Source organism: Rhinolophus sinicus, linkage group LG01 (genome assembly GCF_036562045.2).
Source record: "Rhinolophus sinicus isolate RSC01 linkage group LG01, ASM3656204v1, whole genome shotgun sequence".
Lineage (NCBI taxonomy): Eukaryota > Metazoa > Chordata > Mammalia > Chiroptera > Rhinolophidae > Rhinolophus > Rhinolophus sinicus.
The window spans coordinates 70,391,809-70,666,900 of NC_133751.1; the positions used below are offsets into that span (position 1 = coordinate 70,391,809).

Consider the following 275,092-nt stretch of genomic DNA (forward strand, 5'->3'; position numbering starts at 1 on the left):
TTTCAAAGTCTCAGCAAGGACATGAAGGTTAATTAAAATGTGCGATTTAGGAAAAACGAAGGATAGTATAATAGTGCACATACTCCACCAGCTGCCTTAGAAGCAACATTTAATTAACTGGCAGTGAGGCCCAGCACCTGATATTCCCCCATTTCTGCACAGACATCATTGACGCAAAGCACCAAGGTCTTCGTAGGTGATATTTGCAAAGACAGTGAATGGAATGCCTTTCCATTCCCCACTCCCACTCTTAGACGGGGATCCAGCTTTTTGGTGTCTTTATTATCATACTGTCCTAAGAGTTCCTCCCACAAATAGCAGATCTTTACCCACTGAACCTCCTCCAAAGCCCCACACAGAAAGTTTTCTCACACCTTCTGTTCCCCCTCCACACACAACTTACTCATCTATTTTCTGCTTTTCACATTGGCATCTACTTGGTTAAATCAACGAATCGCCTGTTAATGTGCTAATAACCACTGCGGAAACACCTGCGTCTTAACTGAAGGGTCCATAGGACATGAAAGCCCATCTATGGAAAGTGGTAGCCAACCTCAAAATAGTCCCCATTGAGCCCTGTCTCCTGGTATTCACACCCTTGTAAAATCCCTTCCCACATTTTACCAAGTTGGTTTGGGTGATCAATAGAATATAACAGAAGTGATGCTGTATCACTTTCAAGATTAGGTTATTAAAGAAAAAGTTCCATCTTAGGTTCAATCCGTGTGTGTGTGTGTGTGTGTGTGTGTGTGTGTGTGTGTGTGTGTTAAACTACTTACTCTGGGGGAAACCATAAAGTAGTGGCCCAATGGAGAGATCTTCATAGTAAGGAACTGAAGAGCCATGTGAGTGAGTCGGGAAGTGGTTACTTCAGCCCCAACTAAACCTTCACAGGCTGCAGACTTCATCGGTGAGAGATCCTGATCTAGAAGAACCCAGAGGAGTTGCTATCAGATTCCTAACATATAGAAACTGTGAGGTGCAAATGTTGTTGTTTCAAGCTACTAAGTTCTGGGGCAATTTGTTATGTAGCAATAAAATAGCAAATACAGAAAGTTTGGGTCTTTCCCACATGATGGAGCCATTTAGCAGCACATAAAGATGACTGGAGTGAGTTGAGCACCCATTTCTGGAGTTTCTAGGAAGAAAAGAGACAGAGCACTGACATTTCAGGAAAAATGTCACAGGGTGGGTGGGTGGGAACCAATAGGAAAGTGTTGCTGGGCAGAGTCAGCTTGGATTGGAGAGGGAAAGAGGTGACTGTTCAGGACTCCAGGATTTATTTTCCTTTGTCAGATGAGGCTTTGACGTCATCTCTCTCTCACCCTTTCTCTCTTGCTCAGGCCTCAGCCACCCTGAAGCTCTAGGATGACTAGGGTTGCTCTCAGTCTGTCACATTGTCTATCTCACATTATCTTTGTCAAGGTGTGTATCTCTTTCTCTTAAGGTTTCCTTTGAGGTGATGGTACACATCTTTGTTCCCTTCCCATCAAATGAGCCTGTGTGTTGCAATTACCAAATGGTTAGTCAGAAGGACTTTTGGTGTATGAAAGAGGAAAAAGGTTCCTGCCTTGTTTGCAGAATCCCATGAGAAGCTTTACTAAAATGTGGATTTCTTAGTCCTATTCATGCATTCATTCATTCAACATATAGTTGTCAAAAGGTTTCAGGCATTGGTATACATGCAAGGATACAGAAGTAAACAAATCAAACAAATACGTCTGCCTGAATGGAAATTCCATCAGAGATTTCGATACAGGAGGTCTGACTCTTCCTTCTGTGGTTCTGAAATGCAGCCAGGCTGATGAACTGGCATAATCTAAACTTAAATCCAATGATATGACTTTCTTATGGTTTTATATATTCACTCTTTTTTATTATGCAATATTTGATATTTACTGAAGAATTTACCATCTGTACGTTATAGAATACAATAATAAAACGAATGCCTGGGAACCCACCACCGACTTACGTTCCTAGAGAATCATCAGAACAGTCCCATCTACCTTTGCTTTCACCTCTTTCTTTCTCATGCTTCCACCAAACCCTGCCCTCACCCAAGGTGAATTTTGTTTTGTTTTTGTTTTTTTAAAAAACAGTTTTATTGATGTGTAGTTCATATACAAAACACTGCACATATCTAATGTATACAGTTTGATGAGTTTGGACATATGCATATACCTAGGAAAACATCACAAACTCAATAGATGTATCTATCTCTTCCAAAAGTTTCCCTGTGTCCTTTTGTTTTTGTTTTTGTTTGTTTGTTTGTTTTCACATAGTAAGAACACTTAACATGATATATATATACAAATATTTTAAGTATATAATACTTAAATTATAGACAGGGGTCTATATGCTGCGCAGATTTCTAGAACTAATTCATCTTGCATAACTGTTAACTTTATACCCACTGAACAACAGCTCTCCATTTCCCACAGCTTCTGGTACCTAGTGACCACCATTCTATTCTCTGTTTCTATGAGTTTGACCATTTTAAGTACCTCATATAAGCGGTATCACGTAGTATTTGTCTTTTTGTGACTGGATTATACTTCATATAATATCCTTTAGGTTCATCCATAACACTGCAAAGGCAGGATTACCTTTTTTAAGCCTGAATAATATTCTATTGTATGGATATACCACATTTTCTTTATCTATTCATCTATCAATGGACATTTGGGTTGTTTCCATAACTTGCTACTGTGAATAGTGCTACAATGAATATGAGAGTGCTGGTATTTCTTTGCGATCCCAATTTCAATCCTTTTGGATGTATACCTAAAAATGGGCTCGCTGGATCATTCTAGTTTTAATTTTAGAACCTCCATACTGTTTCAATAGCGACTGCACCATTTTACACTTTCACCAACAATCCAAAAAGGTACCAATTTTTCCACATCCTCGCCAATACTTGTTATATTTTGTTTGTTGGATAACAGCCATACTAACAGGTGTGAGGTGGTATCTCATTGTGATTTTGATTTGCATTTCCCTGATTACTTATGTTCAGCATTTCTTCATATACTGTTAACCATTTGCAGTCTTCTTTGAAGATATGTGTATTCAAATCCTTAGCCCCCCCTCTTTTTTTTAATCAGGTTATTTGTTTTTTTGTTATTGAGATGCAGAAGCTCCTTATATATTTTGGATATTAACTCCTTATCAGATACATGGTTTGCAAATATTTTCTTCCATTCTGTAGGTTGCCTTTTTCATTGTTATTTCCTTTGCTGTGAAGAAACCATTTAATTTGATGTAGTCCCACATGTCTAATTTTTGCTTTTGACTATCCTTTGGTGTTATATCTATAAAGAAATCATTGCTAAGAGCAATGTCATGGAACATTTCCCCTATGTTTTCCTCTAGGAATTTTACAATTTCAGGTCTTATGTTTAAATCTTTAATTCATTTTGAGTTGATTTTTGTGTTTAATGTAAAAGTGGGGACCAATGTCATTCTTTGCACATGGATATCCAGTTTTCCCAACACAATTTTTTTGAAGAGACTATCTTTTCCCCATTATTTATTCTTGGCACCCTTGTCAAAGATCAGTTGACCACATATGCATGGATTTATTTCTGGGCTCCCTATTTTGTTCTATAAGTCCTTGTCTTTCTTTAGTCTAACATCATACTGCTTTTATTACCGTAGCTTTGAAATATATTTTGAAATCAGGAAGTGTGGTGCCTCCAGCTTTGTTCCCCTTTCTCAAGATTATTTTGGCTATTCTGTGTCTTCTGTGGTTCTCTACAAATTTTAGGATGTTTCTTTCCTATTTCTGTGAAAATTTCATTGGGATTTTGATAGGCATAATGTTGCCTCTGGTAGTATGGACATTTTAACACTATTAATTCTCCCAATCCATGAAAATGGGATCTCTCCATTTATCTGTTTCGTTTTTAATGTCTTTAGTCAATGTTTTTGTAGATATACAATTCTTCACCTCCTTGGTTAAGTTTATTCCTTAATATTTTATTCTTGTTGATGGTATAATAAATCAGATTGTTTTCTTAATTTCCTTTTTGGACAGTTTGTCGTTAGTATATAGAAATGTAACTGATTTTTTAATGTTTATTTTGCATCCTGCAATTATACTGAATTCATTTTTTTTTCTAGCAGTTTAGAATTTACCGAGTGGAATTTATCCCTGGGATGTAAGCATGGTTTAATATACACAAATCAATTAATGTGATATACCACATGAACAGAATGAAGGAATAAAAACTACCTGATCATCTTAATAGATTCAGAAAAAGCATTTTACAAAATTCAGCACCATTTCATAATAAAAACTCTAAACAAGCTAGGTATAGGAGAAACTTACCTCAACATAACAAAAGCAATAAATGAAAAAGCCCACAGCTGACATCATGCTAAATGGTGAAAAACTGAAAGCTTTCCTCTAATATCAGGAATAATACAAGGATGTCTATTCTCACTACTTCAATTCAATATAGTACTGGAAGTCCTTGCCAGAGCAATCAAGAAAACTAAGTAAAAGATTCACATCAAAAAAGAAGAAATATAATTATGTTTACAGATGTACAGATGATATGACTTTATATTAGAAAATTCTAAAACTCCACACAAAAAGAAGTATTAGAACTAATAAACAAATTCAGTATAAAGTTCAGTATACAAAATTAACCTACAATAATCAGTTGTGCTTTTATGACTTTCAAGTGTAACAGATTAGTTGCAGGGGTTACTTTGATAAGTACAAGAGGTCTCTGGACTGAACCTCAGAAGAAAAAAAAGGCTGCCTGCCCACCTATGGTATTTTGAAACTGGTCTTGTGTGCAGGTATTTTAATCAAAGCATTGTGTAGTGAAAACAGCATGGACTTTGAAGTCAAGCAGACATGAGTTCAAATTTTTTCCTACCACTCCATAGTTTTTCCCACCACTATATAGACTTTGAGAAAGCTACTTTCTCTTACTGAGCCTTTGTTTTTCATCTGCAAAATGAGGCTATTAGTATTTACTTCACAACCTTGTTTCCAGAATGGGATATGGTATAACATATAGGAATACAGAATGCCTAAAATTTAGTAGAGAGTTCCATAAAATTTGGCTGTGGGCGGTGGAAATAATAGAGCAAGTAGTAACAGCAAAGGCAAAAACCTTTATTAAGCATCCAAACCTGATGTAAGAAGCCTTTCCTCTGAATGCCCTTTCAGAACACACCTTCTTCCCTAAGTTTCTTAGAAACTCTGGACAGAAGACAGGATATGAGCCTGTTGGTAGAAAGGGGCTAGCAAGGTAACAAATACATGTACTCCCTAAGGTGTTCTTGATCTTAGACAAACACATACTAGATCCTATGTGTTTGTGACTGAGAAGCACTATGGTAGAGTCAGAAAAGCAAGTTTTAGCACTATATGACTCTGGGTTCTAATGTATTTTCTGTAGCTTACTAGTCATGCTAGGTAAGTAATTCCTCTGACCCTTGGTTTACTCATCTATAAGTGGAAATAATATCTAGCTCGTTAGTTCATTGCAAACACTAAGTGAGATAATATACATAAATCTCCAAATGCAGTTCCTGGCATCTAGAAAATGCTCATCAAATAATAATGACCTTTCTTTCTATTCTCCCATCTGAATCATTCAGAGCAACTCTAATAATTCATTTAGAAAGAACTTCAGGGCTTATTTATGATTCAAAAAGGAGGAGAGATATATAATAAACCTTTTGGATGCGCAATCACTTGCCAAAAAAGAAGAAATCATTTGTATGATCTAACTTGTATATTATTAGTGCTGTACTCCAGATAATACTTAAAATACACAGGATTTGAATAAATCTACAAAAGTTACCCAAAGCACAGGGGAAGCCATCTACAGATGGATTTTTAACTGTTATTTTCACAGCAAGGACTATCTCTATAAAAAGACTTAGAGATGAAATGGGACTTAGGGTACATCCAGGCTAAATGCACATCCCATATGGAAAGTCCATCTAGAATACCTTTTAGAGACAGGATGGTTCTGGAATGCCTGGATTCAAATCCCAACTCTGCCCCTAATTAACTGTGTGACCTTGGACAACAAACTCTCTGAGCCTCAGTCTCCTTGTCTCTTAAATAGGAATGATTATAACACCTGACTTATAAGGTTGTTGTGAGAATATATATATATATATATATATATATATATATATATATATATATATATATATATATAATTTACCAGAAAAAAAACATATATATAGACAGCTAGACCAGTGTCTGGTAATGAGTGAATATAAATGGTCACTGTCATTTTCAAGTGGCCACTGAGTTCTATCTTGAAACTTCAAGAAAATTCAGGAAACTCTGTGCCCTATGGGGTAGGACTTCCATTGTTGGACAGCACTAGTTCCCTCCTTTGGGACAGAACAAAGCAAGTCGACTCTTCATCCAGCAAGGCAGGCCTCCTGATACTCAGAGGGAGCTACAGCTTCTCTGCTCACTGTGCCTCCTGTTGTGAAAGGTTTCTAGACCCTCCAGCCTCCATTCCCTGGCTGCCTTCCTCTAACTGCTGATAGTTTATCAGAGATCTTTCTGGAGTGTGTCATGCAGAATTACACCAGTACTCCAGAGGTGGCAGATAAACTGGGACTAGGATTTCCACTCACAAAGAGTGCCTTTACCAACACAGAATCCCATTGTTAGTTTCTTCTTGTATGTAATATAAGATCAAGCTCATGTGGTGCTAAATATAGGCCTTTATCTCTTGGGTTTTACCTTATTAGTTTGATTCCAGTGTTCTGTCTGTTCTATCCCACTAATAGCATTTTGAACAGTCTATTTTTTCCACTTTTGTGTCAGCTACAAAACTACAAACCAGACAAGAAGCTTCCATTGAAATCATGTGGAACAGAGCATTTTCTTAAATTGCTGATACTAGGAGAGAGAACTCCTCCGTCTCAGTGTGTGGAACAGAATGAGGGTGCTGGGCATCTTTGGGACGCAACTTAGCCATGGATAATGTGGCCTGGAATGGTGTAATCTCTGCAAGCCATGAAAAGCCACTGATCAACAGCAAATGTAATCAATCAATCAATCAATCAATCAATCAATCAATAATTAGGGGAGGACTGGAGATGAAATACCCAGGCTAAAATTCACAGTGAGCAAGAAATGACCAATATCAGATAGTCTTCAAGAAAATGGTTTATTGGAGGAAAGTGACTGGATTCCTGAACAGGGTAGAAAAAAAAAAAGTGATGCAAAACAGGATTACTGAAAACATTCAATGAAATTGCAGTTAGTGCATAGTTCACTGGGCTCTACTAATACAAGCAGGATATTTTCCCTAGAAACCTGGGAGGAAAAAGGTGGGGTTTTTTTTAATCTCAAAATAGATAAAGACTTTCAGATCATGTGATTTACACTTTCCATACATGCAAATAACTAAGAGATACAAAAGATACAAAAGACATAGATTTCCCAACTTGAGGAATCTGTTTTGGAATTAAAGAAAGCGAAAGAAAATATGTAAATAGAGCATAATGATATTAAACAGTAACAGGAAGGCATGGGAGACAAAATTAAAAAAAGTGAAAATGGGAAGGAAACCAAACTATTAAGAGCCTATTGTTTGCTAAGTGCCTTCTATACATGATCTTTTTTTCATTTCTTCCCAAGATTGTTTAGAGTAAATAACCCATTTTAACAATGAGAAAAACTGATGCTCAATGAGTTTAAATAATTTTCTCAAGGCACATAGGTAATAAGAAGCCAAATATGACTCAAACCAGGTTTTCTGCCTCTAACTCCTACATTCCCTCAATATAACACATCACCTCCTTGGGTTACAGTCTATTTGGGGAAAGTAGACATATACAAATTGAACAAAACAATTATGCCAGAGATTCATAAATCGATAATTGATAATACTGACAATTTCTGTAGCACAGATTAGAAATAGTTTTGGAGTTTGAAACCAAAGAAAACCAATGAAATCTGGGGATGATGGAAAATGTCACTCTGCAGAAGAGTTGATCCTTGTCAAGTTCTATGAACCCTGTCAAGTGTTGAGTCTTGATAGATGGATATAGAACTTGACAGGTGGGGGTGGGGGTAAGGAAAACAGAAGCCATGCTATGTAGGAAGATGAGGAGAGTCATTTCTTAAATAAAAATGTGTTGAGACATAGTGTGATGCATGATATGGAGTGTGAAGGATAGAGAAGAAAAAATGACAACTTCAAAGTATAATGGTGCCCATCTGAGGGGTGAAATGTCTAATTATTGCATTGTTTTGTACACCTGAAACTAATAAAAAAAGTATAATGGTGGTATCACTAATAAAGGTCAAAGAAAGTAAGAGAAAAAGATGCTTTTAGGTGAAAGATGATAAATTATTGCTTGGAATTGTTGAATCAAGGTGACAGTGAAGTACACAAATGAAAATCTCAGTAGAGGAAACAAACTAAAACTGGTAAAAAAAAAAAAAAAAAAAAAAGCAAATAGGGCTCAGAGTAGAGATGTGAGATTTAAAGCTGTTACTGATGAAGAGCAGAGCATAGGACAAGAGACAGCGTGTTGCTGAAAGTTCATAGTTCTATCACTAGAGGATCCAGAGAAGGTCACCAGAAACCTTGTAGGAGTCTCAGAATGGTGCAGTCACAAAAGCTAAAGTAGGAGAAGGTCTCAAGTGTGGCAGACTGAATGAATGATGTGAATTCTCCACCACTGTGACATCCACCCGTTGGCCACGGTCTCGTCATAGATGAATGTACTTCTGCCGCGGAGACTTTGGATTTATACATGTGACTTGTTTTGGCCAATAGTATGTGGGAAGAAGTGACAGTGTGGCTGCTCCAAGCCTAGGTCTTAAGAAGCTTTACGTGTTTCCATGCAGCTTCTTGCGTCTCTGCCGTTACCATGAGAAGAACATGCCCCAGCTTTCTCACTGATTATAGGGAGAGGATGACACAGATGTGAAGAGCTGTGCTGGCTGACCTTAGTGTACAGCAGAGCCACCCCAGCAGACACAGCCCCAAGAAAGAGACACCAGCCAAATCCATCCTCCATCAGATGAACCCTTCCAACCTGCAAAATGTGTGAACAATAATATCTGATCATTGTTTTACATCACTGAGTTTGGGATTGGTTTGTCATGCAGTTACAGCTAAGCAGCAGGTTAGTTGACTTTGGCAAATATATCAGACATATATGAAGACAAGACTATTGAATTTGGAAGCAGGTAGTCATTAGAGATCTTTAAGAATGAATGATGATGCTTCAGGAAAACTACAAATGCAAAAATTAGATTTCAAATTATTAAGAACAGCAGAAGGGGCTAGGAAATGCAGTCGTAAGTAGAGATCACTTACTCAAGAAGATTTGAGGTTCAAATAAATAGGATAATTGTTAGCAGGATAATAAAATATTACATCCCAATAGAAGTGTCCTGTGCATATTTGGAAGCATAGGGAAGGAGTCTGTGAAGAGTGGGTGGAGGGGAGAGGGAGGCTGATGATTGTGGAGCATGAGAGCCTAAGAGTATGGGGAAGGGTCCACAGAAATCAGACACAGGAATGGGGCACAGGAATGGGGCACAGCACAGAGTATAAAATAAGTGATTCTGCCATCACCAAGGGGCCATAATAAAGGAACTGAAGTTAGTTCCTAAGTCACAGACCACACTTTATGTATGAGTTTCTTTTGTTTTTCCAGTGAAATTCCAAGAATGTGTGAACAATTGTGAGAATGTGAAAGAGCACCACATACTTGTCTCTGAAACTTCTGTTTCCCTTACATTGCATAGGACTCTGAAGAGTCAAACATCTATACTCAAGAGATATATCCAAAAAGTTATCATACAGGTTTCATGGTGAGAGAAAGCATTTGAAATTCTACATAAAATTCAAGTCCATGGCTTTGAGTATTTCAGGGTATCTCTAAGTGACCACTTGGGATGTCAAATGAAGCAGTGAAAGCAGATGGAGTCACTATGAGAGGAGAGAAGCATGTCATGTTGGTATGTTGAAGAGAAGTGTAAGGCACTAATGCTGTTACTGGATCACTCTAGGCTTTCGAGATGGGTGCTATCTTAGTGTTTCTGTTTCCCAGGAGTTCACGAGATTTCCTTTTGTTAGCTTGACTTGACAATCTCCAGCCAACTATGCTATAATAGCATTATGGAAAATGTCTATGAGCAATTCATAGATGAGGCTGGTTCTACGTTTGAACACTGGTTTGCAATGATGTGCCCCAAACTAACTGAGGCCAATGCGTCAGGTCTGTCTGAGCAAAATGGAATAGGAGCCATCCTCCAAAGTTCTGTTCCTGACAGGGCTGCTGCTGACTCACCAGGAGAGAAAGTGAGCACCACAGCGACCATGCCATCATGGCAAGTCTTTCTGCCTCATTTCTGTTTTAATGGGGAGTCAAGACAATATTTATTTCATGTGCTCTGAACCCAGTGGAGTATTATGAAGGCTTCCCTGTGGTGCACCACTTCTTCCTGCCCTCCTGCCACAGGCTGTGTCTGGATTGTCAATGAAAAGTTGACACCAGGACGCTTGGTGCCACTGGCCCATTGGCTGCAGCCGCACCTACGAGCAACTGAAGTCAAGGTTATTTCCAAGGCACCCGTCAAATGAGAGGATCATACTTGTTAGGGAATGGGATAGTACAAGGTGGGGAAAAGCATCACTTGGGTCATCACTTGGTGAAGGAAAAACAAATATACTGCAATTTAAGGAGATGAGAATTTCTCACCTGAGTTGCAAAAGCATAGTTTGTGCTCAAGAATCCATGAACAAAATGCCTTCATTGTGAAAAAAAATATTTTTCGAATGCCTCTTAGTGTCAACACTATTTTAGCAATTCAAGGAGCTTACATTCTAATGAGAAGAGACAGATTATGAACAAGTAAAAATATATGTATCAGATGGCGAAGAGTGCTATGTTACAAAGGGAGACAAACAGAGATAGAGATAGAGAATATATATGTATACATATATGTCAGGATAAAGTGGACACTGTGCTGTGGGGAAGGAGTTCTTTATATATGGTAGTCAGCGAAGGCCTCATGGATAAGGTGAGCAGGGATCTGAAAGATCTGAGGCAGTGAGTCGTGCTGCTACGGGGTATAGTCTTGTCACCACAAACATGCTGAGCCTGAATGAGGGAACAATGCACATAAAGCAGAGTGAGTAATGGGAAGAATGGAGATTCAGTCAAAAAAGTGACAGGGGTCCATATTACATTGTGTCTTATAGACCATGTGAAGGTTTCTGACTTTTACTCTGAGTGAGATGAGAAACTGCTGGACAGTTTTGAGCTTGTGTTAGTTTTGTACTGAGGAGAAAACAAAGGAAACTTTACTTTTAAAACAGAACCTTAACAGCCGCCTCACTAAAGAAGACAAGATGATAAATAAGTAAATGAAAAGATGCTCCACCTCATTCGTCATCAGGGAAATTCAAATAAAAACAATGAGATACCACTGTAACTATTAGAATGGCCAAAACCCAGAACACAGACAACACCAAATGCTGGAGAGGATGTGGAGCCACAGGAATGCGTACTCATTGCTGGTGAGAATGCAAAATGGTACAATTTGCAAGACAGTTTGGTGGTTTCTCACAAAACTAAACATACTCTTGCCATACAATCCAGCAACCACACTCTTTAGTATTTACCCAAAGGGGCTGAAAACTCATGTCCACAAAAAATCTGCATACAGTTGTTTGTAGCAGTTTTATTCATAATTGCCAAAACTTGGAAATGAGCAAGATTCTTGTCCTACAGTAGGTGAAAGGATAAATAACTATGATATATCCAGACAATGTAATATTATTCGGCACTAAAAATAAATGAACTGTTAAGTCATAAGAAAACATGGAGGAACATTAAATGCCTATTACTAAGTGAAAGAAGCCAATCTGAAAATGTTATATACCATATGATTCCAACAACATGAGTTTTTGGAAAAGGCAAAATTATAGAGACAGTAAAAAGATCAGTGGGTTGCTAGGGGTTGGGGGGAGTGAGGGAGGAACAGGTGAAGCAAAGAAGATTTTTAGAGCAGTGAAATACTCTTATTATAATACAATATAGTATTATAATATAATACTATATTATAATGCTGAATACACATCATTATACATTTGTCCAAGCACATAGAATGTACAGCACCAAGAGTGAACCCTAATATAAACTATGGACTCAGGGTGATAACGATGTATAATGTAGGTTCATCAGTTATAACCAATGCACCCCTCTCATGGGGAATGTTAATGGGGCAAGCTGTGCATGTGTGGGGACAGAGGGTACATGGAAATCTTGGAAGCTTCTACTCAACATTGCTGTCTGTGAACTTGAAGTGCTCTAAAAAATAAAGTCTATTAAAAAAGTAAAGCAAGAGAAAACACAGACACAGCGTTCTATCCTCAAAAGCCACACTCACTGAACTTCCCACTGGCCAGCTGTTTCTCAAATATCTCAAATATAATCTATTGGCCTCTTGGTTTTTGTTTGAAAATACTAGTTTTTTGCCATCTTAACAACCTGACTTATAAAATGATTATGAATTCTACATCAAGCTCTTAGAATTTTCTGCAAATTGCAAAATAAAGGCTTAGTTCCCCTGATGGCTACAAGATAATGTTGGATTTAAGGAGAGGCAAGAGGTGAAAAAAAAATAATAATGCTAAGGGAGATAATGCCTATCATTTGGCTCAGATGATTTCCCTAGGAAGAATGCCTGCTTGCTAGTAGAGAGCATCTTACTGGAAGGGGCTCCAGCACTAAACAAGCCCCTAAAACAAGCAGCTGAAAGCCAAGGAGATTGTAGGGAAATGTTAAGTAGAGGAGAGGCAGGGAGAAGGAGGGAGGGAAGGAGAAAAGGAAAGGAAAAAGAAAAGGAGAATTGAGATTAGCCAGGGTTAACACTCAGGGGTTGTTTTGGGAGAAAAAAGTATATATATCCTCAGCAAACACTGGGAAACAAAGGAGAGAAAAATATCTGACTTTCATTAACTGACCTTAGTTAGACCGAACACAAAGAGAAATTCCAGTCCATCTTTAGAGACATTTTTAACTGGAAGGTTGAGGGGTTATTAGAGCTTCTATTTGCGGTTTGGTTCAATCAAACCCTGTCTCCAACAAGCTTCTCACCTAAAGCTTCATTTGAGAAAATAACATATAATCATTAAAAATAAAATCTTCCAGCTCTATGTAGACATAAAAATAGTTTAAAGCATGAATTATACAGCCAGGATTCAGAGGGCTGTTAACACACTAACAACCCAGGTTTTTAAAAGGCACTCCTAGCTCTAATGGCTCCCCTTGTCAAGACTCGCCTGCCCCCACCCCACACACGACGCACACCACACGCCTTTCACTCTTTCCATTGGCTTTGGGTGTCACCTACCTGCACATCCACACACACAAGCTTGTTCCTCTCACCCGCTTCAATGCTTGACATGGTACTGGGGGGTGGTCTTCTGACTCTATATTGTGCTCATGGCATAATTTGAGAAGCACAGAAAGGCCCCTGCCCAAAGCTATGGTTTCTGCTCATTTTCTAGAGATTCTTGCTATTCAAAGTAGGTACATGGACCCACAGCATCAGCATCACCTGGGAGCTTGTTACAAATAAAGAACCTCAGGTCCCACCCTCAGACCTACTGAATCAGAATATGCATTTTAATGAGACCTGCAAGAGTTCCTATGAAACTGAAATCGGAGAAGCACTGGTACAGAGCCCCACATTTTAAGCCAGAGAGAGTCAATCATTAGACAAAGGTACTACTGCTCTCTTAAGTGTCCTAATCGGAAAGAGCCTGGGGGGCCTTCTTTTATGTCTTCACTCTGATACCAACTTACTGTGGACTTGAGGCAAGTCTAAGAGATGTTAAGACAAGCTGCATGTGTGATTTTACGTTTCCTAGTAGCCATATTTAAAAGTAAAAACAACAGCAACAAAAAAAACCACAAGTGAAAATAATTTTAACAATATATTTTATTTAACCCAAACTATACAAAATGTAATTATTTTAATATGTAATTAATATAAGAACTTATTAAAGAGATAGTCTATGATTTCTTTTTGTACTACATCCCTGACATTCCGTGTGTATTTTACACTGCAGCACATCTCAATTTGAGCCAGTTCAAAGCTCGACACCCACTGTGTGTATTGGCCTATGTATCTCACCAGACTGCTGCGTATGAGGAGACAACTTATGTGAACACACCTTATAAGCACTAACTGCTGTCATATGGATGGAACTCATAAATTCACAGATCACTTGAGTCTGTCATGTCTTACGTCAACTATCATGGTTTTTCTTTCCCCTGAGTACTTTCCTCTGTGACAGTGAGCTGTGACCTGGACACAGTGCCATGCGCAGTCGTATTTGCTGCCACAGTTGTGGTGTCATGGGAAGCGCACAGACTGTGGAGTCTGGATACATACGGTTGGGTTTTTGACCACATCCTCAGTGTCTTTTACTGTAAAAATAATATCTCTTCTATCTATACCACAAAGTTGTGAAGATAAATGAATATAATATGTATAAGTAAACTATTACGTATTATAAAACGCTGGATACTATCATTGTGGTATTTACTAAACTAACACACCCTCACATAATTGTTGATTTGGCACGGAACATAATTATAGATCTTTCAAATCTTTAAATAAATTTCCTATTCATTGCCTCCTCCAGCATAGCACTCCTTTCACGGTTTGGTGTTCTGGGCTAAGCTGTCAGCTGTGATACCTACAGATGCCCCCCTGCTGGATAATGTGTCCCTTTGGGGACTGTTTCTGCAGTGGGCAGAAAATGGTCAAAGCAAATTCAGATTAGAGTGATGATAAGATGTTAAGAGCATGAATTTGAAGTCAGAGAGAGCCAGGTGGGAATACTAGACCGGCTGCTTGCTCTCAGGGTTATTTTCCTTTTTGAACCCCCGTTTCCCCATCTGTGAAATAAGCTATTGCCTAGGATTGTTGTGAGGCTTACAAGAGAAAACACAGTAAAACACTTAGCAGTGTACCTGTGTAACATAGTCCACCCCATTTAATTCTAACTGCTTTTATCATTACCTCAGCATACCAGATTCCTCACACGCCATCCCGGGAGAGGGAGGGGCATGTGGTGAAGTTCCAAAGTGGACTGGCCATTCATCTTGTCTGCGGGGGCAGGGGGTTTGTGTGGAGGCTGTTGGCAGTTTTGTTTAGCAGGAACTGGGCCCCCAGTTGGTGCTTGGTTTTATAACGTCAAACCATTTAGTCACAATGGACAGACTCATTATTTCTGAAGAGCTAGAGAAATAGCTCATAAGAATGATGGCTCTTTCCAGTCTGGCTGGCTTTCATGGGACCTCCCTCACAGCAACTGGCTTCTCGGGGAGAACCTTTCTGCTTGATCGACTTAGGCAGATTGAGTCCTGCCTCATGAGTTCTCATATCCGACATGAACTCTGAGTTTATGGGAGCAATGTTCATCATTCTGGTTAGATATTTGTAAGAAGTCCTTTCATCCCCAAGGATCTCAAATTACTTTCTATAGCTCGCCTCTTGTGAGAAGCCTTACTAGGAATGATATAATCCCTGTGTGACAGTGGGAATAGTGCAGGCACAGGGCCAGAGAGGTGACATCTAGCAGGCATTTATAGTGGAAACTAACTTGGATGATAGAAGGCTGGGTGACCCACTGTCTCTGTGCACCCGAGACTCAGGGGTTGCCCTGAATGCAGAACTTTTCCCAGATTATTGAGAAGCCTGGACAATAGGTCACATCCTCAGGAGCAATAGGATAGAGCAGTGCTTCTCAAACTTTAATGTGTCTACGGGATCTTGATAAAATGCAGATTCTGATTCAGGAGGTCCAAGGTGGGACCCAACAAGCTCCCGGTAATACACAGTGACGCTGTCCATTCAAGGGCCACACCTTGAATAGCATTAATGGACCCACACAAGGCTTCGGAAAGGCCTAGGTTGGCATCCTGGACATACTCCTTCCCAGACGTTATTCTTTGAACTTCACTTTCTTCATTTGCTCTACTCCTAGTGCCCCTTGGGATGAAACTCATCGTTCAGGCTACTCAGAGGTCTGTATTCCCGACCCTCTAATCTTTGATCTCCTTATGCAGCCCCTACCCCTTACTGTCTCTTAGTCCCCCCTAGTTACATACTAGGACTCACTTTCGAGTAGGGTAGCACATGATCACATCCAACAAATACAAGTTTCCTCTTTCCACTTCTCACATCTCCATCAGTGGTGATTCAGTTATCGCTGTTCAAATCCCTTCTCCTCAACCTCACCCACCTCACCCATTTCCAATATAAACTTGGGCCTGGATATGCCTAAGGGCATGTAGCTACAAACATTCCCCTCTGTCATACAGTATATTCTAGTTGTCAGTTTTCCCAATATGGTAGGACAAATTTTAAGATGTCTCCCCAAGATTCCTGCCTCCTGGTGATATATACCTCCTTCCAGTAAGTAATTCAATCAAACACTAATCTAGGTGCTGCTGTGAAGGGATTTTGCAGATGTAAATAATTTCCCCAATCAGCTGACTTTAAGATAGGCAGATTATCCTTGGTGGGCCTGACCTAATCAGACAAGCCCTTTGTAGTGCGGGGGACCCTGCTCGCTCCGCCATTTGTCGTGCGAGGCAGCCTGCGGGGTCTCTTGTCCCGCTCCCCACATAAGAACGCAGGATGTGGCTAGGCCAAAAAGGAACACCCACGGAGCCATAGGTAGGGGAGTCATACCACTAGAGTCTCACTGGAGGCTGGAGTCACACGACCTGCAACCTGTCGTCCGCTTTTCTGCCTGCCAACCGACCGACTCCACTCGACTCCCGACTCGACTCTCTCGACTCAACTCTCCAACCAGCACAGCCGCAGCAGTTATATCTGTGGCTACTTGGCTAACTGGTTACAGCTGATGGCCAACTAGCCACAGCTGACGGCCATCTACAACCCGAACCAGCACCTTTCCACGTGAGGCCGAGAGCCTGGAAACTGCTCTCTGGGACTCTGTCCCCACACCCTTAAAAGAGATTGGGCCCTTCTTGGTGTAAAAGATGGGCTCTGATATGAGGAAGAGCCTCCATTGCTGACTTTGAAGACAGACGGTGCCATGAGCTAGGGCATTGTAGGAGACTCTAGAAACTCAGAGAGGGCCCTGGCTGACAGTCAGCAAGGAAACAAAAACCTCAATACTCCAAATACAAGGAAGAAAATTTGGCCAACCATCTGAATGAGCTTGGAGGCAAATTTTTCCCTAGAGCCTCCAGGTAAGAACTTAGACCAGTCAGTACCTTGATTTTGGCTTCTGAGACCCTAAGCAGAGGATCCAGTTAATCTATGCCTGGACTTCTGACACACAGAAATTACAGATATAAATGGACATTGTTTTAAGCCACCAAATTTGTGGTAATTTGTTATGCAGCAATGGAAAACTAATGTACCCATTCAGAATACCAAAATAGGAGAACAAATGACCACCAGTCCATTTGACTGGACTTTCTGTTATATAATTTTCCCCAGGAATCCAAGTAAACTGGGTCAAAGTATGAATAAAATGATATGCCCACTGCACCGAGAAGAAATAGTATTGAAGTTGAGCACCATGGCTGCGGACACCCCCTCATTCCTCTCTGATCTCAACTCTTACCATTATGTCCCTCACTTCCCCTATTCTAGCCATATTGGCTTCCTTGCTGTTCTTCAAATACATCAAGTGTGTATCTGCCTCAAGGCCTTTACACGTGTTGATCCCTCTGCCTACATCACTCGTCCACCAGCTAGCTGCATGACTCCCTTCCTTACGTGCCTCCTTCTCACTCGCATTTATGGCGTACATGATTTGTCAGGTTATATGCTCAGGCTTTCCCTAACCACACTATTTAAAATAGCTACCCTCCAACCCTTCCCCAACCCCCAGCAACATTTATATACACTCCCTATCCTTCTGCTTTATTATCTCTTCTTGTTTGTTATTAACATCTATTTAATGTATTTATTTGCCTTTTCTGTGTTTCCCTCCACTGGAGCATAAATTCTGGGAGAGCAGGGAGTTTGTCTATTTGTTCACTGCTGTAGCCCCAATACCTATTAGAGTGTCTGAGACATGGTAGGCCCTCAATAAATATTAGTAAATAGATAACTATTTTAAATTGTGTGACGTACTAAAACCTTTGATGTAAGAAAATAACCACAATTAGATTGAGGCACATATCAACCACAAAAAGAAAATGCATTCTGACTTCAAATCCCTTGCTAACTTCCTTTTACACTACTCATAACTTTAGCCTATGTACTGAAAAATGCCTAGGAGTCTATGAACTGTCACACACACACACACACACACACACACACACACACACACACACACACACCTTAATAAGGAATACAAATAATATGCACCATAAATGTGTGGTGGTGTTGTTCTTTTGTGGGGGGATGAATGAATTCTCTGTGAACCCTGAAAAGCATGGCACTCACTGCCTTGGCATAAAGTAGTAGAAACTTCTCTTGCAAGGTAAGGTGGTTCCGGGAACCATGCCTCTTCACATACACACCTAACCAACTCAGTTTAACATGATGAATTCACCTAGTCTCTGTGTCAAGCAGAAAGACAAAGAAGCATATTTGTGTCTAAAAAGTGTCTCAGCTGTTTCATGATGGCTTTAATTTAGTATTAATGGTTTAATTTCCAAGTTGCACGTCCTCCCTCCTTAAATAGCACTTAGTGTAATTGATGCCAGGCTAATCACTGTGTCAGCCACGGGAAGTGTCCACAGGGCAGGAACCACATGCTGTGTTACCTGTGCTTAAAGAGGAGAATGTCACACATCTCTAAAGAAACAATGCTGTTTGAAAATACTGCTGAGTTTCAAATGAGATCCTTGAGAAAAATAAAGCATGAAGCACAAAATGGGAAAGAGACAAAAATTCATCACTATCTAAGAATTAAGGTGAAGATTAAGGTGACTACTTTTTTCTTCTTTACACTATTAAGTAGTTTCCAAAATTATAACAATAGGTATATATTTTGTATAATTATTGACAATATGGTATAATGTAAAAAACAATACACATTATGTGGCGAGTATTCTCAATTTTAGTTGGGACCTGTCTCAGTCCATTTGGACTTCTATAACAAAATGCCATAGACTGGGTGGCTTATAAACAATAAAAAGTTGTTTCTTACAGTTCAGGAGGCTGAAAAATCCAAGATCAAATTACCAGCAGATTAGGTGTCTGGTGAGAAGTCACTTCCTGGTTTACAGAAAGCTGTCTTTTCTCTGTGTCCTCACATGACAAAAGGGGCAAGAGAGCTCTCTGAGATCTCTTTTATAAGGGCACTAATCCCATTCATAGGGTTCTACCTTCAGGACCAATCACCTCTCAAAAGCCCCACCTCCGAATACTACCATATTGGGGGTTAGGCTTCAACATGTACATTTTGGAGGGACACAAACATTCCATCTATGGCAGGACTACAAAAAATACAGGAATATAAGGAAGCACACTAAAATGTTAATAGTGGATATCTCTGAACAGCAGGATTATTGCTAAATTTCATCCTTCCCCTGCTTTGTTCTTTTTTTCCAATTTTTTTCCAATTTTTTGACAGTAATATGTGCTACTTTTTTAATTTAAAAAAAGTTGGCTAATTTTCTAAAAATTGCTACCATCCTGTTCTTATAATAACTAAGCATTTTATTTGTTTGTTTGCCTTGGTTTATTTTAAACAGGCTTTATCTCTTATTTCTGGCATTATACTGAGACTGGGAAAGGTTTTATCTTGGAGAGGGAAAGGGAGTGTTCCCCTTAAAGTATATCACCTTTTAGAAGGAATCTTTCTATCCTGCCTTCCTGTAAGATTTCCCCATCGCTTATTGAAACAAGGTAGGCATGGATAGCTGCACCCCGGCCTTACCGTATATTTGAACCCAGGGCCAAATGTATATTTGAACCCAGGGCTGGTGTGAACTTGGAGATCAACCAATGCCACCCTCCTTCACAGTAGAGGAAACAGAGTTCCTGAGAGAGGACGGGATTTGCTCAAGGTGTCACTCTGTGTGTGACACCATAACAAACCGAAGTCTGGAATCTCAGAGAGAACATTATGTACTCTGTGTTCAAGCTGCATATTGTTTGGACTCAGAAATAGAATCCTGATGAATACTGAGCACAGTGCCTAGTCTATAATAGACCCTCCATAAATGAAGGTTAGAAAGACAGAAAATTTAACTAAAACGTTTTGAACATTAATGATCAATACTTTACATGGGGAAAAAAGAGAGGCTCTGGAAATAAACATCAATTTCCTTTTCCTTAACTTGATAGGAAAAAAAGAGCAAAACCACCTTAAAAATAGACTATCTACGACCATCTATGACACATATTGGCATCAAGTGCCAGGATCTGTCCCCAGAGAGGAAGTCAAAATGACTCTGATGATGGAAATTGCACAGGGAGGCCTGCACAGATCTTTCTCTGGATTGAAGGGGTCCAAAGAGTTGGAAGAAATGTAAAAATGTCTCTATCTCTTTCTAATGGGTAAAGTGAAAACCCAATCCAGTGCCCACAAGGGAGCTCCAGTAAGCAACTGACTCAGGAGCCTCCAAACCCAATAGGGTATCCATTGGGTCAGCAAAACTGAAGGGGAAGATAGACCTATCTTCCTTTACTGGAAGATAGGATCCTCTTCTCAAGATAATCTCTATTTCTTTTCACTTACTGAAACCATTAATTAGACTTATTTGGTAAAAAGATATCTTTCCAGAAGAGCTGTCCATGCTGAAAGGAAATCCATCATGGGCTTTCACCTTTAGAAAAGAGCCTTACACACATAAGAAGCTTAATATGCATTCATTAGATAAACAATCTGTGGAAAGCAGAATAATGCACCCCTCCCCACCAAAAGGCTTCCATGTCCTAATCCCTGGAACCTGTAAATATGTGACCTTACATGGCAAAAGCGACTTTGCAGCTGTGACTAAGTTAAGGATCTTGCAATGGTAGATTATTCTGTATTTTCTTGGTGGGTTCCATGTAATCACAAGGATTCTTGTAAGTGATAGACAGAGGCAGGAAGTTCAGAGTAACAGAGAGTATGAAGATGCTGGCTTTGACGGCAGAGGAAGGTTAATGAGGCAGGGAATACAGGTGACCTTTTTAGACAATGGAAAAGGCAAAAAACCCCACAAAAAACGGATTCTTATCTAAAGCCTTCAGAGGGAATGAAGCTCTGTAAACACCTTAATTTTAGCCCAGTAAGACCCATTTCAGACTCTTACCCCCAGAACTATAATATATTAAATATGTGTTGTTTTAAGCCACATTTGTGGCAATTAGTTAAATAACAATAGAAAGGAACATTTGAGAATTCCCCAAATTACCCCTCACTCCTTTCTTTAAAAATGACTGATAGACAGGAAGAGCAATCCCAGGGACTTCTATTGTGGACTCTTCCATTAGCCTCTTTCAACAAAATCGTGCCACAGTGACCGGCAAGCATCAGCACACACAGTCACAGCCATGCTCACTTTGGCTAATACGCATTTAACAAAGCCATATGCAATCAGAACAATCGATTCTAAATTATAGAGCTTTCTGCTCTGCAAATCAGCTCTCTGGCCTCCTTTTTACTCCTGATTATAACAAATTCAAATACCTCAGTAGCACAGGAAACAAAGGCATTGCCTAATGTGTAATTTGGGAGGGAATTTAATGATACATCTGTCTGTTTTGACAAAGCACAGTCTTGAAATATCTATTTAAAATAAAATCAGCAGATTGGCAGCGATTAAAAATGGGAGGCTACATAAAGTTTAGGGAAAAAAAGCATTAAAGTCTAATAGCTCTTGGTTTATGTGCCAGCACTATAGTAAATATTTCCAGCACCAAATTTCTGTCCTGAAATCTCAGCATTAGCTACTGCAAAAAATACCACTATTAAACACATACAAAAAATCCATCTTTTATAAAGATAAAGCAATGAGTCCATCTGGGATCCAGTAAGACTGAGTATGCATAACATTACAAGGTATTTTATTGGACATCGCTGAGCAATATCTTTCAAACCAGTAAAGATATAAACAATATGCTATTGCTTTGTTTAAAAGACTGCCTTAAAAGCTTTTTAATATTACACTGTTATTTTGCCTGAGCAATTTATTAAAGAATTTTGGAAGTTTGTGAGTTTGGGATATTCTCAATGATTTCATTTGGAAATGTACTAATAGCCATATCATAAATTGATATTTCTTCTTGAAAGATTTAATATAGTTCACATCTTAAAGCAATAACGTAATGACAACCAGAGACAGCAACTACCACCAAAATGGACTTTTAAGTAAAGTTAGTCATGAAATCGCAAGTATTACCAGTAACTGAATGACACCTGTAAGATCTCCAGGAGTAAAAGTTACGGCATATGCAACAGCCCCAAACTCAGATCCCTACCCTGAATCACATCCCAATGCGGAACTCAGTTCCCTCCTGAATTCTTTTACCTTCTGGCTCCAACCATACTAAATGTCTTCTTAGGCCTCCTGCTTACTGTCTTCAACTTAGCTTACTGAAATTGTGGGAGATTTGTAAGAATCTAGTCCTTATGTTATATATCTATTATTTGATATCAGCCTGGTGATATAAACTCAATGGTACAAGTTCCTTATGCTATGCTAAAGCCTTACATTCAGTGACTGTCTCAAGAACAACAATGGAGACTTGAAAATAATTCTATAGCTTTATAAAACCACTTAATGTGTAACTGCCTAGAGATGATTTATGGCATGGCATGGGACTGTGCAAATGTGGATTTTTAATAACTCTATTATTATAATTACTTCATTGGAATAGTTGTCCAATGCTTCTCAAAAAAAAATCGAGGCAGAAGAGAATATAATCAAGGAAATCATGTTTATTTGTTTATTCAATATTTATTGTATCTACTATATGCTATGGCTTATGCTGAGTGTTAAAAATACAATGGGAAATAAAATGGACATGGTTATGGCCTTTTTCCTCACAGTCTAAAATGACTGTTAAAGCTCTGGTGGAGACGTCATCAAAATGACAGCGTGAGGTGAGGCTCTGGAAATCTCCCCTGGAATTTACAACAAATCGAACAACTATAATTCCACAAAGGACTCCCTGCACAGCAGACAGACAAGATGAAGAGTCTCACTACTGAATTCACCTAAAGGTGGGCAAATTGCGCCAGTAGGGGAGGGGGGAAGGGAGAAGTACAGAGACGGAGCCACGTGGGCGCAGGACGCAGACCTATCTCAGTGCTCCAAGGTCACTGTATCCCGGAACTACCGTAGTTGCAGGAGAGGGAAGAACTCAGACTGCTAGGGCTCTGTTTATGGCCCACCGGGCTGAGGGGACAGCATATAACACGGCTGGGCCCAACGCTCACGGCAGAGACCTTGGAGCAAAGACTGAGGTAAGAAGGCTGAAAACGGTGGTTTAAGCCCTCACTGCCCAGCAGAGAATCAAAGCCATAGGCACTGAGACGAGCCACCCTCTCCCCACCCTCCCAGAGCTCGCCCCCACCCCTCCCCCTGCCCAGTGCTAGAAGCGGCACAGTAGCAGTGTCAGATCAAAAGAACAGAATATTTGCAGTTCTGAGAACTGTGGTCCACAGACACAGATTCATAGCCCAATTACTTCCGGCAAAGGGGAGGGAGCTGTGGAAGCAGGACCAGCTGTGATGGTGGTCAGCGCCATTGCTCTAGGCCACCTCTCACAACTCACCCCGCCCCTGTTCCCACCTATCTGGGCGGATCCCTGCAGGAGTAAACAGAACTGCTGAAACACACTGGCTCTGAATCTGGTACAGGAAGAGCTTTGGAACTTCAAAAGCTCTCCGCATCCCCATACGGAGGCAGTGCCCTATAACCCAGGTGAACTGTTAACAGAAGAGAAGCCCGCCTTCCAGGGAATCTCCCCATTGTGTGAGAAGCTAGAATAGTGCAGAGAAAACATAACAGTGTGAGAGAGAAAAAAAGGCTGCAGTCAGAGAGAAAATAAAACATTCTACAAACACATACTGGAAAACAAAAGAAAGACTTCTTCCTATCAACCTGTTGCAGAACCCACTCCTGTAGATGTCTAGGAAGAGAAATAAATCATTAATTGACATGAATAACCAAGGCAACAAGACAGCTCAGAAAAAAGGGAAAAGTCTCCAGAAAATGAACTTAAAGATATGGAAATATGTGACTTAAATGACAGAGAATTCAAGATTGCAGTTCTGAAAAAAACTCAACGAGATGCAAGAAAACACAGAAAGGCAGTTTAATGAACTCAGAAACACAATCAAAGAACAACACAAACATTTTACCAAAGAGATTGAAATTTTAAAAGAGAACCAAATAGAACTTCTGGAGATTAAGAACGCAATAGAAGAAATGAATGAAATATCCAGCTTAGGTAGTAGAGTTGACCAGATGGAGGAAAGAATCAGTGACATCGAAGATAGAAACCGGGAAATGACATGGACAGAAGACGAAAGAGACTTGAGACTTAAAAGAAATGAAAGAACTCTACAAGAACTTTCTGACTCCATCAGAAAGAGCAATATAAGAATAATGGGCATACCAGAAGGAGAAGAAAGAGAGAATGGAACAGAGAGTACATTCAAACAAATAGTCGATGAGAACTTCCCAAACTTGTGGAAAGAACTGGATCCCCAAATCCAAGAAGCAAATAGAACATCTAATTATCTCAACTGCAACAGGCATTCTCCAAGGCACATTGTATTGAAGCTGTCAAAAATCAACGACAAAGAAAGAATCCTCAAGGCAGCCAGGGAAAAGAAGACGGTAACCTACAAAGGAAAGCCTATTAGATTATCGTCGGATTTCTCAGCAGAAACTCTACAAGCCAGGAGGGAATGGAAGCAAATATTCAAACTATTGAAAGAGAGAAATTATGAGCCAAGAATAACATACCCAGCAATGATATCCTTTAGATATGAAGGAGGAATAAAGACCTTTCCAGACATACAGAAGCTGAGGGAATTTTCTAATACACGAACTGCACTACAAGAAATACTAAAGGAGGCTATTCAACCACCATCAACAGGGACAATTTGTGGCAACCAAAACATAAAAAGGGGGAGAGTAAAGGCCTGAACTGGAATATGGGAATGGAGAAAGTAGGCATGCTGAAGAAAATGGAATACTCTAAATATTAAACTTTCTTTTACATAAACTCAAGGGTTACCACTCAAAAAAAAAAAAAAATCCAGAACTGAAATATATACCGTAATAAAAGAAGAAACATAGGGAAACTTCATAGAATACCACCACACAGAAATAAAAGACAACAACAAAAAGGCAAAGAAACAATGGAGACACAGTCTTACCAGAAAACTAAAGCTAGAATGATAGGAAATCCTCACATATCAATAATCACCCTAAATGTAAATGGACTGAACTCCAATAAAAAGGCACAGAGTAGCAGATTGGATCAAAAAACTAAACTGAACCATATGCTGTCTACAAGAGACACATCTCAGCTACAAGGATAAGCATAGACTCAAAGTGAAAGAGTGGAAATTGACACTCCAAGCAAATGGTACCCAGAGAAAATCAGGCGTAGCCATAATGATATCAGATGAAACAGACTTCAGGGTGAAAAAGATAACAAGAGACAAAGATGGATATTTCATAATGGTAAAGGGGACTATACAACAAGAAGACATAACAGTTATCTATATTTATGCCCCCAATCAGGGAGCACCGAAATACTCCAAGCAACTACTAACAGAACTAAAGGGAGAAATTGACCAAAACACAATTATACTACGGGACTTAAATATATCATTGACAGCTATGGCTAGATCATCCAAACAGAAAACAAATAATGAAATAGCAGCCCTAAATGACACATTAGATGAAATGGACATAATTGACATTTATAGAGCACTTCATCCTAAAACATCGAACTATACATTCTTTTCTAGTGTACATGGAACATTCTCAAGGATAGACCATATATTGGGACATAAAATCAGCCTCAGCAAATTTAAGAAGATTGAAATCATACCACGCATATTCTCTGATCAAAAGGCTTTGAAACTGGATATCAACTGCAAAAAAAGCAGGAAAAAACACAAGTACATGGAGATTAAACAACATACTTTTAAAGAATGATCGGGTCAAAGAAGAAATTAGAGGAGAGATCAAAAGATACTTAGAAACAAATGACAATGAAAATACATCCTACCAAAATTTTTGGGATGCAGCAAAAGCAGTTTTAAGAGGGAAATTTATATCATTACAGGCCTATCTCAAGAAACAAGAAAAATCCCAAATCCCAAATAAATAAGCTCACATTACACCTCAAAGAACTAGAAAAAGAACAAATGAAACCTAAAATCAGAAGAAAGGAAATAATAAAAATCAGAGCAGAACTAAATGAAATAGAGAACAAAAAGACAATAGAAAAAATTAATGTGACAAAGAGCTGGTTCTTTGAAAAGATTAACAAAATTGACAAACCCTTGGCTAGACTCACTAAGATAAAAAGAGAGAAGACACTAATTAACAAAATCAGAAATGAAAACGGGGAAGTTATCACGGACACCACAGAAATACAAAGGATCATCCAAGAATACTATGAAGGACTATATGCCACCAAATTCAATAACCTAGAAGAAATGGACAAGTTCTTAGAAACATATAGCCTTCCTAGGCTGAACCATGAAGAACTGGAAAATGTGAACAGACCGATCACCAGTAACAAAACTGAGTCAGTCATCCAAAACCTTCCCAAAAGCAAAGTCTGGGACGAGATGCCTTCACTAGTGAATTCTACCAAACCATCAAAGAGGATCTAATACCAATCCTGCTCAAACTCTTCCAAAAATTTGAAGAAGAGACAGTACTCCCTAACTCATTTTATGAAGACAACATTACCCTGATACCAAAACCTGGTAAGGACAACACACACAAAAAAGAACTACAGACCAATATCTCTGATGAATACAGATGCAAAAATCCTAAACAAAATTCTAGCAAATCGAATGCAACAATGCATTAAAAAGATTATTCATCACGACCAAGTGGGGTTCATCCCCGGGGCACAAGGATGGTTCAACATACGCAAATCCATCAATGTGATACATCACATGAACAAAATAAAGGACAAAAATCATATGATTATATCAATTGCTGCAGAAAAAGCATTTGACAAGATACAACATCCATTTATGATTAAAACACTTAACAAAATAGGTTAGAATGAAAATGCCTTAACATAATAAAGGCCATATACGACAAACCCTCAGCTAATCTCATAATTAACAGTGAAGAACTGAAGCTCTTTGCTCTATGTTCAGGAACATGACAGGGTTGTACCCTATCACCTCTGCTTTTCAATATAGTGTTGGAAGTCCTTGCCAGAACAATCAGGCAAGAGAAAGAAATAAAAGGCATCCAAATTGGGAATGAAGAAGTTAAATTGTCACTTTGCAGATGACATTATGCTATATATAGAAAACCCTAAAGACTCCACCAAAAAAGCTATTAGAAACAATCAACAAATACGGTAAAGTTGCTGGCTACAAAATCAACATACAAAAGTCCATTGCATTCCTATATACTAACAATGAAATCTTGGGGAAAAAAATTTAAAAAAATTCCTTTTGCAATTGCAGCAAAAAAAATAAAATACCTAGGAATAAACTTAACCAAGGATGTGAAAGACCTATGTGCTGAAAACTACAAGACATTTTTAAAAGAAATTGAAGAAGACACAAAGAAATGGAAAGACATTCCATGCTCATGGATTGGAAGAATCAACATAGTTAAATGGCCATATTACCCAAAGCAATACATAGATTTAATGCAATCCCCATCAAAATCCCAAATGCATTTTTTAAAGAAATAGAACAAAAGATCATCAGATTTGTTTGGAACCACAAAAGATCCCGAATAGCCAAAGCAATCTTAAGAAAAAAGAACAATGCTGGAGGTATCACACTCCCTGACTTTAGCTTGTACTACAGGGCAACAATAATCAAAACAGCATGGTATTGGCAGAAAAACAGACACATAGACCAATGGAATAGAATTGAGAACCCAGAAATAAAACCACATAAATATGGACAGATAATTTTTGACAAAGAAGCAAAAAAACATACAATGGAGAAAAGACAGCCTCTTCAATAAATGGTGCTGGGAGAATTGGAAAGCCACATGCAAAAGAATGAAACTGGACTGCAATCTGTCACCATGTACCAATATTAATTCAAAATGGATCAAAGACTTAAGCATAAGACCTGAAACAATATACTGCCTAGAAGGAAACATAGGTACTAAACTTATGGACCTTGGGTTCAAAGAACATTTTATGAATTTGACTCCAACGGCAATAGAAGTAAAAGCTAAAATAAATAAATGGTACTATATCAAACTTAAAAGCTTCTGCACAGCAAAAGAAACCATTGACAAAATAAAGAGGCAACCAACTGAATGGGAGAAGATTTTTGCAAACAGTGCCTCCGATAAGGGGCTAATATCCAAAATATACAAGAAACTCATGCAACTCGACAACAAAAAAGCAAACAACCCAATTGAAAAATGGGCAGAGGACCTGAAGAGACATTTCTCCAAAGAGGACATAAAAATGGCAAATAGACATATGAAAAAATGCTCAACATCACTAATCATCAGAGAAATGCAAATAAAAACCACAATGAGATATCACCTCATACCAGTAAGAGTGGCTGTCATCAAGAAGACAAAAGTAAGTGTTGGAGAGGCTGTGGAGAAAAAGGAACCCTCATACACTGTTGGTGGGAATGCAGACTGGTGCAGATGCTATGAAAGGCAGTGTGGAGGTTCCTCACAAAATTACGAACAGAATTACCATATAACCCAGCAATCCCTCTCCTGGGTATCTACCACAAAAATCTGAAAACATTTATCCATAAAGACACATGTGCTCCAATGTTCATCGCAGCTTTATTTACGGTGGCCAAGACATGGAAACAACCAAAATGCCCTTCGATAGATGAATGGATAAAGAAGTTATGGGAGATATACACAATGGAATACTATTCGGCGGTAAGACAAGATGAAATAGGACCATTTGTGACAAGATGGATGGATCTTGAGATTATAATGCTAAGCAAAATAAGCCAGACAGAAAAAGCAGAGAACCATATGATTTCACTGATATGTGGTATATAAACCAAAAATAACAACAGATCAAGACAAACAAATGAGAAACAAAAACTCATAGACACAGACAATAGCTTAGTGGTTATCAGAGGGTAAAGGGGGGAGGGGGTGGTAGATGAGGGTAAAGGGAATCAAATATATGGTGATGGAAGAACTGACTCTGGGTGGTGAACACACAATGGGAGTTATAGATAATGTAATACAGAATTGTACACCTGAAATCTATGTAACTTTACTAACAATTGTCACCCCAATAAACTTTAATTAAAAAAAAAAAAAGTGCTGGCCATCAGAAATGCAGTCCTGCATTAGTTCTTAGGGACAGATAAAGAACAGCATGTCTCTTCCCTTTAAGGGATGAAGTGTCCACACTATCACTTAAATCTCATTAACAAAAACTTAGTCATATTCATACTGAGCTGCAAGGGATCTGAGGAAAATAGATGCTTAGTTGTGTGGTCTGTGCCCAGCTCAACATTAGTGTTCTTATTTCTAAAGAAGAAAGAGAAATGGATCTTGGAAGTTAACTAGCATACTCTGACACAGTGTCTTTATTTCTTTTACATTCAATAGCTTATATCCTGACTTCAAGCAGAGAAAATTCTCCATTTAGAATTAATAACAATCAAGTGTGACAATATAAGAAACAGCTTTTCAATCTATAAAGTGCCACATAAGGGTAAAATATTATCATTGCAGATAAAAGTCTATTAGCTGTTAATTCAGGAAATTGGTACTTTCAACACCCAGAGTCTGAAAGGTGTTACAGGACATTACGAAGATCCACCCCATAACATACTGACTTCTGTTAGACTTCTGTTAAATTAACCATTATTTTAACTTCAGATTTATTTGGTTGCTAATTTTTTAGAGTTATTTCTACTGACAGATTATTTTAAAATAAAGTGATCTGTTTAGAATATTTTTAAAATTTGTGTTATAAAATATTTTTAAAATATTTAAGTATCGTTCTTGTGTAAAAACTTCTGTCCTCTGGATTTCTTTCTAGAATGCATTGCATACTCTCCTTATTTATCAAAATCACTGTGAAATAAATTCATTGGTACTGAATATATCTATTGAATGCCCAGTGCGTGGCAGGTGCTGTGCTAGGTCCCAAATGATAGAGCATATAATAAGTATTAAAAGAAAAAACCAAAACGTGCTTTCAGAGAACTTATGTTCTAGTCGGGAAAGAGACAAAACAAAGAGCCAAGAAAACGTTTCTCTTTCTAGTTTTGCAATTTCCAGTGTGTGCTGCAAAAACAAAGAAACAAGCAAACAAAAACCACTTAATGCCCCTTTACTTCTGTAATGATAAAATGGAAGAGAGAGAGAGAGAGACTGAAACATTTGCAGGGATGAATTAACCAGATGAACAGGAAGAAACGTTATGGTAAGGGCAGGAAAAACAATAGAGGAAAAGAAAAAAGTTGGTAAATGTTAATAAAAGAAATGTTTCCCCTACTCCCCACCCCCAGCCAATGGTGATAGTGCAGAGGGCTTTGCTGATGTGGTTCATTTGGGAGGCTGTGGATTCGAGAGAGCTCGGGAGCTAACCGGGTGAAGTCCGAAACTGGTCCCCTACACCAAGGACAAGGAGAGACCAAAGAGTCTGGCCACTCCAGACTGGGAGGTGGCGGTTTGAAAAAGCAAGGGAACTTAACAGAACGAGGCTTGTCTTGAGCAACCAAAAAGATGAGTACATCTCCGCACCCGCCCTCCGGATTCATAAGTTTATGTAGAGAGAGAGGCCTTACCTGGGTTCAGTCCCGCATTCCATCCAGAAGGTCTCGACAACACCTCTCCCTCTCAAGCCTGAGTCCTTGAAAAGGGTTCCTGCTGTGGACAACGGCAGCTGTTCCAACTGCCGCAGAACGTACGTTTCACGGACAGGAAGGGGCAGGAGCCTAGGATTGCTCGGATGGAGCTCTCGGCCAACCTGAGCTCTCCTCTTCGCAATGACCTCCCCCAACAGATGAGAAGGCCTGGAAACACAACAGCTTCTTTTGCCCTATGACGTCTTAAAAGCCTGAAAAACTCATGGGCCAACTGAATAGAGGAAGGGCCACCCAGTGCAAAAGGAGAGGGCACCTCCTGAGATATTGTTGAGCGGGAATTCTCACTCAGTGCAATTTATTCATCCATTCATTTATTGTACTGCTGGGACAAGAGGTAAATGAAACAGACATGGTCCCCACCCTCATGTCGTGTCTAGTCTAGTAAATGTTGTGGACATTAAATAGAAACAAAAATAAATATATATTCATAAATTGCATATATAGTACTCTGAAGGAAAAGTAAAGACTGTGATGAAAAATTATGACATGTGGTCCTGAGTTAAACTGTGTGTGTGTGTGTGTGTGTGTGTGTGCCAGGGAAGGATTTGGGGAGTTGTCAGTGGAAACTAAGAAAGAGACATCTGCACACAGACAACAAGGATGAATATATGTTAGCTGGGGAAATAGTAAGCTATTTCTGGGAAAGCCTTCAATAGATCGTGGAGACTGAAGTCACTCAAAAACTCCCAGGAACCATGTGCAGATGACTTATTTGAATTTTGATACCTATTTTAAAACATTTCCCACTAGTGAAATGTAATATATTTCTAACACTGGTGTGCTAGAGCTAGCTCATAGGGGCTCATTAAAGCCTATTCTAAGTATCTCTTCCCAAATCCACATTCAGTAATGTCATAATGGTAGCTTGAAGCTAGTCATGTTCATAGTCTTTACATCATGGAAACCAGCAAAGGCTACCTATCAGGGCATTTTTTTCTCCCTCCAAAGAGCTGGTTGTGAAACATTTACCAGCACATCATTGCTCTTATGTCAACTGATGCCAGGATGGCTAGGCAAGAAACACCTGGAGAAAGGCAATAAAAGCAGTAACTGAATTAATCCATTATGATTAAAAATTTGGTACAATATTTTGATATTTCTCAAATGGTTTAATATCTTCATAGAGAAAGTATCCAGATTATTTTGGGAACAACAGAATAATCACACATTTAGTTTGCTGTATCTGTAATAAGTTGCTTAATAACAATGGCTCTAGAATTTACCTAAGTCTGATAACAACACTTTTAAAGAGAAAGTATTATTTTGAAAACTACAACACATTTCATTGATTTGTCTTGATAGCATAGGTAGAAAGGTAGAAATGAGCAGGGGAAGGAGGGGACTAGCCTCGGTGAGGAGGCCCCTTACCGGTGCTCCTACTTGGTTCAAGTCCCCTTGCAGCTGCTCTCACTTGGGCCACAAACACCTTGCTCAGCAAGATATTGAGAACAAGATATGTTGTTAGAAGAAGGGAAAATGCTGGAGAGGGAGAGAAACCATCTACTTATCAGAATATACATCCTTCTTCTCAAGACCATTTTTAATGAGCTTTCTCAAATAAATCATGGGAAATTAACAGGTTCATGCTTATGCCCTGAGAAACAACCTTGAGAGCCAGCGGGGAGGACAGGACACCTCAGCAGGTAGAGGGAAAGATAATAGAGTGGGAGAGGAGGAGACAATTCTACCTATGAGATAAAAACCCTCACACAGCGTGAAGAGAGGCTGCTTCCCTCTCTTGGGTCAGCCCGCTCCATGTCTCAGGGTGAACATGATTTTAGTAATAAACTTCTTGCTGTCCTATGCTGCAGAAACTCTGTCTCTTGACTGATTCTTTCCTTCAAGAAGACAAGAGCCGAGGTACAAACGCCATTCCTGGTAATAGTATTACTTTCTATCTATTCAACTTTAATCACTCAAAACCTATTTTCTGATTACTAATTATTGTACCAAGCTCAGCAAGGAAAATGACAATCCTAGGACTCAGAGTTTCCTATATTAATAAATAGCTCAAATATTATGAAATGTAAGATAAAGAGAGGTAAGCATAGATAAAAATGGTGAGGGAGGGAAGATGTCACTGAGAACTTGACTTGATCTGTGCTATCAGAGATGTGTGGAATATCACTTTATTATTATAAAACCAATCTAATATATTGCTGGTGGGAATGTAAAATGGTGCAGCCAGTCTGGAAAAGAGTATGACATTTTCTTACAAAACTAGATGTAAGCTTACCATAAAACCCAGGAATTGCACTCTTTGGCATTTATCACAGAGAAATAAAAATTATGTTCACACATAAACTTGTACACCGATGATCATAGAAGCTTTATTGAGAATAACCCAAAACTGCAAAAACAAAACAAAACAAAACAAAAAACCCACAACAAAACAACAAAAAACAAACAAAACAAAAAACCAGTTTGTTTAGCCATTTCTTTTTCAATGGAGTGGGTGACTAAACAAACTGTGGTACATCTAAACCATGAAATACTACTTGTATAGCTCTCATGGGAATTATGCTGACTTAAAAAGCCAATCTCAAAATGTTAAATACTGTGTGATTCCATTTATATGGCATTCTTGAAATGACAAAAGAATAAAGATGGATAACAAATTCGTGGTTAAGAGTGATTAGGGAGTGGGGAGAGGAAAGGAGGTGTCTAAGGCTATAAAAGGAATTCTTTTGTATCTTGACTCTGGTGATGGTCGTCTGAATCTATACATGTGATACAATTGTATAGAAGTAAATGCATACATACACACAGACACATGCACAAAAATGTGAAATCTGAATAAGTTCCATGAATTGTATCAGTGTCAATTTCTTGTTTGTGACATTGTATAGTTTTTTCAAGACTCTACCATTAGGGGAAACTACTGTGTTTCCCCCAAAATAGATTTAGTTAGACCATCAGCTCTAGTGCGTCTTTTGGAGCAAAAATTAATATAAGACCCGGTATTATATTATTTATATTATATTATATTATATTATATTATATTATATTATATTATATTATGACCGAGTCTTATATTATTTTTTGCTCCAAAAGACACATTAGAGCTGATGGTCTGGCTAGGTCTTATTTTTGGGGAAACACGGTAAGTGAAGTGTATATAGGGAAGCCTCTATTGTTTCTTCCAACTGCACATGAAACTATAATTATCTCAAAATAATTATAGTTTCAAAATTATGTTAATTCAAAATTATAACATAATAGTAGACAGGAAAGAAAATAATCTCTATAATGCTATCACACTATTATAACAATAGTGGTCATTTCTTTTATTCTTGTGGGTCGTAGTTGGATAAAGAATAGGGTAGAGTTTATTAGAATATCTCAAATCATGAATGATTCTAACAAGACCAAAAATTTCAGTCTTATTTCTTCTCTGTAAAAATGATATATGAGAAGAAAATAGTACAGAATTGCACTGCTGACTCAGTTTCCTCTCTTATTCATTCCATTCCAAATTTGATAAGCTTATCATCCTACCTACATCATCTTTTGCTCTCCTGAGAACAACCACCTTGGGACTCATAGCTAAATCAGATTTCCAGTTAGGGCAGAGTGCTATACAGAGTGTCTTTCCCTACTCTTAATATTTAAAGATACAGCGACAGTCTTTATAGCAGAATGGATCCCAGAGTCTTGGTCTGCTATTGTACTGGAATGTGAGATTTCGGGCTGAATGTCAATGAAGTATATTTTTCATCTGATAAGGCAGAAACCCAAGTAGTAATCTGTATGTTTAGTTGGAAATCATAATTGTAGGGTTTGGATCTTTATGTACAATACTCCCACACATACATACACACACATCCAAAATATATACATGTTTTAAGTTCTTCTTATAAATCAATATAGAAAATTAAGTAGAACTTACTGATGAAACTCTGCCATAAATTTGACATTTGAATGCCCTCTCCTGAACAGCCCCAGGTAACATTCAAAAGCCACAATTTAATTTTAGACCAAGAGTAAAAGGTTTATGACCACGTTATTCAAACAAACACATGTTGCCTTGAAATACCACCCTGAACAGGCCATCTGTTTATCTGGGTGATTTTATTTAGTACACAGATCTGATGGATGAATCAGCTACTTTTTGGCATGTTGGGACTGCAGAGAAGGCCAAAGTCTGTAATTCAGCTTCTGCTCATCACTGGTCAAGCAAGAAGCCCTAATGAGAGTGGAGTGACACATGGCTGACTTGAAACAGCAGGTACTGGTCTCTATTTGTCAAATCTCTCTTTCTAGAAGATCCTTCAAATTAGATTTGATATATAATTATATGCATGTCTCTGATGCTTATATGACCCAACAAGATATTATCTTGGGAATATTAATTACATTGTTTATCCTTTCAACTATGTTGTTATTCTGTTCCATAAAAATCTCATGTGTTATGTTTAGTAAATATATATTTTAAAACTAAAACCCTGGAGAGCAAAACAAATTCAGATATTAGATCACTTGCCTGTACTTCTTAGTGTAGGATAATGGTAGGAATACCAATTTGAGTCAAACAGACACATGCTCAAATGTCCGTTCTTTCTCCACCATCTGTAACTTGGGCAAGTTTCTTCACCTCTCTGAACTTCACCTCTCTGAGTCTGTTTCCTCATTTGTAAAACGGGGTTAAGGAAAACGACCACTCAAAGTTTTGTGAGAATTGGCCCAATAATTAGCACAAAGTAGGTGGTCATTAAATGCTAGTTCTAGTCCTTTATTGAGATTTTGTTGGGTAACAGAGTGGAACCATTGAACAGGAATTAGCGTCAGTTCAAGACAGCGTGTGTTAGTGGCTAAGAGTGCAGATCTTGAAGCCAGACTGCCAAGCTATGAATACCAGCTCCAGCACTTTCTACTTATGGAAACTTGGACAAATTATTTCATCTTTCTATTCATCAGTGTCCCCATCTGTAAAGTGTGGATAATAATAGTATACCTAAGGATTAAATGAGTTAATATAAAACACTCAGAATAATACCTGAAACATAGCAAGTACTACCATAGATAAGGTTTAGTTATCAGTATCATTATTACCAGGTGTTGTTTGATAACTTATACTTCATAACGTGTATCTATTACCTCCAAAGACCTTTGTTTTCTTGCCAGTCATTAATAAAACTATTTCTTTTTTCATTGTTTTATATTAAAAATACCTGGGTAAATCTGGCTTTCTGACTTCCTGCCTCATCAAGTCTTCCAAGGTGAAAATACCTGTCAAATGAGGGAATCAATGGCCTTTTTGAATCTCTCTCAGAAGGGGGAGCCAGCTTCAAAGTTGTTTTGAATGTCTGAAAATCTACCCCCAAGCTTGACATTTTCTAAGTTTCGTTCCTTCATTAGAATTCTGTGAGGAAATCCTTTCCCACTCTTAGAGATGATTAGGGAGAAAGAAATAAGTTTATCTAAATCTCCATGGGAAAGAAATGAAAGATAAAAATGAAACTAAGACATCCTTACTCCCTCCTCTTCTCCAATGATGAGTTCATTAATATATTTCAAGGCCATTTTATCACAATAGCTTTAAAAAACTTCCTTATTGTTTTCTGTTTTAATGAAACTGCATATTTAATTATATTACATAAAAAAATTCTACAACCCAGAATAATAATAGTGTCCTCTGCATAGAGAAATGTGGCACTGCTATTCTCCAACAGCAGGACAAGTATTTTGAGTGAATGTACATCGGGGTAAAGTATTTGCACTCTTCCTGAATACTCTTATGCTCTGCTTCCCTTTGACTAAGGTAATATGTTTTCAAGATGGCTGCCTCAGGCTGGGAACATGGGTTTTCTCCATAGCCATGGCACAGCTTCCAGTCCACACCATCACACTCCTGAGTGAGTGGTGACAGTTCTGTGCTTTATGGACTAACCACAGACTCAAAGACAGCAAAAGCCAAAGGAAGTGGGGAGTGTGGGGGAGGGGTGTGCTCATCTCATTCAGTTTGGCTATCTTCTAAAGTAAAGGGACCAAGACAGGGAACTATCTTTAAAAGAACATTGTGAGACTCTTTTCTTTGCTCCCTAAGAAAAATTCCTGCACTCTCATCCTATTTCAGATCCTGAGTCACATCGCAACATCCATGAGGCACTGAACCCTCCTGGAACTCATGAAAGACAGTTCACAGTTCAAAGAAAGAGTTCTTAGTCATAAAGCTGACCTTATACAGAAGGGGGTGCTTACTCACCCAGAGTGGCTCTACAAACTGTGAGAAGCCCACCGAAGTTCCTCCCTCCTTGCCTTCTCCCCCATAATAATTGATTATTCAGATATTCACTGCAAATGATTTGTAATTTGAGATAAATTGTTCCCGTCTTTAGTTGACTTTTGAAAAAAATAAAATTACCACTGAAAAACAGGAGAAAACATATCTAATTTTTTTATCGCTTATCAAATATATAGACTATTTTAAAAGTTTAGCAGGGAAAACACTACGAGTAAGTATCCTTTACGAATACGATTGAAGATGGCTGAAAACTGCTAGCCTATTAGTTACTAGGTGGCCACGTAATTCTGCACAAAGTTCTAATAAAAACAGGAGTATTAGAGGGAAGAAGGCACTGCTGTACATTTAGGTTGGAATGACCTGACCTAGGTGGAGAGGGAGTCCCGGGGAAGACCCCACTGATTGTCTCTGGCTTCCTCAGGACAGTCAGAGAGCAGTACAGTGACCACAAGAACCAGATGTGCTTGGATAGCTCAACTTCATGCATTTTTTCCTCAAAAGAACCATTTTGCTAAATATAACTAAATATGATCTAATTTTCATATTGAAAAGACTTCTCTAAGACAAATTGGGAAAAAGTGTCCTGTCCCACATGTTCTGGTTTGAGGTTAGGAAAATATAGCCTTTATAATAAGGAATGCATAAGTCAGAGCTGGGCAACTTGTGCTGAGGGAAGAGAAACACTGCTTAGCGCTACCAAGCCAGACAAGTGTGAGAGTTTTCGGGGTAGAGAGATGTCTCACCTGACTAGGATGTAAGAAAGAAGGGTAAGGAGTTCAAAAAGTTGGCCTGCAAGGTCTTCTAAATAGAGTAGGTCCCCTGAAACAAGGAGGAAGGTAATATCCGGAAGCAGTGTTTTACACTACAGCTGAATTGTGGTTCAGAAAACCCAAACCATATGTGGGCCCAGCCCAGGAAGGCGTCTGAGGTTTGCTTTCCTCCTTACTTGCGTGCCTGGCTCCTCCATCCAGCTATCGATTCTTCCTCACACAAAACACTTGAGAGTAATTTATCTAGGAAGTTACTCAAAGAAAGTTTGTTTCAGGGAAAACAAAATTTTTGAAGAGTTAGAAGACACCCATTGTTCTAAGGAGTTCAAAATTACTTTTAATCTTCCTATATATATTCTGAGTTTATTTATACTTCCTTTAGTGGAACTATCCACAGTTTACACCCACAGTTTTGTACTGGGGGGCAGAAGGGGGTGGTTCCAGCACAGTGGGCCTAATCCATACACTCTTTTCTGGAACTTTAACAAGAATCAACAGGAGACAATGGTCAAAGTTAGCTGCTCAGTTTTAAGTTCCAGTGTTTTTGCTGCATGGGGCTCATCTCAACAAAGACAGTTTTATACCAGTATGATTGTCATGCTCAACCCCTTAATAGCTCCTCTTGAACATGAGAAAGTATGAGTTACACAAGTACATTAAGAAGCCGAAAGGGTGTAATTTCTCCAGCAGTGAAACAGGGAAACTCACTGATAGATTCACATTACTATTCTACTTGCATGTCCGTCCATGTCTTAATGGCCATCCATGCCTCAACAGCTCCACTTGCTAAAAATGTTTACATTGAACTCAAATCTAAGTACCTAGGCTTTTAACTATTTAAACTATTGTGTTAACTATTGTGTTATTGTGACTATAAAAGTAATACATGTGTACTATAGAAAGTCTGAGAAAACAGAACCTAAATATAGAATAAAAACTCAATTCTAACCCATAAACAAGTGTTGTTAACATTTTAATGTATTTATCTTAGCCTTATTTATATAATAAACATGTATACAAACACATACAAACACATCACTTGTAACGTAACTGAGACCACAGAATATAGTATTTTGAATCTTACTGTTTTCACTTAATAATATATCATTAATATTTTCCTATAATTTAAAATAGTCTATGAAAACATTATAATGAATGCATACTGTTCCATAGTATAAATACATCATTATATATAAGCTTTTCTCTATTGAGTTTTTGTATTTTTTCAAATATTTGCTCTTCTAAATAATAATTTAATAAACATCTTAAGACATGAATCTTTGATTGTTTTACTCTGTGGGGTAGATTGTTGAATGTGAAATTATTAGCTCAGAGAGTATGGGCTTTATTTTTAGAATAATGCATTAATTTATATTCTTAGAAGCAGTGTATAAGAATGTTATTTTATTATCCTGTTTTCAAAATTGAATATTGTAATTTAAAAATTCTTTATTACTGTAAGGAGCAAACTATGGTCATTTCATCATTTCAAGCCTCATAGTTTTCAAGGGTTTCATTTCTCCAGGAGAGAAGAAGTTGGTTACATGTATGGCTTCATATCTACATGTCTATCCACAAAGCCTTCCTTAACTATCATAAATGGAACCACTTGATAGTGACTATGATATTCTCAGTGTAGTGTTTTGAGAGAAACTCACCCGTCTCTTAGCGTGTGCCTTGCAGAATCAGCCTGTCAGAGTACTGGCTGCAGAAAAGAGAGGAAGGGGGCCAGGCCTAAAGAAAGGAAGTTCTCAAAGCTGGAGTGGTACCATGAGAAGGGCAGGCCCTGTCAGAGCTGCTATAACTGGAGGACTTTGCACACTGGGAAAGGAGGGGAAAGAAGATACAAAAGAGTCTTCAAGGATGTGAAGGTATTGAGACAAACACTGTCTAATAGCCTGTCTTACTGAAAACATTATTATTGAGAGGAAAGCCTAGAGAGGATGCTAGAATGGGCAGAAATCATTAACACTCTGAGAGTAGTGGGTGTCAGATTGAGATGCTTGCTAGAAATGAAAGAGGTCAGACCTACCCATCTGGTGAGCAGCTTCCTGTCAGGTAGCAGACAGTGAAAAGATGGTCATCTAGGAAGACAGAGCATGCCATCCGGAGTGAAAGGTGGCAGCTGTTGTTCAAGATAGCATTTGGCATTGAGGAGTTTCTGCGTGACCCCTAGTGGGTGTCCCTGACCTTGACAGGTCATGGAGAGCAAATGCATTGTCTGCCCAAATGTGAGGCTAGATCAGGGTTTCAAAATGTGCAAAAGCAGATCCTGGTTCAGGGGAGGACTAGCAGGTAAGGACAATCTGAAGATCTGGACAAGCTAGGTCAGATCTTTGCACCCAGCTGTGCAAACAGGAAGCCAGTTACTAGCGTTGATGTGCAAGGTGTGGGCTGGATGAGGAGATCCTTGAGACCTATGACCCCGACTCAAGGCCTGGGATTGAGCCCAGATTCTGCCTCCATGTGGGGGTTGAAAGGTCTCAGCGAGAGGGACTGGCAAACTGAGTTGACAAGGAACCAGAAATGTCATCAGAGAAAAGAAGCAGAGAGCTCACGAGGACACCCAAAATAAAACTCAAAATAGTGCATTTCATCCTATTTAAGTTCATGAACAACTGGAAACTTCAAATGATAAATTGCAAGAGATTTATGGGTGAGGGGAAAAGAAATGTATCAGAAGAGGCCCAGTGAGGAACGAACAAAAACTGTAACTGTTAAAGTAGCCTAAAAGGAATGAAATGAATAGCCAAAATGAAGCGTATTTTGATGCCAGCAAAGGGGTGGGGGCTAAAAAGCCCAAGGATTTGTAGGGACAGCTTTTTTTTTTTTTTTAAGCCAGTTTATAGTAAATGAAGAGCATGAGATTAATGGTGACTTTAAAATGGCTAAGACAGTGAACTGATTTTCTTAACCTGTCTTTAATAAGAGAAAAGGAACCAAGCAGCCGTTTCAATTAGGTGGTAATGTGGAGTTTGCAAAAATGTCCACAGCTGGTAGGAAAAACCTGGAGACTATAAATATGCAGCTCAGCAGGTCTTGTTGAGATTCATCCTTGATGTGATGCCTACAAATAATCCACACTCTGCAGGGAAAGGGGTGGGCAGAGTGGGGGAGGGGCGGGAGGAGGGAAGGCAGCCACCTATTTAACCCCTAGAAGAGTGCCATGGAGCCTGCTGGAGGAGACAGGTATTATATAAGCGCTACGTGAGCTAGCCTCACGACAGTCCTAGGAAGCAGGCACTACGTGTGTTCCCACTCCAGGAAATACCCCTTAGGATCAAGCAGTTAGGAACAAGGGTCAGGAGCTGTAGGCAGGAGTCAACATCATCATGTTTTTCCTCATGTCTCTAACGTGTTCAAGACCATTTGCCAGAGGCACTTTTGGAAAAAAAACTACCTTAGTTTTGAAGAGCATGTTATATTTTGTTCAATCCAGCAAATACTTGCCAAATATCTATTACATGCCTCACTTGTGCTGGGGGAGAGTGAAGACAACAAAACTATATCCAGTCTCTGCTTTTGTGCAGCTTATGAACTCATGGACGCACCAAACACCAAATGAGAAAATAGCGCAAAATAGTGGAAGCTAAATACCCAGCATGTGAAGTACGGGACCTAAGGGGCAGGCCAAAGAACAGCGGTCCTCGTGGGGACTTTTGACATTAGGAACACGTCAAGAAGGGGACACTTGAAATGGGCCCTATGGATGGGAAGGATTAAGGCAAAACAGAGTGTGGGCTCTCCTTGCAGGGGTTAGAATAGCAGGTAATGTGTGTTGGGTGAACAGTAAATCAGCTGACGTGGGAATAGAGAGCTCATGCTGGGAAATGAGAGGGGATGAAGTAGACAGAACACCAAGTAGCAAAAGATCAGAGTACTAGAAAAAAAGGAACAGAACCTGACCCGGTCAGCAAGGAGTTATTTGGTGTTCCCGAGTAAGACAGTGACATGAGAAGAACGGAATTTAGAAAGGGGGTCAGTTCTGGAGAACGCAGAAAGGAATGGAGCATGAACAGACGGTTACGAGGGTATGCCTTTGATAGAAACATTACTTTTCCTGTCACCACCTTGGTCTAGCGACCACAGCCTCTCAGCTAAAGACTTGAACTGGTTTCTAAACTGGGCTCCCTGCTGCTCTCCTTGCCCTCATTTGGTCTATTTCAACGTGGCAGCCAGAGTGATCCTGTTCAAGTCTAAACAGATTATATCACTCTTCTGTTGAGACCCCTCCAGTACCTACTAATTCATGCAAGGAGAAGGCCAAGTCCTCACAACGCCCCAAAACTTTGTACCTGATCCAGTGCCCACCTCCCATTCCTTCTCAGACCTCATGTTCTACTTCTTTTCCCTTCCCTCACTCATGCTGTTCCCCGAATGTGGTGCTCACAGATCTGCCAACAGGATCTTTACACTTGTTGCTCCCTCTGCCTGGTTGGTTCTTTCCCCAGATGCACAGCCTCTACCCATTCACACCTTTACTTAAATAGCACTTTCTCAGTGAGGCCTTCCCTAGCTACCTTTTCTAAAATCATAAAAATCCTACGCCCCCAACACTTTCTAACTCCCTTTCTTACCTTGTTTTTTTATTCATACTGATCACTTTCTAATATGCACGTTTTTAAAAATTAAATCATTGGCTGTGGCCCCCTCTATCCCTATGAGGCAGAGATTTTTGTTTGTTTTGTTCATTGTTATATACTTAGCACCTAGAGCAGAACTTGGCAGACATATGTATTGGATGGATGGATGGCTATCTATCACAGAAAGCTGAAAAGGATTGAGATTGTAAAGTGGATGATAGCTGTAAGAATGGAGGAGGAGGGGTAACGATGGAGAGATTGTATAAAAATGCCAGAGCCTTTGAATTACTGAAGGAATAATTAAGGAAATGCATGTCCTTTCAGCAGAAGTCCTGCTATTACTCAAAGTGTCTGCAACATGGGCTGACAAGGTCAGAGTTTTATGAAGGAGAATCATCTTTAAAGCATGCTGAATATCTGAATGAGACCCATTAAGTGACCTGTTACATTAATTAATCTCAAGTTTTTCTTTCCAGGCTATTCCTAAAGAGGTTTTGAAACATGTACTTTCCCCCATCTATCTTTAATTCTGCTTGATATTAATGCAAAAACAAAATCCATTTTAATGCTGGTCAAAATTCTAAAATCAGTATTAGTGTGTTTTATTTACTTATCGAGTTCATTTTTAAAATAGTATTTTGAGGTTTCTCATGACAAACATCTTAATCTATTGTTTTACAATTAGAATTCTCAAAGATAATACACTGAACACTGAAAATAAGAAAAAAGATATGCGTGATATTAAGGAAAGAAACATAAATCTGAGTGAAAAACATGAGGATAAAAACAAGAAAGGGGTGGATTCAGGATTTTTTCTAAAGTGCTGCTATGAATACTTGTCAGACTAGAGTTGAGGATTGGTCGATATGCAAGAACAAGCAAATGGGGTGGGGGTGGGGATTGGGGACGGGGTGGGCCTGCCCATGCTCTGATGGACTAGAGAGGAGCAGAGGGAGGCTTTGCATAAAGTGCTTAACATCCTGTCAGCATCCAACTGGCAATATGTGGTCCAGATGGCCTAAGGACACAGAAGGTACATGTAGACAGTACTAAGAGGCTTAGAGGACCTGAGCAATTAAAAGAGGGGGAGGGATGAAGGGACTGATATAATTGAGGCTTCTACACGTGTAAAACACAGAAGTGTGCAAGAAATATCACATCTCTTTATTTTCTTCCAGTCACCTTCTTCTAAGCCATGCTTCCATCCCAACAGGCAAGTTGGAAATTCAAAGCTATTCTTGCACCATTCTTCTGTTACCTTTTCTATTTCAAGGTTGTTTCAAAGTCCTGGAATTATTATATATAGTGCCAAGGTGGTGCTGGTGGTGGCAGCAGTGGTGATTGAAGATGACTGCTCAGACACTGCTGTTGTCAGCCCATGTGTCTCTTTAGATCCACCACTGTGCTGCTTCTTCGCCAGGACTAGGACACAGGACAGTCCTGCCCGCCATATTTACTGAGTAACCATTACCTGAGTATCTCAGAGCAATGGTTTTAGGCTTCTAGGGGGGAAAATGAAAAAAAAAAAAAAAAAAAAAAGGAATTAAACTCTCCTAAGATGAGGAAACATGAAAGGTCACTAACCCTTGAATGGGGAAAGATTAATGGGTAAAATACAGGAAGAAAACATAAGTTAATAACTTAAACATTACCTTGCCATTAATAGAGACATCCTAGCCTATAAATAAATCGATAGCAGCAAATCTGAATAAAAGTAACCATCTTCCTTCCTGGTGTGGGCAGTGGAAACACACTGCCCACATCCCCTTTCAAGGAAGAAGTTGTTGCCTGAACTCTTACCCTGCAGAGCTGACCCTGCTGCAGAGGGCTTCTGCTCCCAAGCACATGCCCTTCCTGGGGCAGCACACATCCAGTGACTGAGGTAGGTAGGGGTATGGAAACCAGACCATTTCAGCCAAATGTGGGACAACCCTGATGGGCCATGTGGGGTGGGTCAAGGCTTTGCGAACCTACATCACAGTTCTTCTGTCCCTCTGCCCAACCTTGCTTTCACCCCTCCCTCCTACAGGTGTTCATCTCTAAAAAGTATCCTGCACACCAAAATCATCTCAGCATTTGCTTCCAGAGAACACGACCAGCAAGTTTGTCTAGGAGTGGTGCTCAAAAGCAGTTACTAAGATGGGATTTGGGAGACAAATCACTAGCCAATGAGGACCCAACTAGCAATGGATGGAACATGACATCCCCTGGCTCAAGGTGACAGGGCATTGGGTGGTAAAATGGAAAAATGTATCCATAGCAAGGAATGCACTAGTGGATGAGGTTTATCAGGTGTTGAGAACTAAGGGAGAAATAGTAATTATAGGAACAATGGGATTGGATGAGTATTGCCAAGAGCTACTGATATACTAAAGAAAATGAAAAGATGCAGGAATGAACAGGCAACCGAAAGCCAAATAGGAAAGCCAAAGAATCTCCCTGGTAGTTTACAAGAGGCTCTTATACCCTGCAGCTGACCCCCAACCCAAGCCCAGGAGTAAATCTAGTGCTCATCTCCTGAGATGGTTAAATTTCCAAGCAGATGTCTTATCCCAGTGTAGATGGGGCAAATGGGACCCTGATACTTGGGATAAAAACATCTAGAAAGATGCCCCCCTGAAAGTTGCAAACCCCTAGAATCCTTGGGTGATCAACTGTCCTTGTTTCTGCTGATGGAGGGGTTTCCTGGGATGTGGGACTTTCTGTGCTAAAAGTGGGACAAAAAGTGGGCAAATCGTGGCTGCTGTTCACCCTGTAACTCCTGTGAGCCCTCTAAGCCTACAGAAGTGGCCTGTCTCTTGCTACTTGGAGTTAGCACTTCCCTCTTGCTTGAAATCAATGAGTTTCCCCCCTTCCAGGTGGCAAGTCCCACTGAAGATCTATCCCAAGCTCTCCTCTCGGCTATGAGGCTGGTAAGTAGGATTCAGTCACAGCATAAGCACCGTGGGACATGTTGGGCCTCATAAGGGAGAAAAGGGACTCTATTCCCAAGGAGCTGCCAGGCTGAGCCAACATATCTGGGTAGATGCCAGGGCAGTACCAGGGCGACTGGGTTCTTGACCAAGATAACAGGAACATAAGATTAGATAAGAGAGTTTATTGATTGGGGAGCACTCTCCAGAGATGGAGGATTTATACCTCGGCAAGAACCCCAGGAGATGGTGTCACATTGCTACTAGGATGGTTCCTAGAAGCATGGAAAAAGCTATGACCCATAGTAAACAAATTTGGAATGCCAGAATTTCCTTGGCAGATTGAGGAAGAAAGAATTAAAAGGTTCAGGGATGTGGACACGCTAGAGTGGATGTATTACAAATTTTGTGAGGCCTGCAAAACAACCAAAGGATTATGTTCCACAGAACAGCCTAGGGGACATACCAATAACCAAGACCATCAGGGATAGGCGTCAGGAACACACTGGTGAGAGGGGCTCCAGCAACACTAAAATGTTCAGCAATGATGAAAGCACAACAAATGGTGATAGGCTAGGACCCCAAATGATAGGACCCCAAAATAACAGAGGCCAAGTGTGTAACACCTGATGCAAGCCAGGTGGATACAATTTTCCCAATGAACAAGGGGAGAGTAGCAACCCAGCGGGCCTGACCTGCAGGGTTACGGAGATTATAGGGCTCTTCGGACCAGAAGACTACTGAATCAGAAACTCTGGGGTGGGACCCAGAACTGTGGCTTAGCAAGCTCTCCAGGTGATTCTAATGGAAGCTAAAGTTTGAAAACCACTGAGTTAACAGAACACAGGTATAACAGGGCTGACTTTGGAAAGCAGTACCATGCCAGGAAACCCAGCAAGTCCACGTCAATCATAGCCGGGGACACCTGTGCTAGAATGTTCTTTGCAATTTAGAAAAGGCTTTGCTTTCTCTTTAGCCAACAAGAGAACAACAAGTTTACAGAGCAGTCACAGATTAGAGTCCCTTTGCACTATACATTTCTACTTAGGAAATCTCAAACTGGGGTCTTTGCAATTGTGAGTGCTGAGCGATGAATAGCTCCACCCCTTGCTAAACTGAGCAAGGCAACATGCTGACCATTTCTGTCCACCAAACCTGCTGCTTTCTTTGATTTGAGCTGACAAATATAGGTCAAACGCATCAATCCCACCTTGTAACTTTGGACTTTATTACCAGCAAGAAGGGAAGAGTTTGGAAAAGGTAGGGCGAGCCCCAGGAGATTGTGAACTTAAACACAGTTCATGAACTAATACCAATTTGGAAACATATTAGACCAGAATTTCAAAGCGCTATTTAATGTCTGAGATATGAAGTACTTATTTTGTAGATGATTTGCCATCTCATTTCTCTAGAGCCTTCTTGCAGCAATTTCAGAGGCTGAAGGACATTTTCTTTTCCTTACATTGTTTTTTGCTGAAAGCATAAATCTAAAGTTGAGTCTTTTCCTGGAACTTCTGAGAAGAAACTTACAAGGAAAATATCTGATCACAAGATACACGATCGTGTATCTAACCACCGAGACATAGCTTCCCCACTCTTTTTGACTCCCTCACACCTCTGAACTCTTGCACAAACCATGTATATGTGTGGAATACGTCTGCTCTTTTGTTTACCTGGCCTAGTCTTATTCATTGAGCATGCTCAGTTAAAACATATTTTCCAGGAAGTCTTCTGGATGGATTAGAATATGTCCCCTTTGGTTTGTTGTTTGTTTCTATGAATTTGATCAAATCACAATCAAAGCTATCTCTTTAATGAGGCTTGGACTTTATTCCAACACTTTTTTGACATTCTTGGAAGTGTACATGTGTATGTACTTAGTTGCCTGTGGAAATGTGGCCATGATTCCTGAGTAATGAAGGCTGAGAAAGAGCCAAAGGCTATTTGGGAGTCTAATGATATAATTGGGAGGGGCAGACGCTGTCCCTTCTACTGGATGGAGAAGACCAAGGATAGCCCTGAAGACGGTAGCTATCTTTCCTGATGACTATGTCATATATGCCCTGTTAGAGATGGTTTACATCAGTGATATGTTAGAGTCAGCTGGCTCCACTTGCTGTGCCAATTGTGCATGTCCCTTTCCAACTTTAGGTTCTGTGGTGTCATGTCAAGAGCTTAAAATTGGCCATGATAGGAATATTTGCATCTTTATATCATGGAAGTCAGCAAATGTTGCAAACCAAGGTTTCTTTTTTAATCCAGCAAGCAGATTTATCAACACTCTACTGTATTCTTTTTTAATTCCATATCTACCTCTAACAGGCTCAGGCTTCCCTCTGCATTCTCGAACATACAGTGTATAAATGTATTTGTCCACTAATTTTATCTTGCAGGTCACAGGTTGGCTAACTGAAGGTCTAATCCAACAAGCAGCCTGTTTTTACATGGCCCATGAGCTAAGAATGGTTTTACATTCTTACAGGGTTGTAGAAAACAAACATCATTAGCCATCAGGGAAATTCAAATAAAAAACACAATGAGATAGTACTTCACTCCTACTAAGATAGCTATAATAAAAAAAACAGGTAATAAGGGGGCCGGCCTGGTGGCTCAGGCAGTTAGAGCTCCATGCTCCTAACTCCGAAGGCTGCCGGTTCGATTCCCACATGGGCCAGTGGGCTCTCAACCACAAGGTTGCCGGTTCAATTCCTTGAGTCCCGCAAGGGATGGTGGGCAGCACCCCCTGCAACTAAGATTGAACACGGCACCTTGAGCTGAGCTGCCACTGAGCTCCCGGATGGCTCAGTTGGTTGGAGCGCGTCCTCTCAACCACAAGGTTGCCGGTTCGACTCCCGCAAGGGGTGGTGGGCTGTGCCCCCTGCAACGAGAAACGGCAACTGGACCTAGAGCTGAGCTGCGCCCTCCACAACTAAGATTGAAAGGACAACAACTTGACTTGGAAAAAAGGCCTGGAAGTATACACTGTTCCCCAATAAAGTCCTGTTCCCCTACCCCAATAAAATCTTAAAAACAAACAAACAAACAGGTAATAACAAGTGTTGTTGAAGATATGGAAAAATTGGAACCCTCATACACTGTTGGTGGGAATGGAAATTGATGCAGCAGCTTTGGAAAACAGTTTGGCAGTTCCTCAAAAGGTTAAGTCAGAGTTTCCATATGATCTGGCTATTCCATTCCTACATATACATGCAAGGGAAATAAACACATATGTTTACACAAAGACTTGTACATGAACGTTCATAATAGCATTATTCATAATAATTCATAATTATTTCCAAAAGTGGAAACAATCCAAAAGTCCATGAATTGATAAATGGGTAAAATGTGGTATATATCCATACAATGGAATGTTATTTGGCAATAAAAAGAAATGAATGATAAATGCTACAGCATGGGTGAGCCTTTAAAACATATGCTAAGTCAAAGAAGTCAGACACATAGGCCCACATATTGTATGACTCCATTTACATGAAATATCCAGAATAGGCAAATCCATGGAGATAGAAAGTAGACTAGTTGTTGCCAGGGGCTGAGGGGAAGAGGGAAGAATATTTTAAAAGGATTAATTTTATAATATCAAAATAATTTCTTTTTAACTGGTCCCCCATACTTTGGGATTTCACAGGCCAGTAAAGCATTTATCCCTAAAACAAAATTCAGGGATCCATTATAGATGTCTTTTTTGTGTGGTTTTTTTTTTTGGTAAATAATCACATTTAAAAAGTTATAATCTAGCACCAAAATCATTTTATAAAAGGAAGGACATTTTAACACCTAAAGATTAATCAAGAATGAAGAAAAATTCTTTAAATGGAATAAATGTAGCCTGCATTAAAAAAGTATTAAGTAATTTTCCCAAGCAATTACACTAATACGTCACTTGTCATGTATTAAAAAACATTTCCAATACTGCTTATGTATAAAAGAACTTTTGTTACTATTCTTAAAAGATTTTTTAAAGGGGATCCCACATAAAACTTACTATTTCTATAAAAGATGTTCTTTAAATCGTGAATTTTACAGTCATGTAATTAGGTAATTAATTTGTATATGTACTTTAATCATAATTGATTTATTGATAATAAAATAAATGAAAACACTTTAGTTGATAAAGCCTTTATTCAAAACATGTCAAGAACCATAGAGTGCAAAACTGCAAAAATAAAAGACAATTTTGGTAACTTAAAGAATACCTAAAAACAACCACAGTAACATTTATTATTTATAATATGATCTCAAAATCAAAGGTAATCTTCATATTTCTATATTTTGCCACATTTGAGCTAGAATCCTCCTCCTTACCCTACTACATTGTTATGCAGCCCTTTCAGTTTTAACACCTAAAATACAACTTGGGAATTTTCTGACAAGGAATAATACACACTATTGATTTCTTCCTATGTATCAAAATAGAATAGTTCAAGTGACTAGACACTAATTTTCACTAAAAAAAGGAAGTGCATGTTAGCAAAACATTTTTTTAGAAACAATAGGTGTATTAGTATTCTGCACTGAGTTATACAAAAACACATTTCTATTTGAAGATTCTCCAGATTATTCACTATGCATTACAAAGTACAGGACATTTGCAAAATACTATTCACCATTCGTTAGTCACGCCTCACAACACCCAGGTGCTGTGAGATAGCAGAATTAACCTTTGTTTATACAGGGAGAACCAAGGCACATGGTGAGATCTGGTCAGGGCTAGAGTGAGACCTCTTAGCTTCTGACGTCATGTGTCCACAGCCAGATAGATGCCTCTTTACAGAAGACATTAATTTGTTTAATGATGGAAGTAAAAGTATGTGGGGTTTGGTGTGGGAGAATTAGATTTGGCTCCATAAGTAAAATAAAAGTTCAGAATGTGGATAAAGTAGAGAGGACAATTTCAGTGTGAAAGGATTAATGGGAAGAAAGTTAAAACCAGAGTAAAGAGCCTATTCAAACAGAGATCACTTTTCAGAAATAAAAAATAGCAAAACAAGAACAGGAAAAATATAATAGCTATAGAATTTCTCATTTCTAAGCCAAGGTGAAACCTCTCTTGAAGACAATCATTAAACATCTTATTTTTCCTCCATCAAACCCCTGTGAGGTAGAGAGTACTAACTTACAGGGGGTGAAACTGAGAAGTAAAGAAGAGGTTAAGACCACATGAAGAGTGAATAGGCTAGAGCAGATGTTATGTCTTAAAACATTGGTTTAGGAATAGAAACAGAAGGTAGAGGATAAACAGGAACTTTTCTGGATGGACGAATGGAATAATCCAGGGATCCAGTAGCAACACCACCTACTTAACATTTTTTACAAACGACTTGGAATTTCAAGTACACAATGAAACCTAAGATGACAAATGCACTTCTGGGTATTGAAATGCTCAGTTGACGGGAATAGATGCAATAATTTCTTATAAGATGTGATAAAGCAGAGGCATAAATGAGCCACAGTGTGGGTGAGTGCAAACTAATGCATTTAGGACAAAATACTGCTGCTTGTAGTTAAAATATGATGTACACTGAGCCATCAGCATGACTTGGGGAGAGGAATTTAATTTAGCTGTGTTAGGGTGGATTTAAAAAACAAACAAACAAAAAAATAACCCCAAAATCTGGTCATTATTGGAAAGAGTATTGAAAACCAAAACAAGGGCACCCATTTACTTGGAAAATCACGTGCAACCTTGGGCTTCATAGGTCCACTGTGAGCTATTAAGGAACATTAAGAATGTTTGAAGTATATTTCTGACCTCTAGAGGGGACACATGAAACACATCGTCATGGCTATCAGACATATTTGCAGCAGGATAGCCACAGTTCTAAGCCAGGGTAGCAAATCGGATGGTCTGGCTTCCCAGGGAGGCTTTCCCTCATGATCTCCTCTAACTGACTTTCACACTTAAATCCCAGGCCATGATCATAAATATACCCAATTTAGACTATAGGAGACCTGATCATAAAAAACATTAATGGTAGCACTGGGAAAAACTTCAAAAGGCAACTTTTTGGTCTCCCACTTCTAGATGGCATGAAAGATTGAAATTATCTTTGAAAGCTGGTTTGTGTTGATTGAAAATTGGTTGGGATGGCAGTTATAACCTAATAATAATTTTAAGTCCAAGACTCCTTGGGTCCAACTGACATGCCTCTTGTGTAAACTGTGTGCTGTATACAATACAGCTATAGAATGGGGGCACTTAGAGGACAGGGCCATCCTCATTTTCCACTCATGGACGTTGCTCTTCTCCATAAATACTTGCAACATCTGTTCCCCTGAAATGGAGGCATTTATCCCTACACCTCACAGACTATAACTGGTATGTTTTCATGTAGGGAGATATGTAATTTGCTATATATCTTGGCGGTAGCCCCCAAACACTGATTAGAATATTCTGGGTAATGAACCAGTAGAAGGGATTTATTCTCAACCAATGGAATAGAGAATCCTTTTGTCATTGGTGGTTTTCCTTCTCTGTGAGATCCAGAAGGAATTTCCACACCATGGTCTCAATTGATAACGTATGATAAAAAGATGTTTAGTATCATCTGAATTTTTGACAATTCTCTCCATAATTAAATCACAACTTGAGTAGAAAATAACTAACCTAACAATGGAAATGGAGTAGAAATAAACCTAACATTTTACAGTTCGGCTGTCAAGGTAAATATGGCCTGCATGTTCCTATCTCTAAGCATTTTTTAGAGATAATGTTAAAGCAAATACAGAATGGGCTTGAAATAGTGAGATGTTTGCAGATGTAAGGCTTCTCTTGTACATGTGAACTGCAAAACTTTTTTCAACTGCAAATTTTAAGTCACCTTGTTTTCCCTCTAACACACACACACACACACACACACACACACACACACACACACACACACCCCTAAGAAGGAAAAGGCTGTCACTAAGGAAAAATGCCAGGGAGACTCTATTTAGCACATGGTTGACTTCAGAGCAGTGAACACATCTAACTCACCCTAGTGTGAGGAATCCTTAACAAATTCTGTTATACTACATGCATTTTAATTATTTTGGCATATGCTAATTAGTCTTTACACACTGGGAGTAGTTAGTTAACATTTGAAGTAACCTAGTTGGGAACACACTCTCCAAAGGTTATTATTTAGCATTTTAAACTCTAGTCCCTTCAGAGGCTACTACCACAAAGGCTTTACCTGGAGCTCAACGCCAGAGACTTTGTTAGTAAGTGTTTATTTTCCATGGTCACATTAGTGGTGTTAAGGTTATGTGGATTGGTCCAGATACCACAGGGCACTCCAGCCCTTCCATGAACAGGTGTGAGACTCTAGCAAGCACACTAGCTTTAGGATTCCTAGATTCTGTATCTAGAATTTAAACAGAATGGGGTTGCCTGACACTGAATCTGCCTGAACATTATCGGATTCACTTCTAATAACCCCTTTACTTAAGATATTTTGGGTTCCCTAAAAAGAACAGAGCTGGGACTTTTTCAAGCTTACAGGACAGGTTGACTGTTATACGATCTGTTCTGGTGCCTGCATGCTTATAAACATGAATGATGCAGAAAATGGTCAAAAGCCTGATTTCAGTGTAAAGTACCACCTGGTAAGGTTGTGGGGCAGAGACCTACAGCCCTCACCCACCTCTACCAACGGAAGGCCACCAAAAACAACCTAATAATTGCAAGTGACCAAACTGGCCATGTCCAGTTGATAACAATTTTCTCTAAAGGAGGAAACACAAACACCTTTACAGGTGCAGTAAAATTAATCCAGTCATAGTGTCTAGTTGAATAGGCTTACAAATAGCAGTTTCTAGTTTAACAGAAGGACTGGAAGGAAGTTCCTGGTCCTTTTATAAAACTGTAAACAGCCCGAGAGTAAAGGACCTGGTCAGTTAGGCACAGAAGGAAGAGAAACACAGAGCTGAGCCACAGGTGACATTTCTACTTCACACCCTTCCTATGCTTCTGCCTTTCTCCCAAAGCCGTCTTTCTTTCTAACTATCTACTATGAGTGCCACCACCCTGGGAACAAACTAAACAGAGGTGAACTAAACTAAACTAAAGGTGAAACAAACTAAACAGAGCAATGAGTATATTAAAGAACGAAGTTGGGGAAGAGGTGTTAGGAGTTTGTGCCCAACAAAACGCACCGAGTAGAATGGAGTCGTTTTGATTATTTGGCTGGTTCTTTTTGCAGCTATGGTTAACCTGATATGAGACTTTCTGAACATTTTGAGAAGTTCAAAAACTAAGTAAAAACAAGCATAGGGACTTGCTTTCACCTTAATCAACATTTCTTATGGTTTTCTTCCATTACCCTCTTATACCTTTATTTAAGAAAAAAAAAATTCAAAAAGACCTCTTCCCTAACACCACTTTCCAAAAGCAGTTGTAACATAAGTAACAGTGACCGATGATAAGCGTGATCTGAGAGTACGCAGTGTACAAGTGTGACCTTTGTGTCCCCACAAGGGCTCCTAAGAAGGGGACAAAGCAGGAGTTCGGCTCTAGTCAGCAGGGTGATTCACGTAAGGTGCTGCCCTGGAATCCTATCCACAGGACGCACGCAATAATGGTAGCTGTTATTAGCAGGAATTTGTAAAACAAAAGCAACCACTAGTCATAGCAACATGCACTTTCAATTCTTGGCAAAGCTTGAAAGGCTAAAGTCCAGCTATCAAGCTTTCCATACGACCAATGTTCAGTGTAGTAAAAGGAATGTCTTCTACTTACATTTGTCTAACTCAAATTAGGTCTAACTGAGATTTTCATTTGCCACTTGGTTCTCCCTGGGGACAGTGTGGTACTCTAAATGCTGGCAAGGATACTGGGAGTTTAGGTTCAACATGAAACAATAATAAAGTTATACGCATTTGCATTTGAAGAGAACTTACAATTTCCCATCCATTATTATCTTGTTTCACTCTCCCCATACTGCTGCGAGACCGAGGGGGAAGGTGTTAGAATCTCTGCTTTACGGATAGGGGAAACTGATGCCCTAGACAGGTTAAGTGACTTGTCCAAGTTTCCACAGCTAGAAAGGGGTGAAAGTGGGAGTAGAATCTGTTCTTTTGATTCTTGGTATAATGATCTATCCTCTACACACCAGGGAATAAGAGGCTTGAAGACAGGCTCTACTGTATATAAAAAATAGCACGGGGAGACCATCACAATGCAGCGCAAGACTGCACGATAAAAATCAAAATAGTGAATTTTAGACTACTGTGAAAGAAGACAGGAAATCATTTTCAAAGATGGATAAAGAAACTATCATCCCTAGGAGTAAACAAGGCCATAACAAATTAATGAGGGGACCAGTTAATTCAGTTTATTGCATATTTCTTTCGTATCTACTGTGGGCATGTTACAGTGAAGCCGACCTAACGCAGGTAAGAATTTTGTATTGCATGCCCCAAATGGCATGGACTTCTTCAAATTTAGAACATATAAGGTTGCCAGGGATAGAGAAACCCTCACAGAAGAGAGAACAAATCATTGCCATTTAAAAATTAATATAAATTCTTATCCCATTATGCCAGACCAATCTTAAGTAGCACAGCTGCTTCATTTTAGCGTGGTCTGCAAAGAACCTAGTTATCCGCTACTGCAGCAACCCTGCACACTCTGGGAGCCTGGGCTGCCTACAAAATAGGCAATAAAGGCTGCGTGTTTAAGATGGAGCATGCACACTCCCCCTTGAAATGCAAAGCCGCAACCACAAGTGGATAAGCGCTCTGGGATTTATTTCTGTCTCAGTGTTTTAGTAAACCAGAAGAGTATCTGGTATCAACTGTGGCTTATATCCCTAAGCCTCACTCACTGACCTTTAAGAGTCTAACTTCCAAATTTAAATGGCTATCGTCACATAGTCTAGGCTCCACATTTAGAGATTGACAGGCTAATTTTGGATGGTACATTTTGGTTGAGGGGGCTGGTTGATCAAAACCTTCTAAAACTTCTTCTTATTCCACACAGTATTTAGAGAGAACAGATGGGATGCACCAGGACAAGCAATTATATAGCTTCCATGACCCATGCAAGGGGCCAACAGCTATAAAATCTACCAGTTTGTTAAAGAACTATCATAGCTGACAGAGAGGCAAAGAGGATGTTGAACAAGCTGGCTGTGAGGGAGGTACGTACATCCTGCAATTTCTTTTCCATAACTACACTAAGGATACGGAAAATGCAGGCGTAGCTTCTTCTTGGTAGGGAAGGTGCTGAAGGCAGGTCAAAGGGCTCCTGAAACCCACTCTTCCAACTCTCTTTCCCTAGTGCAAATGAAGACATCTCTACCCCGTGCTAGGTCCTGGGTGTGCTTTTGTGACATTCATTCAACAACCTGTTTCCCAGCAGGACCCTAGAAACTATCCTCAATGTGTAAGACATTTTTAAAGCTTTCCAGAGAGGGTGATGCACTCCAGTATCCCCTCCTCTGTAACATCCAGTATTTATAAAACACTTCCCTGTCAAGAAGAGCTCTAACCAGAATCATTGTTCTGTTGGAAAACAATTGCAAGGATTCCTACACCTTCCGTTACACTAACTTCCTGATGGGATTCCAAGTAATAAAGTCAAATATTTTCTTTCTGTGTCAGCCTGCTACAAAGGGCGTAAACGCTAGCTCTGAGGTAGCACAGTGATACAGCAATGAGGGTCCTAGGAATTTACCCTTTGATACCATGTAACTATGGCTTTTTTCGCTAATTACCTAGCTAAAGCACTGAGTTAGAATTTAAGCATCTTTTCTCCCAGAATCATTGGTCACCCGGTAATAGGCAGGGAGTGTGTTAGTACTGTAGATCAACAGGAACATTTGTCTGACAAAGCGTGGCCAGTAAGAAAAGGAAACAAACCCCCAAACAAGAAGTAGAGCCAGCAAAACATGAATCTCAACGTATCTTTGGTATCTCTTTAGAAATCTGTGTTTTCTCCTGTTCTCTTGAAGCTTACGTGGGGAAATGGGTACTATCTCATAGTGCATATGTCACTCTTTCCTAATACATGACAAATCTGTAATGTTTTTTATATCCGTGAAGTACTTCTCATCTTCCAGAACACACAATATAACAATGCTTTCCTTACGATGTGAGGGAGAGTGGTCGACATTTCTACCTGTGCTCCTTCCTCTGCTCACCTGACTCTGATTACTACCTTGAATCTCAGCGAGGAAAAGTTGGCAAAAGGAGAAAACTCAAGACGAACAATGGCAGGCACCAGAGTGGTGCAGGATTCACTGGTCAGTCAGTCCCGATATCATGCACTTTTCTTAGCATCTTTCTTCTTGTTGTTGATCAGGTAAAGTGGGAGGAGGGGTGAAGGACAACATGTGTGGTAAGCATATATGCCACACTGAAGTGTGTGTGTGTGTTTTTTTAAGTTTTCAAATTTTCTACCTGGCTTTTAAGAGCAGGAGTTATTTCACAACGATTTTCCAGCAGGCTTTTCTGAGGTAGATAAAACCTGGACAATAGGTACTCTGAAGAATGCAGAGGGGAGTGAAAGCCAGTGCGGATAGGATTCGTCTGAAAGAAATTTCAGTAGTGAAAGCTGAGCCTGTCACATACAATACCACAGAAAAGAAGGAAAAGGCTCAAGGCTATCCACCATGTAGACGGGGTTTTTAGAATTTAATAGGTGCCAAATAGACTAGGAAAGAACAGAACTGTGGGAACAATGGCAGAACAGGAGAAAGGCCTTGGTGAGCACCCTGCTAAGGAAGAGCAGGCAGATACGTGGACGGGGCAAACAACGGGCATCCCTCGGGAGCGCAGTGATCACGAAGGAACATATACATGGCAGGGTCATAAGTGTCTAAAGCCTACAGGCTTGAAGGTTTAAACCGCCTTGTGTTGTTGCTTTTTGGATACAGAAGAAATCTTGCCTCTTTCCTCAGGCTTCTTATTTGTACACAGGTATTGCAACTATATGAAGCCATGTCAGGAAAAGCCAAATCCCAACTAAATAATTAGTGACATGGATTTTGAACTCCTTTTTCTGCCCCTTTGAGTTACAGATGAACAGGCTGGCCTGCCTGAGACCCGGCGAGGTGAACGGTCCCAGCTGGGGCCTTTCCTTCTGGAGAATCACTGCTGTCATCACAAGCAGATGCTCTACTTTTAAATGAACGTGCCACTGTAGGCCAAATGTTAGTAGTTAAACACCATCCCCACAGAAACGCACAAAGCTATAGTCAAGTTCTCAAACACAGCTGGTGGCGAAGCAAATATTCATGAAAGAAAGAACTTCGCTATTGGCTCCAAGGCGTTCATCGCAACTTCTGATACGCTTAGACTGGGATTGTTTTATATGAGAGAGAGTAAAATAATAACTATTGACCTGGGTTTCTCTCCCCAATCTAAGAATGACATTGGTTAGAACACCCATTGGAAAACAAAGGGAAGTCACACGTAATGTTCTCGCGGGTTGATGTAGACTCTCTCAGGGTCCTCGTTCTGATGACGTTTGCCAGAGCTTCGGTCTTGGTAGCACATCTGATTGTAAAGGGGGTACATCTGCTGACGCCCAGCTTCCCCCACTGGATTCTCATCTTCATAGTCAAATCTCCTGCTATTTACTCCATTCTAAAAATTCAAACATTGCTTACATTAGTGGAACAGCTGTTTGCATTTTTCTAGCACTGTGGTAAAAACAGGCAAGAATAGAATTCATTACCATCTGTGTCCCTGATTGCTTATCTCACAAACCACTGAATGGCAAGGTAAAGTTCAACAGATTATCATTTTTCAGGCATTTGTTGCTTTCAATACCTGAATAAGATTGGTGGCAGCTCCTAAATAAATGGTGACTAATGAATGGGGACTGTACTCAGTTTCGGGTTTTGAAATTTGGAGTTAGTATTGGTTAAGGTAAACTGGAGAAGAACAAGGCTTGACTTCAAGAGTCCCTCAGCATGCCTCAAGCTCGAAATGAGTGCATGGGATATACAGAGAATTAAGTCAAACAACCCAAAACAAAACAAAGCCAAACCCCAAAAGAAACCTCAGGATTCAGCAGTGGGGAGTTAGGGAAGAGACATAGCGAAACGAACTGGTATTGGACCTTATGCCCAACACGACTGAGAATAAGCACTATCAAAATTACCCTCTTGTCTTGACCTTTCTTCCTTGTGTGACCTTGGGTCACAGCTGACACCATAAAATGAACCCCACATGCTGCTCTGATGTCTCTGGTACTGATCCCTCTACCTGGTTATTGGTTTCATAAAACTTCATTGCTTCTAAGAGGGATAAGCAAACTCAGGGACTTTACAGAATCACACTACAGATGCATAGAGAGCAGAGGTGAATAAAATGAAATTTCATAGACATCAGATGATATTTTAATAAACACGGTGGCCACTGGCTCCACCTGGGCGCACCCCGACAACAGGACAGCGTTACTCACAGATTGCTGCAGACAGCCAACTTCTTTTTCTTTGAACTGAGTCTGCAAAGGCAAATGTTCAGTCTGGAGGAAGAAGAGAGAAAAAGGCATGCCCTTTAAAGCACCAAGCACATGGTAAAACACATCAACCAAGACCACTAAGACTCCTTTTTGAAAGAGCAAATCATGTCTTGTGAAATGTCTGCCAACTAAGCAAAACGTTCCAGATGAGGACAGGAAAAGTACACTTCTTGAGAGGCTCTCTCTCTCTCTCTCTCTCTCTCTCTCTCTCTCTTCTCCTCCCTCCCTTGTTTCCTCCCTCTCCTGGCTCCAGATTTCTTCTGGAAGAAAAAAAAACCAAAAAAACAACCATATATGGAATCTCTCCTACAGAAACTCTCAGGCAAACTTGTTTACATCTTACTTCAAGGAGAACTGGCACAGAAGGCCTTCTCTCATCTTTGCTCAGTGGAGAAGTCTGCTATTTTTGAATCAGCTAAAATTGGTTTGGGGTGCTAATGAAAGGTTATTTTTTGTCCTTATCTATATATGTCTTTTATGGTCACCCTTTTCTTCCTGCAGCTACTCCCTGGCCCCAGGCCCCACCCAGAGCATAAACAGGTTTCATCATTTTCAAACCCTAAGAAGGATCCTTCTCAGTTGCCCTTGCCTTACACAAACGCACCTTTAGCCTTCAGCCCCTTTGTCAAACATCACCTCTTCAGGGAACCCTAGTGCTTACTAAACCCTCAGGCAGAGATGGCCACTCTCCTTTCTGTGCTCTCATAGCATGTCCTATCATAGTTATCTGTGTATTTGCTTGTCTCCTTCACTAGATTGAGGGTGCTGGTTGAGTATTTTATAAACATCTCATTTAATCTTCACTATAATTCTATAAAACGGGTATCTTTATTTTACAGATGACTAAAACTGAGGCTTAGCGGGGTTAAGTAAGTTGTCTTCAGCCACACGGCTGGGAAGTAATGGACTGTGATACAAAATGGACTTGTCTGCTCCCTAATCCTATACTCTCCTATCTCCTGTTTCTAGCTCAGTGCCCGGAAAATAGATGTTCAATAAATACAACAGAAGAATGTCTGAAAGTCCAGCACACGGGCGTATCTATCAACATGCTCTCCATTTTACTGTCCTTCTTATTCTATCCTTTTGGTCTGGAAGGTCTGTCCCGTCGTCTCTGGTAATTGAAATACTACCCATCCATCTTGGCCTGACTGAAGTCTGCCCCGTGCCCCGCGCCCCCCACCCTGGACAAGGCTTTCCACAATGCCCACCAATTACTTTCTTTATTCTCAGTTTCCCTATTGTTCTTGTTCATATCTCCATTAGAGCACACACCATGTTCCACCTGTTTTACGGTTCCTGATGTCTGTATCTTTCAAGCCCAGGAAACACAGCCTTTCTTGGCCGTTCTCCTCCATCCCCACACCCTAGCCTGTGGTTCTAGAAATACTAAGAGGTCAACAATTAACCAATGAAATTACTGAAATCTAAACTACCAATTCTTGATATCCCACGTCAGGATTATCCATGTTATACATGAAGTGACAAATTTGTTCCCCCTGTTGTGTTCTGCAGGAGTTTAACGTGCTTTCCACATGACCAGTTGATGTTGACAGTACATAAAAGTCCAAGTAGGGCCAGCTTCATGGACGAGTGACCTAGGACCTAGCGCTCACAAGGGTCCCACTTTGGGGTTTAATGTAACTCTGTGGTTGCCATTTTAGATTTCTTAATTTCCTTGTGAATATATTTTGTAAGTGGTCTAATGGGACAATGGAGCATGCTTCAGGGACTTGTAGCCTCAGCTTAAGGGAGTCCTGCCTCCTATAGCTCGTGTTTGAGTTTTTTCTAGACCCTCCCATCCTGTACCCTCCTGCCCAATACCTTCCCCTCCCTGCTCCCCGTCCAGTGACTGCTGCCGTCCTCTGTCCCTGCAGGGGTCTGGGGTCAGGAGTGTATGCCCCTCTGCTTCATGTCATATGTGGCAGGTGGCTGGAGGACACATCTCATGAGGCCAATCCCCTCACTTATCTCTGATCTAGGTACCTAGTCTTACCATCTGGACATTTTTAATTTTAAAACTAGGGGCCCTGCATTATCACTTTGCACTAGGCATCACAAATTATGTACCTGGTTCTGGCTCAAGGAGAATAGGCTTAGGAAAAAAACAAAAAACATAAAATTAAAATTAGCATTTTCTTTTGTTTATTTGCTGATTTAGATTATCCCTGTTGCTGTTCACCTTCTATTAATAGGTCATTGAGAAATCACTCTACATCACTGCTGTATCTAATTTGACAAGAGGCAGGGTTATCAGACGCTCCTCTGTAGAAAAACCAAGAGGCTCTCTCCTGCTGGAGGCACTGTGTGGAAAGCAGGAGTACAGGAAATACTGAAAGAGAGCAGATCCTAAAAACAAGAGTTCAAGAGAAGACTTGATTGGAATATATGCTGTTCTATTGTTATGCTATAACATTCCTAATTCCAGAAAATAAATTGTCATTCACACTTTCCCTGAACACTCTAAGATCTGTGTTTGGTCATTACCAACGGAACACAGTAACCACCTTTAGGTCCTTAGAAGCCAGTATTCATAGAGGACACACTCATGAGTAACAATATAACCAGTATTAATAGTACTGGGGAATTAGAGGCAGGAAAATCTGTCTATTTTGTTTCAATACAAAGAGATTTCAAAGAGCCATGACTTTATGAGTAATAATAGCATTGCTACCTTTTTCTCATGGTAGGAGATATAAAACTAGCTGGAAGTAGTAACTTTGACAATAAAAGACAAGAAGAAAGAGTTCCTAGACTTGAACAGGAAAAATGGTGTCTGGGCACCACGAACAATCTTCACATGGACAATAAACAAATGCCTAAGTTCCTCTTCTCTATCCAATATTGTAGACCTTCATTCATAAATTACTACACCTCCATGAGCCCGTGGATTTTGACTTTTGTAATACAGTATTTAATCAAACTGTTTCTATAGACAGGAGCCCCACACATCCCAAGGATGTATACCACCCTCCCTGCTTAGGAATTGGGCTATGGAAAGGCATGTGTGTTTGTCTCTACAGTGTGTGGCCATCCAATTTCCCACAAGTAAGGAACTTCATTTAATCTAATGGTGGGTGGGTCCATATATTCTTTTTCTGCTAGTCCACAAACTATTTGAAATATTGCATGTTCTGATTTTTTAAAGTTAATGACCAGAGTGTATAGCAAAATGTCGTGCATAATATCTCACATATATTTGGTGCTTAATATATAGGCAATGAATTAATCTATACTACTTTAACTGCATTGCATATATTATTCCACTATTCTTGCTTTTTTTTCCTAGAAAGCCTTGGGTTACTCTGAATCTACTACATATTTTGGTTTCCCTACTTACATGTATATACTATCTGGCAGCAATTTCTATTGTGCTACAACCCGTATTCATTTTCCTGATTTACTAAAGTCATACAGATTTACATTCCTGATTTCCAAGGTGCTAACAACACTACTTTTTCAAGTTTTAGTATATGTTATCTTAATAAATATTTCACCTTCTCTGGCTCAAAAAATAAGCCAAAACCTTCACTCTTTACTATGTACTATATTTTAACCAGTTTCCAGCTACATAATATTTTAAAATTCCATGAAGAGAGCTTTCAGAGTTTTTAAGACTTATTTTCAGTAATGACAGAACCAAAATTTCAAGTTGCTATTGTCAGGAGGTCTACAATAATTCTGGATACTCTGCTTGCTCTGGTATTGTCCACCTGGATCCATTATAACTACTACCAACTCTGAGTTCTTTTGGTCTTCTATCTTGTTTCATGATTTCATCTTGAGAGAAATGAAGGATAATACCTATAAAACTTCAACTTCTTAAATTCTAAAAGGTCCTTAACTTACCTCTCAAAACCTCAGCTTGAACAGATACCTAAAACTCGTTACCTGCTGAAGGGCCATCCATCTTACCTCAATTTCAATGAGTGAAGATAGACTAAGTACCCTACAACCTCACACCTAGGTGTAATTGGTCTCTTCTCCACTGCTGCCTTTCCAATTCAAGCATTTGCTAAGCTTCCCTGTCACATCCTTGAGTAACTTTCCACTGTCACATCAGACATAACCAAATATTTTAATGTGCAGACACTATTTTTTATGGAGACAGAGAATCTCAGAGTATAGGTTATATGAAGAATGTATGAATAATAAGTATATTACTTAATTACTTTGATTCTGCACGAAATCTAAGGGATGGAGAAAATTACTATACATTGCCCTCATGCCTATCAAGAAACACTGAATCCTAGATAATACAACATTTCTATGAGTCTTTCCTTTTTAGTTTGCTTCTATTTGTGCTTTTATTATTCTCTCAATTCCACTGGTAACCAGGGGAATCCTGTTTCATTTCCCTCCCTGCTTCAGAACTTCAAGTTCATATCTAGGATTCACGTTGAAATTACATTCCACTGAACTCTAAATAGGTAAGTTTCTGGAATTGCTGGGTCACAGGACACCCAGTAATTTTCTCTGAGCTGAGTACTTGTTTCACGACCTGCACTGTTCTCCTGGTCTATTTTCTACAAGATGCAATAAATCTGTTGGCATTCTTTCTCTCTTCTGATCCTGTCTCCATAAAGCTTTTAAAAGGGTTTCATCCTATCAACATGATCTTGCCCTAATGTTTCTTCCTTATACTGACAAGTGATACATTTTTGCTTCTGCTTCTAGTCATGATGGAGAACTAATACCAGACTAGCCCTCCTGCCATACATTACTAGCAAACTGGACAAAATATAGGAAACAACAGTTTTCAGACACTGACAACTGTGCGGCACAGCACTGGGATCTCAGAGAATGGCACACACACACACACACACACACACACACACACACACACACACACAGAGTAATCTTCTGACAACCTTGACTTTTCTGCTGATTCGGGAAGAGGAAAACCCAAGAAGAACACAGGGTGTTGCTGACGTGTGGAGACAAGAGTTCAGAGTTCAGGAAAGCTGCGGTGGCTGTGATCTGTAGGACCGGGTACTGAAGTGAAGGAGAATCTCACAGAGCATGTGAGACATTAAGCAGAGACCCCAGGGTCATATCTTATGAGTAAGGATACTGTAGCTCTAGAGGACAGATTATTCTAGAACCACAATAACAAACCTTAAAAACCAGTTTCCGAAAGATCAAGTTGATCTTAAAGTAAATTAACTGACTTTCAGAAAATAACTCAATTCTTATTAAGCAATGACAGCAAAATTCAAATAATTGACAGTATAACACAATGTCCAGCGTCGAATTTATATGTATTGAACATGAAAAAAAAGTAAATACAAACAAACCCAAAAATGACAATTATGATGGGATTAGTAGACAAGAACTTTAGAACATCCATTATACTAAATATGTTTAAGAATAAAAAGGATAATATGCCCATGATATGAGACTTGAAAATTATGAAAAAGAACCAAAGATAACTTCTAGAACAGAAAAAATATGATATCTGAAATGAAAAAGTCACCTGCATGGCCCTAATAGACACTAAAAAAGAAAAGATCAGTGCACTTACAAGTAAAGACAGAAAATATTCATACAGAAAACAGGGGAAAAGGCTGAAAAAAAACAAAAACCTGTAGTAATCTGTGGGATAATATCAAGAAATCTACCATTTTTATAATTAGAATCACAGAAGGAAAGGAAGACAGAAAAAAACATTTGAAGAGTTGTTAAAATTTTCCAAATTTGATGAAAAAGATAAACCTATAGTTCTAAGAAGCTCAATAAACTCTAGGAGGGTAAACATACAACTATGCCAATATATTTCAAAATCAAAGTCCTGGAAACTAATGATAAAGAAAATCCAAGATGTAGCCAAAGAGGAAAATAAGATACAATATATACAGAGAAATAAAGAACTGTCACTGGCTTCTTACCAGAAAAAAACAAACAAACCCACCACCAATAACAACAAAAACACAAGGCTAGAAAATAAAACTACAACTTTAAAGTGATGAGAGAAAAACAAAGTCAAACTAGAATTTCATATTCCACAAAAATGTTCAAAAATGAAGGTAAAATAAAGAAATTTTCAGACAAACAAAAGCTAAGAGAAGTTGTTGTCAGCAAATTGTACCATAAATAATGCTACAGGAAAGTTCCACAGGTTGATAAAAACTGATTTCAAACAAAACTTCGTGAATTTTAAAATTTTTACAGAGATACATTACAATTCAAAACAAAAATGTTAAGAATGTATTGACAGGTTTATAACATGAATAAATAAAATATATAAGAATAATAAGGGAGGTAGGAAGTTGAAGTATGTTAAGTTCTTTTTTTTTTTTTTAATTTTTTTATTAAATTTATTGGGGTGACAATTGTTAGTAAAATTACATAGATTTCAGGTGTACAATTCTGTATTACATCATCTATAAATCCCATTGTGTGTTCATCACCCAGAGTCAGTTCTCCTTCCATCACTATATATTCGATCCCCCTTACCCTCATCTCCCAACCCCCACCCCCCGCCCCCCTTACCCTCTGGCAACCACTAAACTATTGTCTGTGTCTATGAGTTTCTGTTTCTCATTTGTTTGTCTTGTTCTTTTGTTGTTTTTGGTTTATATACCACATATCAGTGAAATCACATGGTTCTCTGCTTTTTCTGTCTGACTTGTTTCACTCAGCATTACTCTCCCAAGATCCATTCATGTTGTCACAAATGTTCCTATATCATCTTTTCTTACTGCCGAATAGTATATATACACAATGGAATACTACTATGTTAAGTTCTTATATGATACATAAAGTAGTATAATGTTATATAATAAGGTAGATAGTAATAAGTTAAAAATGCACATGCTAAACTCCAGAGAGATCACTAAAAAAGTAAAACAAAAAAGTATAGTTAATAATTCAATAGAAGAGATAAAAAATACTAGAAGTGCTCAGTTAACGTAAAAGAAGGCAGGAAATGAGGGTAAAAGTAACAAAGAACTGATGGGACAAACAGAAAACAAATAAGATGGTAAACTTAAATCCAACTATAGCAATAAGTATATTAAATAAGAATAGATTAATATAGCAACCAAAGAGGGGTATTTTCAGACTGGGCAAAAAACCCAACACTCAATTAGATGTTATCTATGTGAAATACATTACAAATATAAAGATATAGATAGGTTAAAATTAAGAGGATGTAAAAACACATACCATGAAAACATGGTTAATAAAAAAAGTTTAAAGACCTGGTGCAGGTATATTAGTAACAGACAAAGTGATTTCAGGACAAGGAAAATTATTGGAACTAAAGAATAATCTTTATAATAAAAAAAATCAACTTATCAAGATGACATAACGATCCTAAATGTGTATGTACCCAGTAAGAAAGATACAAAACATATAAATAAGAGACAGACCTGAAAGGAGAAATAGACACATTCACAAATATGGTTGGAATTAACACTACTCTTTCAGTAATTGATAGAAATGTAAACTGAAAATCATTATGTATAAAGAAGACTTGAAAAATGCTATCAACCAACATGACCTAATTGACATTTCTAGAATACTATACTCAACAACAGAATATACATTTGTTTGTATGCACATGGAATATTCAATAAGATAGACCATATGTTGGATAATAGAAGTCCCAATATATTTCAAAGGATTGAAATCCTACCGATACATTTTCTAATTATAACAGAATTAGTGAGAAATCGATAACAAAAACATATTTGCAAAACTGCAAAATGTTTGGAAATTAAACAATATATTTTAAGTAACTCAAGGCCAAAGAAATAACAAGAGAAGCTAGAAAATATTTTGAACTTAATGATAATGAAATCATAACATATCAAATTTTGTGGTATTTCAAACAAAGAAGTGCTTTAAGAAACATTTATAGCTTTAAATGATTGTATTACAAGAGAAGAAAGATTTCAAATTAATGATCTAAGCTTCTTTAAGAATGTGAAAAAAGAAGAGCAAATTAATCCACAAAAGTAGAAAGAAATAGAGTAAAAAATCAACAAATAAATGTACAAACATTGAACAAACTTAATGAAACCAAAAGTTGGTTCTTTGAGAAGATTAATAAAATTGGAAAAACCCTAATGAGAAAAAAGAAGAAAATGCAAACCAATATCAAAAATGGTGACATTACTACTACTCTCAGATAAATTAAAAGGACAACAAAGATGTGTTATGAAAAATTTGAGGCCAATTAATTTTGATAACCTAGATGAAATGGACAAATGTCTTGAAATACACAATTAAAATCCTTTCCACAGAGAAACTCCAGGTCCAGGTGGAATCACCAGTAAATTCTATTAACCATTTTAAAGGACTAATACTACCCTTAAATTCTTTCTGCAAACGAGAGAAAAGAGAACACTTTGGAACTTGTTTTAAGAGATTAGCCTCACCCTGGTATCAAAACCAGACAAAGATATTACAAAAAAAGAAATTAAAGATTTTTTTCATAATATTCCAAAACCTTAAACCAAAAGATCCCTCAACAGTTGAATGAATAAACAAATTAGGCTATATTCATAAAACGGGATACTACTCAGCAGTGAAAGGAAATTTATTCATGCAACATGAATCTCAAACATTATGCTGAGCAAAAGAAATTGGACACAAAAGAGCACACTATGATTCCCCTTATGTGATTTTTTTTTTTTTTAAAGGCATAACTAATATATTGCGATAGAAATCACATTAGTGGTTGCCTGAAGCAGGAAGTATGTGGTGGAGTGGCAGTGGTAGGGGGTGTAACAAGGAATTTACAGGTTATAGAAAGGTTCTAGATTTGGGGTAGTGGTTACGTTAATGTGTGTATTTGCACAGCCTTTCAAATGTATACTTATAATAGGGCATATGTTATGTAAATTGTATCTCAGTAAAGTTGAGTTTTTAAAAAACTGTATCTTTCCATTTTATCATAGTTATTCAATTGTGGAGGACCATACACACGGAGGTGAATGAGAATGAATAATCACTGACAGTCCAGAATCTGGCATGATACAAGTACATCGTAAAATTCTCGATAGTTTATAATAGATTGTTTTTGATACAGGAGTTTCTGAGCTATAGTATCCAATTGCTTATTTGTGTTCTAGGGACTAAGTTCCTAATCTACAGAGATGACTTCACCACACTAAAGGAGTAACACATACAGAAATGGCTACCATACATAATTCACATTGTATGGAATCCTCAAGGCATAAAGGATATTACATTCCTGTCTACTAAGAACCTCTGAAAGATTTATAAAACATTATTCAAACTGAACCAAAGGTCAATTTTCCCTTTCACTGTTTTAATAGTCATGAGAGCATCTGACCGTGTTGCACGAACAAAAACTATAAAGATTGTGTTCTAAGCAAGCCAGATTTATAACATGAATTAGGTACTTGTTTAATGAGATACATAATTGTTACTGTTCTCCACGATAATTACCTGTAACGGTAAGCCATTCACATGAATGTCTCTTATTATAGTAGATCCTTGGCATTCACAGATTTAACATCGCTGGTTTTAACCATTCATGAGTGAGTTTAGAAAGGTTATGACAGATAGTAATTTGTAATTTTGTTGAGACAAATCTGAATCAAGACCCAGGAGGTTTCTGTAATGGGGTAATTATTTAGCTCATTAATGAGCTTAGCAACTGCTCAATATCCATCTTTCAAGGTGTCTTTGTTATTCTCAACTCTGGGTTAAAAAAAAAAAAAAAGAGGTATTTTGGAATGTAGGATTTCTCAAAAGCCTGTGAAGTATACTCTATGAATGTCAAAGGGGTGCAGTATTAATCAATCTTTTTGTTTTAAATTTAGAAGTGTTTTCTTATTAATTTTTAGTTAATTCTTAGTTCTCTAGTATCTACAGTGAATCATGATAGATGCAGATTGCTACTACACATTTTATACAGGTTAAATGTATAAAGTCTGTCTGATCTTATTCCCCAAGACTTGAGATTTATTTGCTTACAAGTCCTCCTTCTCAATGTCTGGAAAGTAAGGTTCCCTTATATCTTCTGTGCATGCATTCTATCCTATAAATCCTTTCCTGTTGACCCCCTACAAGGTTGACAGGGAGGTTCCCCGAAAACTTTATATGGTGCTATCACGGAGTAGATATTCAATAAACACTTGCTGATGTACTTACTCTCCATGCACAGGATCTGTTCTGACTCTCAGTCAGTGGTCCCCACAGAGGTCGTGGATGCTAGAGCATGTTGGGAAACCTGTACTAGTTGGACTAGAAACCTTGGGGTCTGAATCCCTAACTGAAGAACCACATTCTTCTCCTACACTCTGCCCCTTAAGGTAGGCATTGTACAAAATGCATTAAATGTGCTCATAGTCTTATACTATCTCATTGAGGTAATTTTATTACTGTTCCTATAATAAAGATGAGGAAACTAAGGATTAGAGGGATGAAGCAATATTCCCAAATTCATAAGAGCTAAGATTCAGATTCATGTTTACGTAATTCCAAAGTCTGTGTCCTAAACCATCGCACAAGACTGCCTATCTTGAGTATATCCTGTTTGTTCTTAGCTTGACTGCAGAAAGGGACTGAAAAGCAGGGAGACAATGAGCTTTTGAAAGGAGAATAGGGACTAAAAACGAGGGGAAAGACTGGCGATGTTCAGTACTTGCCAGCTTTGCCCCCTGCTCTGGGCTATCTTCACCTGAACTGGTCAAATAGAAACTATGGTGTCAGCTACTTCATCTACTACCTGGGCTCCAGCCTCAACTAAAGGAAAACAAATGCAGTCAAGTGCTCTGACTGCATTTGTTTTCCTTTAGTCAAGCAATCCCTCTCCTGGGTATCTACCCCCAAAATCTGAAAACATTTATCCATAAAGATATATGTACCCCGATGTTCACTGCAGCATTATTCATGGTGGCCAAGACATGGAAACAACCAAAGTGTCCTTCAAGAGATGATTGGATAAAGAAGATGCGGTATATATACTCATACACAATGGTATACTACTTGGTCATAAGATGAAATGCTGCCGTTTGTGACAACATGGATGGATCTTGAGATTATCATGCTAAGTGAAGTAAGTCAGACAGAAACTTGAGAACCATATGACTTATCTCATATGTGGGATATAAAACTGAAAGCAAAAAATGAACAAGACAGACAAACAATCATAGACACGGACAATAGTTTAGTGGTAACCAGAGGGTTAGGGGGGGAAGGGATGGTAGAAGAAGGTAAAGGGAGTCAAATATATGGTGATGGAAGGAGAACTGACTCTGGGTGGTGACCACACAATGTGATATATAGATGATATGTTATAGAATTGTACACTTGAAACCTATGTAATTTTACTAACAAATGTCACCCCAATAAATTAAATAAAAATTTTAAAAATATAAAGGAAAACAAATGCAAGGCTTTCTTTGAGCAGTCTGAAACTCGCAGACTTTTGGGGTTTTTCTGTTGTTCGTTTGTTGTGTGTGTGTGTGTGTGTGTGTGTGTGTTTATCTGCCCCAGCCTATGGTTATTTGCTATAATACTTTGAAAAATTAGTTTAGAGAACATTTTCCTCTTGTTTTATTGTTTGTTTATACTATGCAGATATAATTAGTACTTTAAAATGCAATATCCAGTTCCCAAATTTATAATATTAAAGATTGAAATGAGGCAAAAGATTGGAAAGAAGAAAGGACCACAGAATGTCCTCATGACAAACTCCAAATGTAGGCGTAAGTCACAAGATTTATTTATAAGACAGAAGAATATTGGACATTTTATCCTACAATGTAGCACTGAATTTTTCTTAAGTCACCACAGAATTATAACAGCCTAGTTGTTGTTGAAAATGTTATCTTATCCAAAAGGAAGTCAGTGTTGCTTCTTATCACTGGTAAATAAATTTCATTACTTCTACTGAGTATACATTCTAGATTTTAATTTTTCAAAGTGAAATTTGATGTGATATATTTTAATGAAATTTCTTATCTTGGTTTTGGTCTCACTTCATCCTTACATTAAAATATACAAGAAAGTGATACTTCACTTCAATTGTAATATGTATGCAAAGCAAAATATCTAATTAAAGCAGACAGATGATAAAGGTGATGGAAAATTATTTGTAGGCAAACTAGACACCCACATGCAATGCTAAGATGTCCCCAATTATAAATCCTACCCATTTGCAGGGCACAATTCAAATGATTATGCATTCATACGTGCTATTTTCCATAACTAATAAATACTTGCACACTGTAACACCAGACTTATGGTGTCCTTGTCACAATGGACATCTTTGCTCTTCAACCCCTTGCCCGAATGCTACACCAGATTACGCACTCATACCACTTTATCTCCAAAACTGCCCACAAACCTTCAATTCAGAGCTGTTAATGTAATTTCACCCACACACCCAAATGCCCTCATAGAATATGTTAATTGCCTGTTCTGTATCAGACAGAGTATTGCACCCCAGGCCACTAAGCACAGAGATATTATCCATCACACTGAAATATAATACCTTGTGAAAAGTTGTCTTTTCAGAGTAAACATTATCCCATTTCTGGCTTACATATTGTAATGGTTAAAATTTCACATGCTAAAATAAAAACTCTAATTCCTCTCTAGAAATCATTAATAAGGGCCTTCCCAAATCTCATATTTAATCCAGCTTCTAATTTCCTTAACTCGTGGCACTGAAAAGATACTCCGGTAAATATTTCTATGTGGTTAATAATTTATGTTATGCTTGGCAAAAAGGATTTAAAAAAAAAAAAAAACCTACAAAGAGCCTCCTCAAATCTTCAGTAGTGAACCTATTTCAGATTGTGAAACAAAAGGCAGTATATTAAATGCGGAAGACCATTACCCTTGTATTCCTTCCTATTGAGAGGTTAGATAATACAGGAATCATTTCCCATCAATAATCTACTTTTTCTATTGAGGGTGTAACTAAAAGGTAGAGGATGAAATATGGAAAAGTCTTTATCCATTTGCTTAATGGTTACTATCCCAGAAACCGGATAAGAATCTCTTGAACATGTTTAGTTCATAATTACATGTATTTTTCTTTGGGGTCTTAAATTTAATTGAATGGTATTTTTCACCATTTTCCTGAAAGGAAAAAAGAAAATATAGGTAACATACACTATTTCTCCTCCTGAAGAGAGTCTAATAACAAACAGTAAAGAAGGGGGGACAGAAAGAGAAATAACCTGCTATAGAAAGCTAGTATTAACCTTCAGAGACACCCATTTTATAAATATTAAACCTAAAGTAGGCAATTTTATTTGAATTAGAGAAGTAACTGTCATCGCAGTATGGCATTTCCCTGCACACAAGCTCTAAAGTCTTAAGCAACCTGCACAAAAGCACCTTGAGCTGGAATCCAAGCGCATGCGTTAAGCACAACTGGACGTGTCAAGGATTAGAATGAATGATCACAACCTGTGGTTTGAGGAGGAAAGTGAAGCAGGGGATGCAAGAGGAGGGGCTCCCCCTATGGAGATATGTTGCTTAGCTAATAAAATGAGTCCAAGATCTTTTTTCTGTCCTCCACTTACCCTACAGTGTCAGTATTGAATGTTTACATAGTAATATGTTCTTACTAGATGCTACTCTTCTAAGAGGCAAGAAACATGGCTTGCTAAAAGTAAACAACAGTTAAAATAACATTTTATCTTTGTGCACACATAATTTAAATGGCCAAACAGAACTTGGCTATTTTGTACCTGCCCCGAAAACAGGCTAACAACTACAAGTAACAGGTTATCTACTTAGTTTGGGATTCGTAAATGTCACTGCAAGATGACATTCCTTCACTTGATAGTGCAAGGCGTCACTCCATTATGGCACGAGCATTTCCATTGTTTGAAACAAAGAACTGAATGTGGACTTGGGGAGAAACAGTAGAGGAAGTAAATCAAATTTAAAAATATCAACTCAAAAAGTATTTACATTAATTAAATATTAACAGTATTTAAGGTAATAAGTGATCTACTCCCTGCCCAAGATGGAACAGCCCAAGGCCGTAGGTGACCCTGGCTGGAATTGATCAGACCCAGGGAGCCATCAGAAGGTGTCACTGAAGCAGCAGCAGTCTTTTCTTTCCTCAGTCCCATGTAGTTAGTTAGTTCTGACGTAGTGTTTATGAGAAGTAGCACCATGGCTGGGACATCTGGCTTGAGATCTGATGGGAATTTTGTTCTGCTGTCTGTGAGAACTGAGCTCTATAGAGGTGAACTGAAGTCTTCTCTAAATGGACTGGAAAGTAATAGTCCGTACTCTGAAATAAGCTCATCACTAGTTAATACTCTACCAAAGCATGTATGAAAGAACTTATGGGCCCCGATCTCCAGGAGTTTACAATCCTGTGTCATGTGGCTTATCTTCCATTTAAACAACAAAGCAAGGCAGTTTGAACACAATCTCCTTAAAAGTGGGGAGCTTGTCTTATGCTTTTACTTTTTTTTTTCCTGCCATACTACCCAGCATGCTATAGATATATAACCATCTCCTGGACTAAGCTGATTATCTGCCCAAATCACTACAGATCCACAATTTCTTATCTGAAACTTTTAGGAAGAGACGCATATTGAAATTCAGAATTTTCAGATTTTTAGAAGGGTGATAGGTACTTATTCCATATATTTATAAAACATCTCCAGCAGGGTCTGGTATAGAACCCCACAATCAAGCATATAAATATTTAATATAAATATAAATATTTCTGCAGTGGAAAATATGAGTATCCACCCACATTAAGAAAGTAATGGCTGTATGTAACTTCACAAGCGTCAACAATTCAGGTCAGATTTTGGTGCAAAATGAGGAACCTCTTTAGGTGCTTAGAGATTTTTGGAAATGTAAGTAACAAGTGTGGATCTATAATATGTATCATTGGAATGACAAGAGTTAGAGGCTAGAACAATCAAGATAAGGTCTGAAGAGGTAAAGATTACACAGTATTAGTGAGGACCTACACGTTATTGGTGAGGTGGTAGTACTCGTGTGACCAAACGGAGCGTACTGAGCTAGGTATGGTGGGGTGAGATCACAGAGCGCCAGGCAGAGTCCCAAGTCTCGGGAGCAACACGATGAAAGCAGGCCTGGCAGATACTAATCTGACTGATGATGAGGATGAGGATGATGATGATATGATGAGTGTGGCCAGGTCCTCAGAGTGCAAGGCATCCAGCGTTTTACTACCAATAGTTGGGAACAGAGAAGGGGAAATAAGAGAAGGCAGAAAACACCAATAGACGAAAATCAAGTGTGTGCATTCTGCAAGCATATACAAAAAGAGAGAATAAGAGGAAAAAAGACATACATGCAGGCCACATGCTTCATTAGAAGTTTATGGAACAGAGGTATACTTGTCTGTGAAAAGAATAAGAGTGTGGATAACAGCAGAGATTAATACTATAGATTGATTGAGTTGAATCGTGAGAACAATCACATTCCATTCAGGAAAACAGAACATAGATTTTTTCAAAAGCACAATGAAAGGAGAAAGAAATACCAGCTCAATTGTAGGAGGGAGTTTATTATATTATAGGGCAAGCTAATCTTGAAGAACTGACAAAGACTGTAAAATGCTCGGCCTAGTGAGTGAGCAGCTCATGTTACAGACACTGAACCAATTGTGAGGTTGGGGAGGAGTACAAGAGACAGGGCTGTGATTCATTGATAAAAATGGGTCAGACGTTTGCGCCCCAATAAATGATGAAGGAGAATCCGAGTTGAACCAAGGAATTCTGATTGAAAGCATCATGCATGATTACAGATGAAAGATCAAGGAGGAAGAAAAGTTGCCCAAGGCCTGAAAATGACAAGATGCAACCAAATGGGAGGGGTTAAATGTTATCACATGGAGGAAAATACTGCTGCTCCCATGAAGATGGGGAGCAGCTGGAGGTTCAGAAATAAACCTTCCTGTTCAGAGATGAAGCGTGTTGTATTAAAGAAGGGTGGCATGCACTTGGAAGACGAGTCATGCTTTCCTAACAGACCAGAATGGGTAACACATCAAAGAGAGTGAGCACCATCTGTGTGTTAAAGGAAAAGGCATAATGTTTGCTTTTGATCGTAATCTGTTTGTTGTTGTTTTTTTAATGTTGCATTTCTATGTAATGAAGAAGAGGGAAAGAATGTAGCCAACGTAAGTGGATTCAAAAGCTGCACAAATTGTCTATCATTTTTCCTCCAAAGAAACTGAGAGTGCTTTGCTAGAATTTCATTTTTAGTTTACAAACAGTATTGATAGAAGAGATAAACGTTCTTGGAAAGACTTGTGCAGGATTTCACAGTAAGTCTAGGTGCTCTACTGTGTTTGCAGAACACGAGGCCTCCAACAAATGTGCATGGTACGTGGCAGACCCAAGAAACAGGCCACCTGGAAAAGTATCCTCCTGACAACTATTTGTGGCTGGAGGATTTGCTAACAGCCACCATTAAGGATGAAAGTTTTATTGCTTAGCATGTTCAATAACTGAATGTAAAGACCCATTTTAATTTTTTCCTGCTAAAATCAATTTTGAATACTATACCATCTTATATTTAGTATGATTTCGGGAAATATAAATTTTTAAAAACAAATATATAAGGAAGCTAAGTAGTACAAATTTCTTTTCTGTGGCACAGAACCCAGGTTAACTTTAGATCCTTTAAATGTGTAGAAGTGAGATGGAAAGGATCTTGCTTTTATTTCCAGCTTTTCTCATCCAGAATTATGACATTTCAAGCTCATGTTCATTTATGAATATGTATTTTAACTTAGCATCGTTTAGACTTCTCCATCAAAGTGACCAGGGCCCAGAAGCATACATGATGTGTGGGTGTGCATGTGTGCTCATGCATGAGTGCATGTGTAGCTGGGGTGGAGAACGATGGCGCGAGGCACTAGAATAAGGAAGAAAGAGAACAAAGGAAGCAGCTGCCCCACACACAAGGGGAGAAGATAAGCACTAAGATTATAGGGTTTAAAATCTACTCATAGAACTCATGGAGAAAAGTCATAAAATATGACAAATATCCAGAAGGAGGAGGAGGTGTAACAGTACAAAGCCCTCTATTTATTTTATAAAACCATTTTAGTTAAATGTGTTCAGTTCAAAACGAAAAGAGAAGGCTCCGAATATTTACAGGGCTAACGCCAACAAAATGCCTGAATGTTTCCCTATTTTGTGAAATGTTGGGAAAAAAAAAAAAAAAAAAAAACCTACCTCAAGTACTTGGCTACAAATCTGTGCAACAGACCTTTAACAGGGCAAGCTGGATGACAAAGTGAGCTGTTCTGAAAAAATACATGCACTTCACATTGTAGTTGAACTTTTTTTAACTTACCAGGAGATGACATACATACATATATTTCAACTGTTTTTAATTTTAGAGTTTTTTTTTTTTTCCTTATGAGGTTCCACCCATATGTTCAGAGGGGTCATATGACATCTCCTTATAAATAGCTTTCAAATGGCAATATACACTGGTACGGAGTCCTGTTCTATACAGATGTAAAGGCACCTGATGTGTTGGGAAAGGGCGATGTATTAAACTGCAGCCACTGAACATCTTCTGGGTACAATCCCAGAGGCTGTGGGATAACAGGTACTTAAGTCTAAGACTGTCCTTAATAACTGATGGATCCAAAGCAATAGATTTGTTTAGCCCTTTCCATGCGAGGAATTGTAAAACGTTAGTGCAAGAGGACCTCAGGAAATATTCAGAAACAAATGCCCTTCTTTCACATATGAGGGAACAGAGTTCCAGAGAAGTAAAAGGATTTCTCCAAGGATTCACTCATGACAGAGCTGGGACACAAATCCAGATACACATTTTTTGACACCCAGGCCAGGGATCTTTCCCAGCATTTGCAATACAGTGTGGACTTTCGAGCTAGCCTGCCTGGGTTCTAACCGTGGCTCTTGTAGCTGGGCGACACTGGTAATGTTATTTAATACTCTGAGCTTCAGTTTGCTCATCTGGAAGCTGAGGACAATGCTAGCACGTACCTCACCAGGTTATGAGCACTGCATGTGTTAATACAAAACACATAAGACAATGCCTAGCATTTAACACATGCCAAATAAATGTAAGCTCTAATTAGTGTTAATAAATATTCTTTCAGTCGGTAGGCAACAAGACATAGAAGAGCCCAAACCTAGAAGCCCTTTATAGAAATGACCTTGGAGAAATCAATCCCTCAAAGCCTTATTTTCCTCATCTATAGAATAAGGAATACAGGAATTCCTACTTGAGAAGGTGACTGTAAGGATTAAATGAGATAGTTCATGTGAAATATTTACAACAGTGTCTGGCACATAAGTTTATGCTCAATAAATAATAGGTAGTATTCACAATACAATAATTCAATGAAAGCTTTTAACGTCCTTTCACAAACCTATTTCCTCCCTACTCACTCCTACCTCCTTCTGCCTTTCAAAACCTTTATCCATCCCTATACCCAATAAAGAGGAGTAGGGAATCTGTTATTCAACATTAAATAAAGGAAGGAAGAAAAAAGTTTTTAAAAAAGAGGATTTAATTTACTATATAAATAGCCAAATTTATCCAATCAGTGGATAAGAGCTTACTCTAGAGAGAGGAAAAAGTGGATGCATGAGAACACTTTCTACTTACCAGCATATCTTTTAGGGCCTTATCGTAGTATAGCAGCAATTTTGTTAAATGCAGAATTAGTTAATAAATGAACTAAAAGACATGCTTTTCTCTCATACACTGTTGGTAGCAGTGTATGTTGGTCTAAAATATAAATTGTTTTGCAACAGCCATCAAAATAAAAACCCATATATCCATTAATTTTCACTTTTTAGATTTTCATCTAATAGATATGCTTCCATGTGTACCAAAATTTGTTTGTACAAGCTAATCACTGCAGCTAAATGTAAAGCTGATTTTGTAATTCTTATTTCAAGATTTTAGATAACTTTCCAGTATCTAGTCATATGTACCTATTGTTGAAGATTTTAATGGAGAAGTGATATCTTCATATTAGACCCTAGAAATTAAGTAAATGGAATAATCATAAACAACTTTAAAATATGCTCTGCTAACCATGATTATAATCTACTAACTTTCTGTGACAGTGCATTTTACTTAGCCTTGAGCACAATTTGCTAGAGGAAAAAATGCTTATTAACAACGTTATGCTTGATGCCAAATTTTGATTTAAAAACATGAAGCATTTTGGGGAGTGATATCACTAAGATGGCAGAGTAGGAGAGCCCAATCTCCATCCCCTCACAAATCAACAATTAGATAGCTATCCACAAACAAAAACAGCTCTGGAAGAGCTCAGGAGTCCTGAGAAACTTCAGCGGAACAGTGGAACAAAAACACCTGAGAACAACCACATGAAAGGGGAAGGAAGAACAGCTTCATTTTGCCTGCATCATCCCATCCTCCAGGCCAACACTGGTCAACCAGAGGGAACTTTCCAGCTAGTAAGAGTTCCCCTTGCTAGAAAGGGAGGGTGGGTTAAACAACCAGCTTCCTCAGCCTTTTGGGACACCACAGGAAGGCTCCACTTTGGTTTCACCCCACCCAGAGACCAGCAAAGCTGAGTTATATAGAGACAGCTAGAAACAAGAGAGAAGAGCAGGGGCGAGCAATATCAGCCATGCACTGGGAGCAACCATACTTCCCCAGTGACCAGCTCTGCAGACAACCCAAGTAACTTTCATCACTGAAGAAAACAACAGCCAAAACAGGTGCATGGGACCACTGCAGATTTTACCAGTTTTCACTCTAAGGTATTTGTGTTTGCAGACCACAAGCTACCATGTCCTTCCCATTCCCTCCCCTCCCTTATCCCATTGCAGCCCAGGATCCTCTTCACCAGCAAATATCCCAGACTCTTGCTATAACGCATGTGCTTGGAGCTAGTCCCTCAAGCTTGTGCATGTGCATACCACCAACTTATACCCATCTCTGGCCTGTGGCAAGACCCTGTATAAAGTACACACTGACAGTCAAGGCCCCCACAGTTGCTTGTGGGCCCATATTCAGCGCTATATCTCTAGTCACTGGCCTATATTACCAGGCTTACTTATAGGATTTATGGGACACCATTAAGAAAAACAATCTATGCATTCCTGAGGTCTCACTGGAGAGAAAGGGGCAGAGAAAGAGGCAGACTACTTATTTAAAGAAATAATGGCTAAGAATGTCCCAAACCTGGGGAGATTTGGAGATTCCCAGTTCGTGAAGGTAATAGATCACCCCATAATTTCAATTCAAAACAATTTTCTCCAAGTCACATTATAATAAAACTACCTAAAAAAAAAGACAAAGAAAGAATTTTAAAATCAGCAAAGGAGGAAGAATTTCTCTTAAACAAGGGAACCCCTATAATGATTTAAGTGCATTTCTCAGCAGAGACTTACCAGGCCAAGAGAGAGTAGGATGATATATTCAAGGTGCTAAAAGAAAACACAAAGTGCCAATCAAGAATACTTTACGCAGAAAAATTGCCCAGCAGAAGTGAAGGCAAGATAAAGACTTTCCCCAAACACACAAAAACTCAGGGAGCTCATCACCTCTAGATCTGCATTACAAGAAACACTAAAAGGAGTTCTTCAAGTTGAAATGAAGGATGCTAATCAGTAACATGAAAATATACAAAAATATAAAACAATGCTAAAAGTAAGTGTATAGTAAGATTCAGACTACTCTAATATGGTGGTGTGCTAACTTCTTCACACCAGTATAAAAGTTAAAGAATAAAAACATTAAAAAATGGCTTATCTAAAATTATTTTTTTCATATATATATGTATATACATATATATATATATATATATATATATATACACACACACAATTTTTTCATATATATATATGAAAAAACATACATACATACCTGGGTGCCAAAAAAATGTATACACACTTTAAAAGAGGTTATCTATGTTCAAGCAGTAGTTTGCTGTAATCAGAAGTATCTGGATGCTAATGGTCACTACTTTGAGCACCTCTTGTAATTGCAGAAGTCAAACGTGACTTGTATTCATCTGTTATTATAGGTATATATTGAGTATTACAATTTTAATACAATTTTCCTTTCTTAAAATGTGTATACATTTTTTGGCACCTTCTATATGTATTATATATAAATAATATATATTATTACCTATTATATACATATATATATATATATATATATATATATATATATATATATATATGCTTCTTTACTTATCAAATAACAAGAGCTATTAAAAGGTATAATAGCTACATAATTTTGAAGTGGTGGTGAGTGAAAATTATATTTCAAGACATCTACAACAACTCTAATGTGATTTTAAAAATGGACAATTTTATGGGTTACAAAGTCACAGGTACTGCCAATTCCACTGTGTGGTTTGTTGCCTACATTCATAATTGAAGGAAATGTTGAATTTCAATTAGAGGTTATTAAAAAAAATTTTTTTTCAATTTTTTTCCCCTCTTCATAAAATAGGACTTTCTGAATTCTAACCACTAACCCCCTGAGCATCAGTAGATCCTAGGATAAAAATTCCTTGTCTTAGGCTTCTTATAAACAAGAGAAATTTATTTCTCTCAGTTCTGGAGACTAGGAAGTCTAAGATCAAGGTGGCAGCAGACTTGGTGTCTGGTTCACAGAGGGCTGCCTACTCTGTGTCTTCACATGGAGGAAGCTAAGATAATTTCTTAATGAGTATACAACAGTACTGTGATTATGAAAAAGATAAAATCATAAGATAAGGGACAAGTGTGCCCACTCTCACCACTCCTATTCAATAGTGTCAGAGTTATTAGGCAAGAAAGTAAATAAAAGGCCTCCAAATTAGAAAGGAAAAAGTAAAATTCTCTATATTTGCTGATGACATGATCTTGTACACATATACTAAGTCAAGATCTTGGATTTATAATTTGAGTAGCTGGTAGTAGCTCTAACAATTTGGCTAGATGACTGAAATCCAGGCCCAAAGGTGGACTGCACTAAATGAAGGTCAAATTCTGGCATTTCCTTGGAATACTCTAAAGGAAAGTATTCAAGAGCTTAAGGAGACCAAATATTACGGTGAAATTATCATGTAAGACCTGTTTAGCTACTTCTTAACTATGCCTTCCAAGAGATTCCTGAGGACCTTCTCTTGACCAATTCTATATGAACTGCATTTGTGACGGGAGCGCTGGGATCCCTGAATAACTCTGTGGTGTCTACTCTCTGTAAGTCAAGAATGACAGTGGGTATTGCTGCCAATAAACTGGCTCCCTGAATCAAATGGAGAAAATGGCATCCTAAGATGGCAGAGACCAAGCGGCAGCACTTAACCACTAGAAAAAGGTGGGTGTGGTGCCAGACTGAAAATCCTTGGACACTAATTTTTGTTTGAAACTGTAATTACCTCATAACACATCCAACTGTGTTAGAAAAGCTTTAGAATACATACATAGTTTACATTTCTCCCCACTTAACTTTCACTCTACATCCTCACAGCTATTTTCACTTTTAAGGTTACCAGAGATACATTACCAGATACTTCTGTTCTCAACAATGGTTCCTCCCTACACCCCAGGGTGTAATATTTTTCTCCAGGGTGTAATTATTTTTTTTAAATTAGAAAATATGTGCCCGTTACTTGAAAAATCTGCACAGTGAAAAGTACATAAAGTTTTTAAAAATCGTGTAAAAAAAGGGTTGATGTGGAACATGGAGAAAACAGCAGGACATTATCTTCAAAAATGCATTCATGAATGTTACAATAACTGATTTTGATAACCCAACTACATCTTGACAGTTCCTCTTACTGGTTTTAAGTCATATCACTTTGGTTACCTATCTCTCACACTAGGTCAGGGCATTAAAACATCAAAATTTCTGAACTGCGGTTGCATTAGTTAAACAAAAAGTTTGCAATAGGTTGGAATTTTGATCTAAAATAAAGGTTTAATAGAAACATAATTAGGTTAAGAAAATCAAAATAACTGTGAAGATGTGTGGATTGACAGGACAATCCTTTGTAGCTGGCTGTTACGCGTGCCCACAGAAATGGAAGCCGACCATTTTCACAGAGTACAGGTAATCCCCATTTAACATGGTTGTTAGGTTCCTAAAAAATGCCATGTTATATGAATCCATGTTATATGAAACAAACAAAAAGGGGGTTAATTTCCAAAAATTAAAAAGAACATACTATTATATTTTTATGAATAGAAATATCTTTATTAAAGCAATTTCACCAAAAGTATAACATATTAACATGTATTAAATAATGTTTTCTTCTCATCACTACTAAGCTTTTATTACATTCCATGTCGTTCGGGTATTTCCCTTATGTTGAATGAGATATTTTTTGCTCTTAAAAGCTCTTATCATGCTCCATGTTGTTTGGGGATTTCTCTAATTCTCAAACTGTGTTAGAGTGAAACTGTGTTCTAGGATGCCGTGTTGTATGACGGTTTCCCCCAATTCTCGAACCGTGTTAGAGTGGAACCATGTTATAGAAGTGCTGTGTCACATGGGGGTTACCTGTACAGGTTTTACACAAGAGGAGGTTACAATCTAAGTTCATTTGGCACTTATCATCCTGGAGTACTGTATTTTGCTCCAGAAAACATATTTTATGAGAAATATTAAACTAGAATCTGCTCAAAGGAGAGGAAGGGAAGATAAACTATATCATATAAGGAATGGCTGAAAACACTGGAAACATTCAACTTGGTTTAAAAAACAGGGCAAGTCAGAGAACTTTAAATACTTGAAAAGCTACTAAAACAGTTCCTGAAGCGTTGTTGTAAATATTTGAGGTGTGTAGGAACAGCACATAGATTTTAAAAATACATGATCTTAGTAACTGAAGCTTAAAAGGCTTAATAGATTTTTGAGAATTATAGAAATCAAAATCAGAATTAAGTTGAAAGGAGGCTAGATTTCTAATTTTCTAGCAATTTTAACTATAAAACATGAAATATATAATGCATAGTGAAGCAGTAAAATTGTTAATGCCAAGTGTTTTAATTTGAGGCTGGATGGCTACCTTCTCAAGATCTTGAAGGAAATTTTGCTTTGAGTGGGAGGCTGGGCTATGAGACCTCAAATGGTATTTTCACCTCCAGGGCAATGACTCAAAGATTTGCCATCTGCTGCCTTGACAACTCTATTCACATTCCTCTTTTTTAGAAAAATTAAGTACTTGTGGCTCATAGGCAGTTAGTTCATTATGGGAAGAAAACAAAACAAAACAAAAAACCTACCATCAACAACAGGATTACTCAGTTGTAAAGGGCTCTAAAACAAAAATATAAACTGAGTCACTCTTGTGGAGAAAAACATCGTATCATATATTCATTATCAATCCTTGTCTATAAAAATTGTAATGGGGAAAGAGGGTGAGAGAATTGTGTGAGAACAATTCTGATGTTTGGACTTCCAATTACATATAGTAATTTGAGACATAAGTTGAGAAAATAATAAGGAAAATTAACCTAGTAAAGCAAAAATGGAAAATAAATTTAAGTATAAATTGCTTTTATGTAAACTGAATACAAAGGTAGACTTACAAAAGGTAAATTAGAGTTATTATTTATTATATCAACACTTATTACAGTCAATCATTTGTATTCTTAGCCCCTCTAATGGGTATGGAGTTACATTTTATTGTGGCTTAATTAGTATTTCTCTGAGGACTAATTATGCTGAGCATCTTTTCATTTGCTAACTAGAGTTTAGCATATCTTCTTTGATGCAAAGTCTATACAATCTGTCCATTTTTAAAAAATTGGGTTGCTGTCTTCCTATTCTTGAGTTGTTAGACTTCTGTATTCTGAATACGATTCTTTTGTCTATAGGTATGTGTGTTGCAGATATTTTTTTCCCAGTCTATTGTTCACTTTTGTTTTCTTAATGGTGTCTTTCATAGATCAAACATTTTTAACTTTCATGAATTTTACCTTATCACTTGTTTCCCTTTTATATTCCATGTTTTATGTTTTAGTGCAATTAATTGTGTGTGTGTGTGTGTGTGTGCGCGCGCGCGCATTTACAGGCACACATGGTTTTACAGTTTTACATCCAGTTCATAGCTCAGCAGGAAGTAACCACTGTTAACATTTTCAACTTTGCAGTTACCTTTTCTTGAATACAACCTGTAATTTCTCAGGTTCTACTTAAAAGTAAAGCCACTATTTTATATCATTTTTCTAAAGAAGTATATGTAGTTTCCATGGGAACATATACATCAATAATAAGGCATTTAAACTGTTTCAAACAAATACATTTGCATGGCATTTCTTTTAATAAACAGGATTGATAGCCTAAATAATTTCTGCCCACTCAACATTTGAAATTGAGATTATTACGTTCTGTAAAGTGCCAATAAATTTAAAATAGGAATCATTAAAACACCAAGCACTTCCTTCTAAAGATCTTTAACAATTCTCTTCTTCTGAAGTTACTTATATACATGAAATATTCTGCAGTTAGCAAGCTTTATATCTCATCTAATATTCATTGTAGTTAAAGTTACTGTAAAGATGTCATTCAAAGTGTATTTTAAGCTTTAGTGTCTATGTGAGCAGTCAGTCATAATTGTAAACCAACCATAAAACAATATATATATAATTTGCATTTTAAGAAAAAAATCATTTTCTTCTTTAAAATAAGGTGAAAAAACTTAAAGTAATTTTTGCTTATGTTAAATTGCTTTTTATAAAGACTCAATAATGTCTGGAAATAGCAATGGATCTTGAAATTAAAATCAATGAAAACATGTATAGAATAGAGACAGTAACTCATTAGCCAACTATCAATTATATATAGTTAAATATTACACTGAGAATCACATTAAGATATCTATGTAGAACATTAAACCCAAGTAGCAACAATGTTTTTGTCTTTTTTTCAATCTACCAGCTATATTATTTTCTGGGAAAATAATAAGAGTCAAAAGACAGAACTAGAAGGGGCCTTAAAATTCAACTTTATTCCCAATGCAGAAATGCCTCCTATAATACACAACAAAGGATAACAGCTGAGTCTTTTAAACAAGTCTAGTTAGAAAATATACATTACTTCTTGAGGTATCAGCCCCATTATCAGATAGACCTAATTATTGGAAAGGTCTTTTTAATACTCAGTATTCAAATCCATATTCCTATGACAATCATCTTTTGGTCCTAGATCTGTTTTAGAGGACTACAAAGAAAAAATATACTATTTAAATCACTAGAACAATGGGAAATCATAGTGGAAAAAAGCAGATAAGAGTTTTAGTATCAGGGTTTGGTATCATAATGTTGGCCTCATAAGATGAGTTAGAAAGCCCTGCCTCTTCTTCAATATTTTGGAAGAGTTTGAAGAGGACAGGTATTAAATCATCTTTGAATGTCTGGTAGAATTCACTAATGAAGCCATCTGGTCCTGGACTTTTTTTGGGGGAAGATTTTGGATGATGGTTTTAATTCCCTTACTGTTGATTGGTCTACTTAGATTTTTCAGTTCTTCATGACTCAGTCCAGGAAGGTTATATATTTATAAGAACTTGTTCATTTTTTTTTTCTATGTTATTGAATTTGGAGGTATATAGTCCTTCATAGTATTCTTCTATGATCCTTTGTATTTCTGTGGTATCCATAATTCTGATTCCAAAATCTTGTAAGAATAACACAAAACAAGAAAACTACAGACCAATATCTCTGATGAATACAGATGAAAAAATCCTAAACAAAATACTGGCAAATTGAATACAACTACATTAAAAAGATTACACATGACAATCAAATGGGGTTCATTCCATTTGATGGTTCAATATACACAAATTGTTCAACACGGATGGTTCAACATATGCAAATTGAACAATGTCATATACGACATAAACAAATTAAGGATAACAATCATATGACCATACGAACAGATGCAGAAAAAGCATTTGATAAGAAACAACATTTATTTATGATTAAAACACTTAATAAAATGGGTATAGAAGGAAAGTACCTCAACATAATAAAGGCCATCCACAACAAACCCTCAGCTAATACCATACTTAATGGTGAAAAAATGAAAGATTTTCCTCTATCATCAGGAACAAGACAAGATGCCCCCCCTCGCAACTGTTATTCAACATAGTATTGGAAGCCCTAGCCAGAGCAACTAGGCAAGAGAAAGAAATAAAGGCATTCAAATTGGGAATAAAGAAGTCAAATTGTCACTTTTTGCAGATGACATGATTCTTTATACAGAAAACCATAAAGGCTCCACTAAAAAACTATTAGAAACAAAAACAAATACAGTAAAGTTGCAGGATACAAAATCAATGTACAAAAATCCATTGTGTTCCTGTGTACTAACAATGAAATTTCAGAAAAAGGAATTGAAAAAAAAAAAAAAAACCCAAACAATTCCTTTTGCAATTGCAACATAAATAATAAAATATTTAGGAATTAACAAAGGACATAAAGGAACTATACACTGAAAACTATAAGACATACTTAAAAGAAATTGAAACAGATACAAAGAAATGAAAAGACATTCCATGTTCATGGATAGAAAAAATCAACAGAGTTCAAATGGCCATATTACCAAAAGAAGTATAGGGATTTAGCACAATCCTCATCAAAACCCCAATGACATTTTTTAAAGAAACAGAACAAAAAATTATCATATTTATATGGAATCAAAAAGACTCTGAATAGTCAAAGCAATTCTGAGGAAAAAAGAACAAGACTGGATATATAATACTCATTGATTTCAATTTATACTATACTGTGTTTTCCCGAAAATAAGACTTAGCTGGACCATAAGCTCTAATGCATCCTTTGGAGCAAAAATTAATATGAGACCCGGTATTGTATTGTATTATATTATATTATATTATATTATATTATATTATATTATATATTACATTACATTACATTACATTACATTACATTACATTATATTATACCAGGTCTTATAGTAAAAATAAGACCAGGTCTTATATTATAGTAAAATAAGACCAGGCCTTATATTAATTTTTGCTCCAAAAGATGCATTACAGCTGATGGTCCGGCTAGGTCTTATTTTCGGGGAAACACACTACATAGCAACAATAATCAAAATAGCATGGTATTGGAAGAAAAACAGACACATAGGCCAATGGAATACAACTGAGAACCCAGAAATAAACCCACATATATATGGGCAAATAATTACCGACAAAGGAGCCAATAAATAAATAAATAAGTAAATAAGTAAATAAATAAATAAAACAATTCAAAAAAGAAAGCCTCTTTAATAAATGATGCTGGGAAAAGCCACGTGTAAAAGAATGAAACTAGACTGCTATCTGTCACGACATACCCGAATTAACTCAAAATGGATCAAAGACCTAAATATAAGACCTGAAACAATAAGTTGCATAGAAGAAAGCATAGGTACTAAACTTATGGACTTTGGATTCAGAGAGGGTTTTATGAATTTGACCTCAAAGGCAAGAGGAGTAAAAGCTAAAATAAATGAATGGAACTATATCAACCTAAAAAACTTCTGTACAGCAAAAGATACCATCAACAATACAAAGAGGAAACAGAATGGGAGGAGGTATTTGCAAACAACACCTCTAAGGAGCTAATATCCAAAATATATAAAGAACTCATACAACTCTACAACACAAAACAAACAACCCAATTTAAAAATGGGCAGAGGAACTGAACAGATACTTTTCCCAAGAAGACATACAAACAGCCAATAGATGAAAAGATGCTCAACTTCATCAGCTGTTAGGGAAATATTAATCAAAACCACAATGACATACCACCTCGCACCAGTGAGAATGGTTATTATAAACAAGACAAGTAATAACAAGTATTGGACAAAAAGACATCTTCATACACTACTGGTGGGAATGTAAATTGGTACAGCCACTATGGAAAACAGTATGGAGGTTCCTCAAAAAATTAAGAATACAATTACCATATGACCCAGCAATCCCTCTTCTGGGTATCTACCCAAAAGAATCTGAAAACATTTAACTATAAAGATATAAGTACCTCTTTTCTATGTTCATTGCAGCATTATTCACAATGGCCAAGACATGGAAACAAATGATGGCCTTCAAGAGATGACTGGATAGGGGCCGGCCCGGTGGCTCAGGCGGTCAGAGCTCCATGCTCCTAACTCCGAAGGCTGCCGGTTCGATTCCCACATGGGCCAGTGGGCTCTCAACCACAAGGTTGCCAGTTCAACTCCTCGACTCCCGCAAGGGATGCTGGGCAGCGCCCCCTGCAACTAAGATTGAACATGGCACCTTGACTGAGCTGCAACGGCAACTGGACCTGGAGCTGAGCTGCGCCCTCCACAACTAAGACTGAAAGGACAACAACTTGAAGCTGAATGGCACCCTCCATAACTAAGACTGAAAGGGCAACAACTTGACTTGGAAAAAATAAAAAATATATAAAAAAGAAAAAATAAATTAAAAAAAAAGAGAGAGATGATTGGGTAAAGAAGATGTGGTACATATGCATATACACAATAGAATACTACTGAGCCATAAGATGAAATACTGCCATTTGAAACAACATGGATGGATCTTGAGATTATCATGCTAAGTGAAATAAGTCAAACAGAAAAAGTCAAGAACCATATTACTTCACCCATATATGGAATATAAAACTGAAAGCAACAAATGAACAAGACAAACAAGCAAACATAAACTCATAGACACAGATAATAGTTTGGTGGTTACAAGAGGGCAAGAAGGGAGGGAAGGTGGTAGAAGAGGGTAAAGGGGGTCAAATACTATATGGTGACAGAAGGAGAGCTGACTCTGGGTGGTGAACCCATGGTACGATATATAGATGATGTATTATAGAATTGTACACTTGAAACCTATATAATTTTACTAAGGAATGTCACCCCAATAAATTCAATTTTAAAAAAGTAGATAAGCAATTATGTATTCATATAAGTGCTAAATGAACTCAGGCTGGGTCTCTTGGAAAAACAAGTAGTAGTCCTGAAAGAATTCATCATAAAGGATGATCCTGAATGTGTTACACATGTATTTGGTAGTAATCAGCACACACAGGTAAGGAAAGTGAGTTGTGACATGTTTGTCCATATGGCAATGGTTTTAACAGGCCTAATTATTTCTGAAAAGTACATGTATGGAGCATCACTGATTCAAACTAAAGTAGTACTCTAGATACTTTTTCTCTCCCAAACAATGGGTTTTATTAATTTCTTAGTAACAAAATGCTGTTTAGTCTGAATTACATGATTAACTTTTTAATGTACATGCCCAAGGAAATATATATGTTACATTGGGACTTATTTCTTCTCAGAATCAGATTCCAAAACAGCAAATAATAGATTATAAAACAAAACAAAACACTGAGTTAACAATAGGCTAATTGCTTTTCCTGCACATATTCTTAATTAAGAATATTTCAGTAAAGCAAACAAAGGGAGATTACTGTACCTAAAACTGAGAGGACAAATATCTTGGCGTAAGAATATGTGCCAAAGAATCAACAAAATAAATTTGGATTCATGCCACAACCAAACATACCAGTGGTCAAAACATGTCTCTGGGGAAAGAGAGTGCTAACCATGTCTACCACCATCCTAGGAACAGGAAATTTGTACTATGGTTGTTTGGTAACTATGGAAACTTATCTGACAAGTTGCCAAGGCAGACTGGGTGAAAGATTCTCATACTCATATAAGAAAATGAACTAATTTAGTGGCTCTAGGTCAGATGACTAAGGTTAATTCATCCAAGGATAAGCTGTGGTCTTAAAACAAACCTTTTCTTTGTTTTTCTATACATTAAAGTTTTAAAATTTTCTTAATTGTTGGCATTTTAAAGATTTCTAAACCAACAGGCATCTTGAATTTAACTTATTATTTCTAGCTGATTTCTAACTTATAGTATTAAAAAAGAAATTACGGACTCTGTTTCATCAATGAGTTTTTTTTAACCAATAAACTCTTTAGGAACATTTAAATGTTTCAAACACGCTTTCTTCATATTTAAGAGGTTTCAAACTTAAAATTTTATTTTAATGCAAACGTTCATTCTAATTTCATTTCATTTAAGACATCTGAATAGATTAAAAAATAATCAAAAGTGTTAAGTATTCAGTAAATCTGTTATTAAATGAATTTTATTTTAAATAAAGTCATTGAGTATCCATTTTCTGGCTCTTCCTGAAATATCTTATGCTGTTTTTTAGTTACTCCAAAATTTTATGAAACAGAAACTAAAAGTAAAATATTAAATAAATGATATAACACATAGCAAACCACAAAATTAGAACCCAGGTTACCATCCAGCTCTTAAAGTTTTATCTAAATAAGCTTATTGCATCCAATTACACTATGGAAAGTAACTACCATGTTTCCCTGAAAATAAGATGTAGTTGGACCATCAGCTCTAATGCATTTTTTGGAGCAACAATTAATATAAGAGCCAGTCTTATTTTAATATAAGAATGAGTCTTATATAATATAATATCAGACCGGGTCTTATATTAATTTTTGCTCTAAAAGACGCATTAGAGCTGATGGTCCAATTACGTCTTATTTTAGGGGTAACATGGTATCACAATAACAAGTACTTTTACCATAGTTCACATTGGTAAATTTTATTCTAAAGTACCTATTCCTCTAATTAGCTTAAGAAGATTTTTTTAGAGGAGGTTAAGATGTAGGAGCCGTTTCATTATAGGAAGAAAGTATTTTGAATTGGATTAATCAGAAATGGAGAAAGAGACTATTATGGAAGTGGATAAAAGGTATGGGATAAAAGTCAGAAGTGCTAGAGAAGTCTCTTAGAGAAACAGCCATCTCAAAATTGAGGTAAGTGCATTTATATACATACTGACACTAGAGTACAGATATATGAAATCAGGACCACTCTGGAAATTCTAGGATGTAGATTGCTGTACCCCTACCTAAGGATTTTGATAATAATCAATAGCCTTGGATAATCAAATGCCTGTTAGCATTTTCATGTTAACAGGCAGTAATAGATACTATTAAATTAATCTCTATTAAACTTGATTATAAATATTAATCTCTATTAATATTAATATTAAATATTAATCTCTATTATTATTTTCTGATGAGAAGTCAGGCACCATAGCAGACATGGAGGCCCTCACTGGCATTGGACACATTACAACATGAAGGTAGCTGCCTAAAGCAACTCTCCATTTAGGTAAGCTTAATTTAACCAAGGGCTCCATATTGAACTGACTTTTAAAGGAAGAATCTAAAAAATAAATCACCCAGAAATGCTTACTACAATTGAACGAATGAATGAACACTAAGTTTAGACATATGGGTAACATTTATCTTAAATAATATATTATTTACATTATTCTCTCAGAAGTCCGTATGTGGCCTTTACCAATTTTTTATTTTTATTTTTTACATGTCAAAAGAACTTCAAGAAAAATTTGCCAAGACTAAAATCAAGACCAAGTAGTCAAATTTGAAGTTAGACTGATAATATCTATGTAAAGCCTAATTCACAAATAATGAATAAATATATTCTCTGAAAACAATTTTGTTACTTTGTTCTGAACATTTTAAATAACTCAACTCTCTGTCCAGATTCCATTGCACTTAAAAAAGAATCACTCCCAATAAAGATAATCATGAGTGCTTTTAAATAAAGAAAGCTATTAAGTCCTCTAAAATTTGGAAGAGACTTTCATTGTATTTAGCTTACTATATTTCACTTTAGTAGTTCTTTTACTTCTACTTACTCATGAGTAAATCAAGAGTCACCCATAATTAACACTTATAGTTCCCTGATGGCTGTGTGAATTGAACACAGTTTCAAATAAAGATTTAATGTTCTGATTGCACCTCAAGTATGAACAGTCTAAATATAATTTTTTTAAAAATCATGGCAAAAAATGCAATTTATATAAATCAATGGTTAGAATAATGCCTTTTAGCATGAATTCCCAAGTAGCATTGATCATTAAACGGGTTTTTTTCCTCCAAAGTTTAGCATTACATCTGAGTTAATGCTTTAGCCTTAACATGGTTTGAGGTACTGTAAAAATATTTTGGTGGTCACATTAAAAAGTTGTGGTTTATTTCCAGTTATTCTGAGTTGACAGTGATAAGTCTTTGGAAAGGATATTATAGATTGGCACTTTGTTACATCATCTTGTTCAAAAACAGTGATGGACTCGCTATAAAATTTCCAAGCTTTTTAAAACAAATTTCCTAGTTATACAGACTGAGGGATGAGGTGACACTGTGTATGGCCATAACTCCCTGAACACACCCATCTCATCTGTAGACAGATTCTGATATCCTCCCTGTTCCCTAAAATTCCTGGGAGTACCCTCAGCTAGCTTGAGAAACTATAATTTTATAAACAATTAATTTCACTATAACGGAAACTCAACAACAATTACTGAATAGCATCTGTTCAGAGCAGTTTATTAAATATCAAGAAAGGTTACAAAGGCAGTATAGCAGTCATGGTTTCCATTTCTAAAGAACTTATAATCAAGAAAATATAAAAATAGGAGAACCACAAATACACATATATAAGGACAAATAGCATGTAATTTTTATAATGAATCAGTTCTTGGAACAGTGCCAAGGATTCAAAACGAAGAGCTATCTTTATAACATAGAACCAAGTGGAATTATACTATAAAAAGTCTTATGAAAAGATGTGAATTAGAAGCTCTTCTCTCTGGATTGCTCAGAACCTTTTAAAAGGCTAACATTTAATTATTTTATTTTAATCTTTTTTTTTTTTTTTTTTTTTTTTTTAGTATCGAGTATTGGTGATTAGAATGAAGCCAGCTAGCTCTTTCAGATCATTTAATCTGCATAAAATAATCCAATCAGAATTAGAAATAGCACTGAAGGAACTATTGCATAATTAAGTTTTGTTTCCTTCCCTCCCTCCCTCCCTCTTTCCCTCCCTCCCTCCATCCCTCCCTCCCTCCCTCCTTTTCTTAAGACAGTACTAACACTCCCACTCAGGCTATTGAGCCACAAATCAGAAACAGATAGCAATGAGAATCAAGGTCAGAGGATTTCAACTTCTGAAAAGTCACATAATTAATGCACTGATTCAGTTCAGTGTTGGTTTATATGTGTACAGTAAGTCTAGAACTTTCTTAGAGCATTTCTACAATGATAGCAAGTCAAAAAACTGAATCCCAATCTTACTTTTAACAAAATTATTAGATTCCATTTGATTCTACTAAAAATTTTGACTCTAAAATATTTTCCTTCATGTACCACTTATGTCCTATTTAAAAAAAAATTATGAAGCATATTCTCTGTGCTAATTATTGTGGCTGATACAGAGATGAATAGAACATATAAAGAGATCATGGCGACTTCGGTGCCATGGGAAAAAACACTATTAGAGAGGCCGAGTCTTCCTAATTTCTGTATTTCTCAGGTGAGATGAGAATTACTTATAACTATCTATTTCTCCTCAGGATGCTAGGTACTGAAGGAACTCTAGTAACCAAGGAAAACTACTGTCTTTCAATTAATTCACTAAATTTCCTTATTTGTGATGAAGTTTATACAGGAAAAATAAAATGATGTGCCATGCAAATAATTAATGTTATTAATAGCAACTAACAAAAATAGGTATTAACTCCCCCAATCCTGAGAGAAAGCATGGCATTACACAGTCATCTTATAAACTGGACTTGATGCAAATTAAGAACTTCTGCTCTTTAAAAATCACTATTAAAAGAATGACAAGCAAGAGAATGGGGAAGTATTTTCAAATCACGTATCTGACAAAGGACTTGTATCCAAAATGTCTTATTCTACTGGGGCTATTTTGAGAAATTACCATGGACTGGGTGGCTTAAAGAACAAACATTTATTTCTCACTGATTTGGAGGCTGGGAAGTCCAAGCCTTCTATTTGTCTAAGATTTTGGTTCTTGGTGAGGGCCCTCTTCCTGGTTTGCAGACACCTGTCTTCTTACTGTACCCTCACATGGCAGAGAGCAGAAAGAGAAATAAGTTTTCTCCTATCTCTTCTTCTAAGGCACTAATCCTATCATGAGCGCTCCACCCTCATGAGCTACGTGATTACTTCCCAAAGACTCCATCTCCAAATACCATTAGGAATCGGGGTTCCAAAATATGCAGTTTGGGGAGACACAAACATGCTATCAATTACAAAAAATATACAAAGAACTCTCAAAACTCAACAATAAAAACATAATCCAAGAAAAAATAATAAGCAAATAATTTAACAGAAACTTCACCAAAGAAGATAAACAGATGATAAACCAGCAAATGAAAAAAAAAAAATTTCCATATATTAGTAACTAGGAAACACTACAAATTAAAATTATAATGAAATACAACCACACACTTATCAGAGTGCCTAAAATTTGAAAAAGGCTGTTCATAGCAAATGGTGGTTAGGGTATGGAGGAAGTCACGCACTGCTGGTGGGGACATAAATGGTAAAACCACTTAGGATGACAGTTTGCATCTTTTTAAAAATTTACACGTTTTAAGTTACGTTTACCATATGACCCAGCCATTTTATACCTAGGCACTTACCCAACAGAAATGAAAACATATGTGTACACAAAGACTTAACATGTAATTGTTCAAGCAGTATTGTTTGTAATAGTCCCAAATTGGAAACTACTGAATTATCTATCAACAGGTAAACATATTAAAAAATGTCGTATACCTATTAGTTATATCTACCTAAAAGGAATGAACTACTGATCAACAAACATAAAGGAATCTCCAAATTATTATATGGTGAGACCAAAAAAGAGGACATACTGTATAATTCTAGTATATAAAATTCAAGAACATGTAAACTAACATACACTTGTATAGACAGAAAGCAGATCTGTGATTGGTTCTCTGGGGATGTGGAAGGGGGACAAGGGAAGGATGAGCGGGGAAGATTACGAAGGGGCACAAGGAAACTTACGAAAATGATGGCTATGTGTATTATCTTGACTGTGGTGATGTTTCGTGGATATGTATGTATGTATGTATGTATGTGTTTGTGTAAAGTATGTGAAATGTATCAAACTCACACTTTACATGGGTATAGTTTGTTGTATGCCAATTAGCCTTCAATAAAATTATTTTTAAAAAAGGAAAAACAGCTGTCATCATAAGCATTTATCTATTTGTCACTAAAAATGTAAGCTCCATAAAGGTAGTAATTTTATCTGTTTTGTTAGCTATGTATTCCCAGTATGGACCATATTAAGTACTCAAGTAATATTTGTTTGATAAATGAATGACCGAAGAGAAAAAACACGACCAGAACTATGAATAAAAAAATGTAGACTCCATACATTTTAATTTCATTCCAAGCACTACTAAGTTTATAATAAAAGTATCAATAATTTCCAAAAGAAATAGAAGTTGAGTTTACATGAGTCAAAGTAGTATCAGTTTTATTCTTCTACTAAAATAATTTCACTGATTGATCTCTTCAATATTTTTATTAGTAATCATGTTAACTTCTTTTTAAGTGAATAATAATGATAACAGCAAACATATAATGTTAACTATGTGTCAGGCACTGTTCCAAGGAGGTAACCTATGGTAACTTATTAATCCCTATAAAACCTTATAAAGTAGGTTTATTTTTTCCTCATTTATAAGAGTGGTTAGTCAGAGCTTTGATTTAGTAAAAATACTTCAAATGTTACATCTATATTTGAATACATATTTCACTGTTATTATAACAGTTTATAAATCATTATTTTAGCCAAGCTTTGTTGATCTCAAAACTTCTTCCCTCACACCAGAACAAGGCCCAAAACTTGTCTTGTTAATTGCCACTGCCTATTAACTGGAGGCAATATGAAAGAGGAAAACTTTTTTGCTACTCAAGTACAAAACCATGCTAGAAGTACTCAGTCCTCATTTACTTGAAGAATTCACCCAGTCATATAATTTCCTTTAATTTGGAAGAAAAATGCTAACTCTTCTATTATCTTACTCCCTCCTTTCTCCCTGACCCCAAAGCTCATAATTACTGGTAGTATCTGGAAACATGTTAAAATATTCAGAACCTGGGAGAAAACCACACCATTGATGATATTTATAATTAACACAAGAAGTTTAACTAAAAATATTATTGAAAAATGGCAGTGATGTGTTGGAAAGATGAGTTTTGGGAAGAAATAATGGGAATCTATAAAACAACAAAGAAATAGTCTCAGAGATATAGAGGAAAAACTAATGGTGGCTAGAAGTGAGTGAAGTGGGGATGAGGGAGAAGGGAAAGGGATTAGGCAGCATAAATTGGTAACTACAATATTGCCACGGAGATATGAAACAGTTTGGAGAATATAATCAATAATCTTGTAAAGATTTTGTAGGGTGTCAGATGGGCACATGTCTTATTAGAGACCACTTCATGGACAGTGTAGATGCCAGACCACTGCACTGTACACCTGAAGCTGAAGCTGAGTAATATTGTATGTGAACTATAATTTAATATATATATATAGTCATGGGACATGGAGTATAGCATAGGGAATAGAGCCAATGGAATTGTAACAGATATATACGATGTCAGAGGGGCAATAGATTGGGGGAGGGGGATTATCACTTTGTGAGGGATGAAATGTCTAACTACTACATTGTTTTGTATACTTGCAACTAAACAAACAAACAAACAAACAAACAAACTATAGAGTAGTAGGGTGGTAAGTATAAGAAAGCCGTAAGTGAAATAGGGCATAATTGGTAACTGAAATTAAGATACCTGGAGGGCATATCTCTAACTGCGGATCTTGATAACAAATAGGAATATCATGTTTCTAAAACTAAATAGTTTGCGAATGTTTGAGTTCTAGTAATAACACAGTTTTCTATTTTTTATCTTATTTTATAAATCAGAGGTAATATATAATTCATCTTACTACACTTTCTGTACTACAAATTTGGATACCAAGGAGCAATGTACATACTAATTCACGCTGGAATAAAAAAAAACAACAGTTTCATATTTATTTATAAAATGTTTAAATGGTCATAAGTGGCCAGGAAAGTGTTAAGGAATTACCGCTTATAGAAAAAAGTGGCTTTTTAAAGACTTGAAAAGATGCTGAAACTCACTAGTAATGGGATTGTGAAGTTACAATTGTTACCTATCAGATTACCAATAACCAAGTAAAATACATATGCTATTGGTAAGGATTTGGAGAAACAGGTACTTTCAAGCATTACTCATAGAAGTGAAAAGCAGTACAGTATTTATAAAAGAAAATTTGACAGTATCAAAAGCATAAACACATTTACTATTTGATGTAGCAAGATCAAGTCTAAAAATTTACCCTGCAGATTATACTTGCATAGATACAAAATACCATATATACAAAACTATTCACTGCAGCATTATTGGTTGATTAAAATATTGACATTATAAACTATGTAATATGTACATATTAGAATCACCTGTAGATATAAGAATGAGAACGTTCCACATCCCAATACAAATCTCCAGTGTATCTTAGTAGAAATCGCAGGCCATATAACAGTGTATACACATTACCTTTTGTATAGGAAAAGATACAAATTGTCTATGTGTGTTTCCTGTCTATGCTCAAAATAACCATATTGAGACAAGAAATTTATAAAGTGGTTTTCTGTAGCAGGTGATAGGGGTAGAGTAAATAAGAATGGAAGTGCGAGGGAAACTTTAGAAAATACTCTTTAATATTGTTTTGCATATATTATCTACTGAAGAAAAATATGTAGAAACACTTCTTTCACAATACTCTGTCATGAACATTTACAAAAATGTGTTAAAAAATGTGATCTACAATAGTGAATTATTAGGGAAATATCATAATTTCTCCAGACAGTAGATTCTGCTGAAGTACTGCCATAACCGTATGACTGATTAAACATTCCAGTCCAGTAATATTGCTGCTGTTTGACTGAAATTCCTGTTATGATCCTCTGTAGAGTCAAGTAATAGTAGCTGTTTCAAGGATGCTACTAGTCCTGACTTTCCAAGAATAAATGGTATTTTAGGCTGAAACACAGAATATTCTAAAAGATTTATATTTATGTTGAGATTTTTCTGTATCAGAACCCAAACTGTATTCAGTATGTGTATATATATATGTTTTATCCCTGAAAATGTTCCTTGGATCATTTTAGTTGGTTTGGGAAATATTTGTCTTTCACATCAAAGTATACAACTCTTCCAATACAAAGCTAAAAAAATAGCATTATTCATAGAATGCACAGTGTTGTCCCCAAAGCTTTTAAATGAGCTATTTTTCAGTATTTCATGCTGGATTTGAAGCTGAATTAAGACAAAGCCCCCTCCAACTGTCAGCATTTAGCTAGAGGTCCTAATCATTGCTTTCTTTTGAAAGCAAAATAAACAAGGAATGAAAAAAGATAACTTGTTATTAGGTTGGTTCAAAAGTAATTGTGGTTTAAGCGGTTAAAAACAATTGTAAAAATCGCAATTACATTTGTACCAACCTAATATTTGTAGCAAATAGATAATATATCTAGAAAATTCAAGAAAACAAACTAGAACACTATTAAAATGAATAAGAAATTTGAGAAAAGAGGCTAGATACAAGACTCATATTAAAAAGCCAAAGCATTTATACAAGCTAATGCTAACCAATTAGAAAAAGCCATGGATGTGGTCTGGGTTGGGAGAGCCCCATTTAAAATTAAATTACCTAAAATGCCTAAAATAAATGTAATAAGAAATGTAGAAAACATATACCAAAAAAAAAAAAAGGACTTTACACAACTTCCAGAAACTATAAGGAAAAAAACAGAGAGATGTGACTACATAAAAACTTAAACCTTCTGTACAGAGACTATAAAGTTGAAACTTAAGAGATGGTTGTAAGAAAAGATTATTGTCCATATCAGAGTTGTTAAAAATTTAACAAGCGAAGCTCAAAAAGTAACTGAAAATTTAAAAAATTATGGAAATAGGTAGTTTACAGAACAACAAATAGGCAGTTATGAAACTTCATCAACTAATCTACAACGCTTTTAAATGAGCTATTTTTCCAGTTTTATCAAACTGGCAAAAAGAAAATTCCACTAAACAGTATTAAAGAGGGAAATAATATACAGTCGTCCCCCTTATCCATGTGAATATGTTCCCAGACCTCTAGCGGATGCCTGAAACCACAGATAATACCAACCCTTTTATATTATGTTTATTCCTATACATGCATACCTATGATAAAGTTTAATTTATAAATTAGGCACAGTAAGAAATGAATTACTAATCAAATACTAATAGAAAATTATAACAATATACTGTAATAAAAGTTCTGTGAATGGTTTGGGGGCCATTATTAAGTAAAATATGGGTTACTTGAACACAAGAACTGTGATACCATAACAGTTGATCTGATCATTGAGATGGCTACTAAGTGACTAATGTGGCATACACAGCATGGATACACTGGACAAAGGGAAAATTTCTGTCCCAAATGAGGTGGAGCAGGATGGCGCAAGATTTCATCACACTACTCAGAACAACACACAATATAAAACTTACAAATTGTTTATTTCTGAATTTTTCCATTAAATATTTTTGGACTGTGGTTACCGTGGGTAACACACTGTGGAAAGTAAAATCACAGATAAGGGTGGACTACTGCACTATTTATAGGAATAAACTCATAAATTGACACAACCAGTTTGGCCAGAAATATGGTACCATTTAAATGTTGAAAAAATTTTTCACAGTAATCGTATTTTTTTTGCACATATTTTATGAATACATGTGTATAATAAAGTATATAAAAGTAACCTCACTATAAAAATTATAGTTATAGAAAAAAATTGGAAACAACCTAGAAATATAATTAGGTAATTTGTGGTATATTAACACGATGGAATACTATTATAGCCATTAAGAATGAGATACAGAGATAGCAATAGTGTTTAAACTTGAATGTGCATTTAAATTCACCTGGTGAGCTAGATAAAATGACCATTGTCTCCAACCCCCGAGATTCTGATTCAGTAAACCTGAAATTATGTTCAAGAATCTTCATTTTTAACAACCCAGAGGATTTTTGATAATGGTGAAAACGTTGGCCCCTCTGAAAAATATTGGTCTGTAATAGAGTGGAAAAACAATTTCTAGAACAATATGTATTCTATGACCACATTTGTGTTTTTAAAAAATATTTGTAGATATAAATGTGAATGATGTACGCATGAAAGTCAATTCATGGAAAAAGTCTGGGAGGATAGTTAGGTTCCTAACAACAGTGATCTCTGCTAAAACACAAACAGCCATATAATTAACATATGACATTATAATGCACGGATTATAAATTGTCTTACTCGTGGATAATGAGAATATCCTAAATTACTCTTAAAATCTTTATAAAATTAAGAATGATTCCATCTCCAACTCAAGTTCTGACTCTCCTAAGCAAAATGATAGCAACTAGTCGACCCTTAGCAATATTTTATAGAATCAGTTTTATAGCTAGAAGAGGAAAACAAACAATTACATTTTTCACCAGCTTAATTTTACAGATGAGGCCAAAGTCACAATATTACTACATAGTCTCTGACTCCCAAAGTCCAATGTTGTTATCCATTGCCAGGTGCTCTCCCCTCAATTTTCTTTCTAAAATTTCGATTACTTTTCCACATAACTTCATTTCCACCCAGGTTTATGCTTTGAATTATGCCTTTTACTACAAGTCAAATTACTCTAATCAACAACTGAGTTATTTAATCACAAGTTTCAAAACTCCTGCCTCCAAAATCGATCCATCCAGGAAGCCTTCCTTCTCTGACTTCAAGGATACTAAAAATTGCAGTTTGCACCACTGTCAACTCAAATCATTCAAGAAAAATCTTCGTTTTGTTTATTTAGAAGGGCCTACATATATATCATTCGTATTTTCTTAACTAAAACCGAGGATACATGATCTGAGCCAAATAATTTTTTCCCAATTCATAAGCTTTTAAGAATATTTAATTTTAAAATATTAAATAACAAGTTGTATATTCAATTAATTTTACAGACAATAAACATATCTGCAATTAGAACTGTCCTAGAAAATTACTAACAGCATTCTAAAAACATTCCCAAAACAGAATCTAGAAATCCTCTGGTTAACTACTACCGTGCTTCCCTGAAAATAAGACCTAGCTGGACCATCAGCTCTAATGCGTCTTTTAGAGAAAAATTAATATAAGACCTGGGTCTTATTTTACTATTCTAATTTTTGCTCTAAAAGATGCATTAGAGCTGATGGTCTGGCTAGGTCTTATTTTCGGGGAAACAGGGTAGCTTTGTGGAGGAAGGACGACAGCTATCCTTCTGTAGCAATTCACAACAAACCTAGTTAAATATTTTGTTGACCTTTCTTACTACTTGTTAAGTTCATTTATCACCAAAAGAAATGTGAAGCTACACTCTTTATGTGCGAAGAGGTCATAAAAGATGGCATGTCTTCGCCCCCAAGACATCCAACTTGTGTAAGATGACAAAGCTGGTGCCCACTGTTAATGAGTATACATGCTGTGCTCGGACAGGGGACTGACTATATGGGCAACAAAAGAATAGAAACTGATAATATCTTAACAGATATATTCCCTTGGAGTTTTTCCACCAAATTAAATAAATTAATTGTTGGGCAAATGATTTGCCTTATTCAAACTGAAGATATAGGACATTTTTTAGGAAGAAAATATTAAAGAACATTGCCACAGGTAATAAAACCACAATATAGGGTTACAGCCCCATTAGGTTGCTTGAGTGACAGAGGAAAAGAACAAAAACAAAAAAACTAAAGCTAAAAATAAATGTATTCAAATATTCTGATGATTTAAACTTTCCCAAGCAGAGCATATTAATCTAGTTATAGAACATGAGATAGAAGCACTGAATCGATACTTTCACATGAATTACTGTAAACTGATTCCAAAAGAAACTTTAAAAGTTATCATAAATGTAATAGGGGATCCGATATTCATGGACAGACTTTTAAATTGTAATGCAAACCTTTTGTTCGTAAATAAAGGAATGTTAAAATTTAGACGTTGAGTATACGGAAAAGAAACAAAAATAAAACACAGACTCCAAGGAGGAAAAGCTCTTCATCATACCCTACCAAAGACATTCAATTTTCCTACCTTTTATTTTATGTAAAAATGCATATTTTATAATGAATCTGTATATGAATAAAACTGTATAACAATAAATCTTCAGCCATAAGCTTTTAGTAAGAATTTGTACTCTTAATACTGCGTCAATTTGTCTTAGTGGCCATAACTTTTTCCTTCTTAGCAATTTGTAGACAAAATTTGATCCTCAATATGTTCCAGAAAAATGGTTACATATTATTATGCAATAATTAATGTACCATGACTGGATATTTTTTTGAAACAAATAATATACATTGCTTAGCATTTCTATTTCACTTTAATTTTAAGTATGTCCCTGAACACTTACCTGAAATAGAAGGTCTTTTTGAGGCAAAGGGGGGGATCGTTCATCATACATAGGAGGTGGTTTATGTGTGGGTGGAAGGTCAATCCTGCATTAAAAAGGTTTAAAAATGTGACTTCTACATTTAGCAAAACTTTAAAAAACATAACTAAAAGGAAAAACAATCAAGATTCTTAAATTTTGAGGACATTTTCCTCATATTAATATTTATATTAGTGTACACTGCGTGTTTAATTTAGCTCCTATTTCCGTTAGGTTATAACAGATGGTGAAAAAAGCAAACTGGTTTTAAAGGTTCCAATGTTGAAGACAATCTAGTCAATTCATATTTAAAGAAGCGACTCAAATAGAAGCATTTTGGGCAAATTATTACTAAGCCAGTAATCTAGTGTATGACCAATTTACTTATGTTTTACACATTTTTACATCTACCTGTGCCTGCCAACACTTTAAAGACAGTCAAATATGTGTGTAATGGAAGGCACTATCTCCAAAGTGTCATAACAGCGACTTAAAAGGCTATGTCTTAAAATAATAAAAAAGTTTATACTGTATTTTGGAAATACTTCCAAAACTAATTTTCAAAAGCATGGTCAATCTTAGAATATGCATCATGCAAATTAAGATTTTCAATCTACAGACCATTATAAATCTTACAACCTGAAACACACAAAGGGATCATTAGGAAACCTTAGGAAATGCATCTCCTGATGCCAAAATGATCTAATCTATTTTAAAAGACCACAGTATTTCATGTATTTTAAACATTGTTGAGTTGCAAAAAAAAAAAAAAATATATAAAATAAACGTATCCTGTAGCCCTTTGCATTTTAGAAAATAAAATTTTATGTATTCTCATACTTTTGACATTGGTCTTTTGATTCTACAGCAAAGAGCAATTTCAGCTTTATAATTCTATCTCAGAGATTGAGCCCAAAACACTGCTTTCTCTTCAAAGAAAAATAGGCACATTTTATAATTCACCAAAACCAAAATTCTTTAAGGAAAAAGCTTTAAAACTTGACGGATTGAATAAGTCTTAGCACTTGTAAGTTTATTTGTATCTATACATAAGACAGGTATATACAATCTGAAGAAACAAACTTCTAAGACTTTTTGTATCTGTCTTTCAGCTACATCAAAGACCTGCATTTTTATTCAAAAAGCAGGGCAATATAGAGTGCCATCATATTACCACTTGGAAAGCTGTCTAATGTACTGTAGGTGAAAAAGATGTCTAATATATTTGTCTCCAGCAGCCCCTTGACACTGTTTATTAACCAAGATGTAGTATGAGATGTTCTGATGAAACCATGGTCATCTCACAAAGATCTAACAATAGCTTTACTTTCATCCCTTAGACACTTAACGTATGAGTAGCTGTAACGATATAAATACTGGCACATACTGAATATTCATAGTTGAACACAGGCAAAAAATGTTACCTACACTTTATCAAGATAGGAAGGTCTCTTTTTTCGAGGAGTCAGCAGCACAGTCACAAAGACAGCGATGATGAGAAGGGCAAGGACAGCTCCAATTACAGCTCCAGCTATGGCGATGGAAGAGGTCTGCTTAAATGGAACATCTGTGAAGTAACAAAAATTAGGCTTTTCAGTTTTAAAGAGTTCTTCAATTTGCCTGCCCTAATTTCTACAATGTGCAAGTATGTTATCCAATAGCAAGCTTAGAGGACCCCAAACTTGATTCACTGCTTTTCGTAGCATTATGCTAACACCCTTCTTGCTTTTCAGATGTCACCTTAGCACTCCAGCTTTGCTTTTCTCAAGTTATGAAAACAGTATCTCCAACCATGTATCAATGAGTGAATCTATTCTCTATGGGCAAAGAACGTCTGGAGGAGAAAAGAAGACAGAGAAAAGGATGAAAAAACTTTTAAGTTCTTGCTCTAAAAGGTGATAAAAAAAACAAAAAAATTTCAGTATCCTTTAATAGTTAACCAACGATCTAGACATTTACCATTTTTATTCTATTTAAATATAAAAGAAATTCTATTGAAGAAACCAAAAATCTTCAAGGAGCAAAACATCAACAAAAATATCCCAGACTTAATAGTCAAAAGTGATACTGTAAAACTGAAAAGTTTGAAAAATAGAAGTATTACTAAAATACTATTATAATTTCCCTTGATTCATGCATTTAATAAAACATATGCTTAAGACAGTATCTCTATTACAAAGTTAAATGAAAATTCTTCCCTATCTCCTAGCTATATACTACATATCATTTCTGAATGCCAATTTCTCTTTCCCAGACTTCACACCACAAATTATATAAGAAATGATTTTATAAACATACATGTCACATAATTAAGTAACCTTATTTTGTTAACTACCAAATAAGAGAATTTACTAAAACTATTATAATTATATATTTTCAAATGTAAGTATTCTGGATATGACAAAACTATCAGTCCTTAATGTATTATTTTGACAATTTCAACCATGTTAAATCTAATCACTAAATTAGTTACAAAGGTTACAAAGTACCTTCAATATATACATTTTGTTTTATCCTTCTAACCAGTAAGAATTTCAGATAACATTCTATAAATAAAGATACTGCAGTTTGAAAGTTAAAAATTCTGCCAAAGGTCAATCAATGAGCAGTACAGAACACAAGACTGAAATAAGACTGAAATAAAGCTAGGTAGGGGTAGGAAAGAAGCTTTATGGCCTTACTGGGAGAGAATGGTTGTGACATCTGCTGTAGACTCTCCTTTTGGATTCGCTATATGATAATGAAGAGCTCTTAGTCTTCAGTTAAACTGACAATCACATACACTCTTAAATAGTTCATTACTGTTGGGATCCAGATGTGGCAAATTTAAAAGGAATTAAAGCACTATCAGTTTTGAAATGTTTCACCTACTTATCAGTGGTATTTCCATATAAATATATATTTTAAATATTTTCCAACTCTTTTTATTAAAATGTGAGTCATATGGTGCTTTGCATTGTCAAACATGTTTTCTTTCCAATTATAGAAAGTTCTTTAGCAAACTAAAAATCCTCGGTTTATTATGGGTCATTTCATTATTAGCCTCACTCTAGACTAAAAATCTTACACCAATGAGTACCAAGTAATCCATTTCAATAACCTTTCAAACACTGAGTAGAATCTAAAAATAGTAAAATACAATTACTTTAAACAATAAAACCAGCCCAGTAATTCAGGTTGTTACACTCATTTGCTAATACATCTGGTTTATCTTTCTATTGTTGCTCATTGCTCTACATACACCCTACTATCTCCACTTGAATATATGCTAGATGAGAAAAATATTTGAAACCTAAACCGTCAAATTTTACTCTGCCCTTGTCATTGTGAGAGATTTGGGATGACTTAGGGGTAATCTTCTATTCTACACTGGTTACTTTCCCCACCTTGAAATTATAGAAATTATAGCTTTGTATTCAGTCTTTAACAATAGGACAACTGAAAACTATTCCGGTTACGTGGCCAGGCTTATTTGGCTAACGTCACATACCTCGTTATTAGCACAAATAAAAAAACTCAATGTGTCAAGTATGCTACCTATCCCACACTAGTTATTCTAAAGGTTTCCCTTTAATGAAAATTTTTCTTTTGCCAAGGGATAAAGCAGTGCTGTGATTTTTGTCCAAGTGTACAGAATTTAAATTTTGAATGTTCTTGTTTTGATGACAACAGCAAAGTTAATACTATATTTATAGTAATACTTCTGAAATTATTTTTCAAAGTCAGGTTATTCTTTTAGTACAATTAGTCCAAATTGAGATTCTCAATGTACAGATTATATTCATCAAACCTCACAAGTCCTCCAAGAAAACCTTTTATCTAATCTTAGCAGTATTAAATTTGGTGGTGTTTTTAAGTCATACAACATAATCAGAGACTTTTACTATCCTAAAGTAATTCTCAACTCTGAACATACACAATTTTTAATATCCTGAAGTAACTCTCAAGTCTAAAAGATATAACTTTCTAAACATCTAAATTATGATCTACTTACCAAATTCTGTCCCATTAGTCGTATGATTTCTAGTTCTTGGATTCTTTAACTGAGTTGACTGTATATATACTATGACATTTCCTGCTATCTTCATTTGGGCATATTTATTTCACATGGTTCTATTCACTTTTTATTCATATTTATCCTCTTTTTAGCACTAGTTTTCTTAGTATCAGAACAGGCTAGAAAGTACTGGAAGAAAACTTATTTACCAACTGGATAATCTACTCTATGTATGTAGGTAAATTATGTTAAATATATATGAGCTATATTTCCTGTTTCCTGTTTTGATTCTTCTACTAATTGAGAAACAAGAAGAATATATTTAAGGATATAAACAGGTGATGAACACTAGTATGAAATGCAAAAGACAAGCTGAAACTTTTTACATTCAAGTCAAAGAATTTTGGTGAAAATTGAAAATTTAGCCCCAACACTGCCTCCCCCACATCCCTGCCCACATAATTTATATACTCTCTATTCTAGCTGAATCACTACATTAAGAAAAAAATTAAGTAAGAAAATACATAAAAATGTGGCATTTTTAAACATTAAGCTAGTTTACTGAATGAATGACGTGAAGTAACATTACCATCATCTAAGGAGATAATCTACTAAATCTAATTATATGCTTAGAAGCAGCAGAAAACAAAAAGACCAAAGTGTTGAAATATTTAGTATTAAAGGACTGGTGCATGTATCTCTCAAAACAATAGCTTCCTGTTATCACAGCAGCTATGTTTACCCACATGCATTGGAAACTCACCTCTAAAAACACAGAAATAGCATTCCTCAATACAACAAAAGTATACTGCCCATAATTAAAGATATGATACATATGTCTTATGAGGAAAATGTTCAAAAATCAGTTACAAATCATACCGAAAAAAAATTAAATGTAATAGATATAAGAAATAATTTTCATTACTTTTAGAAGAAAACATGTTATAGATACTAAACTGAATTAAAGTTTGTGTTTATTACTCTGATAATAAGGAATATGTGAAAGCTATTCAAACATGTGCTCACCTATTTCACATCTGAAACATTTTTAAAAATTAAATATTCTATACATTGTTTACAGTAATTTGCTAAAAACCATTTAAAATGGGTGAGTATTGAAATCTATAGGACCTTTTCACACTTACATTCAGATACCAAGTCCTAACAATTAAATGAAATGTTAAGTTTTGTTCCTTTTTTCACCTCTTGATTCCCTTCACCAAAACTTCAATGAGGCCATCCTGATTCACAGGCTACTGTGACACCCTACAAACTTACCTTTCCACCTTTTCTTTGTTCCCGTAATACGTAGCACTGTGTTGCCAATTTTTCCACCTAATCTCATTTATTTTTCAACAGGCCTCTTTTAATACTTTTTAATATGACATCTAAGTCTTTATTTATATCCACCCAAATATTTATCACTACTTTTTAACAGAAGTCCTCTATTTGAATTAGGTTGGTTTCCTCAGCCTCTCATCCAATAAATATCTTATAGCAACCTAACACATGCCAGGCCTTATGCTAAGTGCTAAAAACGAAGGATGAGTTTTACATAGTTTCTGTCCTCACAATATAACAAAGTCCCCAAAGTGGAATCACAGAATCGATAAATATATTTTCCAATGAAATACAGAAAGAGATTATCACTTATCTGAAAAAAGGAGGGGGGAGAGGGCATTTAATAAAAATAAATCTGTACTACATAGTATCTAACACATGGATAGGCACTGGTAAGCCCCATGTGGTCCATGTGTCACACAGGGTATCCATAGTATTCTATGTGAAGTGTCTAGTGGGATAGTTCCAGAATGAAATCAATTACACAGTTCCATTTTCTCTTGGTTGTTCCCTCTTAGCACAGTCAGCATTGTGTGACAAATTACGATGTATGAGAGCTCAGCTAAATGAAGTAATAACTTGTTTAGAGTTAACTAACAGTCAAAAATGTAAAGGAGGAAAGACACGGGTGCCCTGTGTGACAGGTGAACATCTGACACATGGACCAAGTGAGGGTATCAGTGTTCAACCATGTTATATACCAGTAACCATTTCTTCCTAGTAAAAGTTATTCCTGCAAAGAATTGGCAGAATGAAGGTAACACCAATAACATAGGCACAAATAACAAAACCCAAAAACCATCAACACAAATATGTTATTCTTAACACACAAACTTTATCAATTACATTATGTCGTAAAACCATTGCAATCTAATCAGATGTGACAAAAAAAAAAAAATCAAATACATTAGGACACCAACTAAAACAGAAATTTACATTCACTCCTAATAATAAATCTCACACTAAACCCATACTGTGTTGAAATGCTGTGTTTCCCAGAAAATAAGACCTAGCCGGAAAATGAGCTCTAATGCGTCTTTTGGAGCAAAAATTAATACAAGACCCGGTATTATATATTATATTATACGATATTATATTATCATATTATGTAAGACCGGGTCTTGTAGTAAAATAAGACCGGATCTTACATTAATTTTTGCCCAAAAGACGCATTAGAGCTGATTGTCTGGCTAGGTCTTATTTTCAGGGAAACATGGTAGTAGCTAAGGTGAGCGGTAAGGTTACTGTGATTAGCAAGACACTGAAAAACCAAACATCTCAAACAAGAAGACAAACTCTAAACCCAGTAGTTGGAAGGCAAATTGTTGTGGTCCCCAGCAATATATAATACTTCTTCCATTCTAATCTACTTGTTTTTTTCAGAGGTAGCATGTTAGCTATCATACCTAAAAAACAAGTATCAAAATATAATGGACCTGGAATCACACCTTTGAATCACTGAATCAAAAAGTATGAAACCAAGATTTTACAAAAGCAAATGAAGCACATTGAATCATGCGTTTTTTTTACATTATTTTTTACCACATTTTATTAAAATGTTTTAGTAAGAAGAAAAGTTAACCTTTAAAATGAAGCATACATTGTTTCCCCAAATATTATTGCTTTAGTGAAAAAAATCAGTATTTTAAAAATATTTCATCAGATGTTAAAATTTCCTATTGAATATTTTATAATGCATAGAGCAAGTTTCTATAACAACACATATATAACTTATAAACTTATACATATTAGGAGTGCATATTAATTTTTAGCTGATAGGTACATAAGTTTTTACCACTGATGTAGAGAAGATAGGTAAAAACAAAAATGTAAAGTTATGGTAGATACAAGATGATATAAAAAAAATATAGCCAGCAGTTATTAATCCTACAGGGGAAAGTTTCATAAAGCTATCATTTGAACTGGACCTTGAATATGTACTGGTTTCTCAGTGTGGAAAGGGGAGAAAAGGGAATTTCCAGCTAGAGGGAACAACATGAACATTATTCAGACAGCAAAGCACATGGTATGGTAAAAGAACAGCTAACAGATCTAGACATTAAGTAATTTCCTGTTAGTAGATCTAGGCTTTGAGCATCAAGTGGCTGCTAATTGCAAAAGGAAAGCAGGCATTATGTGCCTTCTGATGGAAGAACATACCACCATTTAAGAAGTAATCTTGCCCTCAAATTAAATCTTGATCTTATCAAGGCTCTAGATTTCAGTCAATTATACAGAAAGTATAGAGGTGCAACTGGCACAATCCAAACTAGGAAACCATAGGACAAATGAAGTCATTTCTTCAACAAATAAATTACAAGGGAAAAATGGTAGTAGGGAGGCTGGCATGTGGAGAACACATAGATTAAAAGACACTGCAACCAATCACAATGTATGGGTCACATGCACATACTAACTAAAACTGCAAAAATAGGTGATTCAAAATTTGAACACTCACTAGATACTTGATATTAAGGAATTTTTCCGTATAATAATTATCTGTGGTTACTTAGTTTCGAACTGTTCCTTATCTTTTAGAGTTATATACTGATATACCTTACAGATGAACTATGGCAGGAAGGATTATGTGGGTAAGAGTTTAAATAAAACAAGACTGACCATGAATTGATAATAATTGAAGCAGGTACATGGAGGTTCATTTCATTATTCTATCCTACTTTGTGTAATTTGCCATAATAAAATATTTTTCAAAAAGGCTAAGGCCTCTAGATCTAACTACCTCTGGCTTTTATATCAAACCATCCCACTTTCAAAACTAGGTTTTCCCTAAGATATTTCCCATAACTGAGACTGTGAAATTAGGTATTATGTATATATAGAAATATTATGCATGTCAGCAAATGAGGCCTTGAATTATTCTCAAGTTTTGAGGATTATTTATATTTATTCTATAATATGAAAGTCACTTTAACTGTTTCATCCATAGCGTCCAGCCAGAACAGCAGCTATTAACTTTTAAAAGGCAAGTGAAATAAGATATGCCAAAATTAAATCAAGTTTTATCTGTCTGAATTGAAATGAACATGATAAATAACTATTACCCAGATTCAAGAAAAAAAAAATTACTCCTAAGGGTATATATAGCAAAAGCTTTTGTAAACAATATTTGGTTTCAAGTTCTTGATTGAAATTTATCACTACTCAATAAAAAAGTATAGCTTACTGGAATATAAAACATTTTAAAAAACAGAAAAGTTGTATATTGTATTCACGATTCCAAAGATTCTTTCACGCATGAATTAAACTTAATCCAGTCAAAACGTATATTAAAACAAAAACAAACAAAAGAACTGCTGCTTGCTCTAAAATAATTTAAAGTTTAGAAAAAATGTATTATAATTTTAAACGTGAGAGAGAGAAAACAGGAAGAAGGTTATTACAGTTAGAAACAATGGCATTTCAAATCAAAGTAGCTCACAAGCAGTAAGCAAAAAACACTAAATGCCAACTTAAAAAACATCTTATGAAATGTGTTAATTCCAAACTAAAAGTCAATCCATAAAATCTGACTTATGTCAAAGTCAAAGCAAAAAATAATTGCTTCAACATATTCAAAGCTTCAAAATAGTTGTCATCATTACAACTTTATAGGACTCCACTGTAAAAGCAATTTAATTACCTCACAAAGAAAACTACTAGGGCTAGAGAGACAAGATAATTCATGATTCTAGAGAAATGTGTGTGTGTGTGTGTGTGTGATAGAAACTAAATGGTTAATTAAAAGCAAAGTTTATAATAGCTAACATACCAACTTAGATGCTCCCTCAAACTTTAACTGTATCCTTAACCTGATAGTCTTATTTGGGTAAAGGAATAAAACAGGTTTTTAAATCCCACAAAACATCATTAAAGGGAAACTAATTATGTCTCTCCCTCTCCAGGCCCCACCCCCCCGCCCCGCCAAGTATCATGAGGATAAAGAAGGGAATACAGAGCCATAGGCTTGTTATAGAAATATGTCTCTAAAGAATTTAAAAACAAACAAACAAAAAAAAACTTTCATTTAAATATCTGTATGACATTGGGAATACTAGCTAATAAGTAAGTTGACAAAAAAAAAAAAAAAATCAGTACAAATTAAAATTCAATCCAAACCCAATATACTTAAAATTTGAGAAAGCAGCGTTTTATGGATGATACATTTCTAATTAACAAGTCAACAGGAAAAACAATATATAAATCACTCCATTCGAAATAAAAATTCAATATGGGTACTTCCTTTCTTATATTTTACATTGATTACTTCCAATTTCTTATATTTTGCATTGATTACACTGATTACATTTACATTGTGAGAACTTCTTGTTCATATATTTTGTTTTAGCATGATTTACCAAAAGCAAAAATAAAATTCAGATCAGATGTTTTCACATATAAAATTGCTACATTCCTCTCGATTTTTGCACTTACAGATTGTACTTCCTATTGCCCATTATGCTAAACATTTAGCCAGGCTTATCTTTATAAAAATTTCCTATATATGGCTATCAGAAGCAATTTAGAGTAAGTAGAACTTACTACTGGGAAACCTTAATGGTTTCTTTAATGTTAGAATTATCAAATAGAAACCTTTTAGGCACATGGTAAAATATTAAATCTTTCAACTATAAAGTACTTCTCAAACATCACGCTTAAAGTTAACCCCTAGCCTATTAAAGTTTTAATGTATTTTAATAAAAGTGACAGGAAAAAATAAGAGTTGCAGTCACCTCCATTATATTATTGAAATATTTTAACCCGTGTGAAAGAAAAACCTAAAGTGAATACAAAAATGAAAAGACAATTCAAAGGATATGAAAGAAATAAATATAAACATGGCAAAAATTATTTTCATCTTTTCTGAGTAGGATTTTCATATATATATGTATATATACACACACATATATATGCTGTGTACATCTGATATTCAAAAATTAACTTAGCAAAAATGTTTATTTTATACTATTCATGCTTACAAACAAGACTCTATGTACAGTAAACATACATAAAGCTCAAATAAACAACAGTGCAATGCTTCAGAAAGTCTTAAGCATTAGTATCACATTCTTAAAATTTTGAAATCTTTTAGTTTGCCAAATAGTTTAGATTAAGGGTAGACAATATATCAAATACTCACTTGCAGCCTTCCATGTCACCCTCTCCAGCCAAAAACAAAACAAAAAACCCTAACTGCACAATGGCCACAATACAAAAGGAAATTCATAATCACTAGATTTTTAAAACAGTTCTTGAAATAAATTTTAATTTCCTTCAGATTATACTCAAGCTGAGATTTATACAGTATTGTAAATGTGATTGCTGATTCATATAGCACTGCAAATTATTATTCTAAAAGATGAAGTATTGTTCAAAAAAAGCCACAAATTCACATCTTCCATGGTGGCCATCTTTGTTGTGGCCATATCATTACTGATAATAATAATTTTTTTAAAAAGTCACTTCAATCACAGAGTATTATCAAGAAGTTTTGCTTCCAATGATTGGACCAAAGAGTTTGTATATCAATGGTTAATTATATTTAAAACCAGATATTTTTTAACAAGATATCAGTGAACTTAACTGTATTCTTAACTGCTATTATAGTCTATATTGAGTGTTTGGAAAGAGAAATAAAATAGGTTTCTAATTTCCAGAAAATACTGCTAGTTATAATAAAGGAAACTATGTTATAGTCATTTAGAATAAAGCCTTCCCTACATGCAAAACTGTATGAACATGTTAGAACTTTGCATTATAAAACATTATTTTTAGATTTTACAAGGATCAGGAAGGGGTAATTGGGAGGGTAAAAAAAAAAAAGTACCTATTTTGCGTTTTTGTTAACAAAATAATTTATTTAATTTATGATTCTCCTACTAACTTCCATTTCAATTCCCTGGCAAAAGACCTAAGGCAATTCTACACAGTCCTTTTTTCAAATCAATCATCAACTGAAAAAACATATTCTTTGGGCTTCAAAATAGTTGTCATTATTACAACTTAATAGGACTCCACTGTAAAAGCAATTTAATTACCTCACAAAGAAAATCTACATTTCAAGATTTAGATAACATTTTTTTTCCCAAACAACACATGATTTCTGGAAAGAATATACGTAATGAATTATGTAACCAAAATGAAACAAAAAAACCTCAAGAAGTTTCCAGTTTTAATTGGAAAAACAAAAATCTTGAAACATACATACAGTTAGGAGGGAAAAAGGGATGGTATGCCAATATCCATCAGCAAGTGTAAGTGGTTCTGTCATTCAGATTTTTCTCATTAAATCTCAAATTTCCAAGTTTATTTTAAATTTTACTTCTGTATATTTATCCGTTTGAACAACATCAATATTAAGTGACTAAAAGAAGTTCTAGAATATTTTTTATATAGATTCTTGGCTGAAACGTCTCATTTCTAAAACTGGCATTTTAATGCTACGTTACCCATGTTTATCCATATACTGAAATACCCTCTCTGCACTATATTTAACTGTGTACCATCTTTTCATTATTAGTCTTATATTTAGGACATAAAGCATTAAAACAAAACTACCACTTACTGTACCAAAATCCATTTCATATGACTACATAAGAGCTGTCCTCTGGAGATGAAAAACGTTATAATAATTATGATGTTTAAAAGGCATGTTTTTATTACTCTTGTATGTATTTTGGACAAAAATATTGAGCAGTTAATTATGCTCTTCCACACATTATGTTCACTGAGTTTACTACCACAGTTTTAGTGCAACAAAATACCTTTGAAAAGCCACTCTACAGTAATTATGGCAAGGCTCATTAAAATGCAGAGGTAAAGATTCCATTTGTATAGAAACTTAGAAGATAATGTTTGAAAAAGTGTTTTATCAGGTTGAATTTTTTTTGTATACTAAAATATATATAAACCTTTCTTGAATTAGTTTAATAGTCGATTTTGATGTAGTATCATTTAGTGGTGATAAATTTTGAGAGGTATATGTTTATAAACATTATATTTGAGATTATAATCTTAGGTAAACATTTAATACACAATGCCAAGGTAGTTTCCTTTTTTTTTAATTTTTGTACCAAAAAGTCATACATTTAGTGTTGACATTTCCTCTTACCTGTGTGCCTTAGACCAATAAAGTACTCTGCATTAAAATTTAAATCTTGAGACAGTAGTACAGCATTGAAAAAAAATTGTAAAGCAGCTCAGATACATTGAACTCAGATTTTACATTTTCATTTGTCAAATTAGAATATAAAAAGTAAGCTTGAAAATCAAGTTGAAAAAGCTTATTCTTCCTCAAGAAAAAGTATGAACAATCTGAAAAATGAACAACTAGTATGAATGAAACATTGTACATAGTTAAGTCACATTTAGTGGTTGCTAAACATACCACTCCCTCCTGGAAATTACTGAACCATCTACATGAGAAACTAAGTCATCTTCATTTTCGTCATAATGTTCATCACTGACGAACTTCATTCCCATTTTTAGATCTTCGTAATAATCCATTGGTCTTTCAAACCTATTGAGATTTTCTACATTGTTCCACTGAGTTTTTTCAGGCTCTTCTAAGTAGTCTTTCCGTATTAGATTGTTCACTGGATTTTTGTTTTCTTTTTTTACACTGTCTGGGTAAGAATCAAGCTCATCCTGTTGAAGAACATCTATTTGTGATTCTTTTTGCATATCTGATGGTGGAATGTAGTTCTTGGCAAAGTAGTCTCCACGAAACGTCCGTCTTCTCCTATAGCAGAATATTCCAGCCAAAACACTTACAAGTATTACGAAGAGAGCCCCACCCACTACACTAGCAATGATCGTGCCAATTGTGTCATCCTTAATTGTTGCCAAAGTTGACAATGGGAAGGGCAATTTTTTTGGTTCTGTTGCTAGATCCTCGATGTCAGCAGTTGAGGGATGCCATTGAACTGTAGGCTGAAGGGTGGTAGTAGTAGGAGGATCTAATGGAAACAGTAAAGATAGACAAGACACAGAAAGGCAAAGAATGTCAATGCAGGCTGATTCAGCAGCAAGTTGAAAAGACAGCATAGTTAATGAATATATATTCATAGTAACAATAGTTTTTCATTCTTAATTTGATTTAAGATTAGAATGCATTGGTACTTATATATTTTTCAAAAATAACAAAACTGACACTTAGTCAGTTACCAATGAAGTAAAAGGAATGAAAAATTATCTATGGTATAAATCCTAAATTATTAGGCATGATACTGTACTCAAAGAAATACGTTTCATTGTGTGTGTGTCTTTTTTCGATGAAGAGTATTACTTAAGTGTCCTACATATAGCTGGCTTAAGAATCATCATGCCAAAAACTTAAATAATATCAAATAATGCAAATGTGCCAGTAACACAAAGAAATAAAATGAAAAATTAAAATGTTTCCTTAATATCCATTTTTACCTAATACAGTTTATTTTTGTAAGATCTGAACTTATCTGTAAAAGAATGAAAAACTATAGAATCTTGTTAAGTGGCCACAGTATAAGCTGTTGTTGTAATAATTCTCTCAAAAATATTTTCCTTAAATAAAGAGAACTCTTCAATTTTTAAAAAGGATCTATGTGGTACATAACATCATTTAGTAATTTAAAAAATAAAAAAGCATGCTGCAACTGTGTTCGCCAAATGGGTAATTATCAAATGAGACTAAAAAACAAAATGAAAACATGTTATAAACTATAAAATGTTATAAAAATGTCATAATCATGTCTATACCCCATGGGTAAGATATTTGAACATTTAGGAAATTGAAGGATTTCAACCATATCTGCAAAATTTAATGTCACATTTCTTTAGGATGGAGTCTCAAAAAAAGTAGCTAATATTTTAGAGAGAACATTCTAATAATACTTAAATATTAGATGCAAATGATCCTGTGTATTGCCATTAGATTACAGAGTAAATAGCCATTAATATTAAAAAGCAACTAAACATAAACAGTAAAAATTAAAGACTGGTTAATTATCAATTAAGTGGTATTTGTAGGTCATGTTACACAAAACTCTAGAGTTTGAAGAAATGATGAAGTAAAAAATTTTGAATTTCTTCACTGATAAAAACAAATGACCCAAATGGTAATCTCCTATAATTAATTTTTAAATGAGCAGTATTGATAGAGCTTTTAAAAAATGATTGTTAGAAAAATACTAAATCTACATGGGGTAAGTTACTCTAAAATTACAAGCTAAAGAAAAATACTTACTGAGACAGGTTTCATCACGGAATGCCATATATATAGAATGTGGTAAAAATTTAGCAAGTACAGTATAAAATTTAATAAGTACAGTATAACTAATTTCCTAAATGAGTTTAAACCAATATAAGAGGCAATCCTGTCAAGTACCTTGAAGTGAATGTTAGTTATCATATTATATGTAAGTAAATGAATCAAGAAAGAGTTGTAATTTGTAAGAACATATTCACTAGCTGAACAAATTTAATCTTAAAAGAAAACAATTGTGGAATTGTAGGATCATTTCTAGTACTAATGTAGTAAAGCCTCATATAATCCAACTTCTCAGAACCAAGATATTAAAGAAATAAAAATTAATCAGTTGTAAGATAACGCATGTATTTTCTGAAGGGGAAAGACTAATAGAAAAGTCAAGTTTTAAATATTAAATGTCATCTTTACAATGATTCCCAAAGTATTACAATAAACTTGCATCAGCATGTTTAAACAAAAGTACAAATCACTTAAGTAATTATTTATAATCCACACATTTTTGTGCACATAAAGGTTTTGATAGCTCTTAATGAAATGCTATCTTTCTCAGAACAGTGCTTTCACCATCTATAAGATATGATATATAACTGAACATTTTTGTTAAATGTCAAAAAAAATGAAAACAATAACTGACATTTCCTATTTCTACTTGCAATGTTCTTTATGTGAACATAGATGGATATCTAACTAACAAAATACAGCCCTCAGAAACTATCTAACTGAAAACAGAGAGTACTAAAAAAACCCTTTTTAAAAATCTATTATTTGTCAGTGGTGCTAGAAACTTTTTAACTTACCATCCCCTCATCAACCAGTGTTAAAAATAGCATAGCCTCACCATTACTATGATTCCACGGAAGAGGGACTACTATTAATACTTTATTTTTTTACATTTTAAACAATGGATATATGATAACACATATAAGACATTTATTAATGTTTTCTAATTCTTGCCCTCCTCCAAGATAATTACAGTGAGAATCACAATTTGTGTAAGGAGACAGAGAACTAGTATTTTGTAATCACCAATAGCTACCTATTTATTGTGATTTAAAATCTTTCCTAACAGCATTCCTTATTTTTTCCATCAGACAATATTTTTTTATATTCTTTGCTGAACATATGAGTATAAAACAAATGTAATGAACTAGTAGACTCTGAGTTCACCACATTTAAATAAAGAACTTCTTAAGCTTCTTTTTCAAATTAATGACTTTTGTCAAATAGGAAAACAATCCAGTAAGGTCTCTGTAGCTTTAAAATATATTTTAGCATAATTACTATGTTAAAAATTGATTTATTTTTCTTTTAGACTTTATATGAATTGTTTAAATAAACAAAATCTATGAATTTTAAAATTCAAGGCTTGCTAAGAATGTGTGGATTCTTAAGTCTGATAATATGTCTGGATCCTAAAATCAGTATTTGAATTCAAGATTTGCATAGAAATATACTTTGAGTTTTAGGCATGGGGAACTTACATGATACATAAAAATTCACTTCCCTATTCTAAAAGAGAAGAGGTATCAGGAAAAAAAACAACAAAAACCACAGAACAAAACTACTAGAAAAATACAATTTCCAGCAGTCAGTTAATATTGGACAGAGTCACTGCACTCCCATTAGTAATAATTGAAGTTGAATACTGCAATCTTGAATCAATCACCTCTTGTCCAAAATCTTATGCTTCCCAATGTGAGAAAATGTATAATAAAATTATGAGCAATTTCTCTGAGATTTGCAAACTCTGCTCTGTTCTGAGGAGAACCTTTAGTCTCTGGTCATAAGATACATTCCTTTTACAAATACTTTTCAAAATCATTTCTGAAACTTTTAAACATCAATTTTAATACTGAGGTAAATAAATTTTTTCCTAGAGGAAAAAGAATACATAGAACTCAATGAAAAAGATAAACTGATCATTTACTGTATGCATTATGAACTTCTATTCTGATAAAAGACTACTAGGATTTACTAGTCATTTTGGAAAGGCAGTATTTTATCTAGGATACTCGATATACTACAAGAAGTTCTTAGCGGAGTTAACTAAACTCAGCATAGTATACTGTATTAAAGACTCTAGATAGAAAAGCAGAGTCTAATTCTTGATGATTACCTTAAGAAAACCATCTCATATAATGCTATCTTTTTATAAAGTCCTTAGTGGTAATAAACTGTGATTTTTCAAATTTACTCAAAATGACTTCCCTTCTTATAAGACCTAGTAGAGGATCATCAAAAATTGTGTAAAGTTTGTCACCAGTGTTACATTAGTTACCTTGTCGAAGAAAACAGAGTTACATAAAAGAAGATTTTGGATTTTTAATTCTTTCCTGATTGTTTTCTTCTCAAATTTATTCATTCAGGCAACGAAAGTTTATTGAACGCTTAGTATATACTAAACATTATTGCAGATGATGGGAATATAGTAGTGATTAAAGCAGACAAAAATCCTGCCCTCTTAGGATTTATGTTCTAGCTTGGATAAAAAGAGACAAGCACATATATTAGGTTGGTGCAAAAGTAATTGTGGTTTTTGCAATTATTTTTAACCTTTTACTTTTGCACCAACCTAATAATAAAATATGTATGATGTCACATGGCAGTAAGTAAAGAAAAATAAGGGAGAGAAGACAGAATGCAGTGAAGAGGTGAGAAGGGAGCGGTTTCAATTTTAAATACAGTCGTGAAGGTGTTATTTGAGTAAAGACCTAAAAGAAGTGAGAAAAAAAGTTATGAAAATACCTGAAGAGCAGTCAAGGCAATGCAAACAGCAAGTGCAAAGACTCTGAGGTAGAAATGTGCCTGCCGTTTTCAACGAAAGGCAAGGAGGCCAGGGTGACTGAAACCAAGTGAGCAAGGGATGTAGTGAGAGATGAGGTCAGAGAGAGAATCTAGGACCAGAACACGTACAGAGTCTTTGTCATTGTAAAGACCTCGTTTTCATTGTGGGTAAAATGGGAAACAGAATAGTGAAGTTAGAGTTGCTGATGGCTTGGACCAGAATATTAGAAGTAGAGAATTGGTAAGGTTCTGTGTATAATATAATGGGAGAGCTGACATCGATTTGTTGATGAATTGGGTGAGGTGTGAGAAAAAAATTGAAATCAAGGATAAGTATCAAGGATTAAACCCTCAGGAAATATAAAAATGGAGTTATCAATAATTGTCAGTTTTGAACATTAAATTGTAAATGCCTATTTATACTTTTACATAGGGTTAATGATCATTAACAGGCAATTGGACACACAAGTCAGGAGTACAGAACGCCAAAAGATAAGAATTTAGGCTGTCACCAACAGAATCTATATATAAGACTGCCTTATAAATTGAGCCTTAGAACTTAAATGATTACATAATTATAACACATTGGGCCTAAGATTTACAAGTAATACCCTATACCAAAATTTGTACAACAGAAACAAAAAGTAAGAAGTCCTTAGTTAAGTACATTTTAAATATGCATTTTCTGTGGCTTTATGATTTTTTTAAAGTAAGAAACCTCTAAGGGAAGAAAGGGAGACTAATAATACTAATACTCAATCTCATTCCCATTTCTGCCAAAGCACTGCTGCTGGTAGAAAGCGACAGGTTAGGGATGTACACAGCTCTAAGTTTCTTGTGAGATTCAAGCAAAAAAAACAACAACAGAAAAACGTTGAATCCCTATCAGTTGCCAGTCCCTATCATTTACAATGGTAAATAAAGCAAATACAAAATGCTTAAATGTGAGGATAGATAGTAAGTAAACTGAGCACACAACTACAAATTGTGGTAAGTAATATGGGGGACTGTTCTTAGGTTGAGTGATCACACAAGAACTCAGAATATAACATAAAAGCAAGCTTAAAATTCCTCTAAAATAAATAAAAATCTTAACAACCTATTACATAATTACCATACAAACCTGCATTTCTCAAAGTTCTCTTCCTTCTGCCTTTAATTTTCCATTTGTTAGACACGAAGACTGCTACATTCTTATAGTCAATAAGGAGATGCTCAAAGTATTTTACATGATTTTTATAAATACAAATTCCATTGATAATTTAGTATTTATAGCCACACTCAGGAAACAATGTATTTTAGGCAGTAACTACATTTTGAGACTACTCAAATTTATACTGTCAAATTGACAAAAAATTTCACAGTTAAATGGAATGTGAAAATCTAAGTTCTTAGTGGTTTAAAGACTAACAATAAAAAACATCTTAAATTTTATTTCATTAGAACATTCTTAGTAGCATTCCTACGTTACCTCTCAATAACCCAATATGATCAGCATACTGAGTGACAATGTTATTTAACAAGCCAGGTCATCAAAGTTGATATCCTATTTTATCAGAGTAGTCACAAAAACAAACAAAACAAAACCAGTGTTTGTTCTTGATGTAGACAAAAGACTCTAGAAAAGCACATACTACCTATAAAAGGAATAATTTAATACTATTTAACTGTAAAACTAACTATATACATAGGTTTTAAAATGTATATAAATTTGTTGCAGACATTTTTCTTTAAGTAAAGGAATGCTACTTTACATATGTATTTCAGATAGGGCTACTTTATTATACAGTAGTATCTCAGTTTTCGAACATCTCCGTTGACGAACATTTCGGTTTACGAACGCCACAAACCCGGAAGTAAATGCTTCACTTTTTGAACACACCTTGGAAGTCGAACATGTCACATGGCTTCCGATGAGTGCAAGATTCTGAGGCTTAGCTGTCGGCTGTTTTCAAACATTTCAGAACTTGAATGGTCTTCCGGAAGGGATTACGTTCAAAAACCGAGGTACCACTATATCTTTTAGATTATTTGGAAAACCTCACATTTAGGAATATTTTCACAAGCATAAATCACCACCAAAATCACAATGCTACTCTTATGACTGTCATTACAGAAATAATTTAACTCATTTTACAAGTAGATAGTAACTTACCTGAAATGTAGATGACCTTTTGATCACTTCTTTGACCAAGGGAATTTGTCACTTTACAGACATAAACACCAGAATAATTGAAAGTCAGTGGATGGACAAAATGCAGAGTATTGTCTGAAGCCAATAAGCCATCAGGCCACTGTCCATCCAACCTAGATGTTAAAAAGTAGAGCATTATTTTAAATATCTTCAGTCTCTATTCATTAATAGCTGTCTAAATAAGATATTAACTTTTGAAAGTTAGTGAAAGAACTAATGTCTTAAGGGTAAAATTCACTATTTAAAGAGTATCACTTAATGCAGAACAAATCTATACTGTGCCCCATCAAAGATGGTTAGTTTCTAAACCACCAAGAAAGGTCTTCTTATGAAATAATTTAATTTGTATGTGGGTATCGGTAACAACAAAAAAACAAGGCACCATTTGGTATCAATAACTTTTTAAATGGTGCCTACACCAATTTAGCTAAGAGGTCCTATCTAGTGTATACACATATTACTATAAACCATAATGGGAATAAAATCCCACTGTAAGAACTTTAAAACCATTCATTGCATTGGAACTAAGTATATAGTTCTACATCATTTTTCCAACTTTAGAGTACAAAAAACAAGCAAACAATAAAAACCACCAATACATCTTGATTTTGAAACTATTTTTAAGGCTGTAAGTTATTTTTTTAAGACAAGAGGATGAAAAAGTCAAGTAAACCCAAGCAACTCAACTACTATAGTTTCAGATAAACAGATTTTAAAAAGGTTCATTTATTCCTTCACTCAGCCATCCATTGTTTACCTTCCTCTCTTCTGCTGATGTTGCTGAGATTCAGAGCTAAATAAGATTTGGTCCTTACTTTCAATGATCTAAGTATACAGTAGGAGACCCAACAACTAATTACAAAGAAAATAACAAAGAATAATAAGAAGGCAGAATAAAGCAAATCAACACTGGTGAATAGATGGAATGATTTCACTATGATTCCCAAGGGTAGTAGGTGAGTGAACAATCAGTACAATCTTTTACAGTTAATAGTACTGTAATTTAGCAATGAAGGATCAAGGTAATATTTTAATGTTTAAAAACCAAAAACAAAAACACCCAACATTCTTCTTAATAGAACTTTGGAAAGAACATTTTTACAAGCATCAGCTATCAAAAGGGGAACTCTTTTCCTAAGATACTTAACAATGAATAGGAACTATATATATGCATATTTTACCAACTATCTCTACTTTGGGCCCCAAACTCTAATTCCTTTAATTCTGAACAAAATGTCTTAAAATCCTTTGAAGTTGTGTATTCTAATGAGCCACAGAAAAATCTAAATATTACATTGAACTCAAAACAAATGACATGCTAAGCACCTCCCACTCGATTGCACTTACGTTATATGATTTATGTTCGTTGTCGCTACCCTCACAAAAACTCTATGAGGCACTATTATCAATGAGGAAACAAAGGATTAGAGAGGTTAAATGACTTCCTCAAAAAAAGACATCTGCAAGTACAGACACTAGGATGAGAATGTGGAATTGTATGACTATTAGAAATACCCTATCACACATCTTAACCAATGACTCCTTCCTACTTTTAAGAAAATATAAAACTGTATGTTTGCTTAAAGAAAACAGACTGACCAAATATACCGCTTCCTTGTTCCCAAAAAAATCCCACCTAAAACAAGAGTAGACAAATTAAAAACTGTTAAACCTATGAAGAGGAAGATAACAGAAGGTAGAATTCATTAGATAAGATGGTTGAACAAACTTTTAGAAAACAGAAAACGGAGAAAACAGTATATACTTTAAGCCAGTGTTTCTCAATCAGGAGGGATTTTTGACTCTGGGGACATCAGCATGTCTGGAGACATTTTTGGATGACAGCATGTTTGAGGACGTAGTTGTCACAACAGGGTTGGGGGGGAGCAGTTGGGGGAAGAGGTGCTACTGGCTCCAGAGATTAGAGGTCAGGGATGCTGCTAAACATTCTACAATTCACAGGACTGCCTCCCACACAAAAAAATGTATCCAGTCCAAAATATCAGAAGTATCAGGTTGCAGCTCTGCTCTGGGCTTGCAGGAGGAATGTGGATGAGAAAGCAGCCAATTTGATCCAAAGAACCCAAAATAGATTTGGAGTTTGACTCACTATACTGCAAGAGGGCCAGAGTGAGGCAAGGGGCTAGAAATAAGGAGATTACTTGAAAGAACAAAACAATAGATCCTCCCAACTCTGTACAGGTACCAGACATTCATGTTTTAGGCAAAAGAATGAGGGTTAATTCAATAAATACAATGAATGGCGTGAAAAAAAGACTTCCATTCTTCCACAGGGGACATCAGAAGCTTCACCAGGGAAATAACCACCTCTCTACCTAATGATGCTGAGTAGAATCTACTAATAATCCCCACTAGACAAAAAGAGTTTCCACTCAGCATTTTATAATAATTTAATGCATCATTATGAAACGACCGGACAAATGAGAACATTAAGGAATATCTACAAAATGAAAGACAAAAAGCAAAACCAAAAGAACTAGGAGGAAAAAAGAGACAATATGTAGGAGTAATAAAATCTCTGCAGAGGAAAGAACTCTAGTTAATCTCTGGGGGAAAAAACAAGGAAGATACTACATCCACAAAACAAGGATGCTATGAAAATGAACACAGAACAATAAAATGCTCTTAGAAAATAAAAATATGTTCACCTAATTTTTTTAATCACTGGGGGGGGGGGGGAAGAACAAGCAAATCTCCTGTAATAAAATAAAAATTATTTGAAAAATAAGAAAGGATATTTAGTATACAATAAATAGGAGTTCCAGTAAGAGGAAACAGAAAAAAAGGGGGTGGGAGGAGAGAATGCCAAAAATATCAGAAAATTATCCACAGTTGAAAGATATAAGTATCTAGATTGAAGGAGGGCCCTAAATATTGAGAAATATGAATGAAAACCTTAGTGTAACAGATGGGATTTCATAGATAAAAAGAATTAATGATATGCAGACAGCAAGCTACACAAGTAAAAAGAAGCAATTAATAGCCTCATGGAAAACAGCTTTAGACAAAAGAAAACAATTCCAGTATACTACACAGCTGTCAGTAAATAATATTTACCTGTTGTAGGGTGGCAAACAATAATTACAGAGTTTAACTAAAAGTAACTTAATCTCATTGGGACTATGAAGGGTGTATACGTATGTGGGTATATTTGTGTGTGAAGGGGTAGATACATTCATCTACCACAAGAAGTGAACAGATCATATTAAAAATTAGTAAATGAAGAAGTAGCAATTTAAAACCTATGATAGCAACTACCAGAAGGAATTGCTAAAGTAGCCTGAGGAACAGAACTGTGGGGGGTAGGAAGGTGGGGAGAGGTGGGACAGGAGAACATTTAGAAACCTTTCATTTAATTTTCAGCTATTACTATAATTATGTAGTACACTGATAAAAACAACTTTAAACATTTAAAAATACTTTTTACTTTTAAATAATTTCTCTTTAGAAGTAGCTAACATTATTACCTGCTCCACACAGATTTGAAGGGTGGTGGATTTGCATCAGCATTACACTTGAGATTAACACCTTTTCTTCCTACAAACCAATTTCCATCATAGCCTGTTACTGAAACCTCTGGAGCGTCTATAAAATAAATGCATGACAGAACAGATTATCTTTTGTTAATGATAAATACAACATACAATGATAAACTAAAATTTAGAAAAGCAAAAATAACTTTCTTCTCTCAATGTACATAACCAATGTGGAAGACAGTACTCAATAGTTGACTGAAAGAATGAATGAATGAATGGACAATGAGTACCCAAACAAACAGTAGGCAACTACAAGCATATACAGTTCTAGTTATTATAAACACTGAATATAAGAATATTGACAAACCTATAATCACCAAAAGCAAAATTTAAGAGTTCTATTACGAAATATGTAGAGATATATGAACAAAGAAAATACATTAAGAACTTAATTCGATAATAAGACGTGGCATTTAAATATCAAGTCATCATATAAAACTGTTTTTAACAAAATGTTTAATCTGAAAGGAAATACCCCCAGAGATATCAAGTCAATACAGGGATTAGGTTCCCTACACTATAATTAATTAACATTCTGTGAGTATGTATGTAGAAATGCGGCACAAACTTTCTAATCCTATAATTATAATTTAAGTAAATTATCTAAGGCCTCAACTGTATGAACATGTATCCATTCAGTAGTGTACCCAAAGGTCTATTAGCGTGTATACACTGTAATTAGTTAAATGAACAATTATCCATGTCTACCAGCAATATAAATTTATACCTTTAAACTATAAAATCCAATGGTAATCATTCCTTCAACTACCATACTGATTAGCTCCTAATAAGCGACAGGCATTGTTTTAGGTATTTCGGATAGATAGGGAGAGACAGGGAGGGGGGGGGGGAGAGAGAGAGAGAGAGAGAGAGAGAGAGACTCTGTATTTGTACAATTCTAATAAGAATAGGAAAGATGACATTTTAAAAATATTTAACTAAAACCTGTTATGGAAAAGAATAGGATGCTAAGAGAGAAGACAAGAGGAAGGGTCTAATTTAGTTTGGGGATGGGGTTAGGGACGTCATGAAAGACCCCTAAGGAAACATTACTTACACACGGTACAGGGACCCTCCATCTTCATGTGAGCTACATAGTAAACTAGATAAATAGAACACGGTCAATTGGAAGTCAGAGAGACCAGGTCAGACTTTAACTCTGCCAGGAAAGCCTGACCTACTATCAAGCAAAGTTTAAAAAAAGGTAGTGAAAAAAATTAACCTTTTACTAAGGTACAATTACCTTAGAATAAAAAATAAAAAAAATCTGCCTCTTATAGAAACCAAGAATTAACATTTCTGTAACCTAAAACAGGTACTAAAAAATGTTGCTCAAAGAACAGTACGGATATATGTGAGTTTAATTTCTCTTAAGAAGAGGAAGGGATAGGTATTAAAATATCCCCACAGAATACCTTCAGATTTTGAGATATGTATTTTGAATATAAGATTTTATCTTACACTTTGTTCACATGTTTTATAGGTCCCAATTTAAAAAAAGAAAAATGTCATGAGGACTCTAACATTTTAGAAGCATGCCAATAAATCTAAATGATAATCTTACAAGAAATAATCTTATATATTTAGGATTGCACTCAAGCAAACAAAAAATATAATATACGTTATACAAATTGATGAAAATTTCACTCATTATTAGACACAGGGAAGGAAGAATATGAGAAAAATATTAATAGTACTTACAATTGGGATCTAAATTTTATGAGAAAAATAAAAAAGAGTCTGTGAAAGCAAGGTAGGAAATTGAATAATTTTAATTAGATTCTCAAGAGAGGTAAGGAGAAAAGAAGGTATTTGTATTCAAGAATACAATAGTAATAACATTCACATAGGATAGCTTCTCAAGTTTAATCCTATAAATGTTGAAAAAAAATCCTTAGAATTAGCTTTAGAAACCATTACATCATGTGTAATGAATGTGTAATTTAAAATTCTACGCATCATACCAAAAAAAACCAGAACATCTCCTTCACATGATCTGTGTATGGATGGAAATGATAGCAGAAACTAAACATTTCTCCTAATTTTATCTCTACTTCAATCACCTTAATTGTCATTATCTTTGCTATAAGCTATCTGCACCATCAGTTTTTCTCTTGTTCAACAAATTTTAAAATGCTACTCAAAGAACGTATCAAAAACTGAGAAACTTTATAGAGAAGGGGAAAATATATATATCGGGGGTGCCAAAAAATGTATACAAGTGGACACTTAGGTCAACATTGCTCAAGCAATGTAGTTCGCCATAATCAGAAGTGTCTGGACCAATTTGAGCACCCCTTGCAATTGCAGAAGTCAAATGTGACTTGTATTCATCTTTTGTTATCAGTATATATTGAGTATTACAATTTTAACAGTTTTCTTCTTAAAATGGGTATACATTTTTTTGGCACCCTCTGTACACACACATACACACACACACACACACACACACACACACACACACACACACCGTGCATCCTGTAACAAAAAAATAAAAATACCAAAATGGGCCAGCTTTGAACCTTTTCTACAATGGTTATTATCCCAATGTCTTCAAAATATTGTTTTACCTATCTGAGAATCTTACATGATCAATAAAATTGGATTAGAATATTAGAAGAATATAGATTTTCAAAATAATTAAAATGCATCTAGGAAGTAAAAAATTCTTGCTGAAAAATGAAAACATCATGGATGGCATCAGTAAAACTGAATAACAGCTAAATTAATTGGAGAAGTAGTTATTTGTCTCTAAGTATTGCACATTTTGAGGTATAAATTTTCACAATTTGCTTAAGCCCAGCCTATTTTTAAGGTCTAAAAAAGATAAGGTTAAATAATTATAAGTTTGAGAACAACTTTAAATCATTGTCCATCTTTACAAACTGATAAAAAATGCTCTGGTTAAATAAAATTTCCATGAAAATATTTTAAAAATTAAGAACAAAAATGTCAGTAAGGAAAAGCTGTTAAGAATTTCTGAATACTAAATATTCAAACTAAAAGTTTGATACAGAATTATGTCAAAAGAAGAAAACGAAAATAAAATACATGACGTGTAAAAAGCAAATGTTGCCATTTACTTACACTGTATATCTAATATGAAAGAATATCGGATGTCCTTTTCCAAGGCTGGATGTTTTACAACACAAGTAATTCGCCTTCCTCTAGCAAATCTGGTTGGAAACAGCTTGTATTGGCTGACAATTGTTGTTGTTTCATTTGGAAAAGTAGTTGTAGTGGATTCCATCTCACCAAGATCACCTTCCCAATTAATATGTGCAACTGGTTTTCCAGTGGCTGCGATACAAATGGCTGCCACTGTTTCATTTCCTCCATCAATTAAAGAATCTGGCCCTTTAATCAGGCTCACAGTGGGTTCAACTGTTTAAATTAAAAACAAAATTAGTTACATTTCAATTAAGACTATATATATATCTCTTTCCAAGCCACATCTAGCTACATTTCATAAACTTAGGGATAATTGCATAAAAAATCTACCCACACTTTTTAGGTAATGCCAACATCAACTGGATTCTTGGAACAAGAGAAGATCACGAGCCAGGTCAAATAAGAAGCCAAGATTTTATATAACCATTACAAAGATTGCTCTCACTGGTAGAGATATGCTTTATAGGGGCAGATGAGTTCCCCAAATTAGCAATACAAAAAATTCCGGTTAATTGGATCATAATTTCCAATATGAGATTAAAGGTATCATTACTCTGAAAGGAATAAAAGTAGTTTTAATATATAATGCTTCATTTTATGAAGCATTTATGAAAAATGTTTAAAGGAGAACTATTTTAAAATAAGTTAACAGCATAGAGGCTACACTGTCAAAATGCAACATGACTAAAAGTTATGTTTACTGAAATGTACATACCACCTATCTTTTTCTGGCATAAGAAAGCTGCTCATCAAAGAAAAGTAACCTTAATGTTAGACACTTTCAATCTACACTCCATACATTCTAGCTATCGCGTCACATTTTTCAGCAGATTTTATCTGCTTCTTTCTGTATAAATTCCTCAGTACCCAGTTCATGAATTCTTTGGCTGAAGCCTACAGTTTATCCTGTGTGCTAAATTTTTAATCTCAAAGATATTTTTTCATTTCCAAGATTTCCACTTGGTTCTTTCACTGCCATCTGTTCTTGGTTTGTATCTACATATTTTTGTTTCGCCATTTACTTTAAGGAATATTCTTTTCCTTATGTATTTCCTCTTTTGTAAGAGGAATTATTGGAAAATAACAAGTGCACACACTTAATGAATAATTTAGAGCAAATATCCATGTAACCACACACATCCCAATAAAGAACATTTGCACCTCCCAAGTCTCTCATATGCCTCTTCCTGATCGTTAACACCTTGCCTGCCCAAGTGTGAAACCATTATACTGACTTTAGAAATAAATTTTTCTATCTTTTCATGTTGGGTCTATAACCAACAAATGACACCTACCCAAGTTTCATCTGTTTCTGAACTTTATATGATGGAATCTGACTATATGTATTTTTGTATAGTTTTCTTTGACACAATTTTGTGTTCCCACTATTTGTTTATGTGGGAATATTTAGCCTTAATTATTTTAGAATTTTTTAACTTTTTATTTATAGATCATTTAGATTTACTTACAATTGTGTAAGTTATTAGTTTTAACTACTGTACGGTTTGATTGTTGAACATCAATGGTGTTTCCTGTTTGGTATAAATAATTTTACAAGAAATATTGTCATACATGCATTTTGGTATATTTGTGTAAACGTTTCTCTAGTTTTATCCCTTATTGTAGAATTGTTATTACTATATTTTCAGTTTCACCAGGTAATGACAAAAGCTTTCCAAAGTACCAATTTATTCCCAATCTTAGAGTTTTTGTTGGTCTAAACACTCACAGTTGATATTGTCAGACATCTCAATGCTTGTCAGTCTCATAGGAATGCAGTAACATTTCATTGAGATTTTAATTTCTCCAATTACAAATGACATTAAGGACCTTTACAGGCCATTTGGAATTTCTTCTTCATCAAAATACGTATTAAAGCCATTTTCTTTTTCTTATTGATTTGGGAGAAGAGTCTTTTTTTGATTACTATCTTCTACCAGTTAGGGCTTGTTTTTTCACCCTATGGTGTGTTTGATGAGCAGAAGTTTTTCATTTAAATGTAGTAAAATGTATCATTTTTTTAGATTCCCTTGGGTGGTTAACTGCCTTTATACACTAAGAAACACTTCTCTACTTCAAGGCCAGTTACTATGTGATATACATATATATATAGCTTCTTGTTCTCTGAAGGAATTTTGTAGATTGACTTATCAAGTCAAATGGTAAGTGCTGTTGTTTAACAGTCTGTGTATGATAAGTCTGCTGTGGAGAAAAAGGAGCCCTCATACACTGTTGGTGGGAATGCAGACTGGTGCAGACGCTATGGAAGGCAGTGTGGAGGTTCTTCAAAAAATTACGAATAGAATTATCATATGACCCAGCAATCCCTCTCCTGGGTATCTACCCAAAAAATCTGAAAACATTTATACATAAAGACACGTGTGCTCCAATGTTCATTGAAGCTTTATTCATGGTAGTCAAGATATGGAAACAATCAAAATGTCCTTTGATAGATGAATGGATAAAGAAGTTGTGGTATATATACACAATGGAATACTACTCGGACATAAGAAAAGATGAAATAGTACCATTTGCGACAACATGGATGGATCTTGAGGTTATAATGCTAAGCGAAATAAGTCAGACAGAAAAATAAGCAAAATAATGTTAAGCGAAATAAGTCAGTCGAGAACCCTATTTCACTGAGATGTGGTATATAAAACGGAAAATAACAAAAGAACAAAAGACAAACAAATGAAGAAACAAAAACTCATAAACATAGACAATAGATTAGCGGTTACCAGAGGGTAAAGGGGATGGGGGATTCTAGAAGAGGGTAAATAGAGTCAAATACATGTTGATGGAAGGAGACTGACTCTGGGTGATGAACACACAATGTGATATATAGATGATGTATTACAGAATTGCACACCTGAAATCTATGTAACTTTACTAACAATTGTCACCCCAATAAGCTTAAAAAAAAATTGTTCACTAAAAAAAAAGTTTCCTCTCACATGTCAGTACTAATATCAGTACTAAGCCAAAGACTTCAGAAGGCCCTTCTGTATATCTCAAGTGTGTGCGCTCTCTTCCTCCCTTTCCCACCCTCCCCCCCATGTTCCCTTTTTCCCAGTATTCTGCTCCACAAATTCTAATCACTTTGTCCTCCCTGAATTTCAATCTGTCTCTTCAACTCAGTGAAACCACCACTCTCTGCTTTAATTCCTTGTCACTGAGCTGTAGCCTGGAAACTGCCTAAGGAGGAAGCTGGAGCATCTGTAGGACTCACCTTCTTTTACAGATCATAATCCTACACTGACTATTGTCCAATGACTAAAAATTGTTTCTTATTTGCCTGGTTACCTTGTTCCTAGAGAAAAAGGGTAAATCTAGTCCCTGTTACTCCATCTTGTCCAGCAGTGGGAGTCTATTTCTTAATTGCAAAAGTATTATTACTAAAAATTGGAAAAACAGAAAAATTACCCATGACTACAGTGTCCTAATACAGTAATGATCATACTCTCCCCATTTCCTTCTCATTATTTATATTTCCAGTCTCTATATAGATGTAATCATGGCATGCCTACAATTTTGTGGCTCATTTTTTTTTTTTTTTTTACATAGTAACATTTCTCTTGACTGTAATTTTAACAACTAATATCCCATCAAGAGGAAGTAACCAATTATGTAACAACTCTTCTACTGTAATGGGACATTTGTTGTTAAATTTTGCGAAAACTTTTTGTTATATCATATTCCCTTAATTTGGTTTCTATTACTACCACTCCACGGAAACTTGAATGTCATCATCTAATCGACAGGCTTGACATTTTTCTTTGCCTAGTCTTTGACTAACTTTGTAGAATTTAATACTTCAGCACAGTTCTTCCCGATCAGTTCCAAAATTCCAAAAAGAATTAAGCACTAATACCTTAAGGTACCCATTGTAGTCAATTAACTTGTGGGCTATGCATTTAGAATTATACTAGCTGTGCGCCATCCTTAGGAGAACTGAATAAATTATCACTAAATCATTTTCCATAGGACATAATTCTCACTGTGGAAAAAAGGCTGCTAGAGTAACCTTTAAAACTTTATCTTCTCTTGATATGAATATTACTTTGCTCAAATTTTTCCTAAAGCTCTCTCTGAGTTCTTCATCTCTATTTCTTCAACCTCTGTGCTAACAAATATTAAGTCCAGGCCTTCAGTTAGTTTTTTTGATCATCTTTAAAAACTTTTATCTGATAAATACTACTACCCAGATGATCCCTAATTTTCTCCAATTTTGAGATTAGGCTTGACTCTACAGTTTCCAACCACCTGCCTGGTAGTATTGCCTATATATCTTCAAATTCAATAAACCAAATGCTGAACTCGTCATCTCATTCTACCATCTATAATACCTGTTTCTCAAAGACATGCCTATTTAAATTAATGGTAACATAATTTACTAAATTACCAAGGTTCAAAACCTGTTAATGTTCAAACTTCTCTTGTTTCTCACATCCTAGTTATTCCTTTGTAATAGGTCCCTTCACTTAAGTGGCAGAAATTAGAAAATTAATTTCATGGCCTCACGGTTGAGGCATCATGGTTTTAGAACCTCGTCATTTCAATTCATCAACACCACCAGATTGATCATTCTAAGTCACAATTTTCAACCCACTGCTACCTAAATAAGGTCTACTACGAGTCAGGCATCCCTCTAAGCAAGGTGAGGTGATCAAAGCAGTTTTTCTAAAACTTTGCTGTGCACAGAGATCACTTGGAGATCCTGCTAACATGTAGCTTTATCACTCAGTCAGTCTGAGAGTCTGAAATTCTGAATTTCTAACAAGTGGTATCAAAGCTCCCAAGTGATATCAAAGCTGCTGGTTCATGACCCACACTTTAAAACCACAAGAGTCTGAGAGTCGAAGGAAGGTGAGAAGAAGCACAACACTGTATATACACTAAGTGCTATATTAATTTAGGGAAAATTACTAAAATTTTAAGCAAAACAAAGTTTATTCTCATGACCTCTCTCTTCCATATACAAACTATTTGTCTATTAGGTATTTTCTTGACACTGAATATTTTGTGATCTTTTTTACCCTGATGACCTGCACTTGATTTTTCAGATATTTATGCTATACTGTCCCATCAATACATTTCTCAAAAGGATCAATTTCTTAAACATAAGTTATATTTCCCCACAGCTCTTAGGACAGTGTCTTAAACATATAAAGTCCTAAAATATTTCATTTCTATTTTACATAGAATGTGAAAAATATATATAACAAATTTGGACAAAATTGCTTTCCTGCATTCCAGAGACTCTGAAGTTTCGCCATTAAATACTAGAGGCTGTGTACTTGTTTGATTCTCTGGAAGCAGATACTGAGACCAAGTGAGGAGTGCAAAAGGCTTATTAAAGAGTAACATCTGGGAGAAAAGTGAAGCAAAAATATTGCGAAGGGGGAGCTATCATCTGACCTGACAAAGTCCCTGACAGGCAAAAGGTCAGATTTAGAGCAAAGACTGCCCCCATTAAAAAAGGCCCACTTTGGGGGAAATGGCTATGGTTGCTATAACTCCTTACTCCTTGATCTATTATTCAAAAGTACTCACCAGTGTTTCCAAATTGGGTTATCTTTCACTACAAGTGGCTATCTTAATGCTAATAAGTTCATTCTAAATTCCATCACAAACTTTAACAAAAAAAGACATATCCTTCATTAACAGTAATACAGCCCAAGATTCAAATAGCTATGTAAATTCACCATAGCAGAAATAAAATTTGATTTGAAAAACAAACACGAGGTGTAAATGGCTCCAGAACAGTCCTTTAAAATACAGAAAAGCTATTTTAAGATGGTAATTTAATTAAAAGTTGAAAATTTGAGGGACAATAATGAAACATGTCAAAGAAACTCAGTACTTAGTATTATAAATAAATAAAAACAATCTTTCATGAAAAAAGTAAAATAGTTAAGAACTACATAGTATTATATAACTAGGTAGGTCGATACAGATAATACTTCAAGAGAACCTAGAATCAGACTTTTAAGACAGAACTTGAAAAATCATATTTGAATTAGTTTAAACCGAAATTTATATATAATTTCAATCATTTATATTCTTGAAAATACTTTCATTATAATCTTCTCGACTATCACCAAAATATGTAATTCAAACATACTTACCTAATACAGTTACAGTTGTAGAGGACTGAGCATTTCCAAGTGGGAATGTAACAGCTTTACATATGTATTTTCCAGAATCAGAAAATCCTATGTTATGTAGAGTAATTGTTGCATCATTAAGTGAATAGTTTTTAAACAAGACTCTTCCCTGATATTCTCCTTGAACAGAAAATCCATATTGAGGATGATGAACAGCAACAGTCTGTGAACTTTTGCCATGTATCTTCTCCCATGAAATTTGTGTTATAGTTTCATTTACTTCAATCAAACACTTCAGGGAAACATTCTTTCCCCATACTGCTGTGACATGAGGCTCCACAATTATTGGTCCAGCTAAGGCACCTATTGGGGAAAAAAAATATATAGTTCTTAAAATGCAAAAATGTTATGCTAAAATATGATCAATCTAATTTCCCTCCCCTTCTGTTGCCCTCTCCCTCACTTCTTCCCCTCCTGTAGGTACACACACAGACACACACGACTGAGTAACACGAAGACTGAAAAGTGCTAGATGTTCCTGACGTTGGATGTAAGACCCAAAGATTGACTCTCAAAGTAACTACCAACATGTGTTGCAGTGGGAAAAGCACTACAATGGGCCAAGACTAAGCTAGAAAGCGGATCTTTCCCCAGTCAAGCCTTCAGAGAGACCCCAGCCCTAGCTGACACCTTGTCTGCAGTCTTGTGAGAGACAAAAGCAAATGGACCCAGCTTAGCCATGTATGGATTACTGACCCAAAGAAACTGAGAGATAATAAATTTATGTTTTTCTAACACTACTAAGTTTTAGAGTACTTTGTTACTCAGTAATAGATAACTAACATATGTAGGATCTGTCAAACCAAATATAGTACCAAAGTATCTTCTTCTGAAGGTTCCCTCTATCAAAAATCTCTATTAAAAAAAACTTCATTGAAGATACACCGGAAAACATTAATTTAAAAAACACATAAATGTGAAATCATTTTTTTCCATTTCAGGAATGAAGGAAAAAAACGCCACAAGCAAAACTTAAAATAAAATGGTATTAAACTTCTCCCTTGTAATACTAATGTCCTTCCTAAAAGCAGTGGACCAAATCTAAATCATTTTAAGGGAAATAAGGCTAACATTCACGAATACTAAAGTCAAGCAAGATGCTGCTCATCAACAAATATATTAAAAGATAAACAAGTCCTTGGAGAATTTACGACTCATGTGTATCCTGACAAACTAAATACTCAAACTAAGAAGCAAACCATTATAAACACTCAAAAGTGGAAAGTATAAACAACACCTTTACAGTTTAGAGTTATGCCCCAATAATATTTTTAATTTAATACAAAAATGCAGAAGGGTATTACTTAAAAGATAATCAAGAAAAACATGCTTAAACATATTCAAACAGCTCTGAACAACACAAACTTTACACTATATTATTTCTATGAACCCTTCTGAGAGGAAAAAACCCATAAATGAATGCATAAATATATAAATAAATAAATGAGATAGCTAGACAGATACATAGATAAAGAGGGCAAACTTTACCACCAAAGAGATGACTGAGAATGTTACAAAAGAACAATTCACACTGACTATACTTAACAGCTATGGAATAAAAAGTTTTGTGGTTTTTTTTTAAAGCAATGCCCCCTAAAAGTATCAAGCCCCCAAAATTTACCATCATGCTCCATTATGCTTTCAAGTGTAGATAATTACTAATGTATTTTAGCAACCTATCATAAGTCTGGTACTAAATAAGAAAATATGGACAATGAAAGAGCAATTTATGAATATTAATTAAAATGTTCATATATTATTACGAAATACTGCCCAGCTCTGTATTTAAAGAATAAGAACCACTGACCAAGCAGGATACTCCAAGAATGTGAGGATATGTTCAGACTACTCATTACACTGAAAGCTCACATGACTTTCTCATTTGACGCTGAAAAGACATTGAATAAAATTTAAAGTTCATTATCTGATTTTTAAAAAAATCTAACAACTGAAAAAAGGATTCTTAATAATAAAGTTGACTCTTTTTAAATCAGTGGCCATCACAATAAATTAGAAAAAAGGGAATAGCTATTAAAGAAAGATCAAGAGAAGATGGTGTACTATCATTATCACTGTTCAACTGAGACTAAAACTTCCACTGCAAGAAGATGGGAAAAAGAAATGGAAGAAAAAGTATTAGAAAGGAACAGATAGACTCATTATCTGAAAAACCTATTACTTGAAAAATCTAAGAAGGCCATAAAGGGCTACCAGAACTAATAATGTGGGTGCTTACAAAGAATGCAAAATGTATACAAAATATAAAAGCAACAAGTTATAATAGGTGATAACCTTTATAAATTTATTGCACAAAATGACTATTTGCAAAACATTAATATTTAAAACACCTATGAATAAAGTTGTAAAGAGCCTATAAAACTGAGTGACTGACTTGAATAAATAAAAGATATGTCATGTTCAAGGATGAAAATACTTACCATGTTTCCCTGAAAATAAGACCTAGCCAGACCATCAGCTCTAATGCATCTTTTGGAGCAAAAATTAATATAAGACCCGGTCTTATTTTAATGTAAGACCTGGTCTTATTAACATGATATGATATATGATTTGATACAATATAATACCCGGTCTTATAGAAGACTGGGTCTTATATTAATTTTTGCTCCAAAAAGACACATTAGAGCTGATGGTCTGGTTAGGTCTTACTTTTGGAAAAACACAGTAATTCTATACGGACAGCGAATCTCCCCATATTGGGCTGGCCCGGTGGCTCAGGAAGTTGGAGCTCCGTGCTCCTAACTCCAAAGGCTGCTAGTTCGAGTCCCACATGGGCCAGTGGGCTCTCAACCACAAGGTTGCCGGTTCAACATCTTGAATCTCGCAAGGGATGGTGGGCAGTGCCCCCTGCAACTAAGATTGAACATGGCACCTTGAGCTGAGCTGCCGCTGAGCTCCCGGATGGCTCAGTTGGTTGGAGCGCGTCCTCTCAACTACAAGGTTGCCGGTTCGACTCCCGCAAGATATGGTGGGCTGTGCCCCCTGCAACTAGAAATGGCAACTGGACCTGCAGCTGAGCTGCGCCCTCCACAACTAAGACTGAAAGAACAACAACTTGACTTGGAAAAAAAGTCCTGGAAGTACACACTGTACCCCAATAAAGTCCTGTTCCTCTTCCCCAATAAAATCTTAAAAAAACAACAACAAAAAACTCCCCATATTAACACACAAATTCAATGCTATTGCAGTAAAAACCCTGAAAAAAAGTTCTTGAAACTAGACTGAGGACAACAGCTGAGAAATATTTCAAAAACACAATGGTCCAGTAGGAGAGAGGAAAAATATTAAAATAAAACGCTTACTATTAATATCTTAAAAATAATTCAAAGTACACAAACAGGCCAACATCTATAATGGTATATGGTATATAATAAAGTTAATTATTTTGTATGAGTGGGGAAATAATGAATTAGCTAAGACATGCAAAAGGACAAGAGCTAAATATTTGGAAATAAATCCCCGCTTTACACTGAAAACACAGACACACACACACACACACACACACACACACACAGACTGAAGATCTAAATGTAAAAAATTTGCCACATATGCCTATACACCTACTGACAATAACTTTTTATATATTCTGGCCGATAACTAGTTATTCCTAGGGAATGGGATTACTGAGGATTAAAGAAAGAACCTTTACTTTTTACTTTGTGCTCTTATGTGATGTCACAATGACTTACAATAAGTAATTTTCACAATAAAAAGCAAACTAAAACAGAATTATCTGCCTTAGGTGGAGGTGAAGAAGAGATGGGCTAAAGGAAGTGTTATGGTCTGAATGTTTGTGTCCCTCCAAAACCTGTATGTTGAAGCCCTAACCTCTATGGTATCTAACTATATGAGGTTATAAGGGTGGGGGCCTCATGCTGGCATTAGAAAAGGAAGAGAAACTAGAGTTCTCTCTCTCCACCATATGAGAACAAAGCCAGAGGGTGACTGTCTGCAAGTCAGGAAGAGGGTCCTCTCCAAGAATTTAATCTGCTTGTAGCTTGATCTTGGACTTCTCAGCCTCCAGAACTGTGAAAAATAAATGTCTTGTTTAAGCCAAGCAGTCCATAGTGCTTTGTTCTAGCAAATACCAGAATAATCTGGGATGGGTAGTGCTATTGTATCTTCTTGCAACCTGTAAGAACCACGGCCTAGTGGACCACCATTACTAAAGGGAGTATGTGGAGATAGGAAAAAAGAAAATAGGGGTCCACTGCATCAAAAATATATTTAAAATACTCTGCATTTACATGGAGAAAGCAGCTCTTAGCCTAACAGCAAAGATAGGAAAATCATCAAGAAAAAGGTTGATAGATTTGACCAGAAAAACTAAGCCCCTAAACAAAGAACTTGAGTAAATTTTTACAAAAACAAACAAACAAACAAAAACACAAACTATAATGGCTATTTTTAATGTGTTCAACTTTACTAGTAAACAAATATTTATGTAAATATCAGGTTTTTCTTTTTTGTTTGTTTTCATATCTAGGAGGTAATGAGTGATTTCTACTTTCTAATTTTTTCCTACAAAAATATCCTGAGTAGTTTTTACTAGTTGCAAAAGTAAATGATGTAAATTTTTTCTTGGTTCAACTCTTAAACCTTTGAGCAAGGCTTTATACTACCCTTCAAGTATTTATAATTTGGCTCTCCCTTAGATTCCATAGCTTCTACCTATGTGTCTCCTTTTCTGTAGTTTGGTTAGCCAGAGTTAGTTGCTATTGCTTGCAAACAGAAGTGTCTGCTGCATTCTCAATCCTAAACTAAACCCAAAGTGGTTTTTTAAAACCACTACTGCGTAAGATTTTCCCCCACAGAATCTTAAAACCATGGAGAAACAGATTTTCTATTGTGATTCTTGGACCAAAATCAATGTTAGAATGCCTCACTACTTAAAGTCTCCCAAACATCGAACCTACTCCCTTCCCCCTACTTTCCCATATGAAGCTGAGTTTGACTGAAGAGCAGAAGTGTGTCCTGGAGGAACATAAATATTTATTACTAAAGACCTAAATTATTTGAAGCATGTTCTTCATTAATGGCGATGTAAGCTTAGAATATAAAGAAGCTAAAGAACAGCAAAGGACTGAACCTTTCATATCTGGCAAGACCCTAAACTTGTCACAAGGTATTCCTGGCTACTGCACATTCTAGGGGCCAACGAAAAACATGGTAAAATCTGATACTCCATTTCTGTTCTGTGTGTCCACTTGATTTATAACTGTTATATCATTAGCCAATTAATTAAACTGAACTTATCTTTCAGAGAGAAAGAAGTGTTTTTCCACTATCTGTAGCTCTCATGAAAACACTACATCCATGAAAATAACAGCAGCTTGGAGCTTTCATCTGTATCTGAATAGTCATTCAGTAAGGACTTAGAATGCCCAGAAGATACAAATCATCTGGAAATACATGTACTTAAAAATAAGCTTAGGGTGGCTGCTTAGCTCAGTTGGTTAGAACATGGTGCTGATGGCACCAAAGATGCCGATTCGATCCCCGCATGGGCCACTGAGAACTGCGCTCTCTTTGATTAAAAAAAAAGAAGAAAAGAAAAGAAAGAAAAGCAGCCTCTATTAAAATAAGATTGTGACAGAAAAGAAAATATAATGACTCATGTGCTATAACTTGTATGGATTATTTACAAACAAAAACAAAAAGACTGGAGATTCATATTAGAGATCACATTAAAGCGTCTGAAATGGAAGTATGAATAAATTGGCATCAGTTCACTTTCTTACCTCTCCCACTTCTAGCAATGAACCAAAGAGTAACAGAAGTCATCATAAATCTATCTTTAATACTATCCTTTTTGATACTATGATACTATCTTTTACTACATCTCACTTCTCAACCTACAGGAAAGGACAGGCATCTTGGACATTACAAGTTCCAGATCTTTCAAATATTAGGATCTACAAAATAGGTATATGCAAATATTCTGCAAATGAAACATTTTTATTGTACTCTGTTTTCAACTACAAATAATACCTCCAAAGATCTCTACAGTATAGATCCTTTCAGAGTCTTCAATAATTTAGAATATTTTGAAGCAACTGAAATAAGTATACATTTTCAAGAAACTAGCAAAATCACAGCATCTAGATACCCTCAACAATTTCAGCATCTAAAACACATTTTAGATGGATCAAATTTATTACCACATTCAATAATTAATTCAAATTGTTTTAAACTGATAAATGTTAAAGTTATGTCAACTTTGAAAGTATAACAAAAATGTCTTTTCAACAAAATCCCCAGACACTAAAAACACTAAAAACAGAAATACGTATAGAAGACTAGAGCCAAGTGAATTAAATAATAAAATGTGAAAACTATTTATAAACCGTAAACTCAAATACTATTAGAGTATGAAAGAATCTCTAACTCCCTGTCATGTCATAATTAGAAAGGATAACTCTGTGATCATAGGAAATGCTATATTCTAAGGAGAAACTTGGACCACATTCCCCAAGAAAAGGCTGAAAGAAACCAGGGCATTCATTTATCAGTATGCATTAGGTACGTATTTTGTGCCAAGCACTGTTCTTCGTGCTGGGAACAGTACTGAACAGATATCCATATCCTCATGGAATTTACATTCTAATCAGAGAAACAGAATTAAGAAAATAAAAAGATATCAGATAGAACTATGGAAGAAAATAAAGGAAGAGGAATAGGAATTACTTTAAGGTAGCACCATAGTTTTTTTTATCTAAGGGTGATAAAAGAAGGCCTTTTTAAGAGGACACTGGAACAGACTTGAAAAAAGTGAAAGAGTGAGAAGAACCTCACAGTATCCCGAGAGTGAAGTGAGGAAAAATGGCAGGAGATGAGCCCACAGCGGTAGCAGGGCACCAGACCACAGAGGTAATAGTAAGATTTGGCTTTAATCCTGAATAAGATGGGAAACCCGTAGAGAATTTTTAGCAGGAACATGACATTCTAACGTACGTTTTAAAAGGACCACTGTTGTTGGGAATAGATGATAGGAGGAAGGCAACGACTAAAGCAAGGACACCAGGTATGAACTATTTTGTTAATGCAGGAGGGAGAAGATGGGGTTTGGAGCAGGGTAATTAAAGTGGTAGTGTTAAACTAGTAGTCAAATTCTAGATATACTGTATTTGAAAGCAGAGCAAACAGGATTTGCTGATGGAACAAAAAACGGTGTCTGAAAGAAACAGAGAAGACAAAATTACTCCAAAGTTTTTGGCCTGAGGCAAGTGGAATGATAGAGTCGCCATTTACCAAAATTAGAACTAGCATGGGGAGCATTTTTAAGTGTTACAGGAGGTTCCGAAGTGCAGTTTTGGACTTGCTAAGTTTGTGTTGCCTATTTCACAATCAAATGAATATGTTAGGAAAAAAAATACACACACACACACACACACACACACACACACACTGTTTGGAGAAAGTGAACTGGAGATATATTTACAGTAATTAACATATAAAGGTATATAAAGTCATGAGACTGAATGAAACCAGCTACAGAGTATTAATAGCATAAAGACCAAGCAACCATGGTGCATTTAAACATTAAAAGGTTTGGAAGTTGAGTAGAATTCAAAAAGGAAGATAGCAAAAGGATAGCCAGTGAAGAAGAAAGAGTATCAAGAAATATCCTGCAATGTAAGTGAAGCAAATTCCTTGAAAAAAGAGGGCGATCAATTACTCCAAAAGCCACTAATAGGTCAAAAAAAGGAAAGACTGATGGTAACCCATAAATTTAGGAACTGTGGTGAGGATAAAAGCCTGACTGGAATAGAGGTATAATAGTATGGAGACTGCTGCTTCTAGCCAACGAGGATTAACAGGATTTACCCTCTTGCCTAAAACCATCATTTGATCCACAGGCAACAAAGGATACTGATACCCGACACACAAGGAGAGCCTGCTGATGACGGGCCTCAGCTCACCACCTGGAGTGGATATCAAGGCCTCAACACAGAGAGAATCTAAAGAGCCAGGCAACTGTGTATAGTGCTACAATAAACATAGGGGTGCATAAATGTTTTCGAATTAGAGTTTTGGATTTCTCCGGATAGATACCTAGGAGTGGAATTGCTGGATCATAAGGTAGTTCCATTTTCAGATTTCTGAGATACCTCCATACTGTTTTCCAGAGTGGCTGCACCAATCTGCATTCCCACCAACAGCGCACAAGCGTTCCCTTTTGTCCACATCCGCGCCAACACTTGTTGTTTGTTGATTTATTGACTATAGCCATTTTGACTGCGGTAAGGTGGTATCGCATTGTGGTTTTTATTTGCATTTCTCTAATGATTAGTGAGGTTGAGCATTTTTTCATGTCTGTTGGCCATCTGTATGTCCTTTTTAGAAAAATGTCTCTTCATGTCCTCTGTCCATTTTTTAATTGGGTTGTTTGTTTTTTTGGAGTTGAGTGAGTTTTTTATAAATTTGGGATACTAATCCCTTATCGGATATACCATTGGCAAATATTTTCTCCCATTCAGTAGGATCCCACTTTTGTTTTAATGATGGAAACAACCAAAATGTCCATCGGTAGAAGACTGGATTAAGAAACTGTGGTACATTAATACAATGGAGTATTACGCAGTCATAAAGAAGAATGAAATCTTACCATTTGCAACAATATGGATGGACCTAGAGAACATTATGTTAAGTGAAATAAGTCAGAGAAAGATAAATACCATATGATCTCACTTATATGTGGAATCTAAAGAAAACACTAAATGAATGAACTAATCAGAAACAGTCTCAGAGACATAGAGGAAAAACTGAGGGTTGCTAGATGGGAGGAGAGGTGGGGATAAGGGGGAAGGTGAGGGGATTAGAAAATAGTAGGTAACCACAAGATTGCCATGGGGATACAAAAGTTAATTTGGGGAATGTAATCAATAATGTTGTAAAGATTTTGTAGGGTATCCAATGGACACTTGTCTCATTAGGGAGACCACCTCAGGGATGATGTAGATGCCTGATCACTGCACTGTACACCTGAAGCCGAAGATGAATAATGAATGTCAACTATAATTATACATACATACATACATACATACATACATACATACATATACACACATTCACAAGAAGTGGAGTACAGTGTATGGAATAGAGACAGTGGAAATGTAATGGCCGTATGCGATGTCAGAGTGGTAGTAGATGGGGGGTTATCACTGTGTGAAGGGTATAAATGATAAATGTTTACCTATTACATTGTTTTGTACACCTGAAACTAAAAACATGTTAAAAAAATATTAAAAAATAAAAATAATAAAAAAAGAGCCAGACAGTCTCCCTGAGTTCTATCCAACACTGCACCTAAGGTTCTAGCCAACACAATCAGGCAAAAAAAAAAAAAAAAAAAGCATCCAGATTAGAAGAGAATAAAATTGTCTTTACTCACATAAAAATAATCATCTGTGTAGAAAATCTGATGGAATCTACAAAAAAAACACACCTACTATAATAAGTGTTTAGCAAGGACAGTAGTAGTCCTTACGTAGTACCCAAGATCAATATACAAAAATTAATTGAATTTCTATGTATCAGCAATGGAAAATTGGAGGAAAAAAACCCACAGTGTATAACAGCATCACACACACACAAAGATAAAATAGGGATAAATCTGACAAAGGCTGTGAAAAACCTGTACAGTTAAAACTATCTTTTTATTTGCTGAGGGAAAAAAAAGACCCCCAAAAATGGAAAGATATACTTTGTTCATAGATCAGAAGAGTCAATATGTTTACAATGTTAATTCTCTCTAAATTGATCTAGAGATTCAACACAATCCCAAAAAAATCCAATCAGACATTTTAGAATAATTGCCCTGCTGTTTCTGAGATTCATATGGAAATTGAAACATAGCATTTTGTGATGATGGGTTGTAAAATATTTCTTAGATATGTTACCAAAAGCACAATCAGTGGTTTTCTCAAAATTAAAATTTTCTGTCTTCAAAAGACACTTTGAAGACACTTAAAGTGAAAAAAAAATCTGTGCAAAACATATTTCATAAAGAACTTATATCCGATAAAGAACTTGAATCCAAACTACATAAAGAACTCTCAAAACTCTTTAAAAAAAACAAACAAGGAAGCCAAAATAAAAATAAGCAAAAGACCTGAACAGACACATCACAAAATATCACATGAAAAGATGTTCAACATCATTGGGGAAATGCAAATTAAGAACACAAAAATATACCAAGACACATCCATTATAGTGGCTAAAATTAAAAAAGACTGATAAGTGGGGCCGACCCAGTGGCTCAGGTGGTTAGAGCTCCATGCTCCTAACTCCGAAGGCTGCCGGTTCAATCCCCACATGGGCCAGTGGGCTCTCAACCACAAGGCTGCCAGTTCAACTCCTTGACTCCCGCAAGGGATGGTGGGCAGCGCCCCCTGCAACTAGGATTGAACACGACACCTTGAGCTGAGCTGCCGCTGAGCTCCCAGATGCTCAGTTAGTTGGAGCGTGTCCTCTCAACCACAAGGTTGCCGGTTGGACTCTCGCAAGGGATGGTGGGCTGTGCCCCCTGCAACTAGAAACGGCAACTGGACCTGGAGCTGAGTTGCGTCCTCCACAACTAAGACTGAAAGGACAACAACTTGAAGCTGAACAGTACCCTCCATAACTAAGATTGAAAGGTCAACTTGACTTGGAAAAAAGTCTTGGAAGTACACACTGTTCCCCAATAAAGTCCCATTACCCTTCCCCAATCAAATCTTAAAAAGCAAAAAAACCCAAAAAAAAACCTGATAAGTATTAGAGATAATGTGGAGGAACTGAAACTCTCCTACATTGCTGGTTGAACTGTAAAATTGTACGACACTGGAAGTTTCTTTTTATAAAGTTAAACATAAATGTACCATATTATCCACCCATTTCAGTATGTTTATTCATTAGAAAAGAGAGCATGTGTCTACACAAAGACTTATACACAAATGTTCACCGCAGCTTTATCTGCAAAAGCCAAAAACTGGAACCAACCCAAATGTCCACCAACAGGTAAATGAATAAAGAAATGATGGTATACCCATACAATGAAATACTATTTGGCAATAAGAAGAAATACTCAACTAGGAGTAGACGAGATCTTCTTCAACTTGATAAAGAATATCTATTTTAAAAAGGTACAGCTCACATCATACTTAACACTGAGAAACTAGAAGCTTTTCAAGTAAAATCTCTTGTATCTTTCCGACATCATACCGGAAGTTCTAGCTAATAAAATTAGAAAAGGAAATAAAAGGTATACTGATTGTGAAGGAAAATAAAATTTTGTTCACAGATGACATGCTGGTCTATGAAGAAAATCAGAGACAACTGACAAAAAACTCCTCAAACTAATAAGTAATTATAGCAAGGCTGCAGTATACAATCGCTTTCCTATACACGATCAATGAATAAGTAGAATTTGAAATAAAAAAACCAACATTGTTTACATTAGTACCCCAAAATTAAATATTTAGGTATCAATCTAGCAAAATATGTACAAGATCTGCATGAGGAAAACTGACAAATGATCAAAGAAATCAAAGAACTAAATAAATGCAGACATTCCATGTTCAAGGATAGGAAGAGTCAATATTGTCATAATGTCAATTCTTCCCAACTTGATCTACAGATTCAATACAATCCCAGTCAAAATCTCAGCAAGTTACTTTGTGGATATAACAAACTAATTCCAAAAATGCATATGGAGAAACAAAAGACCCACAATAGCCAACACGGTATCTAAGGAGAAGAACAAAGTCAAGAGTACTGACACTATCTGACTTCGAGACTTACTACAAAGCAATCAAAACAGTGCAGCATTGGCTAAAGAATAGACAAACAGATTGATGAAGCAGAGTCCAGAAATAGATTCACGTAACTACAGTCAACTGATCTCTGACAAAGAAGCAAAGACAATATAATGGAGCAAAGAGAGTCTTTTAAACAAATGATACTGTAACTAGACATACACATGCAAAAATAGACACAGACCGTACATCCTTCACAAAAATTAACTCGAAATTGATCACCAGCCTAACCGTAAAACACAAAACTTTAAAACTCCTAGAAGGTAACGTAAGAAAAAATCTAGATGACTTTGGGTATGGCAATGACTTTTTAGATACAACACCAAATACATGATCCATGAAATAAATAATACATAAGCTATACAACACCAAAATTAAAAATTTCTGCTCTGCAAAACACAATATCAAAAGAATGAGAAGACAAGCTGCAGACTAGGAGAAAATATTTGCAAAAGACCTATCTAATAAAGGACCATTATCCAAAATATAATTTTTAAAACTCAACAATAAGAAAACAAACCCAATTAAAAAATCGGCCAAACTGTATTCCACTGTGTATATATATACCATTGGCAACAACATGGATCTTGAAATTATTATGCTAAGCAAAATAAGTCAGACAGAAAACGTCAAGATCCATATGACTTCACTCATATGTGGGATATAAAACCGAAAGCAACAAAGGAACAAGACAAAGAAACAAAAACTCATAGACAGACAACAGTTTAGTGGTTACCAGAAGGTAAGGGGGGAAGGGAGTGATAGAAGGAAAAGTGGATCAAATGGTGACGGAAGGAGAACTGACTCTGAGTGTTAAATACACAATGCAATATATAGATTATATATTGTAGAAATGTACACTTGAGACCTATATAATCTTACTAACATCACCCCAATAAGTTTAATAAAAATTAATTTAAAAAAATCGGTCAAAAACCTGAATAGACACCTTACCAAAGAAAATATACAAATAGTGAATTTAAGTATATGAAAAGATGCTTGGGTCATGTCATTAAGAAATCGAAAATTAAAACAACAATGAGGTACCATTACACACCTATCAGAATGGCCAAAATCCAAACATTATCAAAACCAAATGCTGACAAGAATGTGGAACAAAAGGAACTCTCATTCATTGCTAGTGTTAATGAAAAATGGTACAGCCACTTTGGAAGACAGTTTGGCAGTTTCTTACAACACTAAACATAGTCTTACCATAAGACTCGCCAACTGTTCCCCTTAATATTTGCCCAAATGAGGAAAACTTATGTCCACACAGAAACCAGCACACGGATGTTTACAGCAACTTTATTCAGCAATTGCCAAAACTTGGAAGCAACCAAGGTGTCCTTCTATAGGTGAATGGATAAATTGTGGTACATCCAAAAGAGTACTACTCAATGCTATAAAAAAATGAGCTATCAAGCCACAAAAAGACATAAAGGAACCTTAAAATCACATTAAGTTAAAAAAGCTACTCGGTAAAGGCTACATACTGAATGATTTCAACTATATGATATTCTGGAAAAGACAAAACTAAAAAACAAAAAGATTAGTGGTTGCCATGGGTCAGAGAGGAGGGAGAAATGAACAAGTGGAGCACAGGGAAGTTTTAGGGCAGTGACACTACTCTGTATGATACTATAGTGGTAGACACTTGTCATTCCTTATTGGACAAGACCCACAGAATGTACACCACCAAGAGTAAACTGTAATGTAAACTATGGCCTTTGGGTGGTTAAGATGTGTCAATGTAGGTTCATCAATTACAACAAAAGTCCCACTTTGGTAGGGGATGCCGATCTGTTGGTTATGGTAGGGGAGGGGAAGATGTGTGGGAGGGGCCCCGGGGGTACATGGAAACTCTGTACTTTCCATTCAGTTTTGCTGTGAACTAAAATTGTAAAAAGGATTAATCATATAACCAAATTCTACTCAGCAGCAAACGGAATTAAACTGATACATGCAACATAGATGAATTTCAAAATAATTATGCTAAGACAGAAAAACAGTATACAGAGTATGATTCCATCTATACAAAACTCTACAAAATGCAAACTACTTTATAGCGACAGAAAGCAGGTCAGTGCTTGCTTGGAGGAAAGGAGTAGAAAGGGATGAGGGATGATTTACAGAGAACACAAGGAAACTCTTGGGGTGATGGGTAACATTCACGATCTTCATTATGGTGATGATTTAACAGGTGTATACCTCTGTTAAAACTTATCAAATTGGGGCCGGCCCAGTGGCTCAGGCGGTTAGAGCTCCATGCTCCTAACTCCGAAGGCTGCCGGTTCGATTCCCACATGGGCCAGTGGGCTCTCAACCACGAGGTTGCCAGTTCAACTCCTCGAGTCCTGCAAGGGATGGTGGGCTCTGCCCCCTGCAACTAAGGTTGAACACGGCACCTTGAGCTGAGCTGCCGCTGAGCTCCCAGATGGCTCAGTTGGTTGGAGTGCATCCTCTCAACCACAAGGTTGCCGGTTCGACTCCCGCAAGGGATGGTGGGCTGTGCCCCCTGCAACTAGCAACGGCAACTGGACCTGGAGCTGAGCTGTGCCCTCCACAACTAAGACTAAAAGAACAACAACTTGAAGCTGAACAGCACCCTCCACAACTGAGATTGAAAAGACAACAACTTGACTTGGGAAAAAAAAAAAAAAAAGGGCCTGGAAGTACACAGTGTTCCCCAATAAAGTCCTGTTCCTGGGGGGGAAAAAAAAAAAAGCAAAAAAAAAAAAGCTATTAAAAAAAAAAAAAAAAACTTATCAAATTGCACATCTTATACATGTGCAGCTTACTATATGTCACTTATACCCCGTAAATGTTTTATAAAAAAACTGAAAATAGAAAAGGGATTTAGTATATATTAATAGGTAACCGTTGTTACAATTTTTACTACAAAGGCATGCAGAGATTAGACAGTAGCTCAAAAGAGATGATGGGTCAGAGAGTGTTTTTTGTTTTTTTTTAATGGAAGATACAGCATATTTTTAAGCTGATTAAAATGACTGAAAAGACACGTTTATGAGACAACAGATGGGACAATTGTTACAGTGGTATCTTTGAGAAGAGGAGACAGTGTGGGACAGGATTAGAAAGGATATTATTGGCTATTCATTGTGCATCCATTGTAGCAGGCAGAGTCTACTAGTACAGACAGGCAGGTTGGTAGATATGGTAGTGAAAGTTCTTTTCTGATTACTGTAGCCTCCCCCCCACCCCAACTCTCTCTCTCTCTCTCTCTCTCTCTCTCTCTCTCTCTCTCATCTGTGGATTCACTTTCTGCGGTTTCAGTCACCTTCAATCAACCAAGATCCGAAAATATTAAATGGAAGATTCCAGAAATAAACAATTCATAAGTTTTAAACTGTGCACTGTTCTGAATAGCGTGATGAAATCGTGTGCTGTCTCCCGCCCTCCAGCGCAGGCCGTGAAGCCGCCTTTGCCCAGACAGCATACCCACTCTGTGTACACTCCCCGCACGTCACTCAGCAGCCGGCTGTTGCAGTATCGCAGTGCTTGTGTTCAAATAACCCTTATTTTACTTAATAATGGCCCCAAAGTTATCACATGACTTTTATTACAGCATATTATTATAACTTTTACTTTATTAGGTATTGTTAATCTCTTACTGTGCCTAATTTATAAAGTTCATCACATGTGTATAAATAGGAAAAAACATAGTATATGTTTTTTATAGGGTTTGATACTATCCATGGTTTCAGGCATCCACTGGGGGGTCTTGGAATGCACGCCAGTGATTAAGGGGAAAGTACTCTAATAAGAGACAATGCCATTTACCATAGTCCAGAGGATCAAGGAAAGCTTTGCAAGAGGTGGTATTTAAGATGTGCTTGGAATGCTAAGACTTTCATAGGCTAGGAAAACCATCCCAGGCTAAGTACAGATCTACTATGAGGCCAAAATATGGAAATAACATTGGAGAGAAGGCTTAATCCACAGTGGGTAAAGGGCAGTAATCAGACACGACACAGCAGAGAACTAGAACTAGTCCCCCAGTTATCCTCTGACACAGCACTGAGCACTACCTAGAACAGAACCATCGCAGCCACTAGTCACAGGCGGCTACTATTTAAATTTATTAAAATTAAATTTAAAATTCAGGTTTTCGGTTACACTAGCCGTCTGTCAAGTGCTTAACTGACACATGCAGCAAGTGACGTTAGGACTGAGGAGTGCAGATTACGTTGCTTCATTACACAAAGTTCTAGATACAGAAATTCTAAAAAAGAAGTTCAATAAAGGTTAACTTCTTTTCTAATTACAGCTCCAGAGTTTTCTATAAAGCAAAAAAAATCATCCTCAAAGAGTTAAGTTTCCAAAGTTCAGATTACTATAATGATTTACAAGTAACCAACACAAGGAATAAAAGATACGAGATCACATACATTTACTACAATATCTCCTATACATTAAATATACATTCCATCTCGTATAATTTCTACTAATCTTTAGTAATTTCAGCCTTTATAAAATGATCTGTCTAAAATGTCGTTTCTACCATCTATTCTCAACCACTACCTTTTAATTTCAAATAAAGAAAATATCTTGATTTAACTAACCAATGTAAATAAAGGTTCTCTTCAGCTGAATTTAAACTTAAAAACACAATTCCTTCATATTTTCAGAACAGAAGCACAAAATCTTAGATCAGGAAGAGAATTTACAGGGCACCTATATAATCTCATTTTATAGTGACAGTGAAACGATTTGCTTTTATTTTCTGGCCAGTGGCAAAACACAGACAAGAAATCTCTGGGCTTCAAAAGGTAATCTTTCAACTCCGTCATGCTAAGTACATTATAAAGAAATTCTAAATATTTCACAGAAAGAACACCTAGAAGGACTATTAGTTGGGATGTTCAAAAGCTTATTTTTCAAAATAAAAAGGTGAAGGGGAACTGTAGTTCTTAAGTCAGCACTACTTCCAACAGAGGTGAAATGTGTGGCAGAATGGAATTTCGCAGCAATTACTAAGAATTTGTCTTTCAATTTCCATTTCCACTTGTGAAACTGTGCCAAATTTTAAACAATGAAATTGTTTAAATGAATTTATGAGTTTTAATCATAATAAAATGTATCCCCCCAAATACTATAGTAATTGTATTATCTTAGGCTTTATTATTATTCTAGCATTAAAATTTATAATCAACAGTAACCAATTTTCAACCAAAGAAAGTTTTTTAACCATACTAATGAATTTGCTTCTGATTCTTTAATTTATTTTAACCTTATTTTACAAATACATAAAAACCGAAGGCCTATGAACATATAAACATTCTCAGATGAAGCAGACATTTTAAAGAACTAATGCTTTGAAGACACTGATGTAATATCAATTCTCAAAAATGATAGCCTATAATGACCCACATAAAATGTATACACATATTTATACAATATGCATTCATTAATAATCCAAAAATCAATCTCAACCTTAACTGCTTTAAAAGAGTTATCTCTAAACAAGTACATGGAGCTTATGGTTCAGCAGTATGATACTTCTCAGACCCAAGAATAAGACTTAAAATTGTGAATGGGAACAGGGTGGGATAAAAAAGAGAACTTTGGAGCTAGACTAACCTAAATTCAAGAACACACAGACCTCTAAATTACTGCCACTATGACCCTGGGTATTTGAAAGCCTGTTTTATCATCTATAAAATGGAACTATTATCACTTAATACGGTTTCAGTGAAAATTAACAAAAAATTCAAACATTGGAGTGTGCTCTGATTAAGCACTGAAGGAAGAACTGCTGGAAGAATTGCTTGAGGTCCAGTTGAAGCCAAAGCCTGATTCTGTAGTGGCACCAATCTCATGGTCATCTGATTTTTTTCCCCTCTCCAAACACCACTAGTAGAAGAGAGGTAACTACAAAGAATTTGTACAGCTGGACTAATTTAGAGTTAACACTTTGTAAGCAGGTATTTTCCCGCCAAATCGCGTCGTAACGCGGGGCTTTTTTGACATTTTCTCGCCAAAATTAGACTTTCCGTAAAATATTCATATCATTCGATCTATTTGATATTTTTCTATGAAACTTTCAGTGTTTTAGTTTAAAAAGAGGTCTCTATTTATTTACTTTGCAAAATTTTTGCCGGTTCCAACTAGAGGCGATATGACGAGTTTACTCGTTTCCCACAAAAAAATGTGTTAAGATTTTGCAAGGCTGGTATAACTGAAAGACATGTGGGATTAGACAGAACAAGACAAATCTAGATTGAAAAAAATAGTGAACTAATATGGACAAAATATAGTATGTATGGCACATAGTAAGAGTGCAAATAATGACTGAGTTTTATTTACTGAACATTAAGTACTAGGTACTGTAAGGTAGAAAACAGTAATAGTCTGAGATTTCTAAAAGCTGAGACTCTAGAAAAGACATACAAGAATGTTATGGGTAGAGTGACCATATAACTTGTCATCCAAGCCAAAACATTTTTTAGAGTGAAAGGGAAGTGGAGCAGCATTATTGATAATTATGCCAAAATAACAGTCGTAAACCTAGACATTCCAAGGCAAAATGGAACATATGACTCTTACAGAGACACCCTAGCTAAGGGTACAGACATACAGAGAGACTCGGGAGAGGGAATGAGAGAAGTGTGTTAAAAGCTCCATTGAGAAAGCAACATTTTCCTTCAGCTAAGCCTGAACTAGTGATTCTAATTTTATTTGCATAAATTTGTGGAAGAATAGTGAAATGTAAGCGAGATCATGGGCAAGTTGAGTTTTTCGAAGCAGAGAAAGCACAAAGAACAAAAGTGAAGAGATTTACAGAAACAGAAAATGCAAGGAAAGTTTGGAAGAAGTCAAGAAAACCCAAGTATTGATAACAGAATAACAAAGATGAAGCCAGAAATGCAAATTCTTAATTCAGTTTGTTTGCACATTCATTTTTTTCACTAACACTTATTTAACACCTACCTAAATCGGCTAGGTTTTATGCTGTGGAGGAAAAGGAGAAGGTAGGTTCCTTACCCTTCAAGAGCTTACAGCCAAGTCACGGAAACTATAAATAAGCAAGAAGGAAAAAATAAGTAATATCATAGAGTGAAAATATAGGAAGCCAAAAAAATGAGCAGGAGAATTAAGAAAATTCTTCTAGCAGAAGTTCATATATTATAGTTCAAAAAAAGAAAGCACAGATGCAGAAAGAACAATTAGAAGGTGTGAACTTGTGAAGGTGACTTTTTTGGAAAAAGGGTCTTTGCAGATCTAATTAAAGATCTTGGGAAGAGAACATCCTGGATTATGCAAATGGGCCCTAAATCCAATGACAAGTGTTCTTATAAGTGACACACAAAGGAAAGACAGAGGAGAAGGCCATGTAAAGACACAGACAGAGAATGGAGTTATGCACTCACGAATCAAAGAACAACATCGATAGCCCCGAGAAGCAGCAGACTCAAAGAATAGATTTCTGGAAGGAATGTGGCCCAGCTGACACTGGACGTGGGACTTCTATATTCCAAAACTGTGAGAGAATAAATTTGTTGTTTTAAGCCACCATGTTGTTTATGGAAATTTGGTAATTTGTTATGGTGGCTCTAGGAAATGAATACAGGAGGCATGAGAGAATAAATGCCCAGAACAAGAGTAATGACAATATAAATGGAAATAGGGAAGATGTTTAGACTTACAGACCACTCACAAGTCCCAGAATCACTGTGCTGATTTAGAAGTATTTTCCCTCTCTGTTCCAAATCCAGAGAAAAATTTTACGACTAAGACCAAAGAAAAGCACAATTATAACCTCAATAAGTCTGAGAGTCCTCATCTAGAGAAGGAAAAATCTGGATTAGAAAAGTGGTTTCAAATTGTTCCCCAGGTCCAATTCTAATAATGTAAGTCAAGGAAGAGGTGGGTAAAAAGTACACGAGAGAATTTCAAAGGACAGCACTTACAACTTCTACTAGAACAGCTTCACTTTTGTACGTGTAAAACTGTTCAGGGGGGAAAGAGTACTGGGAAGAAGGAGGCTGAATATTACTAGACTAGATGTCTACTCGTTTTCAGCAATGTTTGGCAATGTGTCCTTTCGTCTGCATTCTGTGCAAAAGACGGTCAAACCCAAGAAATTTATTCTATAATCCACTCTACTCTCTTCTACCAAAATTTCTATAAAAATCATCTCAGCAGCAAATATTTGTTTTCCTTTGAATCCGGGTAAGTTCTTCAATATAGCATTCAATATAGCGAGCAATCTGCGAAAAAGTTTTGGGGTTCCATTGACTCCAAGATGCATATTTTTCCACATCTCTAAAACTGGGGTACAGGTAGCCTGAGCATATGCCAACTTCCTTGTTATGCCTGACGGTGTTGACTGATGGCATGAAACCCTATGACCTAAGAACTTTAAATCAAACGACCATATGTTCCACTAATTCCTTCTGGCAGGATCAGGATAGCGCCAGAATAAAAACTTTCAGCATGGATATTAGAGGCTTTTAAGAAAAATCTCAGACATGGTCTTTTGTATAGTAAAGAGATAACACAGCAAGCCTAAACTATCTTTGAAAAGGCCTTCTTAGAATGATAGCCTTTGGCTGGTGGTAGAGACCTTAGATATTGAGAAAGTTCTCACCATTAATAGGTAACGGTGGCTCACTGTGCCTATACTATTTATACAAACCATATGGTTTATGACGAATACCTACTTTCCTTCTGGGAATCCAGAATTTGGGTATGTGCTAGGCAGGGAATGCCTACGTGATCAGCCTACAATAAAAACCCCACGCCGGAGTCTCTAATGAGCTTCCATGGTTGGCAACATTTCGCTCACGTTGTCACGAGCCATTCCTGGGGGGAAGTAGGTGTGTCCTGTGTGACTCCACTGGGAAGGGATTCTGGAAGCTCGTGCCTGGTTTCCCCCAGACTTTGCCTCATGCCCCTTTGCTGACTGTGGGAGTTTTTGCTGTAATAAATCAAAGCCTTGAGTACAACAATATGCTGAGTCCTATGAGTCTTCTTAGAGAATTACTGAATTTAAGGGTGATCTAGGGGACTGTATAAGACATCTTTTAAGAAGACAGCATTAAAGAGCTCCTCAAGGCACAGGAGGCAAAAAACAATACGAAGAAGTAGGGCTCTGAATGTGAAGAAGTAACAGGGACACCAAACATTTTTCCACTTATATTTTGCTTTTCATGTATGCACACAACTTATGGTGATTTAAAAAAACTATGCCTATGACTACAATATTGATAATAATGAAATAAAAGTCCGATAAGTGTAAAATAAGTCAATACATATAAAATAAAAATTCTAAGTTACAGGAAAGCAGTTTGTGTTTTTCTTCCTTAATAGTATGTAAAATCATAATGTATCTCTTAATGGCCTCTCATATTTGATGAAATATGGTTAATTGTCAAAATCTGATATCCTAAAGCAGTCAATAAGCATCTACAGAATAAGTATCACACATAAATCAGAAGTCAATACAAGTTATGATGTTCAGAAAGCTGACTACTAGAGATTTAAACAGAATTACATTTATGTAGTTTCTACATTCTATACACTTTCTAAATATTTCAATTAAATGTTTTATTTACACGGATCTCTAATTCTCAGTGTCTAGAAAACCATTTATATATGCATTTCTCATTTCATTTGGCTTAAGAGCTATACAAAATACACAATACTTAGCTTCTAATAGTATGTCTGAACTTTAAAGTACCTTTAAGCTATGCAGATGTATGTGTTATCAATTCATTGTCTCTCAACTCCAAATGTGCCTTCCATATATGCTGTGTGGTAAGTGAGATGCCTTTAAATATTTCTCCCTTAATGTGAACATGGTGCTACGGTTCCTCAGATAATGCGATAAGGATAGTGCAGAAGGAAGACGCTCTCCTGCCATGTCCAATGCAGACAGACTAGGAGTCAGCAGTGTGGGTGTGAGAACACCAGGCAGAACCAGCCACGAGCCCAGGACTCAGTCCCTTTACAACCTTGAAGCCTTGGCCTGGCAATAACTATTCCTCAGTCCTCACAACACAAAAAACAAAGATCCCATGCAGCCCAAATGCTCTTGAAGGTCTCCTGTCCCCACTAGCACCAAACTCACGCTACACATTCATCTACCACCTGCACTCCCAGAAGATAGATTATTCCTTGCCTCGTAACTCCAAACCAGTTCCAGCCGCCTCTCCTATCAGGTGGCTTCAAATATACCTTCTCAACAAAGTCTGAACCTCTCCCAAGTTTTTCCTTCCATAGGTACATTATAAAAAAAGAAAAAAAATGATATGATCATCTCAAAATTAAGATAAGCATTTGATAAAATTAAACATCATTCATGAAACATTCTTAGCAAATTAGAACTAGAAACTCCTAATCTTATTTTAAAAAGGGTTCTATTAAAAAAGCTACAGTAAACATACTTAATTTTGAAATGCTGAACACTTTTTTACCTCTGAGATTAGGAATGAGACAATGATGCCTGCAGTCACCACTTTAATTCAACATCACAGTGGACATCCTAACCAGTGCAATCAGCAAAGAAAAAGAAAAAAAAATTGTGTGAGGATTGGAGAAAAATAAGATTTTCGTTATTCACAGATGGCATGACTGCATACCTGGAAAATCCAAACGATTCAGCAAAGTATGAGAAGTAAATGAAGTCAGCAAGATCTCTGGATATAATAAGGTCATGATACCAAAATAAACTGTATTTTTATGTCAAAAACAATTAGTAACATTTTAAAATACCATTTACAATATCAAATAATTTGAAATCTATAAACTATGATTAAATTTAATCTAAAATGTATAGTTATGCAAGACCACTAGACACAGAAAAAAACAAAGTTTTATGAAAGATAAAGAAAACTTCAGTAAATGGAGAGGTAAACCAGGTTCATGGATTGGAAGTAGGGTTTCCAGGCAGGAATTCCTGCCCGTTCTCAGGAATTTTCTTCGCTTTTCCCATTCCCAAATCCTGAGAAAGGTTGGTCGGGAAATTGGGAAAATCGGCTCCTTGAATCCAGGTGGTTGGTAGTAACAGCCGTCACTTCGTGGAAACGATTCATCGTGGAGAACAGAAAACAGTTTATATCTCAGGAATGGGAAAGCGAAAAAAATTCCTGAGAATGGGTGGGAATTCCCACCTGGAAACCCTAATTGCAAGATTCAATACTATAAAGATGTCAATTTAGCCCTACATTAATTCATACAGATTTAATGTGCTCATAATAAAAATCCCAGGTTTTTTGTGGAAATTGATAAACTGCTACTAAAATTGATATGGAAAAGAAAAGGCCCAAGAGTAGCCATGATAAACTTGAATGGGTGGCCTTACTCTACCCAATGCCAGGATACATTATAAAGTTATATAATGAGACATTGTGATACTTGTGCAGATAGTAAAATGGACCAAAGGAAAAAAGAAGAGAGTCCAAAAATAAATGCAAGCATATATGGCTACTTAATTTATTACAAAGGCAGCACTGCATAGTGGAGGGTCTTTTCCATAAATAGTGATGACTGACTGGATAGTGATGGGATTAAAAATAAGAACCTTACTAATAATCACAAAAATAAATTCTAGATGTATCACAGTAAGGGCAAAATAAAAAAGCTTCTAGAGAAAAAGTTTTCATGATGGTGTACTAGAGAAAGATTTTGTAAATAAGACAAAGAATTAACTGTAAAGAAAAAGATTGGTTTTGACTTACATGGATAGATATTAAAGAACTTCTATTCATCTACAGATACCACTGATAGAGTGAAAAGGCTAGAAAGGAAGAAGATATTTGCAGTACATATAACTGGCAAAGGGTTCATACCTAGCATACATCAACAACTTCCACAAAGCCATAAAAAGACTAAAGACAATCAAACTGAATAAAATGGGAAGAGAATTAAGAGTCACTTCACAAGAGAATATTCAAATGAACCATAATCCTTAGAACTCTGCCATCAAGTAAACACAAATTACAATCACAGTGTTATACCATTACATACTGATCAGAACGGTTAAAAGAAAAATACTGATATTATAAAGGGATGATGAGGATGTAGAGCAACTGAAACTCTTATAAACTATTGATGGGAAGTATAAGCTGTTACAAGCACTTTGGAAAACTTTTTCAATAAAACCATGCATAAAAGGAACCAGCAATTCCACCACCAAAAGTGAGGTCCAATGATGTTCACAGCAGTACTATTCATAAAAGCCTCGAAATGAAAATAACCCAAATGCCTGACCAAAATTATGGATTAGTCATGAAACCAAACACTGTACAGTGGTGTTAAAAAAAGAAAAAAAAAGAAAAAAGAACAAACTAGTGCTGCATGCAACAACATGGATGAATCTCACAATATCAATGAAGATACGTGAAGTTCAAAAACAGGTTAATTTATTATGTCAGAAGTCAGAACTGTGGTTATTACTGGGAAACAGAGAAGGATTTGTGATTGGAAAGGAGTGTGAGAGAGGCTTCTGGAGTACTGGTAAAGGTTTATTTCTTGACCAGGGTGATGGCTTCTTGGATATGCTCACTTTATAATAGTTCATCCAACTGCACACTTACGTACCATGAATATTTTTCTGTATATATACAGTGTACGTCAATAAAAAAGTTTTAAAATTTCATGAATCCAAATTTTGTTCAAACCAGCTCATACCACACATCTTCAAATGCTGTTTTACTTACCTGAAACTCTGACTTGAATCAAGCCTCAAATCTCACAGTTAACAGTCAAATCCCAAATCATTATCTCTTTGTTATGAGTTGTGTCCCCCTTAAAACATAAATTGGAGCCCTAACTCCAAGCACGTGTTAATGTGACCTTATTTGGAAAAACAGTCTTTGCAGATGTACTTAAGATGTAAGATAAGGTCATATTGGAGTACAGTGGGCTCAACGCATATGACTGCGGTCCTTATGAGGGGAACCTGCCATGACAGAAACACACAGGGAAAACACCTTGTGTCAACAGAGGCACAGATGTGGTGATACAGCTGCAATTCAAGGAACGCAGTGGACTCAGTCACAACCAGAAGCCAGGAAGATGCAAGGAAGGATTCTACCCAAAGTCTCAGAGAAAGCATGGTCTGCTGACACCTCCATTTCAGACCTCTAGGCTACAGAACTATGAGAGAATTAAGTTCTTCTGTTCCAAGCCACCCGGTTTGTGGTATTTTGTTAAGGCAAACCTAGGAAACTAACACAGGCTTCCACAGAACATCTAATCCTTACCTCAACCTCCCTTTCAGCAATATTTACACTATTCTCCCATCTGTCTAATACAAAAGCGCCAAATGCACTAATTTTTCCCCATGCCTCATATCCTGGGATCATCAAAGGCATTATTTTGCATTTCAATTATCTCGTTTTTAAACATTTTCCTTTCATTTCTACTATTACTAGCCTGATTCTGGTCTTAATAACTATACATCTAGACTACTACACTTATGATAAGTCAGTATTTCATAAATACTACTTTCCCTATATCACGTCTCTGTTCCCAAACTTCCAACACCCTACTACATATTCAAAAGGCACTTGGTAATCTAGCTCTATTCTACTTCCTTCAATACATAAATATGATTGGTCCCCAAGGACACATTTTATTCTTTTATCAGCTGGTTTTTCACAGTACCTTCCTAGAATAATCTTTGGTGGACACAGTGCTCAATTAAATACTAACATAAACTTACTACTACTTCCACACCAACACGTGTATTTTACAAGTTCATGTTAATGTCAACTCATGCTTTCAGTGCTGATCCTTCATTCATTCTTACTCGATGTTTTACTCCATTTTTGCCCAAAGGTTCTACTACTAAGTCACAACATCACCCTGCACTCATTTGTTTTCAAAATATATCACTTAAATCACTAAAGATCAAAGCCTCTCCATAACTTACCTCTCTTATACCTGGAACTGTCTCTCCATCTTCACCTATGATTTTCTTTTCCTCTATCTAATAAAAAGAAGAACTTCTCATCATTTCTATGACTAGCCTCTCTCATCTGTGCTTTTAATGTGTCCACTTCCTGTTCTTAGACTTTGCCGTATCAATGTGCTTCTCCCACCCCCCTCTCAAAGTCAGAGAATTCTCATCATAAAATTAAAAAAGTTTTTTCTCAACTTTCTTGACATCCATGGACATCCATGGAAAATATATTCTCTTGGACTATGTTAACAACAATATCCAATTTCTAAGAGCAGCAATGCCAGTGTCAGAGCCAAAACTATAATATCCAGTGTCTCAAGGGGTGGGAAGCAATGGTCTTGAAAGACAGCCTCTTGACATTATCCTGGCTGTGCTCCTGGATGCCTGGCCTCCTTTGGTTCTTGATTTCCATACCTGAACCCTTAATATCCTTCAATCAATTTTGTTTTAACCAAAGTTGAATTTCTAATGTCTGTAATTAGGAACATTAACTGGCGTCTTAGCTCAAGCTGCTGTAACAAAATATCACAGACCACGTGCCTTAAAGCACAAACATTTATTTCTCAGATCTGGAGGACAGGAAGTCTGAGATCAGGGTTCTAGCATGGTAAGGTTCTGGTGAAAACACTCTTCCTGGCTTGCAGACAGTTGCCTTCTTGCTGTATCCTCAACATGGTGGAGAGAGAACGCTCTAGCGTCTCTTCCTCTTCTTATAAGAGTACTAATCCCATCATGGGGACACTAACCCCATGCCCTCATCTAAGTCTCGTTACCTCCCAAAGAACCCTTCCTGATACCATCGCATTGTGAGTTAGGGCTTCAACATATGAATTTTGGGACGACCACAAACATTCAGTCCATAACAACTGATACATTATTCTTCCTCCTCAAATTACTCTCTCTTCCCCGTCTTTCCCAAAAGTAAGCCTACCCAACTACCTTTTCACTATCTCCTTACTTATTAAATTGTTGGAATTTGACTTCTTTCTCCTAACCACTTTTACTAAATTATTGAGTCATCAATGCATACCCCTTAACTACTAAACATATTGGTCTATTTATCAAGTAAGATCCCTGCCCCCTTCCTCCCTCTCATCCAATCAAAAATACCTCAATCTTGAAATGTTTTCCCAGTTCCCTCCTTACTTCCCTTTCCTCTCTTCTTCCTTCTCTTCTTTCCTCCCCCTCTGCCTCCTCTAACAGCTCTTCTAATCCAAATACCTCAAATCTGATCATCCCCAATTCCACATCCTACCCCTTATGCTCTGGCAACAAATTTCCAACTATAGCTTTAAAATATACTCCAGAGGCATCACAGTTAAAATTCCTCTAAAAAAGTAATGGACTGATTAATCATTTTACCAACCTCTTCTGGTTATTCAAGACAGAAACCTAAATTCACATCCAATTCTTCCTTCCTCACCCATGATGAGATCCAAATACCATGTAATTTAATTCTCAGATCCATCACTCCCTTCAAATCCCTCTGCCAAATTGTCATGTATCTCCACAGTCCTCTCTTCCCATGAATGATTGCAATGGTTTTCCCTTTTGCTTGTCTTTCATATCTCTAATATATATATTTAAACTGCTGTCAAGAGCTATACAATATTCTCAAATCACACACTCAGTATTTATCTGCCTCCAGAAACTTCTCACTGCCTACTACATAAAGCTTAATCTCTTCAGCAAAGTATTTAAAGCATAAAGCTCATGCTTGAACCACATGAGAACATTAATTCCTTGCAGTCTTCAGTCCAATGGTTTCTTTTCAGCCTAGAATGCCCACTTTTTCATTGACTTTCCCTCACAAATGGAAACCAATCTCTCTCAATCTCTCTCTCGCTCTCTCTCTGTCACACACACACAGACACACGTCTTACTAATACATCTGTAAGACTGGGAGCAGCCACCACGCTTTTTTCACTGCGGTCTCCTCTGTACTACCCAGCACTTACTGGTGCTCTATCACCTGTTTCCTTATTGAATAGTCCCCCACCTACTTACTGCTCCAATTTCTAGGCTTTTTATTTTCTGCATTACAGATAGAGATCAACTGTTGTGACTAACTAAACATTATCATATTTTAACAGTAAATATTACTCAACCCACTCCTGAAATTTAAAGCTCACAGGTCAAGGCAGTTTAATCATCTGATGGGAGAAAAATCTAGAGCGACTATTTCAGATGACTGTAGAGGGCAGCAAAGCAACAGTAGTATCCTCAAAGAAAAATATGTATTTTTCTCAGGGAACTTCAGATTTGTTTTTTTTATTTTAACAGATGCTGTTATGATTAAAGGTTTTACAAGGCAAGAGACTTTTCAGTATGCTATATACAAATTTCACCAGCTACTCATATATTTAAACATTTTCACTATCAATTATAAACACAACAAAAATGTTACCAATGCCCCAGATCCTTTTATACCCAATTGAAAAATAAATTTGATAAACAATGCATGGCTCCAAAACAGCCACCATAATTACTAACTCTTTTGCGAATCTAAAAGTTGAAAATGCTTTTTCATTGAAAAGTGTAAAAATAATCTACCTTAATACAGAAAAAAATGCCAATGGTCTAAACTAAACAGTCTTGTTCTTTTTTGCTAAGAACAGGTATCTTCATCAGTATTACTAATTCTGGCCTTGATATTCCTTTTTTGTTATTCAAAATCAGTGGGTCAGCTGTAGGGTCTATCCCAGCTTTGAAAGAAAAAAATAATAAATCCTCTACCATTGTACTAGTGTACAACAAACAGAAGGTAAAAACTTGAAAGAGAATAGAAGTTCCTTACCATTATTTCAATACTAAAGTTCATTTTGGTTTTAATATGAACTAGGCAAATGAAACTGTATCATCAAAATAATCACATATTCATAATCTCAGAATTGCTTAGGAATGGGGAAGTAACTGTAAAAGTTGATATTCAACACAACTGTACTATTTGCATATGTTTCTCAAGGTTTTTGTTGGTGGTAATTTTTTATCTCCTTTAACAAGCAGAAATCAGAGATTCAGAGTAGCTGCTACAGACATTAACATATGTAGACTCACAGTTGAATGAAAAATGCCATGTTCTAGTCCTTTACCCTTAATGAGAAGGACAGAACTGTTAGCTATATACCTTCTTTCACTTGAATCTCTTCAATAAAGAAAGAAATTGAGAAGCTTTTTTTATATAGTTTTGCATTTAAAATAAAGAAACCTGAGTATCTCTGAGTAGATAAAACTAGACAGTTTATTGTCTGACTTAGTATTAAATTGAACTTATAGCCATGAATGATTATCTCTAATCTAAATCAAATTAGAAGGGAATTTGGAGTTCATAATGGCAAGACACTTGTGAAATGAATCTTAATCTAGCCCACAGCAACTATGACTAAATTAGAAATCATATTAATAATTTAAAAAATGATGGCCTAAGATATTTTAGTAATGACAGTCATGTCTATCATGAATAACTCATAGAAACAGTTACTATATGAAAGTGACCTTATCAGTTTACCAATACTAACATTTCATTAATATTTTGTTTTTCCTCTGAATTGAACTCCTTAGAACAGTCAAGCCCACCTCATTCTGAATTATATACAATGTTCTTAAACACTGAGTTAAGTTCCACCTCTGTGCACCTATTTTTTATATTTGTCTCTTGAGTTTTTTTCATGTCCTTCCCAATAAGAGCACTGGCATATTTCCATTACAAAATAGATTAGCTATCTTAAATTTACCCATTTTATTCCTAAACTCAAACCCAGAGTAAGATGTGTTATGCATCAAGTGAGGTATGTCCCACAGAAGCTGCTTAAACTACATATATTCTGAGGTAAATATTACACAGGAAGAATTGTATTCCTCCTTGGTCAAGTCTGCAAATATCTCAGATTGAAAATAGGTAAGGCAATGGGGAATAAAGAGATAGAACTAAAGAAAGCAAAGAGTATTTTTAGGAAAAGGACAATGAAGAACTATCTCATCAAGCAACATCTTTAACACCTATCAACTTTCTCTAGTTTATTAAGTAAATACTAGTTTATTAAGTAAATACTTATGTATATACACTGGGGATGCCAAAAAATGTACACATGACTTGTATTCATCTTTTGTTATTGGTATATATTGAGTATTACAATTTTAACACAGTTTTTTCCTTGCTTAAAATATGTATACGCTTTTTTGGCACCCTCTATATTTTACATATGTACATGTATGTGTACATACACACACATACACACATTCTTCCCCCCATCTTGGCAGGTAGGAATAGGAATAATGATAAGGTAGGAAAAATAACAAGTGTACAAACCTAAATATATATCTCCTAGAGTGTGTTCTGCACAACATAACAGATATTACCTCCCTAAAATGTATTTAATTAGTTTGTAAAACAGTATTTTACTGGAGAATTCTTAGACCATTAACAAATTAATGCACACAGTGACTTTCCATGAGGGGGTTATATGGTTAGTTTTTCCCATTCTCCAATGTGTTCAACCATGATATTTTCTTCTAAAAACATATCTTCTGAGACTAGTATTCCACTAATACTTTGGCAAACATTGCTCGATACCTAAAAACATGAAAAAAGTGGATAGAATTTGCATGCATTTCCCACTAATGACCACATGTCAAACTATTAAACACAGAACAGGATAGGCCTACAGGGACAAAGGATTTGAAAGATATCTCGGATCAGGTAGGAAATGAAATCCAGAAAATTTTTTATAGTTATTTATTCTAGGTATTATTCTGTTTTAACATGGAGAATGAAATCATAAGCCAAGTATTCTCCTGAAACCATTTTATGGTATAGCAAATTTGATCAATTCCTTAAACAATTATAATGGGAGAAAAAGCAAATGTTAAAATTATATACAATTTAAAAAATAATTTGTGTTTATTCTGTGATACCTATGATACATACAATGAAGCTTGAAGTAAGGTCTTTACTGCAAAGAGCACACATCACAAAACAATTTATAATCAAATACTAGACAACGAACAGAAAAAGTAACTACTTTAGATAGAAGAAAAGTTCACTGTATGCAAGAAGTGGTGAGGGTAGGCTTCATAGGGAAAATTAATCTTAAACTGGGCACTGCAGAATTTGACTAGGTAGGAAAGAGGAGTAATGTCATTTTAGGCCAATGAGTAAGGACCAGAGAATGGCACAGCCTACTTCAGAGACAACAAATAGTTTAAACCTGCACTGTCCAATATGGAAGCCACCAGCCACAACTGACTACTGAGCACAAGAAATATAGCAAACCCAAATAACGATCTGTAAGGGTAAAATATATACCAGATTCCGAGGACTTGCTTCAAAAGAATATGTAAAATATGTCAATTTTTTTAATATTAATTGCATGGTGAAATGACAATATTTTGGTTATACTGTGTTAAATAAATTAAGATTAATTTGATTTGTTTATTACTTTTTAGCGTGGCATCAGCATTAATTTACAATTATGTATGTGGCTCACATAGTTCTATTGGACAGTGCTGGTTTAGACTAAATTTGATTTTGCTGTTTAAATTCTTGAAATAAAGAAATCTGAGTTCCTTCTCCATGCCAAGCACATGGGGATAAACAGTGAACAAGACAGTGGAGTGTTATTTCTTTTAGAAGAGCAACTACATTTGATCAAATCATAAATAAAAATGCTATAAAAATAGCACTTGTCAAGGGAAGAATCAACTGAAGAGTCTCTTAAAATACAAATGTCCGAATCCTCAGGCTCCATTCCCTACCCCTCTTGCAAAAACTGTTGACCCAGTAAGTCCATAGCAGTTCCTGGAATGTTGTTTTGAAAAAAGATTCCCTAGTAACTATGAGTTAAATCCACCCGCAGACCCTATTTTTGCCGACCGTCTAAGAATAGTAATTTATAGCCCCACCTTGCTTTTAAAAATGTTATTTCTTCGGAAGAAACCTAGACTAAGAGACTAAAAAGCCTCTACTGGGTGTAATGGCCAGCCTACTTAAAATAAGAACAACTTTGATTTCAATTTTAACGATTAAAGTTAAAGGAAACCAAGTAAAGTTTTTCAAAAAACTATTATAACTTCTCCCATTTATAAAAGTCACAGGTATAATTTACTATCTTACACCAAGAAATAATCATCTAAAGTGTTGAAAAGCATACTGTCAATTCTTAGCCACTTAATCGTTATGAGCTGGTCGGTTTTCACACATGCCTCAAATTCCAGTTTATGAATATCTACTCAGAATGCAACAGGTAGTTCTTTCCAACTCATTTTAATTAGAATGAATGCTGGGTAGTCAGTAGGGTTGCAAGAAAAACAACCTCCCTGAACTCTAAAAATTCAAAATTTAAGTACATAATACAATATCCTTTCTAAAACAACGTTGGTACCTGCAAGATAGCGGCATCTAAGACTCACAGGAGTCAGTTCTAGTTAAAAATTTAAAGTAATGACCTACGCTCTAAAAAGTGAGTCATTTAGGAAAAAACTTAAAACTCACTCTTGATAAAGATTCACACAAGTTTTATTTAGGTAATGATTAAACTATGTCAGAGCCTGTCATAAAAGTAAAAATTGTAACTTTTACGAAATTCAGGAAAGGTTACGGGTTCAAGACTTTACAGACAATTTTAGATAAAAACATAAAATGTAATCAAAAGTACAACATTAATGGTACATAGATTTTTGGGTCTGAGTGCTTGGCACACAAAATCCTCTTTAGTATTCATTCCATTACTGACTCAAGGGCTATTTGATTTCATCCTACATTTACAGACTAATAACTATGATTAATTAAATGCCACATCTTTTGTAAACCATATAGTCCTTATTGTCAATTTTTATGAGGCCTTTAACAGGTTACATATTGCTAGAGCAATATGTTATTTACTCACTAATTTTAAGGAGTAAATTACAGAATGGCAAAACACTACTTTTTAACCAGGGTATCACAGCCATCTTGTCTTCAATAATTTTCAAATAACAGGCAATAGGCCATAAGTTTTATGTACATTAAAATTGCTGAATCACTAAATTATATATGTAAAAATATATGTAAGAGTAAGTGACAAACAGGTAAGAGAATAAATACACAAACGCACATACAAATATATAATTGCCCAGCTTTTTCCAATTCCTGATACTGTAACTACATACAAGAAGATTTGGTGTTTTTGCTTGCTTTTAAATTTGGTTCTTTCCAATTCTATCTGTTTAGGATGCAGGAAGATTCATATGCGCAATATGTATTATGGGCCTCAATCTGATACTATAACTTGATAAAGTAGAAGCGAAACTGAGACTCCTCTCCACAACACCACATTTTCAATATAATCACTAACATTCTAAGTGACCTTACGGAACTGCCAAGTCCTAAAATGCATTCTATATCATGAAAGGGAGATTCAACTAGGTTTCATAAAATTACACAGTTGATTTCACCATATCCTAATATTCTGAAAATTGTTCATCTATATATTTATCTGAAGTCAATTTAACAAACATCTAAAGAGCATTCTGGGCTATACACTCAAAATAAAGATGTAACGTACAAATAGAGCCAGTCAATTAACTTGAAAACTCAATTATTCAAGACATCAGCGTAGAATTTAAGAATGACAGAGATACCAAGTCTAGGCAGCTTTGATGTTCAATATAATAAACGCTAACATTTGAATGTTTACTACATTGCATACACTCTGCTAAATATTTTATTCTTTCATTTAATCCTCATAAGAACTCTATAGGCAAGGTGATACTATTTTCCCTTTTTAAAAAGATGGGAAACCTTAAGTTGACTGAGGTTAAATAACTTGCCAATGACTCAAACATCTAGTAAGTGGCAGTTCTTTTTTTTCAGAATCAAATTTAGTATCTAACTATAAACTACAGAGAGAACAAACTTGTACCATCTATCACAATGTCTAATCTCAATAAGATCTGACTCAACTTTTTTAAAGTATGTTTTTGTTTTGTTTTTTGTTTTTTGCTCAGTTCACATTCATCTATCTTTACCTAATAGGTTCGGTATCCCTCTTCTGAGCACAGTACCTCATGCAGATAGCTATCATAAACACCAAACTTTCCTAAAATCCTCTATTTCCTTTATCTACCACAATGCTATAAAGATCCTTAAAGCCAGGATTCCACCTTATTCATGTTTTACGTCACGAAGTACTTATCAACTGCAAGGAATATTAAAAGTACTGAAAGTGCTATTAAAGGTTCAATATTATATTAGATCTTCTTTTCTGTCATCTTCTAAACATTAATCTTAAAACCCTGCTAAAAATGGAAACAGTAAAATCCTAGATTCTAATAAAGTTACTAAGGTCAAATAGTCTCTCTTCTCTTTCATCAATACCATATCCCTGCTAATATTCTGTACATCTCAAGAAAAATGTTGGAAGGAAAAGTGAGATAAATCTGATCACCTACGAACTGATCATAAAGAATACAGAATTCCAGAATAAATTGGTTTTATCAAGTCAGATGGTGTTGTAAATCTAGTCTCCTCGACCTTTATACCTAGGAATTGATTAGGCTTAAAAAAAAAAAAAAAAAAACAACCTGGTAATTTGTCAATCTGTAAAATTCTTAATTTTAAAAGTTCAGTTCTTCAAATATGACAGATGATATACACCCTCAAAACAGGAAATCTAATGTAATTTTTGTTATAACTTTCAGAATATCAAGTCTACTAGTTTCAATGACTCTTTTAGCAATCAAATTAACATGATGTGATAATTATCTTGTGCTAATAGATGATATTGCGGAAGTTGAGCATAGTTAAGACTGTGCCAGATGTAAGCTGCATATGAAAAACACAGGCAAAAAGAAAAAGAAATCTGTATGTGATAAAAAAAAAAAAAGGAAAGCACTCTGATTAGCAAATCTCTTTAAAGCCAAAAAATATTTTCAACTTTAAAACTGACTACTCGAACATTAGTATATGCCAAAACCTTACAAGCAGTACTACGAATGTCAGATGAACAGGTTACATGAAGAAAATTCTCTTTCCATACTTACTAATCATCCATTATAACCGTGTACTACTCAAAGATTGAATTTAAAATAGAGAAAGGTTGATGGAAAAAAACTCATCATAAGGGTTCACAAATTAGGGTGTGATAACACCATAAGTCAAAAATGGAAGCTCTTTAAATGAGCAGTGCACAGTAACACAAAGCTAGTGTCTGTTTCTACAACTACAAACAAAGCTGACTCTAAAAACTTCAATTTATACCTCCTCTAAATACAGTCCATTTACCTATACTGCTTGAATTTTTAGGACTCTGAGTCCTAAATATAGAAGTCCCTTCTATAGCACATTATTAAAGAGATTTGAAAAAAACAGCTCTTTTCTTCCATGTGAAAAGCAATAGTGTTCTTTCAAAAAGTAATCAACACTTCACTTGCACAGTAACTGTGAAATTATTATCCAAATTCTATTTCCCTGTATTAGCTGTACACCTTACCTAGCTTCAGTCTTCCACAGGGCTTTTGCCTAGCTAGACAAGCCTTTATGGAGGTACAAATAATATTCTCTCAGTTCTTAACACAATCTAAGTCAAGGTAGTAAAACTGTTAATACCCCCTTCAACTTTTCTTCTACCCAACTGTAATCCACAAATCCTCCTTCATGGAAAAGAACAGTACACAAATTCAATCTGTAACAGCATTAAGAAATTGTGTAGTGGAACCAAACATCTGGAGAGTGGGGCTACAAAAACACTGTAGATTAGATAACATGCCATTTATCATACTATACTCTGAAAATCTGAAACTTGCATTACAGTGCTTGAAACGTGGTGGTGAATTGGTAGTGGAAATTCTCAGCCTATAAGGGGCACTCAATCTCTTGAAAACTTTACCTCCCTCATAACCAACAACCCTGACACACCTACCCGGAACAGAATTTTCTTTCTTCTAAATCACACTATCCAAGAAATCCGCACACATCTTTCCTTTTTACAAATACTGGTAAAACTTCTGGTTTCATTTAAGCTTTCCTTACATACTGAGATCCAACAGCAGCCTTCCGTACCAGTGAAAATATCTTAGGTAAACCAATCTTTGAGCAAGCATTAAGTTTTGCTTCTCCACCATCCTCACCCAGTAAGTCTTGGAATGAATAACCTGCAGTGTTTCGGTATTACCAAAGGACACATAGGGCTAATCCCCAAAAACTAGTAACCCTATTTTCCCAAATCACCACCTTCCATTAATGATCACTTACGTCCATCTCTCTTGCACGAAAGACACATTTTACACGATCCTTAACAAGTAGGCTTCTAGTCTCTTGATACCGAGGAACAGAACTTAACAAAAAGACTAGCTCCCAAAAGTGACAGGAAAACTAAGAACACGAGGGGAAAGAACCATGGAAGGGGCGTGAGGTTTTTTTGATCAGAAGAGTCGATGCCATCGGGTATTTAAGCTCCTGGGGACAAATAGCGTTTGCAAAAATAATCATTGATAGTGTGACGGACGTCCCACAAACTGGAAGGCAGAGACGGGCTAAATGGCAAAGCCATCCAGAGGCAGCCAGGACACAACCTGGCCGGACGACCAAAGAAAACTGACTGTAGGGGATGCTGCAGGGTGGGTTAACCCGGTGCCTTCTCCAGAGTGGAAGGCTACGAGGGGTGGACCCGAAGGCTTCATTCCGTCGGGCTCTGTCCCTAAAGGTATCTGGTCTCACAGCTCAAGTTTCACCGGGAAAAAAGGAGGCGGCAAATGTGCATCCCGGCACCTTAGACACAGCCCAGAAGTCCGTGCCCTCGGCTTCCGGCTCCAATGAGCGAGGAAGTAACGGTCGCCGGAGCACACACGGAGGAGTCCGTGCAGAAGGCACCACCACCGAACCCTGGCCATCAGCATGGCTAGCTGCGCGGCCGCGGGGGAGGGGAGAGAGGGCGGCCAGCGCCGCACTCGCTGGCCCTGGCCCTTCCCGGGCCTCGCCCCGGGCGCGGCGAAAAGTTTCCAGTCAAAGTCCGCGGCACCCGCTCGTGCAGCCAACCGCCGAACACAACCGCCTCGCCGCTCAGGAGAGCAGCCGGCCCGGCCGCAGCGATGGGACCCTCGGTCTCGCCTCCCTCAGCCCGCGCGGGCCGCCGAGGTTCACCTACCACAGAGCCGGGAGAAGAGCAGCAGCGGGAAGAGCAGCAGGAGCAGCAGCGTCGGTGGCGTCGGTGGCGGCAGCAGGAGCCCGGCCCCAGGGGGAGAAGCGGAGGAAAGTTGTGCTTTGCCGCCTCCGGGACACAGCGAAGCCGGCCCCGGGGTCCGCGCCATTCCCCACCCTCCCCCCAGCCCGCTCGCACGCCTGCCCCCACCAACTCCCCCAGCCTCGGCTCCTTAGGCTCTGGGCGGCGGCGGCAGCAGCTGCCGCTGTACGGCGGCAGCGGAAGGTCCGGCGCGCGCGTCCCTAACTCCTAGTTCTTGAGCCGTCGCCGCCGGCTGACACTCAGAGGAGCGCTCGCGGCTGCCTCGACTCTGCCGTCGCCAACGCCACTGCCGAAGCTGAGGCAGGAGCCGCCCGCCGCCACCGCCGCCGCCGCCACTCCCCTCCCCCCGGCACCCGCCCGCTTCGAACTCCTGGGAACTCGGAACGCACCACCCCGCCCCGCGCGGGAGGGGGAGAGGAAGCCGACCCTCAGAGCGGGCGCTACGTAGAACTCGCTCGCCCTCCCCACTCAACTCCTGCTCCCGTCTGATCCCAGAGTGCCAGCCGCTTCTCCTCCCACCCCTGCCCTACACACGCTCCTCCCCTTTCAAAAAAAAAAAATCTCTTCTCTCCACTTTGATAACGCGGTTTCTCCCAAAGCAGGGCTTTAAAAAGGACTGGAAAATCTGGAATAGGTTAGTAGGCCCCGCCCCTCGTTCCTGCCTTGTCCCCCCTTCCCAGCTTTTCCAATGGTCTCGCCCACTCCAACCCTCGCGGGTCCACAGCCGCCCTGGCGCAGACAGAGGCGGAGGGCGGCGGGACTATCCGGCTCGCGGCCTGCCTCACCCGAGCAGTGCTCTCCCTTTGGCGGGGACCGGGAACCGGGGAGGGTGTGGGGGAGGAAGGCAGGATGGTGTGGCCCTTCCGTTGCCCGTGCTAAAGATTCCTGTCTAGGAAGCTGGACGCAGCCTACTGGACTAGTAGCCATCTGTCTCCTCGCCGGGACACAGGGGGCTGAAAGGGGAGACTTTCTCCTTCCTGCTTCCTGGGTCGACTGTGCTCTCCGAATTCCTCCCTTCTTCCCAGCCCCACTTTCCCCCAGCACGCGGAGGCACATTTGCACGGGCGTTTTCTTGTTCCTTTCACTGGGAGGGCGGCTTGGTGGAAGGGTCAGCGTCGCCGGGAGAGGAGAGGGGCTCCAGAAGGTTTGCTTTCCCACTTTTGCTTCTCCTGGCTGTTGGGCTGTCCTCTGTCCTCGTCTGGCGACTGGCAACAGGAGGCGTTGGATTTCCCCAATCGGAGCGCTTCGAATGCGGTGGTGTTTTTCTTTGGTTTTGTTCCATTTGCATGTTAGCACGTGTAATTTTATTTTCATTGCTCGTTTTCCTTTGAACTGATTGCGGGAAAGCGACCTCGGGAAGTGTTAAACATTTGCCCTTAAGAGAAGCACCTGTGGTCCATCACGACGCGTCCTCACCCCAGACGGGTTGCGCGCCCTGCGCTCTTCTGCGTGCCACGCACAACCCTGGTGGTCTGACCTTGGAGCCAGAGCCACCTGCGGTTCTGCGCGGGTGGTGGACAGTTTGGACTGTCCGGATGGGGACTGGAAGCAGAGGACGCACATTCTCAGTCATGACACCATTAATTTTACGTAGATCTTGCCATCTCCACCGGTAGCCACAAATGTGCTCCAATAAGAAGAAAGTCAAATAATGATTTAGCCGCCTGTCTCAGCTAAACTAATGTTTGCTTGCCACCAACAACACGCTGTCCTACCCCTTCAATCACCAGCGTCTCCCACCCTCCACCCACTAGCTTACAATTCTTAACTCACTTCCAAGGCTGCACACCGTTCTACCTACCTCTCTTTTTAACTTCTACCTGCCATCCTGTATCCTAGCGCTGAGTTTGGAACCTCTTTTACTCCATCCCCTTTTCTTTCCCTCTCTATGCTTGCGTGCTTCTGCCATTCCCTGTAAGCCTGTCTCCCGCAAGTGGCCACTCCTTTCCATCTCCTATCCTCAGGATGCACTTACAAATAAACCTTGTTCTGCATTCGCTCCGGAGATCCCCTGATGATGATCATAATTGACAAAATGTAGCTATTGTGACATTCCTCAGCTATGCTGACACCACGGTTTCCCTTGAAAAAATTTATTTTCCTATTTTCACATTTGCTAAACCTAATTTCATTGCTAAATTTAGACAGCACACTGCACAGCTACCACATAGCTAATTACCTGTTTGGATAGCACTTTAACAAGTTGTTGATACTCAGTTAAATGTTAACTCAAATTTTAATATCGCTAGTCAATTTCATCCCCCCCAGCCTTTCCCGGATGGTTCCAGTCTCCAGAACAAGTAATTTAGCCAACATTTGAAAAGGTGCCAAAGGCTTAATATGAGGGCCGTCGTGCAATTGCTACAGAGACCATGAGGGATTAGCCGGTTTAGTGCTTCTCAAAAGGATGATATGGAGCTTTAGAAAATATATATCCTCCATATTTTGAGAAATTGGATTAGTGGCATGCTATGATTATATTCTCTGACCTAAAGTGAAGAGAAAGCTTGGGTGAGCAGTATTTATAGATGTTATATAAGCATTAAAAGTGCACCATGCTGGTGTTTTATGTGCATATGAGTACACGCATTATGTTCTAATAATAATTTGTGTTGATATAGCATCTTCAGCCAGAAATGTCAAGGCACGCTCTTCTCGCAGAAGGTAGCAATTACCATTATCCCTACTTGACAGCAGAAGGAACCTAGGCACAGAGGTTAAGTGCAAATACTACCAGCCACGTGTGATGGTTTTCCTGCTAGAACCAGGTGCTTACCTTCCATTGGGCACCACTGACCTCTCAAGATTCCTTCTAAAGTTAGAAAACAAATTTACTGAAGTAACTTAAATTTCTACTTTCTGTATCCAGTCTTAAATTACATTCTCCTCAAAGACATACCTACCCCAAGCTTTTCTGTTGGACATTATTAATACTAGCTACAGAAAAAGATTTTACATGACATGCGTAGCACAGCTCATTTTTTTCAAGGACTAGAATTACTGTTGATTTTTCAAAAACCTTTAGCATGAGAATATCACTGAGTTTTATATTATTTTTATTGTCTAACTTTATAGGTAAGTTCACTTTTATTGTTTAAGGGGAAAAGATGGTTAGAGGAATACTTAATTACAGCTAACATTAATATTAGTGAGACCATTGAACGCAAAGTATGCATGTATTTTCCAAGAAAAATATTATCTGAATGAAAAGCAACGTGATCCTAGTGCCAAAAATGGTTTTGTTGTTTGGGGCTAAGAGTACGGATGGTATCCATCACACTTTCTGTCTCAAAGACTGTTGGCCAGTCACTGAAGTTCATTAACGCTTAACTAAAAAACAAAGGTTGAAATGTTAACAAAGAAGTAATTACATACAGTGCTGGGCATTTTACATTTACTCAATCTAGTTGAAGGGTGTGAGACTATTATTAGAATTTCATAGCTGTCTCCGAAACAAAGGAAGTATTTTACAGTAGAGGTAGGCCATTATGTACTCTTGGTAGTTCCACTTACCATTAGCAATTTTTTTATAACCTGCTACTTGAAGAAGTTTAGCTTTTTCCTCAGTGAAAGAGATGAGCAATACTTTGTGGAATGTTTGAATTTGGTACTATATTTGATAATAAGTTGATTTTACCCTGCTATAATCGCAGTCTTCTAAAGCAGAACTATGCAAATAGTTAAGAAACAAACCGCAAACTCACAAGAAAAAAATAAACAAAAACCACTCCCTCGCAAATCTTCACCAACCTCACATTTATCAAATGCAACTATTTCTTACTGAAAAGATCTTCCTGCCACAGATACATACTGCTTTCTCCCTTATATTTCCTTTGGATCTCTGCTCAGATTTCACTCTATCGTTGAGATCTTCTATGACCGCCCCATATGGAAGATCCACTCCATCTCCAATCCCTATCCCCTCTTAACTTTATTTTCTCCACTGCACTCACCATATGACATGCTATATCTTTATTTATTGTCTATTTTCCCTTTACTAAAATGAAAGTTCCACAAAGGTGGGTGGGGAGCTGTCTGTTTTTTCACTCTTGAAACTCAACCACCTAGAACAATATCTACCATATAGGTTCCAGATTGGATGATTCCATGATAAGCATAGTGACATAGAATACTCAGGTGCCTGTCTAATGGCAGATAAACTCAACAAAGGTATTAATTTTTAACATCTTGATTATACATTCATGTTGAGTTTTTAAGCTGGACGACAATTATACTGACTGTTGCTTACGACTCTTGATTTAATTGCTTTCAGTGCTGCTTATTAAACTATTGTCTCTCCCCTCCATAGTCACACCTCCACACTCTGGGTTTGTATAACGGGCTGTGACTCTGCAATCTGTCTCTTTTGCCAACTTCTTGGTAGGTTCTATTAATAGAAATCTCTGGAGGGAAGGTGGAAGGCAGGAGTAGGGGAGAAGATTCCTGTTCCTTTGCTTCCTTCTCCTACCAGCATCACCTCAGCAGTAATAGCCTTTCGCCCTCTTATCAGCAGTTGGTTCCAGCCTCCCACTTGTTTTATACGCTAAGAACCAGACTCATTATGACCCCTTAGAGGTACTAGCACCAGCCAGGCTGTGCCCACTTCTCAGAGATCCAGTCCCTAGTTCAACAGTATTCCTCCTCTCAGTTTATGAGTTCTAATAACTCAAACTTTTCCCTTTGTTCCCCCAGCTCTAAAAGTGGTAATGACTTCCTACATCTCATATCTCTGGGTCACCTCAATGTTATACTTTTTAGTCTGAAGACGCCCCCTCCAACTCCTGCGTAACCACACTCTAGTATTAAGCTCCTTCGGTAACAGTATGGTTTCTGTTTTCCAGATCAGACCTTGATTGATGCTCTATTTCTCAGTGACTATTTCTCAAAAGCTTCCCTTGTGACAGTTATTTTTCTCAAAGTCAAACTGTTTAAAATCACAGAGCCAACATCAATCCATCTATTAACGTGAATAAAAGCAAAAAGGGAAATGAGCAAAATTTGTTCATTTCATCTGCAATAATCCAGATTGAGCAGAGGTAGGTTTGAAATAAGTAAATTTGAAGGTGTTTTAGTCACATATGCATATGATTTGTTTCGTTGTTGATGTTCCTCATAGAGATTGTGGTAAAAACAAATACAGTTTCTAATTGTTGGTGATTTATTTCTTTCATGAACGTTGATTGCACTTGAGAATCATTATGGAGCTAAAAAATAAGAGGATTATTTAGGAGAAGAATTGGACTTTTCTCCTAAACTTAGACAATGAAAACAAACATACACTTCACATAGCTATCAAAAGGCTAACTCTATTTATAATACACAACTTTTCTGTAGAGCAATAGGGTTCCAAAGAATACAGTTTGAGGAACCAATATTTAGGCAGAAAGAAAAACTATGCCATGGCATTATGGTAGGTTGAATAAAAGGGTAGGTTAAATTTAGCAAAGATGGTTGAGCTACTAGTATGTGCTGGAGTCTATGTTAGGTGTTGGGAATGGAAAAAACCCAAGTCTTGACCTCCAAAACCAATAACAATATTCTTGTAAACAATGTACGGTATAAGAGAGGGCAGAGGAGCAGTTCTACATGTGCTTTTTAAAAGAGACTGGGAAGCCTTAACAGCAAAGATAACATTTGAATAGTCTTAAAGAATGACTAGAGGTTTTCCATAGAGATGGGGTAAAAGCAGCAGAGGGAATAGGAAAACCACAGACGGAAGGTTACAGAGGCATGACAGAGCATAATGTGTTTTGGAAACCACAAGTATTTCTGTGCTGCTAGAGGGTTAACTACAAAGGGGAATTAGGGGAACAGGTAAAAAATGAAGTTGGATGAGTAGGCAGGGCCTTTTTAAACTGTGTAAAGAAGTTTCGATTTTATCTGGTAAATCCTGGAAACAAATGAAGAATTTTGAGTAGGGAATGACAAGATTAGTTTTGCTAGAAAAGTCAAAGAACAGTGAAGGTGAAGATGGATGGATTGTCAAGGGATTTGGGAGAAGTATAGGCGGAAATTCAGTAAAGAGGTTGTAAGGAGCAGCGAGAATGAAAGTCTGAATTTGAGCAGTGATAAAGTTGAAAAGAGAAAATGAATTCAGGAGAATTTTAGTATTTTAAAACAAAATAGTTTATTTCCACAGTGGTTTGAAGGTGGCATGGCTAACTAAGAGATAGTAATGCAGACAAATGAGGGAAGAAAAATGCAAAAACTCCTGAGCAAAAGAGAAGCACTCCAACAAGGTAGTGAAAATATGGATAGAGGCAGAGGGATACTGAAAGAGGAAAGAATATGGAGAAGAAAATGGGGAGGATCAAATGACAAAGGTTGCAGTGATATAATTGATAGTTGTATAAATTATTGGGTGAATTTCATAATTTACTTCCACTTTATATTATTCCATCAATTCTTATGGGCATGTCTCAGATTCATGTAATGTCCTGTACAGTTTATTTAATATTATTACTTAATAAATATTTGTTGAATGGAAGGGAGAGAAAAGAAAGAATAGTTTTATGGATGGTTTTGCTGTAGTATTTAGATTGAACTGAACTAAAATCTGGTGTCTGATATATAGGTTCAATACAATGAAGAGCCGCTTTTCCTTCTGTGGGTGTTTCAACAGATCCTGCCCTAATTAAGTGCCTGAAGCTTGTTTCTAACTTGTACCCTTTGGTATCTGAACCAAAACAGATACTTGTCAGGCATTCCACTTCTCCCAACCCAGAGGCATGCACATAGGGAAGCTGTAGTATGTAATGTTCCAAGCCCTGGAGCTTCACTGCCTGGGTTTCAGTTCAAATTCTCTATTTTGTGATCTTGGGCAAGTTATTGAGTCTTTTAGTTTCCTCATGTGAAAATTGGGAAAATGGTTATTCCTTTCTACAATGTTGTTTAAGGACAAAATTAGTTCATGTAATGACTTTAAAACAAGCCTGATATATAAAGCCCAAGAGGTGTTTGCTTTGTTGTTATTATTAGTAGTACTATGTGTTAGTATTTTTAAACATAGATTCAGGAATTGCATATTAATGACCAGCCACCTGGGAGAAGAATTTTGTTAAGGCTCATGTTCCCACATCCCACTGAAATCTTGAAACAAGTTTTGATAAACTGACTTCCATTAAGCAGAATGCATTATGCATTAATTCAGCATCCTTTTTCTTTTTTTATTAGTTTCAGGTATATAAAACAATATACTAGTTAGACATTTATACCCCTCAGCATCCTTCTTTATTGCTTACATACCTCTGCAGTGTTCTTCCTGTTGTAGGCAGAACAATGGTTCCCCAAGGATTTCCATATTCTAATCCCCAAAACCTGTGGATAAGTTAGGTTTCATGGCAAAGGTGAACTGAGTTTGCAAATGGTTAAAGTGGCAAATCAGCTGACCTTAAAAACACTGAGAGTATCCTGAATTACTCAGGTGGGCCCAATATGATCACAAAGGGTCTTTCAAAGTCAGAGGAAGGCAGAAGAATCAGAGGGAGATGTGACTATGAAAATAGTCAGAGATACAGCGTCAAGGGCTTTAAAGACAGAGGACAGGGATAATAACCCAAAGAAGATGGCAGTGTTTGGAATGGAAAAGCAAAGTGTGGGGACAGAACCCCAAAAAGCAGTTTCCAGGCTCTCGGCCTCACATAGACAGGTGCCTGGCTCAGGTAGTAAATGGCCATCAACTGTGATTGCATGGCTATCAGCTGTGGCTAGTTGGCCATCAGCTGTAACCAGTGAGCCATTGGCCACTAATATAACTGCTGTGGCTACGCTAGCAGAGAGAGGAAAAAAAGAGAGGAAGGAGAAGAGAAGAATGGGGGCTAGCAAGAAGATGGTGGCTGGGCTGGCAAGCGTGGATGGCGGTTTGCGGACAGTGTGGATCCAGCCTCCAGTGAGAGTATAGTGCCGCCAGAGAGAATATAGTGGTATGACTCCCCCATCTATGGCTCCGTGGGTGTTCCTTTTTGGCCTCACCATATCCTGCGTTCTTGTATGGGGAGCGGGAGCAGAGACCCCGCAGGCCTCCCTGCACGACAAATGGCGCAGCGAGCAGGGTCTCCCGCATTACACAAAGATAGGGATTCCCCCCTAGAGCCTCCAGAAAGGAATGCAACTCTGCCTATGCCTTGATTTCAGCCAGGTGAGACCAGTGCTAGAATCCTAACCCACAGAACTGTAAGATAATAAATCTGTGTTGTTGTAAGCCACGGAGTCTGTGGTGATTTGTTATAGCAGCAGTAGAAAACTAACTGTGATATAATGAGAAATATATATTTGATCTGCGTCTCTCTGATTCCTGGCACAGAGCTCCTGTAACCCTTGGAATTTCCTGAGTAACAGGGTGAGAGAAGTGTCTTATTTATAACAAACCCCTTTCAACCATATCTGCATTTATGCTAATGAGGTGACTCTTGGAGGATGGGGGTTGATTGCCAAAGAAACCAATTCTGTGATTAGAGAGTTGGAACTTTTTGCCCCACCTCCCCCAACTCCTAACATCCAAGGTGAAGAGGAGCTGGGGATTGGCTTAATCATCAATGGCCAATGATGACTCAATCATGCCTACTTAATAAAACTGTCATTCAAAACCCTAACCAAAGTGGTTCTGAGAGCTTCCAGGTCGGTGAACACATAGAGAGTTGGTGCATTCAGAGACGGTATGAAAGCTCTGCTCCCCTACCACATATATTGCCCTATGCATCTTTTCCCTTTGGCCATAATAAACCAGTAATAAGTGTTTCCCTCAGTCCTGAGAGACCTCTGGCAAATTATCAAATGCAAAACAGGAGTCATAGATGTATAGCCAGTTGGTTAGAAATACAGGTGACACCTTGGGACTTGTGATTGGCATCTGAAGTGGGGGGCAGTCTTGTGGGACTGGGCCCTTAACTTGTGGGGTCTGTGCAAATTCCAGGTAGTTAGTGTTATAACTGAGTTGTAGGATATCCGTCGGGTCTAGAGCAGGGGTGTCCAAACTGCGGCCCGTGGGCCAACTGCGGCCCGCGATCCATTTTTATTGGCCCGCAGCAAATTCCAAAAATATATTTAGTTTACTTAAATAAACCAGGTGAGGCAATACGTACTTCACCTCGAGTGAGTGGCCCAGCTGTTTGTGTATTTTACCGCATATGCCCTTGGTGAGAAACGTTGAAAAAAGTTTGGACACCCCTGGTCTAGAGGTTGGAGAACTGTTCGATGTAGGCACCACACCATCAGATTGCCCTTAACATGGCCCATATCTTTGCCTTTACTAACATTTCTACCTTCTAACACTAAATGAAAACTGGATTTTCTCTTAAAATTTAAGATATTTTTGCATCATCTTCTATAGAAAGCTTCTGGGTTTTGTTTTGTGTTTTTCTGGAATAGGGCTGGGTGTATCTATTTCTAAATGATTGTTCTGTAGCTTTCATTCAACAACCTGTCCTCTTTTTAACATCTGTGTACACTTTTATCTTCTGTTTCTGCTTTAAATCCTTGACAACATCAATACTTTTCAACCTCTGGTGGACCTCTGGTCTTAGTAGGAATTTCTCACTGAAGAACTTTTTCTAACTTAGCCTCCTTTTTTCCTGCCAGTTTATCAACACTGTTGAATTTACTCTGTCTTCCAGTTTTTGTCTTTTACCACTTATCTCCAAATCCATCATTCTCATTCTGGCTTCTCCACCTTGCCATCCAGAGTGGACTCTGTGGTAAACTTTTCAATAATATACTCACCAGCCCTTGTCTGCATGGCTAACCCTCACTGACAACATTCCGTATTCCTGTCGTAGATCAGGAGTTGCTTAACAAAATTTCAAAAGGGCACCAGTTATGATTCTTGAAATTTATGGTATCAAACTTCCCTCAGATTCTCAAAGCTATTCAGGAGTTCTTATAATCATCCTTTTTGAAACCTTTACAGTGAGTGCTCCAAATGTTTGCCTTTCTCCTCAGGCTCCCACCTTTTTCCTTGGCCCATGCACATTGCTTCTTATTTCCCTGAAAAACAAACAAAAAAAATAATGAAGCTCTCTTAGATGAATTGCATCAATCATGTCCTAATTTAACTTATCATGTCCCTCCCTCAGAAATAATTTAAAAGTCCAGTTACAGTAACTTCATCTCCACTTTCCCTCACAAATCAGAACCTGTGGGTTGTTATATTCTAAGCTTGTGAGGATGGAAGGGCATAGATATAACTCACCTCTTAGAAACAGATCAAACACTTTGAGTATTAGAATTCTTAAAATTCAATTTCAGAATCAGGAACCCAGCTTTAAAGATAATAGATGGCTGATAGCTCTGCTACCCTCAGCCTGTTATGGGAATATACCAAACAAAGGTGTTGACCTAATGAACAGAACGAAATTGGGGAGCTATAAGCCAGTTTGTCAAGGAAACCAGTTCTATCCCTCTTATGATCAAATACTTTAATGCTTAGCTATTGCCATCTACTGTTTGAAATATCATTTTGGTATAAAATGTATGTGAATATTTATGTAAATAAACAGGTTTCATTGTTATTTTCATATGTGATTGCATTATTAGATGGCTAGAACCTCAGGATTGGAAGGAATCTTTGCTTTCTAATTTTCTTTGACCTCTTTACTCTGCCCTTTATGTATTTCATGAGAATTCCATCCATTTAATTCCTTGAATTTGTCTTTTCCTATCTAATTTGATAACTATCTATATAGTTACTTAAATAACTGAAATATACTATGTTATTGAAAAAGATCTAGGCATTCATACTTTTAAAACAACTCACGTACAAAAACTAATATGTCATTTCTGCTGATATCTATATTTATAACAGCATGAAAGAAATCCCTGAGAAACTGACCCTTTTGCCTAATAATAAAATGACCTTTCAGAACTATTAAATATTTTTCCCCAGGAGAGATATTGACAATGAATGAACTATCCTTTCAAATGCTATGATAGAAGGTACATTTCATTTATTCAGTAAATATTCCAGATTATCCATGCTGCATGCAGTGGAGATGGAGCAGTAAAGAAGATGCAGAGGTCCTTCTTTTCCACGACTTTTCAGTTTAGCAGGGAGGCAGGTATTAAATAATTACGCAACTTTTGAGTTACAATTTTATTAATGTTGCAAAGAAAGACAGAGTGCCAGAGAGTATATATTAGGGGACCCAAATTAATATATTAAGTAAAAAATAACTTAATTATTTAAGCTAAAACCCAGAAAATGAATTGGTATTGACCATATGAAAATCATATTAGGTGTGTGTGTGTGTGTGTGTGTGTGTGTGTGTGTGTGTCTTGAAAGGGTTCAGTGTAAAGCTCACAGTTTGGTCAGTTTGAAAAATTAGAATAGGAGCATGTGCCAGTTATTTGTGTGTAGTTCTTGGCTCCATTCCTGGCCTTCTGTGTTCTCTGAATCACAAGGGCTGGAAGTCGGCAAACTACATTTTGCAGACTCATTTTCAGCATATTTTCTGTTAATTTCTGCCACTATGCAGCACTGATGGAACATTTAGAATAAGAGAAATAACAAAGCCATTTTTTTCTGTTTCTGGTACAGCGTCAGGTAGTAGCCAGAGAAGTGGTAAAAGACTCTGGGCTCTAGTAGTCAGTAAAGGTTTTTAGCAGCACCTTTAGAAAGGCAAGTGATTGTTTAGTTCTAACAGCAATAGGAACAGGTCCCTGTCTCCAGCATAGAAAAAAGCAGTGAAGGCCAGTGGACTCCAGCCCAGGGGCATAGCATATTCCTGAGCTTCGGGTAATATCTCACTCATTGAAATTGTCCTTGGGTTTGATTTTTCTGACTGTATACTGACAAATACAGATTAGAAAGGTAGAAAAGGTCCAGGTAAAGGAGAGTCTTATAGATCATCTTAAGTATTTTGGACTTCATTCTAACAGAAATGGGAAGCCATTGAAAGATTCTCAATAGAGAAGTGACGTGATCGATTTTCCATTTTTAAAAATAGCAATCTGAGTACCATAGAGAGAATGGACTGATAAAATCAAGATTAAATTCAAGAATTAGTTAAGTAGATACAGGCATTCAAGCAAGAAATGATGATAGTTAGAGCCAAAGTGATAAAAATCAAGAACTTCACCAACTTGGAAAGAAATTGGTAGGACTTGGAGATTGGTTGGATTTTAAGGGTAAGAGGAATAAAGTCAAGGATGATTATGAGGTTTCTGACATGAGCACTGGGTAGGTGGTGATGTCATACACTGAGATATGACAATTTTAGGGGCAAGTGTAACTTGGAGGGGCAGATGAGACATTCAAGCAGATATTTTGAGTACACTGTTAGATATTCAGATATAGAACTCATAACCTTGGTTAGGTGGGGGAAATAAGTTTTGAGGTAATTAGCAAATTGATTGTGTTCAAGACATGTAAGTACTGTATCTGAGTTCACTTAGGACACTAGTAGAGCAGATAGGACGTAATCCTGAGAAGTAGGAATATTTAAATGACACATTGAAGAAAAGGCAGCTCTAGCAAAAGAGACTGAGGGCTTGCCAGAAAGGAAAAAGTGAAACTAGAAATATGGTATCATTGAAACTGAGGGACAAGAATGTTTTTAGAAAGAGGGAAAGATCAATTAGATTGAATGCTATGATTAGAATGAGGACATTAGAAATCTCAGTAAGACTGAGTAACAAAAACCAGTGGCTGATATAAATAAAGTTTATTATATTAATATAGTAACATAATGTAATATATTAATATAACAGAGTGTATTAAAAGAATATTGCATAATTCATTAAATCTATGGGAGCTTGGTAAACCAAATTGGAGACTAGCAGCCAGAAATAATGTCCAAAATCACAGTGCAGAAGTGATCAAAAGAAGATACTGTTGCTGTAGCCACTGGACATTAGATGCCACATTTGGCACCATGGAGAAGGCTGGAACTGTACATTAGACAAGTAGGGGAGGAAAAAGTTTTCCTCAGCCCTCTTAGGGTCCTTGGCTGGGTCTGAAAATTAAACTGATAAAGACAAATCACAGGAGAAAAGCATACAGATTCATTTAATAAAAGTTTTACACGGCAGGGGAGCCTTCACGAGGAAATGAAGACCCAAAGAAACAGTTAAACCTGAGTATTTTGTCCTAGGTTTGATGAACAGTAGACAGTCACAGAGAGATATGATAGGGCAAAGAGTATGAAGTTAAGTGTAATAAACATAGAAAATTAGCAAGGCCTGTTTAAGTCTTTTCAGTGTCCTCTTGTCTTTGGAGATAAGAATTCTCCTCTTCTCTGGGTATAGAGAGGTCACCTTTCACTAGAGGGTTTTATGAACTGCTTCCGGAGAGAAGTACAGGGGAAGGTCATAGTGAACTTGTGTCTTCTGTTTTCTTAAACTTCTTCAGCTTAAAATATTCAATATTCCAAAGCACCATATTTTGGGATCGCATGTTCTGAACCCCATCAAATACCATCTCTTATACTGCTGCCACTATTACCTCAGGACTCAGTCTTCCTGCAACCATCACCACAACTAAAGAGAGTTTCCTGAGTACCACATGATTCATGAGCCAGTGCGTCGGAGCTGCCTAGTGGTAGAAACAGAAGCTAGACTGAAATGAATGCAGGAAGGAGTGAAAGAGGAGGATATGAAAATAATAAACATAGATAACTTTTTAAGGCATTTGGCTTTGACAGAAAAGTGAGAGAGCAGTAGCTGGAGTGCAGTGTGGTATCCACAGAGAGTTTTTCAAGATTAGAAAGATCTAAGAAATACAGAGAAGCTGATGATATTAGGGAGTTAGAAGTCAATCTTCAATGTAAGATTACCCAAGTAACAAGACAAGCATGTCTGCAATCACACTATTGTCTAACATTATTCTGGGAGTACTAAATAGAGAAAAATAAAGAGAAAAAATTTTGAGGTTTAAACATTAAAGAGGGAGAAGTTGAATTTACTATTTGCAGGTAATATAATTGTATGCCTAAAAATCCCAAGTTGATTAACTAAAAACCTATTACAATTGGAGAATTCAATAAAGTGCCTGATTAAAAAATTAATATACAGAAATCAGTAACCTTCATACCATGTTTCCCCGAAAATAAGACCTAGCTGGACAATCAGCTGTAATGCATCTTTTGGAGCAAAAATTAATATAAGACCCAGTATTATATATTATATTATATTATATTATATTATATTATATTATATTATATTATATTATATTATATTGTACTGTATTATCTTATATTATTTTATACTGGGTCTTATATTATAGTAAAATAAGACTGGGTCTTACATAAATTTTTGCTCCAAAAGACGCATTAGAGCTGATTGTCTGGCTAGGTCTTATTTTCGGGGAAATACAGTATATATTAAAATTAATTAGGAAATCTAATGAAAGACAGGAGCCACCTAACAATAATAATTTAAAAAATGACAAAATATCTAGAAATGATCTTAACAAGAAATATGTAAAATTTTTATGAAGAAAACTTTAAAACAGAAATCATAAAAGCAGTAGAGGAAACCATAAGAATTTCTTCCCCATAAACTTGGAGTATAGAAGGACTCTAAGTATATCACAAAAGCCAAAATCCATAAAAGTAAAACTTCAATAAATCTGACTATAAAAAATTGTATGCATGGCCAAGAACAACTGCAACTCATATTACAAAAGCTGTCTTTACTTATAGTAACTTCTACAAATCAAATTTTTAAGAACACAACATGAGAAAATAGAAAAAGGATATGAACTAAGAGTTCTTAAAACAGGAATTACAAATGGCATTGATATATTTGAAAAGATTGCTTATAATAAGTGAAACACTATTTAGACTTATGAGTTTGGCAAAAAACTTTGTGATGCCCTTCTGTTGGGTATTATCTTTCTTATACATTTTTGGTGGGACTATAGTTTGGTTTGACACCTATGGAAGATAATTTGGCAGTATTTATCCATATTACAATTATGTTTATCCTTTAACCCTGTAATTCTACTAATAAGAATGTAACCTATGGGTATATCTTCATATATGTGAAATAATGTACAAAATTGTTTGTTGCAATGTTGTTTATAACAATAAAAGTATGAAGACAAGTTAAATGTTTATCAATGCGGTCAGGCTAAGTAATTTATGGGACACTCATAATTAATGCTATGTAGTTAAAAAAGAATAAACCGATACTTTATGAATTAATATCATTTCCAAGATGTATTTTTTAATGAAAAAAAGCAAGATATGTAATAGTGTATGTTACTTTAAAACACTTAGGAAAGAATATATTTGCATCATTTACTTGCATGTGCATAGAATATCTTTGGCAGGATACTTGCCCCAAGGAGAAAATAGGTGACTGGGTCTAGAAGTGGAAAAGAGAATTTTCATCATATTCCCTTTTTGCAATTTTTGAACTTTGAGCCATTTATATACAGATTGCCTACTCAAAACGATTAAAATTTGAGAACAAAAATCTTGAGTGAAAAAATAAGATGGAGTCATTATGGTCAAGCTCCTAAATTATTAAAATAAAGTAGGCTGAGGCATGAGGAAATAATTCTATTGTTGCCTTAACTAATCTGGGAACATAAACTTCTGAACTTTCCAGTCCTTTGTCAAAACCCGGAGGAACATCAGATCATTGTGCATCAATGCCTAAACATGGATCAAACCCTCAGATGACCGTTTAAATGACCTCAAAAGAAATTCCTGCATGTCCAGACCAATGGACATCTGAAGATTACTATCCTGAACCAATCCTGATGCTAAGAATGTAGGACTGATTCTTCTCACCTATGTACTTTTTGCTATAAGAACCCTCAGATTTTCTTTCTCCTTCAAAACATGTCTAGGTTTTGCTTAGCTGTGTTTCCAGTTTGCAAACTCTAAGACCCTTCAATAAATCTTTGTCACTTCCTTTCTAGCAAAGCCTTTTGAGTCTTTTAGAGTTTGTACAGAAGGCAATATAACCCACAGAATATGGGTTGAAATTTGCCTTGAGTAATAAAAGGAAACATTTTTCTGGGTCAGAAATAAGAGAGGGGAGAAGTAGTAGCATTGATTTGGTGGCAGAAGATTGAGATGTTGAAGAAATTTGCTGTTTGAACCTTTTAAAAAAGTTTTTATTTTTTAAAGGAGAATGCAAATTCCTGAGAGTATAAGGAGTACAGAAGAGGATGGAATCTAAGAAGAGTAGAAGTTGTAGAAACAACTTCTTATTGAATAATTGTTGTGGAGTGTAGGAGAGTGAGCTGACCATAGGAATATGGTTAAGTTGTAAGGCCATAGTGATGGCCAAGTAGAGGTTGGTTATTAGAGATCCAAACTAGTTCCTATCTGCTTGGTTGTCTGATTTGTCTCCAACTTTTAGCTGGTTGGAGTGAGAGGTTAAAGAATGTCAAGGGCAAAGGGTGGCCGAATGGCTCAGTTCGTCAGAGCACAAACTCTCAACAAGCTTGCTGTTTCAATTCCTACATGGGATGGTGGCTGTGCCCCCTGCAACTAAGATTGAAAACAGTGACTGGACTTGGAGCTGAGCTGTGCCCTCCACAACTAGACTGAAGGACAAAAACTTGGAGCTGATGGACCCTGGAGAAACACACTGTTTCCCAATATTCCCCAATAAAATTAAAAAAAAAAAAAAGTCAAACGTTTTATTTTTCACTTTTGATTTCTTGCTAATAGGAAAGCTGAGGAAGAGATGATTTCTGTGAATACGATAACACCCTAACAATGGGTTATTAAGCTGCCTGGAAATGCCACCCTGGTAGGGAAAAGTACCATTTTACTGTTTACCGTCATCTGTCTCACAGAGAGAAAAACAAATTTACAAGGATTTGCTTATACAGAAGCAACACAAATTCTATTTGATTTTCTTAAGTTCTCAGAAATTTTGCAAGATTATGACTAGTTTAAACTTCATCAATAAAAACTATAAACAAGTTGTCAGCTTACTGCAAACTCTTTTTTATTTATTTATTACTCATATTAAATCCAGTATAATGTGAATCTGTTTTGAGTTGTTTTTAAAAGGGACTTTAAAAAGAGTACTATACTAAACTGAATGTTTAAAGTATTCTACCATTTAAGCCAAGCTTAGAATATATCCTGAATCGTGCTGATTTGTATTGTGGACCCCAAGAAGAAAGATTAATTTGATGTAAACCCCTGAGAAGGAATTTATCTGCGGAGATGGACTCTCCTTGGTCAACCCAAAGCCCAAATTTTATAATAATAAGAGCCTAGCAGCCTTTGCTGGCAGAGGATTCTCATATATTCTGTATACTCTGGGAGTAACCTCATACTGCAGCTCTCAGTTTCCCTCACTGTGTCCTGCTTATTTACTCTGTCTGAGCCAACCACTGCAGGGAGATCCTGGTTTCCTCTTTCTACCATTGACTGAGATCTGCCTTATCCAATCAGAACTGCACAATTTGGATACCTCATTTACATAAAATGGACCTAATTGGGAACCTGGACAGAACCTTTTGCAATAAAAGATGGCCTCCCTTTTGCCTCAGTGGAAAACAATTTAGGTTGCTACCTGAATCTGTGTCTCCTGGGCTGCAGCTGCTTTTGCTCAAATAAATGCTTTTAATTCTTTATTACAGTCTAAAATTAATTTTGGTTTACAATAATTATTGAAATGTTAAGAGCAGAAAGACTGTGCATAACAGTTATATTTGACATATTAACCTGTTAAAAATTGAAATACATAAAAATAATATTATTTTTAAGCTTTTCACCACAAATATTATACTCGGAAAGATTCTGCTCACTAGAATTGCCTTTTTAAAAATCTGAATTTTCAGTATTGAAAATAAATGTCACTTCTTAGTAATTCAATCTTTAGAAGTGGCTAAGACCCTTCTATCATTTAAAACTTTTAAAATTATATGTGAGAAGACACAATAGTTTTTGTTAGGATAACATGGTCTTCTATTGAAAATAAAGGTGACATTCATTCCCTCAAAATCTGTTGTTGCAAATCTACTTAGGAAGTGATTTAAAATCCCTTACTTTCATTCTTTTGCCTATGAAGATAGTTCCTTTTCAATGACCAAGCATAACTTTCCATAGTGATCTTTAAATAAACAATAAAAAGACTTTTTATTCAAAGTTGTCACTGGAAAAGTTATCTTCCTTGTGCTGGACTCAGAATCAGGACTGATTGATAAGCCTTTTGTAATTAAGTCTTGTGTGCGTTACCTGTGGTTGAGTCAGCTCTATCTCCTGGTGACTCTATGAATGAGTGATGTCCATATTGTCCCATCCTCAACAGTCCTACTCAGCTCCTGTAGACTCCTGCCTAATGGCTTCTTTTATGGAGTCAACCCATCTCAAATTTGGTCTTCCTCTTTTCCTGCTGCCTTCTATTTTCCCAGCATTATTGTGTTCTTTTTTTTTCTTTTTTTTTCCCCAAAGAACCCTGCCTTCCCATGATGTGCCTGAAGTAGGACAACTTCAGCTTTGTCATTTTTGCCTCCAGCAATGTTTTGGGCTTAATTTGCTCTAGGACCCATTTGTTGGTCTTTCAGGTGGTCCAAGGTGTCTGTAGAGCTCTCCTCCAACCCTCTAAGGCTGATGTTCCCTATCAGCCTTCTTCACTGTCCAATTTTCGTATCTATACATAGTAATTGGGAATATGAAGGTTTGGATTGATTGTCTTAGCCTTTGTTTCTAATAACATATCTTTGTTCTTGATCTTTTCTACTTCTTCCATTGTTATCCTTCTAAGTCTCAACCTTGTCTCGATTTCTTGGATGCAGTCTCCATTTGAATTAATGACTGAACCAGAGTAAGCAAAATCTTTAACAATTTTGATATCTTTATTGCTCATGTTAAAGTTGTGTATTTGTTCTATAATCATTATTTTTGTCTTCTTGATGTTCAGATACAGTCCTACTTTGACACTTTCTTCTTTCACTTTCATCTGAAGTTGTTTCAAATCATTGCTACTTTTTGCTAATAATGGTGTCATCTTCATGTCTTGTTATTGATATTCTTCCAATTTTCACCCCTTCTTCTGAGCCTAGCCCAGTTTTTCATAAGTTCTGTATACATATTAAACAAATAGGGAGATAAAATACACTCTTGTCTGACACCTTTGATTATTGGAAACATTATATTTTCATATTCTGTCCTGGCAGTGGCTCCCTGTCCACAATCCACAGGTTATGTATGCATCAGGACAATCACAGACAATAAGGACAATCAAGACAATTAAGTCTTAGTCTTCTTAAAATAGATACTCTTTAGTGATAGGCCATTAGTTCTGTAAGTTTTTGTATTAGGAAATATAAATTATGCATTTTGCCATTCCATAAATTTCAGTGTAATAGTCCCATTGTATTGACTAGGATCCACACTTGTGAAGAATTATAAAAACACAAAACACTTTGCATTAAGGTGATATAACCATTTAAACGGTAAACAAATAACAAAATATGTACTGTTTCACATCCCCATGCCACTGCAAAGATAATGCTATTTATAAAATTTAATACAGAAACTTGAAATGTGTACAGTATCTTTTTAAAAAGATTGTTTCTGAATACAATTTTGAATCAGAATTCTTAGATCTAAAAGCATTCAGCCTAAGTATATTTTATACACAAGGAAAGTTAGGTTCAAACCCTGAAGTAACTAGCTCCAAGCTGATTACTGTTAGCAGTTGAATACCTTCAGCTGCACATTACAGATAATCTCAGAACAGTAGCTTAAACAGAAAAAGATTTACTTTCTCATATAATGGAAAAGCTGGAAGTAGCCAATTGCTGGTATTAATTCAGCTGATTAACACATTTAAGACATAGGTTCTTTCAGTCTTTCTACCATGGTCTCCATAGGTTTTTGGCTCTTCACCCTCATGCTTTCAATACTCATAGTTACAAAAAGGCTGTGACAGCTCCGGGCATCATGACTAAGTTAAAGGCAAAAAGAAGGGAGAATTGGAAGTCAACAACATCTCTTCAACAGTATTGAAACTACCCCAGAAGACTTCCAAGAGACCTCCTTCGTGTTTCTTTTGGCTAGGACTAGATCAACAAGGTTTCTCATAGTGTGAGCCTTTCTAGATCTTTGTAAGAATCATTTTAGGAATGATTGTGGTGTTGGCCAACCAACAATGTTGGTCAGGCACAGTTAATGTGATTTTAGAAAACAATTTTTCTTATAATGAGAAATTAGCTATATTCTACCTAAATACTCTGAGATAGAAAATAATTCAGTGATGCTAAATTGCCTAAAGTGGAATTACTTCAGAATAATGGAGACAAAAATAATTAAAAGTGTCCCATTCTCCATGTTGCAATTATTATTATTATCATTATTACTGTTATCGTCAACTTGCTTAAGGGCAGAAACTTGCTTTCTTTAAATGTTGAAATTATTGGGACACACGCACCTCTTTTCAGAAGGATTTTAGGTCTCCTTTAAAGAGCGAATCAGGCTTGTGAAGAACCCTCTCCATTAAATATTGTTCCGGGAGGAGATGTTCTCAGCATGCTTCCAAGTTCTCACCTTATTCAGGGACCTCTATCCCTTTTCTTTTGGATTTTTCTTTATGAAAGACACTCAAGGCAGAAACATATCTATGCGACTCAGGTGTGGGTCTCATCTGAGCTAAGTCTGCTTTTGCAAGTGCTAGTTACAAAGTGCCTCAAAACCATGTCAAAAGATTTAACTCCCCTTCTGCTTTTAAATGTGAGGTCCTATAATGGATCTTGGAAGAAAACTAGGATGAGCTGAATTTTTGACTCCGTGGTCTCCATGAAGTGACAGGGCAGAACGTATGATTGTCCTACTGACATTTTACTGTGTGAAATTTGTCACTTTTCTTGGGACAGCCTCAGGGACTCTCTCGCTTACAGTAAAGCTTAGCAGTGTAATACACCAGCTAGACCACAGGATTTGATGTCAGAAAACTAAGTTTTGAGGCTCAGTTTCCCCACTCACTACTTCTATTTCTTCTTTAAAATGGGGATAAGGATCATAATAATACTTCAAAGATCTGTTTTGAGAACCAGGTGGGGTGTTAATTAAGCACTTTATAAATGAGAAAGCCAATTTTAACGTGTTAATTCAGTAATTTCACTGGGGGTGTGTCCAATGTGAGTCTACTCTGAGATGGACTGTATTTCATGATTTATAACAAAGTTCTAAAGTTTAACCAAGGCAGTGTCTAGAAAAATCACTCCTTTATATGGTTCATTCCTTGTTTCCTTTGCATTGATTGCAATAACAACAAAAATATAATCAAAAAAGCATTTGAGTCTCTTCATAATATTAGGCAGCCACCCTCTCTCATTCACATAGGGATTTTAAATTATTTCCTTATAAATCTAAAGAAAAGTTATCTGGTCCACTGCTTTTGTCTTTACCACTTTACATAGTAAACCCCACTGACATCAAATAAAGAAGTATCTTTATCTGGGGTCTTCTCTCATAGTACTAGAAAATGCAAGTTTATTGAATGAAACCAGTTTCAATCCAGGAAAAATGAATAGACCTCTACTTACAAAAAAAAATGTTCATACCTTTCCATTATATTTATTTTGCAGACATGTGGATATGCTCAGAGATATTTCTTATATCATGAGATTTAGAATAATTTGACCAGAATATCTAGAATCATCGCCAAATATTTTTCAGATGATCATGTGTTACTGTCGCAAAGAAGCCTTCTCCAACCCTCCAGTTTAAATTAGTTACCCCGGCTGGTCATTTCTTCACATAGCAAATATTTATTTGATTTAATGTCTAACTTACAAGAGTATAAGCTTCTTTAAGATCTTGTCTATTTTGTTGACTTAGCTTATACATATTAAAAATGTTTGTTAAATAAACTAATAAATAACAGCAAAGAACAGATAATGCTTTTAATGAGTATATTCCATATTTATTCAAATATTTCCCCCTTTTCGTAAATGGGAAGTAAAAAAAAAAGGCAGGCAGAGAAGAGAAAAAGGGGGGACAATTTAAAAGGCATTCTTGTATTGAGATTTTCCTTTATTTCAAGTTTAAGATCCCAAACCTGAAAATCTTGTCCAGAGGAGATGGTATCAGGCAATTCATGAAAATCCAATTTAATTGTTCCGTGTTTGTGGCAAGGTTATAAACCCATCTTTTTTTTTTTGTTTTTTTTTTGCCTATGTGTGCAAATAGTCCAATTTTAGAAGGAAAAGATAAGGCAAAATCAGTAAGAGGTATCTAGCTGGGAAGCAGGTGGAAGAGTGAGTGCTGACTAATTCTCCCTTTCCCTGTCCTCCCATGGAGAACAAGCTGTCTTGCTTTCATCTGCTCTGTTCAGCTCCCTTTGTCTGCCCTGGTGAGGACAGGGGCACATTCCACCTCATACAAAGTGTTCCCAAAAGAAAGACGCTGCTGCTAACTATGAAACTGATTGATGCTTTTGAAGCTCCCAAGTAGCCTGTCCTGGTAGCTGTGGTTATTATCTTGAAATATAAAGAACAAGTGTATTTGAAACAATATTTTCTTGATGTTTTTCTCCTGAAGTGTATGTTCATGTGAATGGGTATATTGAACATTGTGAAGTAGAATTAGTCATCTTTTTGCAAATGTGATTTCTAATTGTATAAACCATAACTTGAAGTTACTCCCCTCAGTTTATAAGGTAAATAATGTCAGATGTGTTCATCATTAATAGGATCCTATTTAAAACACGGTTTCTACATATTCAAGGATTGTACCTCCAATTTTATTTTTTCTTTAAGGGACTGGATTTCCTGTTCCACTATACAAAGATTATAATTGTCACGCGGGGCGTCTGGCAGGGTCTCTGCTCCCGCTCCCCACATAAGAACGCAGGATATGGTGAGGCCAAAAATGAACACCCATGGAGCCATAGCTGGGGGAGTTATACCACTATATTCTCGCTGGTGGCATCCGCCTCTCATAATCCACACTTACTAGCTCAGCCACCATCTTCTTGCTAGCCCCCATTTTTCTGCTAGCGTAGCCACGGCAGTTATATTAGTGGCCAATGGCTTACTGATTACAGCTGACGGCCAACTAGCCACAGCTGATGGCCATCCAATCACAGTTGATGGCCATTTACTACCTGAGTGAGCACCTTTCCATGTGAGGGCGAGAGCCTGGAAACTGCATTCCTGGTTCTGTCCCCAAAATAATACTTGTGTTTGAGGCATACCTTTGTCTTAACATTTCCTGCTACAGGTAGTCTTTGGCTTGGGGAATAAGTAGGAGAGCACAGTTAGCCACAGGCAGTCTCACAGGGAAATGCCCACAGTGACCTACTGTGCCCTTAAACTTCACAGTTGAGAGAGGTACACAGAGTAGTTAAAGCCAGAAGCCAGGAATTGCCTGTCAGCCGCAGGACAATTCAGCTCCTGTTAGTTTGTTTTTCTCAAAACTTGAAAGTATATTGAAAAGGAGTCTCCCTTGTATGACAAAGAATATAAGCTACAGCGTTGAAGACGTATAAATGAAGAGTAATTTACCAGGCTCCCTAAAGCTTCTGTCGTGTGGGAGACCCGGCGGGGTCTCTGGTCCCACTCCCCACATAAGAATACAGAACACTGTGAGGCCAAAAAGGAACACCCACGGAGCCATAGGTAGGGGAGTCATACCACTATATTCTCGCTGGCGGCATCCGCCTCTCTGCAATCCACTCTTGCTAGCTCAGCCACCATCTTCTTGCTAGCCCCCATTCTTCTCTCTGCTAGCGTAGCCACAGCAGTTATATTAGTGGCCAATGGCTCACTGGTTACAGCTGACGGCCAACTAGCCACAGCTGATGGCCATGCAATCACAGTTGATGGCCATTTACTACCTGAGCCAGCACCTGTCTATGTGAGGCCGAGAGCCTGGAAACTACTTTCTGGGGCTCTGCCCTCACAGCTTCTCTCAGAGGTTCTCCCAGGCAGAAAGATGAGATCTTATCATCCCAATCCAGAGAGGTAAGACAGCCATAAAAAAGGTATTTAATTTATGCAAAGATGATTTTATATATAACTATACTCACCTGAAGAAGGAATCATCATTCCTTCTAACAAGTATTTACAGTCTGAATGCTCTGGAAGCTAGTCGAACTTTGAGACTGAGCGTTTGTGCAGGTGTGTGTATTTTGTTAACTAAAACCCTACTCCTGGAGAAGTAGTAGGGTGGAAGGTGAAAAGTGGTAGGCTAGTCTACCTGTGAAAGATGGGACCTCATGAGAGCCTCCCTCTGCCTGTATCACTTCTAGGATGACCCTGTGTGGGGACAGAGCCAGCAGTGCAGTTTCGAGGCTCTCGGCCTCACGTGGAAAGGTGCTGGCTCAGGTAGTAAAAGGCCATCAGCTGTGGCTAGTTGGCCATCAGCTGAAACCAGTGAGCCATTGGCCACTAATATAACTGCCATGGCTACGCTAGCAACAAAAAAAATGGAGGCTAGCAAGAAGATGGTGACTAAGCTAATAAGAGCAGATTGCAGAAAGGCGGATGCCGCCAGCGAGAATATAATAGTATGACTCCCCTATCTATGGTTCCGTGGGTGTTCATGTTTGGCCTCACCATGTCCTGCATTCTTATGTGGGGAGCGGGAGCTGAGACCCTCCCCGCAGGCTGCCCCGCACGACACTCTGGAAGTCACTTTTGAGACCAGCTATAGCCTAATTTCCGTAGGCATGCTGGATCAAATATATTTTATTTCCTTATTTGCTTTACAATTAAGGGAAAGGGGGAAAACAATGGAAGCCAAATACTATCATACTACCTCTTCCTACACAGCCACTTCCACACATGGTTTACTAACTGATAGAGTTGTAGAGCTGGAAGGGACCTTAGCAATCATAGCATTTAACATACTGACTTATTGTTGGTATAGGTCAATGATACACAGAACTGAATCAATGAGGTAACATGATGTAAAAGAAAGGATGTTATACAGGACAAGATAAATGGATTCAAGCCCAGGACCTATCACTAAAGAGCTTGGGCAAATTAACCAATGTCTTTGAACCTTAGTTTATTTATCTTAAAATGAAGAGTTCAAATTGCAGTAATGGGTATCAGTGGAGTGGGTGCGTGCTTCCCAGCTGAGTCCTATTGGAATCAAATAATTAAGTCAATCCCTTGAAGCTCTAAAACTCCAATATTCTACATCTGTGACATAACAAAGCCAGTATCTACATATGTTCTCATTTATTTCCTTGTTGTTATGCAGTGACTTATTTCAAAAGCATAATAACAGAGAAGGAGAAAGAAGAGAAGCTGAATTTTGAGAATGTCCTTGGAGAGCAAATATGAACAAGTCACTCTTTTTCTGTTTTAAGGTCACAAAAATATGATTACTATGTGAACAACCCTGGATTGATTTAATTATTCTAAAGATAATGGCCCAAGTCAACTACCAGATAACCAATATAGCTTTAGAGATCACTATTTATGTCCTTCCTAGGAAATAAATATTTGGGTTGGTGATAATGTGAGTCATTTCAATAGTCTTGTATGTATATTGTCTAGCCATTTGCCACAGAAATCAGTGAGTGTGTGTTGCAATCCACATTAGAGTGCAAAACCTCTGTCAGGTATCAAGACCAATCTCACCAATAATGCCAATGACCAACAGCTGAGTTTTTAGCAGGAAAAATTATGGAAAACTGTCTATCGGTTAAAACAATTCCCTTTTTAAAACAACAAAAAAATTTGTTTTAATTTTTTTTTACTGTTTTTAAATTGATTTTTAAAAAATTCTCACAATTTTTTTCATAAGCAAAAAGTAATATTCACTCTAAATCTGGGTTAGCATTTAGTCATTTGCACTTTTTCTAAGAATATATTTTCCAATGGAGGCACTGAGGGAGAAAATTGGTGATTCTAATTGTGGGGACAGAGCCCCAGAAAGTAGTTTACAGGCTCTCGGCCTCACGTGGAGGAGTGCTGGCTCGGGTAGTAGATGGCCGTCAGCTGTGGCTGATTGGCCGTCAGCTGTAGCCAGTTAGCCAATTAGCCGCCAATATAACTGCTGCGGCTATGGAGGAGAGTGGAGGAGAGGGAGAGAAGAGAGAGAAAGAATGGGGGCTAGCAAGAAGATGGCGGCTGGGCTGGCAAGTGTGGATGGCGGTTTGCGGACAGTGTGGATCCAGCCTCCAGTGAGAGTATAGTGCCGCCAGAGAGAATATAGTGGTATGACTCCCCTACCTATGGCTCCGTGGGTGTTCCTTTTTGGCCTCACCATATCCTGCGTTCTTGTATGGGGAGCGGGACCAGAGACCCCGCAGGCTCCCCCGCACGACAAATGGCGCAGCGAGCAGGGTATGGTGCCGGCCAAAGCTCCCTGAAGGGCGGTGGAGCAGTTTGTGTGTATGAACACCCAGTCTGAGGAAGACCAGGAGGAGCAGCTGCCGGAGAGCTGGACCCCCGTGGAGGGGTGGGAGGACGTGGACGGTTCTCCCACCAGCACAGGAAAAGCCATGCAGCTGCTGCAGAGATGGAGCTCCGTGGAGAGGTGGAAAGATGTGGACGGTTCCCCAACCAGCACAGGCCGGAGAAAGCAAAGGTCGTTGCAGCCCTGTGGGCCGGGAAGTTCCTGCTCAGGCAGCCCGGATGCAGGACTTATAGTCCCAGGAGGTAACGCTTGCTGAGTCCTCCGTGGGAGATGAGGGTGAGGTCAAGGTCGTCCCTCACCCCAGGACAGCCCTGGTGAATGACTATGGACTATGGGGAATTGCCTTCCATCCCTAATTTAATGGACCGCTTGACTGTTTGTTTGGGAACTGTTGTTAGTGGAACTGGGGATATTTGCTTTTGTCTCTTGACTGGCCGCCATTGAGAATATGTAAGCACCTTGATTGTGAGTCGCTGTTGTTCCAGCAGGGTACCCTGAGAGGCACAGAGAGAGTGGCAGTGCCCTGAGAGCCCTGGCTGAGTCCAGGAAGTCTGGCTGAGCCCTGAAGATACCCTGGCTGTGCCCAGGAAGTCGGGCTGTTCCCAGAGAGAGTGGCAGTGCCCTGAGAGCCCTGGCTGTGTCCAGGAAGTGTGGCTGTGCCCACAGAGAGTGGCAGTGCCCTGAAAGCCCTGGCTGAGTCCAGGAAGTGTGGCTGTGCCCACAGAGAGTGGCAGTGCCCTGAAAGCCCTGGCTGAGTCCAGGAAGTGTGGCTGTGCCCACAGAGAGTGGCAGTGCCCTGAAAGCCCTGGCTGAGTCCAGGAAGTGTGGCTGTGCCCACAGAGAGTGGCAGTGCCCTGAGAAACCCTGGCTGTGTCCGGGAAGACAGGTGGTGCCCTGGGAAGTCCAGGAAGTCTGGCCGTGCCCAGAAGCACTGGTGGTGCCCTGAGAAACCCTGGCTGTGCCCAGAGAGCCTGGCTATGTCCAGGATGTTGCATTCACCCCCAGGCTCCTAGCACAGGTCCCCTCGCGGAAGACGCTTGTCGCGTAGATTGTGAGGCGAGAGCCTGTAGGGGTGGAGTGTGGGGGCAGAGCCCCAGAAAGTAGTTTACAGGCTCTCGGCCTCACATAGACAGGTGCTGGCTCAGGTAGTAAATGGCCGTCAGCTGTGGCTGATTGGCCGTCAGCTGTAGCCAGTTAGCCAATTAGCCGCCAATATAACTGCTGTGGCTACGGAGGAGAGTAGAAGAGAGGGAGAGAAGAGAGAGAAAGAATGTGGGCTAGCAAGAAGATGGCGGCTGGGCTGGCAAGTGTGGATGGCGGTTTGCGGACTGTGTGGACCCAGCCTCCAGTGAGAGTATAGTGCTGCCAGAGAGAATATAGTGGTATGACTCCCCTACCTATGGCTCCGTGGGTGTTCCTTTTTGGCCTTACCATATCCTGCGTTCTTGTATGGGGAGCGGGACCAGAGACCCCGCAGGCTCCCCCGCACGACAAATGGCGGAGCGAACAGGGTCCCCCGCCTGACACTAATTTTGTAGCTTCACTTTAGTGGATCTTTCCACCAATACAATTTTTAAAAATAACTGATAGACTTTATTGTTTTGAGCAGTTTACAAAAAAATTGTGTGGAAAGTACAGTGAGTTCCCATGTATTTCCCCCACCCATTTTCCCCTATTATTAACATATTGCATTAGTGTGGTACATTTGTTATAATTGATGAGCCAATATTGATACATTATTATTAACTAAAGTTCATAGTTTACATTAGGATTCACTCTTTGTATTGTGCAATCTATGTATTCCCACAAATAGATAGTAACAATTCTCTTTTCTGCTATAAAAGATCCAGTAGCCTAAATAAATTGATATTAATATACAGCAGGAATAAATGGAGAAATATCTTATATAAAATTGCCTACTTGCAAAGATTTACAACTGCTTACTGGAATTACGAATTACACGTTTCACTTTACCCACCATATTTAAAACTCAAATTTATTAATTTCTTCCCCAATAAAAATTCTCTCTTCAAGTCTCTAGTTCCTTCAGTGGTACAACTTTGTCAGCAGGCAGAATGACTCCTGCTTTCTATGTTGGGGGCACCATGGAGCAACTAATGCCATATAGCTATGAGTATTAGAAAGTTCTTGAACTAGTTTTGTCTTTGCCTGCCAATAGCATCCTCAAATTAATAAAATTTGGTGGTAAATACATTATATTAAGACTTGAAAAACCTAGATAGTGGTTTTACTTTGATGTTAACCAGATGTGAAATTTCAAATGCAGTCCTTTAACACTCTGAGCTTCAGTTTCCAATAAAAGAGGGGCGCGAGATTAAGTGATCTTTCAAGTCCTTTCTAGCTCTAATGTAATTTCTCATTCTCTTCCCTATGCTGATGGTTTTTTCTTTACTGTCTCTCTGTCCTGCCACCATTACCCATCCAGGTTAATTTATCCCTTGGCCGTGTGAACATAACCTGCTCTTGATTAGTCTCTCCAGAATCATTACATATAACACTAGAATCTCCCAGAAATACTACTTTTATCATTGTACATTTATCCTCAAAATACTGAATAGTTTCCAATTACCACTATACTAAGCATCAAAAATTAATTCATTTGCTTCTCCTACGGTAGAAGTTACAAACTTAGTGCCTATACAGGCCAAGCAGGCAAGGCAAAGTAAAGCCAACCGGGTGGTCCCGTAACAAATCAGAGAATGTATGTCGTACTGAAAAGGAAGTTGCTAAAACTTGGCTAACTCAGACAGGTGCCACGTGGAAAAGTAGGCTCCGTGATGTCAGCCAAATCTGTCAATATTTCAAAAGAAAGGAAATTAAGATTCTTTGTAAAATATCCCAATTTTTAAATGTTGACAACTAAATCAATGTTTGTTATTTCATTTTATTTGTTAATTATTTCAAAACTATATTCCAAAGTCAAAACAATATTACAAATTACATTCACAGAAGTCTTGCTTTTATTCTTATCCATTCCATCCTGTGTTAGACCTCCTCTTATAAGTAATTGTTTTCATTAGTTTTTGCGTTGTCTTTCCATCATTTCTCTTTGAAAATATAAACATTATACATAGTATATACTCTCATTTCCTTCAATTTCTCAACACATACAAAAACATACTATAAATACCATTCTCCCTCTTGTTTTTTCCACTTACTACATTCTGGATCCATATCAGTATATAGACATCTTCATCATTTCTTAATGCAATTATGCAGCATTGAATTGTGGGGCTGTACCATAGTTTATTCCAGGTACTGACAAACTATAGCCTGAGGGTCAAATCTAGCCTATGATCTATTTTTGAATAAACTTAAAGCTAAGAATGAGTTTTATATTTTTAAATGGCTGAAAACAAAATTAAAAATGAATATTCTGTGACACAAAAGTTACATAAAAGTCAAATTTCAAATGACTGCGTCAAAGAAGAAATAAAAGGAGAGATTAAAAAATACATAGAAACAAGTGAGAATAAAAATACAACTTATCAAAATTTTGGGGATGCAGCCAAAATGCTAATAAGAGGGAAGTTTATAGCATTACAGGCCAATCTCAAGAAACAAGAGAAATCCCAAATAAACAATCTAACATTACATCTTAAAGAACTAGAAAAAGGAGAACAAATGAAGCCCTAAGTCAGCAGAAGGAAGGAAAACAAAAATTAGAGCTGAATTAAATGAAATAGAAAACAAAAAGAAAATAGAAAAAAATAATGCGACAAAGCTAGTTCTTTGAAAAGATTCATAAAATTGACAAACCCTTGGCTAGACTCACTAAGGAAAAAGAGAAAAGATTCAAATAAACAAAATCAGAAATAGAAGAGAAGTTACAACAGATACCAGAGAAATAAAAAAATCATGCAAGAATGCTATGAAGGATTATATACCACCAAATTCAATAATCTAATAGTTCTTAGACATATATAACCTTTCAAGACTAAATCATGAAGAACTGGAAAATCTAAATAGACTGATCAACAGTAAAAAAATTGAAACAAATACCCAAAACCTCCCAAAAGTGAAAGTCCAGGACCAGATGGCTTCACTAGTGAATTTTACCAAGCATTCAAAGGTAAGTTAATACCTGTCCTTGTTCTCAAACTCTTCCAAAAAATTGAAGAAAAGACAACAATTTCTAATACATTTTATGAGACCAACATTACCCTGATACCAAAACCTGGTAAGGATAACACAAAAAAAGAAAACTACAGACCAATACATCTGAGGAATACAGATGCAATAATCCTAAACAAAATACTAGCAAATCAAATACAACAATACATTAAAAAGATTATGCATCATGACCAAGTAGGGTTCATTTCAGGGGCACAAAAATAGTTCAACATATTCAAACTGATCAATTTTATAACTGACCACATAAGCACAGTAAAGGATAAAAATCATATGATAAAAATCATATGATCATGTCAATAGATGCAGAGAAAGCACTTGGCAAGATACAACATCCATTTATAATTAAGACACTTAAAATGGGTATAGAAGGAAAGTACCTCAAACATAATAAAGGCGATATACAACAAACCCTCAGCTAATATTGTACTTAATGGTGAAAAACTGAAAGCTTTCCCTCTACAATCAGGAACAAGACAGGGATGCCCCTTCTCACCACTGTTGTTCAACATAGTATTGGAAGTCCTAGCCAGAGAAATCAGGCAAGAGAAAGAAATAAAAGGTATCCAAATTAGGAATGAAAAAGTAAAATTGTCACTTTTTGGAGACATCATTTGTTATATAGAAAACCCTGAAGACTCCACCAAAAAACTATTAGAAACAATAAGCAAATACACAAGACATAAAGTTGCAGGATACAAAATCAATGTACAAAAATCCATTGCATTCCTATATATTAACAATGAAATTTCAGGAAAAGAAATAAAAAAACAAACAATTCCTTTTGCAATTGCAACAAAGAGAATAAAATACCCAGGAATAAACAAAAGATATAAACCACTTGTACCCTGAAAACTACAAGATGTTATTAAAAGAAATTGAACAAGACATAAAGAAACGAAAAGATACTTAGTGTTCATGGATTGGAAGAATCAACAGAGTTAAAATGGCCATATTACCCAAAGCAATATACAGAATTAATGTAATCCCCATAAAAAATCCCAATGGTATTTTTTAAAGAAAGAGAACAACAACAATAAAAAATCCTCAGATTTGTGTGGAATCACAAAAGACCCTGAATAGACAAAGCAATCCTGAGGAAAAAAAATACAAGGTTGGAGGTATCACACTCTCTGACTTCAAATTATACTACATGGCGACAATAAGCAAAACAGCATGGTATTGGCAGAAAAACAGACACACAGACCCATGGAAGATAATTGAGAACCCAGAAATAAACCCACATATATATGGGCAGATAATTTTTGACAAAGGATCCAAAAAATATAATGAAGAAAAGAAAGCCTCTTCGATAAACGGTGCTGGGAAAATTGGAAAGCCATGTACAAAAGAATGAAACCAGACTACACTAAACTACACTGCTTGATGGGAAGGTAAATTGGTACAGCCACTGTAGAAAACAATATGGAAGTTCCTCAAAAAATTAAGAATAGAATTGTCACATGACCCAACAAGCAATCCCTCTTCTGGGTATCTACCCCCCAAAATTTAAAAACATTTATCTGTAAAGATATACGAATATGTGTGCCTATGTTCATTGCAGCACTATTTACAGTGGTCAAGACATGGAAACAACTAAAGCGTCCTTCAATAGATGATTGGATAAATAAGATGTGATATATATATATATATATATATATATATATATATATATATATATATATATAATATATGAATATTACTCAGCCATAAGTAAAGATGAAATACTGCCATTTGTGCCAACATGGATGGATCTTGAGATTACCATGCCAAATGAAATAAGTTAGAAAAAGTCAAGAATCATATGATTTCACTCAGATGTGAGATATATGAGTAAAACTGAAAATAATAAACGAACAAGACAAACAAACAATCAAAAACTCATGGACACAGAACAGTATAGTGGTTACCAGAAGGTAAGGAAGAACGGGGCAAGATAGAAGGGGATAAAGGGATGAAATATATGGTAATGGAAGGAGAACTAACTCTGGGTGGTGAGCACACAACGCAATATACAGATGATGTATTATAGAATTATACATCTGAAACCTGTATAATTTTATTAACCAATATCACCCCAATAAATTTAATAAAAGTGTCAAATTTCAGCGTCCATAAAGTTTTTTTGAAACACAGCCACACTAACTCATTTATTGTCTATGGTTGCTTTTGTGCTATAATGGTAGAGTTGAATATTGCAATACAAATCATATGCCCACAACATCTAAATTATTTACCATTAGAACTTGTATAGAAAATGTTTGCCAACCCTGGCTTTTTCAGTCTATTAATAGATGTTTTGGTTGTTTCCAATTTACTGCTATTCTAAATAATGTCTTTAAGTATAGCCTTGGACATAAGTCATTTTGTATTTTTGCCAGTGTATCTTTATAACAGATGCCTAGGATTAAAATTGCTGTGTCAAAAGGTAAATTCATATGTGATTGCTCTAGAATTTGGCAAATTTCTCTCAGTAGGGATTGCATGATTTTTGCTTTCCTGCCAACAATGTATGAGAGTACCTGTTTAGCTACAGCCTAACCAACAGAGCATATGATCAAACATTAAGTTGTTTTACCCTGTTTCCCCGAAAATAAGACCTAGCCGGACAATCAGCTCTCATCCGTCTTTTGGAGCAAAAATTAATAAAAGACCCGGTATTATATATTATATTATATTATATTATATTATATTATATTATATTATATTATATTATATTATATTATATTATATTATAAAGACCCAGTCTTATATTACAGTAAAATAAGACCCGGTCTTATATTAATTTTTGCTCCCAAAGACGGGTTAGAGCTGATTGTCTGTCTAGGTCTTATTTTCGGGGAAACATGGTAATGCACTGGAAAATACCAACAAAATATATCTAAACATAAGACACAGCTAGGGATCCACCCATTTTAGATCTGCAATGTATTATTAGGCAGGTTGTGCTGTACTTGAGGGTGTCTGGCCCTGGGGTTACAAATGGAGACTGAAAGCCATCTCTGTTCACTTAAGTTTGAGTCCTAGTGCATGTCTGCCTCCATTGCTGGGGGAGAGAGTGCCGTTTTCTCATCTAGTCAGTGGATATGCATTCTGCAGGACGTGCCCTTATTGCTATGGGGACTGGATGGCAGGACAGTGGTGACAGAGGCTGGGAAACTGGAGAACAGAGGTGGCTCCATAATTTGTGACCCCTGTTGTAGGGTGTTCAGAGGCAGAACTCATTTCATCCACCTATTTCTTTTTTCTGCTCTCCCCTAACATGCACTCTTTAAATCCATAGCATCTTTAAGGCCTAGATATCTCAGATCCAATCTTCTCAGCAAAATCTTTCTCATTCACTCCCATTAATCCTTTATTTGTTTGTTTGTTTGTTTAGTCAGTCAGTCTGTCTGTCTGTCAGTCACTCTGTGCCTTACAGTCCGTCACTAATCTGGTTCATTTTCTTGATTGTTTTATCCCAGCACCTTCCTTTGCCCCTTCACTCATCCCTATATCAACTTTCTCTTCATTGTCTAGCCCTTTCCTCCTACATAGTAGAGTGCTACGTATATAGCAGATATTTAATATCCATAGTGGATAAGAGTAAAAATATATATTGTGAAGAAATGCACCCAATTTTCCAAACCTGCATCCAGAAAACATTTGAAGATTCTTATGAACTAGCTGCTAGGGTAGGGTTTTGCATCCGAATGGGATCTGCTGCTCTCTTTTCTCTGATTAGCAGAAGTAGATACCATGTCAGAGGTGTGAGCTATGATTAAGACAAAAAACTGAGTTCAGAGCCACCAGAGCAGCAGCAGATATCAGGAGATGGCTGAGGGACTGGAAGCTCAGGGTCAGGATCGTTTGACTGGTAAAATGCTACGTTCTGCAGGTGATTCATTTCCAGACAGAGGGAAACAATTTGAGGGTGCTACGATTGTCTCACTGAGTTGTGGCTGTATAGTGAAAAGTCAAGACTGATAATCTAATGGGGGGTTGGCAAAATAATTTTAAGATCCAGATAGTAAATATGTTTGGCTATGTACGCCATAAAGTCTCTGTTGCAGCTACTCAACTGCTGTTGTATTGCAAAAGGAATCATAGATAATATGTAAATGAATGTGTGTGGCTGTTACAATAAAACTATGGACACTAAAATTTAACTTTTATATAATTTTCAGATGTCTCAAAATTTTATTTTTTCAGCCATTTGAAAGTATATTATAGACACAAATCATTAAACTTGCTGAAAGACTAGATCTTAATTATTTCAACACTAAAAGTAATGATAACGTAATACCACAGAAGTGTTAGCTAATGCTACAGTGGCAATCATAATTATAAATATATCAAACCAATAAGTTGTACTCCTTAAACTTACACAATGTTGTATGTCAAATATATCTTAATAAAAATAATAAAAGCATAAAAATCATTTTTAGCTCACAAGCTGTGCAAAAACAGGTAGTGGGCGATAGTTGGTAAAGCCTTGGTCTGAGAAATTTAGAATTTCAGATTATAATATGATGATCAGTAATGAATTGTAGCTTCTCTTCTACAAAGCTCTAGTATTGGAGTGACTCTAAAATATACATTTGAAGCTATGAAATGTCTGTATATCAGTTATCCATTCATAAAAGAGGTACAATGAAGCACATACCAACCTAAAACACTTTATCAATGGGATAGGAAAATATTCCATATATACTTAGTCTTCTTTACACTCCTATGATTTACAGAGTGCTTACACATATATTATTTTTACCATGTTATATATAACTTATCACAACCCTGGATGGTCGGAAGGATCAATATAATTATCCCTATTTTATAAATGGGCCTAACAGGCTCAACGAAGTTAAGTGAGGGATTGAAGTTTAGATGATGGTCTATAGAGCCAGATCTTAAACCAGGGCCGGTTTCACAGGTGTGCTACCTGTGCAGTTGCACAGCACCCTGAAATTAAAAGGCCCTTTTGCTTGCTTTAATGCTCTATTATCATTGCTTTGAAATTTTAAACAATTTATTATCAGAGGTCCTCACAGTTTCATTTTGCACTGGGATCCTCAAATTTTGTAGCCCGTCTTGCTTTAAATCAAAATCTTGCTACCATGTGATCTGCATTATTTCATTCTCAAATAATTTTTAAGAGGTTTGTATATGGGGACACTAAACTAGACCATAGCATGTTTAATCCATTACCTTTGAGTTTATTAATAGTCCGTCATTTATTATCTTTAGAACACAACAATTCCATCAAAATTCTGAAGGAAAATTGTTTTCTCCCTAGAATTCTATCTGTTAAGTGTGGGGTAGAGAGTAGAAGAAAAACATTTTCAGACAGCAAAGACTCAGAAAACGTGCCTCCAGCAATACAGGGTGTAAACTAGGAAATAGGCATGAAGTCCAGGAAATATTGGCTGCAACCCAGCAGCCAAGGGTAGTCCCAGGATAGTTGTGCAGCAGGTCTAAAGGACAGCAGCCCTAAATAAAGCAGGAAGTTGATGTGGAAGAAAGAAGAGGCATATTCATTGGATAAATAAATATGTGATATTATGTGACATCAGAGAAAAAATAAGAATGGCTATAAGAAGACTGCAGGAACAAAGCAAAATAATTAGGGATTCCAGGAATACAACTAAAAAGCTGTTCAAGAAAAGAAATGTAGCCAAAGTCAACTGTTCGACTGATAATACAATTATTTAACTCTGCAGTGAACATTTATATGTACTCAAAATACTCTAAACACTGTTAGGTTATTCTATTAAAAGTGATATAACTGCAGTGGAAAGAATGCGGGTGGGGTGGTAGTGGTTGTGTTGTCATAGCTAAACCTTTGTTTATCATAGAAATGGTATCAAACATTGGTAAAATAAGAATAGCAATATAAGCATACTATTTATAAATATATAAGCTAGTAGTTAAAGAGAGGTTGTTTCTAGGGAATAGGACCTGGGGTTGGGGAGGTATGAGGAAAGAAATTGTTGATATTTATTATAACTCTTTCAGTCCCGTTTGACTTTTGTAAGCATATGCATGCATTATTTTTATGTAAATATGATTTTAAAAAACTATTTCAAAGTTGGAGTTCTACGTCAGTATTTTATATGATAGACATCAACAGACTGGCTGTGCTGTAATCTTCAGTTTACTCTGACAGATCCAGTATGAGTCCATATTTCTTAAACTCGCCTATGTGGTTGTAGTCCATCTGTTCTAATTCTTACTTCCCTGATGGAGGTGTTTTAAAACTTAATTAGCTAATGCCTATAATGGGATTTCAGGTACTTGGATGAAAGGCTTAGTCAATGTTGAAGCTGCTTTTCTAATGAGAAATTTTAGGGTACATTTAGCTATGACTTTTATTTGACATCAAATGACAAAGAAATATGGGAGCATTAGCACTACCACTATAACATTCTATTATAGTTTGCTTTACTTTTTAAAACTCTAGATATTTTTAAAACTCAAAGGAAAATTAGCATTTTTATACTTCCTAGAGGTCACCAAAATGAAGGAGCAATAAAATATAGACAATAAAGTTAAATTATTTTTAAATGAAACTAAATGCACACTGAAGACATGTACAAGATTTAAAAGTTTAATGACTTTTAACATATCTTATGTCATTACCTGGTGTCAGATGGTATTAAAGAAAGAGAAGAGTACTGCGATATAAAAATTTAAATAACACTTATTGAACACCTACTACATGCCAGACGTTTTTGCCAGCTTTTTTCAAATATATTATCTCTTCCAATCCATCTCATTTCCATTGTGCAGATAAGAAAATAAGTTTCAGAAACTGTTAAGAGACTTGTTTAAATTTAGACAGGTAATGTGGTAAATTTACAGTTTAAACTCATGGAATCTAATTCTAAGTTTGTGCCCAGTTCAACATGTCATGAGATTTAGGATAAAGCACGTGAAACAAAAATAAAAACTTTGTGAGTGATAATACTCACAAGGTACAGTGGCCGCTGTCCCAAACTGCTATGAAACATAAAAAGCTGGGGATTGGCAAGTTGTACCTGCAACATTCACAGTAAAATTGGGTTTAGTTTAGACAAAGCAGAGGTTGAAGCAGACAAATAATCGGGGGAGATTTGGAGTCCAGCTTGTGTTAGGTAGCAGGGATAATAATCTGAATCCGTAGACCAGTGTTTCTCCAAGTGTGGTCTCTGGACCAGCAGCATCAACCTCACCTTATTAGAAATGCAAATCATTGGGTCCCAATCCAGACCAAGACCAGTGCTTCTCAAATGTTAGGTGTATAGGAATCACCTGAACAACTACTTATACCATGGACTCCTGGGTCCCACCAGGGATTCGGATTCAGTTGGTCTGTGGTGGGAATCAGGAATTTGCATTTCTAACAAATCCCTAGGTAATGTTGATGTTGCCATTCTTCAGACCACATTTGTACTTGAGTGATCATTGAATCCCACTGTAGGCTAACAATTAATTTTTGTTCAAAGAATGAACAAGTGAAAGAATGAATGACCTTTTCACCAGGACAAGGAATTGGGACAGGGATGTGGATAGATATAGAGGACTGTTAGAACTGAGGAATTGGGGGAGACAGGTCAAGCAGATAGCTCAAAGTCAAGAGGCTTGGTAGTTAGGGTAAATACCTAGAGGGAATGAGGTCAGCATAATGTACATATGTTGAGAGATGATCTGGAATTTCCCTTAGCATCCCTAGGTTAATTTTATTCCTCCTATTAGGATGGATAAGGTCTCAGACATGGCAAGGGACAGGACCATTTTTATCAATGTGTGCAACTAGTTTTGTTCAAGCGTCCATGAATCATTAGAGGGAAGAGGGAAAAGGTGGAAATTAATTTCTAATTATATATTTTATATAATTATATATTTCTTTTATGTCTAATTATACATATTTTTTTCTCTAAAACATTCCCAAAATGGGAGGTTTGACCAGAACCCTGATATCCCCTTCCCTAAACTCTCTTCCTGCTTTCATGTCAGCAGAAAGCAGCAGTGCCTTAGGAAATAATAATAACAATAATAATAATGAAGTTTCATGGTATAAAAAAATTCTAAAATGAAGACACAAAACTTAGAAAAAGTTAAGTAAAAAACATATTTTTGTCTAAAAAAAAAAATCCCATACCCTACCATACTTTCCCATTATTTCCAATTTCTTCACCAAATCTGAAAAGAAATGTTGAAGTTACATTTTCAGATTCAGTTGAACATATTTGTTTTCCAGAACAAATAATCAGAAACACATTGTGTAGTTTCTTGTAATTTGAGGGTCGTATTTAACAAAAACAAACACCTCCACAGCAGAATTCAGAAATCCACCAAAAATTATTGCATCTTACCAAATAGGTATAGAATAACTTTTCCATTTCTTTCAAAAAAAGGCCATGAGATTCACAGAATTATAGAGTAGGGAGGGGCCCTTAGGGAGCTTGAACCCTTTATATTCAAATCAGAGGAGGAAATAAAAGGGAAACTATGAAGTTTGGTTATGCATTCTAGAAAGTAAAAATATAAACCCCAAAGCCTCTGAGTTATAGAGAAGCCCATGGAAGAAAGAACCCCACTCTACTGGAAATATTATTTTTCAATTAGTCAAGGATATTAGAAACATCTCAAATGTTGGCTTATAAATCTATCTAACTTTGGGTTTCTCCAGAAACAGACTCAAGAATCCATATCCAAATGGTTTATTTGGAAGATGGTCATCAGTAAGGAAGTTAGATAAAGAAGGGAAGGCAGCTAATCGGGGCGTCTTATGGAGCAAGTTACCACAAGATAAAAGGAGCCGAAGTCTGCTGAAGCTAACGTAGAGCACAGGCCTCATCATTCTCCCATCGACTCCAACGATCAGTCACTAGTTAAAGGTGGGGTGAAGGCAATGGGGTAGAGATTAATGCTCTGGCACTGCTGGTCTGCCATGCCTATGGGCAGAGGGGGTTCCATTCAGTCAGCTTGTATTAATAGATTTGCATGACCCAGAGCAAAATGAGAATGTGGAGCTCCTTGCTCAAAAGGCCAGAAAAAGGTACCTCCCTAAATTTCTCTCTCTGTCACTGTGTGTGTGTGTGTGTGTGTGTGTGTGGTGTATGTGTTTGCTATTGATTTAATGTCACACTACCTCTGGCACACAGATACTCATAGGGCAACTGCAGATCCTCACAGTGGCCTTGTCCCTCCCCCATCCCGTCCCACAACGGGGCACATGGGATGTGTTGTATGCTTGTGCCTGACCCTGACTCTCACCCAACTTGTGTCACAGGAGGAGGGTAACAGAAGTCACTAGGTCAGGATAGAGGAGAGCCAGGGAGGCAGCAAGAAAAGGAAGTGCATATGACTGGAGGCTCCAAGACCCCTCTCTGTACATGTTCTGTTGTCCCATTGGACTTCACTTACCAAATGCAGAGTTAGAGAGACACTACCAAGAATTTCAATGTAGCAACTCAGAGAATTAAACCCCAAGCATGGGGCTTCCTTCTGAGTACAGGAACCTGTAAGCCTGCGCTGGTCATACACCCCAGACCAGCCCTGATTCTGCCAGCCAGACGAGCCCTCTGACAAAGAGATGAAGACACCTGTAGCTGGAGACTAGAATGGAGTATAGTGGTTCAAGCCAAAAGAGGTATGGGTGGGACACCAAACGATGCTTGCTACGGGTTCAAAGATTTGAAGTGTAGACACCTTTTCCTGCAATCAATTTTACCTTTCAAATGAGATCCTAGGAATTCTTTAATTAGCCTTGAAGAGAGTTACGTCAACATTTCCATATAATCTTTCATTTTGGTTCACTGTCATATATCAGGGACTCATGTTGTCATATAACTAATATGCATGGATCCCTAAATACACTCATTCATGTACTGAATATATTTGCTGAGCTCCTATTATGTACCAGACACTGCAGCAGGTGCTAAAGATGCAGTGATGAAAAAGACCAATAGGTTCCATAATATAACAGAAATTATGTCCCAAGTGTCACTCAAGGAATCTTCTACTTCTGTCTCACTGAAATTCTCCCCACTTCTTGAAATAGTGCTGGCATTTGGAAAGAAGTGATATGCCTTCTTTTATGTCAATTGCAGCCCTAGAGAGTTGTTTGGGAAAATGCAATAGCTACATTCGCCTACCTTTTAAATCCATTTAGAATCCTTACTAAGCTATAAATTCAGAAAAAAGTACCTTGGGTTAATTATAGATTTTGTAAAAGTAGTTCTTTCTATTCCTTTTCACAATGACAAGCTCACCAACATATCAATAAACACATAAGCAGTTGTTTTTAATATACCGTGGTTCCTAATTGTCATAACATTGCTCTGAAGAGCAAAGCTTTGTAATAAGTCACTGTACTTCCCACACCTAACTCATAGGCTTCACTTTTTCTTTTCAATGTCAATTGAACCAGAAACTCCATCCTCCATTTGAGACTCCTTCAGTTATGATCTTAAAACTGCTCCCAAACATTTGGATCTTAATTTCTCTTCAGTGCCCTTTAAATATGAAAATAGTACTATATTGATGATTTCTCTCTCTCTTTCTAATTCTATCTTTGGTGTGAAGATTTTAAGAAATAACTCCTCCACACCAACAAGGCTTTCAGAACTGTGAAAGAAAAAAAAATCACATCATGAAACAAAATAATTCTCATTTTGTTCCTGGAAGAAAATGGCCATTGTTTCTTGTCTCTGAGGTAGTTCTTGGTATAATGGGTGAAATGGCAAGAATAATTGAGAAAAATAGCTGTGTGTATCACAAAAGCCAAAATGCATTTTTTTTCCATTACATAAATAATCATCAGCTCTTACTGACCGTTGATATTTTATATTCAAAGTAGAGTCTTTTATATTGCTAGATATGATATGGAAAGCTTTTATCTCTTCACCATATTTGCAGTGATTTAAAATACCATTTGTAGCGTGCACTATGTATACTATCTACATAAAGATGTAATATACCTTAGGACATACCTATTTCAGATGAAGCTGTTGGTGAGCTATCTTTATAGATCATACTCTAGAAGAGTACAAATAGCTTGCCTAAGAAATATCAAAATAAGTAAAATCAGATAGAAATCCTCTTTGCTGTTTATTAGCATTGAAATATATATTGATAGTTGCATATACATTTTATTGATAAAAATCATATGGAAAAAAGGTTTTAGACATCTTAAATGCCATTTTGTGCTACTTCAGAACTTTCATTTTCTATGTCATAATATAGAAAAATAATTGCAAAGCACTGACTAGTGAAAAATGGCACCAATGAAAGCAATTTCACGTTCCTCAATTTATAACATCTCTAAAACCAAAGAAACGTGTAAGAAATCCTAGATGAGCCATATTCTCAATGAAATAAATATTTAACTTTAACCTCTGTTTTGATGGTCTTTTCCACATCTGCTATTGGAGAACCTCCAGCCCCCTGCAAAATTCCTCAGTTATTTCTGAAGGTTTCCTGGGATGTTTTATCATTATTCCCAAGTTCCATCAGCTATTATATGGTGTCATGCATTTTCTTTATCTCCATTTCCTTGTCTCCAACTCTGACCCACATCTAAGGATGCCTGATGCTGAGGGATCTGTTTCCACATGATGGTGGCCCATAATAAGTGTCTCTGACTCCCACAGATCACTTGCTGTTCTGATGGGAACGGCCCTCATTCTTTCTGGTCATTACTCTCTCTTGCCAGTTATTTCTTTCTCCTGCCTAGTCCTCCTTCAGTTGATGTGACCAAGTCCTCCAAGAAGTCAAAACTCCACTAATAATAAAGCATCTTCTGTTGCTCTTGCCATAAGGATATTCTCTGCTGAACTTTCATTCTCGTAGTGCTTAAGTCTCAAATCCCAAACCAGCCTGATTCCTGGCTTTCTTTCACACCCCATATCTAATTCATAAATAAACCCTCTTCGTTCTACCTTTAAATATATCTAAAACGTGACCAGTTTTCACCTGGCTACCTCTACCATCTTAACCCAAGTCTCCATCACCTCTGGCCTGGACTACTATAATAGTTTCTAACACATGTCCTTGCTTCCAACATTGCCGCTAATACAGCAACCAGCATGATCATGTTAGTACCCATGTCATGCTTCTGCTCTCAATACTTGAGTGTTTTCTATTTCACTCAGAATAAAACCTAAAGGATTTATCATGTTTTACACAGCCCTTAATGACCTGGTTCCTGGCCACCTAATTCTTCATCCTCGTCGATTCCTCATCATTCACTCACCCCTCACTCCCAACCCCTATGTTCATAAAGCTTCATCTCTCACTTAATTTTCTGCTCTCAAAAACTGTCACATTCTCACAGAGGCCTTTCCTAACCTGATCACCTTATATATCAAAAAAAGATTACCTTTCCATGTCCACTTATATCCACTCACTTTTGAATATTTATATAACTTTTTCATCTCAGCACTTTTTATCATTGTAATGCGGGAGACCCTGCTCGCTGCGCCATTTGTCGTGCCGGGCGACCTGTGGGGTCTCTGGTCCCGCTCCCCATACAAGAACGCAGGATATGGTGAGGCCAAAAAGGAACACCCACGGAGCAATAGGTAGGGGAGTCATACCACTATATTCTCTCTGGCGGCACTATTCTTTCAATGGAGGCTGGATCCACACTGTCCGCAAACCGCCATCCATGCTTGCCAGCCCAGCCGCCATCTTCTTGCTAGCCCCCATTCTTTTCTCTTTCTGTTAGCGTAGCCACAGCAGTTATATTAGTGGCCAATAGCTCACTGGTTACAGCTGACGGCCAACTAGCCACAGCTGATGGCCATGCAATCACAGTTGATGGCCATTTACTACCTGAGCCTGTCTATGTGAGGCCGAGAGCCTGGAAACTGCTTTTTGGGGTTCTGTCCCCACAATCATCTGATACGTTAAATATTTTTTGGATGTATTTGTTTATGATCTGTCATTCTAAGTAGAAGGTCAGTGCCATGAAAGTAGCAACATAATTTGTTTTGTTCATTACTATATCCCCAGAATCTGGCGAGTAGGTGTTCAGTAAATATGTATTGACTAAATAAATGGATATGTCACCCCTCCTATAGTGAAGGATGGTACTGGGACAAAATTTTTGCATTTCTTGATCTTTGACTAAATTGTCATGATAACATTGTATCCTACTATCACTCCAAACTATTACATACAACAACACTATCACCAGTGATTAAGAAATATATATTTGGTACTAAATGAATAGCTTCAAATATTTGGCTACCTTTTAGGGAAAGTTTGGCTACAACTTCGGATACTTGTAATGAGAAAATATTAAGATATGTGATATCTAAGTTATATTAATCATAAAATTCATATAGAGAAACATTTTTAGCTATCAATTTTTAATTCAATAACTTCAAAGGTTTCTCTCAAAAGTTGTATTTTATATACCTTTTATTCAGAGTTAAATAACTGAGAATATACACTGCAAAGGAAGAGAGATCTAAAAAAAGATAACTTCTTATTCTATTTGTAAGCCCAAAAAGGAAAACTTTTTGTAAATGAACAGGACAAACTTTTTTTTTTTTTACAGAGCTTACATAGTTTTATGTAAGTGTGGCTGTGTTTTCCTGCCTTTATCTTCAATGTCTTTCTCCTTTCTAATCAAAGTAACACTTTATTTTCTGTATAAATGACAGTGCATTAAAAACCCTCCTTCAGAATACCATAATTTAAATGAGTCTATTTTAAAATGGGCTATTTGTCTGCAGGAAAGCTTGATTAGGCCTAAAAATCTATCCAAACACAGATTTCTTTGAAAGTCTTGTAAGAGTTTTGTTAATATCGTTAGTAACTCAAATTGGTTTTTTAACCTCTAATAGCTTCATTAATCCCTTGACAGTATTTCTATCCTCTAGGGGCTCTTGTAGATCAACAAGGGGGATCTGAAAAGCATAAAGAGAGATGTAGGGGGGAAAAAAAACCAGAGTGATTAGGTCATAAATGGATAATCAATTCCCTATGTTAACTAGCTTATACCACCCTTTGAAGTCCTCAGAAGTTTCATGCCTGGGAAAAACATGAAGGTGAGAAAAATAAGATGCAAATAAAGAATGATCTTTTGAAGCATTGAATACCAGTATTAAATCTTTAGACCACAGGAAAGCATACTCTGAAAATTTCAATTCAAGTTCTTGAATTAGATAACCTCATTAAACAAACATTCTCAGTCATTACCAGAGTATCATTTCTGCAGTGCTATGATTACAGAGAATGCCATAATTAGAATCTTCAATAGCAAAATAAAAATTATTGTAATACTATTGCAATACTTTTCACCTGAAAAATGAAACGACTTTTTTTAATCTAAAATAATGTAATGCTTAAAGGCTGCTGAATTAACCAAGTATTTTGGTTAATCTTTATATCCAAGGCTGATGATTAATCCACCATGCTTAAAAATACATTTGTAGGTATTTTGATAGGGAATTCATTTTTATCAATGGCCTAGATTTTTTTTTTTTCTTTTATCAACACAAGTCATCAGACTAGAATGATTTAAAGCTGTGGTTCTCAAATGTTACTGTGTGTGTGAGTCATCTGGCAGCCTCATTCAAATTGCTGGGCCCCACCCTCAGAGTTTCTGACTCAGTAGATCTGGAGTGGTGCCTACAATTTTGTATTTCTAAGAAGTTTTTAGGCGGTGTTCATGATACTGGTCTGGTGATTATACTGTGAGAGCAGTGAACCACTAGTTTAAATTAAGGCAAGTGGTTACCTTACAAATCATTTTGTTTGAATTTATGTCTATTCTTTAATTGGAAAGATGTTACTTATCATGCAAGGATAAATGTTTAAAATAAATTGTTCAGATATGATTTTTAAAATGCACCGAGCTCCCTTCTGTGTCTTACCAAATCCTCCTTGGAACTTACCAACAGAAAATTTCCCCATCATTGCAGACTTATGCGAAGTTTGAAGTCCTAACTATAGTACCTTATAGTCCTAACTATAGTGGAACAGCTATATATTTACTTACACCTCTGTTATGCAGGGTGTCAGGCGGGGTCTCAGCTCCTGCTCCCCACATAAGAACACAGGATATGGTGAGGCCAAAAAGGAACACCCACGGAGCCATATATAGGGGAGTCATACCACTATAGTCTTGCTGGCGGCTGGGCTGGAGACACAGGAAGCAGGAACCACGCTATCCACAACCTACCGTAGGTCCACTTCTCTCTGCCAACCAACTTCACTTTCTAACTGCAGTCCGACGTGCTAACTGCAATTCGCTCTTGCTAGCTCAGCCACCATCTTCTTGCTAGCCCCCCCATTTGCTGCTAGCGTAGCCATGGCAGTTATATTAGTGGCCAATGGCTTACTGGTTACAGCTGATGGCCAACTAGACACAGCTGATGGCCATCCAATCACAGTTGATGGCCATTTAGTACCTGAGCCAGCACCTTTACGTGAGGCCGAGAGCCGGGAAACTGCACTCCTAGCTCTGTCCCCACAACCTCCTAATACCAATCAAAAGAATTTAGTCAAGAAAAGTATAGATAATAGTAAATGAAAATCTTCTAGTTTGGATTATATTCATTACATAATACTTGATTTACAATAAACCAATTTCTGGAACTCTATCAATGCACTGAACCTAGCTTATTTTGAAAGAGTCCTTGATCTGGTCTGTACTTTTTCTTATCTCCCTTACCTGAAAAAAAAATTTGATTATCAGATGTACAATGCCAGCAATTAAGATACGATTCACAATGGATAGATTCTCATTGCAAATAAATGCCTCACATCTCAACTATCTTTTGTTCAATTAAATATCCAGTTTGAAGGAAGGTACTATTAAACTAAAGATGAGAAACAAAGGAGTAGAAAATCCACTTTCAGGGCCATAGCAACAAGTAGGAAATTATCCTTTCAAAATTTTTCCTTAACTTTACCTAATTGCATTTGTCTCTCTAAACATAATATTGGGACTTCCCAGTTTTATATTAGAAAATGGTATCTGTGGCTCATTTCCCACACATTATCTTCATGAATACTCATATACCTAATGATGTGACTTCTACTCTCAGCCTGTCTTTTCACCTCAGAGATAGACTGTCTTTTCTGGAGGAGACGGGCAGCATCTCCATAGACATACCACCATTAAGGTTATCTGGAATGGATGACCTACCATCTTACTCTGTTGTCCCAGGGTGACTTTTGTTATTTTCATCTTTCCTGATGGCACCAGTATTTTATGTTCATTAGGTTTCCCAAGGTTTGGAATTTGCAGAGATGCTTCTGATTTATAAAGCAACCCATATCCTTTTATCTTTTCTTAATAATATGGATACAAATTTCTATGGATAAAACAGTCTGATGAAAATTCAAACATAATATTACTAAAAGAGTCATATATAAGTATTATAAATATATATGGCATTGAACCTTGGAATACCTGGAGTGAGCAACATATTCCTCAAAGTTAAACCTAAGTAGCCCATTACAATGATTTAGGAATCTTTAGAAAAATTTAGAAAACCATTACAATGATTTAGGAATCTTTAGAAAATATGCTATTCCTTCCTTTCTGCCCCACATTCCATTTTAGGGAACCTGCCCATTTCCCATTCTCAGAGCTCTTCCTCAAGCCTGTGAACTGGAAAAACAGACATGTAAATCTCACATTCTGGTATAAATGATTGATTTCAGAAGGACAATCTGAGATTTTAAAGTGTGATTTCGAATTTTTAGGTAGTTGGCTGTAGAAACTAGTCTTGAGAAATAATGTAGATTTAGAGATTGAGGACACAATCTCTTGTGCACAAGTAGAAAAAAATTGCTTACGCATAGAAAAAGAGAAGAGTAAAGCAAATAAGCACAGAGGAGCAGGGAAAAGAGAGCATTTGAGGTGCAGTTTCCTGTCAGCTTTCCAGTTCCTGGCCATCCAGGTGTACTTTCTGTTTTCTGAAATAACTTTATTTAAGCTACCTCAAGTGAATTTCTATTTCTTAGGATTAAACGATGCTTAAACAAGACAATCTTATTATCAAAAGTTCTTTATTTCTACTTGGAGGGTTAATAAAATAACAGTCTATTGACAATGGACTCAATATCAGAGACACCGTGCTGTCTAACTCAAATATTTACTGTTATAATTTTTCTCAATTGATTCTTTAAATTAGAAAATTAAAAAGTAATACATCCTCATTGTAAAAAAAAAAAAATAATACAGAAGCATAGAGTTAAAAAATGCATATTCTAAGACTCACTCTCTCCTGATAGAATTCCTCAGAAGTAAATTCTTGTTAACTAATGTTGCACATCCTTCCAGATTTATGTACTTACAAAAAACATACATCAATGTACATTCATATATTTCTTTCTATCATCTATCAATTTATCATCTATTCCTATTTCAATTTAAATACAATGTCTCTTGTTTATTCTTCTTTAGACACAGGAAACATTTGCTCAGTGTTCTCTTGTATAAACCTCACGACTCTGAGGCCAGCTATTAATTGCTTTTAGTTTTCTTTTCTCCAGATTAATCAGTCCCAATTCCATTACTTTTTCCTTGGTAAATCTGTTTAAGAATAATTTTTTTTCTCTTCTTCATTACAAAAGAAAGACTACTCTGTGAATTAAGTGTTCTAAAAAAATATTTTAAACATCTCTAATATATATATTTTTGAAAGTTGGCTTTATATATTTCAGTGCCTATACTTTTTTGGGGGGCAGGGGGAACAGTGTGTACTTCCAGGACTTTTTTCCAAGTCAAGTTGTTGTCCTTTCAATCTTTGTCGTGGAGGGCGCAGCTCAGCTCCAGGTCCAGTGGCTGTTGTTAGTTGCAGGGGGCACAGCCCACCATCCCTTGCGGGAGTTGAACTGGCAACCTTATGGTTGAGAGCCCACTAGCCCATGTGGGAATCGAACTGGCAGCCTTCGGAGTTAGGAGCATGGAGCTCTAACAGCCTGAGCCACCGGGCCAGCCCACTAAATATATTTTTAATACTGGCTAGTTCTGTATCAAAGTCTCACCATCTGTATAATGGGGTCATTACCTCATCCAGTCCATTCTGGGGCTTAATTTTGTTTGACATTAAGTTAACTACTCTTAGCTACTAAATATTACAGTCGTGTATAGTGGGATGTCATCTCAATCAATTCATTGTCTCTTGTCAAATTTCCACTAAGTAGAAATATGAGTTTCTTATTTAATATGATGTGATTATTTTAAAGCCAAAGTAGAAGAACAGATATTCTTTAGAGATATTCCGCGTTCCTCCACCTTCCTCCTGCAATCATCTAAATTACCCATGGTACATCAACATCTGAAATTTACAAACATAGATATCCAAATAGAAAAAAAATATCTCCAGTGGCTTCTCCTTCAATCATTTTTTAAACCTCTGTTTTTAAAATAATTTTGGAAATATATCATACATTCAAAAATGTATATAAAACCTATCTGAAAAGTTTAAATAATATTAAAATAAACATCTCTGTACCCACCTCTAAGCACCAAGAAACAGGACATTACCAGCACACTAGAGGCAGCCTTCTAAATGCAATCCCTTCTACTCTCTCCCAAAGGTAACTTCTATCCTAAATTTCATACCTCTTGTTTTTCTTTGTACTTTTGCCACCTAGATATCTATCCCTCAACATTAGTTTCCTTAAGTCTTCAACTTTACACGAATTTAATCTTACTGTGTGAATTTGTCTGTTTTCAGCGAGATAATTTTGAGATTCATTCATGTTGATAAGTATGCACAGAGTTTGTTCATTTCATTGATGAATAATATTTCATTGTATAAATATACAATTTGTTTATCCATTATACTATTGATGGATTTTTGTCTTCTTCTAGTTGTTGCTATTATTGACAACGCTCATGGACATTCTTAGATATTGGGATTGCTTGGTTCTCTCAAAAAAAATTTTTTAACACAAAGCAAAGATCCTTGTACGTAGTAGGCCCTGAGAAATGCTTGAGTGAATATAATATAATTTGATAGTTGATTTAAAGTCTTTTAATATTTCCTAGCAGATATGTAATGAGGAACAAATATGACAAACATATTTGCAGATGGAATGTAAGGTGAAGACTTCGTAAGTGTTTAATCTGATTTACCTGTTCCCCAAGGAACTTACCCTTGTTGAAGAAAACACAGCACAACAAGAAAAGGATAACTTATTTCCATCATGTGTGTTCATTGCTAGGCCACCAAGCAAGAACACATTTGCTCAGCTAAGCCCTCTTAAAACCTTCTGGGAAGAGGACAGATAGAAACAAGTACAGTAAGACAAATATTTGTCCAGCTGACTTTTTCTGTCAAGTTTGTCTCTGTATGGGTGGCAATCAATTTTCCCCTCCAAAATCCATCCTTCTGGGCCCTTTATTACTATTCAAAACATTCCCATCAAAAAGCATTTATTAAGCACTTAGTAATTCATTGTATTGCAGATTTAATCATGATTGCAAAGTAGATTGGTGTAAAAGGGCTCTGTTCTTTGTTACTGAAGAAAGCTTAATAATTTTCTTTAACCTATAGTTTATGTTAGGACTCTCATCGTAATATGAATTCTTTCTACACAGTTTGAATGATTTATATACTAACAAAGGTCTAGACATCATGAACACAAGGGTAAGTACAATAGTGTCCCTGCAATCACCAGGGAGCCCTGAGTTTGCTCACACCTTGCACATCTGGCAGGAAACTTTGAGAGGTCAAGTACTTCCTGCCTTGGCATTTGGTAGGGATTAGGAATCCCTATTCTCACGGCAGGGTTGTTGATTATGATGCAGTTTTCTAGATTACAGATCTGCTTGCCCTGACATCAGTGACCTATCTGATTTCTCTCACTTTTCCTACATGAATTCCTGGCTTCCAAAAGCTTTGCGTTATTTCTTTTGTTTCTTAATAACCATTATTCTTTATTGTCCAAGTAACAAATGATCATTGCAGATGTAATTGGGGGGTGTCCCAATTTACAGTTGAGGTGTGAATAACTGCCCTATGCAGTGAACCATGTTTCCGATTATATTTGACTTTATTTAGCCACTTAGATTAGCAGATTAGCAAGAAATCCAATCTCTTTTTCCCTGACATCCATCTCCTCCCCAACCTCCCTTTCATATTTCAAGGGCCAGTCTAATCTGTTCCTGTCTTATTGCCAGCTCTATTGCTTTTATATTTCTTGCAATTAAAAGATGCCTAAAACAATTCCTATGGCTAAAAGTTCTTTAAATGTAATTTGTAGAGACTTCTGGCTCAAGGGTAATGGGAACCCTCTCACTAGAAGAGTGTCTGAGGTTAGTTGCCTTCTCCCATCTTGTCTTAGTAATATTTTTTTGCTAAGACATTAGAGCTGCAATGAGGAGTAACTTAAGTGTTTCCATTATAATATTTTATTTGGTAACATTTTAAGTTAGAAAAATGAGAGTATATGATTATCTTGTTAGAGTGGGGATTTAAACTCATAGCCTTGATAGGATTCCCAATTAAATATGAATTTTAGATAAATAATGAACCCTTTTTTTTTAAATATAAGTGGGACTCATGTAACTGGGACAAACTTACACTAAAAAGTCTTCATTATTTATCTCAAATTCAAATTGAACTGGGCGTCCTGCATTGTAGTTTTCTAAATTTGGTAACCCTACACTGCGAGCTGGAGAACTTCACAACCACCAGCAGATGTTTGTTACTCTTTTAGAAGCCACTGACTCTTCCAACACTGTGCTGCTGCCCTGTGGCTGGTGTTGCAGCCAAAGCTGCAGGCAACCGGAAGTCCCATAATCATTAAGACTGGCTGGTGTCCAAGAGAATGAGGCTTAGACTGGACTTCACGCTTCAGTAGCTTTTGCATCAGCCAGCGCAGATCATTGTCCAACAATTCTTCAAGATTTCAAGGAAGGATCATCTTTCTCCTCAACACCTTCGTCAGTGCTCTACTAGGACACCGGTGATCCATGGTAAACTCATCCTGAGGTCCTCATATTCTAGCTTTTTGTATTCATGGACACAATTGCTTCAGGAAGACACATCCTGTCTATGGGAAGACTGATTTGGGAAAGGTTCACCTATGCAAAACCTTTCTTCTATCAGCCATGTCACTTGGTCCTGTTTTTTTCTGCCATCATGGTGACTTCATTTCTGTGGCTTTTGCTTGGCACTAAGCCTCTGTCAGGGTTATCCTAATCTATTCTAACAGATTTCAATAATCTTGAACCTTTGGGGCAAAGTGGTTTGAGCTCCTGTACTGTTATACCCAAGAAGCCACTAATATTATGCAAATTAGATTCCATAAAGTAATTTCAAAGATATTGATACTAGCAGTAATTTCTCTTGAGAAGGAAGGAAGGAAGGAAGGAAGGAAGGAAGGAAGGAAGGAAGGAAGAAAGGAAGGATAGGCAAGACAGGGAGAAAGAGAGGAATGAAGGAAGAGAGGAAAGGAAGGAGGGAGACAGAGAGGGAGGGAGGGAGAGAGAGAGAGAGAGAGAGAGAGAGAGAGAGAGAGAGAGAAGAAGAATAAGAGAAAGAAAACAAAGAAAGTTTCACTTTACTGGGTATAAAAAACAAGGGAAAAAAAGAAATTAAAAACTTGAAGGTCACTGGACGTAGTTAAATCACAAAATGCTAAAATTAGAGAAAAATAAAGCAGCACTGATCCCCAAATCTAGCAATAACCCCTGTTAACATAATATCTTTAGCCTTCTAAAGATTTTTCTGTGAGTACCTGTGTGTGTGTGTGTGTGTGTGTGTGTGTGTGTATTTCTGTGGGAATTTATATATAATCACACACAAAAATGGGTCCATATTCTACAGACTATTTTCAAATCTCCTTTTTCTTTGCCCATTACGGAGCTGTTGGTAGGTGGTGAGGCATGGGATGGAAGGATCTCCTCCACTAGACCACGCTGCCTCATTGAGGGCATAAGGGAATCTGATGGACCGTGGGTATTGGCTGGACAGGTAGGGATCAGCCATGGAGGGGTAACTGTTACTCTAATTTGACTGTCAGGAAAGGTAGGGCTCAAAGCATTGTCATGAACATCCTTCTGATGCAACGAACCATTTTGTCCTTTACCTTGTTATTTTGGTCTCTGGAGGTCCACACTGGCGGCCAATATTCTTCCTCAACAGCCCACCGTGGCACAGGGCTGGGGGCTAGTCAGCTCAGACCTGCTGGAAGGTGGGGCCTTTTCACTGCTCTCTCAAGGCTCCAGGTCTGTTGCCTCCTCCCTGGGCTCCCACAGGGCAGTGATGGCGGCTGCTGGGTGAGTAGGCTCCAGGGGACATATATTGTTTAGTACTGTCTCCCGTTACTAGAATGAACACTCCATACTAGAGGCAGGGATCTTTGTCTGTTTTGTGTTTGGATACAATCCAACATTCCAGGACAATGCCTGGCACATGGTAAGTACTCAGTAAGTATTTGTAAATGAAGGAATCAATCTAAAAAGAAGCCTTTCAGATATGCAAAGAAAGGACACAGGAAAGGGAAGTCCCTGCTAAGGTACTGTGTCTATTTGGGAAAACATAAGTGTGTTTTAGACAATAAAGAGAAACTAGAGACTCCACTTTTGTTTAGGACTAGAAAGCCACACACACAAAAAATGTCTCCCCCCCTCATATTAACAGGAATAATCCAGATAGTCTAATAAAAAAACATGTCTTTTCTTAAACCCATCATAGAACTATAGTTGCAAGGCAGCTAAGGGAACTGAATCTCAAAGTGACAAGACCCTCTGAGGAGGGACAGGACACAAACGCTTTCACCTTCAGCAGAGCATGGGAGAAAGAGGTGGCCTTCACAGAAGCAGGTAAGTAGAAATCAGCTAAAATGTCAAAAAATTCCTACATGCCAAATGTAGGCTGGTATATCAGTTTAGCAAAACTGGGAGCTTTTTTCACAAGGGGGAGTTCATTGCAAACTCTTATCCATGGGCTTACCCTGATGCTCACAAGAAAGATTGGGGCAGAAGACTGGAGAAAGCAGCTCTGGGGAGCCTCAAAAAGAAGAGGTTTGTTTGTCTTGGGATTAGAGGCAGAAACACTGAAAAGGCCCATCCCCAAGGCCCAGGTGCACAGACCCTGCCTAACACTGGGACTGGAGTAGGAGAATCAAGAACCATCCCATCCCAGCAGGAATCTAGTACCAAAAAATAAGCAACACCAATCTATTGCTGAGGCAGGGGACAAGTGCTTGGAGAGAAATGCCCTCTGAGGTGCAGGAATGCAGGGACTGATGAAAGCTGAGGGTAGGACAGGAACGCTGAGAAATGCCCTCCTGCACCCCAGGGCCACACACTGAGACAAACCCACCCCTGGCAGAATGTGAATTCTGGTGCACTGAGATAATAATAGCAACCATAAAAGTCAAAAGGACTTTTAGATGGGTTGTAGAAGGGTTGAGAAAGCACATATGTGATGGTACATCTTTTCAATCTTTCCTGTCTTACACACTTTGATCTTAAAAAAAAAAAGTGTGTTTGAGACTTTTGGTAACTCCACTGCAAGCAACCATAAAGCAGGGAAGACCCTCCCACAGAGTGCCCTCTGCTTATTCATCTCTTTGGTCCTCAGATTTACCATAAGATGTAACATTCTGTGATTCTAATTCAAACTTGGTGAGTGGTTATTTGTTCTGCCCACATGAAGGCAAGAATATAATTTTGGGAGTCCTATGCGGCTCCCACACAGTGCTATAGTTGTTGTGATCTGATTTTGTATCCACCTCCTAGTCCTTGCACCAATATCCATGCTGGTGCAGCTGGCCAGACTAAGTGGCTATGGTCAGAGTGAATTACAAAAAGATGCATTCATTGATCATCATTTCCAGTGGGATTTTTTCTTTTCTTTCCAAATATTACATGCTGGAAAACACGTACAGGCAATTTGGCTTTATGAAACTTCTGCTAAGAAAATCAATATAACATAGACGATGTTAAATGTTAAAGCTGTTGTTTTTTGTTTTTTTATTTAAAAACACACTATTTCGCTAGATTCTCCAGCATATTCTCTAGCTATTCTATGCATTCTGTAAACATTCACAAGAGGCTATAGAATAGTTGAAGAGACAATTCATTTTTCAAGGTTAAATTTCCTTATGATTCCTTCTCTTAGAAGGCCCTCTATTTTGTGTTCTGCATGTAAACATAAATGCAGTTAGGAAATAAACTCAAATATATTGATTACAACATAAGTTCCATTACTTCATATATGAATTGCCCAAGATTTCAACTTCAAATTTAAATACAACATATATTCAAAAGAAAAAAAAATCACATTTACTCATACTTTTCCTAAGAATTCCAACTGAAAATATGTTGGTTACTGAATCAAACTTGGAATTTAAGATTACTTCAAACATGTACAGATGTAATTTTTCTTAAAAAAGCAAGAACCACCTCAAACAACTGTTTTCTACCTAAATAATGAGTTTAAAGCAACTGACAATTTGGTTTGTTTATAAATCACAACATAGACTTGTTTTATGAAAAGTAGGAAAAAAATGCCTCAATCTCAGTTTCCTTCATATTCTGGAGCTGGAAAAAAAAGATAACATAAGCAAGTCAACATTTCTTTTGTTTGTAGGTGATGATAGTTCTTACAATAAAGGCAGTTGCTACCTATATTAGACTTCTGGTATAAAAATCTGATGATTTGTCAGTATTCCAGGAACAGTCAGAAGGATAAAAGAGAGAAAGAAAGAAAAGCCCAGGGCATCCATTGTCTCTGTCCTCATCTTCAGATACAAGCTTTCACCAAACAAAAATTGTTTGGATTATATACTCTGCCTTTCACATGTCCTCCTCAGGGCAAGGTTGGTCTTCTATTTTTTCCTTCTTTTTTTCTTTTTAAGTAGTACTAGATCTTCTTTTTAAGGTATTTTAATATGTAGAAAAATGTGGCATGCACTTGGATTGATTTGTTGGTGCCCACACATTAGTTTAGAGCTAGCCAATGAAAGACAAAGACCATTTGCTTCAATAATTAGTTTGTTACACACTTTCTGTATTAGTAGAACTTCAATTTTATTCCAGTGTCATTTGAACACCTAGCAAATTCTGTATATATCTTTCTTAGTACCCACCCCGTTTTTATCATGCACAAGAGAATACATGTCATTATATAAAATCCAAATATTACAGAAATATGTCTCCTATAAGTTTTCCCAAAGACATTCTTACATAGCTTAAAACAACCTGTGTTGTTTTAAGCTATGTAAGAAAAGTAATACTTATGGAAAGTTAGAATATAGTTAGAATTTCTCAGAAATTACCAGATGATATGTGGCCCTAAAATTTAATGTATCTCCTCATCACTCTTAGGCTTCATTCTGAATTTATTGTCTCCTTATAAATTATGATACCACCATTTCAATCCAGTGTAGCTCCAGGCTCAGCCCAAAGATCCAGTGATGCTGTCAGTAGTTGCCCAAAAGAACTTCATTTTGTTTGAATTTAAGTCTTGGTTCATTAAAATACTTTTAGTTTATTTTCCAAATGATGAACAAATATATAGGCTAATAAGAAGACAATAGAATTGAAAAAGTTTTGTTCAATATTATTTATTTAAAATTTACTAAAGGTTAATTAAATGTTATTTAAATAAATTATATTTAATATTTTTATTATACTGTTCATGTGTAGTAACATCTTACATATCTGAAATTTAGTCAACCAACAACCTTACCTACCCAGACCATAGCTTGAAATAAACAAGCAAAAAAAATCAGAATAGATCACATGAACAAAAGCTGTTGCTCCTCATTTATGAAAGGTCTTCTCAGGCCCTCTCTCAAAACCAATTTCCTCTTATGTAGCACATAATTTTACTAAGCTTTATATAGCCTATGATTTTAATAAACTTGGCTATCTGGCTTATTATCCTCTTCGAGTTCAGAAGAAATACAGTAGGAGAAGGGATAGGTGCTTCTGCATTCAAAGACATTGACAACTATGAAAAGTAAGAATTGTGAGCTTGAAGACAAAGGGAAAGAATGAAAAAATATCTATAAATAACAGACCTAATTAGTCAAAACTTCAGTTTAGGTTTGGCGTAATTTGTCTTTGAGTGATTCATTGTAAACCCTAAGAATTACAAAAACCTCTATTACACACCCAAGGTCTTTATAGAACAATTCATCAGCTTGATTAGATTAACTGACACCTTGCTTGAAAGATCTCTTTCAAGCTCTCTCAACCCTCTCAGTGGTAGGTACTTATGGTCCTACTCTAGTCTTCTGGGCCTAGGAGTAGATTGTCCACACATTTTTGACCGTTCTAGCTGCTTCCAGACCAAACTACTCCTTCACATTCCTTCTCACTTACAGCCTAGGTTTTCTGGCTGTTAGTTTGATGTGGTAGAAAGGACACTAACTTTTGATTCAAGAAAATATGATTTTGAATCCAGCCCTGCCATTCACAGACTCTATGACCTAGAGTGAAATATTTCTATGAACTCCAGTTTAATCATCTGTGAAATGAGGATGAGGTAGTAATATCCAAGGGTATTATGAAAATTGAATATGAAAATGCCTAGCCATGCATGGTATATAATAAGTGTCCATTATGCCATTGTAAACTCATAACTCGCACTCTCTTCTGGTCACTTTCAACAGCTGAATTTCTGATTATTTCATAATCATGGAAAGCTTTGGTACCTGGCTCACACTGGCTTCCTTTCCTACTCAGTACCTGACATCATCCATTCAGTATTCCTATGCTATTATTACTTCACTGCTTTTCAACAGTCCATTGTCAGGAACTGACATGGTATCAGTCACATCTGCTTATCAGTCATATCTCACTGTTTCCCAGGTCTGCTCTACAACTGAAATCTTAAATTCCAAGTAATGCTCTTTCTGACGACTGTCTCCTTTTCCACTACCCTCATTCTTTGCTTGCATTTGTATTTGCTTTCAGAAAGCATTATAACCTCTAGTCCAATACTGCTAAATTATCTTCCAATATATCAAGTCCACATTCTTTTTTTTGTCAGTCTACATCTGTGACTCAAGATTCAAAACTCATGCAGTACTCTCTTTTATCTTGCTCCTTGTTCTAATGTACCCATGCCAAAAGTCCTTGATCTATGTACAGTCTAACTTTTTCTGTTCATACAAGTCTTTATTAGATATATCAATTGCAAATATTTCTCTCACTCTATGTCTTGTCTATTCATTTTCTTAAATAATGTCTTTGATGAACAGGAATTTTAAATTATGAAGTCCAATTATCAAATTTTCTTGTATAGTTAGTGCTCTTTGTGTCCTAAAAATCTTTGCCCACTCCATAGTCATGAAGAATTTCTATATATTTTCATTGGAAGTTTGCTTTTACATTTAGGTTAGAAATGCATCTCTAATTAATAATTGTGTATTATATGAAATAAAGAAAATGTTTGTTTGTTTGTTTTTAATTATAAATACCCAGTTGTTTTGGCACCATCTGTTGGAAAGACTTTACTGCCCCCATTGAATTGTTTTGGCATTTTTATGGAAAATCAATTGACCAAACGTGTGCATCTCTTTGTGCGTGGTCTATTCTATTACATTCATCTATTTGCCTATCTTTATGCCAATGCCACTGTTAGAAAAGACATCTCTATGGATCTCTTACATTTCTACATGTCTTATGAGCAGAGGTGCTCATGGCCTTTGTTCTGGAACATCTGTTTCAAGGCTATTTATATAGTAAACAATCTTGGAAAACAGAGATAATGTCTCCCCCTCCAGCATAAAAGGCAGGCTTGTTTATTGTCCACTATAATAAATAAAGGTAATGTCTCCCTCCCAGGTAAAGGGCAGGCAGTCTTACTGTCTATTATGACAAGGTTTGGGTTCCCTAAACTCAGGACTCCTCTCCTGTATTGTACTCCACTGTGTGGGCAGTTATCATCTGACCATCTTTGTGTCATCCAGTGGGAATTGCTGCCCACTGACCTGGCACTAATGCTGATCCGCTGGTTGTAGCTATTACCATAAGTAATAAAGTCCTTTATTTCTGACCTTGGATTGTTATGTTTTCTGCCTTGCAACTGTGGGAAGCTACAGGGTTCAGAGCTGTCTCGGTGAATACTGCATGTGTATTTGTAAAGAATGTGTATTCTCCCATTGTTGGATGTAGTGATCTGTAAAATCAATGAATTTAAGTTGGTAGCTGCTGTTGCTCAAATCTTCCATATAGTGTTACTTTTTGAATCCAGTTGTTTTATCAATGACTTAAGGAGAAGTTTTAGACTGTCACATTCTCATTAGTCTATTTCTCTTTCATTCTTTCAGTTTTTGCTTTCTGTATTTTGAATCTGTTATAAGGTGCAAACACATTAATAATTACATCTTTTTAGTGAATCAATTAATTTTCAATGATAAAATGTCCCTTTATATCTGTGGTGATACTTCTTGTCCCAATGTCTTTTTGCCTGCTAATAATATAGCCACTTAAATATAGGTTTACTGTGTTTTCATGGTGTTTCTTTTACCATTCATTTACTTTTAGCTCTCTGTGTCTACTTATTTCATTGACATTTCCTTTAAACAGAATATATTTTGATCTTGCTTTTTATTGGGTAAATTAAAAACAATTATAAATTTAAAATCTCTGCACTTTAATTTATATATTCAGTGCTATTATATCCAATATAATTATTGATACTTTCATGTTTAAGTCTATCATTTATTTTTCGTTTTCTATTTGCCCCATTTGTTCTTTTTTTCCTCCTTTCCTTTTTTGGGGGAATTAATATAGTATTCATAAGTATCCCATTGTATCTCTTCTCTTGGCTTCTCTCTCTCTCTCTCTCTCCCCCCCCCACCCCCTGCCTTGTGCACAGTTTCTTTAAGGTTTCCTACATGGTCCTTAACATATCACAGTATAATTGGAATTAATATAATATCAGAGGATGCATAATTTAAGAATCTTAGAATATTATTCTTGCATTTACTGTCTTCTGGATTATTGTGCCATTGCTGTCATCCATTTTACTTTTACATTTATAAAATTCCCCACATCCATTTTTATTACTTTATCTTTTAAAAGTAAATTGTCTTTAAACATATTAAGAAACAAAAATGTTATGTATTTACTTGACTATTTACCATTTCTAGTGCTCTTCATTTCTTGATACAAGTCTGAGTTTTCATCTACTTGTATTCTCATTTCATTTCGGCTTAGAGAATTTCCTTTGTGATTTCTTGTATTACAGGGTTACTGATTAAAAAAAAAATGTTCCTTTAGCTTTTGTTCATTTGTAAATGTATTTCTTTTTCCTTCAGATTTTTGAGGTTTTTTTTTTTTTTTTGGAAGAATGTGACTGTAAATTTATAGCTTTTTTTTTTCTTTTGGTGCTTTACAGCATCCATTCCATTGTCTTATGGCTTGCATTGGTTCTAAGGAAAGGTCAGTGATCATTCTTTTTGCTAATCTTCTGCATGTGTCTTTTATTTCCTTGATGGCATCTAACATTTTCTCTTTATTTTTGGTTTTCAGTATTATGACTACTAATACTTTATTGAGTTTCTTGGCTTTGTGCATTGATTTTTCAATTAAACTTGGGAAAACTTTGGTCATTATTTACTTAAATAGTTTTCTGCCCAATCTCCTTTGCTTCTCCTCCTGAACTCTGATTAATTCTATGTTAGACTTCTTGAAAATCTTCCTCACAGGTCACTCTTATTTTTTTATTATTATTATTTATTTTTTTGGCTTTTGTTTTCTTCTGTGTGTTTTTAGTTTGGCTATTTTCTATTGATCTGTATTCAATTTCACTGGTCTTTTTTCTGCGAGTCCAATCTGCTGTTAAGGCCAGCTAGCAATTTTACCCCCATTATACATAAAGATGCTCCTCCACTACTTACAATGAGGTTACGTGCTGATAAACCCATTGTAAATGGAAAAATATTGTGAGCTGAACATACATTTAATGCACCTAAACCTACCAAACATCATAGCTTAGCCTCACCTGTTTTTAATGTGCTTGGAACACTGAGCCTACAGTTGGGCAATATCATCTAACACAGAGCTTATTTTATAACAACGTGTTGAATATCTCATGTAATTTATTATGTGTATTGCTATCACACCATTATAAGGTTGAAAAATTGTAAGTCGAACCATTGTAAGTCAACAACTCTTTGTATTTTTATTTTGAGGTCTAAAATTAATTTCAATGTTCTTTAGAGTTTCCATTTATCTGTTGAGATTTTTCATCTCTTCACTCATTATATTCCTTCTAATCTTTGAACATAGACTTATGATACTTGTTTTAAAATCCTTGGTAGGTCATTCTAACATCTTTGTAATCTCTCATTCTGTTTTTGCTCCTTTTTTTTCTTTTCTTTTTTTCTTTCTTTTTTTGGGGGGTGTGTGTGTGAGTCATGTGTCACATTTTCCTGCTGCTTTATATGTATTATAACTTTTTTATTACATGCTTGATGTTGTGGAAGACACAATGTGGAGAATATGGATTATGTTGTTCTTCCTTAGAGTGTTGACCCTTTGAGGGGTGAGTTAATTTACTGGCCACTTTGCTTGCTAAATATTTGTTTTTTGTTTTAGGCTTTATTAGGATAAATCCTTACTAGAGTAATCCTTACTTTAGGATTGGAAAAGCCCTCATCCTCAGCATGGCCTTTGTGAGACTTCAAAATGTCCACACTGTTCAGCAAGTCTCATTTCTTCTGTTGGTTTTGCCTGCAATATCTCCCAGCGTTGTGCAATTTCAAAACCTACGTTCAGTTCATAGCTTCTCAGTACTTGTTCTTTGCTAGATATAATTTACTTTTACCTTGTGCTTGTATAGCTTAGAATACAGCCAACTGAAAGGAAGCTCTATTCAAATTTTTGCAGCTCTATCTCTACCAGGTCCCTGCTCTCTGGTAGTGTAACTAATTCCAGCCACCTTAAGATCTGTGAATGTTAATCTCTCTTCTCACTAGCAGGATGACTTCTCTCAATGTGGGCTCTACTAATCTGTGTTACAGTTTGGAACATGTACTCAGCCAGAAACCTAGGGTGATTATAAGTTTACATCATCTATCTGCTTTCTCTCTAGGAGCAAAGCTCTTCTCTTTCTTATCCAATGCCAGAAAAAAAAAATATATTGCAATTGCTTAATTTATTTTTCTAGTTTAATAGGTGTTTATGGTGGAGAAAATGCCCAATATTCGTTACTCTGTAATTGATGGGACCAGGTTAGTTTTATTCTTAACTCTTGGATTCTATTTTTAACTCCAAGATTTATCCCTTTCTTTTTATACCCCCAGCCAACCCCACACTCCCAGAGTCATCAGAACCTGCGTCTCCAGTAATTTCCCTTTTTTTAAATCACTAGTCTCATTTTCTTGCTATGTATTCTTCGTATTTCTTCTGAAATTATCCTTCCAAAATATGAGTCTGATCATCAATATCTCCTCTCTAAAGTCTGCAATGGCTCTTAATAGCCTTCATGATAAGTTTCAAACTCTTAATCCTGGCATTCAAAATTCTTCATTATCTGGTCTATGCCTACCTTTCCATCATTAACTATCTTGCAATTCTTTCACCTTAATATAGTGCCAAATCAAAGTCCTTTGAGTTCCTAACATTCTGTATGCCCTTCCCTAATAGTGTCCATTTGTTCTCTGCCATAATCTGGTGGCTTTACTTATATTAATAAATTGAGAAGTGAAGCAATATGCCTCAAGTTAAACAGCTCAGAGGTAGTAGACTAGTATTTAACCTCAGGCCTGTGTGACTGAAGTCAGAAAACATCTCACTAAATACCCGGGAGTACCAGAACCCTTGATGTTTTCATGCTTGTAGACTATTGTTAACTTAGACACTATCTTACTTATGTGAATAACTAAGGGTCATAAATGCAGATGCTAACGTAAGCATTGTTGCTACCTATTTTAGAACAAAGCTCTCTTACTGGTGAATAAAACCTACATCAATATTTCAGTTTTCTTATCTGTAACATTTTATTGATAATCATTCTTTATGGGAAGGATAAAAATTTTTTGTAATAAAAGTAATGTCTGGAAATACAAGACATTTATAATAAAAACAAATGTCTCATAAATTCTTTTGAGCTGCTAGAAGAGATGTGTAATGTGAAGGCATGTTATTAGTGGTTCAAATGTGTTTTCCACAAATCCCACCAGTTATTTTAAACACAATCTCACGGTAATAGTTTGTTCAGCCAAGATTAACATAAGCCAATATACACATTTGTAGAAAAATTCAACCCAATTACTTTGAGAAACACTGACATATTTTAGATCACAATGCCAAAAACTCTAATTTTCTTAATAATTAGTTTTAAAATGACATCTTTTAGAGAAAAACTGTCTTAAAAACACTTCTACACCCTTATGTTACATCTATTATACCAGATATTGGGTTACATAAATGGATAAAAGTAAGAAAAGAAACTAATCTCAATAGTTATAGCTCATGTCTTTTTCTAGTTGACATATGAGGCTAGTTGCCTTAAAGGTCATTAGCCACGTGTTCTGCAGGTAAATCTCACAAACTGTTGCTGTTTACCTTGGCAGTACCATAAGATATTAGGAAGCTGTGATTGAAATTCTGAAAGTTTCTGTAAAGCCCTGAAACTTTAAAACTTGAAGCTAAGACAGAGTTTGTTCATGTTTATATTTTATAAAATCAGACAGTAACAACTTCTGGCCCATTTACCTCAAACACGGCTACAAGTCTCCCTCTCTTGGTTTAGAGAAACGTATTTATAAATAAATCCATATCTGTAAATATATCTATAAATATATGCCAGCTAAGAGTGCAGTGTGTATATGTGATTTTTACTGGGACTTTGGGAGAATGGGGAGAAAGATATCAGAGATATACTTATTATCTTACTTTATTTTTTACTCAGAAAATTAAGGAAAAATTAAGAGACTATAGGGCTGAATAACTAAGTTTCAACAAAACATTTTAGAGATGACTATTAAGCAGGAACTAGCTAAAAATTATTATAATTTCAGATGCTAGCCACAAAGAAATTTAAGCTATAATATTACAGCAAATCGATTAAAGCATTTTAGGAGTAATTTATGCTGATAAGTAGGAGAAGCAACTTTAGGAATAGATCAATAGCTCAAACAGACTTACTTCAACCATCAATGTAAAACATGTTTTACCTGTAAAATTTGGAGTTTTTATTGCATCACAACTTGGTGCATTCTTTCAGACACATTGTGCTTTAGTTCCTGGGCCTGGGACACAGCATCTCTTCTTCCTAAAGACCCAGAGCTTATTGATTCTTTCACATCAAGGTCATATATCACTCAAGCCTTCATCTAAACAATCATATTACTTCTTATCTATAGCATTCATTTGTACTTCCTTGTGGCTATTCCTGAGCTATTATCTCAAAGTGCAATTTACTTAAGATTTTTCATGGCAAAAACCAAATCCTTTACTGCTTGGCATGTCGTGCCTAGCATAGTAGAGGCACTTTAAAATTCACTGAAACCTGTCAGTTAAACATGGCTGATTGAACACATGTGTTCATCTCTGCTCCCTCCAAAATTTCTATCAAAATTACAATAAGGAATAAAACAAGTACTGATTTGTATAATACAAGGTAATGAGCATGGGAGAGAAGATAGCAGTGGACAAGAAAGATAAAAATTGAAGGAAATATGGAAAGTGGATGGAAGAAACGTTTAACAGGGCAAGGGAAGATGAATCTTAAAAGCAAGCAGAGGGAGAGAACAAAATACAAACTTATTCATTTGCCAAACTGTGGGCAGGCTCAGACATTAGAGGTACCAGATAACCAGAAGGAGGAGTGTTATGGTCTGAATGTTTGTGATCCCCCTACCCACCAATTTATCTATTGAAATTTTAACCCCTACGGTGACGGTATTAGGGGTGGGCCTTTGGGTGGTGATTAGGGCATGAGGATGAAGCCCTCATCAACAAGATTAGAAACTTTATTTTAAAAAAGCACTAGATAATTCCATTGTTTCTTCCACCATGTGAGGATACACGAGAAATCTTCAATCTGCAACCTGGAAGAGGGTCCTCACCAGACTCTGACCATGCTGCCACCCTGACCTAGACTTCCAGTCTCCAGAACTGTGAGCAGTAAATTTACGCTCTTTATAAGCCACTTAATCTATGTTATTTTGTTATAGCATCTTGAATGGACTAAGACAAGGGGTAAGGTAGTGAGTAAAAGCAAATGAAGTGGTTTGAAATATGAATTAAGATTAGAAAGTAATCTAGGTCCCTACCCTATCCCATGCAACACATATCCACTCTTCTGTCACCTCCAGAGGAAATTAAAGGTTTGGTTTCAAAAGAAATTTAACCATAAGGACTCTAGACTTGTATTTTTCAGGCACAAAGATGGATGTGGGTAAATTGGCTAATTCAAAGCAGAATCGATTAAGTGAAAGTGAATACAATGAATGATGAGAACATATCCCTCCCCTCATTCCCTACTCAAACCCCACAAAATCACCAGTTACCTCCTCCCTGAGGATCCTTCTCTGAGGCAAGTGAAAAGCCACAGAGAAGATAACCATAGATATCAACATTTTTTTATAAACTAGCATAAAGTCTAGTGGGCCACCCAATTGCCACAGAGAAGGGTGCACACTCTTAACAAACCTTGCCCACCCATGGAGTTTACAATAAGCCTCATAAATCACTCATAAATATGAGTAAGCCGGCAAGAATCACCTGAAAGTTGGGGAATTCATCCACCATGAAAAAGAGTAAAACAAACAAAGAAAAGGAACTTGACAAACATGGAATCAGAAGAAAACTTTAAAAAATTATGACACACCCTCAAAGAAGAAGTGGTACTATTATCATAAAATAAGAACTAGATGCTAAAATTTAAATAACTGCAAATTAAGAATAAAGTATTCAAAAATAAAAACATGATACCTGAAATAAGAAAAAAATCAATATACTGGTTGGAAGATGAAGTCAAGAAATATCTCAGAAAGGAGAATAAAAGGGTAAATAAAAGGAGAGAAAAGATAAGAAAAATTAAGGATTGGCCCAGTCATTTTAATATTTTAATAACAGATGATCCAGAAAAAGGATACAGAGAAAGTGAGAATAAAAATTATTAATGAAATAATACAAGACAATTTCCATTAATGAAGAATATGAATCTCCAAATTGAGAATGACTTCTGAGGGACCAGGACAATTAATTTAAAAAAAAAAACAAGTAAGATAGACCCAAACCAAGGCACTTCCACATGAAATTCAGATCACCAGGATAATAAGAAAGATCCAAAAATTTTCCACAGGAAAAAATAAGACAGGTTACATACAAATTATTAGGATTAAGAATGACATCAGATCTTTCAATCGCCTTCTGAAAGAGAAATGTCTTAAAAACTCTGATGAAAGTCATTTTCAACACCATATTCTACCTGCAGACAAGTTATAAAGAAATTGTGAGAACAACATGTCACTTTCAAACATGTAAGATCGAAACACTTATACCTCCCATTCTCTAATTTTTAGGTAGTTACTCTAAAATCAGCGGTTATTTCAAGAAAAAGATGACATGGATTTTGGAAACAGGAGATCCAACCATAGAGAGAAGTGAAAGCAGTTCCTAAGATGATGGCAAAGCAAGTGCCAGGATGAGAGCTGTGCAGCAAACCCAGAGAGCAGCAAGTTAAGAGAGACCAGAGTTACTGTATGAAAAGCATAAAACTGATAGTTTCAAAAGAGGTCTGACTATATGGAAAAGTGAAACAATGGCCTGTTGGAAGCTATGAGAAAAACTAACAATGGATAGTAAAGAAAACTAAAATTGTACTTTAAAAAGTGAATAAACTGTTAACTCCAGGGGAAAGGGAATTTAAGGAAGAAAATGTAATAGTATGTAGCATGTGTAAAAAAACATGAATGTAGATACTAAATACTGACAATAAAAAATTATAATATTTTTAATTTTGTGGGATGGGGAATAGAAAGCTGGATAAGACTGCTAATGTCTTCAAATATGAGAAAGTTAAGAACTAATGTTTAAATTGATAAATCAAGGCATAGCAGATTAGGGTTATTTTTAAATATGAAGTTAAATGCCAGAAAAAAAGAGCCTCACCGTTGAAAGTAGCTGTCTTTGGGAAGCATGATAGGTTGGAGGCAGGGGACTGTTGTTTCCCTTCTAAGCCTTTAAACTCTGTACTTTGATAAAAATAAAAATGAACAATTACTTTTTTGAGTATTGGGATTTATCTTATTTGCAATGAGAAAGCTCAATCCATTTTACTTTGATGCTTAAAGAGCCCAAAGATCTCTGGTACCCTAAAAGAGGGGTGAGAAAATGAAAGCCCTCTTTCTCCTCTCATCCTGAAATGCAGCTTGGAGTGGAAACCAGAGGCTTCCTAGTACCTGCGAAGATCAGCCCAGAGGACCCAGCTCCTTCTAAATATTTTCTTAAAGGCATTGTTGACCTTAACCAAAGGCAAGGCTGACGATCCCTGTTGGGAGGAATTCTTATTTCCTGCTCCTCTAGTTTTCCTGAGGAAGGCTTTTCTCGTAACCTATCCGTTATCCTCCTACCCCTCATTGGTTCCTCCCTCAGCATAGCAGAGGAAGGAGGTCGTGTTATTGGTGGGTTTGCGGGAGGGGTGGAACTGGGCATGGCTGGTTCTGCTCGTTTTGCTCATCTTGTGAGTGCTCACCTCTAAGGTGGTACAAATTGAGGCCTGCTTCTTCGCTCACCTTGGGAGTGCTCACCTCTAAGGCTGTGCACATTGAGGCCTGCTCCTCCGTGGTGTACCAGGTAGACTTTGTCTTTTGTCGGGAAGGTAAGTTTCCCTATACTTCACCGGTATAGGGAAGTCTGGCCGTTTATCCCGCGCTGCCAGTAACTGTCGCGTTCGTGTGCCCAATCCTGCAGTTCACAGTTAGGAGGTCCACTGTTGCTCCACACCTCTACTCAAGTTTTCAGTACTAGTGTAAGTGATGTTTTGGTTGCATTAGCTAATGATCCTGTTGTCCTTAGTTGTCATTTAGCGGGCTGAATGTAATTTAACATTAACTCTGTAAGGTCTCTGGTTGTGATGCCTTCAGTTTTCTCAGTTCTTCTGTGGGATTTTCTGTGGTCAACTTGGTGGCAGTTTTCAATCATGATCATGATTGAATATAGTGTCTGTAGAAGCCAGAAGAATCAAAGGAGCTCATTGCCACTTGATATGGTTGCTCTTATGCTAATCAGAGGCCTTTTGAAGTAATGTGAAAGAAATATATTTTTTCTGTCTTGTTTCCCTCACTATAGATAAGGGAAAGTTTTGGATTTAAAAGGTGAAGATGTGATAGTGGAATACAAAACACTGGCTCTACTGATACCATGCAGAGTTAGTCACCCCACCCAAATTCAAATATGTCTCAGATATGTGATATACCTCATTTTAACACTGATGAGCTTCATTCACAAACATGAGAAAAGGTTGGGTTTTTCGTTTTTTGCTTTTAAAGATAAGATGAACTACACAATGAGTAAAAGAAGAATCTCATGAAGCAAACAGTTCATTTCTATGCTTTTCCAAAATATAAAATACTCAATTAAGAGACTCTACCTATGGTATAACTCACCTATGGAATTTAAAGTGTTTTGTAAGCGTTAATGGAGAGAACCAATGTATTTTTTAATCTCAATTCTACTCCTGTTTCCATACTATAAAGGTAGTCTGGAGAAAGTTTTATGTCTGTATTGCTAAGTTTCACTATTACTGGGTTTCTCTGAATGTGGTTGGTGCCTCATAGTTCTTCAGTAATCCTTTATTCATCCAAGTGGACGCCTTTTCACATTTCTTATTTGGCCATGCAAATCTTATTTTGCCCTGCCAAACTCATATACTCATCCCTGATTGTTTAACTGTGAGCACAGACAATTACCTCTTAATTAAGGAGAGTATACATATTTGTTATGAAATTCCCCAAATTTGTTTCCTTCTAAACTATTTTTGTATTCTTATGCATTATCTAAACTGTTTTTGCAGTTTTGTTCATCTTCTAATTTTCCTTTGTCAGAGGAAGAAGATGTGTCTTTTTTCCCTTCAAGTCAGGTTTACTTCCTGTCCCTAGGGCCATATACCCTCCATTTTTGTTTTGGATCTTGTCTGAACAGCTATTCTGTCTTGCATTTTTTACCAGCTCCTGCATTTACTCTTTCTCCGAGACCTATACATTTTATGAAAGTTCCCATCCTAAAACATAAAAAAAGAAATACAAACAAGGAACCATTAGTCCAAAAATGTTTCTTTCTTTCTTTCCTTCCTTCCTTCTTTCTCTTTCTTTCTCTCTCTCCCTCCCTCCCTCCCTCCCTCCCTCCCTCCCTCCCTCCCTCCCTCCTCCCTCCCTCCCTTCCTCCTTTCCTTTTCTTTCCTTCCTTCTTTCTTTTTTTACTTTCTTTCATGGCCTAACCTCATTTTCAAGAATATTTTTTCTAATTACAAAAGTAAAATATATACAATTAAGAAAACTTAGTAAACAAAGAGTTTAACGGGAAAAATACAATGGAAAAATAATTATTAGCATTTTAGGGTATATTCTTGAATTATTATTCTGATACTATACTTTTTTTCCTGTGAAAAACATGGTACCATTCAGTTTATGTATGTATATGTCTTATACAGCATGTTACAAATTGCAATATAGTGGAAACATCTTCCCATGTCAATATTTTTTTCCTTCATTTGATTTGAATGACTACATAGCATGCCATTGTATAAATGTACCAAAATTTACTTAGAAATTTATAATTTTTCTTATTGCTCCTGGAAATTATATCATATATATATATGTATATATATATGTATATATACATATATATATATGTATATATATATGTGTGTGTGTGTATATATATATATATTGCTTACTTTTTTATGGTTTCTTTCCCCTACCAGAATGAAATGTCTGTGGAAATAGGAAACGTGATTGTCTTATTATTTAGTGTCTAGAACAGTTCTTGGTACATAGTAATCTCTGAATGGATATTTATTTGTTATATGAATTAATAAGTTGATACATATTTAAGTTTACTTGCGGTTTTTACTATTGTAAATAATACTGCATTAAAATTTTATACGTATCTTTTGCAGATTTTTGGACTTATTTAGCATTTCATTTTCACAAGGTGAATATATAAGTTATGCAAAATTTAAGGGTTGTAATAAATTGTCTTATATTATCTTGAATGATTGTACCAGTGTACACTCCCCTTAGTGTGTGTGCATATTCTGGCAGTCTTTTTGAAAATTGTATTTTAGTATTAAAAAAAAATCATTTCTAAGTGAATAGGTAGAAAGTATTATCTTTATTTTTAATTGTACTTCTCTGATTAAATGTGAGGTTTGAGGATATAATTTGTGTAATTTCAATTCTTTTGTATTTGTTAAGGTTTATTTTATAACCCAAAATATGGCCTATCATAGTGAATATTCCATGTGGTCTTGAAAATTATGTGTATTCTGCTGTTGTTTGATAGTGTGTTGTACAAACATAAATTAGGTTAAATTGGTTGGTAGGTCTTCTATATCTTTATTGATTTTTTTGCCTATTTATTCTTTCCATTACTGAGAGAGTAGAGTTGAAATCTCCAACCAGAACTGTGACTTTATTTCTCCTTTTATTTGTAATAGTTTTTGCCTTATGTATTTTTAATCTGTGTCATTAAATGCATATATATTTTGGATTATTATATTTTCTTGGAGAATTGACCCATTTATTTTTATTTAATGTTTCTCTTCATTCCAGATGATAGTTTTTGTTCTCATGTCTGTTTTGTCTAATATTAATATAGATACTCCAACTTTCTTTAGTGTTTGTGTGATATATCTTTTTTTCATCCTTTTAGTTTTAATCAATCTGTGGCTTTATATTTAAAGTAGGTCTCTTGTAGAGAGTATATTGTTGTTTTGTGCTCTTATAGTCAGTATAACAGTTTGTCTTGTAAATTGATGTGCTTGGACCCTTTACATTCAGTGTAATTATTGAGTGGTTGGACTATCTAAAAGTCTGTCACCTAGTTGTTTTCTATTTAATACTTTTTATTTATTCCTCTTCGTATGCCTAATTTTGGATTAATCATTTTTTATGACTTTTTTAATCACTGTTGGTTTATTATTTGTTATTTTTCTTAAAATTTTTTATATTGCCCAACCATGTACAGTGTTCATCTTTAAATAATTACAGCACTTTACATATAGTGTAAGGACCTTACAACAGTATATTTCCAATCCCTCCCTCTCATTGTACTATTGTTGTCATACATTTTACTTTTACATATACTATAAGCACACAATACATTGCTACTATTTTTGCTTTAGGCAGTCAGTTATGGTTTAGAGCAATTAAAAGTGAGTAAAAATGAATTTTACATTTTATTATTATTTAATTGCTAATGTTTTTCATTTATATCTGTAGAACCAAGTTTCTGACTGGTATCATATACCCTCTGCCTGAAAAACTTGTTAACTTTGGGTATAGTACAGGTCTGTTGGCCATGAATCCTCTCTGGGTTTATTTGTCTGAGGAAAGTTTTATTTCTCTTTTATTTTGACAAATTTCATTGGGTATAACAATGGGTTAACAGTTTTTCTTTCAATACTTTTAAGTTGCCACTCAATTTTTTTCGTTGTATTGTTTCTGATGAAACGTTTGCTATAATTCTTATCTTTGTTCTTATCATGTCATGTACTGCTTAATGTTGGGGATACATTCTGAGAAATGTGTTATTAGGCGATTTCATTGTGGTGCAAACATCACAGAGTACACTTATACAAACCTAGATGGTGTACCCTACTATACACCTAAGCTATGTGGTATAGCTTGTTGCTCCCAGGCTAGGAGCCTGTACAGAATGTTACCTTAGAAAACAATACAAGATTAAATCAAGCACAAGAGAAAAGTGACATAATCAAGAGACATAATATACATAACATGTATGAGGCCGCTGCAGGCATAACACAGCATACTATTTTACCGCAAACTTTTTTTATAAGTAGAATGAGTACACTCTAAAATAAATATTTAAAAAAAGTACAGTAAGGACAAAAACTAGTGACATTATAGTTTATTATCATTATCAAGTATTATGTACTGTACCTAACTGTGTGTGCTACACTTTTATACGACTGGCAGCCCAGGAGTTTTGTTTACAATAGCATTACCACAAACACGTGTGTAATGCTTTGTGCTTCAGTGTTACAATGGCTATGTTGTCATTAGGTGATAGGAATTTTTCAGCTTAGTGACCTAAATGTTATTTATGTGGTGCGTGACTGTATAATATAGTTCTCCCCTACCCCTCAGTTGTGTTCCAGACTTTCTCTTTTTCTTTGGTTTTTAACATTTTAAATATGATGTGTCTAGTTGTTTTGTACTTTTGTATTTATCCTGTTTGGTGATCACTGGGCTTCTTGGATCTGTAGTTTGATGCCTGTCATTTATTTTGGAATAATTTCAGCTATGTTTCATGACCTTTTTTCTTTTCTGTTTTGTTCTTTTCTCTTCTTCTGGAATTTTGATTACACATATATTAGAATGTTTGAAAGTAGGCTCTTGGATGCTCTGTTTATTTGTTTTATTACCCATTTTTTCCTTTCTGTTTCATTTGGTTAATTTCTTTTCACTTATCTTAAATTTCACCTATTCTTTTCTCTCCTAAGTCAAGTCTATTTTTCAGCCCATTGAAGGCATTCTTCATTTGTGTTACATTTTATTTTCTAGCATTTCCATTTGATTTTTTTGTTGTTGTTACAGTTTCAGTTTCTCTACTAAAATTACCATGTAACTTTGTATGTTGTCTATCTTTTCCACTAGAGCCTTTTATATATTAATCATAGTTAGTTATAATTTCTAGTCTGTTATTTCCAACATCTGTACCATATCTGAGACTGGGTATATTTATTGCTTTGTTTCTTGACATGTATTGTTTTTTATTTACTTTGTTGGATGCCTTATAACTTTTTATTGGCATCTATAAGATGTTTAAATATGTTAAATATTGTATAGAATAGCAAAGACTGATGTAAAATACTTTTATGCCTAAAGATGATATAACACCTTTTCTTCTGCTAGGCCTTTGCTTTTAAGGGGAGTTTGAGTCAGTTAAGTCAGAAGTGGAGCTTCATTTGCATTCTGTGGTTGCTATAGGAACCTTTTGTGTAAAACCATTTCAAATCCTTTAGTTACCTTGTGCTTTGGGTGCTGGGTTGTATTGTTAGAAAGCTTTTCTGAATGGATATTCCACCCCCTGCTTTAGATCTTCCCTTTGAGTTGTGTCTCAGAGAGGGTCTCCCTCCATGATCTTGCTCCTTTCCCAAAAGTAGACTGCTGTTCCTTGTTACTCAAGTTTAGTTGCATGGTGGTAGGTGTGTGTGTGTGTGTGTGTGTGTGTGTGTGTGTGTGTTTGTGTGTGTTAGGGTATTCTCGGTTGTTCAGATTAAGATTTAGTTTTAGGTAGGCACTATGTCCCAGGTCATGGGAGTAGGACCTTCTCACGGTGTCACTAACTCACCTGGAGAGTCCTTCAATGGTCTGGGCCCAGTACTTATTTCTGCCCCTCCCCTAGGGGAAGAAGTTGTTTGTTTTGTTTTCTATTTCTGTCTTTCTTCTTCAGCAGTTTAAGGCATCTAATCCTAGGAGAGAAGGGTCCAAGTGGGGTTTTGTGCCTTTCCAGTCGACTTTTCCCCCAGGAGTGCATCTTAAGGGAGGCTTCCGTAGTACTCTCACTAGTGTTTTTGTGAATATTTGGCAAGATCTGTGCAGAGTGGCCCTGCAAGTGGGTACAAGTTCTCTTTATGTTTGCAGCCTTCAGGGGCTCTATATTTTCTGGCTAGCCCACAATGAGCCTGTGGCAATTCTTTAAATATTTTAGCTGAATTCTTATTACATGTGTCCAGCAGAATCTACCCTAGGTCAGCAAGTTCTTGCTTTTCATTTATCCTTAGAGTGTATTTCTTTAGATTTCAGATTAGTTTGTTGGTGTGCAACCTCAGCTAAATAGTGGGTTCAAGTATTGCAGATTTTACAGCATTTTGTTGTGTACTCAGTGTACAGTTACATGGAACTTAAATACCAAACCACCACACCTTGAGTATAGAACTGAAGCAGATATTGAAGCCAACCAGTTCTACTTATAGTACTAGGCTACTGGGGTGCTCCCATACTGAAAGGTTGTGTGTGTGCCTTTTCTAGTAAAGATGACACATTTGTTTAAGGCTCTACATGTAAGAAGTTAGAAGAGTAGCAACAATATAGTAAAATAATTGACTTTTGCAATAATCCTTGTTTTCAAGTGCCCTTGATAGATGATTTTTTAAGAAAGAAGGAAAAAAGAAAAATGATAAAAAGACAGCTGAGCTCCGAATAGTGCTGAATAGTACAGGAAAACCTGCTGTCCATTCCAGCTATTTCATATTACACCATATTACAACATCCATTTACCTATAATCTTAAAGGATATTTGATCTGTTCAACATTGTTAATATGTAGTGAGACTGCTGACTTTTTGGCATGTACATTTATACCATCTGGTTACACAAGCATTGAGCCTGTTGATCAGAGGATGGTACAACTATTATTTACTGTGAAATTTAACCATCTCATTATAGGTGAACGAAACTCAAATTGTCAGAGTATCAAGTACAATAAAAGTTCTATCTGCTTTCCTGTCCTTCCTGCCAAATACACATGACAAACACACATTTCACTTTAGGAAAAGACTTAGAAGTACTCTGCAGTGAAAACTATTCAAAGGTCTCTAGTTTCTTCAGAGAGAGCACACAACAGCAAGGCAATTGCAGATCAGACTGATCTTCAAGGTAATAGGATACCCTTTATATCCCTTGAACTATATCTCTTTTGTATATAACACCACAGAATTGACAGAGAAGAGAAAGGAGAATCCGACTACCTTTAATCTTAAGTTTTACAAATCTTAATTCATTTTATATTTAATCATTAAAAAAAGTAGGTCCTTAAATCCTGATCTGTACAGTTTTCTTGATGGGAGTGTATCGCTACTGAATGCTACCAAAGACACTGTTTAAATAGTGGTCATCTTTGTTCACCTGACCTCTCTCCCTTTTCTGTCACACCAACACCCTTCCTTTGTGCCTTAAAAATGCTATGCAAACAAACTCATCATTTTTATGTGACTTTAACAGATAAATGGCCCCAGGACCTGGTCTCTCAGCAACAATACAATCCTTATGTCTGATTCTTTGTACAGCTGAAACTAGCTGTGTATTTTAGTATATGTTTTTATATACTTACATATTTATGTTTATCCTGTATGACAGTGAGTGATATGCTTTTCAAGTACAGAAAACCGCTCTCTACAACATCTAGTATACTGCTCTGCTTTGTAGTGTTCCTTTGAATTAGAAATAGAAAGATATTAAATCAAGCTATGAAAGCACTGGCATTTTGAAAAATCTTACTTGCCATCTATAATTGCAATCTGGCTAGGGCATAATATGCAAAGAAAATATCCTAATTTTTATTGGGTACAGAGATATGGACAGGCAGTGATTTAATATATGTATTTCTCTTTAAATTCTCTCTCTCTCTCTCTCTGTGTATATATATATATATATATATATATATATATATATATATATATATACTCTATATAATATATATGTATATAGACACACACATACATACATACAGAGGGTGCCAAAAAATGTATATACATTTTAAGAAAGGAAAAAGTTATATTAAAATTGTAGTAGTCAATATATACCAATAACAAAAGATGAATACAAGTCACGTTTGACTTCTGCAATTACAAGAGGTGCTCAAAGTGGTTCCCATTAGTGTTCAGACATTTCTGATTACAGCGAACTACTGCTTGAGCAACACTGACCAAAGTGTCCACTTGTGTCATTGCGCATGCTGTTTCAATTTCTTCCTCCTGAAGTACTGCCAGTGTAGCCAGATACGGAACACCCATCCTTTACAGTCCCCCATAGGTAGAAGTCAAGGGATGTTACATTGGAGGTTCTGTTGCGTATTCATGCCTCCATTGTCGTCGTACTTCTATAACATTCTCGAATTTCAAATGCCACTTCAAGAAAGTCTTGCACTCCTCAAATGACAACCATGCTTCTGCCATTTTCTTTGACTGTCCTGCCTGTCGCATGGTGATGCTAGCATTCATTTGATTAACGTGTGGTGATGCTAGCATTCATTTGATGATAGCATTCATTCATTCTTTTGAGTGAATGTCATACTAGACATTGCTACTGTAATTCAATTCAACTTCAAAAAGTAATACATAGATAACATCTCTTAAAATGTGTATACATCTTTTTGGCATCCCCAATGTATATGCATATATACATATATATATATATGTGTGTGTGTATATATGCATATATATATATATATATATATATATACACATACATACATACATATATGTATATATAGTGTTTATGTATATGTGTATAACACAGGCTTAATTATTCTAATTCTTATAGATGGGAAAAAATAAGCTCAGAAATTAATAAATCTGTTCAAGGTCACATAAGTCATATGTTGAATAGAGAATTTGAACACAGGAGTGTCTGCCTATAAAAAACCAGTGCTGTAGTCAACCTCTGACTGTCTCCATATAGACTCACCAGTGATTATGTTGACATCCAACTGGGACTCCTATGCAGTGAATAACTCATTGGCTACCAGGATAAGACCTTGGCATCCTTGTTTAAGTACCAATTTTATAAAGAATCAATGTCAGGGTACCAAGTAAGGAGCAATCTCCTATTGTTCTTATTATTGAGAACTGATGGGTGAAGAAGTCCACCTGGGTTTAGAAATATCTGCTAAAGATAAAACTTAAAGGTATTTGGTCTTTGGAAATAAAAGTATTAGTTGACAATACTGACTTACTAAATAGTTGTCTTAAACACACATACAACATTCTTTAACTAGGATGGGAAAATGCTGTTTATAGAAAGAACCAACTACAGAAGTTTTTGCATACTAGGTGAGCAGCCAGATACATGTTGGAAAGATGGCTCTTGATTTGGAAATGAAAGAGATGACAGATATGACAAACTCACTCTTCTTGCATTCATTGTCTAAAACAGGGATTTGGAAGCACCTAGGAAGCTAAAAATCATGATGTCTGGAGCTAGGACCCAGGCGTCAGTTTTAAATCTCCCCAGGTGTTTCCAGTATGCAGCAAGTTTGGAAACCACTGGAGTCGAATCTTGCTCCTCAAAGTGTGGTACTGGGTGCTTATAAAAATACAGTATCTTGGACCCTTCCTAAGGTCTACTGAATCAGAACCTGAATTTTGACAAGATCCCCCAGTTGTTTCTATGTACACTAAAGCTCAAGAAGCACTGGGCTAGGAAAGTTTTTCCACTCTACCTGGACATCATCATAATCACCTGGGTTCTTAAAATATAATGCTATTCTGGCCTCATCCACAAAAACTGGAATTCATTTGGTATAGGGTGAGGCCTGGACATTGGTGTGCATATAACTTCTCACATGATTCCAGTGTGTAGTCACAATTATGAAAGAGAGGGCAAAGCCAAGCACTGAATAACTCTGCATAAAAAAGAATGTAGAAGTTACTCTGGTAACCTGGGAGAGGAAGGTTAGGGAAGCTAAAAAAGGTGAGGTTTAAGGATGCTTAGGTGGGTGATGCAGCAATATGTTAGGCAGCTGCCCTTTAAGAGGAAAGGTTTTCCATGGTGGCAGGGAGGGAAGAGTAGAGGTTCGTTGAAGGACTTTAAAAACACAGAGGTGTAATATCTGAGTTTAAGTTGTTGGTTTTTCATGAAGTAGGATAAAAGGTAACCATGAGAGAATTTGACTCTAGGAATTCTTAGAAGTCTTGTCAAACATGTAAAATCCTCACAGGGTAATGAAGGATAAAATCTTGAAATATAGACTACCGGAAGGGTGACCCCAGAAAGTTGGAGGACTTAAGAGTTGGAGGCGTCTTGTTATCAGCCATTTGGGAAACAAGCATATCATAAGAACAGTTTGTCGTTTGACTCCCAGCTGCCTCTTCAGGCAGCCGTATCCCTTTAGACTGAGTCTAGGTCAGTGTCTCCTCCTTGATTTTTTGTTATTTTGCCTTCTCTTTGTTTACTCACGCTGCCTACTTTTTGAGTTCCATGTTGTCCTTTGACTTAGAGGGACTTTCAGATTACCATGTCTAGTTATTAAGGGATTAAGATTTTTCACTCTGTCTATGCTTCTTTGTCCTCTCTTCTAAGCAATGAAGAAACTTTTCTGACTGCTGAATGCAGGGTACATCCCTTTTAAATAAGGATACATACACAAAACAAAGCCAAATAAATGAAAAACACAGAACTGTCCCTCTGAATTGAGATGTGTCATTTATCTATACCTAATAATTTCAGAGGGAAGTATTAAAAAACAAACTCCCCTTGAGGCATCCAGGTCATTTGCATTAAGCTTGGGTATACAGTCATATTCAGTGTGGCTGTACCTTGTAACTAAGACATTTAAACCATAGGAAATGCTAGGTGTAGTAGCAAGAGCTTAAGTTATTGAGCAAGCAGATTCTCAAGGGAGGAAATGCTCTGCCTCATTTCATCTAACCTCTCCTGCCTTCTTTCTGAAAAGAGAGATGGGAAAGGAGTAAGAGTCATGGATAATGCTGTTATTTAAGGTGGTGACATGTTTTCCAAAAGTGCTAATTTTGTGTACATCCTATCTTGGACCGTGTAACAGAGCAAGGCTTCCCTGGAGCCTTTGCTCCAGACCAGAACTAACAATGTGAAAAACTGGAAAATGATCAAGGCTGAGTGTGGACAGTCTGAACAAGGGTGAGTGTAAGGGGAAAATGAGAGATGAGAGAAGGCAAGGTGATAATACCAAGGCACCCCATCCCCCAATTATCAAGAAGTATATAATTTTCACTATCCAAAATTTAGCATAATATATCTCTGAGAAAGAATACAGCTCTTGCATGAATCTCATTTATTTGCTGCTTAGCAGAGCAGAACCACTTAGTTGGAAGACCTACCGTCCTTCTTCCTGGGACCACTTTTGATAACTAAGGAGTCATAATATAAACATTTAGATCTCTCTTAGTTACCAAATATCATGCTTCTTCCTCTTCTACTCTGCTGCTTGCATCTGTCCTTTTAATGGTGTCGTAGTATCACCTTCACAAGTTAACTTCAAATTATGTTTATTTGGTTGCTTACAGTATGTTGGTATAGCGTCCCTCTTCCCTTTCCTTAATCATGCACTTAGCCCACGTTCCTTTCCCCACATACTTCTCAAACCTTGATCAAACTTAATTTGATCAGAATGTTCCCCTACCTTCTCTCTAGCCTCTCTTCACTGTTTCTCATCTCCTCTATTGAAACTAACACCTAGACAATTTGTTTCTCGGTCACTGCCATTGCTCACCTCCAATTTTAGCTCTTCAAATTATATCACACTTCTCTCAACACATATGCAACTAATTCAGCTGCTCAAAATGTTTACTCCTCACATTTACACAAAACACATTTAAACTTTCGCTTTTTATTTGCATCTGCATTTCACCCTCTTTAGAAAAAAAAAATCACACAAGAGAAGCATCTGACACAACTCCAGTTCCTGTTTCAGTTTCATTGTGTTTATTTTTTTCTTTTCTTTTTTGATACATTTAGTAATGAGAGAAACTATACCATAGTTATTTATGTAATACTTGGCTCTTAAACATCTCAGACAAGGTACCAGTGTGTCCTTAATAAATTCATACTTATGTAAATCTATTTAGGAGTGATATTTCTCTATGTGTGTATTTCACTTGGATAAATGCACATGGTCATGTATGTAATTATATATTTATAACAAGATTGGCAGATTGGCAGCTTAACTGTCAATTCCTATCAGACAGGAAACAAACCAGTCTCTTCTTTAGCACGAAACCACCAGAGACAGTGCTGTTTGGCAGTTGCTTTCAGGTGAGCGATCAATTGTTCCCTTGTTTCCAGTTCTACTACTGAAATTTCTACCATGGACCAGAAATACTCCAAAGCCACAGTTTACCTTTTCAATACTTTCAGACTGTAGCCCAGGCCAGAGATTTTATCTTAAGCATTCAATAATTTTTCTTTCATTTAATTGGATTCATATAATAATTTCTTGGTCTGTACTTTAAAATTTGCTCAACTATACTTAAACAACTGCAAATGATGCTGCAGGTAGTACAGGGTAAGAAGACAGGCTGGTTTGGTAGCTAAGCAACAGGCCTAGAAGTGGTAATTTATAGTCTACATTGCTTTATGACCCTCAGACACTTTTTACTTAGTTTCATTTCTGGTAAAACAGGCCTAGTGGGCTGATAGTGGGTACTGACATGACTTATATTAGACAAATAGACAAAAAAATAGAATGTACTTCTTAAATCACAGAATTCCACTTTACCTCTAATCTTCAGTGAAACTTTCTCTGTACACCTGGATTTTGTGTTCAAGGCTCTCTTTGTGCCTGAAGGATATCTAAAAATTGCTCTACAATTGTTTCTTCCCCTTCAGATGTAGGGTGATCCATTGATTCTATCTGCTATTACCCTCATATGTGATGACCTCAGGAAATTCATTAACTTGTCCATTCCTTCAAGCTAGTCTAGCTTCTGTACAATAAAATATACAAATCAATCTTTTTTTTTCCCTATGAATTTCTATTCATTTGTCTTTCACAACACCTGAGTTTCTTTTTTCCCAGCTCTGCAATTGTTCAGAGCCTGGGTAACCTATTGGTTGGAAGTTTTAACTCCTGCCCGCTTCATAAGACATGAAAAGCTTCTCTTGCTTGGTAAACATAACTGAGTAGTACTCATAAGAATATTTGTTACAAGTATCATATTATTATGCGTTGGCTTAGAAGAAGATTTACCTTTCAGAAATACAGATTCCTGATGAAGAAGAATTTTAGTGAGGGATTTTCAACATTTCAGACCAGTCATTAATAGAGTTAGGAAATACCACCTTGGCTGGAAGGGAATGAAGCCCTCCAATAGTGCCTGCTGCACTTTGCTCCTCAGGAAATTCTTACAGTGTAGCTCACAGTGCCTGTCAAACATTCTGTGTCTGTAAATTTCAGTCGACAGCAAACACATCAGTTAATCGGCATCCTCAGAAAGTAAACAAAGCTGAGCCACAGAGAGCAATCGCTTAGCAGCCAGAGTGGTTCGAGGTGGTGCTAGGAAAAGCGTATTGAGAGCAGAAGGAACACCAAAGATAATTCTCCTTATCCTGGATGGGAAACGGCCCTTCAGTCACTCCCAGAATGCTGTACCATTAAATACTTGCCTGCCTCTCTTAGCTGGTAATAGTTGGTAGACCATGTACCTTGATGCTTTATACTTTGTCATCAAAACCCTTTCCATCTCTCCCTCTCTTTTTTTTCTATTTTGAAAAATTAAACACACACACCATAAAACTATGGAGAATAATATACCAAATACCAGTGTACCCACTTGGAATTTAAAAATAAAGCTGTTTTCATATTTTGCTTTGGACTTAAAGCACAGATAAAGTTGACTTTCTTTTCTTTACTTAATCAGTCCCATTCTTCTCCCTACTCCCCTCACAGAAGGAACCATTGCATGAACTTGATATGATCTTTCTAGTCAGGGTTTTTAAAAACTACTTATGAATGTGGTATCCCTGAAACAACATATACTTTTGTCTGTATGTATAAAAAATTATATAAATGATAGTCTTCACCTAACCAATTATTTCCTCACTTTCTATCCTTATTTTATTTTCGTTTCCTTGTCTTTCCTTTCATTATTTTTTTCTTGCATGTTCTTTCTGTTCATTTGCACTTTTATCTGGCTCATTCCATTCTCTTCACTTTTTTTTCTTCTTCATCTCTGTTCTTTTTTCTTCTAAGACGCGCGCGCGCGCACACACACACACACTCACCCATCTAAACTGTACACTGGAAAAAACTGCAGAGCAAGCCCTAGCCATCCTCTTGCTGGTGGACCTTCCCATAGATACCTTCAAGTGATAGGATCCTCACTACCACAGAAAGAGCAGTAAGTCCTAAGGAGGATAATGTCTCCAAACTCTTGACTAATTCAAGTGTCTAATAACCCTCTATGGAAAATGACCCCTTTAAGGGTGACATATAAGCCTCATGAGGATTGACCCCTGCAGTGACTAGTGCATTAAAATTAATGTGGCCGCCTCAGTCTTAATTTGCCTTTCCTAGTGATGGAAGCAGCTGGAGATTCTTTCCACAATTGTTTGAGATTATAAGGGATTTGATATTTAAAAGGTAGCTCAGGACCCACTTTTTCCCCAATAGTTTTGTGACTAGAATTTCCCTAGAGAATAATACAATTATCCTCTTTACTATATATACCTCCTGTTGCGATTTTCTGGTCCACCTACTGAACTCCCACTCAGATCAAAGGGCCATATGTATTGACTCACTGAATTCTTGACCAACTCTTGCCCTCTGATAGGTTACCTGATGCTTTTGCCATGTGGCTTCTTTACCATATGCTCTTATCCTCAGTCAAATACTGACACTCACTCGTATTTCCTTGCGCACTTTTGATTTACCTCTTCCTCTTGCAAGAGAACCAGAGAGCATACTTAGACAGATGTTAAACATCTTCTAAGTAGCTTGAGTTGTCATGGGTGTCCTGCTCTTCATTGCCACAAAACTGTCACAGTGCATGAGGGATGCTAACGAGAGGAGGCAGCAAAGTGAAGTCCCCTTTTCCCCCATGGATCTGATCTTCTTTGAACACTTCTTTTCTATGTAGTTAGTCCTTGACTGATTCACAGTTCAGTTTCATCTGCCCAAATAGATTGAACCTCATTGACAGTAAGGTTCATAGCAATGTCATTCAATGTATTTGTATGAGGCAGGCCCTATCTAAGGAGCTCTCTGTGCTGCAGGCTGAACTGTTTTTAGCTTCTGGAATATAGTATGAATATGCCATAGGCCCTTTTACTCATGGGTACTTTTGTCTTGAACATCCCCAGTAAACCCTTTCCCCACTCTGACTCCCATCCCAGTCCACCCCAAATCCTTATCTAGGTAACTCATGCTCATGTAGTGTGCCTCAGCTTAGATATCGCTTTCTACAAGAAATCTTCCTTGATAGTCCAAGTCTAAGAACAATCTCCTCATCACTTACCATGCTCTGTTTTTATTGCTGTCTTCCTTGTATGCCTCCCTGACTAGACTACAAGCTCTGTGTCTGTCGTGTTGAGTTGTACCTCGAATGCCTGACACATAGTACAAATCTTCAAATGAGCCAGTGTTCTAAACTGAGAGAGCTCTTATTTGACTCTATCTAATAACCTTGTAAATGCGTTTAACTTTTTCCACCTGCCCTCTTTTCTTTTCCTAGATAGTTTTCTTTCGCAAATTACAGAGGAAGGGACATTGTCTTGCTCTTAATCTGTTTATATTATAAGTTAATGCATTACACATCTGCCCAATTTAATTGAGGCAGGAAAGCATCTTTACACATTACTATCTTCTTGGGGTTACCTGGCTAAAACCTTGAGTTTAATGAGTATGAAACTTAACTTGCTAAAATTCTCATCTTAAGGAATGAAGCACCTTAAGCAGAATCCATATTTCAGTTTAAGAAAACTCAGGTAATGCATCAGATGGCACATTCACCAACATCTCATATGTATAATGCATAGCCATTTTATCTTAGGATTTTACATGGATTTTCCAATACTAATTAACTAGTAGAAATAAGGTCCCATATATAGAGGTAAAGAGATGGCATATCAGTAGGTCCTTTTGTCATTGTGAATTAAGAAACCCATAGATTCTTATCCACTAATGAGAAAGTACACATTAAAAGTTATATCAGTCCAAGGAATTTCTTTATCTAGGATACCTTTTGGTGGTTAGTCATTCCTGTATAGACTATCCATGTGATAATTATTTGGAAACTTTTGGAACTTTGACCCCTGAGTGTGCAGCCAAGCTGAACAACTTCTAGAATGAGTTAGATAAGTATCTCTCCCACTCCCTCCAGGATAGTCCTTTGTATGAGAGGAAACTGAAATCTGGTGATCATGTCAAACAAGCAAAGAAAAATGGCTCTGAAATATACAAAATGGCAGTGTACTGACTCATCACATTTATCCTTACGTTAGAGCTTATTTTAATATAAATTCAAGCTGCTAAAAATTACTCCCACAGGCAGCTGTTTAAAGTCACTTTTTATCCTACATATTTTCTCATAATAACCAAAGTCTTATTCCTCTAAATAGTTGTAGAAGAGAAAATGAAGATTATGTGCCAATTTCCAAATTAGGAAACTTCCCCTGAGCGTGGTAACATTTCCTGCAGAAGTGCTCCAGAGAGCTGAGATTCTTTTGCTCAGGAGACCCTGTGCCTTTCCCTCACGAGGGCCTGGGCTGCTGCTAGGCCAGTCTCCCTACGGCGTGGAATAGGCCCCATGGGGGAGCATGACACAAAAACAGGTTCTGGATTCAATCTTTGCTCAGATATTCTCTCTGCTGCCTTCTAGCTGTGTCGCTTTCATGATTTATTTGTCACTTGTACCTACGTCTCAGGCTTGCTGTAAGTGCCATGTTAGATAATAATGTAAGTAAGGTGGCCAGTACTCTGACTAGCATATAATAGTTACTCAATAAATGTTAGTTCCTTCCTCTCTCCTCTGTTTGTGCCTTTGTACATTCTCTTTCTCTCTTGGTATATTCTCTTCTATCTTCTCGCCTCCAAGGAGCAGCACTTACAACATGCAGAGAATTTCTTTAGGATACTAGTCCACACTGTTGACATCCTGCTTTAAGATGCTCTTATTTCTTGTTGCGGGCACCAGTTTGTATTGCATTTTTCTGGTTATATGTGTAAGTATATCCTAAATAGCAACAAAAATGTCTGTAGACTTGTGCTGTTTATTTTTATCTAGCTACGCTAGTACCTAACTAACATTGTGCACTGGTGATCTAGGAGATCCAAACCGTGTAATATATTATTATTTCCCAGGACCCAGACAGATACATAAGATGTCAAAAAGGCTAATCTCGAAAAGGACAAACACAGTGGCTTTCCCATTTGGGATTTCAAGCTTCTAGTTAATTAAACAGTCATCCTTTTATTCTGTGAACTGACCTACTTTTCAATACAAACTATCGGCTGGTTGAGTTTTATTTTTCCTGCAAAAATTAAAACCAAAGCAAACTTTTCACTCTATTATTGCATTTGAATTTCAGTGACTTTGGCTAGCTAAACACTTCTTGTACAGTCTATTCTTAAGTATTTAGATGATGGGTTTAATTTTGGTGGCATGAGAAACAAGATTCAGGGAAGATAATCAGTAACATTCCTGCCAAATGTGATCAAATTCACTGAGGGAAAACAACATAGAGACAGTTCTTTGGGAGCTGCCAACTAACATAATTTGAAAATGAGATTCAGACTTAAATGTAGATAATTCTATTTATAAGTGCATGAAAAAGTTCACAGCAAAACCAGTTGCAGATGATTAGATAAACTAAAACACCCCAATACTTATAAATAATTTCTTTCAATAAACTCGTGTTGCTCTAAAGAAATTACTATGAATCATTAAATATATAAATCCCTGCGATGCCCAACCCTAGAGCACCTTACATGGAGTTGCCATTTGAGAAGCAACTCAAATGCAAAATAATACTTGTAATTTAAGAGCCTAAAATTTTTCCCTTTGGGGCTAAGGTAAATACATATTACAGTTTGTTCATGACAGTGCTTGTTTATACCTATTGTTCTGGCATAATTATTCATTGCACCCATTTTCACCATCAAAAGTGTTTTAGTTTGGACAATAATTTTTTCTTTACCATTGTTAGAGTCCTAGTTGCAGTCTAATTTGTTTTCTGTGTTCATAGCATATTACAGCCTGAGGCCTATCTCTTCAGACTGGTGTTTAGCCTGGCATAAGGTGGGTTTCCCACCCATATTGGTTAAATGGTTCCTGTTGTTTATTAAATTGTGTTCCTCCAAAAGATATGTTAAAGTCCTAACCTCCATTACCATATTTGGAAACATGACCTTATTTGGAAATAGGGTATTTACATAGGTAATCAAGTTAATGAGGTCACACTGGACCAGGGTGGGTCCTAAATAGAAGAGCTATGAAGACACAGCAGAGACACAAGGAAGAAGGCCTTGTGAAAACTGAGGCAGAGTTACGCTGCCACGAACTAAGCAATGTCAAGGGTTGCCAGAGACCAGCAAGAGCTAGAGGGGGAAGGCAGGATTCCTCCGCGGAGCCTTCAGAAGGAGCATGGCTCTGCCAACACACTGATTTCAGACATCTAGTCTTGAAAAACTGAGAGAATACATTTCCGATGCTGGAAGCCACTCAGTTTGTGGTGATTTGTTATAGGAACTCTAGGAAACTAACACAGTTCCTCAATTCACCTGTTCTGAAAGATGACTGACAGGTTCTTTGGGCTTCACAAAGGGAAATTTGTATGTGTGATACAACCCATGTCTTAAGTCGGACCTTTCCAAGTATATATTTCAAATCAGGTGAAAATATATTCTCAGTTTTGGCTACTGTAGAAAGTCTCCCAGGTTGAATTTTGCATTTGACACAGAGGCTGTATTTTAAGTCACATCATCTCAGACATATTCTTCAAACTTGATGAAAATCTTCTATAGTATGACAACCACAGGTAAACCGACAAATTGGCAGAAACTCTTTAAAAGTGTTTATATAAATAGATGACCGTGGATATAGATTTATCTATTATAACTTTTTTAAACAGGGTGCCTATCTGGTTTTAATTTTTTTAAATTTATGTGTATATAGGTGTAGCTATAGATGTGGATATCTATCTAGTGTATCTCTATATATCTATATTTATTATGTTCATTTATGTGTGTTATGGTATTTTTCAAACAGATTCTGTCCATCTATCATTCTGACATATCTATCTATCATGGATGTCTATATATTGATAGATACAGACATATAGATGTAAAGGTCATTTATATATTCAGTAAATACCATGAATAAAAACCAACTTTCCAAATACTTCACAATTGGACCTCTCTCATTTACATCATATAAAGATATCATACCCTTTCTGAAGCTTTCTTCCTTCTATTGCTGACTCTATTCTATGAGAATAAAATCTAAAAGCTTAACTAAGCTGCTGTTAGGATTTAGGGAAAACATTCAAGGCCTGATGGCACTAATGGCAAAGAGACCAGGAAGGGGTGGATGCTGCTGAAACCCTGCTGGGGAATAAGGAATGAGCCATCTGGACCTCCAGCTGAGACCAATTGGATCCAGACAAGAGCTGCCAGCAGGAATGGTCTGGATCTGGATGAGGGCCATCCCTGCTTAAGGAAATGGGCGGGCCCTGGAGCAGAAGGAGAGGGATGCTCTTCTCAGGAGAAAGGACTTGGAAGACAAGTTCTCTCAGAGGTCACAGTGGGGACAGACATGTTATAATTATTAACGTTGACTGAAGGCCAGCAAGATGACGAGCACTGTTGAGAACATAGAAGCATTCTTGATGTCTGTTCAGGGAATCATTGATTCTGGTAAAATGGTCACTTTTTGGTGTTCTTGTCCCTTATATTTTAACTCAATAGAAGAGTCATTTTACTTGAAACAAAGGAAGAATGTGTCTTTTATCATTCCTACCCCAGATATTATGTTTCGATTGAAATTTTATTTCTGCCGGTACTTCTGCTCTCATCTTGTTACTCGCAATGACTTTGGCATCCACTCTGGAAGAGAAGAAACATACCCTGGTGTATACACATTTTCTCTAGTAATATCTCACAGTATTTTAAAATGATATGGCTTAGTAGCATGGTAGATTCACTTTCATATGTTATCTAGTTTCTAGACTTGTATAAGCACCTCTTTAATTCTAGAGCAGGCAAAGGGAATTACTGAATGAACTCTCATTATCCACTGTAGTTTATTCATTGGGCTTAAAAATAAACCCTTGGTGAAATTTTGTCTAAATGTTAGATTTTTTAAGTCTACTTTAGACAAAAGGCGATTCAAAGTGATTACTATGTTTATTGGCTTGACCTGTTCTTTTGCAGAATGAGCCTGTGGTGTGAGACACTTCTCTGAACATCAGTATCATGGAAGTTTAGTAGCCATTGTGGCCATGACCACCATGGCAAAAGCTCCAAAGGGAAAGCCCTGACAATGAATTTTTGCTCTTTCACTACCTTACGCCATTTTATTCATTTTTTTCCATCAAATTATCTGGACAATAATTCAACAATGGTTTATTATTATCAAAAATGTGCCTCAGACCCACCTGGAGAGGTGGATTGATTGTTTTTAAACTACTGTTTTTAAAAGGCCACCTCTGAAGGTTTTGTTTCATTTGTTCTAGGAGACACCAACTATGTGTAATTTTCTAAGACCATCTCAACCTGATACATACCCCTGAATAAGAGCCATTATTTTAAAGACTGTTCTGCTGTATATCATGCACTCAGCAACCCAAGGGTTTCAATTCTACCCTGTTTTTTGTGTGAATTCCTTCCTTTTTCAGAGTGCTAAAATTGTACTCTGTACATATTGATGAGTTGCTCAGTTGCCTCTGTACATGGGGGCCTGCAAACTCAAGCCCATTGGATTCTGTATCCCTGGCAGTCAAACTTTTCCATAGCTATGAACCCCCAAGACTTTTAATTTGAGAGTCTTAACCTTGTTCCCTGTTTGACCTACTGACAATAAGCAGGATGAACTAATCTAGATTGTATTGTCTTTGTCTCCTCCTTTACCCGATGCTGAATAGGACCAAGAAAGAGGTAGGTAGTAGCGAGCTGAAGCAACGATCCTCATCACTCAGATAATTAGTCATTGGACATCCATCTCCTGGAGATTGGAAAGTTGACTGAGAGAGGCTGAGACAGATGCCACAAAGTAAAAAATGAAGTGGCTTAGACAGTCTGCTGTACCTATAAACACAAAACCAAATAAAACAGCAATAAAGGATTAACAAAATAAGAGAGGGTTAGATAGTATTGTTACTATACGTGTTTCATTTGAGACTGTTTCTACTGAAACATCACAAACCTAAATTGGAAATAAAGGCTATTAAGTTTCAGTCAACCCGTGAAATTATTGCTGCAAACATTCATTATTTTTCGAAGCTACCTATTGACAGCACCTTGCCTAAAGAATTATATACACAAGTCACAGTGGAACATAGTCACTGAGTTTCAGATTATTTATTCATCACTGTGTTCATAAGCCCATGCCATTGTTTCAAGTAATATTTAGGTAAAATGTATGTGTGTGTGTGTGTGTGTGTGTGTGTGTGTGTGTGTGTGTATTTTTTACCCTGGATGAGGTATGCTGCCTGATGGAAATCACAGTGCTTAAGGTCAAAATGTGCCAGATTATGCACAGTAGCCAAAATTAGAATATCTTTGTATGTTAGAAAATAAGAGAAGTAATAAATAGAAAAGGTCTGCAGATGTAATTTTGGACATACGTACAAAATTATCTTTCTATTATATAAGTAGGCATTGTTCATTTGTCATTTATTCATGCAAAGACACATTTATTGAGCAGCTACTCTGTCCCAGATCCTGAGCTAGGCTACAGGAAAACACGGTTGAATAAGTCATGCTCCTTGTTCTTCCTGACCAGTAGACAAGTAAGTCAAAGACTGCAGAGGAGTGTAAGTAATTGCAGCTTTAGAGTTGTGCGTAGGGGCTATTGGAGCACAGAGGAGAGATGTTTAAATGGAGCTTGGTGAGTAAAGGAGGACTTGCCATAGGGTGACAACTGAGGTGAGTTTTAAAGGGACGTCTTATTCCATACTTTGCTATGGTGTAGACAGAGCAAAATGCAAGAGAAAGTGAAAGAAAGTTGTTCTGAAAAAATGCTGAATGTAAATTTAGATTCCTAATACCCTTTTAAGTGCTGTACAAGGTCACAGGCGTGACAGAATTGCTATTCTTGGAGTCTGAATACCCACAGTGCCTTTGGATTCTTGATCTTCTGGGCTGCAAGACTGTACAAAACCCATTTTGAAAATTGTTTGCTATTTTTACTTCTGAGGAATGTATTTTTGAGAATGACAACTTCAAGAAATTATCTTTTTGTGATGATCTATCTTCAGAGATTTATCAATTTTGTACGATTAAAAAATTTGACTTCCTTGATTCATTATGGGTTTGGTCGAGTCCAGTGTGCTACAGTGCAGACAGGCTGGGGAATGGATGATTCTCCTGTGTAACAAGGACATCATTAAGTGATCTGATACATCAGTTCTGATTAGAACAAAGTAAACTTCAGTTTAAGCTGAGATATCCATTTACATAGGGCTCCTATTTACCAGAGCAAGACAAATACTTTTTATAGGTCAGTATACTTTCAGAATAGAATTTGATACATTTTCCACATAAACAGTGTTAAGTGCCTTTAGATTTCTGTCTTACATTTACTGGGTCAATAGAAACCTGGTAAATTCATGGATTTTTCTTAATAACTTGGCAGGGAAATATAGCAAGTACTTTTTGTTTGATATTTTATAAAGATAATGAAGCATATGAACGTAAACAACCATTTTCTGGAAGTAGTGAAGTAGTGCTAAGGAGAATGTATTCAGATTTAATTCTTTGAATAAAAGGCATATTCTTGAAAAGAATGAACATTTGCTGAGTTAATTTGATTATCATGTATAGAAGGATTTTATCGTGTAATGTGGATATGGTTGACTACAATAATCCCAATTACTAAGTGTACATCTTGTAGATCATGTGTTTGGTGTAATTATAGCCTGAGAATAAATTGAGATATGAGATAAAGCATTTTGTGAAGTTCAACATGCTGAATTTGAAAGTTCTACATAAAGCTTAATTTCTGACAGCAGCCAAAGAGACATTCACTTTTCTGATTTTTTTTGTACAAATTATGTACACCAAATGTCTTTCTTCCTCCTACCCCATTTTCTAAAGTTTGGCAATAGGTTTACGTGTGCCAGTAATAGAATTTCTAGTCCTTTGAGGATTATTTTATAGTGATTTGAAGATAATCTATGTATTTGATTTCTCTAGGCTATATTTTCCCATTCTGATCTTCCTCTTCACTTCCTTTTTCTTCAAGTTGATTAATAAGTCATACTTTAAAATATTTCATTCATCTCTCATCTGATTGTTAAAACAATCATGATTTTAGTCATCCATTGAATATATAGTATCTCACATATATACCCCCTATATAATAGAGCATTCTTAAATCAAGATTGACCTGAGAGTGGGGGAGACATAGATAAATAACTGAGAGTGTGACTTTGATTTCTATTTTTCTAAGATTTGAATATTTTTGGTCTCCATTTGTCATTTAAAAATGTTTGCAATCTCATCTTGTATGCCTACCCATGTGATTGGTGCTCCAGCATCATTAAATTTCTTGAAGTTCACCAAGTGGGCAGTGCACTTTCATTCCTCTGTGTCTTTACTCGTGTTGACCTCTCAGTCTCCATTTATTAAGACCCTTCTCATCCTGATGGATCAGTTCAAGGGTCACTACCTAGGTACAGGGAAGGACAGGGCAGACATAAAGAGGCCAGGGCACAAGTTCCGTCTCTTAACACTTTTACTATCTTGGGAATGTTATTTAATCCCTTTGAGCTTTAATTTTTGTCATCTGCAGACTGGGGATAATGTAAGATTATTAAGTGATAAAAATATATATTTTCCTCTGACTTCTCCTCGACCTCCTCATTTTTATGAAGCTTTCTCTGATGACCCTAACCAGTATCTCACAGTCAGAATCCTTCCTTCCTATGTGTTAACCATACTTGCTTTGCCTCAGTTATAAAAGTACTCACTTTTATTATAACTGGGTGTTTGCATGCTGATTTTTCTCTAGTAAGCTGAAAGCTACTTGAGGGCAGGGATAATATTTTTTGTGTAATACATGCTAAATACTTGGTAAAAATATGATGGCATTTAAGAAAATGGGAGTTACATGATTCTTCTTCCCTCTCTCTCTCCTGCATCCTGCCTTCCAATTTTCTATATTGAAAATTATCTTTACATCGTTTTCTAAAATCTGATATTATAAAATATGTATGACACAACAGTTTTAATGGACAGTAGCATAATCTCAGCTCAGTTTGTCTACTTGGTGGTTTGTTTTGTTTTGTTTGTATTTAGAATCAGTATGGAATCCATTCCTGAGTGAACCTATTCTTATTTTATTTTATTTTTTTACATTTCAGGATGCCTTGTTGTTGTTTGTTTGTTTGTTTGTTTGTTTTTAGGTTCCTGTCCACAACTGCCTACAGGTAGATCTAATTGAGTACACTGGTAGACAAAAGATAAGATAAAAAGCCTGACTGGCCTCTTGCATGGGCGTCACTTTCTGGGAGCTCTAACACTGCCCAGCAGTAAAGCCTTCTTTCTCATTTTGCCTGTTTAAGCCCCTTCCAGAAGTACAGGGCTGGAGAAGAGGTGTGGGTGATGAGTATGTGTGTGTGTCCTGTGTGTGTGTGTGTGTGTGTGTGTGTGTGTGTGTGAGAGAGAGAGAGAGAGAGAGAGAGAGCGCTGGGTGATGCTGGTGACAGAACGCTTGGCATGCTTTTTCTACATCTGTTGGAAAGAGCCAGCCAAGCCACCTGTTGTATTTCAATTCTCCATTCCTCAGGGATAGGACTGCTTTCAGCAAAGGGTTTAAGATAGCAGAAATGCACAAGAATAGAGAAGTTATAGGTCACCCAGTTCTTTCCTCCAGGGATCTCCACCAGACCGTTCTCTGCCGTGTGCTCTTTAATACAATACAGAATGTTTCTAAAACAGTGCACTCTTTGTCTAGGTTGGTTTAAAACATTCTAAGGGACAAAGGTTTCACTCGCTTTTAAAGGAGATGAAACCAAAAATCCCATTGTTTACAAGGTCAAGAAATGTGTCCCTGATTGTCAGCCCACAGAGTCACTTTCAGAACTTCTTAGTATTCTCCACCTCATTCCTTTTGTATATTGGGTCTTGAATGGAGAAAGCTCTGACTTATCTTGGCCCATAAAATACCCTGCAGGATGTTTTAACACACTGAAGAAAGGCTTAATCTATTTCTGTTAAAACCTGGAGAAAACCTTTTACCCCTCTCCAGGAGCGACTATACCTGGGATGCCTTCTTTCCCTCTCTCTTGTTTTCTGTTACCTCTTCTGTCTGTCTTACTGTCACTACCGTCCTTAAGCCCTATCTCCATTGGTTATTTTTTGAAATGTTAATTTTCTTTGTTCTTTTTTTTTTTTTTTTTTTTTTTTAGCATAGTAAAGGTTTACAGTAAATATATAAAAGCTTCTTTTCCAGTTTTCTGATTCAGTCTTTCGTAGTCAAATAGAGAAATTCAGATGTGAACAGTTCCAACAACCATATTTTATTTTTTATTATTTTTAAAATTGAGGAATAAGTGACGTATATCATTACATTTATTTCAAGTGTACAGCATAATGATTCGATATTTGTAAGCACTGCAAAATGATCACCGCAATAAGTCTAGTTGCCATTTGTCACCATATATAGTGACAAAATTTTTTTTTCTTGTGAGGAAGACTTTGAAGATTTACACTCTTAGCAACTTTAAAATATGCAATATCATATTATTATCCAAAATGACCATCTTTTCATTGCATCCCCATAACTTATTTATTTTATAACTGGAAGTTTGTTTCTTTTGATCTCTTCTACCCATTTTGCCCACCCTCCCATCACCTCTCTGGCTTCCTTCTCAGAAAGACTGGGGGTGTGTTTCAGTCTCCTATCTGTGCAGTGCCCTGAACTCCTTCATTTTACAACATAGGAAAACTGATACTAAGGGTGAGGAAGTGCTTATCCAGGAAATATTAGGAGGAATTCCAGTCTCCCAAACACCTAGCCCAGGAAAGTACCAATAAATAATGAGCCTTCCCAACATGCAGAGAGTAGAATACCTCGTCTTGCTCTCCCTCTGCCCACATCAAAGGGTTAATAACCCCCCCGTCCCCCAAAATGTGCTAACCTCTAAGCACTTGCCATGAAATCTTAAAGATGGTGTGGCAGCAGCTGCAGGAATTGTCAAGAATCTTGCACCTGCTTCAGTTGGTCTGGTTGGTTGTCATGCTGCCTGCTCTGGGATGTCCCCTTAGCAGACTATGGTGATTCCCTGGTTCATTTTACAGAGTGGGGTCCTGATCGTCACCTAGCTTTAGAGGATTCTCAACTACTACTAGTGTTACACAGCTACACCATTCTGGCTTTTGTTGGAACAAATAATTTATATTTAGCTTTTACAAGCCCCTCCTAGCTCCTTTTTAAATCATTTAAAATATATTTTTATTAAAATATAGCTAACATACCATGATAGTAGTATCAGGGGTACACGAGAGTTATTCAACATTTATATACCTAAAGAAGTGATCACCATAAGTCTAGCAACCATCTGACACTGTACCTTGCTATCACAGTATTATTGACTATATTCCCCATGCTGTACATTACATCCCCATGACTTATTTGTTTTGTACCTGGAAATTTGAACCTCTAATTCCCCTTCACCTCCCCCGCCTTTAATTTTTCAATTACAGTTGACATTCATTATATTAATTTTAGGTGTACAGCTCGAGCACGTGGCCTGTACGCCTTAGTGGTTACTCATCATCAGACTCTGGAACCTCACAGCTTGGGTTTGAATCCCCAAGCTATCACTGATCAGCTCCTGGCCTTGGGATCAATTACTTAATCTCCTTCAGACTCAGGTTTCTCAATTATAAAATGAAGAAAATATTAATACCTGTCTTATAGAAGTGACTTGAGTATCAAAGGACTGGAAATTAAAAAAAACACACACTGATGTGTTCAAAGTACTCAAGGTACCCTGAGGGAAAACGGGGTCTCTTTGATAGTTGTACCATATTTCAGTGGCTGTCACAGGCATTGCTGGACTCTAGCCCTCTGAACAGCTTTATTGCCCTTGCTCAGGTATTTCTGAGAAGGCAGCAAGGATGTTGCTCGTGTGCTGTGCTCATGAACAAGACTGTTTATGTACTGTATGGTGTTTTTAGGCACCACTGGTGCGTTTGCACAGTGCCGCTGCTTCTCTCGCGTGCAGGCACTGCCGCTCATTGCTGCTAATTGCTCCTGCACCGCTGCCTCTTCTGCTGGGGACTGCTGCCACCACTGAAATTGGGTGATTCTGTCATGAATTGGGGTGAGGAGGAAAACCTACCTCCCATTTTGGGGGTTATCCTTTATCAGAATTCTTCCAGAGTACTAGTAACTTGTACTCCAATGTCTTTTAGTTTCTCCTCACAGCTTCTGTCTACTTAGGACCCAGATATGAGTCCCTGGTGGGCTGGAATGGCAGAAACCAAGATGATGTTATTAGCTGAGACTTTGGGCCCAAATCCCTCTTTTCTTAGGAAGAACTATCTTCCAAGAGGTCCCACTGTCCCTTGGACAAGTAGACTTTATCAACTGTCTCTAGTCCACCAGAGCTCCCCAAGCATTTTTGAATCTCAGTTGTGTGTTTCCCCAAAAATAAGACCTAGCTGGACAATCAGCTCTAATGCATCTTTTGGAGCAAAAATTAATAGAAGACCCAGTCTTACATTACATTATGTAAGACCCGGTCTTATATTATACCTGGTATTATGTTATATTATGTTACACCTGGTATTATATTATATTACATTACATTATATTATATTATCCTGGGTCTTACATAAGACCCAGTATTATATTATACCTGGTATTATATCATATTATATTATACCCAGTCTTATATTATATAAGACCCAGCCTTATATTATATTAAAATATGACCAGGTCTTATGTTAATTTTTGTTCCAAAAGACGCATTAGAGCTGATGGTCCAGCTAGGTCTTATTTTCGGGGAAACACAGTCTGAAATGGCAAAATTCATATTGATAATGCTCATCCAAGCAAATTTAAGGAAGATGTTAACTTATTTAAATAAGTCACAGTGTATATGACCAGCCACCATCTGAGTCACAGTTAAAACTTCTCCCAGACATTAAAACCTGCCGCACAAGAAAGCTATGGGACTTAGCTTTTTGATCTTAACAGCAAAAACCTATATCTGTCTCAGAATGGCTAATTTAAAAAACTGGTCTGCCTAAGGCCTCTCAGTATTTAAATGACTGGTACTGTTCTTATTTTTTACTTTAACTTACAGCATCTCTTAGAGCTGCCACTTACTAAGGCACTAGGTGAGGGAGATGCCAGGGATAACAAGGAAGTGATTTGTCAGCTTAAGGGATGTCACTGGTCATCAAAGAGGCTCTTTTCTTTGGTATGAGCTGTAAAATCCATCTGAGTCACGAAGTCAGACAGGTGATACTTGGTAAAGCTGCAGAAATTGAAGGTTTATGCCAATTACAGTCTGTACATGAGGAAGAACAGAACTGATTTAGCCATTAGACAGATAACTCACCTTAGGGCTCTGAAAAAAAGAGCTTAATGTTAAGTAGCAACCAAAATAGAAGCTAAATTTGACCTGACTAGTCGCAATCAGCTGCCATCACTCTCTTTTATTTCTTTCAGGATCATGGAAACAAATCTTCACAAAGGGGTAGATTTCCCAAAATAAGTTAATTGGAAACTTGTGAGGCAGAAATATGAATATTCAAATACAATATAAAATATATAATAGTATAAGTATAAATATATATGTAACAACAAGTGTCACAAGAGATTAACAATATATATGGAGTAGTTCCTACTTACAAGTTTCTATACTCTAGTTCAAATAAAGATATGAAAAAGGAACTGGTAATTCCATGAAATAATTGTGTGCCAAATAAGTGGAATAAGCACCTGGCACTTAGGATGGGGTATTCCTTTATTTGGGATGTGGCCAGGGGAGTTTCCTGTGGAAAAGGGATCTAAACTGGACTATGAAAGGCGGCACAAGTAAATATAGGTTGATAGTAAGAGAAAAGGAACACTTTTGTTAGAGAAATGAAGTAAAAAAGCCAGAGACAGGAAAATACAAGATATTTTGGGGGAGACTGGATGTAGTCCATTTAGGTTGGAGCAAAAAAATGAGGTAAGGAGCACAGCCATGGAAAGAAAGCTGGAAATTCAGGTTGAGGCTCTGTTGTGAATTCTCTTCAATGCTAGGCTAAGGACTTATTATATTATTGAATATTCAAAAAGAGCACCATTGAAACTAATATACACAGCAGTGTTTTAGGAAGTCAATCTTGGAATTGTATGAGAGGTGAGACTAGAAATAGGTCAATTAAGAGGCTTGGAATATTGTGGGGGGTGATAAATTTAGTAGAATTTATAAAGACTGATGGTTGATCTAGAAAGGAAAACCTCAAGGATGAGGGAATAAATAAATAAATAAATAAATAAATAAATAAATGTGCAAATGAAGAGTCACAGGCCTTGGTGACTTACTGACTCTAAAGACAAAGGAAAGGGGAGAATGAGAAGTGACCTCCGTGTTTTAAGTTTGGATGACTAGGACCATGGTGGGACCAGTAACAGAAGTAGGAAATCAAGAAAGTACAGTAGTTCTTGCTTGGCTCGTTGCTAAGACTTCTTACATGTCTTTTTTAGACATAAACCTCTTCAACTTGGCAAATTAAACTTTAATTCCCTTCAATTCTCAAGGCCTATAAAGGCCATCTATTGAGAGCAATTAAGAATAGGTATGTGAAGGTGGGTTGTACAGTGTAAAACATGTACATAGGTAAAGTATTAAGTATATTGACAACCTCATTGACTACACTCCCCTCAGAATTTGTTAGAAGTTATTCTCTGAACATGTAACTTTTATATAGCACTGCATCCATTTTTCTCCAAGAAGTCAGTACTCTAAAGGTATTTATTTTAAAAGATTAAGTAGCTAACTCCTTAAATGAACAGGGCTCCAGCTAATTATTATTTTCTTTACTAAGAGATTTTCATAATAGCATTTGAAATTTGAGATTGGCAGTGATAGCTGAATTCTTCTATGTTGCTAAATTGTTTTTGAGTCAGATGGGACTGAGTTTGAATCCTTGCTCTCCACTTAATAATTGTGTGATCTTTTGTCAAAGCAGTTCCCTTTGTAGAATAAAACATGGTGAAGATTAAGTGAGTTAATATGTGTGAAGTGTTTGCCAGTGTCTGGCATATAGTAAGCTTTGAAAAAAAAATGTTAGATGATGAAGTTTTGCACAGACTCATCAGCAATTATAAATCCCAGAATAAAATCGAGTCGTATTTCTTTACATATTTTATTCAACATGACCTGGAGCAACTATCGTCGCATTATAAGAACATCTCTGTCCTGACAGAGCCCAGGAACCCAAAGGCCATCTCAGATCCTGTGATTAGCTGCAATTATAGTCAAATCCCATCAAGAGGAAATCAGCTTGTCTGCAGCCTCTGGCCACACTGGTTAGGTGTTGGCTGTTGAAAATGGTAGTGTTTTCATATTATGCCCAGCTGAGGCTCTTCAAGGTGCAGATCTGCATAGGGAGTGGAAGCGTTCCTGCCAGGGTCATCCCAGACATGGTCACCCAGTGTCAGCAGACAGACCTCTAATGTCATGTAGCTCTTAGGTTTGCCCCTACACGTGCTCAAATATACATGTACTCACACAGTTTTTGTTTTGTTTATGTTTTTTTCCTGTGGCAAAGCAAATTATGTCAGAGTGGCTGGTTCAGGCAACTTTTCCACGGAAGTAATTTGTGTTTAAGACAACCCAGGCCTAGTCTGGAGCATGGTTCTCTAGTCTGAAATCTGTTTCTAATGGCGAATTTCTCTGAGCAACTCATGAGATCCTAAACCACCAGCTTACCTCAGCCATGTCAGCCTTAATCAGCTAGAGATGTTTGAATAACCTGCAACCTCAGTTGTGAAGTTTTCCATCGCTTTCTTTCCAGAAATAATCTTAGAAATTTCCCATTCCCATCCCAGCATCATTAAAAGCTTCCTATTTGTCATGCAGGATGTCATGCAGGGTCTCTAGTCCCGCTCCCCACATAAGAACACAGGATATGGTGAGGCCAAAAAAGAACACCCATAGAGCCATAAATAGGGGAGTCATACCACTATATTCTCGCTGGTGGCTGGGTAGGAGACACAGGAAGCAGGAGCCACAATATCCGCAACCTGCCATCTACTTCTCTCTGCCAATCAACCTCTCTTGCTGACTGCAATCCGCCATGCTAACTGCAGCTCTTGCCAGCTCAGTCACCATCTTCTTGCTAGCCCACATTTGCTGCTAGCATGGCCACTTCAGTTATATTAGTGGTCATTGGCTCACTGGTTACAGCTGACAGGCAACTAGCCACAGCTGATGGCCATCCAATCACAGTTGATGGCCATTTACTACCCGAGTGAGCACCTTTCCATGTGAGGGCGAAAGCCTGGAAACTGCACTCCTGGCTCTGTCCCCACACTCCACCCCTACAGGGTCTCACCTCACAATCTATGTGGCAAACATCTTCCGTGAGGGGCCCTGTGCGAGGAGCCTGGAGGTGAATGCAATATTTGGGACATAATCAGGCTCTCTGGGCACAGCCAGGGTTTCTCAGGGCATCACCAATCCTTCTGGGTACAGCCAGACTTCCTGGGCTTCTTAGGGTACCACCAGTCTCCCTGGGCACAGCTAGGGCCTCTCAGGGCACTGCCATTCTCTCTGGGCATAGCCAGACTTCCTGGACTCAGGCAGGGTTCTCAGGGCACTGCCACCCTCTCTGAGTACAGCCAGACACCCTGGACACAGCCAGAGCCTCTGTGGGGACAGAGCCAGGAGTGCAGTTTCCAGGCTCTCGCCCTCACATGGAAAGGTGTTCACTCGGGTAGTAAATGGCCATCAACTGTGTTTGGATGGCCATCAGCTGTGGCTAGTTGGCCGTCAGCTGTAACCAGTGAGCCATTGGCCACTAATATAACTGCCGTGGCTACGCTAGCAGTAAATGGGGGCTGGCAAGAAGATGGTGGCTGGCAAGCATGTATTGCAGAAAGGTGGATGCTGCCAGTGAGAATATAGTGATATGATTCCCTTATCTATGGCTCCATGGGTGTTCCTTTTTGGCCTTACCATGTCCTGCGTTTTTATGTGGGGAGCGGTAGCTGAGACACCGCATGTTACCTGGCATGACAGCATCTCAGGGCACTGCCACCCTCTCTGGGTATAGTCAGACCCCCTGGACACAGCCAGGGCCTCTCACATATTCTTGACGGCAGCTGGTCAAGGCACAAAAGCAAACATCCGCCAGTTCCATTACATGGTGCTATGTTCCCAAGGAAACAGACAAGCGGTCCATTAATTTAGGGATGGAGCCCATTCCCCATAGTCCACAGTCATTCGCCAGGGCCGTGTGTTAACCTCACAATGTGTGCCCTCTCCACAGGGCGAGGGCTCCATGTCCTCCCCAACCTTGGGGTGAGGGCCTCAGCAAGCACTTCCCAGCCCACAGGGCTGCAATGACCTTTGCTTTCTCTGGCCTATGCTGGTTGGGGAGCCGTCCACGTCTTCCCACCCCTCCACGGGGATCCAGCTCTCTGGCAACTGCTCCTCCTGGTCTTCCTGAGACTGAGTGTTCATATGCACAAACTGCTGCACCTCCTTTCGGAGAGCTTTGGCGGGCACTGTACGCTGCTCACTGTGCCATGTGTCATGCAGGGTGAGATGCAGGGTCTCCTGTCCTGCTCCCCACATAGGAACGCAGGACATGGCGAGGCCAAAAAGGAACACCCACGGAGCCATCGGTAGGGGAGTCATACCACTATATTCTCACTGGAGGCTGGAGTCACACGACCTGCAACCTGCTGTCCACTTCTCTGCCTGCCAACCAGCCGACTGGACTCTCGACTCCACTCACCAACCAGCGCAGCCACAGCAGTTATATCAGTGGCTAATTGGCTAAGAAGTAACAGCTGAAGGCCAATTAGCCACAGTTGACGGCCATCTACTACCCGAGCCAGCACCTTTCCCTGTGAGGCCGAGAGCCTGGAAACTACTCTCTGGGGCTCTGTCCCTACAAATGGCCATCACCTGTGGCTAGTTGGCTGTCAGCTGTAACCAGTTAGCCAATTAGCCACTGATATAACTGCTGCGGCTGTGCTGGTTGGGAAGTCGGTTGGTTGGCAGGCAGAGAAGCGGACAGCAGGTTGCAGATCATGTGGATCCAGCCTCTGGTGAGACTATCGGGCTGCCAGAGAGACTATAGTGGTATGATACCCCTACCTATGGCTCCGTGGATGTTCCTTTTTTGGCCTCACCATGTCCTGAGTTCTTATGTGGGGAGCAGGAGCTGAGACCCCGCAAGCCGCCCCGCACAACACCATTATATTCTCGCTGGCAGCTGGGTTGGAGATACAGGAAGGAGGAGCCACACGATCCAAAACCTGCTGTTTACTTCTCTCTGCCAACCAACCAACCAACCCCACTTGCAAGCTGCAATCCGCCTTGCTAACTGCAATCTGCTCTTGCTAGCTCAGCCACCATCTTCTTGCTAGCCCCCATTTTCTGCTAGTGTAGCCACATCAGTTATATTAGTGGCCAATGGCTCACTCGTTACAGCTGACAGCCAACTAGCCACAGCTGATGGCCATCCAATCACAGTTGATGGCCATTTACTACCCAAGTGAGCACCTTTCCATGTAAGGGTGAGAGCCTGGAAACTGCACTCCTGGCTCTGTCCCCACAGTATTTCAAGGGATTTAGGGTGAAACTACTTCAGTCATGAGGGAAAAATGAAAAGGAAGCCAGTTATACCTTTACCCCATAACTTGGATGCTTATTTGTCTTACACTACTTAATTAAAAGTGGTTCTTCCCACAGCTAACTGATGTCTCCACTTGGAGAAGCTAAGGGGATTGGCGATGTTTAAAATGCATATTCTTTCATTAGAAAAGTTAAAATTCTGCCTCACCAGTGATCCTTCTACACTATTATTTTTATTCTTATTATTGTTATCATTTGAGAATTGAGGAGCTAAGAAAAATTCTTTGAGAAGACAAATTGAGAAAAAGAGGCAAATCTGATCCTTTTAAAATCTAGGTCAATTACCATTCTAGCTTTGGTCAACCACATAAAGTCATACAACATTTCGGTCAATGACGGACTACATAGATGATGGTGGTGTATTATATAGCCTGTGTGTATAATAGGCTATACCATCTAGGTTTGTGTCAGCACACTCGTGTGTATGCACAATGAAATCACCTAATGATACATTTCTCAGAATGTACCACTATCGTTAAAATAGCACATGACTGTACAAGAAGATACCCTGGACTTCTAATGAAGATTTCTCATAGGACATATTGAATTTTAGGTTCATTTCAGATGATCACAATTACATTTTTTTTAATTAAAAAAAATTTCAGTAGTCTTTCCCTTTTAAAAGGCCTTAATAAATTCTCATTTCTGATAGTTCACATGAAAACCAGGTAACCACCTTTTACCTGTAGCTTTAACAAAAAGAGAAAAAGCCTCATTGTTACAGTGTGATAACTGTTAGTTTGACAACCCCATCAAAGAAAACAGCTCTCTAAGCAAGTCTGTCCTTAAAACCAGAGACAGACTTGTCAGTAACTCAGAGCCAGAAAATCTTGATTTCCAGAGCTGTGGCCAAACTGTCAGGATAGTGCTGCTTCCATGGTAATCAAGACAAGCCCACCTGTCTGATTTTTTCCCCAGACATAACTAAGAACTCCAAAGGTGAGCCAACCAGCTGAGTGAAAGACATCAAACAATTGCATCACTATTACCCTTGAGGGATTTGTCCTGAAGATTAAGAAAACTCTCTTAAATGAGCTCTAATTAAGTGCTGTGAATCTACTGTTCCACCATTCAGAAAATGGATTGCCTTATTGTGGGTTATTATTACTATTTTTTTCCTTCATAACAGTAGGAGAATTGAGATTCTTTAAAAGAAGATTAAAATTAAAAGCATGAAAGGGACAAAAAAAAAAAAAAAAAAGTAAGAAAAAGAAAAAAAAAAAAACTAAGGATAAGGCTATTCTGGATCCCCTGTGGATAAATGGATGGTGGCCTTAGATAATTATTCAGTATGTGTTGACAGAATTGGTTTATGAGATCACTCAGGTGGTACACTAGCTGTATTGATTATGGTGTGATATGTATTGATTACTAAGATGATTAACAGTGCCTTTTCACACCACACTAGCTGACTGCATACATAGATAAGATCAAGTTATTTTGTGTAGATTATTCCTTAGGGTGTGGGGGGGGTAGGTAGCAGTAGGGGAATTCACCAAACACCGTTCTAAGTTATCCTGACAAAATAGGGTTATTTTAAGATTTACCATAAAGTATGTCTGCACAAAGGAAATATTTTGTGGAAGGAATTCATGACACCATACAAGCATGTTCCTTTAATTGGAAACTGGATAGATACACTCTACTAAACATTTTATTGGAATATTAATTTGTTACTTTAAGAAGGCTACTGAGAGAAATGCTTTGATTCACTGTGATTGTCCATATATATCAAACATGAGTAAAGGGATTAGAATAAATATGTAATTAGTATGGCAGGCTTCCAATTCCTTCTTTTCTTACAATTTCAGCAATACCATTTCTCCCAGAGATAATAATATTACACGGGAAATCTAACACCAAACTAGTCAGTTTGGTGTCCTGTTATCTCTTATTTTGATCTTTACTACCAGGTGGCTATAAAAAGAAAGCTACAGATACCATTATAATCCTGCAAATAGTTTCATTTGAACAGAGGCAAAAATGAGATCCAAGACCTGTGCTGTTTTTATGTTCTTAGATAACATTCCTGAGTCACTTGCAAACTAATGGATTTTTTTTAGTTTTAATTTTTTAAATGTATAGACCTGTACACTGTACCAATATGGTCCCTGGGTGAGCAGCATCGG

At 36.8% G+C, this 275,092-nt stretch overlaps 1 protein-coding gene across 5 annotated transcripts; it reads right to left on the minus strand.

The window, feature by feature from the left end:
• Window positions 1-49,652: 49,652 nt before the first annotated feature.
• On the minus strand, window positions 49,653-173,176 carry NECTIN3 (nectin cell adhesion molecule 3). Of its 5 annotated transcripts, none has more exons than XM_074332178.1 (9): window positions 172,633-173,176; window positions 134,844-135,185; window positions 128,629-128,925; window positions 125,473-125,590; window positions 121,946-122,097; window positions 103,853-103,991; window positions 102,407-102,491; window positions 58,946-59,008; window positions 49,653-58,122 (listed from the first exon to the last, which is right to left on the minus strand). In XM_074332178.1, the coding sequence occupies exons 1-9, from the start codon at window positions 173,159-173,161 to the stop codon at window positions 57,943-57,945; spliced, it is 1,905 nt and encodes a 634-aa protein (XP_074188279.1). In that variant the 5' UTR covers window positions 173,162-173,176; the 3' UTR covers window positions 49,653-57,942. The 5 variants fall into 5 exon arrangements, with proteins under 5 accessions (XP_074188279.1, XP_019567198.2, XP_074188283.1 ...); XM_019711639.2 differs by lacking the exon at window positions 172,633-173,176 and adding an exon at window positions 171,752-172,377; XM_074332182.1 differs by lacking the exons at window positions 49,653-58,122; window positions 58,946-59,008 and adding an exon at window positions 88,016-88,204.
• Window positions 173,177-275,092: the final 101,916 nt, after the last annotated feature.

Excerpts from the sequence above, each read along its gene's own strand:
- NECTIN3 (XM_074332175.1), bottom strand. The coding sequence starts at position 173,161 with ATGAAAATAAAATTACACGTGCTAACATGCAAATGGAACAAAACCAAA. Across the intron at positions 128,926-134,843 it reads TACAACTGTAACTGTATTAG|TTGAACCCACTGTGAGCCTG; the intron begins GTAAGTATGTTT and ends TAATTTAAACAG. Across the intron at positions 115,718-121,945 it reads AAAGGTCATCTACATTTCAG|ATCCTCCTACTACTACCACC; the intron begins GTAAGTTACTAT and ends TGTTTCCATTAG.